The sequence below is a fragment of the Phacochoerus africanus genome, chromosome 13, assembly GCF_016906955.1.
Source record: "Phacochoerus africanus isolate WHEZ1 chromosome 13, ROS_Pafr_v1, whole genome shotgun sequence".
In the NCBI taxonomy this organism is placed as follows: Eukaryota; Metazoa; Chordata; class Mammalia; order Artiodactyla; family Suidae; genus Phacochoerus; species Phacochoerus africanus.
In genome coordinates this window covers 945,372-1,223,664 of record NC_062556.1, presented here as the reverse complement: position 1 = coordinate 1,223,664, position 278,293 = coordinate 945,372, and the positions used below count along the sequence as shown (strand labels likewise).

The following is a 278,293-nucleotide window of genomic DNA, read 5'->3' as shown; positions in this document are numbered from 1 at the left end:
TGACGGGAACTCCTAACCATCCAGTTTTGAGAGGATATTTGGCAGAGTAAGCAGAGCAGGCCACGCTTCTGTGCTGGCCCTCAGCAGCCGGAGCCTCTCTGACTGTGCACACTTAGCGGGTTACAGGGATTCATTCGTTAACCACTGAGCCACAACAGGCACTCCCCTTGGTGTCAAGTTTTATTGGAATTTATAAGTTCTCGCTTTTGTCAGCATGTTGTGACGCCCCCACACGCATGTAGGCGCCCCCCCCCCCCCGCCCCCGAACAGGGTGCGGCCTCAGGAAGGGTCTGGGGGAGTTTGGCTTTCAGATCGCAGCACAGGTCCAGTCGGGCGTGGGGGGTTCTGTGACCCGGCCGCCCTCCGCCAAGGCACTGACACGAGTGCCGATGTTCGAGGGGTCAAGCAGGCTGTCGGCTAAACCCTGAGCAGGAGCTGGTGTCTTGCCCGAGGCAGGTGTGGCGCCGCACCCTTGGTTTAGGAAGGTTGACGGGGAGTTCCCTGGTGGCTCAGCAGTTCAGGACTCGCTGTGGTCACTGCTGTGGCACAGGTTCGATCCCTGGTCTGGGAATTTTCATATGCCGCGGGCGCAGCCAGAAGTCAAGCAAACGTCGATGCTATTAAGAGACCAGAAAGTACGATAGTTTGTTTTCCTCTGAGTTGGTCTGAGAAGTGCAGCCAGGCGGTCACGGCTGGGCAGTCCTGGCCGGCTGTCCATCAGGCCTCGGCCCTATGCGGGAGGCTCCTTCCTACCCTGCTCCACCTTGGGTGGCACGCAGGCAGCATCATCAGCAGTCGGGTGCGAGAACACTAGCTACCCCCTTGGAGCTCTGGGATGTTGTCCCCGGGAACGTCGGGGGGCTCGGATTGGCCAGGGAGGATGGTGGGGGGCCCCTCGGGCCTGAGGGAGAGTGGGTGTGGGCGGGCAGGCTGGTGGTTCTGATTGCTGGCCCTTCAGCTCCAAGTCTGGAACAGGAGGCAAAAGGAACCCAGGGCACTTGGTGCCTCTGCGTCCCTCGGGCAGCAGCCCTGCTTCTCTGCCTCCCCCTCCTCCCGCCATCCTGTGCTGGTTTGGTCCAGGCCGAGAGTTTAGTTGTGCTCAGTGGGAGGAATAGGGAAAGTCTGTCTGCTTCTTCTCACTGGAAGTGGAAGTGGGTTTCAATTTCTTTTTTTTTTTTTTCCTTCTATTTTTTATCTATTTAGGGCTGCACCCACGGCACATGGAAGTTCTCAGGCTAGAGGTCGAATCAAAGCTGCAGCTGCCAGCCTATGCTACAGCCACAGCAACGCAGGATCCTTAACCCACTAAGCAGGGCCAGGGATTGAACTTACATCCTTGTGGATACTAGTTGGATTTATTTCCACTGCCCCATGAATGGAACTCCAGGTTTTAATTTCAATTGCAAAGTTTTTTTTGTTTGTTTTTTTTTTTTTTTTTTTTTTTTTTTTTGCTTTTTAGGGCCACACTCACAGCATGTGGAGGTTTTCAGGCTAGAGGTCAAATCAGAGCTACAGCCACAGCAATGCAGGATCTGAGCTGCATCTGTGACCAACACCACAGCTCACGGCAACACCGGATCCTTAACCCACTGAGCGAGGCCAGGGATGGAACCCTCAACCTCACGGTTTCTTGTTGAATTCATTTCCACTGCGCCACAACGGGAGCTCCTCAATTGCAATATTAACTCATTAACATCCAGAGTCGAATTCCCACGGGCAGTGTCTCACTGGCTCACGGCCCTGGCAGCACAGACCTGCCAGGGGAGTGAGCCCCTGGCCCTGCACTGGCCTGGTGCTGACAGCGTCTGGCAGAGCCGGGGTGGGTGGGGCAGCTGGCCTTGTCCTAGGGTGTCTCACACTTCCCGGAGCGAGTCAGCACATCCAGCCTCCCAGCTCTCTTCCTCTGCTGCTCTGAACACATGGGCCCTCCCCAGATCCCAGTTTCCCACCTCTGTACGCTGGTGACTGGTGTCCCCAAAGGGATCACAGTGGCTTATAGATATGGGACCAGAGCACATGCCACCCGCAGCCCTTCCTTGCCTCTCTACGTATCACGCACCAACCACGATGTACCTTCTGGCTGAGCCCAGACTGGCCTCAGCATCCAACTCAGTGGTTGGAGCAGGTCCTGGCAACCCATCAAATTGGGCCCTTGCTATGGGCCCACCTGCCCCCCTGGGGATAATGACACCAGCCAGGACCCCCAGTGCCTCTCCTCCAGAGGACGCCTCAGCTCTCCGTAACCCCTCGCCCGTTTCCTCTGACTCCTGCACCAGCAGGAGCAAAGGCAGCCACATTTTTCCTGCCCCTAAAGATGATCGGCTTCCTCTGGCGCCCCCGTCCCTTCTGTTTCCAAGTCCTGCAGAAGGACAACAGGAAGCACGGAGCCTGGGCAGGGAATCCAGGCCGTGAGTCAAGCCCATCAAGCGACTGTGTGTGTGGCGGGGGGGAGGGGGGCTGCACCGACTGTGTGTGTGTGTGTGTGTGCGTGTGTAGGGCTGCACCGACGGCATATTAGGTTCCCAGGCTAGGGGTCAAAGCTGAGCTGTAAGCTGCTGGCCTCCACCACAGCCCCAGCAACGCCGGATCTGAGCCACGTCTTCGACCTGCACCACAGCTCACGGCAACCCGGTTCCTTTAACCCGCTGAGCGAGGCATGAGATCAAACCTGCATCCTCGTGGATACCAGCTGGGTTCTTCACCTGCTGCTCCACAACGGGAACCCCCAGTAAGTGTCTTTGTATCACCTTGGGTGCATTTGAACTTCCTCATGTGGGTCTGAATGTAGCTTCTCAAAGTGCCTGGGAGGCTGCAAGGGCAAGGGGGCCCCACCTCTGCTTCTCTCACTCCAGCTGTGCTTTTCTTTTGTGTAGATTTTGAAAAAACATTCTGCTGACAAAATGGTTTTGTTTTTTTCTTTTGTCTTTATTTATTCATTTTTTTTTGCTATTTCTTTGGGCCGCTCCCGTGGCCTATGGAGGTTCCCAGGCTAGGGGTCGAATCGGAGCTGTAGCCACCGGCCTACACCAGACCTACAGCAACACTGGATCTGAGCCACGTCTGCGACCTACGCCACAGCTCACGGCAATGCTGGATCCTTAATCCACTGAGCAAGGCCAGGGATCAAACCCACAACCTCATGGTTCCTAGTCGGATTTGTTAACCATTGAGCTACGACGGGAACTCCTGTATTTTTTTCTTTTAATGGCTGCACTTGCAGCATATGGAGGTTCCCAGGCTAGGGGTCAAATCAGAGCTGTAGCTGCCGGCCTACACCACAGCCACAGCAGCAGCAACGCCAGATCAAAGCTGCATCTGTGACCTATGCTGCAGCTTGTGGGAATGCCTGAGCAAGGCCAGGGATCAAACCCACATCCTCATGGATACAATGTTGGGTTCTTAACCCACTGAGCCACAGTGAGAACTCTGAGAAGTTTTATAATTTTTTTAAAAAAAAGAGTCTTAGGGAATTTCCTGGGGGTCTGGTGCTTAGGACTCTTCACTCTCAATGCCGCAGCCCAGATTCTTTGTGTGGTCTGGGAACTGAGATCCCACATCAAGCTGCTGCATGCTGTGGCAAAAAAAAAAAAAAAAAAAAAAAAAGCCTCTATCCACCTGTTGCCATTTCCTGCTCCCTAAACGAAACCTCTCTCATGTCTGGTTTTTCCATTATACTATTTTTTTTTTCTTGCTTTTTAGGGCTGCACCTGTGGCACATGGAGTTTCCCAGGATAGGGGTCAAATCGGAGCTGCAGCTGCCAGCCTACACCACAGCCACAGCAACGTGGGATCCGAGTTGCGTCTGCGACCTACACCACAGTGCACGGTAATGCCGGATCCTTAACCCACTGAGCGATTCATTTCTGCTGTGACATGATGAGAACTCCCCATTGTACTATTAATAGGCCTTTAATATTTCTTGATTTACTTATTTTAAACTTAATGATTTTATCAATCTTTTCAGTAAACCAGGTTTTAGGTTTTGTGACTTTTCTGGATTCCCATGTTCAATTTCATTGATTTCTGTTCTACCAAATCCTTACCGCTTACTTTGTATTTTTGGTTTTTTCTTTTTTGGCCACCCCATTGCAGGTAGAGTTCCCAGCCAGTGATCAAATCTGAGCTGGAGTTGTGACCTATGCTGCAGCTGCGGCAACGCTGGGTCCTGAGTCCACTGCACTGCACAAACCTATATCCCTGCCGCTGCAGACACACCATTGATCCTGCTGTGCCACAGGGGGAACTCCTCACTCCTCCTGCTGTTTTTTCTGGTTTCCTAAGGTGAAAGGTGAGATTGTTGATTTTATTTTTTATTTTTTTGACTTTATGTATTTCTTCTTTTCTAATATATCCAGGACTATAAATGTCTTTCATGGTGCTGCTTTTGCTGCATTCCACAAATTTTTGATAAGTTGTATTTTCATTTTCTTTGGAATTTTTTCTTGAGATTTCTTCTTTGACGTGTGATATTTGGAAGTGTGAGGGTTAATCTCCAAGTATTTTGGCATTTTGCAGCTCTCTTTTCGTTATTGATTTCTGGTCTAATTCCGTTGTGGTCTGAGAGCTATGATTTCTGTTCTTTTGCATGTATAAAAATATATTTAAAAATGTAGTTTGTGGCTCAGAATGCAGTCTGTCACCTGTTCTTGCTAAAAGAGTGTTGGGAGCCCCCTGTGGTCCATCATGTTAAGGGTCCATCGCTGGCACTGCCTGTGGCTCAGGTTCAGTCCCTGGTCTGGATTCGATCCCTGGCCTGGGAACTTCTGCATGCCTTGGGCACAGCCTAAATACATAAATAGAGAGAGGTGTTTGAAATTGAAAAATTAACGATGATAGCAAAAATTAAAAACTCATGGAACGTTTTCCTTTTTTTTTTTTTCTTTTTAGGGCTGCACCCATGGCATATGGAAGTTCCCAGGCTAGGGGTTGAATTGGAGCCGCAGTTGCAGGCCTACACCTCGGCCATGGCAACGCCAGATCGAGCCTCCTCTGTGATCTGTGCTGCAGCTCTTGGCAACCCTGGATCCTTAACCCATTCAGCAAGGCTGGGGATTGAACCCATATCCATGTCTATATCTGCATCGAAGGATTTTCAGAAAAAGAAAAAATATGTTAAGGGCATTGAGGAAACCCTCCATTCAGTAATTCCGGAAAACGTACTAAAGCGAAAGGGCGTATTTTCGATGAAAAGGAGTTGAAATGCTGAGCAAATGGATAAAAATAGACTCATACTAGAGTTCCCTTCGTGGCTCAGGGGTTAACAAACCCGACTAGGAACCATGAGGCTGCGGGTTCGATCCTTGGCCTTGATCAATGGGTTAAGGATCTGGTGTTACCGTGAGCTGTGGTGTAGGTTACAGACTCGGCTCAGATCCCTCGTTGCTGTGGCTGTGGTGTAGGCTAGTAGCTGTAGCTCCGATTCCGCCCGGGCCTGGGAACTTCCACATGCCGAGGGTGCGGCCCTTAAAAAAAAATAGACACATACAAATGTTTGTCATCACAAAATTTCAGAATGTTTGAAACAAAATCTTCCAAGCTTCCAGAGAGACAAACCAGTTCATATATAAAGGATCAAGAATTAGAATGGCTGGGGGAATTCTTATGTGGCTCGACAGGTTAAGGATCCAGAGTTGTCACGGCAGCTCAGGTCACTGCTGTGGCCTGGGTTCGATTCCTGGCCCGGGAACTTCCACATGCTGTGGGTGTGGCCAAAAAAAGAAAAGAAAATCGAAAAAAAATTGAAATTTACCTTCTGAAAAACTAATCCTGAGCGTTTCACCTCATAACTTCTTGGTTAAAATGGTCACCTGAGGAGTTCCCATTGTGGCACAGTGGAAACGAACCCCACTAGGAACCATGAGGTTGCAGGTTTGATCCCTGGCCTCGCTCAGTGGGTTAGGGATCCGGCGTTCCTGTGGCTGTGCTGGAGGCCGGCAGCTACAGCTCCGATTGGACCCCTAGCCTGGGAACCTCCCAATGCCGCGGGTGCGGCCCTAAAAAGCAAAAAAAAAAAAAAAAAGTCACTTGAGAAAACTAAAAAGAGTTGCCCCTCCCTGCCTCATAAAGGGAAACCCGAAGCGTGTCCGGCAGTGACTGCGCCGCAGTTGTCCCTTTGCGCGGCGGGGTCTCCGGTCCTTCTCAGTGTCTGAGGAAGCTGTCGATGCCCAGGTCCCGCTGGTGTCTACGCCTCGTCTCTGCCGCCTGTCCCTGGCTTCCCCGCGTGGGCTCTTGTTCCCTGTCTCGGTTGAACCGGGCCCGCGGGGGCTGTCGTGGAAGAGTTTCCCTTCATGACACCGCGTGGTAGGCCAGGCGAATGTCACCACACGGCAGGTGCGCGCAGCTGCCCGCGTGCGGTCAGGCTCACCCACTGCCACGCGGTTGCGGGCGAGGAAGGGCGGCGTCAAGTTCAGACTCCAAGTAAGGAGCCCAGGCAGCTGGAGCTCGAGAGACCCGAGCTGCCCGGCGGCTTTTAGAGATGGGGAGGGGGCGGGGGCTGTCTGGAGCGCCATCAGCTCGTGGACTTTCTTCTGGTCGGTGGGTGGTGAGGCCATTGCGGCTCAGTATCAACCTTCTGGTGCCAGCCGGTCTGGGGTCCACGGTCTGGTGGGCAGCGTGCAGTTAACATCTACCTCCTGGCGGGGGGTTCACTGTCTGCCACACAGTCCAGAGCCCACGAGGGGGAACGGAGGTCCCTTGACTTTGGTTAATGGCGAAACAGTTCTTCTTTTGTTTTGCTTGACTGTTTTCTCTCTGCATGTTCTCATTTCTCTGATAAACTGCACTCAGAGCTCAGGGAAGGCCTAGGAGGCTATAGGTTCTCTACGGACAAGAGGCAGGTGGAGGACGTGGGGTGGGGGTGCCTGTCCTGGGACGATCCCGCAGGGTCCTGCTTGAGACCTGAACGGTCACACGTCAGCTGTGATCCCGGCTTTCAGGAAAAGATCGCTCCTGGAGCTCATGTTGCGGTGCAGCCGAAAAGAGGCCCTAAAAAAATTTATGTATGTATAGTTCCCTTAGAACATGCTTTTATTTGGATCACTTCTCTTTTCTTTACCCAAAGAGTGGTTGTTTTATAAATATGTGAAGTTTCCATTGTGGCACAGCAGAAACAAATCTGAGCGGTAACCATGAGGTTGTGGGTTCCATCCCTGGCTTCACTCAGTGGGTTAAGGATCCGGCGTTGCCAGGAGCTGTGCTATAGGTTGAAGACGTGGCTCGGATCCCATGTGGCTGTGGCTGTGGCTGTGGCTGTGGCTGTGGTGTAGGCTGGCAGCTGTAACTCCAACTGACCCCTAGCCTGGGAACTTCTGTGTGCTGCAGGTATGGCCGTAAAAAGCAAAAAAAAAAAAAAAAAAATCCTTTTTCTAAATAAACCTGTCTTTTTCAATTAATCTGGGGGTCTTTGTAAAATAATATAGGTGAGATGCACTAGACATATAAATATTACTAAAGGAACAATATGGAAACTAAGATATTGCTCTTTGTAGGTGGTTCTATGAGTATTTTAAAAATTATTACTTACTTTAATTAAGGAGAATAACTAGAATCCACCTTGGGTGTTTCAAGGTGGCCTTAGCACTTAGTATGAGAAGTACTTTGAGGCCAAGGGAAGAAAATGAAATTGAAATTGTTGTTCTAAATACAACTGCAGATTTTCCTCCTAATTAAATTAGTGGCTTCCCCCCCAGAATTTTGATCATAAAGAACTGAAGAACTGGAGACGAAGGCTCTGCCGTGAAAGGCGGAGGCAGCCCCGAGTATCCTCTCAGGCAGCCTGGAATCTTCCATCCAGATGGTCAGTTGCTTTGATGACAGCAGTTCACTCCCAGATGCTTCAGAGCACCCTGGGGGGGGGGGGGGCTGGCTGCCCTGAGTCCACGCATGACTCTTCCAGAGACCCTCTGAATTTTGTTGAGCGGGTTCTTTCGCACGTTTGTCTTCTGGGCCGTGGAAGTTTATCTCAATAAAGGGCAGATAGGTAAGATGTTGCAAGTCTTATTTCTTAGCAACAGAGGTTGCATGATCACAGCTGGAGGAAACAGCAGATACTGTGGGGTAAGAATGGAAGTGGAAATACTCTGGTCAAATGTGTTTGGTGTTGGCTTCCCTTTACCTTGGAACATACATGCAGGAGATTGGCGCCCTGCCTATGCCGCTCACCATGTATCCTGCGTTCTACGCAGTATTTTTTTTAGTCCAGAAAGTACCCTAGGTTCTCTGAGTGCCAAGTCCTAGCAGCAGACAGCAGGGGGAGCTCGACAGCTTTTATAAGTGAGATCCGTGCGTGTTTTCTGGGTTCAGGAAATGTCTGCCGGGTCATTTCCGTGGAGAAGGAAGCAGCGATTCTTCATTGAACCACACACTGCAGTTGTTTTCTTGTCGCTGCTGCTCTCTGCACCTGTACATTCTGGGAAGGGGCTGTTGAGCTGACAGTCACGTGGAAGGGATCGATGCGCAAACTTCTCATTTATTTATTTTTTTGTCTTTTTGCTATGTCCTTGGGCCGCTCCCGCAGCACATGGAGGTTCCCAGGCTAGGGGTCCAAGCGGAGCTACAGCTGCCGGCCTACACCACAGCCACAGCCGTGCAGGATCCAAGTCACATTTGCGACCTACACCACAGTTCACATTCAATGCCAGATCCTTCACCCACTGAGCAAGGCCAGGAATGGAACTCGCAACTTCATGGTTCCTAGTCGGATTCGTTAACTGCTGAGCCACGACAGGAACTCCGAAACTTCTCTTGTATTAAAGGCAAATCTCCACTACATATCCTAGCCCCCCCCCCCCCCCCCCCCGCCACCGAGGAAAAGACTAGACTACTGTCAAGAGACCCTGGAATGGCCATGTGTGCTCTCTTCTGGAATCATCATGGGCACCCACTGTTCCGTCACCGCACACTGAGTCAACAAAAGCGTATCGACCAGCATTGTCGTTGTGTGCAATATATGTATTTTTTGTTTTTTGTTTTGTCTTTTTAGGGTCACAACCCACGGCATCTGGAGCTGCAGCCACTAGCCTACACCACAGCCGCAGCAAGGCGGGGATCCTTAACCCATGGAGCGAGGCCAGGGATCAAACTGCGTCCTCATGGGTACGAGTTCCCGCTGAGCCTCGAGGGGACTCCGTGTTCAGTATATGTCTTATCATGGCTCAGTGGTTAATGAACCCGACTAGTATCCACTTCGATCCCTGGCCTTGCTCGGTGGATTAAGGATCCGGCATTGCCGTGAGCTCTGGTACAGCTCGGCTACAGCTCGGCTACACCATGTCGGCTATTGCAGACACGGCTCGGATCCCGCATTGCTGTGGCTGTGGGGTAGGCTGGTGGCTACAGCTCCGATTGGACCCCTAGCCTGGGAACCTCCATATACCTTGGGTGCGGCTCTAAAAAGACAAAAGTCTTGAGTGCTCCTTTGCACAACTGAATCCTTAAAACTGAAGCTTGACTCTTTTTTTTCTTTTTTGACTGCATCCTTGGCATGTGAAGTTCTCAGGCCAGGGATCGAACACAAGACCAGAGCTGCTGCAGGGACAACACCGGATCCTTAGCCCAATTCACCACAAGAGAACTCCCAAAGCTTGAATGTTTTAAAACCCATGGGAGTCTCCACATAAACATGTCACCAGTTTTTTGCAGGACAGCCGTATAGAGCAGATGGGATCAGCTCATTCAGTTAATGAATTCTGTAGTCGTGACCTTCCTCGACCTTGGAGAGAGAATTCAGTCTCCAGAAAGAAGAGCTCTTGACCCCAACATGACCCTTCCTTCCTGTTAAGACTGTGTTGGGACAGAGCCAGCAGAGCCATGGGGGCATCTCTGAGAAGGGGCAGCGGGAAGATCCGGGCGGGAGGCAGGCATGGTGCCCCGGGGAGGGAGCAGCAGTCACGGGATAGAGGCCATGACTGGGTTTTGTGGCTGGGCTCTGGGACAGCGGGACCAGCCTGGCCGAGGTGGTTAAAACACACGCACACCAGCTCTTGGCAAGTACCATGTTGCGCCCCCTCTCAGAGGATGCCCTGCCAGATGGATGCATCCGCTGAGGCAGTGCTTCTCCAGGCTTCCTTCCGGATCCTTCACGCTCTAACAAGAATTGACAGGGGATCCGCTGAACCGGTGGCTCACTGAGGCTGGCAGGATGCAGCAAGCTTCCCACTCTCTTCTGGGTGCCTTGTGAGGAAGGCCCTGCCCCTGTGGCTGCCAGTTAAGCAGTTTGGCTAAACGGGGTTCCGGGAGGTAGAAAGACAGGTCAGGAAGACCCGGCAGAGCAGAGCCCACCCTCCCGGAAGGAGCTACAAAGAATAAAGGACGAGGGAAGAGTTCCCGCTGTGGCGCAGTAGGTTAAGGAGTCGGCATTTCCGCTGCAGCTGTGGCTTGGATACAATCCCTGACCCGGGAACTTTCTTATGCCTCGCGTGCATGCAAAAAAGAAAAGAAAAAAAAAGAATGAGGGAAAAATTGAAAAAAAATGACAGAAACCAGAAGCCGTGGCTAACAGCTGAAGGTGCTGCTCAAAGCGTGGCTCCTGTTGCCTGGAGCCCGGGGTCTAAGTGACCAGCCTGGGGGCTGCTGTGCGAGTCGCCGTTGTGTGGAAAGGCCTTCCAAGGGGAGGGGGCTTCCTGGCCTGGAGAATGATATTGAGGGAAACTCAGGGGCAAGACTGAGAAGGTGCTGTTGAGAGAGGCGGCAGCAGTGGGCACTGCCAGGCGTCGGAGTCTAGGGCCTGTGGGCCTGGCAGAATATTAAAAAAAAAAAAAATCAAGCTTTAAACGCATAGGAGTTCCCTACTGACTCAGTGGGTTAAGGACCCAGCATTGTCACTGCTGTGGCTTGGGTTTGATCCCTGGCTGGCATGTCATAGGCCTGGCCCTCCGCCTCCAAAAAAAAAACCCCTTATTAATGACTTCAGCTCTTGTATATGTGGGTTATTTTTATTGGCATTTACTGTATAAAAAGATTAAAATTGAGAAATTAAAAAATACTAATTAATTTAAAAGAACCATAGTAGGAGTTCCTGTTGTGGCTCAGCAGTAACGAACCCGACTAGTATCCATGAGGATGTGGGTTCACTCCCTGGCCTCACTCAGTGGGTTAAGGATCTGGCGTTGCTGTGAGCTGTGGTGTAGGCCGGCAGCTGCAGCTCCGATTTGACGCCTACCCTAGGAACTTTCATTTGCTGCAGGTGCAGCCATTAAAAAAAAAAAAAAAAAAGAATGGTAACATATGTATATGAAAACTAACTGTTTGGGGGGACCACACCCTCAGCATGCAGAAGTTTCTTGGCCGGGGATCAGACCTGAACCACAGCAGTGACAATGCAAATCCCTAACTGCTAGGCAAGCAGGAAACCCCAGAAAAATAACTGTTTTTTTCATTTTTGGCAGCCCAGAGGCATATGGAGCTCTTGGACCAGAGATCAGGCCAAGCTGTAGTCACCACCTATGCAGGAGCTGCGGCACTGCTGGATCCTTAACCCTCTGTGCCAGGCCCAGGATCAAACCCGAGTCCCAGCGCTTCCAAGATGCTGCTGATGCTGAACCACAGCAGGAGCTCCAAAGATAACTGTTTTTTTGTTTTTTAGGGCTGCACTCGTGTCACATCGAAGTTCTCAGGCTATGGATTGAAATGGAGCTACAGCTGCCGACCCACACCACATCTCACGGCAACGCCAGATCCTTAACCCACTGAGTGAGGCCAGGGACTGAACTTGCAACCTTATGGTTGGTTCCTAGTTGGATTTGTTTCCACTGTAGCACAGTGTAAGTCCCCCAAAATAACTATTTTATTTTATTTTATTTTATTTTTTGTCTTTTTGCCATTTCTTGGGCCGCTCCCGCAGCATATGGAGGTTCCCAGGCTAGGGGTCTAATCAGAGCTGTAGCCACCGGCCTACACCAGAGCCACAGCAGCGTGGGATCCGAGCCATGTCTGTGACCTACACCACAGCTCACGGCAATGCTGGATCCTTAACCCACTGAGCGAGGCCAGGGATGGAACCCGCAACCTCATGGTTCCTAGTCGGATTCGTTAACCACTGCGCCACCACAGGAACTCCTAAAATAACTATTTTTAATACAAAAAATTTAGTGAGAGGAATGGCATTGTTTTTACACCTTCAAGTTTCTTCTTTAATATCTATCTCAGTGGAAGACAAATGCAGTTTTTTTTTGGTTATATCCTCACCGTGTAGAAGTTCTGAGCTGCTGCAGTGACAAACTGGGTTAAGACCCAATGGACCGCAAGGGAACTCCCCAGCGTCATCTTTTGCACGTGGATCTCCAGTTTACCCAGCTCCATTGTTGAAATCACTATCCATGGAGTTCCCTCGTGACACAGTGAGCTAAAGATCCTGTGTTGTCATTGCCATGGCTGTGTTTACAGGTATGGTGCAAGTTCGATCCCCAGCCCGGCAACTTCTGCATGCTGTGGGTGTGGCTAAAAACAATTCTGAGGAAGTTCCTGTTGTGGCACAGTGGACTGGTAGCCATGAGTTGGAGGGTTTGGTCTCTGGCCTTGCTCAGTGAGTTAAGGATCAGGCGTGGCCGCAAGCTGTGGTATAGGTCGCAGATGTGGCTCAGATCCTGCATTGCTGTGGCTGTGGCATAGGATGGCAGTGTGGCTCTGATGACACCTCTAGCCTGGGAACCTGTATGCTGTGGGTATGGCCCTAAAAAGAAAAAAAAAAAAAACTGTGAGAAAAGAAATCGCTGCATATTCCTTTCCCCACTGAATAGTCTGCGCACTCTTGCCCAAGATCATCGGAGTGTATGTGAGGGTTCATTTCTGGGCTGTTTCACTGTATTGGTCTGTATGTCTGTCTTTATGCCAATAGTACCCTGTCTTGATTGCTATAGTTTTATAATGTTTCGAAAGCAGTAAGTGTGAGACCTCCAGCTTTGTTCTTTTTCAAAATTGTTTTGGCTATTTGGGATTCCATATGAATTTTAGGGTAGATTTACCTTTTCTTTCTTTTTTTTTTTTTTGTCTTTTTGCTATTTCTTTGGGCCGCTCCCATGGCATATGGAGGTTCCCACGCTAAGGGTCGAATCGGAGCTGTAGCCACCGGCCTACGCCAGAGCCACAGCAATACGGGATCCGAGCCGCGTCTGCAACCTACACCCCAGCTCACGGCAACGCCAGATCGTTAACCCACTGAGCAAGGGCAGGGACCAAACCCGCAACCTCATGGTTCCTAGTCGGATTCGTTAACCACTGCGCCACGACGGGAACTCCTGTTTTCTTTTTTTAAAGTATATTTGATTTACAGTGTTGTATTGGTTTCAGGTGTACAGCAAAGTGATTCAGTTATAAATTATATGTGGAGTTCCCGTCCTGGTGAAGCGGAAACGAATCTGACTAGGAACCATGAGGTTTCGGGTTCAATCCCTGGCCTCGCTCCGTGGGTTAAGGATCTGGCGTTGCCGTGAGCTGTGGTGTAGTTCGCAGACGTGGCTCGGATCTGGGGTTGCTGTGGCTCTGGCGTAGGCCGGTGGCTACAGCTCCGATTCAACCCCTAGCCTGGGAACCTCCACATGCCACGTGTGTGGCCCTAAAAGGACAAAAAACAAACAAACAAAAAGTTATATGTGCATGTATTCTTTTTCAGATTCTTTTCCATTAGAGGTTTTACTACAAGACACTGAAAACAGTTCTTGGTGCTATGCAGTAGGTCTTTGTTGGTTACCTAGTTTATATATATAGTAGCGTGTATCTGTTAGTCTTAAATTTCTAATTTACTCCTTCCCCTCCTTTCCTCTTTGGTAAACATGAGTTTGTTTTCTGTGTCTGAGTCTATTTCTGTTTTATAGATAGGTCATTTGTACCAGGTTTTTTTTTTTTTTTTGTCTTTTTGCCATTTCTTGGGCTGTTCCCGAGGCAAATGGAGGTTCCCAGGCTAGGGGTCGAATCGGAGCTATAGCCAGTGGCCTGCACCACAGCCACAGCAACGCCAGATCCAAGCCGTGTCTGTAACCTACACCACAGCTCACGGCAACACCAGATCCTTAACCCACTGAGCGAGGCCAGGGATCGGACCTGGGTCCTCAGGGGTACTAGTCAGATTTGTTTCCACCGAGCCTTAATGGGAACTCCTCCTGCAGTCAGGTTCTTAACCCACCGTGCAACAGTGGGAACTCCCCAAATTAGGTTTTTTTTTTTTCTTTTTGTCTTTTTAGGGCAGCATAAGTGTGCAGCCAATGGAGGTTCCCAGACTAGGGGTAAAACAGGAGTCGCAGATGTCACCTACACCACAGCCACAGAAACTCCAGATCTGAGCTGCATCTGCAATGTAAAGCTGCAGCTTTCAGCAAAGCCAGATCTTTAACCCGCTGGTCGAGGCCAGGGATCGAACTCCAATTCTCAAAGATACTAGTCAGGTTCTTAACCTGCTGAGCCACAACAGGAACTCCGGTAGAGACATACTGAATTTTTATCTTTTCTGGATATATGCCTTGGAGTGGGATTGCTGGATCATATGGTATTTTTGTTTTTTTGAGGAACCTCTATATTGTTCTCTGCAGTAGCTTCATCGATTTACATTCCCACCAACAGTGTAGGAGAGTTCCCTTTTCTCCACACCTTCTCCAGGACTTACTATTCATATATTTATTTTGTTTCTTAGGGCCACAGCTGCGGCATATGAAAGTTCCCAGGCTAGAGGTTGAATCAGAGCTGCAGCTGCAGGCCTACACCATAGGCACAGCAATGCCAGATCTGAGCCACATCTTTGACCTATGCCACAGTTTACAGCAACCCAAAATCCTTAACCCACTGAGCAAGGCCAGGGATCAAACCCGCATCCTCATGGATTCTAGTCAGGTTCTTAACCTGCTGGGCCACAATGGGAACTCTGGTAGAGACATTCTGACATCTTTTTGCAGACTGCTTTACAGATGTTCGTTGATTTACGATAGGGTTCTGTCCCAATAAGCACAGTGTTAAATTGAAAATGTATTTAATACACCTAACCTACCAAACATCATAGTTTAGCATAGTTTACCTTAAACATTCTTAGAACACTTAACATTAGCTTCCAGTAGGGTAAAATCACTACCAGAGAGCCTATTTTATTTTTTACCATATTATCATTTTTTTTTTTGTCTTTTTAGGGCCGCTCCTGCAGCATATGGAGGTTCATAGGCTAGGGGTCAAATCAGAGCTACAGCTGCCAGCCTACACCACAGCCACAGCAATGCAGGATCCGAGCCACGTCTTCGACCCACACCACAGCTCATGGCAACGTGGGATCCTTAACCCACTGAGCAAGGCCGGGGATCGAACTGCGTCCCCACGGATGCTAGTTAGGTTCGTTACCAATAAGCCTCGACGGGAACTCCATTATTTTTTATCTTTAATTGCAGTATAGCTGAGTTACAGTGTTGTGTTCACCTCTGCTGTACAGCAAAGTGACTCAGGTTTTTAAAATATTCTTTTACATGTTTTTCCATTTTGGTTTACCACAGGCCATTGAATATAGTTCCCTTTGCTATATAGTAGGACCTTCTGGTTTATCCATTCAGTACATTAGTTTGCATCTGCTAACCCCAAATTCCCAATCCGTCCCCCACCCCACACCCCCAGCCCCCTTGGAACCAAAGTCTGTTGTGTCATAGAAAGGTTCATTTGCGTCATATTTCAGCGTCCACATCCAAGTAATATATTTGTCTTTCTGACCTACTTCCCTTAGTATGATGGATCTCTAGATTCATCTATGTTGTTGCAAAATGCCATTTCAGTTTTTTTTTGTGCCCGGTGGCATATGGAGTCTGCGTGGCCAGGTATCACATCTTAGCCGCAGTCTTGATCTAAGCCACAGCTGCAGCAAGGCAGAATCCTTAATCCACTTTGGGATTTAACCTGCCTCCCAGCCTTCCAAGACGCCTCTGCCAACCCTGTTTGTGCCACAGCGGTAACTCCCTCATATCAGTCTTTGTCACAGAGCTTATTTACTTCAAACACAGCTTCTAACGAACAGGTACTGCTTTCACACCAGAGAAAAGTCGAAAAATCATTAAATCCCAACCACCAGTCCTTAGTGAAACATTAGTGAATGTGTTCTATTTGTGAGTCACTAGGTTAACCGCACAACACTTAGAGTAAAAAAGGCCCTTAACTGCACTCACTGTGACCTTGGTAATGAAATAAAAGGTACTTTCTCAAACAATAAAAACCTTGTTAATTCACTTCCTCAAGCTCAAGCTGCAGAGATGCCAAGTTAAAAAACCCATTTTCAGTGGAGCTAATAATACAGTTCTGTTGCAGTGACAAAAAACCAAAAAACCAAAACAAAAAAACCCCTCCAAAACATGGCTTACTTTTAACTGGAAAAAGAAATTTCAACAGGACGCTTACAAACACTGAAATAAAGTTTGACTTTCTGTGTGGCCCCAAGAAGCAGAACGGCCCCCAAAAGTTTACGGTACAGTAGAAGCTTAGAGCAAGTAGATGTCAACTCGGAACAAAACACGCTCCTCGTCCAAACAATGTTTCTAACAGTTGAAGCTGGTTTGAACACGGCAGCAGCAGCTCTCAGGTCCAGGTGGAGGGAAGGGGGCTCTGCGATCCGCGGACGGACCTTTCCGCCGGGGTCCACACCTGACATCACTCTGTCGAGGTCCTCGCACAACAAACCCGAGTAGCGCGTTCTCCGAACGCAGGCCTCCAGGCCGGGTTCCTGCCGGTTCGCTGCCGGCGGGGCGGCCCGGAAAGGGAACCGCGGGCACGGGATGCGCTTCCCGCTGGGGGCTCGGAGACGATCCCGGCCGCGGGTCCTGCAGGCCGCTTTCCCCGTCGGGAACGCGGCCGCGGCGCAGAGGACACGGAGGGGTCGGAAGCGCCCTCGGGAGAGGCGGCGGGCAAGCGCGCCGGGTCGGGCTGGTGCCAAGGAAGAAAGCGCCCGCCGGCCACCCTGACCCCGCGACCTCGGGACCCCGCGTCGACGTCGGCGGCGGCGACGGCTGCGGCGGGAGCGCGCGAGCCCGGGGCGCCGTGCGATTGGCCGGCCCGGCGCCCGCTCCCAGAATGCAGCGCATGGCGCGTCATTGAAGAGAGACCATGATGGCGGCGGCGCTGGGGCCCCCAGAAGTGATCGCTCAGCTGGAGAACGCGGCCAAAGTTCTGATGGTGAGTGGCCGCACCCCCGCGCCCCGCGCCCGCGGCCTCTGGCCACCCTGCCGCTCTCGGCCTTCTCACCCGCCGGGCTGGCGACTGGCCGGGGCCTCCCGGGAGCCTGGAGCTGGAGGAGGCGGCGGTGGCGTGGCGCAGGACTCTTCCCTCCGGCTCTGCGTCCGCCTCTGAGCCCCTTGCCGGACTGTCCCTTCTCCGGGTGTCCGGCGCCCCAGCCGCGCCGCGGAACGGGGGCACCGAAGGGAAGCGGGTTCCTGTGCCACTGCCCTCACCGTGCGGGGTCGAGGGGAGGCGGGAGCCGGGTCGGGGGCTTGTGCGCGCCGCTGGGGAGTCGGTGCAGGCGGCGAAGGGCTGTCCAGGCTCGGGTGCTATTAGCAGCTCCTGTTCCCCTTGTGCCTTCGGGTCCCTGAGGGCGTTCTCCGACCTGCAGCCGCGGCTGGGCAACCGCAGCCGGCCGCACGAGGAAGGACCGACAGGGAGGAGAGAGGAGAGTGTTAGGGACCAAGGTCATTGGGGCAAAACTGGGTTTACTATAGAGCTGCCTGTGGCTCGCGCATTGAGGAGAGTTGGATCTACGGGCCTCTTTGACTTTTTTCTTAAACTACAACACAAGGAACGACTTGGAGTGTAGGTTATTTCTTCAAAGTGCAGCTAAGGCTAAGTCAAAGGATAAAGCCTTCCACGCGGGGAGTAGAAGGAAGGATAAACTGTATTCACCTACTCAGTGAGCTCTGTCTGCATTTGCAGAGTCAGTTTTGTTTTTGTAAACCACGACTTTGGTGTTTGTAGATTTTTATTGGAAGTTAGAGGCTTATTTGATTACTTGAATTGAAGCAGCCTTTCTAAGAATTGAATGCAGCCAGATTCCTTACTTTTTTGCATCTTCTTTCCCCCTTTGGGTTCCGGTGTTTGGATTATGTGTTCAAGCATCACATTTAAAAAGATTTGAACTAAATCTAGCATAGTTTGTAGTTCTGTTTATCAAGTTTGGTTTTCACGCACAACACCAGGTAGCTCATAAAACTGAGACGTCTTATCAAAAGCAGGATTTACTTGCTGCCTTATGGGCAGAGTAAATTGTTTTAGCACAAACTTGACTAGATAACATTTTCAGATTCTTGCAACTTAAGTCTAGAAAAACTTAGCTACTCTTCTCAGTAATATGAGTTTTAAAAATCTCTGCCTTATACCATTTCCTGAAGTAACTGAAAAATTTCCAGGAGCTAAAGGCCCCATATTTTTCAGACTTTGGAAGGAGGCTTTGACCCAAAAAACGGTTGCTTTAGTTCTTCTATTGATAAGATAAAATCAGCGACCTTCATCATTGGCCTGAGTGTTGGTTAGTATTTGTGCTTGCTGGTACTTTCTGTTTTCTCTGGCAAAGCTAGTTTTTCACTTGTAAGGGAGGGGCCGAGAAAAATTCTACTACGTGCCACACACTGTGTTTGATGCTCTACGTACTCTGTCAATCCTTGCACTGGTTAACGCAGATGAGAGAGAGTTTAAGTGGCCAATTTAGGTCTAGGACTCAGATCTGTCTAGCTCTAAAGCCAGGTCCCTTTCCACTCCATCTCACCACCTCTCATATGTGTTATATAGATATCCATTTCCATACTTTTTAATTTTATTTTTCTCTTTTTCTTTTCTTTTTAGGGCGGGATCTGTGGCCTATGGAAGTTCTCAGGCTAGCGGTTGAATCCAAGCTGCAGCTGCCCGCCTACACTACAGCCATAGCAGGGCCTGATCCGAACCACATCTGTGACTTACACCTCAGCTCAGCTCCTAGTAACGCCAGATCCTTTAACCTGCTGATCAAGGCCAGGGATTGAACTCGCATCTTCATGGATACTAGTTGGATTCCTAACCTACTGAGCTACAATGGGAACGCCCATCCATTTACATACTTTTAAATCTTTGCAGAGGAGAAGACTGTTAAGAAAAAGTTATTAAAAATAGGAAGTTCCTTTTTGACAATGTCCCCTTACTGTTCAAAAATGTGTACCAAAATGTGGAAGAGTAGCAATTGCTGCATTATTTCTCAGTATGAAAGCTGTGTTCTATTTTATTGTAATTAATAATAGTAGCTCACTTTTGAGTGCTTATCATGTGTGAGGCCATGCACTTTACATATATTACTGTATTTAATCCTCAGTAACTATGAGGTAGTTAGTACTTTCATTTTCATTTTATAGTCTAAGGGACGGAAACATGTAGAGCCTAAATAATTTACCCACATTTTCGATTCAGGTCTCTGTTACCAGTCTGTGGTTCTTAACCTACAGGGTATTGGGACTAGAAAGCAGGTAGATTAATTCATTTGGGGATAGGTAAGATTGTTAAATCTCCTGCAGTTACTTAGTGTTAGAAGATTAAGAAAAAGAGAATGGGTCGCCTTAGCATTTATCTGTCTGCGTGTGATGGATATCCATTTGAAGAAATCATGTTTGTATAAAACTGCTGAGTATTTTAGCTGTTAATATATTTTGGGACTCAAAGTAATTAGTGATGTCTTTCACAGTTGTTTTTACTTCATTTTTCTACTTGGTGGCTCATATATTTCTTTCAAGAAAATCATCATAGGGCTTTAGTGTGTTTAACAGTCTCAAAAGATTGATTATTTATGTGTTTATTTTTGGCCACATCTGTGGCATGTGGAAGTTCCCTGGCCAGGGATTGAATCTGAGCTGAGTTATCACCTACACCACAGGTGTGGCAATTCAAGGTTCTTAATCCACTGTGCCACAGCAGGAACTCCCTCAAGAAATCTTTCAGTACAGAGGTCTTAGGGAGTTCACGATTAATATCAGAAGGAAATCGTAAGTCAATTTTTGGGTGCAAACATACATACATGTATTATATGTGTGTGTGTGTGCGTGTGCGTGCGTTTTTGTTTTTGTTTTTGTTTTTTTTTTTGGCGGTGCCTGTGGCATGTGGAAGTTTCCAGGCCATGGATCAAACCTGTGCCGTGGTAGAGACCTGAGCTGCCCCGGTGACAACCTGCTGCACTGCAGGAGAGCTCCTAGACATACATTTTTGGTAATAGGGTCTGTAGCTTTTGTCAGCTTCTCTTAGGAGACGGAGACCCTGAAATATAAGAGTCTAGTCTAAGTGATCTCCCATCCTTTCTGCAGACAGGGAAACTGAGGCTCAAAGAGGTACAAGTGACTAGCCAGGGGGAGGCCACCGAACAGGTCAGTGATAAGAATCATCCGGAACCCAGACCCCCAGACTTGCATTTCAGAGCTCTTGAAATGTCTCCTCAACCGCGTTTCTTCTGTAAGTCAGCATATCATAATATTGCACATGTTACATCTTACTGCGTGATGACGAATTTCGTTTTTAAAATTTTTTATTGGCATTCTCATCGTGGCTCAGTGGTTAATGAACCTGACTAGTATCCATGAGGCTGCAGGTTCAATCCCTGGCCTCACTCAATGGGTTAAGGATCTGGCGTTGCCATGAGCTGTGGTGTAGGTTGCAGACGTGGTTCAGATCTGGGGTTGCTGTGGCTGTGGTGTAGGCCAGTGGCTACAGCTTCAATTCGACCCCTAGCCTGGGAACCTCCATATGCCGCGGGTGAGACTGTGAAAAAAGACAAAAAGAGTTTTTTTTTATTATAGTTCATTTACATTGTGCATATATACACGTGTACACACACATGTACGCACACACACACACACACATTCTTTTTCTTATATCATTGTCCATCATGGTCTGTGCTAGGAGATTGGATATAGTTCCCTGTGCTCTGCAGTAGGGCCTCGTTGCTTATCCACTCTAAATGTAATAGTTTGTATCTACTAACCCCCAAGTCCAGAGTTTCCACTGTGGTTCAGTGCGATCCGTGGTGTCTCTGGAGTGCTAGGATGCAGGTTCGATTCCCCTAGCCAGAACAGTTGATTCAGGATCTGGTGTTGCTGCAGCCGTGGCATAGGTTGCAAGAGTGGCTTAGATCTGATCCTCGGCCTGCGAACTCTGTATGCCCTGGGGTGGCCAAAACCGAAACAGAACAGCATCTAACCCCAAACTCCCCGCGCATCCCACTCTTCCCCCCTCCCCCTTGGCAACCACAAGTGTATTCTCTCTGTCCCTGAGTCTGTTTCTCTTTTGCTTGATGGGAAGTTTCAAATGTATTCTTGGATGTTGCAGTTGCCTCGATGTGAACATTTGCATTCAATCTGGTTTAGGTTTTGGGTTAGCTGCTGATAAAGTAGCATATTAGACCTTTACAGCAAAAAAGACGTTTATGGGTTTTACAGATCGATGTCTCCGCGTAACGACTTGATCCCCCACCCCTGCATATGGTAGTAGGGGGTATTTTCTGTGGATGCTTGTAAGTACGGCTTAGTCTTCTGGTGTGAGATGGTGAGGTTACTTGCTAGAAAATAAATTTGAGGGTGAACAAACTAGAATGAGGAAGGGCTGATAAATTCGTAGCAGTATGCAAGTGACGTTACCTATTCTGAAAACATCTTGAAATTTTCTGTTCCGAAAAGATTGCAGGTATTGGCTTTTGCTTTATATACCTAACCATACAGCTTGTGTGTGTGTGTGTCTTTCTGCCTTTTCTAGGGCCGCTCCTGCGGATATGGAGGTTCCCAGGCTAGGGGTCGAATCGGAGCTGTAGCCACCGGCCTACACCACAGCCACAGCAACGCCGGATCCTAGCCACGGCTGCAACCTCCACCGCAGCTCACGGCAACACCGGATCCTTAACTCACTGAGCAAGGCCAGGGATCGAACCCGCAACCTCATGGTTCCTGGTCGGATTCGTTAACCATTGCGCCACGACGGGAACTCCTAACCGTCCAGTTTTGAGAGGATGTTAAATAATTAGCAGAGTAAGCCGAGTGGGCCACGCTTCTGTGCTGGCACTCAGCAGCCAGAGCCTCTCTGACTGTGCACACTTAGCGGGTTACAGGGACACACCTGAAGATGTGGTGTTGCTGACAGGTCTTCGGACAGGAACGCTGGGACATGTCACTGAAAGGTATACCTACGCCCTCAGGGTACAGAACTTCCTGTTGGCCCCCCCCACACACACCCAGGCCCCCTCGCTGAGCTGTCCACGTTCAGCTTGAATATGTGATGATCTCGTTTCCTTTGCTTTTACACTATAGATGATAGAATGTTTTTTTGTAGAGTGATACACTATAAATATTATCCGTGATTAAGAAGAATCTTCGTGATGCTTTTCCGAATAGTAAGATGCTCACGCCGTGCAGGAGGCTGTATGGGGAGGGCAAAGGTTCCTAGGTGTTCGTCCCCTCTCCTCGGAGGCCACTGTTCCGTTGGCACCCGTGTGGAAGATGTCTGAGCTTAGTAGGAGCACACTTTTCTTAAAGCACTTTTTTACGCAAATGGGATGTGGGATCCACAGCCTCCTGCCCTTCGCTTTGCTGACCTCACTGTGGAGGGATTTTAAAGGACGTTGGTGTCCATTTTCTTTTTTATGTGAATAGATAAAAAATAGGGGATGTGTTACAATTTTAGAAATGCCATCATGGAAAAGTCTAGTATTCTTAAAATATTAATATTGCATTTGTTTGAACCATCAATCCAAAGAGTGACTTGTTTATTTATTGTCTTAAACTTCCTTCATTTTGCTCCCCCGCCTCCCTTGGGTAAGAGATTGTCCTTATTAATAAGTGTGTGGAGTGGTAATAAAAAATAGTGCAGAGCACATGTGATAATAGCTACTTTGTAGAAAAGTAGTCTCATATATTTGTTTTAAAGCCAGAATGGATTTTTAATTTTTTTTTTTTTGTCTTTTTAGAGCTGCACCCATGGCATATGGAGGTTCCTAGACTAAGGGTCAAATTGAAGCTGTAGCCACCGGCCTACACCACAGCCGCAGCCAGGCCAGATCCGAGCCACGTCTGCAATCTACACCACAGCTCTTGGCAACGCCGGATCCTTAACCCACTGAGGGAGGCCAGGGATCGAACCTGAGTCCTCAGGGATGCTAGTCGGGTTCGTTAACCGCTGAGCCATGACAGGAACTCTGTTTTTTATGGTTTTTATTGTGGAATTTGTTTAACATTTTAAAACCTTCTGCAAAACAATGTAGGGCTGTAGAAAAACTCTTACCATCTTATTTGATTCTCCCATCAGTCCTGTGAGCTAGATAGGAAAAGAGATATTCTTAAATTTTGTAAGTGAGGAAAGCTGAGATTCAGAGGTGGTAACTGATTGGCCTGTGGGCACAGAGCTGGTTCGGGTCTAGAATTCCGTCTCTGGCCACTCCCTCCTTCTGCAGCATCTCTTCAGCGCGTGTGTGAGGGGAGGGTATGGAGGACGCGGGGGCGGGGGGGGGGAGGCCTTGTTTGCAAGGAGAGCAGCCGTCTGAGCGGGGAGCAAGGCGGACCCACAAGCAGGTGCTAGTGGTGAGAGGGTGGGCGATATGCTAGCGCCTTGTGAGGGAGCCGAGGAGGGACCTGGAGCAGGTGTCTGGACCTGGCCGGTCCTTCGGCTGAAACCTGCAGGACAGATGGGAGGGTTCCGGCCGGATGGGGGTGTCTCAGGTAGAGGATGTGTTCCTATGAAGACCTGAGAGAACCAGAGGCGGTGTGTTTGGGGAACAGTCGAGCATTTATTTAGCAGGTGTTTCCTGAGCTCCTTCTAGGTGGAAAGGCACAATGCCTTTACAAATTTTTTTGTAATCAGTAGTGAAAATGTTGATTATAGCTTTTACTTTTCTTGTTGGGCATATGCATTATGTTGTGTAGACATTTTCATTTATTTCAGCCTTGTCTTTTTGTCTCTCCTGTGGCACTAGATATTAGAAAACTGGCACTAACAGAGTTCTTCTTCTCAAAATACTAGGTAGTGGGAAATTTTTATTTAAAATTCAGTTCAGGGAGTTCCCGTCGTGGCGCAGTGGTTAGTGAATCCGACTAGGAACCATGAGGTTGCGGGTTCGGTCCCTGCCCTTGCTCAGTGGGTTAACGATCCGGCGTTGCCGTGAGCTGTGGTGTGGGTTGCAGATGCGGCTCGGATCCCGCGTCGCTGTGGCTCTGGCGTAGGCCGGTGGCTATGGCTCCAATTGGACCCCTAGCCTGGGAACCTCCATATGCGTGGGAGCGGCCCAAATAAATAGCAAAAAGACAAAAAAAAAAATTCAGTTCAATGAAATTTGTGTTTTGCCCTTGGGCTTGTGTCACACTCCGCCAAGTGGAGCCCAGCCAGTGACCCAAAGAAGGAATGTCAGAGCCCTTCGAAATCACCCGCGGAGACCTGACAGGCGTGTTAGGATTCAGAACGCAGTGAAGTAGAAGGTGATGAAAAGTAGTTCTTTGAAACCACCAGTAGGTGGTGATAGTCTTCAGAGTGAAATAGGGGGTTCGAGTAAAACTATTATTCAGCATCTACTGGAGGGAAGATAAGAAGGAGTAAGTGCAGATATTGGGAAGAAAAGTGGAAAAGATCCTAGTTTGCAGGTGATATTCGGAAAAATAAATTCAAGGAAATTAACCAAAAAACCGTTCCTAGAACCAGTAGCTGTTTGGAAAGGAGGGCGGATAAAGGCAGGGAAACCAATTGTAAGGTTTCCCCAGCAGTAGTCAGCCTAAGAATGGAGAAAGGGGCAGTTCCCGTCGTGGCTCAGCAGAAACGAACCCCACTAGGCGCCAAGAGGTTGCCGTTTCCATCCCTGGCCTCGCTCAGTGGGATAGGATCCGGTGTTGCTGTGAGCTGTGGTGTAGGTCGCAGACGAGGCTCGGATCCCGCGGTGCTGTGGCTGTGGCTGTGGCTGTGGCTCTGATTCGACCCCGAGCCTGGGGACCTGCATATGCCTCGAGGAAAAAAGGAAAAAGGCTCTCATCCCATTAGGAATAAAAACCGTAGAAGTAAATTACAGGACACTATTTAATAAGAAAAACGCAGCATTTTTATGAAGAGAACTCTACAGCTTATTTGAAGAACAAGAGAGATCTCGATGAAGTGAAGGCCGTGCTCCTCAGTCTAAAGGCCGGCGAAGGCTGCCGTCCTGTCCTCGTTAATCTGCACATTGAATCTATTATCAGTCCACTCCCTCTTCTCTCCTCAGCTGTTTTTGAGGTGGAAGAGAAGCTTGGCTAGGAGTTCCTGCTGTGGCTCAGCAGGTTAATAAGGATCTGACTTTGTGCTAAGGTGGGTTGGATTCCCTGGCCTGAGTGGGTGAAGGATCCAGCGTGGCTGTGGCTTAGGCCTTTAGGCCTGCAGCTGCACCTCTAGTTCGACCCCTGGCCCGGGAACTTCCACAGCCACCCACGGGTGTGGTTGTTAAAAGAGAAAAAAAAGAAGAAAAGCTTAATTAATTAGAAAATATATCTGGGAGAATATTGTGTGATAGTAACAAAGAATATCAAAAAAAGAAAGAAAGAAAGAGTGGAGGGTTTGGGGGACTTCGTACCAGTTTTATTGAAATGTATGGGCAGCTGTTGATTGCAGAGCTGTCCTGCTGGCAGGGGAAGGAACAGAAAGCGCAGAGACATAGCTGTGCTCGACGTGCTCCCTCAAGTCGTAAACGTCTGGGGAGGTGGACAGGGCTTCGTAAAGTCACCTCATCGGGGGACTCTTATGTGTGGACCTGAGATGTTTTCTTAAAAATTATTGTTGACTTCAGTGTTGTGCCGTGGTAGTATTTTCAATGGAAACATGTGAATGGACATGGGAAGATGCTCAAAATTAGTGAGAAAGTGCAGAACAGAATATATGACTCGGTTTTCTCAATAAAAAAATTCTGCATGCATTTGTATGTGCATAGAAGCAGAATTAGAAGGTACATAGTAGCCTTTTAAGAGTAGCCGTCTCGGAAATGGGATTGAAAGTGGCAAGAGTCCTCAGTTTCTGTGTTTTAATATAGTAGTTTGACGTTTTTTACAATACAAAACACGTTGACTTACAAGTAATGCGTTGCTTTGCTGAATTTGAACGTTGCATGTGTCTTTAAAAAAAATCTGTGACTAGTTTTCGAATGTTCTGTAACTTCCATCTCAAAATTAAAAGCTGCACCATGGTTCAGACGAGTAAAGATGAGATTCACAGTTTTGCACGTACAAAACCAGGTCATGCCATTTCTGCAGATTTGTGTAATCACTGCTAGTTAAGCATAACCTTACTAACAAGAGGGAAAGTCTTCTGAGAAAGAACTATTAGAAAACCAAGGAACTGTGTTCTGAAGAAGAGGTAGGAGTTTACTCTCTGTTCAGTGGTAATTGTGAGAAAAATCAGGCTCACTGTACAGGGACAGAAAAGCAAAGTTTAGAAGGTGCCTCATCAGTCTTAGGGTGACTGTTAAGACTGCAGACTCTCTGTCTTAACTCTGCAGGTTCTGGAGTTCCTGTCGTGGTGCAGTGGTTGACGAATTCGACCAGGAACCATGAGGTTGCGGGTTTGATCCCTGCCCTTGCTCAGTGGGTTAAGGATCCGGCGTTGCCATGAGCTGTGGTGTAGGTCGCAGACGCGGCTCGGATCCCGCTTGGCTGTGGCTGTGGTGTAGGCTGTGGCTGTGGTGTAGGCTGGCGGCAACAGCTCCGATTGGAGCTTAGCCTGGGAACCTCCGTATGCCTTGGGAGCAGCCCTAGGAAAGTCAAAAAGACAAAAAAAAAAACAAAAAACCCCCCAAAACTCTGCAGGTTCTGATTCCTAGGCTGTGTCTCATTCTGTCTCTCTCCCTTTAGTGGCTTTGAAAGTGGGTTCAGAAGACTCCGTCAGTTGTTGGTCCTGCCTTGTGCTCCAGGCGTAAACTGTTTCGTCTCCTGTCTTTCGTTTCCCAGCCAGGGCCTCTTGTTCAGTCAGAAAGAAGAGCCATTAGAGGTCCTAAAAAATAAAGCTTTTTCCTTTAAAAAAGTTTTAGGAGTTCCTGTCATGGCTCAGTGGAAACGAAATCTGACCATCGACCAGCATCCATGAGGACGCAGGTTCCATCCCTGGCCTCACTCAGTGGGTTAAGCATCCAGTGTTGCCGTGAGCTGTGGTGTAGGTCACAGGTGAGGCTCGAATCTGGCATGGCTGTGGCTGTGGTGTAGGCTGGCGGCTCCAGTTCTGATTCGACCCCTAGCTGGGAACCTCCATATGCCGAGGGTGCAGCCCCAAAAAGCAGAAAAGCAAAAAAGTTTTATTATAAAGTGTACTAGGAGTAATAGTGCTTTCTGAGTAACCACAGACTTATAAATTGCAAAAGAATATCTTGGTATCGTAATTTAATACAGTACTTTATGTGGTATCTTGATTGGTCATAATTTAATTTTGGCTTTTCTACAAATTTATTAGGTCATCAGATGGAATTTTTACTTTCAGCAAGTTCATTTTCAGTCAGTATAATTGAGTGACGTCATTTATTCTTGACAAATGCCAGATTGCAGATAATTTTTTTGAGTAGGATCTTTTTGTTAATGCAGCCAGTACTAGAACTGTTTTTGTTTTTTTAGGGCCACACCTCCTACAGCATATGGAGGTTCCCAGGCTAAGGGTTGAATCGGAGCTGTAGCTGCTGGCCTACACCACAGCCACAGTAACGCCAGATCTGAGCCAAGTCTGCAACCTACACCACAGCTCACGGCAACGCCGGATCTGTAACCCACTGAATGAGGCCAGGGATCAAACTCGCAACTTCATGGTTCCTAGTCAGATTTGTTTCCGCTCCGCCACAACTGGAACTCCGTGTCTAACCTTTAATCTTAAAAGGTTAATAGAAATTTTATTCTAGTTTGTAAGTCCACATGTTTTAATTGGGTATTCAAATAGTTGGAACTCTTTGACCCCAGTCTTGCTGGTCTTATGTATATTTTGTGGCTTTGTGGTGGGTTTAGAGAACTGATTGGGGAACAGCAGTAGTGTGGTGGTGACCTGGTCCGTGGAGGGATGGAGGAATCAGGTGGCACGCAGGGCATGCTGTGGAAATTGCGGAACTGAGAGCAGTGTGGCATTGAGGGTCTGGAGCCAGGCTGATTCTTCTCGGCTCCACCCGTGACTGATTCTTCTCTGGGACACCTGGCAAATCACTGAGCCTCTCTGTGTCTTTTCCTCATCTCTAAAATAGGGAAATAATAATTTCCAGGGAATTAATGCGAGGATTAAATAATTTCATTACATTAACAGTGTGTAGTGTAGTGCCTGGTACAGATGACGTGCTCTGTAACTGATCTGTATTTCGCAGTTCAATGCATCAAATAATATTGCATCAAATCTTGTGAATCAAGGTAGCCTTACTCAAGCTAACCTTATTCAAATATCTGTAGAGTTAATTTCATTCTGCTAGAGTACTGTCCTCTGTATTCGCACTCCCCGTTAAGGTTGCCAGTGGCCACGTGTGGGTGCTGAGCCCTTGAAATATGGCTAGTGTGAAGGAGGAACTCAGTTTCTCCTGTAATTAGTTTAATTAGTCATGCGGGAGTAGGGCCTGCCCGGTTGGGCAGCGCAGGCTTGGAGCGTGATTGCGTCTCTTTGCTTCATTCATCTTCTGCTCTGTACATACTGATTCCAGATGGCAAGTACTTCTCACGGGTCCTGTCATTCCTTCTGGGTGTTACATTCCCACCATCAAAATGCAGTACCAATTCTAGATATCAAATGTATCTTTAATATGTTTTAGCTTATATTATTCTGATTCTTGCTCTCGAATCATCAAAACAATATTTTTGAAAACGTTGACAGGTGTTCCCGTTGTGGCTCATTGGTAATGAACACAACTAGTATCCAGGAGGGTGTAGGCTTGATCCCTGGCCCCGCTCAGTGGGTTAAGAACCCAGTGTTGCCGTGAGCTGCAGTGTAGGTTGTAGACGCATCTTGGATCCCACATTGCAGTGGCCGTGGTCTCCGACAGCTGAAGCTCCGATTTGACCTCTAGCCTGGGAACTTCCATATCCTGCAGATTCGACCCTTAAAAGATTTAACAACAACAACAACAAAAGCAAAAAAACACACACAGAAAAGGAAGACAACATTAATAGCACGTAACATTGGCGAAGAGAAGATGGCCGTATTTTCTGATTCATAATTGTGAGTCCTTTCTTTAGGTTTGTGGACACCAGTCGGAGGGATCAGGGCTACTTCGTCGTCCTTGTTTACATGCTTAACTTGCAGCATCTGTCCTTTTATGAACTGTATCAAGCATGGTTTTTTGACACAAACATAAAGGAGTAAGGAATACTGTCATATCTTTTTTTTTTGCTTTTTATGGAGGCACCTGTGGCATATGAAAGTTCCCACGCTAGCGGTTGGGTTGGAGCCGTACCGCAGCCACAGCAGTGCTGGATCCAGGCTACATCTGTGACCTACGTGCCGCAGCTCACGGCAATGCCGGATCCTTACCCCACGGAGAAAGGCCAGGGGTTGAACTTGCATCAGATTCTTAACCTGCCGAGCCACAATGGGGACATTTTTTTTAGCCAAACAAGGTGGTGCAGATTCTTGTCACAGAATATTGCGTAATGCAGTAGTTCAGAAATAACTGACTGGGTGAGAGTCGTGTATTTCCTTTTTGGCCTTATTTAAGGTGCTTGAGTTTGAGAAACTTCATCTCAGGCAGGTGATGGCGCTTTGGGCTGGACCATGCGTGGTGGGTGTTCAGCAGCATCGTTGCCCTTTCTGCATTAGTTGCTAGTAAAACGCCCCAGTTGTGGGGACCAACAAATGTCTCCAGACATTGCTAGATGTTCCCTGGGGGACACACTGGCCTCCGTTGATCTAGAACTGAGTGTTTCTGGAACCACTGATCCTGAATAGCATCATCTCAAGGTCAGGCTTTCCCGCCCTGGGGCCATGAATTAAGACTCCAACCGCAGGAGTTCCCATTGTGGCGCAGCAGAAATGAACCTGACTAGGAACCATGAGGTTGCTGGTTCCATCCCTGGCCTTGCTCAGTGGGTTAAGAATCTGGCGATGCTGTGAGCTGTGGTGTAGGTCACAGACATGGCTCAGATCCTGCATTGTTGTGGCTCTGGTGTAGGCTGACAGCTACAGCTTCGATTCGACCCCTACCCTGGGACCCTCCATAGGCTGTGGGTGTGGCCCTAAAAAGCAAAAAAAAAAAAATAATAATAATAATTTAAAAAATCAGACTGCAGTGGCTCGGGTCCCTTTGGAGGCGTGGGTTTGATCCCTGGCCCGGGAACTTCATATGCCATGAGTGTGGCCATAAAAAGACTCAGGGGTGCCCTTATATGAGCAATTTTATCATTACTAATAGGGCCTGTCCATTAGAACTTTCTGTGATGATAGGAATGTTCTGTTGGAATTTTGTTATCCAGTGTGATGTCTATTGTGATAGCCAATAGACATGTGGCTATTAAGCACTTGAAATGTGGCTAGTGCAGCTGAGGAACTAAATTTTTAACTTCCTTTAATTATAACAAATTCAAATAACTAAAACATGGCTGGTGGCTGCTGCTTTGGACAGTACAGGTTTAGTTTGCTGCTGTTTGTCGTTTTTTTTTCCTGTTATCTTTGGCTGCCCTGTGCACGTGTGCCGGGGATCAGATCCGACCTGCATTTGTGGCTTGTGCTGAATCCTTAACCCACTATGCCCGGCTGGGTATTGAACTTTTGTCCCAGTTCTCCAGCGATGCCGTCATTCCCATTATGTCACAGTGGGAACTCCTGTTGCTGCATGTCTTTTTGCATTCATCCTTTTTTGGCCTCTCCTGTGGCATGCGGAAGCTCCCAGGCCAGGGATCGAACCTGCTCCATAGCAGTAACTTGAGCCACAGCAGTGATAACGCCAGATCCTTAACCTGCTGAGCCACCAGGGAACTTCTTTTTTGTATTCCTCTTCAGATTTACTTCTTCTTCTTCTTCTTTTTTTTTTGGTAAGAGAAGCTAAGTGGTCCTCAGGTTTTTTGTTTTTTGTCCTTTTAGGGCCATATCCGAGGCATATGGAGGTTCCCAGGCTAGGGGTCTAATCGGAGCTGTAGCCCCCGGCCCACACCAGAGCTACAGCAACGCCAGATCCGAGCTGTGTCTGTGACCTACACCACAGCTCACAGCAACGCCGGATCCTTGACGCACTGAGCGAGGCCAGGGGTCGAAGCTGCATCCTCTTGGATCCTGGTTGGCTTCATTACTGCTGAGCCACAACGGGAGATCCTAATCTTCCTCCTTTAATATGCTAATATGGTGAAAGATGTTAGTTGATTTTTAAGAAAATTTTTATTATAGTTGATTTACATGGTTCTGCCAATTTCTGCTGTATAGCAAAGTGACCCAGCAAAGTGACCCAGTCATACATCTATACATACTCTCTTTCTCATATTATCTTCCATCGTGTTCCATCACAAATGATTGGACATAGTTCCCTGTGCTGTGCAGTAGGACCCCATTGCTTATCTATTCTAAATGGAACAGTTTGCGTCACATTACATTCCCAGGCTAGGGGTCGAATCGGAGCTGTAGCCTCTGGCCTCTGCCACAGTCACAGCAACGCCAGATCCCTGAGCGGAGCCTGCAGCATACACCACAGCTCACGGCAACGCAGGATCCTTAACTCACTGAGTGATGCCAGGGATGGAACCTGCATCCTCATGGGTGCTCGTCAGACTGTTTTGCTGAGCCAGGACGGGATCTCCTGTGGCACATCCTCTTAATCCATTCATCTGTTGGTGGATATTTAGGTTGTTTCTATTGTGGCTCTTGTGAATAGCGCTGCAGTGAACATGGGTGCATGCATCTTTTTTGAATTTTTTTTGGTCTTTTTGCTATTTCTTTGGGCCGCTCCCGCGGCATAGGGAGGTTCCCAGGCTAGGGGTCGAATCGGAGCTGTAGCCACTGGCCTACGCCAGAGCCACAGCAACGCGGGATCCAAGCCGTGTCTGCGACCTACACCACAGCTCACTGCAACGCCGGATCCTTAACCCACTGAGTGAGACCAGGGATCGAACCCGCAACCTTCTGGTTCCTAGTCGGATTCGTTAACCACTGTGCCACCACGGGAACTCCTGCATGCATCTTTTGAATGAAAGTTTCGTCTAGATATATACGCAGGAGTGGGATTTCTGGATCATACGGTAGTTCTTTATTTAGTTTTCTGAGGAACCTCCACACTGTTTTCAGTAGTGGTTGTACCAATTTATATTCCCACCAGCAGTGCAGGAGGGTTCCCTTTTCTCCACACCCTCCCCAGCCTTTGTCATTTGTGGACTTGTTAATGACAGCCATTCTGACCGGTGTGAGGTTGTGCCTCTTTGTAGTTTTGATTTGCATTTCTCTGATAATTAGTGATGTTGAGCATTTTCTCATGTGTCTGTTGGCCATCCGTGTGTCGTCTTTGGAGAAATGTCTGTTTAGGTGTTCTGCCCATTTTTCAGTTGGGTTGTTTGTTTTTTGGTCCTTGAGTTGAATGAGCCCTTGTTGGTGACGTTGTTTGCAACTGTTTTCTCCTGTTCCATTGTCTGTTCATTTTCCCCATGGCTTCCTTTGCTGTGCATGAGCCTGCAAATTTGACTAGGCCCCATTCATTTTTGTTTTTATTCCTATTGCCATTGGAGACTGACATGGGAAGACATTGGCACGGCTGATGTGGAGGAACGTCTTACCTGTGTTCTCTTCTAGGAGTTTTATGATGCTTAAGCCTTGAAGCCATCGCGAGTTTATCTTGTGCATGTGTGATCTAGTTTTGTTGACTGACGTGCGCCTGTCCAGTTTTCCCAGCACCACTTGCTGAAGAGACTGTCTTTTCCCCATTGTATGTTCTTGCCTCCTTTGTCGAAGGCTAACAGACTGAGGTGTCTGGCGTTGTTTCTGGGCTCTCTGTTTTGTTCCATTGGCCTGTGTGTCTGTTTTTGTACCAGTACCACACTGTCTTGATCACTGTAGCTTTGGAGTATTGTCTAAAGTCTGGGAGAGTTATGCCTCCTGCTTTTTTTTTTTTCTTTTTTTTTCCCCCTTCGGGATTGCTTTGGCAGTTCTGGATCTTTTGTGGTTCCATATAAATTTTGGATTGTTTGTTCTAGTTCTGTGAAAAATATCGTGGGTAATTTGATAGGGATTGCATCATTAAATTTGTAGATTGCTTTGGGTCATATGGCCATTTAAACTATATTAATTCTTCCAACCAAGGAGCATAGGGTATCTTTCCATTTCTTTGAATCCTCTTTAATTTCCTTGATTAATGTTTTATAATTCTCAGCATATAAGTCTTTCACTTCCTTGATCAGGTTTATTTCTAGGTATTTTTTGGGGGTGCAATTTTAAAAGACATTGTGTTTTATATCCCTTTTCTAATAGTTCTTTGTCAGTGTACAGAAGTGCATCTGATTTCTGAGTGTTGCTCTTGTATCCTGCTACTTGCCTGAATTCAATGGTCACTTTGTGGAGTTTTTATGTGGAGTCTTTGGGGTTTTCTGTATCTGGTATAATGCCTTTTACCTCTTCTCTTCCAGTTGGGACACCTTGTATTTCTTTTGTTCGTCTGATTGCTGTGGCTAGGACTTCCAATACTATGTTGTTTTTTTGTGTGTGTGTGGTGAAGGAAAAAAGTGCATTTATTGCAGGTGCCAAACAAGGAGTCCAGTTGGCTAATGTTTAAAAGACTCAAACTCCCTGATGACTTTCAGGCAAGGATTTTTTTGTTGTTGTTGCTGCTTTTTAGGGTCGCGCCTGCGGCATATGGAGGTTCCCAGGCTAGAGGTCTAATCGGAGCTACCGGCCTACACCACAGCCACAGCAATGCCAGATCCTAGCCACATCTGCAACCTCCACCACAGCTCACGGCAACACTGGATCCTTAACCCACTGAGCGAGGCCAGGGATCGAACGTGCAACCTCATGGTTCCCAGTCGGATTCGTTAACCACTGCGCCACGACGGGAACTCCAACACTGGATCTTTAACCCCCTGAGTGAGGCCAAGAATCAGACCTTCGTCCTCATGGATACTAGTTGGGTTCGTTTCCGCTGCACCACAACGGGAACTCCACCTCCTGTAGTTTCGATTTGCCTTTCTCTAAGAATTTGCGATGTTGAACATCTTTTCCTGTGTTTTCTTGGCCATCTGTATGTTGTCTTTAGACTGTTGTCTGTTTAGATCTTCTGCCCATTTTTAGATGGGGTTGTTTGTTTTTCCGTATTGAGCCGCAGGAGGTATTTGTATTTTTGAGACTAATCCAATGTCAGTCGCTTCATTCGCAAATACTTTCTCCCATTCTGTGGGTTGCATTTTGGTTTTCTTGAGAGTTTCATTTGCTGTGTAAAAGCTTTCAAGTTTAATTAGGTCTCATTTGTTTATTTTTTGCTTTTATTGTCATTAATAGAGGAGGTGGATCTGAAAAGATGCTGCTGTGGTTTATGTCGGAGAGTGTTTGGCTGTGTTTTCCTCTTAAGAGTTTTCTAGCATCTGGTCTTATATTTAGGTCTTTCATCCATTTTGAGTTTATTTTTGTGTATGCTGTTAGGGAGTGTTCTAATTTCATTCTTTTACATGTAGCTGTCCAGGTTTCCCAGCTCTAGTACTATGTTGAATGAAAGTGTTGGGGGGGGGGCTTCCTTGTCTTGTCCCAGATTTTGGCGGAAAGGCTTTCGCCTTTGTTCCCTTGAATATTGCATTGGCTGTGGGTTTGTCATAAATGACCTTTAACACGTGGAGATAGGTTTCCTCTATACCCACTTTGGTCAGAGTTTTTTACTGCATTCTCAGTAACTTTTCTTTTTTTGGCTGCTCTGTGACATGGAGTTCCTGGGGCCAGGGATCAGATTCAAGCTCGGGTTGTGACACCGCACCTGTGGCAACGCCCGCTCCTGAACCCAGTGCGTCCCGGCGCTGCGGAGATGCGCCGATGCCGCTGCGCCACACAGCGGGAGGACGCCAGTGATTTTTCCTGTCTTCTGTTTTCTTCTCGGCACATCTGGTCTGATTGTTCACCTGTCCCATTGCATTTTCAGCAGATTTTTATTGGGGCGTGTTTACATACAGTAGAGTTTCCAGGCCTTTGGTGTTCGTGTTGATGAGTGTGGACGCGCGCACACACACCCCTTTGTAACTACCGTCTGAACAAGATACGTGTTTGTGGATGGTTAAGTTTCTCTTAATAATACTGCTCCGAAAAGTTCTGTTGTATCTTTTCTTTCTTTCTTTTTTTTTTTTTTGGTATTTTTAGGGCTGAACTTGCAGCACATGGAGGTTCCCAGGCTAGGGGTCGAATTGGAGCTGCAGCCGCCAGCCTACACCACAGCCACAGCCACAGCAACGAGGGATCTGAGCCTCATCTCTGACCTACACCATAGCTCATGGCAGTGCCAGGTCCTTAACCCACTGAGTGAGGCCAGGGATTGAACCTGCATCCTCCTAGATATTAGATTCGTTTCTGCTGAGCTACGACAGGAACTCCTACAAGTTCTGTTATGTTAGGGAGTCCCCTTTGTGGTGCAATCCGACTGGGAACCATGAGGTTGCCGGTTCGATCCATGGCCTTGCTCAGTGGGTTAAGGATCCGGCATTGCTGTGAGCTGTGACGTAGGCCGGTGACTTCAGCTCCGATTTGATCCCTAGACTGGGAACCTCCATATGCCGCGGGTGCAGCCCTAATAAAGCAAAAAAAAAGGTTCTGTTGTGTTATCTTCCTTATCTTTTAAAACGGTTGTGGTAAAATATAACCCAGACTTTGCCATTTTGAGTACTTTCACGTTGTTATTCAACCATCAGCCCATCTCCAGAATCTTTCTCTTTCCCCTTTTTCTTCCATCCCGGGGGGTCAAGAGCCTGACAGAGAAGCACTCGAGGGGCAAGTTGAGAGAGTTGATGTGGAGCTGTTGGGGGAGCAGGTGTAGGAGCCCCAGAGAGAGCCCGTATTACAGCATTTCGCATATTCTGCATGGCAGCTGCGTGGCATCGTTGCTGTTTACAGTGACCGATGTTTGTCATTGTAGCCCACCAAGGAAAGGAAGTCTGAGGGCCTCGTAGGATTTGACAGGAGGACTTCCTCCCCCCAAACCTTTTTTTTTTTTTTTTTTTGCTTTCTAGGGCCGCACCTGAGGCATATGGAGGTTCCCAGGCTAGGGGTGGAATTGGAGCTACAGCTGCTGGCCTACACCACAGCCACAGCAGCGCAGATCTGAGCCACATCTGTGACCTACACCACAGCTCACGGCAATACCGGATCCTTAACCCACCGAGCAAGGCTGGGTATTGAACCTGTGTCCTCATGGATACTAGTCAGATTCATTTCTGCTGAGCCACAACGGGAACTCCTTGATTGATGTTTTTATTATTATTTTGTCTTTTTAAGACCGTGCCTGCGGCATATGGAGGTTCCCAGGCTAAGGGTCTAATTGGAGCTACGGCTGCCGGCCTACACCAGAGCCACAGCAACTCGGGATCTGAGCCGTGTCTGTGACCTACACCACAGCTCATGGCAACATGGGATTCTTAACCCATCAAGCAAGGCCAGGGTTCAAACCTCCATCATTAGGTATCCTAGTCAGATTCGTTTCCGCTGAGCCACGACAGGAACGCCGATGATTTTATTGTTTGTGTGATAATGATCAGTCAGGTGATTAATATAAACTAGGTGTTAGATCATACTATATTATTTATGAAGCCTGGAATTTTATAAGTGGAATATCAGTTTTTATATTAAAATTAGATGAGACCTGTACCTTATCAAGTGTGTGACTATCAGAGTATCCAAAAATCATTAGCTTTGGGAACTTTTTGAATTTGAATTTGAATTTTTTTATTATAGTTGGTTTACAGTGCTGTGCCAATTTCTGTTGTACAGCAGAATGACTCCGTTATGCATCTACATACGGCCTTTTCATTTTGCTTTTTTATGTTATCGCCATCAGGGTCTATCACAGGAGACTCGATATAGTTCCCTGTGTTGGACAGTAGGACCTCATTGCTTATCCATTCGAAATGCAAGGATTTGATAAATTAACTAACCCCAGACTCCCGGTCCATCCCACTCCCTCCCCCTCTCCCTCGGTAACCACAGGTCTGTGCTGTCTGTTTTGTAGATAGGTTCATCTGTGCCATATTTTAGATTCCACATATAAATGATATCATATGGTGTTTGTCTTTTTCTGACTTAGCTCACTCGGTATGATAATCTCTAGTTGCTTGGGAACTGTTTCTGTTTGTAGAATAACTAGCATGTTAATTATGCAGAATGATGTGTGATAGTGCTTTTTCTTTCTTTTTTTTTTTAATAATTTTTTTTATTTTCCCACTGTACAGCAAGGGGGTCCGGTTATCCTTACATGTATACATTACAATTACATTTTTCCCCCACCCTTTCTTCTGTTGCAACATGAGTATCTAGACAAAGTTCTCAATGCTATTCAGCAGGATCTCCTTGTAAATCTATTCTAAGTTGTGTCTGATCAGCCCAAGCTCCCGATCCCTCCCACTCCCTCCCCCTCCCCCTCCCATCAGGCAGCCACAAGTCTCTTCTCCAAGTCCATGATTTTCTTTTCTGAGGAGATGTTCGTTTGTGCTGGATATTAGATTCCAGTTATAAGTGATCTCATATGGTATTTGTCTTTGTCTTTCTGGCTCATTTCACTCAGGATGAGATTCTCTAGTTCCATCCATGTTGCTGCAAATGGCATTATGTCATTCTTTTTTATGGCTGAGTAGTATTCCATTGTGTATATAGACCACCTCTTCCGAATCCAATCCTCTGTCGATGGACATTTGGGTTGTTTCCATGTCCTGGCTATTGTGAATAGTGCTGCAATGAACTTGCGGGTGCACGTGTCTCTTTTAAGTAGAGTTTTGTCCGGATAGATGCCCAAGAGTGGGATTGCGGGGTCATATGGAAGTTCTATGTATAGATTTCTAAGGTATCTCCAAACTGTTCTCCATAGTGGCTGTACCAGTTTACATTCCCACCAACAGTGTAGGAGGGTTCCCTTTTCTCCACAGCCCCTCCAGCGATAGTGCTTTTTCAAAGGTGATGAAAAGAGAGAATGCATAATTCAGAAATTCCCATAGTTGATGTGTATTCGTAACAGTACAACAAATGGTATAGTGTGTCGTGTGCTGTGTGTCCAGGACAGACACTAATGATGAAAAGGTTCGTAAACACAAAACTCATTTGAATTAGAGAAAATAGTCAGAATGAAGAATTTGCAAATTCAAGGATAAAAATATTCAGCTAAAAATATTTAGCTATTCAATAAAATCTTTTTTTAAAAAAGTACTAAACGGAGTTCCCTGTGTGACTCAATGGGTTAATAAGGATCTGGTGTTGTCACTGCTGTGGCCCAGGTTCAGTTCCTGGCCAGGGAACTTCACATGCCATGGGTGCAGTCAAAAAAAATAAATTAAAGAATTTAACAGGTTTGTTTTTTTGGTTTTTTTTTTTGGTCTTTTTGCCTTTTCTAGGGCTGGTCCTGTGGTATTTGGAGGTTCCCAGGCTAGGGGTTGAATCAGAGCTGCAGCTGTTGGCCTACACCACAGCCACAGCAACGCCAGATCCAAGCCGAGTCTGCAGTCTACACCACAGCTCATGGCAACGCCGGATCCTTAACCCACTGAGCAAGGCCAGGGATTGAACCCGCAAGCTCATGGTTCCTAGTGGGATTCGTTAACCACTGAGCCACGACAGGAACTCCAACAGTTCTTTTTTAAAAATCATACTGTGGTTGATTCACAATGTTAGCTTCAGATGTTCAGCACTGTGAGTCAGTACTTTTGCAGATTATACTCCATGATCGTCTGTCCTAAGACAGTGGCTCTAATTCTGTGTGCTTCTCCTTGTTGCTTCGCCACTTAACACAGTTCTTTAATGGGGGTGTCTTCATTTTTATCTGGAGAGCTGTAGAGGGTGCTGTGTCCTTGGGAATAGTAGTCTGAACTGGCTTTAGCCGGTTACAAGAGTTCCTTCAGGCCGGGGAATTGGCGTTGGCCGACTTCTCTTGGATGTGGCCCTCCCCGCCCCACTGTTTTAACCGGAAAGAGAGTATGTAGTGTTGCATAATTGACGTAGTTAAATGGTGGATGCTGATTTAATGCGTACTTGGTTGCAAAATGTTTTTCATCCTCAGCTTCTTGGAATACGGGTGAAGCGATGGGTCCCACACTTTATATTGGCTATAATAACAAAGGCTCATTTTCTCTCATTCTGTCCCCCTCCTCTCTCCCCACAGTGAGCAAGTGCTGTTTTGCTGTGTATGCTGTGTAAGCAGTGTCTCCTCTTTAGATGGGGCTCAAAGGACAAAGATAACCAAACCATGAATGCGAGTGCATATTACTAGGTAGATTTGGTTCAGAAGAATATCATCTTTTGTTAGAACAAAGTGGAATTTAAAAACCTAGGCACAGTTTTAGAAGCTGTTTTTGTTGGAGAAGTCTGGCTTTTCTGGTTGGTTTGTTTATTTTCAGAAAGGAATTTTGTATACTCCAAATTTTACTTTTTCATTTTCTGGGTTTAATAATTTGATTTTAGAAAACTTGAGGTAGAATTATTTGATAATAGTTCTATCTTAAAGGATAGAAATCAATTTTTAATAACTTTGGATTCAGTTCTACTAATATGAATAATTGAGAAATTCATTGAACTTGGTCAATTTAGATGGAGTGGTATGTTCTGGAATAAAAGGCAACAACTTAGCGATGTTTTTAAGAAATGGCAGAAGTTGGAGCTCCTGTCAGTGGTTAATGAACCCGACTAGTATCCATAAGGACGAGGGTTCGATCCCTGGCCGCCCTTGTGGGTTTAGGATCTGTGGGTTAAGGATCCAGTGTTGCCGTGAGCTGTGGTGGAGGTCACAGATGTGGCTTGGATCATGCGTTGCTGTGGCTGTGGTGTAGGCTGGCAGCTACAGTTCTGATTTGACCCCTAGCCTGGGAACCTCCATATGCCCTGGGTGTGGCCCTAAAAAGACAAAAGACAAAAAAAAAACAAAAGCAGAAGTTAAATAAGTATTTTTCTAAAATGTAGGCAACTTGAAAGGATTCTGATTCAAACCTTGCCTGGGATTTCTTCCTTTTCCCTGAAACCAGATTTTAAATATTTACCATGAAGGTTTATGTTATCGTTCCTAAAAAAAAAAAAAAGGGAAGCAAGAATTTGTCTTCGCATTGCTCGCTAAAAGTGTGGTGGGTGAGGGGATATTGCCGTTGTTCCAGCTCGCTCATTAAACAAATGTGCTCTGTCTGTTTGTGTTTAACTCTCAAGGCACCACCTTCCATGGTTAGCACTGAGCAGCGCCAGCATGCTGAGCACATATTCTTATCGTTTAGGAAATCAAAGTCACCATTCGCAGTTTGCAAGCATATTTTGGGTAAGTATTTACTTTAAAAGCATCTGGTTTTTCTATTTCGAACGTTAGATATTTTAGATTCATTTTGAAATAAGCAGGTTTGTACATTTGACCTTTGCCTTAATAATCATTCCACTGAAGTGGCTTTAAAAGTGTTCCATAAAGCCAGAAAGAAAACTGTTTTTTTTTGCTTTGGATTTTCCTTCCCTAGATACTACATCTGATAATTTGTTCTATTATTGACCGTAATGTGAAGGCTGTTAATGGTGGGAGGAAAATTTAATGCTTTTTCTCTTGTTTTCAGGTGTGATATCACTTAGAGGACATAAACTGTACTATCTCCCAGTGCTTTAAAATTAAGATTTTTGAGGGGGATTTCTCCAGGTTCTTTCCGTTGTTTTTCGGGTTTTTTTTTTTTTTTTAAACCATACAGTTTGTACTCGGCTCATTTAGCAAATATTAGTTCTGTGTAGGTTATTCATTGTATTCCTAAATGAAACATTGATTTTTTCTCTTGTAAAAAATGTTTTTGGAGTGCCTTCTATCTGGCATATGTATAGAAGTGACCTCTTTAAAAATAATTACTGAAGTTATAACTTATTTAAAGATGGAATTTTCTCTGCCTCTTAAATATTTTTCGGTAATAGAGAGGAGTTCCCTGGTGGCCTAGTGGTTAAGGACTCAGCATTATCACTGATGTGGCTTGGTTTTGAACCCTGGCCTAGGAACTTCCCCGTGCCACAGGTGCAGCAAAAAGGGAGGGGGGTGAGATTTCATTGGTTATTGTTATTTTATAACCTGATTATTGTTGGCTGTTTTTTAATTGGAGCCACTTATTATAACCCACATGAAGGTTCTGAAAGGAAGGCTGTTTGAGTTATCCATGTGCACAAAATTGGTTTGTTGAGTGTCAGGAACTAAAACATCTGACCTTTCATTCTTGTGCTTTTAGGAAGACTAATCCGTTAGCCCCCAGTACTGGTTTCCGGGTTGGAATAGCCTGCAATTCCAGTTCTGTGTCCTGAGCGCTTCCCGCCAAGGGCTGTGGGAGGGCGCCGGGGGTGCCTGCTGCCCTGTGGCAGCTTGAGGTCCCCTTGCCTCTCATCCGAGATGGGCGCAATGATACCATTTTCCTCAAACAGACTGGATTACCCCGGACGGTGGTGGGGTGCAGAGGTAGTGCCATGTGAAAGCACTCTGGGACAGGAAGGTCAGTGTCGCCACCCCTTGCCTCATTTCAGATGGCCCCGTGTTCTTTCTGCACAGAGCTGGCAGCGGTGGCCCAGGCGGCTCTGTCTCGTTTCGGGTTAGATCTCACTCTCAGAGAGAGTTCGGTCCACGGCCTACCGCCCCGAGCGCGTCCGGTCTTGTCTGATCTCGGAAGCTAAGGGGGTCGATGGGAGAAATAGTTTTAATAACCTTTAATTCTGAATGAGGCCGTTTTGAAGATTTCTGTTGTTGTTTTTCCTTTTTTTTGAATAGTGTATACTTGGTTGGATCTGGCTCTGGCACTAAGAAAAGTTATCTTATGCCTGTAGGGAATATTTAACTCAATGTTAGGTAAAAAGCAGCAAAACAGCACATCCGCATTAAGAATTTAAGGGAGCCTTCGTCCTCACTGCCTTGAACTTGTTCGGCGTTAGCAGATTTAGGAAACCTCGGGTGGTCTGAGTCTGGCTCTGCGGGCTCGAGCCGGACTGCGTCACGAGGTCCCCGCAGTGTCTCTTCTGACTTCCCACGCGACTGAGTTGTCCTGTTCTTGCTGGGAATTGCTTGATGCAAGTGATAAGTATGTTATTAGAGTGTATGTGTCTATACCTCTCTTTTCCTTTTTAGAGTATGTATATTTTATGAAGCACTATTGCCTTGTTATGGTTTGAGCTTGTTTTGGAATACTTTTGTGTTTCTGATAAAAATTTCTAAAGAACAGGATGGCTCGTTCTAGCTGTGCTGTTGAAAGCAGTTTGGATTTGGGGACATGAACTATTTCAAAGGTTGGGTGCATGTGTTAAAAGCGTAATCATTAATGTGCTGCCAAGCCCTGTGTTCCATTAATGCCGACACCTCCACTTCGCAGGAGAGCTTAACTCCTTACTCAGTTGCCACCAGCACAGAAAGGTTCATTCCTCTAAGAAGACTTCCCATGCACGTGGCAGTTGATCGCAGTTCAGGATTTTCACACTCTTATTGAGGGGGAGGGTAGGTCGTGTTTCTAGAATGTCGGGGAGCGGGAGACTTTCTCTTGGATGCTTCCCTTTTCTGGCCTCTTAAAATTCTTCCTTCCCACTCGTAACTTCTGTTTTAGTATGTTTCTCGTTTCCCCCCGTTTCTTTCTCTTCTTAGCCTTGTGTTTTCCTTGCAGTTTTTGTTTCTTTGCCGTGGGTTCGCGTGTGTGCCTGTCGCATGCTCGCTCATTTCGTCGGGAGAGCACCCTCAGACTTCGTCCCTCGACGTCCTTGGCGCTTGGGAGTTGACTCGTTTTGTGGGGCCGGGTGTTCCTTCCAAAACCTGCTGACGGCCGCTCTTGGGGGAGGGTCGCCCCCGACCTCGAGGCGGCGTCCAGCGCCTCTGGCGCGACCTTGGAGCTTGCTGTTGCCCTCTCTCAGGGAGAAGAGGCCGGACGGCCAGCCTGCGACTCCCTGCGGGCGGGTGCCTGGGAGCCGCCTTGCAGCTCGGCTGCCTCTGCTTTGGAAGGAAGCCCGAGGCCCGAGAGGCGAGTGCGAGTGCCCGCGGCACCTGCCTCCCGGCCCTTCGCTTGGCTTTGCCGCTGGTCTTCAGGGCTCTGTCTGGTTGAGGGTGCCGCCCGAGGCGCCAGTGGGTGTTCGTTCCGCGGTGTTGTTGGAGTTGGGGCGGCTGGAAGTGAGCACTTGCTGCTGAGGCGGCTTAAGCCACTTTGTGGCCTCGACGGAGCCCTGGGCGGTGGGAGACCGCCTCAGTGTTGGAAATCCGGGGGGGCTGCGGGCTCTCCCCAGGACCTCTCGGGACACGGAGAATGGGGACGAGGCCCCTGAGCTGCCGGCGGCCTCTAGAGCCCCTGCCGGCGGCGTCGGCACTTCTCGGCCCCGTGTAAGCGCGGCCTGGGAAGGCCAGGGCGGTTTTATACGGAGGTAAATGGATTGGTTCGGAAAACTCCCTCTTTTAAATGGGGAATTTGGCTCTCTTTTTCTCGGATTCCTTCCTTCTGAGAGGCAGCCCCTCATGGGTCCGCAGTGTGGATCCGCATTGGATGCCAGGCAGGGGTCTCCGAGGAGGAGACTCTCCTGAAAACTTCCGGATGCCATGTGCCGTCCAGGACGGCCTGCTCCTCACCCCCGTAAACAGGGGCTGGGGACAGAAGAAGAGCCTGGGATGTTTGCACAGGGAGTCAGACAAGGCCTGTTTCATTGCTTACGAGAAGCAGGAGCGTCTGCTGGGCCCTGGCCCCTGGCCCCTGCGTTTAGGGCGGGTTCGCATCGTCCAGCGGCCCCTGCCCCACCAGGCCGCCTCAGCCTCCTCTCCCGGTCTGGCAGTGCCGGTCTGGCAGTGCCGGGCTCGGCCACTAAAGTGCAGGAATCGGATTCGATGGGCTTCAGCGTTCTACTTTTAAAATTCTGGGAGTCCCTAAGATGCTGCTTCTTTGCTAAAATTCATAGTTAAGGATTTCACATCCTTAAAATTTTTTATGATTCGCAGTAGGAAGCACCGATAGGCAGACAACCATCGTTTTCTTTCAAGAAGAGCTTTATCGTAAGAGGTGATTTCAGTTACCTTGATGAAGCCCTGCCGTATTTCTCCCTAAGTGAGCTAAGTGGATAGAACCGGGTTCTGTTTCAAGTTCTCTTTGAATAAAAACACCCCCCCCCGTCCTAGAACTTTAAACACCTATTTTATAATAGGTTTACATTTTTAGAAGCTATTGCTTTATTTGTTCATTGTATTTTTAGGTTTCTAAGTTTTTCCATGTCAGTTAGAATTCATGCTAAGATAGCATGGAGTAATCAAACCTAAAAAACAAAAGGTCCAGAAGGGCCCCTCTTACTAGTTTTGGTAGGTTCCGAACTCCTGTGCACGAGTCTCTTGTGGTGGGGATTTATGTAGGTGTACCTTTCCCCCCATGTTTTTTGTAGCTACTTGTGTCCCGATCACTTGTAAGATTTTTAAGGGCTCTGAGCTCCAAGAGGAGAGGAAGTGATGTGCCTGACGGTATCTTCATGCTCTTCCGGTAGCTTCTGGAAGGTGCCACGCTGTGGCTGGCCGTAGTTCTCAGTCCGGGGCCCCTCTCTAGTCGTCTTGGAGTCACATCCAACTCTGCCTGGATTTCACATGATGGCTGCTTTGTAGAGCTTCAGAAAATTTCTGCTTTTTCTTGACTTCATTTTGACTGTTTCTCCCTTTCGATAATGCTGTGTGGAAACGCGTGGTATTGGTGACTGAGAGAAAAAAATAGAAAATTAATGTAATATTTCTTTGGTGTGTTAATTTTCTGTTTTTTTCCCCTTCTGATCCAGTTCTTAGTTCAGAGGCTTTCACTTGCTAGTTAAAGCTGGATCTCTCTAAGGGTAGCTTTGGGATTTTACTCAGTTTGATCAGTATCGCAATCAGAAAATTCACAAGAACTTCTCACCTTGTGCAAACGTGACTTTTCCAAGAAGCAGCTGAGAACAAGAACCTGCATGTGGCCGTGCCTACCTCTGAGCCTGCTGTCAGAGGCGGGCCGGCCTGCCGAGAGCTCAGGCGCCCGACCCGCTGAGCCGTTGCGACAGCTCGGCTCCTGGCCGGCAGTCCTGTTCCCAGACGGCTGGTCAGCGCTTCGGAGGCACCAGGTTCTGCTTTGCACAGGGGGAGAATCTCTCAGGACATTTTCGGATTGCTTTCTATTTTTATTTTACTTTTGTTAAAGCTGTGTTATTTTTTAGTTCCTCATGCTTTGGAAGTAACAGTTGAAGAGAGGTGAGGAAAGTTTGTGACAATTGTGATCGGTGATTAGCTGCCACCTGCCTGAGGTGTCTTCTGAGAGGAACTAACCTCTTTGTGGTGCTAGCGCGAGGTCACTGGATAAAAAAGGCACAGGTAACCGTCTCATTCCTTGTCTGAGCCTCTGTTCCCCGTTGAGCCGTGCAGCGTGGTCAGGGGGAGCGGGGCCGCGTCTGAAGCCGCTGTCTGTTCTCTCGTCAGAAACCAGCAAGGTGGACTACGTGCTCTTCCAGGCCGCCACGGCCGTCATGGAGGCCGTCGTCCGCGAGTGGATCCTGCTGGAGAAGGGCAGCATCGAGTCCCTGCGCACATTCCTCCTAACCTACGTCTTACAGAGGCCCAAGTGAGTACGCGGCCGCGCCGCCAGGGCCTCCTGCTCGGCTCCTCCCCGCTCGCTGGCTTGGCTTTGAGTGGCTGTCGCCGTGGGTAAGCTCTGTGTGGAGCGCGTGGTGGTGGACGGTCCCGCGGGGGCAGGCGGCCTGGCCGCCTCGGGACGGCAGCCTCCCTGCTGGCGCAGGCGACGCGGGGTCTCGCGTCTGGGAAGGCGGTGTGGACGCCAGGTGTTGGCGTTGCGCAGTTCTGGGGCCTGGCTGGTACCCCGGGGTCGCTCTGGAGGCAGTGGCAGCCCCCTCTCTGCTCGCGGTGCGCTCGGGGACGCAGGCGGGGGCCCGGGAGGGTCGGGAAGCCACGCGCCCGAGCGGACCACGGGCGACCCCCGCGTGGACGCAGGCCGCGCATCCCGAGGCTGCGGGAGAACAGCACCAGACGCTCGCCGGTTCCCTTTGGCGGGGGGCCCGGCGTTGAGCAGCGGGCCTGGGCGTGAAGCTGCCGCGATGCACGCTCTGTTGTTGGAACGTTTTACCAGACCGTGCGGGTTCCCTGCTTGTATGATTCAAAACCCGTTGAGGGAAGCGCTTAGCCACACGCCTCTGGGGGAGAGAGTCGTCTGCGCCCCTCCTCTGAGTCCCCTAAGGGCCAGGCCTGCTCCCGGCGGCGGCGGCTTCCTGCGCGGGCGCTTGCTCGCCCGCCCCCTCGGGGCAGGAGCTGCTCTGTGCTCAGGCTGCTGGTGCCGGGCGGCCCCCGTGCGTGGAGCTTGGCCGAGTAAGTTAGGCGAGCGTGCGTGGTGCAGTGGGTTAAGGATCCAGCCTTGTCGCTGCCGGGCTCTGGCCCCTGTGGTGTGGGTTCCAGCCCTGGCCCAGGGCACTGCCGCCCGCCGCGGGCGCGGCCGACTCAGAGCGCCCCGTCTGAGCTTTGCTCTCGCGGCCTTGACGAGCAGCCCCTGAGTCCCTGACGCTGGATTGGACTTACTGGCGTGGCTGCGGCCCTCAGTAAAGTGAGAGTCAGTGCTGCGCACATCACAGAACACACGAGAGCAGGAAGCCCAGCGTTGCCGAGCCTGTTGGCCTTGCGGGTTGGAAGGCTGAGTGGATGTACGTGAACGTGAGGGGAGGGGCGGCTTCTTTTTTCTACTTTTATTTAATACAGTGAGGAAAACGTGCTCCCGTCTCATACCTTTCCTCCTTCCTGCTGATGTTCTTTCTTTCTTTAAATTTTAACTCGTTGTTTAATGTGCCCCTTTGGGTGTGTTTTTACCTTGCTCTGTCACAGCCGCCACGCCCTTACCCCCCACACAGAACCGCTGAGCTGGGGGGGGGGAGCTTGGGACATAGGCGTGCAACAGATTTTGATGGTGTGTGTGGGTGTGATCCTGTGTCATCCAAAGTAATCTCACCCTAATAGTTCTGATTAGTTCAGATGCTAATTTAGAGTTGACTATAGGCTTTTGCATTGAAATAGTTCACTTTGTTGGAGTTCCCATCACGGTGCACCAGAAACGAATCTGATTAGGAACCATGAGGTTGTGGGTTCGATCCCTGGCCTCGCTCAGTGGGTTAGGGATCTGGCGTTGCCATGAGCTGTGGCGTAGGTCGCAGACACGGCTTGGATGTGGCGTGGCTGTGGCTGTGGCTGTGGCTGTGGCGTAGGCGGGCCACTACGGCTCGGGTTTGATCCCTAGCCTAGGAATCTCCATATGCCGTGAGTGCAGCCCTAAAAAGACAAACGACCAAAAAAAAAAAAAAAAAAGTTCACTTACGTATTTTCTTCCAAACACTTACTTTCAGAAAGAAAAAGTTTTAGGCAAGGCTGAAAGAGTAGGTCTGTGAACATGCACCTCTCCTGCTCTCGTAGAGGCTCAGTTACCATTTTGTCACACTTGGTTTCTCTCTCATTTGTTCTGTGCACTTTCTCCCCGAACCACTGACCGTACGCTGCAGAAATAGTGACACTTTATCCTTAAAAACTTAAGCACGTCTCTCCTGAGGTGTGATCTCAACACTCTTGATATAATTACTATATTTTTAAAATCAATATAATTCTGACCTCATATTCTGATATCCACAGTTTTCTGAATAATATTATTTGTATCCTTTTCCTCCCTTAGAGGTTTTTGGTTTTGCTTTTTGCTGTGCCCTTGGCATACAAAAGTTCCCGGGCCAGCGATCAGACCCGCACCACAGCCGTGACCTGAGCCTATAGTCAGTGACAGTGCTGGATCTTTATTCTGCTGAGCCACAAGAGAAGTGTGTTTGTTTGTTTGTTTTGGCTGCACGTGTGGCATATGGAAATTCCTGTGCCAGGGATTGAATCTGAGCCACAGCTGCGATCTTTGCCACAGCTGTGGCAAAGCCAGATCCTTAACCCCCTGTGCTGGTTGGGGATTGAACCATGCTGCTGCAGAGACAATGGCCAGATCCTTAACCTGCTCTGTTAAAACAGGAATTCCCAAGAAGTTTTTTTTTTAAAGGTCAGGACGTTATTTTTTTGATCCGGGATTTAACCACAGATTTATATGTTGTGTTTATTTGTCATGTCTTCCTTAATCTGGAATAGTTCTGCCTTCCTTGGTCTTTCATGACATTTTCATCTTGTAGAATGTCCCACAGAATGGACTAGAGTCAGGTCAAAACGTGGTGAGCTGCTGAGGTGGAACGCCCCCGGCTCTGCCCTGTAGAAGTCCACGCGTGTCCCGTCGTGCATTTCCCGTGGCCGCATGGACGTTTTTCTTGTCTGCACAGAGTGAAATGCAGGGTGCACATTTTAAAAGGCAGCATAGCCGAGTGGTTGAGAAGGGGACCGTGAGCCCCATTTCTGCCACTAACTCCATGTGACCTTGGGCAGATTATTTAATCTGTGCATTGATTTTTCTGATTATTAGAGTAAATAATAATGCTTGCTCAAAAGGTTGTGATGATTGAAAGTATTAATTTTTTGATGTTAGTACATATGGAGACTTGCAGGTCATAAGCATTTAGTAAATGTTAGGTATAATTATTTATTTTCCTAGTTTTTCTTTCTTTCTTTTTTTTTTTTTTAGGGCCACACTTATGGCATATGGAAGTTCCCGGGCTAGGGGTTGAATCAGAGCTGTAGCTGCTGGCCTGCACCACAGCCACAGCCACACCAGATCTGAGCCTTGTCTGTGACCTGTGCCGCAGCTCGTGGCAACACCAGATCCTTAATCCACTGAGCAAGATCAGGGATCGAACCCACGTTCTCATGGATACTAGTTGGCTTCTTGACCTGCTGAGCCGCAATGGGAACTCACTTCTTAGTAACTTACAGTTTTTGCCAGGAGCAATATTTAAAACTAGTTTGACATGTGCCTTCCTGGTAGTTAGTGTGTTTGAATATTTAAAACTAGTTTGACATGTGCCTTCCTGGTAGTTAGTGTGTTTGAAATGATTGTTTCCTCCCATAAGTACAAAAACTCCCTTTTGTTAGTTCACATTCTTGTGCACAGTAAGATCTCTGCTTCTACTTGCTTAATGAACTTTTTTTTTCTTTTTAGGGCCGCATCTGAGGCATATGGAGGTTCCCAGGCTGGGGGTTGAATCTGAGCTGTCGCCGCCAGCCTACACCACAGCTCACGGCAACGCCGGATCCTTAACCCACTGAGCGAGGTCAGGGATTGAACCTGTATCCTCATGGATACGAGTCGGGTTCTTTAACCATTGAGCCACACGGGAACTCCTGCTTAGTGAACTCTTCAAGTCTGTTTTGAAGGAATGTTTTCCCCCTTCATTCTTGACGGAGCGAGCCGGTGTTGGTTCATTTGCATGAATGTCTGGTAGGCGCCTGTGCCTGGCAGGTGGTGTGCTTTCTGGGGACCTCACTGCAGGCTCCGTGGCAGCCGGCCGGGGTACAGTGAAACCTGTAGTAACAGATGCTTCATGTTGTGGGAGCTGTGGGGGCACCTCCTTTGCAGTCAGTAGGCTCGGGCAGAGGGTGGCATTTAGAGGCCTGGAAGGGCATCAGCTTTGTGCCAGGAACTGGAGGAAGTTCAGGGCAGCCGTGGTTTGAAGTGGGTGGGGAAGAGCCGAGGTGAGAGGGGAGGAGGTCGTTGGCCCTGAGGGGCCTTGGACGTGGTGATTGGGTCATTTATGTCCAGGTGGGGACACTTTTTGGAGTGAGAGGACAGCGGCGGTGGGGGGGGGTCCCAGGAGGGCCGGGCTGGGCCTGCTGCTCCCTGGCCAGGGAGGGCGTATGGCGCTGCCGTGGTGGCAGCCTGGAGGCTGGATTGTAAAGCTTAGGGCTGTGTTTTCTGAGCCTGTCCCCCCCCCCCCCCCCCGCCCCGCCCGCCGCATGTTTGGCCACCCTGTGGCCTATGGGATTCCCGGGCCAAGGATCAGATCTGAGCCACAATCTTGATCCAGGTTGCAGCTCGGCGATGCCAAATCCCCACCTGACTGCGCCTGGCTGGGGATCAAACCAGTGTCCCAGGGCTCCCAAGACGCCGCCGATCTCATCGGCTCTTGAGATCCTGGGGCCGATCTCATCGTGCCCCAGCGGGAACTCCCACGCGTGTCCTTTAAGAACCGGCGGGCAGCTGGCCTGGTGGGCTCTGTAGAAGGCCTCCTCCGGCAAGGCCGACTCCTCTGCCCCGCGCCAAGGAATAGGATGTAGATAGGAGCGTGGCACGGGTGTTAGGAACTTGGGTGTCTCCACGCGTTGCACGATGCTGCCTTTCACCTTAAAGGGAACTGAGCTGAGACTGTGCAGTTGCTCGGAGAAGCATATTAGGTCAGAACCTATCTCGGTCTGGCTCATGGGCCCCGACTTGTGCCTCGACCCCGAGCACTGCCCGAAGCAGCTGCGCTGAGGTGGCGCCTGGGATGCCCTGGGTGCCCTGTAAGGGTGTCGAATCCTCCCCGCCCCCCCCCCCTGATCCGTGCCCTGATCCCCACTTCACTTGGGCGAGAACTGAGGCTCTGAGTGTGAACTGGCTGCCCAGGGTCCTGTGGCCGGTATATACCTGAGTGTGGATTCGAACCCGGGTCTCTGGCTGGGGAGTCAGTGTGGAGCTCAGAGGCGCTGCCTTAGGTGTAGCCGTGTGTGAGTAGCTTCAGGCCCAGGGAGAAATTTGGGAGGACTTTTATATTGGATTTATGTAAAAGTTTTCACAATGATTTTTATGTTTTACAGCCTCCAAAAGTATGTTCGGGAACAGATTCTATTAGCAGTAGCAGTAATTGTAAAACGAGGATCGTTAGATAAATCAATTGACTGCCAAAGCATTTTTCATGAAGTCAGCCAGTTGATAAGTAGTGGCAACCCCACTGTGGTAAGTGTGCTATTTGTAAATATCTCACCGTTTGCTTTTGTTTTACGCAAATGCCGTTACTGCAGCAGCACCGCTGTCTCCCGAAAGGAAAAGACAGCCTGAGAAATCAAGCACTTTCCATCCGTTCATGCTTTCTTCCAGTCTTTTTATATGTGTACATGCTGTGGGTGCGACATGCCTTGTCTGTTCATTCGATTCTGTTTCTCTGTGTTGCCGGTGTTCTCAACCACCACGAGTCACAAAGCTCGTAGTTTGCATACGGTGTAAATACTGGACGCCCACACACCTCGTGGGCGTGGTTGGATAAAACAGACAGTGGTGTCTTCTGACACAAAGCTACCTGTGTTGCACACGCCCAGGTCGGGAGTGCGGTGACGTCCCCGCGTTCCCGTCGAGCAGCCAGACCTGAGAGCTCCTGTTCTTGCTCACCTCTCTGGGGAGCCGGTGGGGTCCCCCTTCTGGTCCCCTCTCTCCCTTTGGAGAACTGCTCGGCCTGGAGAGGGGCCGCCCGAGGCCGCAGGGGGTGCACCTCGTGACCCGCTGTGACTTTTATCAGTGGCATGATGCTTAACTCTTGCAGCATTGGGACTGGCAGTACCTGGCTGTTCGGATGCTCAGGTGTGAAATCTTGAAGTCATTGGGCCAGACTTTTCATTGCCCACTTCTTTGCTTTTACCATTTGGACGGCATCTGTGGGAAGCAGTGCACCTGACAGCTCTTGACGAAGTGCACCTTCAGCAGATCCCGCGTGGCTGTGGCTGTGGCGGAGGCCGGCAGCTGTAGCTCCGATTCGACCCCTCGCCCGGGAACTTCCATGTGCTGCGGGTGCGGCCCTAGAAAGCAAGAAAATAAATAAAATAAACATGCCAGTGGCACTTATATGCGCCAATGAACAGCCACACAGTTAAGATACGGAACATTTCTGTCTGTCTGTCTGTCTGTCTATCTATCTATCTATATTTTTTTGCTTTTTAGGGGCACACCTGTGGCATATGGAAGTTCCGAGGCTAGGTGTCCAGCCTGAGCTGTAGCCGCCGGCCTGTACCACAGCCACAGCAACACGGGATCCAAGCCTCGTCTGCAGCCTACTCCCCAGCTCATAGCCACGCCAGATCCTTCACCCACTGAATGAGGCCAGAGATTGAACTCGGATCCTCATGGATGCTGGTTGGGTTCATTTACTGCTGAGCCATGACGGGAACTCCTCTATCTATATTTTGATCATTGCTGTGTAGATACTGTGCTCTTGTCCTTCTTGTGGCAGATCTCCTCCGAGTTGTGCTGTCCAGTAGAACTCTCTGTGTTGATGCAAATGTTATCTTTATTCTCTCACATGTAGCCGCTGCAGTAGCCACACAGTGCATTCGAGCATCAGGAGTGGGACTTGTGTGACTGAGGAACTGAATTCTTTTTTTTTCTTTTCTTTTTTTGTCTTTTTAGGGCCATAGCCATGGCAGATGGAGGTTCCCAGGCCAGGGCTAGGGGTAGAACCCACACCCTCATGGATATTAGTCGGGTTCGTTATTGCTGGGCCACAACGGAAACTCCAAGTTTATTTAATTTTAATTAAATTTTATTTGAATTCAAATAGCCACATGTAGCTAAATGGGACCATAGTTATGGAGACTTTATAACATCTAAAGGTCTGATTTTATGTTCCTTTCACTTAGTCTTGGCATTCTAAAATCTAATTGTTAAACTAACAACTTCAGAAATGTATTGAATTGTTATATTTTGTGAGTGTTTTGGCTATTTTTTTCCTTTTGCTTTTCGGCTGTCCTGTGGCCCATGGAGCTCTTGAGCCAGGGATCAGATCCGAGCTGCAGTCGTGACCTGAGCCGCAGCTGCGGCAACGCTGGATCTTCAGTGCACTGTGCTGGGCTGGGGATGGCACCCGTGACCCCGCAGTCCCAAGATGCTGCTGGTCCTGTTGTGCCCGAGTGGGAGCTCCTTGGCTTTGTTTTACGCAGCGAGGAGCTCTGACGAAGGCAGTCCCCAGACCAGGTTCCGGGGAGAACTTCCGAGGCGAAGGCGATTGGGAAGCTCCTTTCCGCTCCTCTCAGTCTCCAGGCTCTCGGCTTCCCGGTGGGGCCACGGTCTGCCCTTGGTGATCCTGGCGCTTCCTGGAATAAGTGTGACCTCATGTTGTGGGGAGTTCTCTTAGCCTCTGCTGCCTAACGAGTGGTCTGTGCGCAGACCCGAGGGGGCGTCGCTGGTGGCCAAGGGGGCAGTAGGAGGTGACCTCGCCAGCCAGAGCTGGCTAGGCAGAGGTGTGGTCCTGGGGCAGCTCCGGGAACTATTATCCCCGCCTCTGCTGCTCCAAGTGGTTTAGCTTCTGCCTTGGGGACCATCTCTTTCTACTCCCCCTGCCCCCCCTTTTTGGGCTGCACCCATGGCATGTGGAAATTCCCAGGCCAGGGAGGTAACCCAGGCCACATCAGGGACAGTGCTGGATCCTTAACCCGCTGAGCAGCAGGGGAGCTCCCACGCTGTCTCATTTGACAGTCTGCAGTATAGGGTCCAGCTCATTGCCAGTGACCAGGATTTAGACCGAGGAACTTAGCCGCTAACTCTGGGAATCTGTCTGGGATTGTTAGTTTGCTAGGGTTTCAATATTAAGGTAGAATTTCTGCTGTTGGTCCTTATCTCTCGGACGTGGCTTCTTGGCAGCCGGATGTTGAAGGCAGCCGATCCGAGGCCCTGGCCTCAGCAGTGACAGCAGGGAGGACACGCTCAGGCCCCTGCTGTCTGTGTCCTCTCCCAGTTCACACGGGGGCCCAGTGCAGCCTGCCAAGTGGTGTTTTCAAGCCACCGAGATAACTGAGGTTCTGAGAATGCTTGGAACAGATGTGGCTGTTCAGAGAAGGCTGTGCTCTCTTTATGGACATTCACTAGGCGAGCAGTGGGTGTGTTTAAAATGCTCACGAAATAGTCCAACAGGAGGAATTGTTTAAGGTTGAATTTCTACTGACAGAATCAAGCACTTCTGTCGTCGTAAAAAGTCGGTAGTGGGAGGTAGAATGGACTCTCAGGACAGCAGGATGCATGGACCTTGGTGGTCACACTGAAAAGCGGGACCGTAGGAAGCATTCCCGCATTCACACGGCCCCTCCGGAAGGCCTGCCCCGGCCACTCGCGCTCACTGAGCGGGTTAAACATGCAGGCCACAGGCCTGGCACGCACGTTAGTATCTGTCTTCCTCTCGGACTGTTAAGAATTTGTGGGAGTGTTTTAAGAATTGACTTAAGGTTTTTTTTTTTACTCCCAGAGACATGAATAGCAGTCTCTTTGATAAGAATGTAAAATATCAATATATCAGAACATTGATATAATACTGATGGAAACTTTATATAGTGATCTTAGGAGACACCTGAAGAGATAATCGGCCGCGCTTCTCTCTGGATGACCTCATGGATTGTTACCGGCAATTGTTACCATCCAGAGTGATGCTGCCATCAGCCCCGATTGACCAGAGATGCTGTGTAGTCTGCCTTTTCCCGCTTGCTTTCTTGGTATAGTTTTTTGTTGGTTCACGCATCCCCTGTGCTTAAAAAATAACTGCGTAGCTTCTTTACATGCTGATTTACTAATATGTAAAATAAACATCCATGTCCAGACGGGGAAAACAGCACTGGTGCGTGTAGCAGGCGCTCAGCAAGTGTTAGGCTGATCTCCCGGCTGTTCTCCCAGCCCTGTCTTTATAGAACCTGAGGACATGAGCTGTGTGTTAAATCACACATACGGCAAATTATATTTGAAGCATTGAAAATCAGGAGAAAGTATTTACGCTGTTATCCATGAATGAAAACTGTGTATTTCAAAAATATTTAACTGGAATTGCTGTCATGGCTCAGTGGTTAACGAATCCAACGAGCATCCATGAGGACGCAGGTTCGACCCCTGGCCTCACTCAGTGGGTTAAGGATCTGGCGTTGCCATGAGCTGTGGTGTAGGTGGCAGAAGCGGCTCGGATCCCCCGTTGCTGTGGCTGTGGTGTAGGCCGGCGGCTGCAGCTGCAGTTGGACCCCTAGCCTGGGAACCTCCATGTGCCACCAGTGCAGCCCTAAAAGGCAAAAAAAAAAAAATTTCGCCAGCACATTAGTTTTCCTTTAAACACTTGAAGAAGTATTTTATGGCCTTTGTTCTCCACTGATGTTTGATTTCCCAGGAGGCTGTGTTTCTTGGACTCAGTGCAGTTTTCTGTGGGTTGTGTGCTTGCTTAGGGGGACGGGGCCGTGCTGCGACTCCGTGCTGTGCTGTGCTGTCCCCAGCTGTCTGCTTCCCCTCAGTGTGAGGTGGCCTCAGCCCTGGGAGGCATGGCTCTGGGGACCTCACTGGCTCAGGAAAGGGGCGAGATTTCGAACCGATTTCATGGCGGTTTATTTCCTGTGGAAGCAGGAGGCAAATGTTGAATCGCTTTAAAGCGGTTCGGTTTGGTGTTGAAGCCGCCTCTCTTCCTGTCCGCCTGCTCCTGAGAAGTGGGTGAGAAATTCCCTCGTGGGCCTGGATGTGATAGCAGCTTCATCTCTCTTATCCCACGCTCGCTGACGTCTGCCCAGAGGAGCAGCTGGAGGCCCGCTCTCTGTACGGCAGCCTGTCGTAAAGTTTATTCTTGGTGGGAGCGCTTCTGGGGTGAGAGCCAGGCTATTATAGGAGCCAGTCCTCTCTCTGAAGAGCAGCGCTTCTTTCTGTCAGCTGGGGCTCGTGTTTGAATGTCTTGTTCCCGTGACAGAGCGTGGAGAATGAGGCAGGCCCTCTCTGAAGGCTGTGTTTCCCACTGTCATGAAATGAATGTCTTTTCTTGGACGTGACAGTGCGACGGCACATTTTTCATGTGAAGGCAGCTCTTGCTTGAGCTGTTAGCCAGCGAGTTTTCCTGTGCATTTTTAGTACTTCAGTGGAAGAAAACAGTAGATTCTTCCACAACTTTGAGACCTCATTGAATTTCTTCTCCTTGTGTTACATAATTGACATCTTTGAAATTCATCAACAACTAAAACAATAGGGAACACGCCATATGTTCATGTCTCAGCTTCCTTTGTGCTGATGAAGTGTCAGACGTGTTCATCCAAGTGACCGGCCTTGAGTACCTGCTCTGTCTCTCCAGTGCGGCTTTAGTTTGGCCCGCCTGCCTCCTTCCGTCCCCCACTTCCGTTTTTTTTTTTTTTTTTTTTTAGGGGCACACCCATGGCAAATGGAAGTTCCCAGGCTAGGGATCGAAGCCAAGCTACAGCTGCCGGCCTGCACCACAGCCACAGCAATGCGGGATCTGAGCTGAGTCTGCGACCTACACCACAGCTCATGGCAACGCTGGTTCCTTAACCCACTGAGCGAGGCCAGAACCTCATGGTTCCTCGTCGGATTCGTTTCCACTGCGCCACGGCAGGAACTCCTCCCCCCACCCCCCTTTTTTTTCTCTCTCTCCCTTTCTTTCTTTCTCGCACTTTATCTCTTTCTTATTTCTATCTCCCTCCCTCCTGCCCTTCCTTCCTTCACTTGCAGCGGTGGCAAATGGAATTGAACTCAAGCCGTGACTGTGCCCTGTGCCACTGCTGCAGCAGTGCCGGATCCTTTATCCCACAGCAGGAACTCCCTTGGCTTTCTCTTTTTTTTCCTTTTTAGGGCCGCACCTGTGGCATTTGGAGGTTCCCAGGCTAGGGGTCAAATTGGAGCTGCAGCTGCCGGCTTCCACCACACCACAGCAACACCAGAACCGAGCTGCATCTGTGACCTACAGCACAGCTCACGGCAGCACTGAATCCTTAACCCACTGAGGGAGGCCCGGGATGGAACCCGTGTCCTCGTGGATACTAGTTGGGTTTGATACTGCCGAGCCCCAGTGGGAACGCCTGGCTTTCTTTTTTTAGTTGATAACTTATCTTGTCATTTCAGCTTGTTAGAATGTATATAATAATCACGAGGTGGGACTAAAGAAGCCAAAATAGGTTAATATTCATGGTAATGACGTGAATACCGTTCTCATCAGAACCCGTCACGTTCTCACAGTCCTTTCACTCGCATTCTCTTGGGGCCTCGGGACAGTCACACGAACTCTGCAGCGTGGAGGGTAACAGCCCTTCTCACAGGCGAGAAATCTGAGGCCAAGATAGACGGGCTGGTGCACCCTCAGTTACTTGAAGGGGCTCTCTGGGACTGCCAGAGCCCGGATTTTCTGACGTCTTTATCTGAACAGTTAGTTTTAGATTCTTGTATTGGAACCGAAAGGGTCCCACACAGAGTGTTTTTATTGAGAAGTTTGGGGGTATAGTTTGAATAAAGGTGATTTTTTGGTTTCTAACTCATTGAAAATGAAAGTTGTCAATGTCTGACCCCTCGTTAGTGCTGGTCCAGTTGCCAGCAGCAGCAGCAGCAGCAGCAGCAGCGGCGACAGAGCCTGACAGGATGCTGAGAAGGGCCCTGGAGCCCAGAGCCCTGGCTCCAGCTGTGGCAGGCAGTGAAAAAACCCTCTCTGTCTGAATAGATTCTCTTTATTATTATGTCATATAATAATTGCCTTAGAAATAATTCTTTCAGAAAATTTTACATGAGGTGAGTTTCATTCAGAGTCTTTGCTGCATTTAGAAAGTTAACAGATATTAACTTAATGCTTTATGATCTTGGATAAGTGAAGCGTTACTGTGTTAACCTCTTTTTTATTTTGGCCGTGCCCACAGCACATGGGAGTTCCTGGGCCAGGGACTGAATTTAAGCTGCAGCTTCAAACTGCTCCCCACGTGCAGCAACCCTGGATCCTTAACCCGCTGTGCCCAGCTGGGGATGGAACCCGAGCCGTTGCAGAGACAAAGCTAGATTCTTCACACGCTGCGCCGCAGCGGGAACTCCTGAGGAGCCTCTGAGACGCCTCGGATTCCTGCTGCGGATGCTTGTAGTGGTCCCATCCCTGTTAACTTCAGTGTTAGACCCTCGTAACGCTCTGCTCATCAGAGAGGCACTTTGATATTCACCACTCTGAAGGCTTGGAGTCAGTGTCTCCAGTACAGAGGTCAGAGGCGCCAGCAGCGTGGAAGGTGCTGGTCTGTAGAGGGGAGAGGTGTGGAGTTCCCTGGTGGCACAGCAGGTTAAGGATCTGGCTTTGCCACTGCAGCGGCTCAGGTCACTGCTGTGCAGCAGGTTTGATCCTCGGCCCAGGAACTTGCACCTGCCATGGGTGTAGCCAAAATAAAAAGTCACGTATTGAGCTGAGCACTGAAGCCTGTCTGAAGCAGCCAGACAGGAACCTTCTGTGAGGGTAAGAGCAGCAGACACCTGGGCACCACCCCTTCCTCCCTCTGTCTGTCTCGAGAAGGAGCCTTCCCTTCCGTCCCTTGGGACTTGCTTTGGCTGCTTCCCTAGGTGTCTTCATGACCGTGCACTGCACCTGCTCTGAAAGCCACTGTATTCTAAGGAGATTTGATGGATCATTGGTACTGGAGATGAAGGACCGTATTGGGTAATTAAAGCATCTTAGACACACTGTGGTATGTTTGACTTCTCTGTGGGAGGGAAGTGCTTTGTTGATCTGTGTAGTGTGCTTTGCTCTTTTCATGTATTATCAGTGCTTAATAGTCATCATTCTCCAGGTATTTCTAATTTGGTACCTCTGAGCAAAGTAGTATAGAATAATTAATGTTTATGAAGCGAATCTCAAATTCTTACAGGGCTTCCAAATTAAAGAGTGGTTAAGCTGTTACCTTTTAATGATAAAGATATCTTACTAAATTTTAGTTCTTTAAAAGCTGGTTGAGACTTCTCAGCAGGTTACAAACCCGACTAGTATCCGTGAGGCTGTGGGTTTGATCCTGACCTCGCTCAGTGGGTTAAGGATCGGGTCTTGCGATAGGCTGCAGCACGGGTCACAGATGCAGCTCGGATCTGGCGTTGCTCTGGCTGTGGTGAAGCCCTCTGCTGCAACTCTGATTTGACCCCTAGCCTGGGATATTTGATTTCTGGGGAAATGCTGCATAATTTATTTTATGTATTTCTTAAGCCTTTGCGTGGTAAATTTGTTAAGAACAAACTTGTTCTTGAAAATTTTGTCTTTTTATCTCATAAATATAAGGTCGAAAAAGTAGAATACAAAACAATTTATTGGTTGAAATTATAAATAATGTATAGCTTCATTTAGAAGTTGGAAAGCTGTAAACAAATGTTCCAGGAGTAACCTCTCGATGTTTTTTTTTTCTTTTTTTTGTCTTTTTGCCATTTCTTGGGCCGCTCAGGTGGCACATGGAGGTTCCCAGGCTAGGGGTCCAATCGGAGCTGTAGCCCCCGGCCTACGCCACAGCCACAGCAACGCGGGATCCGAGCCGCGTCTGCAACCTACACCACAGCTCACGGCAACGCTAGATCGTTAACCCACTGAGCAAGGGCAGGGACCGAACCCGCAACCTCATGGTTCCTAGTCGGATTTGTTAACCACTGCGCCACGACAGGAACTCCCCATTTTGTTTTTTTTAGGGCTGCACCCGCGGCACATGGAAGTTCCCAGGCTAGGGGCTGAGTTGGAGCTGTCGCTGCCAGCCTGTGCCACAGCAGTGCAGGATCTGAGGCATGTCGGCAGCCTATGCCGCAGCTCACGGCGATGCCGGCTCAGGGATTGAACCTGCGTCGTTAAGGATCCTCGTCGGGCTTGTTACCACTGGGCCATGATGGGAACTCGTGGATGGTTATTTTTGTAGGAAGAAAAGGCTATTTAAAAATGAGATATTCTTATGTCCAGCAAGCTAAGTCTACAACAAGAATGCGTTTCGTTCTTCTCATGTAATAAGAATGCGCATACCTGCTTTTAGGTGTCCGGGGGTGGATTTGCGCTTCATTCCTGGAGAAGTTAGCCTTATTGCTACATTTCCTGCTTGGTCTGAGGAAATTTGTAGTTAAAGAGACTAAGAAGCTCTTCCTTTTTCTTTTCTTTCTATTTTTTGGCCACATGCATGTCATGTGGGGGTTTCCGGGCCAGAAATTGAATCTGAGCCGCAGCTGTGACCTGTGCCACAGCTGCAGCAATGCTGGATCCTTAACCTGCTGTGCCACAGCGGGAACTCCTTTTTTTAAGCTGTAGGAACCTTGGGAGGGTCCTCCCCTTTTATGGTTCCTGCCCTGCTCCTTTGCTCACTGACCACAGACACATGCACATGCCCTCTAAGTGTTTATTTTGCATAAGAATAAAGCTTTATTATGGGTGCATTTTATTTCATTCATTAGAGGTGTGGTACTGAAATTTTAAATGTATCATAGTTTAAAAATATGCTGTTTTGTGGTGACTACAGCTCGGCACTAAACAGTTTGTGGCAAGTTCTAAGTTACTTGTGTAAAGCTATTATAGATAATTTGTTTGTAGAATGATAAGTTTGTGTTTATGTTTTCTTGTTTGTTTTTAGGGCTGGACCTGCAGTATATGGAGGCTCCTGGGCTAGGGGTTGAATCGAAGCGGCAGTTGCCAGTCTACACCACAGCCACAGCAGTGCGGGATCCGAGCCGAGTTTGTGTTTAATGAGTAATTCTGGGTTCTTTTTAGCTTGCACATTTCCCTGTAAGTTGTGCATGAATCCTGTTTCCAATAGATTATTTCATCTGAGCTCCTAGAATTAATTTCCTTTATAATCAGACATATTTTCTTAAACACTTAGGTATCTGTTCATAATGTTCTATTCCCTGGAGTCTTATTTATTTTTTTTATTTATTTATTTTTTTTGTCTTTTTGTTGTTGTTGTTGTTGTTGCTATTTCTTGGGCCGCTCCCGCGGCATATGGAAGTTCCCAGGCTAGGGGTCTAATCGGAGCTGCAGCCACCGGCCTACGCCAGAGCCACAGCAACGCGGGATCCGAGCCGCGTCTGCAACCTACACCCCAGCTCACGGCAACGCCAGATCGTTAACCCACTGAGCAAGGGCAGGGACCGAACCCGCAACCTCATGGTTCCTAGTCGGGTTCGTTAACCACTGCACCACGACGGGAATTCCTATTCCCTGTAGTCTTATTTAGAAAGGGGAGGAGAAAAGCAAAAAAGGGAAAAAGTTGTTTTCAGAGTCCTTACATCTTGTAATCCATTGTGTTAGATCTTTGGAAGTTACCTTTTCTTACTGAATTTCATTAATTAGAAATCAGTATTACCCACTTTCCCCACTACAGCCTCAGTATATTTAAAAAGTGTGTTCATGGTTGACCCCAGTGTTATTTAAATATATCTGTGAACTTCTGATTGCTGGCACTGCAGTCATTAATCACCATCTTCAAAGAAAGCCAATTTTTATTTATTTTCTTAGGTTTTTAGTTTTTCTGTTGTAGTTGATTTATAGTGTTCTGTCAATTTCTACTGTACAGCAAAGTGACCTAGTCATACATATATACATATGCACACACACACATTCTTTTTCTCACATTATCCTCCATCATACTCCGTCACAAGTAACTAGATATAGTTCCCTGTGCTATACAGCAGGGTAAAGAAAGCCTTTTTGGGGGGGGGGGGGTCTTTTTAGGGCTGCACCGGCAGCATATGTAGTTTCCTGGGCTCAGGGTCGAATCAGAACTGTAACCGCTGGCCATAGCAACACCAGATCCAAGCCCCCTCTGTGACCTACACCACAGCTCATGGCTACGCCAGATCCTTAACCCGCTGAGCAAGACCAGGGATCGAACCTGCATCCTCATGGATGCCAGTCAGGTTCGTTTCCGCTGAGCCACAGTGGGAACTCCAGAAAACCATGTTGTTTTAAACTACAGTTTCAACTGAAAAATGAAGGGGATTGTACTTGATGAGTTTCTGATGTCTCTTTCCACATGAGAGGAAGCGTGTGAGCAGTAAACGCTTTCTCTGTAAGCGGCCCTTTAGTGCTTGGTTTCTTTCTCCTATGCCTGGGTCCACGCAGAGGCAGGTAAACTTAGAGTTTTTTTGAAGAGTGAGTGGAAGGGGACATTTATGTTAAAACAGAAGTAGACTTGGAAGTGCAAGCATAAAATGCGTGTGTGTGTGTGTGTGTGTGTGTGTGTGTGTTTAAGCTACTCTCGCTGCAGTCAGGACTTCTGTCGTGGCTGAAGGCAGCCAGGTCCCTCTACTCCCAGGTTCCCCAGGCACATGCATGTCTTCTCTATATTTCGGGCTTCTTGGTGGAGAAAATCTGAGAAGCTGCTTCCATCTGTGGGCTAGAGTGCCATCCTAAAAGTTAATTATACATCATACGGAGCTTAGTTACGAGTAAGAGGCAAATAGCAATTGAATTCTTTTTCAAGTTTTTTTTGGAGGGACAGTTTAGATATATGTAGAAATAGACAAACAGTGTATGAGTCGCCTGAGTAACCATCGTTCATCTTCACCTATCAATTCATGCTAATCTTGAGGAATTTAATTTTATGTGTATTTGCTAAGATTTGCCGAGATAAGCCTCTGTAAGGTCAAGGTACTGGCATCAGAAGCATTTCTGAGCCAAGATGTTGCAGTTGGCGGGCGGGTCGGACTGCGTTCAGCTGTCGGATAGGCTTGCAGACACAGTCCCGTCCTGACTTTAATCTTTCGGTTGTTCAGAGGTAGGGTGCATGTTTCTGTCCAGCGCCTGGAAACGGGCCAGGGAGATCGGTGTCCGCTCTGTCGTGGCACCTTGACTCCGGAGTCCGGGAACGAAGGCTGTGAGCTGATGGCAGGAGCCTGCTGGATAGAGCCCTTGGCAAGGAAAAGCATCCTTTTCACTTTTAAAAACTTCCGAGACCTGCCTGGTTGATAGGTTGGAGACTGTACAGTCTGATTCACTTTTCCTGTGTTTGGAGGTGCGTCTTCCAGCCTCCAGAGAGAGCATGGAGTCCGAGGCCTGGGCGTGGTCCCAGCTGGCCTTGGCTCTCACTTCTTTCAAGTGCAAAACGGGGTATGGGGCTGTTGTGTGAATTAAATGCAACAGTCCATTAAATATTGATCATCCTCAAATATCACCTGTACTCGGTGATTGAGTGTGGGCGTGTCCTGAGGTCCCGTCTCACAAAGGCTTGTGTGACTGGAGCTGAGGCACTGTGACCGATTTTGAGGCCACTTGGAGAGGAGAGCCCATCTTTATTTGTCACATCTGGTTTTCTGACTGTTAGGTGTAAGATCTGAAGCTGTGATAGAAGATGTAAAAATAGAAATGTTTCATTATGTTTGAATAAATATTGTATTGAAACAAAGCATTGGAGAAATAATGCCTCACAGTTATTTGTTATCAAATAATTACAGCAAACTTTGGCCTGTTCTATTCTAACTGCACTCTTGAGTGAATTCTCAAGTTCAAGCAAAACTAGCAACATTGGACTGAGTATGGAATTCCATGGCAACTGCAAAAGAGTTTTTCAGGTATTGGTACTTTTGTTCTTACATTTCAATCATTAGCTCGTTCCCTTTTTCCTCGGTTTGTTCCTAATGCACTGAGAACGTTTATTTTATCGGGTTGAATGGTAGCCTGTCCTTGAAGCTTTCTTTGTGTTGCGGTTTCATGGGGTGAAGGAAAGAAAGCTGTAGATTTGGTGAACATAGCTGATGATGTACGATTGTTTAATTCGAGTCTTTAAACAAAACCAAAAGGAAGTGCTCCTATTATTAAGGTTCTTAGCTTCTGTTCTTCTTGTGTTTAGATAGACTAATTCAATTGGTGGGACTTTGCTGGCCTTAAAAATAGGCCTGGCAAGGTGCCCGAGAAGGCTGTGTATTTAACTGTTACTGCAGATGGTGTGGGCTCTTTGTTTCGTGTGTATTGTCTGGCTCTGAAGTCAAGTTATGTGAAGGCACTGGCTTGAATCCGAGGGCTGCCCACTGAAGCCACTGACCCCTTGGGCTCTGTGGTTCTTGCCGAGCCTGGCTTCTCTGCGAGTCGCATCCGTGCTGGATCAATGTGTCCCCGCCGGCCTCGCTTGAGAGCATCCTGCGCGAGAAGCCATGCGCAGGCCTGAACAAGGACGACGGCCCTAATGAAATGATGTTTTCCCCCGGAGAGGTTCAGGTCATTTGTGTTGTGTCCCGGTTCTGCGAGGGAACGCGCTGGCGTGAGCTTTCGACCCAGACATGTCTGTGGTTTGTTGCTGTAGGAAGAAGACCTGCGCCAGATTTTCCTGTTGACCGTGGGAGTCCTTCAGGAGTTCAGCAGGCGCGACAGCCTCAGCGCCCAGATGTCGTCCGTGTTCCAGCGCTACCTTGCCCTCGCCAACCACGTCCTGAGCTGGAACTTTCTTCCTCCAAACCATATCCTTTTGGCAACTGAGCACTTGACGTGTGGCGCTGTTCGCAGAGGGCCTAACCACGCCTGGGAGTCCTTGACCTCCGCAGGTTTAGGAAGCACTTTGGAGAGAAGAGTCTTTTTAGAAAGAGAGTTTTAATTCTTCGGGTGTAGAAGTCCACAGTGCAGTGGACCCCTTAGAAAACTGAAAATTGTACCTGCAACTTCGTAGAGGGGGGTCGAGTGGGTGCAGACGTTGGTGGGTGAGGGCTGCTGCTGACTGAGGGGTGGCAGGTCTCGGGGTGGGGGGGGGCGCAGGTTTATCAAGAAGCGGAATCCTTTTCTCCTTGTAACCTGTCGCTGCGTTCAGATTCTGACCGCCTTTCCTTAAGGCTGTTCTGGAGTGCTCCGCTTCGATCTTGTGGATCACATATTTAAATGCAGATGATAAGGTAGTAATAACTTTTTCATTAGGGAGGACTTTCCCAACATAAAAGTATGGAAATTATATTTCTAGCAGATTATTAATAATATAAATTAAGTTCAAGGGGGTTATATTATAGATACAAAGTATTTGTTTGTTTCTTTTCCCTCATTTTTTAAAGTGGCAAAATTTGTTAGAAAGCAGTTTAAAGTTTAGGATTTGTCAGGGCAGAAGCTTCACTCCCTTGGTGGATTGAAAGCAGTCGTGTGTGCTGGGCCACGCAGATATGTCACAGTGGAGTCAGACGGCGCGGGTTCCAGCTTCAGCTGCCTGTGGGCGGTTTCTCGCGTGCGGAGGCGGGTAGGGACGGCTGAGCGCGTCGAGTGAAGCAGCGCCTTTAAAATACACCCCAGGGACGTCCCCGCTGCTGCAGTGCGTTGAGAGTCCGGCGTGACGCAGCGGGGGCTCAGGTCAGAACTGCGGCGTGGGTTTGATCTTGGCCCCGGGTACTTGCCAGTGCTGCAGATGTGCCCCCCCCCAAAAAAAAACCCACCCCAAGCAGACAAAGACCACGCTCAGAGCTGGTGAGCCCCTATGTCGCCATCTGCTTGACTGAAGCTGCCCGTCGGCTGTGCGCCGGTCTCTGCCCCGGCTGGTACGGAGGCAGGGACTGCCATTTAGCCCGTTCTAGGTGTCTTGAGTCTGTCCTTTCTTGGGAGGCTGGGGTAGCTATTTAGGGGAAAAGGCAGAGGAGAAGCAAATAGGAAAGAGACAGCCAGCCATTTCAGTGATTTCGGATGAGGCTTCTCCAGATCCCAGCAGAGCCAAGAGCTGCTGTGTCCGCACACAGTGGTGGCTGGTAAAGTTGTGGGACTTGGAGGGGTGGGATGCTTTTAAGTGGATTCATTCCCCTAGTAGGAACTGGGCCTGAAGTGGGGTGCTGTGGGGGCCGCCAGGGCTTGGACGGGCCCCAGGGGCTCTCGGGTGGTCAGAGGAGGCTGCTGCCTCCTGGCCGAGCCCCAGGGAGGCCAGGCACGTCCTCCTGGCCCAGGCTCCGGTCACCTTTCTCTAATTGCCAGCTGTATGGCTCCAGTCTATTTGCCTTGGTTGTTAAGAGACATGTATTTTCTTAAGTTTGCTTTTGAAAACAATTTCCCTTTGTGCTTTGTGGTCTAATTTTTGCTCCAGTTTTTGTTAGAAAAAAATGTTGAAAAACTTTGTGACAGATTTAAAAAGTAACAGACCATATGGAGCTATCACAACACTAATTACATATGTAGGGAAAAATCAATGAAGGTTACACTGCATGTATTGTAGCCAGTTTTAACGTCTCTGTTTTAGGGGAAAATTCAGTTGGCTGAAGAGTGACTATTTTGTAAAGGGAAACAGTGCTGGGAGTTTGGAAACACAGTGTGTGTAAAGATACACACAGACAGTATTTCTATAAAGTAGTGGAGATAAAGCGTTGGAGAACCTGCCACCTAAAAATGATAAGCGCGGCTCCAGTGCTGCTGAGGGAGAGAATTCCTTTGGCAAAGGACAGTAGGTCCTGACTTGACTTGGCAGCATTCAGCGTCCTGGTTGTGCCATGGCCCACGAGCGAGTCTTGTGGGGACTGCCGGCGCTCCTATAGTAGCTGAGGTTGGCCCGTGGAACTGCCGTGAAGGGCTCCGCCAAGTGGACCGGCTTCACTTGTCGGAGGAAGAACAAGGCAGTGGGATGAAAGCGGGTGCCGCTGCCAGTGCTGAGGAAGGTCGTCAGTTGCAAGGAGCCCAGGCCTGGCATGGCTTCTCATTTTGGCCGTTACTTGGAGATCTGCTCGCTTGTCTTTAAAAAGGTCTAGCGATCCCGTTTAACTTCGTTAATATATTGAGTTGAGGGCCTTTTAAACGACGACTTGTGCTGTAGGATTGACAGAATAGCAGCCATCGCTTGTGAAAGAAGGCTGTGTATTTCTGTCACACAGACGAGCATTCGGGGTGGTACCATGTTAAATGAGTCTGTGAAATGATCGGTGTCAATTCCGAGTCATGATTTTTGTGATTTGCTTTCGCCTTTGTATCTTTTCATTTTGATCTAATGTTAAATCTACAGAAATACAAGGGTAGTTGAAGGAATGGCGGTAGCCTCATTGTGCCTTTTATCAGGATTCACCAGTCGTTCACCTTTCATCCCATTTACCGTTCTGTCTCTCTCTCTCTGTCCCCCTCCGCGCCACACGCAGGTCGTGTACGCATACGCACGCCACAGACACTGCACACGTGTGTGTGTGTGTTGGGGGGGGGGGGGTCGGCACACATCGCCCCTGCCCTTGGAGAGCACCTGCAGACGTGACGCCCGTGTACCTCTGAGCCCCTCGCTCTGCGTTTTCTTGTGACCGAAAATGTCGCCATCGCACTGCGGCTCTTACAGGCGAGGGTCTTACAAAACTCTAGTGTACCTTTCAAAAGCAAGACCGTTAACCTGATCCACTGTTGCCACCGGTCAGCAGCCCGCATTCCATCCTGTCCGCGGTCTCAGGAACACGCCTTGTAGCTGTTGGCAGGACAGGGCACGTAGGTGTCCTGCGTCCTCTGATCTGGGACGGCCCCTTCCACTTTCTTTGTCTTCCCTGAGTGCGACGTCCTGGAAGTGAGTCCGTCTGTCACTTTGGCCGCAGCCCTGAGTGTGGTCTGTGGGGCTCTGTCCTGATCCCCCGAGGCGCCCTCACTGTGCCGAGAACACCGGCCCTGCGGCTCCGCTTTGCCAGGAGGCGCGGGACACCGGTGTGTCCCCTCTGGGAGGGTTCAGTGCTGTCCGCCCAGCTTTTCCGGGGTAGAGTAACGGATCGTGATTCGTGGTGCTGTATTGAAGACGCTCCGTGTCCTGCTCCTGCTGAGAGTTTCAGGCCTGGGCGTCAGCAGCTCTGGGTGCTCCTTGCCTGGACCAGCTACTTCTGTCCTTGCCGCTTGGTGATTTTTCTGATACCAGCTTCTCCTTTTGTGTTTATTTGCCCTCTTTCTGCCATAAAGAGGTTTCCCTTCTCACTTATTCTTTAGAAGGCATCGTAATCTGCTGCTGTCAGTATTTATTTTGCCACCCGAATTGCTCCAGCTTTTGCCCCTCCAGCTGACTTTTGTGTCCTTTTGGTTTGTCCCGCTATTGTAAGTTTTTTTGTTTTTTTTGTTTTTTCCTTTTTATACCTGCACCCACAGCCTATGGAAGTTTCCAGGCTAGGGGTTGAATTGGAGCTACAGCTGCCGACCTACACCATGGCCAGAGCCACAGCAACCCGGGATCTGAGCCACATCTGCAACCTACACTGCAGCTCACGGCAACACCGGATCCAAAGACCCACTGAGCGAGGCCAACGATCGAACCTGCATCCTCATGGATACTAGTCGGATTTGTTTCCACCACGCCACTACGGGAACCCCCCCACCCCCACCCCTTTTCTTTCCCGACTAGTCTAAGTTTTTTTTTTTTTTTTTGGTCTTTTTGCCTTTTCTAGGGCCACTCTAGCGGCATATGGAGGTTCCCAGGCTAGGGGCCTACTTGGAGCTGTAGCCGCCGGCCTACACCACAGCCACAGCAACTCAGGATCCGAGCTGCGTCTGCAACCTACACCACAGCTCATGGCAACACCAGATCCTAAACCCACTGAGCGAGGCCAGGGATCGAACCCGCCACCTCCTGGTTCCTAGTCGGATTCGTTAACCACTGAGCCACAATGGGAACTCCCACTAGTCTAAATTTTAACTGAAGCAACTTAGGGTTTAAATTTTTAGGAATGAATGACTTATTTTAGATGTTCTTTGAAGAGTTCACTCTAATTGTTTAAAAGTTTTCTTTTAAATGTTTAGGGATTTAAAAATTGAGCTCCCTTAAAGAAAATCTGTGCACAGACCTGCTGTACCGGTGCCAGTGCTCACCTGGTTTCCTCTGCACCGATAGTTGGCTGTTTCCATAGCAGCTTTATTGAGATGTGTTCCTCATGCTGAACTGTCCAGCCATTCGAAGGGTACAGTTTTGTGTGGCATCGCTGTCCTTAGTTTTAGAGCATTTTCATCACCCAAAAGAAGCTCTGGTCCTTCTCCGGTACCACACCCTCACCAGCCTCTGCCTCGCTGCTGGACAGGTCATGGAAATAGAGTCCTGGATCACGTGGTCTTTGGGTACCGAGGTTTTCAGGATTCATCCATGCTGCAGCGCCCGCCAGCACTTCGTCCCCTTTTATTGCCACCTGGTGTTGTGTTGTTAGGGGTACCGCGTTTTTAACTCATCGATCAGTTAATTGACATTTGGGTTGTTTCACCTTTCCGGCTCTTAGGAACAACCTGCCGTGGCCATTCATGGAGTCCAAGTTTTGGTGTGATCTCATATTGTCATTTCTCCTGAGGGTACCTAGGAGTGGAGCTGCTGGATCCTAAGGCAGCCCTTTGTTTCCCCTTTAGAAGAGCCGCCAAGCCGTTTCCAAGGTGGCTGCACCATTTCCCGTGCCCACCCGCATTCCCCTCCTGGCCCACTCTTACTCTCTGTCTTTGATTTATGACTGTCCTAGTTCGTATGGAGTGGTATCTCATTGTGACTTTGATTTGCATGGTTTATGTATCAAACATCTTTTTTTTTGTGGTTAGGATCATGGGCATGTGTGTATCTTCTTTGAAGAAATGCGTATTTATATCCTTCTGTCCATTTTTAAATTGGGTTGTCTATTTAAAATTGAGTTTTAGGAGTTCCCGTTGTGGCTCAGTGGTAACGAGCCTGACTAGTAACCATGAGGATGCGGGTTTGATCCCTGGCCTTGCTCAGTGGGTTAAGGATCTGGCGTTGCCATGAGCTGTGGTGTAGGTCACAGACGTGCCTCAGATCCTGTGTTGCTGTGGCTTGTGGTGTAGGCCTGCAGCTGGAGCTCCGATTTGATCCCTGGCCTGGGAACCTCCGTATGCCGCTGGTGTGACCGTAAAAAGAAAAAAAAATTGAGTTGTAAGAGTTCTTTATATCTTCGAATACAAGCCCCTTAGCAGGTTAAATGATTTTCAAATACTTCCTCCCTTTTGGTGAGTTGTATCTTCACCAAAAGGGAGGTGAACTTTGAAGCACATACAATTTTGATTTTTATGATATCCAGTTTATCTTTTTTCTTCTGTTGTCATATTAGAAACTGTTGGCTGATTCAAAGTCATGAAGATTCATGCTTGTGTCTCCTTCTAAGACTGACTTCCTACATCGAGGCTCTGTATCGAAGTCTCTGATCTCGTCTGAGTTGATTTCTGCATAGGATGCAACTTCATTCTTTTAAGCCTGTGGCTGTCTGGTTATCCCGGCGCATGACTGTTGACCGGAAGGATGGAGGAGGCTGCTGGGGTAGGAAGTTCTTGAGGTGGTGGCCTGGGGGGAGTGGTGGCTGTCTCTGCGCATTTGTGACCCTGGTTGCCTTGCTGGTAGTTTTCCTCCCTCGCGCCCTCTCTTCCTCCTCGCCGTGGCGCATGGAAGGTCCTGGGCCAGGGACCAGATCCTGCCGAAGTGTCTGGGCATTGCTTACAGAGAAGGATAACAGTTAGTACTCTAAACTGTCTTTGAAAAACCAACTGACCTGACTCGGCAGTGGAGCTTGATCTGCTCAGAGGGGTCTTGACCGGGGAATACAGGGGTCGGGTGTCTAGATACTTGTTGATACGCAAGAGCATTCCCCCCGCCTTTTAGAGACAGTGTCCGAGGTCAGGATTAGGTGGCTGACCTTGCAGCACTGGTTCTGTCACCAGTGACTGTGCGCACTGGGACGCTGGCCGTGCCTGGAGACGGTGTTGGTTGTCCTAACTGTGAGCAGCTCGCGGTGGAGGCCAAGGTGCTGCGGCGGATCCCCCCACAAGCCGTGCCTCATGCCTAAGGGCAGGGGTTTGCCACGCAAAGACCTGTGCATGAGTGCTCCTAGCGGTAGTATTCGTCTTAGGCACACAGTGGGACTAACTTGCGTCCATCGGCTGACGGGTGGATGCCGCTCACCCGTGTAACCGAGTCTTTTCCTCAGTAAAGGGCGGCTGGCGCTGCTGAAGCCGGAAGGTGGATAAACTGGGGGACGTCAGGTCCCAGGGAAAGAAGCCCGCCCCGAAAGACTGCGGTGCGTGGCACATCTCACGGCTTCCGTGTGCAGGGTCACGACGTGTTCTGAGGGTCTCTCAGTGCAGGTTCTGTAACCGCAGGTACTGAAGAGCCAGAGTTGCCCGCGCAGTGAGCGGACCGGGTCAAGGCGGCATCGCTCAGTGGAGCCTCTGAAGAACCGTCCTGCAGGGACGAGACCCTCTGGAGGCCAGCCGCCCGCCGTCAGAGGGGGGTGAGGTCAAGGCCGTGGGAGCGCACCCCGAGATGCAGAGGGCAGCGCCAGGATGGCGAGGCACTGCCGTCGGGCGGGCAGTCAGAGGGGGTGTGCAGGCCATTCGGGCAGGGCAGGGCGCCGGCCCCCAGACGGAGGGGGCCCTCAGCAGTGAGGACGATGGGCATGGGCCTGTGGGGACGCGGTTCCAGGCGTGCCGTGCAGTGGCTCGTGTGGTGGTGCTGGTTGATGCGGCGGGACGTGTGGTGTGGGTGGCTCTGGAGCACGAGCTGGGGCAGCCTGAGGGCTGGGAGTGTGGGCCAGGGGAGCGCTCCCTTGGGTTTTGTCCTTAGAGGAGAGATGAGCCTGTTGATTGCCCAAGGGCAGAAAATGTGATGCTGTAGTGTCCACGGGGCGGTGGTGTGGCTGTTGAGACACAGCTGCAGCTGGGTACTGAGGCGGGCAGGACGCTGCAGGCGGGTGGGGCGTCGCCTTCCTGACCCAGGATTCTCAGCTGTTAAGTGCAGCTTTGAGCAGCTTTGTCCAGGTTTGTCTGAAGTGTAGGAGCAAAGTGCTGGAAATCAGCATTCGATGGATTTTTTTTTTTTTTTTTGCTTTTTAGGGCTGCACCCATGGCACATGGAAGTTCCCAGGCCAGGGGTCAAGTCAGAGCTGCAGCTGCCAGCCTACATCACAGCCACAGCAACGCCAGCAGGTAACCGCTGAGCCAGGACGGGAACTCCTGGAAAATGATTTTAAATTATTAAACTACTTAGAAGGCGGGAAATATATCCATTGAGTGCCGAGGCCTGGGTACTGCAGTTCGCCAGTGCTGGGAGACTGCCGCTCCTGGCCAGGCGGGCCTGACGGCGCCCCAGTGTGGGGTCTGAGGTCTCCTTCCGCAGGAGGTGACGCTGAGGAGGAGACGGGGGAGAGCTGCCCACTGAGTGTCACGTCCCCGTGTCAGGCTTGAGTGGGAACTGAATACTCAAGAACGACAACTGCATAGAGAATTTGGTTTATTACTGTCTAAATGGACTTTTTCAAGGCGTCTAAGCGTTTTAATATGGCAGGGTTTGTTGCCCTTGGAAAGCTGGGGTTGCGAGAGAGCGGTTAAGCCCTTGCATGGATGTCGGCCGGCGCTGCTCTCGCCGTGAGCAGAGCCGAGCAGAGCGTCCCACCCTGGCTGCCCGTCCCGGTCGCTGCTGCTGGGCCGTCTGCAGGGGGAAGGGCGTTGCTCTAGGCCGGGGAGGCGGCAGCAGCGGCGGCGTCCCCCCTTCCCCCGCCCCCGCTGGTGGGGGCGCGGGTGGGGGGTGGCGGCGAGAGCTTGGGGCAGAACTGCCCGCCCCCGCCTACACGGGAGGGCCCCGGGCGGGGGGGGGGGGGGGGCCGACGGCGGCCCCTCGGCGCAGCCTGACCCGGGCGTTCAGATTCCCCGAAAGCGGGAAGCGGGAACCGTGTGCCCGTCTCCTCCCGGCGGCCTGGTGATTCGGCCTGGGCCAGGCCGGGAAGAGGCCGGGACATCGGGCGGAATGTAGACGGAGCGCCAGAGCCTGCAAGCTCCACGACCTCCCCACCCAAACAGCCAGCCGTGTAGCTTCACCTGAATAAGAGTAATGGAGGGGAGCTCCCGTCCTGGCGCAGTGGTGACCAGCCCCACTAGCATCCACAAGGACGCGGGTTCGATTCCCTGGCCTCACTCAGTGGGTTGAGGATCCAGCATGGCCGTGAGCTCTGGTGTCGGTCGCAGACATGTCTCGGATGCTGTGTGGCTGTGGCTGTGGTGTAGGCCAGCAGCTGCAGCTCCGATTTGACCCCTAGCCGGGGAACTTCCATTTGTGTAGCCCTAAAAAACAAAAAAAAAGTAACGGAAATGTTTACTAATTGGGATGAACATTACCTAGTGTAGCCTTTAGACGGTGTTTTCTTTTTTCTTTCTAGCCTCTAGAGTATTTAATGTTATATTCTCTGTGATGTAGATTCCCTTAGGGTGTATTTTTCCTAATGTGTCAGATGAACTGTACAAAGCAGAAGGAGGTGGGGAGTTGTCACATACAGAAGACATTAAGGTTTTAAATTCACGTTTATAATCGGTCGTCGAAAAGGTCTACCTAGAACATGACATCGTAGGTCTTTTCACTAAAACGTTGATTATTCTTACCTGATAATTTTCAGAAACTGAGGTTTGGCGTTGGTAAAAGACATGGACATAGCATAAATGTTGAAGCTCCAGAAATGATATTTTCCCCCTTACTATTGAAAAAATCGAGGTATGATTCGTGTGTCATGCAGGTCTTTCATTTAAAATACAATATATTTTTTTGCCTTTTGTTTATTTACAGGCGTGTGTGGCCATCACCACCATTAATTTGAGGCTGTGCCCATCACTCAGAAAGAAACCCCATACCCTTCAGCAGCTTATTCCCCCCCGCCCCCACCCGCTGTCCCCCGTGCCCCCACCTCTTACCCCCCCACCCCCATGGCCACTGCTAATCCACTGTCTAGCTCTGTGGATTTGTCCTTTCTGCCATTTATTTAAGTGAGATCATATACCATCTGGGGGGTTTGCCCCTTGCATCTTTCATGTGGCTTGTTTCTAAGGTTTATGTTGTAGCATGTATCGGTAATTTTTTAATCATGAAATCATGCTCCATTGTATGGATAAACCATATTTTGTTTTTCGGTTCATCTGCTGATCAGTTGATGGTCATTTGAGGTTTTTCCTACTTTGGAAAATACTCTTCAATATAGAACAACACTGTTAATGAGCATTTGTGTACAACCGTTATTGTTTTTCGGGGTTTTGGGGAGTGAGCACCCACCTCGGCATGTGCACGTTCCTGGGCCGGGCTTTGAACTGCTTGGCAGCCGTGGTCTGCACCGCAGCTGCAGCGCTGCCGGGTCCCTCACCTGCTGCGCCGCACGGGAACCTGCACTCATGTGCAGGTTTTATGCGGATGTACGTTTCCATTTCTCTTGGGTGTTTACGCGGGAGTGGAGGTGCTGGGCCCTAGGCTGGTTCTGTACTTAGCATTGTGAGCGTCTCCCAGAATGTCTTCCTCAGCAGCTGCACTGCCGTGGGCGAGGGTCCCTCTTTGTCTGCACCCTCACCAGCGCTTGTTACGTTTCTGTTTCTAGCCATCCTGCTTGGCACCGGGAGATCGCACCATGGCTTGGACGTCCATTGCGCTCATAGTGGATGCTACGGGCACCTTTTCCTGTGGTAATTGGCCATTTTTGTATCATTAGAGAAATGTCTTTTCAGATCCTTTGCACATTTTTATGTTGTGTTATTTGTCTTTTTAAAATGTATAAGTTCCGAGAGTTCTTTTTGACCTATAAATATTAAAAAATTCTTTAACAGATAAATGATTTTCAGATATTTTCTCCCATTTGGGGTTTTTGTTCTTTTTTTTTTTTTTTTTTTTGGTCTTTCGAGGGCTGCACCCTCATAAGGCGTGTGGACGTTCCCTGGGTAAGGGTTACATTGGAGCTGTAGCTGCCAGTCTACACCACAGCCACAGCAACACTGGATCTGAGCCGCATCTGCGACCTGCACCACAGCTCATAGCATCGCCAGATCCATGACCCACTGAGCAAGGTCAGGGATCAAACCCACGTCCTCATGGATACTAGTCTGGGTCATTACTGCTGAGCCACAATGGGAACTCCTCTAATAGTATTTTTAGTGGGTTTTTTGGATTTTTCTATGTACATGATGTCAGCTGCAAGCTGTTATTTTTCCTGAGAATTATTACGTGTAGGTTTTCTGTGTGCAGAAGGTGAGTTCTGAAAGCATACTCGGCTCCAGGCCTGGAGGTTGCGAAGCCTGTAGCTCCTGTGATTTGGCCGATGCTGCAATCATCTCCTGGCCCAGTGCGCTGGTTACTCTGGCTCTTCTGTCCTGGTCTCATGCTCCTGAAAGAACTGAGAGGAGACCCACCTGCTTTTCACTGTGTTTGAGATCACTGCTGTCTGAGGAAAGCACCCTAGTCCTGCAGTGCTCCGTGTGCCTCCGTCCCCATTTAAAAACGGGTGGTCAGATGCGGGTGGTCTGCCCTGTGCCTTCCTCTCTGCTCTGTGCCCTCCGTCGGCGCGTTGCCCCTGCCTCCTCGTTGTACGCAGGGCCCAGACCAGGTCCGCGTTCCTTCGCGGTGGCCTCTGACATGCATTTTGTAGCCACTGTTCCCCCACGTGGCCCATGTCTCCCTGTGATGTTCTCTCGTTTGCGTGGTCCCTGTTCACCGCCTGTCTGGCTGGCCGCTCAGGCGAGCATGGGCTGCGCTTTGGGCCATATGTGGTCCCCCTGCACTGACGACGTGCGGTAACAGGAGCCCAGCAAACAGATGGGTTTCCATGACTGAGGGAAGGTGATTCACGAGTGCCCTCTCCGGTCCTGGATGTTTGTTTATGCTGCTGATATTGTTGAGCCGTTAGCTCACCTAGCATCCGCAGATGCTTAAGGGTTTTGGCAAAGCTAATCATAAATGACAATATCGTTTTGTAATAAGAATGTTTGGCAGGTATGTTTGGTATGTTGGCTTCAGTAATAATTCTTTTTTTAGTTTGGTTACGCTGCCTTTTATTGGTATGCTATTTTTGTGGATCTGATTTGGTTTTGGTAAAAATTTTTTCAAACTCACCCTCTTAGGGAACACTAACTGGATCATAAAATAGTAACGGGGATACAGAAGCTTTCACCTAAAGTAGGATTTCCAGTAAAGCCACCGTTACTATTTGGAGGCAAGGCTTTGGAAACCATTCAGGTGAGGTCAGTTCTCCTTTATTTCAAAGGACTTTTGTGACTTGGACTAAGTGCTGAGTGTAAGACTGGGCTCCTGGGTTCCGTGCTGGGCCAGAAATAGCGGTTTTTGTTGTTAGAAAAACTAGTAGTGACAGTGGCTAAACATGTAAGAAGAAGAACTGGGCTTCCCTTGCTTCTGGAATTTTGTTTTACTAATGAGGTGGGACAAAAAGAATTTGGGGAGATGGGGAAATTATATTTATTACTTTTGTAAAATGTCCATTGTTGCTACAGGATCTTCCTCTGTTGTAAAGTACTTACAAGACCAGGCAGTGGAAGTTTTCAGACTTCCCATTTTTACTTGAGGATAACTTGTAGCTGTTGTATGAGTTACTTAATTTTTTTTTTTTTTAACTCTCAGTGCCCCCCCCCCCCCCATGACCCCCTTCCCGCAGGTGGTAGGGGGTGAACAGGAACTCAAAGGCGTGGAAGGGCGGGTGCGCCTGCAGAGCCGACCTCCCCTTGTGTTACGAGCTCATACTCACGGATCATGCTGTGTGGTTGCGACGGGAGACCTAGTGGGGTTGATCCAGGGACCGGGGCCGGCGCTGTTAGGTCTGGCCTTCTGGCTCTTGGCCGAGGGTGCGTGTGCCTCGGGGCGGCAGTTACGGAACCGGGCAGGTGGTGCCTTTCTGTGCCTTGGTTTCCCAGAAGTTGGTGAGCTTCCTGAGCAGCGCTGGGCAGGGCTGCCTTGGGAGCAGTCTGGGTGACAGAGAGTTAACTCTTGCCGTTGTGCCTGCAGTTGAACTTCAGCTGCGACTGGTCTGCAGGGGATTGAGAAAGCGCTGAGCTGGTTTTTGTTCTTTGGAATTGAAGCCTCGTGGAGAGAGGGGCTTGTGTTATGACAGTGACAGGAGAAGGGCTGTCCTGTTACTCCCGATTCTTGAATTTGTTGGAAGGTGAAATGAGATGGACGTGATGACAGGTTTTTTTCATAAAGACATAGGCTTCTTAAAAGGCTGAAAGCAGCTCTTTGTGACTGTCCTGTTGGTGGGATTTTACCTGATTGCAAATGGACTGTTCTAGTACAAAACAAAATATCAATGACCTGAGTTTACTCTTAATTTTAGAAAAACGTAGAAAGCCATCGCCCCAGACAGCTCTCGGTTTCGAGTCTGCTTTGACTTCGAGGGAATGGTTGTGGTTTAAGAGGATCCGTCTGCTGTGGTCTGGGGACTCCTGAGACCTGACAGGCGTGTAATCACCGACCAGTTGGTAAATGGTCCCCTCACTGTCGTCCCTTTTCTACTTGGGTAAAAGAGAAAAGCAGCGCAGTGTGGCTGTTAGGACAGCCCGGCTGTTTAAGCGGTGTTGTAACCTGAAGCCTCGGGAACTTAAAAAGGGACCTATTGTGAGCCTATTGCTGTTAAGACTATTTTGGGGGGAAAGTTAATTTTGGCTGTCCGGAAAGGAGGAACGTGACGAACCTTTGTACACGGTAGTCTAGGCTTTGAGAGAATTATAGGTTATGAAACAAGGCTTGAGAAAAGGGGAGCTTTTGGAATCCTGGCAAGCAGGGCTGTGGTGGTCGCAGTCAGAAGGGCAAGAAGAGAGGCCGCAAAGTGCAAGAGCAGGTTCTGCTTTATTTCAGCCGAAAATCTCTGAGGCCTGGTGTCCTCGGAGGCAGGGGCTCGACACCTGCGTTCTAGTAACAGCCTCGGCTGTTTCCAGGTGTCCTGCACTAAGGGTCATCTGAGGAGAAGGGAGGTTTGGGTGTCCCTTACACGTAGGTAGACAAGGCATTAGGTTCTTGGTAATACCAAAGGAAAAGGGGAATCGCTCTCATTCTTCACGCTGTTTTGAAGGCACTGATGCGGTTTAGGTCTGTGCGACTGGTCCGTTCGCAGCGCAATGTGCTTCTCTCTCTGGTTTTCTCAGTGGAAAGTGACACACGCACACTCTTAGTAATATTTCCGGCAACGAGAAGGGCCCTCATGGTCTCTCTGTAGAGGCAGTAACTGCAAGGGTTTCACAGGATATTGCGCGAACTAAACTCGTATTTCTTGTAGGAATAGCATGATTTTTTTTTGTCTTTTTGCCTTTTCTAGGGCCACTCCTGTGGCATATGGAGGTTCCCAGGCTAGCGGTTGAATTGGAGCTATAGCCACCGGCCTACACCACAGCCACAGCAACGCCACATCCTTAACCCACTGAGCAAGGCCAGGGATTGAACCCGCAACCTCATGGTTCCTAGTTGGATTCGTTAACCACTGTGCCACGACAGGAGCGCCTGGAATAGCATGATTCTTAAAAAGTTGCTCCATTCACTGTTATGCTATTCTTTCTGCTATTTTTAAGTTTTTATTAATGATTTTGAGCATAATTACACATCCTTTTAGTAGCGAGAGTATGAGTTGTACGGTTGTGGCTGGTACAAACGGGAGCTTGTGTGCATTGTTCTTATGAAAACCTGGCGTTGGGTGCCGGTGCTGGCCGACTGGTAGCAGAGGAGGTGGGACGGCCCGCTCTGCTGCGGAGTGATTCTTCCAGGAGCACCCAGCACGACCTCTTCGCGAGGTGTGGTACCAGTGAGCTGTCTTAATAGGAGGCAGACGTCATGCCAGCAATAGAAATCCTGTCCAGGTTTGGAGTCAGGGAGCGTAAAAGTAATCCTGGGGAAAAGTATTTTCTGATAGGTGACGGATAGCAACCTCACAAATCCCCTTGTGCTGTTAGCAACACATAAAGAGTGAAGATTTTAAAACTTTGCTGGTCATCAGCTTTCTAAGGAAATTTGGCCATGAGGACGGGGCACTAGGAACAGTATGTTTAAAACCAACCCAGATCAAGAGAGGCTAAAAATTAAAAAAAAAAAAAATTTTTTTTGAGGATTATTCTGAACCTGATGTTTAGGTGAGCAATTGCATTTCTTTCCTTTTCATATCTGGAACAAAGCCTTCTCTCAAACTTGTATCTTTCTCTTTTCTCAGTGTAAGTACTGATATCTACAAGCATTTATTACTTTTTGTAATTAAATGAAAGAAGAAAGAATTAAACAGGGATCTTGGCTTAGGTCCAGTTGCCTTTTGTAACACTTGCCAATCTTTGCTGTTAACCGCCTCACTCCCTGATGAGCCCCTTGCTGTGTTGGTGCTGGCGGGCTTGGTCAGAAGGCAGCTTCTCACTCCCTGAAATGAGACCATGCACTTTGCAGGACTGGATAAACCCACACATACTGCCTCAGTGCTGCCCTCTGGGCCTGGGTGGAGTGGGATGCTGGGGCTCCGTGCCTGCCTCACCTGGGGGCAGGTGCACGGCCCTGCGACCGACTGGTGGTCTGCCGGGAGGCGCTGTTTTACGACGGTCCGGTGAACCTGTCTCACTTCCACCTAATTTGAAAGTAAAATCATGACACCTTGAGCATGTGACGTATTAAGAAGTTCTGTGGAGTTCCCGTCGTGGCGCAGTGGTTAACGAATCCGACTAGGAACCATGAGGTTGCAGGTTTGGTCCCCGCCCTTGCTCAGTGGGTTAACGATCCGGCGTTGCTGTGAGCTGTGGTGTAGGTCGAAGACGCGGCTCGGATCTGGCGTTGCTGTGGCTCTGGTGTAGGCCGGTGGCTACAGCTCCGGGAGCGGCCCAAGAAATAGCTAAAAAGACAAAAAAAAAAAAAAAGTTCTGTTATTTTTCTAACTGAAAATGTTTAGCAGTTGTACACATATTTTGTTAGACTCGAATGGCCAGTAGACAATTTATTACCCTTTTAATGTCAAATCGCGGCTCCTTAAAAATGTAGATAGTCATAGTTTTTTCGTGTTTCTTTACTCAGCGTAGTACTTGGTGTAAGAATTTAATAAATACTCTCATTACCGAACAATTTATATGCCCTGCAGTTGCCTTTAATTCATAAAGCCGGACGTTGAGCGTGAAGGGAGTGACGCTGGAGAAAAGTGGGATGTGCTTGTCACGTACAAAACTTTGATAGGTGCTTCATCGCATGTGCTGGCACCTCATCCCCGTTTTCTGTGCCCTGGGCTTTTATTGTGGAAAATTCCGAAGATGCTCAAAAACAGAATTGACAGGAGCTGTGGGTTTATTGTTTCGCCTCCGTTCCTCCACCCCTGACGGCTGGGAGACACATCCCGGGCGTCAGAAAATTTCCCCACAGACGTTTCAGTCCCGCCCCTGGTTCGAGACCCCGGCAGAAAGACCCAGTGTTGGATCCGTACACCACGTGTCCGGTGGGGAGCTCAGTGCCAACAGCCGTGCACCAAATCGGTGCCTCGTGAGAGGGTGGCTCTTCTAGAGACGCGGTTCCCAAGGCGTGGGTGTCCCGAGTCAGGAAGGAAGCAGGTGGCCCTTGTGGACTGAGCCCCGCAGGGCCTGCTCCCCCCGCCTCTCGGGGCGGAGCGGGGGAGAACGTGAGACGAGAGGAACCCGATGGGGGTTCGCCCGTGTTCACCAGTCTGATGGTGTCTCAGAACATGGAGGGCTTTTTTCAGAAACAAGCAGTGGCTTCTTTCCTGGGGGACTCTCGGTGCCCCTCCTTTCTCTGCAGACACAAAGCAGCGTTAGGAACTTAAAAGGCGCTTGTGGCATATAGACGTTTCTGGGCCAGGGATCGAACTGGCACCATAGCAGGGACCTGAGCAGCTGCAGCGAGAGCACCCCCGCAGCGGCAGGGAATTCCAAGCAGTAGTCTTATGAGAAGGTTCCCTCGGCACGGTCCCAGCCTTTAATGTTCTCGGTTAATGATTTGGGCTTTCACGGAGGTGTGGCGTTTGACCTCGTGTCTGAGTTTTGCAAGCAGTGGTTCCGGGTAACTGTTGCTGAGACTTCTTGTTGTGTGTTGGGAACATGGCCTGGTCAGTGTCCTTCAGCTGGGGGTTGGGGCAGCGGTGTGGCCGGCGGCCTCACTTCCTCGCACCTTGCTTGCTGCGTGGGGGTCCCGGACGCGTTGTCACAAGCACCTGCAGCCGCGCGGTGGTCACAGCCCCTCAGCAAGGCGCGCCTTGTCTTGGAAGCAGCTTAAGGGTGACCCCTGCGCGTCCTAACCTTGGCGTCCAGTCTGGGGGTTGTCAACGAGCGTGGCAGAGCCTCATGCAAACCGCTTATTTCTCTGCGGGGGGACTGGACGCTCTGCTGCGGAATGGGGCGAGTCCTCTGCTCCGGGTGATGTGTATTTGCTCTTCCTGTTGTCTTCTTTGTTTCCCAGGAAATGTATTTCTTTGGGAAAATGATGTATTTTTTTCCAAGGTGACTATATGCAGCTCACACTTTGTGTAAGTGGTTTTAGCTATTATAAGGTGGGGCTGGGGAAACGACGGGATGGACGCGTAGACATTGAGTCTTTTTGCACACGTTTCGGCATGTTTTGCTTTCGTGTGTTGTCTTCCGTTGCCACCGTTCAGATCTCTACCAGAGTGTGTCTGTCCCTGCAGCGTGACATATAATGACAAAGAAACTGTTCATTGTTTTTCCAGCCCCCGATGCCTTTTCTTCCTTCGCTTCCGGCGTGAATTATGTACCGTATGTGGAGACGCTTGCACTGTTTCCATTACATTCTCTCTGGATGGCTCCTGTTGTATAGGATATGCTTAAACTTTAGACAAAGTAAGAATGTTATTGTGGTTGACCTTGACACCAGATAACTGGGCAGACATTATATAGCCATGTTTGAATCCTCACAAAATGTGCTTCTGAAGCCAACGGAGTCCTGGCGGGAGGCCCTCCTGGACAGCAGGGTCATGGAGCTTTTCTTTACCGTAAGTCCTGCCTTCCCTCCCCTGGGGAAGGGCCCCCACACGTGCCCCGGGAGAAACCGAGTGCTTTGGTATTTTTCTTAAGTAAAAGGAGACAGGGTGCCTTTTCCCGCTTAAGCCTTCTCTTCTGTTTGGTGTATCTGCTTAAACACAGACTGTATGGGAGTGCTTTTGCTGATTTATAAAAATGTTACATGTTTATGAAGAGTTTGATATTGCAGGGCTCAAGCTTTTTTGACTCAGGACCCTTTTATACCCTTAAAAATCATTGAGGACCTCGAAGAGCTTTTGTTGATGTGGGGTTATAGCTAATTAATATTTACCATATTAAAAATTCAAATTGAGAGCTTTAAAGAATTGTTTATTCACTGAAAAATAGCAATACCAAAGCATTACAGGTGGACATAAATAACATTCCGGTGAACAAATAGCTGTATTTTTGAAAACAAAATGTTTAGTGAGAAGAGTGGCAGTGTTTTTACGTTTTTGCAAATCTCTCTAAGGTCTGGCGTGACAGAAGACAGCCTCTCACATCCGCTCCCGCGCACGCCGGCTGCTGTGCGACAGGCACGTAGTGCGCGTGTGACAGAGAGGCCAGAAAGGCACGTGCTGCCTCCTTAGGACCGAGAGCAGAGCTCCAGCCTTGCCGACAAGCTGGCAGGGTTTCAGAGTCTCCGAGCTGCCGGGGCCGCCTTCGCGGAGCCGCTGTTCTAGGGCAGCTTGCTTTTTTGTGTCCTGGTTACCAGTCATGGGCTAAGTTAGTGTCACGGGGGAGTACTTATTTCAGCTATAACTTTGACTCGTCCTGTTTTATTATCTGCTCAATGTTAAGAAGTAAGGAATGTGCTCCCGTGTCAGCCTAGAGGCCCCAGTGTGGGAGTCAGATGCTGGGAAAAATACATGGGTGTGTGTGTGTGTGTGTGTGTGTGTTTTGGATGCTGGTTTGCAGGTATGGGACTGGCACACAGGTCAGTGAGATGTAACGACTGGGACAGAACTCCCAATAAAGACCGACTCAAGAGGAAAAAAGAAAGCTGTTTTGCTCAATCCCAACCGTTAAGTATAGTTTACCTTTTTATTTGTTTTAAAGATATTATTCCCCAGCCTTACCGCAGCCTTCCTTTTTACAACATTTTACAACTTTCTACAGCATTTAAAATACCGTGCACGTGTGAGATGGCTAGAACAAAACGCCACGAGCTGTACCTGAAGATGTTTCCTGTGCAAATGTTCAAACTGACTATGGCCTTGCATCTGCCGCTTGAGGTCCAGGAAACGATGGCTAGAGAGGTTAGCCGTATCAAAGACAATTGTAACTCCATCTTAACCTTCTCTCGCCTGCCTCCCTGACAGAAATTGTTTTGCTCTGTGTCCGAGTTCAGTTCTTTGTGTGACTCATCGGGCTGTTCCAGCAGTTTCTGAAAAGGTGAAAACCGCGCTGGCAGGACTGGAAACGGCTCCCCCAGTCTGAACAGCTGTCTAGACGCGGGACAGCTGCTCCTGTCAGCTGAGAACCCCACATGCAGATAACGCCTCAGTGGGAGAGTTAACCCTTTTCACGTTGTGGTTTAATAGCTTCGTGTGTGTGGCTTGTTGCCTTCATCTCTGCGTTTATAAACAATTTTCATTTTGTTATTTGTTAGAAAAACAGCGGTGGCTAATCCTTCCATGTCCTTCTGTTTTTATCAAGTTGACTGTCAGTCGTGTGGACGCAGTGCCTCTTGGAAGCGGTTTTCCTCTGGGTTTGAGTGGCTGACAGGCGTGGGCTGTGTCTTGGCTTCGGGACCTGGACGCGACCCGTCTGAGCGGGGGCGCCTTGCGACGGCCTCCTGCCCCTTGCACGCTGGCGACTTCTCGAGTTTTCTTTTCTCCATTAGGTGTCGGAAGACCCACAGGCCGGCCGGCTGCTTGATCCCGATCTTACTTATGTCTTTTCCTGCGCTGCTCGCTCGTACCCGTTAGCGCTGCCGTCTCGGCTCGAGGGCCGTGTCCGCTCCCCGGGCTCCTCCTCGCAGTCCGCCCGGCGCCCTCCTGCACCGATGACTCCTCGGCTATATTCGGCCCAGGCTGCTCCAGCGTCCAGGGCGCGTAATCCCAGCGCTCGCCGGGCGCCCACAAACATCTTGGATCCAGCACGTCCCGGCGGGGCTCGTGCTCCTCTTGACTCTTTGTCCGAGTTGCATGTCCTGCTTCTCCGCTCACCTCCCGGGTGCTCTGTCAGGCCTGGTTTTCTTCGTCCCTTGCTTCATGGCCTACGCGGGGGGTGAACTCTGTTGTTAATTTGAGAGGCGTGGTCAGGCGTGTTGGAACTCCTTTGTAGTGGCAGGAGGTCAGAGGGCCACTCTGTCATGGAAGAATTAATCGTCGATTTGTGTGTGAAGTCAGGCTCTGCGCACAGTGTCGTATCTGACCCTGTCTCACGGCATAATCCGTGTGGACTCTTTGCTCCTCACGCCTGGACCCGGATCAGGATCCGCAGCCGTTTGGTTGAGGGTTAGAAGCAGCCCCGTGCGTCCCGGGTTGCTTTGTCTCTGGCACTTTTAAATGTTGCTGAGGTTAAAGCACAGGCCAGGGGCAGTGTGGTTTCGGTGTTAGATGAGGAACTGAGGAATAAATTGGCTCGCTTCTTGAATCCATGTGGGTATGTGGATTTGTGTAAACCTAACGGAGGATGTGTGTCGAAAGACATTTGTGTTTTTCCAGACCAGGGAGTGGGCAGCTGAAGCTCCTGGCTCTGCAGGCCACGCTCCCCGAGGCAGCCTCAGCTCTGCCTCCTAGTGCAGCTCATTGACGGCCCTGAGAACGTGCAGTTGGTATAACTGTCACGTGTCTAGAAATATTATTCCTCGTTTTGTTTTTCCCAACCACATAGAAAGGTATGTTTTAAATTCCTTAGAACCTTAAGGTGTTTGAGATTAAAGATGAATGGAATCAGCGAGTGACTGAGTTCTGGCCCCCGTGTCCCAGCACAGAGCCCACGAATCCTTGAGAAACAGCCTGACTTCAAGTCGTGTGTAAAAGATTTGCAGATCAGAGTGGGTGTAACCCCAAGCAGAGGACCCAGTGTTGCGATTGTGTGACGTTCAGCAAGCAGAGAGATTTGTGTAGGAAAAGGGTGCCTGGGGAAGTCAGATGCTTGTGGAAAGTAGGCAGTGGCCGCAGTAGATCTCGGTAGATTAAGCTAAGTCCTCACCTCTGCGTTCTTGTGTGTCCGTGTTTGTCCGAACGGTGGCTCTGAGAGTATTAAGGCCCCTGGGGTCAGGGAGCAGCCTTTCGCGAGCATTTCCGTCATCAGATCACTGTGCACCAGGCGTTTCAGATCCCTGTTACCTCACTGAAACATTCTAGATGAGCGTTAAAGAGAGTCCAAGCGTAAGTTAAAATTTTTAGCATTTATTCACAGCAGTGATGCAGGATAAAATGAGAGTCACACAAATCACGGGCCGTCTGTAAGACGCGGTTGGTATGTTGTTCGCGTGAACGAATTTCTAGGGATTGAGGGGGCCTGTCGGTTTCTGCATGGAGCTGTGTGCTTCCCCGAAGCAGCGTCTATACGCTCCTGCCTGCGCTCTGCTAACTTTAGCAGGAAGCTGCAGCGAGGCATAGCTCGCATAATACGGATAACTGTCGGCACTGCTGTTTTTAGAAGAGGCAGTGTGTCTGGCTGTCCGGCATCTGTTTCTCTCTTTGTCATCACATGCTGGACACGGTTCAATTTTCAAAATGTAGGTAGCCCTCGGCTAAAAATTAATTGATACATGTTTCAAGGCCAGGCCTAGAACATAAAGTGGACGGAAGGACCCTTCTCACATTTGGTTTAACTTGGAAATTCATTTTCTAGGAGTAATCAGCCACAGTGACTTCTGCTCCTCCCTCGTTTGGCACAGTAGGTGTGTGACCCTTACAGAAGAGTCATTCTTTCGAACAGGTACATCGGAAGATCAGAGAAGATTCTGACATGGCCCAGGACTCCCTGCAGTGCCTCGCCCAGCTGGCGTCTCTTCACGGGCCCATCTTCCCTGACGAAGGGTCCCAGGTTGACTACCTGGCACACTTCATCGAGGGGCTGCTGAACACCATCAACGGGTAGGTGTGCCGGCCTCGCCGCCGAGGGAGCCGCCCTTCTCCTGGGGGATCAACAGGGAGGAAGGAAGACACTGGGGACTCCCTGCTTTATCTCTTGAAGGGCCGCGAGGGCCGTGCGTGCTCTGTGCTGAGGGCACAGCCGCGCCCTTGGAAGTTGGGAGCGGGTGGCGCTGTTGGAGTGGTTGGAAACGGGGTGCTTCCGCTGCGCTAAACCTGCGCCTGGCCTGGCTTGCAGGATCGAGATAGAAGATTCGGAAGCCGTGGGGATCTCCAGCGTCATCAGCAACCTGGTAACCGTGTTCCCGCGCAGCGTTTTGACTGCCATTCCCAGTGAGCTGTTCTCGTCCTTTGTGAACTGCCTCACGCACCTCACCTGCTCCTTCGGGCGCAGCGCGGCGCTGGAGGAAGTGGTGAGTGGCCGCGCGCCTCGCGGGCTCGGGTCTGCCTCCGGAGCCTCTCGCAGTCCGTGTGCCAGTGGCACGGCATCTGTGCTTGGCCGTTGAACATCTGTGGATGACAGTCACTTGAGGAGACTAAATTGTGCTGGTCTCAGGGTTTTAAGCTGAGGTGGTTTAGGACCTGCGTGTAGGCAATGGAGTGTAGTCTTCATGTTAAACATGATGATGAAAGCTTGTTGAAGTTCAAGGGTTGGTATGCTGGTGATTACGTGTAATTTTTTGGAGCATTTGAAAATCTTGAGCTTACCTGGAACGTATATAGATATAATTTGGCTTCAACGATTCTAACTGCTTATTTTGATCAGACTGTGCTCTTCAACTTTTTGCCTGGTGCTGTGGTTTAATAATATGTCTGGACAAATTTTAATTTACATTAAGACCAGTTACAGTCAGTACTAAAGGCATTTTTTGGCACAGTTTTGTAAATGCTTACCTTCCAGGTTTTATATTTAATTTAGAAAACATGCACTAAACTCCTTGACAACACAGCTGTATTTGTAACAGTTGCTGTGAATAACTACATTAATTATGGGAAATAATTTTTTCCCTCAAAGTAGTTATTAAGTTGTTGAAACTCATTTTTCTTTTTCTTTTCTTTTTCTTTTGGTCTTTTTGCCATTTCTTGGGCCGCTCCCGCGGCATATGGAGGTTCCCAGGCTAGGGGTCCAATCAGAGCTGCAGCTGTTGGCCTACACCACAGCCACAGCAACGCAGGATCCGAGCCGCGTCTGCAGCCTACACCACAGCTCACGGCAACGCCGGATCGTTAACCCACTGAGCAAGGGCAGGGACCGAACCCGAAACCTCATGGTTCCTAGTAGGATTCGTTAACCACTGCTCCACGATGGGAACTCCTCATTTTTCTTTGTATGAACTGTCGATCTTTTTCAGAGATTGTAAGGGTGTAAAAGAAAGTTCGTAGACAGCCGATACCATTCCAAGGCACATCCTCAGTTGTTTTGTTGGGGGGGGGGGTTCTGGCGACATGGGTGGGAGGTTTGTATGTCCTTTCAGAGGTGCTAGAGGACTCAGCAGTGACCGTGTTTATGTCGTGGGCACCTCAGTGGTTTGATGAGGAAAGGAAGGTATTCGTGTGCTGGAAAAATGTAGGCAGCGGAGGAACAGGAGCTTAAGGAGAGAAAAATTGTGTAGTAAGCATGGAAATATAGGGAAATTTTAAATATTTAAGCTTTCCTCAAACCCTTTCAAATGATCACAAATTCTGAATCTCTCCGTTTATGCAGAACATGTGCCCGTGTGTCTCTGTGCCCATTTCCCGGCCCGCGCCCTCCCCCCCGCCCCCCCGTCGGTGTGTTTGCGCCTCTGAACCACGTGGGCTAAACAGCACTCTGATCACGTGTTTAGACACACCTTTTAGGTTCTGTTTGCGGGTTAAGAATGCGTCCCACTATTTTATAGAAGAATTGCTGGAGGACAGGGAACATTCTTGGTCTGCAGATCTGTGGTTGAGAATTTATGTATTTATTTTGCCCAAGAGACTTAGAGCTTTTGGACAACAATTCTTCTGCCAAGGTTTGGCGTAGAAATCGTGGCGCCCAGAAAGCCTGTGTACGCTGTGTGGCGCTTCCTTCACACAAAGGTGGGTTCTGGCTGCCCTGGGCCCAGTGGGCTTCGTTTAGGGAGAGGGTTGTTTGCTTCCCCTTTGTTTTAATTCATTGATTTCTTTTAATGGATCTATTTGTGACATTGGAACATAGTTTTGGAAAGAATCGGTTACCCACTGAAAATCAGGCAGAGGGAAAGGATTTGCCTAGCGCCTTGCGGTGCTCACCGCAGCCAGGTTGGCGAGGTTTGGTGAGTCGCCGGACGACTAGAGGAATCTGACTGCGTCTCAGCCACGTGGGCTCTCACTTTGTCCCGAGTGAGCCGGAGGCGGGCCCGGGGGTGGCAGCCAGCAGCGGGTACAGGGACAGTCTAGCCCGGCCCCCACGTGACTTCGGGGCCCAGGCCAGGGCACCTTGTGCAGGTCAGAGCTGTTGACCTGAGGTGGACAAACAGATAAAAAAACGAGCTTTTCCAGAAAAAGCGCGACGCCGAGGCGTATTTTTTAAAAAACTGCTTTGGAGAGTCATCGTGGTGCCGAAAGATGCTGAACTGTGGAAGGAGACCCTGCCTCGTGACCCAAAGTAATCCCGGCCTGGGGGCCCAGGCGGGACGCTTCGCCTCTCAGGAGCAGCTTCCCTTGTTGGGGTGCTCAGGATACTGGTGGCTGCCGATGCCCCACGGGGTGGGTGCAGGCCGGGAGAGCGCCTGAATGGGGGGCGCGGTGCAGTGGGGACGTCTCAGGATGATGTTATCGACAGTCTGTCAGGGGACCGTCGCTACGACCAGTTTTTGAGTTTCTTTCTTTCTTTTTTGCCTTTTCTAGGGCTGCTCCCATGGCATATGGAGGTTCCCAGGCTAGGAGTCGAATCGGAGCTGTAGCCACTGGCCTACGCCAGAGCCCCAGCAACTGGGGAACCAAGCCGAGTCTGCAACCTACACCACAGCTCACGGCAGCGCGCCGGATCGTTAACCCACTGAGCAAGGGCAGGGACCGAACCCGCAACCTCATGGTTCCTAGTCGGATTCGTTAACCACTGCGCCACGACGGGAACTCCTGTTTGTTTCTTTTTTTTGTCTTTTTAGGGCCGCACCTGCAGCATATGGAGGTTCCCAGGCTAGGGATCGAATCGGAGCTGTAGCCACCAGCCTACGCCACAGCTACAGCAACACCAGACCCAAACCACGTCTGCGACCTACACCACAGCTCATGGCAATGCCGGATCCTTAACCCACTGAGCAAGGCCAGGGATCGAACCTGCAACCTCATGGTTTGTAGTCAGATTCGTTTTCGCTGCACCATGATGGGAACTCCAAGGTTCTTTCTTCCTTTTGCGTATGGGGTTCCTGGGCCAGGCTTCAGATCTGAGCTGCAGTTGTGACCTGTGCTGCAGCTGCAGCATTGCTGGGTCCTTAACTCACTCTGCCGGGCCGGGAATGGAACCCGGCTCGAGGGACACTGCCGATCCCGTTGTGCCACTGTGGGAACTCTTGTTATTTTACATAAATCAATAATTTTCACCTTAGGTATTTAAAAATAATGTTAATCTTGTGAAATACTTTATTTTTCTTTAATATTGAAAGTTTCTTTTCCCATTAGGAAAGCAGATTTAGCACATAAACTTCGTATTTTATTGCAATGGTATTTTTTCAGAACCATGTTTATTTGGAAATACATGTAGCTTGTCTCTTTTTTTAGAAACTTTGTCTCTGATGTGATTACCTTGCTGTGGTAGGAGAAAAACAGCATTTTCACGGGAAAAATTCCTGATATGCATGTGTGTCCACGGAGCGTGTCCTTGTTTGGTGGCTGTCTTGTGTGAAGAGGCTGTGGTTTCTGCCATCACTTTGCACCGAACTGCAAGTCTCCGCTCAAAAGGAGCAGCTCCAGGCTACTTTGTTCTGTTGGCTGAGGGTTTCTTGGTGTTTCTTAAAGCTTCCTGAAGCTAAGAATTTTTCATTGCACCCCAGAAATCAAATCATTGTCTTTTGCTAGACTGAAGAGGTGAGAGTGATTCTAGGAGGAAACTTTGCCTTAAAGAGTGAAGTCCTTATAGTAAAAACAATGTTTGTATTATTGCTGTTTTATAAGATGTTCATAATGCTCGTACATGCATTTGAATCGACTTAGTGACAGTTGAAGGGAATATGGCTTGAACGCTGTCCTCTAGTTTATTTCTTGGTTTCTTTTGCTTTTCTTTCTTTCTTTTTTTTTTTTTTTGGCTTTTCTAGGGCCGCACCCATGGCATATAGAGGTTCCCAGGCTAGGGGTCTAATCGGAGCTTGGTTTCTTTTGTCAGTAGAAAAATTTTGAGTTTTTTTAACCTACCAGACCCCCGTAGGTTAATGAGCCGCAGCCGCATAACGTGTTACCTGAAGGGAGCAGCTGCCATGATCCTCACACATTGCCGTGAGGGTGGGGGTGTGTGCCAGGGCATGGGGTGGGGTGGGGTGTGGGGGCAGGAGATGCTGGTGACCTTTGTGAAGGGAGCCCGTCACGTGTAATTTTAGTATATTTGTCCCCCCAGCCTCAAGGCCAGAGGGTAGGTAGTAAAGAAAAAGGATGTTGATTAAGTTGTGACGTTCATTGTAGAATTAATTGTAGAATTAATTCTTGGTGCGTGAGTGCATTTAAAGCCCAGCATTCCTTTTTTTTTTTCTTTGTCCTTTTAGGGCCGCACCCATGGCATATGGAAGTTCCCAGGCTAGGAGTCTCATCGGAGCTGCAGCCGCCTGCCTCCACCACAGCCACAGCAACGCCGGATCCGAGCTGCACCTGTGCCCTACACCACAGCTCAGGGCAACAGTGGATCCTTCACCCACTGAGCGAGGCCAGGGATGGAACCCGTGTCCTCATGCTGGTCTGGTTCGTTTCAGCTGAGCCAGGGTGGGAACTCCTGAAGCTCAGCATTGTTACTTCAGAGTCTGCTCTCTCCAGCCCCGTGGTAGTTACTTTGTGGAGAGGAGATGCGGCGAGAAGGAGCACTTTGAAGCCACGTTGCAAATAGGACGCGACGAGCAGAAACGTGGGAGGATTTTGGTGCAAAGAGCGGGCAGCCTAACTGTGGAACCAGGCGTGGTCGGCCTGCAGCTCAGCGCCGGACGGGGTCGGGGCTTGAGAAGCCCCCCCCCCCCCCCCCCCGCATGCTCTGGAGGCCACGCAGCTGTCCAGCCGTGACGGTGCCTCCATTTCCTCTGCCTGCTGATCAAAGGAAAGAGCTGATTGAGATGCGCTGTGTCCCCCAACGTTGAAAGTAGGCTATTTTAGTACTGACAGCGGGCAGCTTTAGTTCTGCTTAGGATGTGTGGGAGAAAATTGGTTACTCTTACAACTTAAATATAGGTTCTCATTAAAAGAAGTTCTTTAAAAAATGTCGGTGTTTTCTTTAGATCTGCTTGGGTTGTAATTGTGCCGTGCAGTGTTGGCTGACTTGTCTCTGAGTTTTCGGTCTGCTGTCAGGCCCCGCACGGAGCCAGTGTTTGTTTTATAGGTGGCTTGCACTTGAGACAGCACACAGTGGATTTAGGTTACAGCTCGCTTCCTGTCAAGACTGTTGTCCCTTTTGTGTTGCTTACAGTCCTGGCATTAAAACGGAACCTGAGCCCCTGGGCCAGGGTTTCAGAAGTGAAACCTGGAGTGAGGAGGCAGAGGAGGTGGTCAGGGAAGCCAGCGATGCCAGCCGCTCCGGAAGGGGATGCCGCCTCCACTCCGCGCCGCAAATGCTGATGGGTCACGGCCGTGCGCCGGGTGCTGTGACCTTCCGGATCTTTAGCATTAAGAAGGTGGAAACCGTGTGTATGTTTCCGAAGGGAAGGCATCGTATCAGTCGAGGAGAGTCGCACGTACAAACTCTGAGAAGGACAAGTGGGGCGCTTGGAGTTTTTGTCGGGGTTGAGTTTTTAAGTGATCCAGCGAGGGCTCCTTCGAACAGCTGCACTGCCTGTGCCGTGTGTCAGTTTGTCTCGGAGGATTTCAGAAACCAGGGTGCTGTCAGCTGCGTAGATGCTCCGGAGCTAAATTAACTCTGTGCTGTGAGGGCTGGCCGGGGCAGCTCACGAGAGCGTGCATTTTTTTCCAGTTGACATGCGGAGACTTCTAAATGCTCCCTTTTTAAAATGGAGAGGTCGTGGCATTTCTCTGATGTTCTCCGTGTTGCCGTTTTTGCGTGTCCTGATGCCGCACCGGGAGGAGTGCTTTGAGCAGGCGTAAACCGCTGGACGGCTGTCTGTCCGTCTCTGATCTTTCTTATGTCCTTTCTGATTAATGTCTGACACTGCTCAGTTCTTTATCTGATCTGTCATTGGCCCTGAGGGTTGTGATAGTGCCTCTAAATATTGAACTTCTTGTGTAATACGTTGTTTGGATAAAGTAAAAGATTTGTATGTGTATAAACCCTGTAAAGAAGCATAAAACCAGCGGCTGTGCCAGCCGTCCATATAGAAACAGGATCTAGATGGAACCCTTCCCTGTATGTACCCGGGGCTTTTCTCCCTTCTGTTTTATAAGCACATTTTATGTTGCATAGGTTATTTCTGCCAAATGATTTTTTTTTATCATGTTTGCAAATGAACGTTGCTGGTGAGCCCCCTAGCCAGTGTTCTTGGCACTTTTCCCAGCCTCTGCAATCTCGGTTCAGTGTGTTTTTATTTCCAAGTCCTTGTAAGGGTAGTTGAGTAGCCACAGCTTCAGGCTGTAAATAGGAAACACGAAGTTAAACAGGGTTATCTCTTAGAAATAAAACCTTCTGGGGAGTTCCCATCATGGCGCAGTGGTTAATGAATCCGACTAGGAACCATGAGGTTGCGGGTTCTATCCCTGCCCTTGCTCAGCGGGTTAAGGATCCGGCCATGAGCTGTGGTGTAGGTTGCAGACGCAGCTCGGATCCTGCGTTGCTGTGGCTCTGGCGTAGGCCGGTGGCTACAGCTCTGATTGGACCCCTAGCCTGGGAACCTCCATATGCCGAGGGAGCGGCCCAAGAAATAGCAAAAAGACAAAATAAATAAATAAATAAATAAAACCTTCTGGAGTTCCCCTTGTGGTGCAGCGGAGGCAAATCCGACCAGGAACCGTGAGGTTGCGGGTTCCATCCCTGGCCTCGCTCAGTGGGTTGAGGATCTGGCATGCTGTGGCTGTGGCGTAGATCTCGCCACGGCTCCGATTTGATTCCTGGCCGGGAACCCCCATATGCTGTGGGCATGGCCGAAAAAGAAGAAAGTGAAAGAGGAAGAAAGCATTCCTTGGGAGCGTTCACTGCCCACACCCGTCTTACTGCTTTTTTACATCTCTGAATCGCACACCTTTTCCAGCGGAACCATGTGACTTACGTTTACATACAGAGAGGATATCAGTGGTCGGAGAAGGAGCTTTCCCGTTTTGTAGGCATGATTTCTAGTTGTCAGGTTGGTCACGTGCACTTTGTAGGAAAAAAGTCTGTTGTAGTGGAATGGGTCATATCTTCTAGTCACCACAGCGCTGTCATAGTTAGGAATAAATTTGGAGTTTTTGCGTCACCAGAGGCAGATGAGTAGAGCTCCTCCAGCAGGAGAGTTCCCTGGTGTGCTTCCTGGCTCAGTATTGGTGTTAGGAACATGCACGCATACTGGTTTTCTGCGGGCGGTTTTAGATTCATGGCAAAATCGAGTGAAAATATGGAGTTCCCATACCCCCACCCCTCCCCAGACCCACATGCCCCCCCACCCCACTCTGCGAGCCCCAACCGGAGGTCACATGTGTTCCTAGCGGTGAAACTACACAGACTCATGGTCACCACCCAGAGCCGTGGGTTGTGTCAGGATGCTGGGCGTCCTGTGGCTGTGAAGACGTAGCCACCGCTAGAGGCTCAGGCAGGAGTTTCTCTGCCCTCCAAATCCCCTGAGCTCTGCCCCTGTCTCTGTGGTTTGTCTTTTCCAGAATGTCATGAGGTTGGAATCATACAGGACTGCTAGATTTTAATCTGAAATTCAGTTCCCTGTTAGAAAGGGGGAGTGTTCCCAAGCTTCATTTGGCAGCATTTTCATAAATGGAATTAACCCCTGTTTTTATACCCAAATAGTTTCCAGACACAAAGGCAGGTTTTTTCCCCTGCGGCCGAGGAGCTGCAGGCTCGCCCCTCTGTACCCTGGCAGGTTCGTGGTGGGTGTTGACGTGCTTCCAACCCCTCTTCCCACAGGGAGTAATGTGAGGTCAAGTGGCCTCCTAAGCTCACTCCCCTCTCCAAAGCCCTCCTGGCAGCAGGCCTGACAGGCCCTGGGCATGAGCGGAGTGGCGGGCTCGGGCCGTCGTCCCCCTGGCACGTGCCCCGGCTTGGGGCTGGGCGTTGGCCAGTGTGGCCGTGGAGCAGGGCCAAGGTATCAGGCAGCGCGCTCAGCTGGGTTTCACGTCTCTGTGACAGCCTGCGAGATGTAGTTGCCAATTGTCGTCAGCCAGATTTCTCGCACTTCGCTTGATGCGTCGCTTGCGTTGGTTTCCAGGAGGAGCGGGAGGCTGTGTCCTCGGACTCGGTTCCCATCCTAAGTCCGCGTCCGGGGACCGGGGCTCCGACAGGCCGCCTGTGGTCGTGGGGTCTGGCGTCGGGGCTTGTGGGTGGAATGGCCAGAGGCGTGGACGGCTTTTCTGTTGTGTCTGTGCCTTTCTGTCTGGGAGGGAGGAAACCACGCCGAGCGGGCCGGCCCCAGGGCCCCGGGCAGCCGAGCTCCTAGAAGATGCCCTCTTCTTCCTTCCGAGCCCCTTCCAAGTGCCACCTAAGGTGCCTTACCAGTCTCTTGGGGCAGGACAGCCCGGTAAGACCTGGCGCGTGAGGCCTTGCGCGGAGTAGGGACGGGCCGCAGGTGTCCTCGGTCGGGGTCATCTCGTCACTCTCGGCGGTGGCGGCGGCTTCTGCTGAAGGCGTAAAGTCAGCCTCTCCTCCTGCTGCGCCCACAGCGAGCGTGGCTTGACCACTTCCCGTGTCCCTTCCTCGGTCCCCAGGGCCACCGCAGAGGACTCGACTGTGTCACACGTGATACCTACGGAAAGGAAACCACGCATCGCTCCGCGGCACCAGCAGATGCCTGTTCCCGGGGCCAGTGTGACTGGCGCACTGGTCCCCTCTGCCGCCTCACAGGAGAGGCGCCCGTGGCTCCGGGCCTCTGGCCCCTTGTGTGCGCAGGCCGGGCCGAGGGCGGGTGTTTGCCCCTTTGTGCACAAGTGCGGTGTTTCAGGAAGCCTCCTTGCCCGCGCCCCCGGCACACAGTTGTGCGCGTTTGCCCGGGGTCCAAGCCTCGGAGGCGCGGTGTTGGAGCGAAGGCGGCGCGCGTGTGGGCTCGGGCCACCCCTCGCCTGTGCGGGCGCGTTCCGTGCACCCGGACTGTCACATGTCACATCGCAGCGTCCGCCAGACCCCGAGCGTAGAACGCGGTCTGCGTTGCTGTCCCCAGTGCTCCTGAGCTGGAGCGTTGCGTCGGCCGTTAAACGCAGCCTCCCCGCGATTGCGCTTGGCAACTGCTGTTTAGTCCGTTGCCCGATTTCCTGCCGGGTGGTTTGACCTCTCCTCACCGGCTGTGGAGACTCTTCGCGGGGTTCGTGTGCTCCTTTCCTGCTCGTTGGTTTGTGTTGCTGACGCGTCTTCTCCTCGTTTTGTGGCTCCTCTTTTCGCTTTGTGGTATCTTTTTTTTTTTTTTTTTTAATTTGGAAGCATTTCAGATTTAAAGAAGAGTTGCAAAGCTAGTACAGGGTTCCCACAAACTGTATCCTCCTTCCCCAGGTGACCGTGTGGCAGAGCCACGGTGCACTTGCTGAGACTAAGAGATGACGGTTGGCGCAGTCTGGTCCCCTCATCTGTAGGCTGTGTTTGGAGCTCACCGTTTCTCTCTATTCCAGGGTCAGTCATGGATATTGTGCTGCATTTTGACTTGATGAACAGATACTCTTTAGTGTAGTGGAACTTACTGTCATTTCTTGTATAATTTGCTTTATTAGGCACCTGTTTCAGACACCTTCCCTTCCTGTGTTTTCTTCTAAATGCTTTAAAAGTTTGCCTTTTGGAGTTCCCTTCTTGGCTCAGCGGGTTAAGAATCTGACTAGTATCCATGAGGATGGGGTGGGGGGCGGGGGGCGGGGAGAGGTTCGATCCCTGGTGTCTCTCGTGGGTTAAGGATCCGGCGTTGCCATGAGCTGTTGTGTAGGTCACAGACATGGCTCCCGTCTGGCGTCGCTGGGGTGCAGGCTGGCAGCTGCAGCTCCGATGCGTGCGGGTGCGACCCTAAAAGAAAAAAAAAGGTGTGCATTCCATCTTAGAATTTAATTTTGAATATGGCATCAAGTAGGGATCCAGTTGCATTGTTTTTCCATAAGGATAACCGGTTTTTTTCAGCAACATACATACATTCATCTCTTCATTCATTTATATTTGTATTTCCTTTTCTCTCCCCCCCCACCCCCAATTTGACCGAGATACCACATATGCCAGAATATGAGTTGAAGGTACACGCTGTAATTTTGATTTACAGGTGTTGTGAGGTGACGATCACAGTAGGTTAACATCTGTCACCTCTCAGACACGGTAGGAAGAAAAGAAAAAGGCCTTCTCCTTTGGGTGAGAGCTCTTAGCATCTGTGGCCCAAGCACCGTGCAGCAGTCCTGGCCGTGGTCGCCTTGCTGTCCGCCACATCCCGACCTAGCTTCTTTCACACCTTCCTACAGTGTCCCTCCCCCATGTCCCAGCCCTGGTACCCCCAAACCTGACCTCTTAAGATTCCACATGTGAGGGAAAGTATATGGTATTTGGCTCTCGTTGACCACGTCATTTGGCATAAGGCCCTCGAGGTCCATTCATGTTGCCGCAAGTGGGCAGTTCCTCAGTTTTTATGGCTGAATAATATTCCATTATGTAAGTATACCACAGTTTCTTTGTTCATGCATCTTAAACACTTCGGTGCCTTCCCTGCCTTGGCTGTTGGAGATGAAGATGCTGTGAACACCGGGGTGCAGGTATCTTTAGAATTAGTGTCTTTGTCTCCTCTGGAAAATACCGAGAAATCAAATTGCTGGATCATATGGCAGATTTATTTATTTATTTATTTATTTATTTATAAACCTTTTTAGGGCCGCACCCTCGGCATATGGAGGTTCCCAGGCTTGGGGTCCAGTCGGAGCTGTAGCCGCCGGCCTACGCCAGAGACGTAGCAACACAGGATCCAAGCCACATCTGCGACCTACACCATAGCTCACGGTAACGCTGGATCCTTAACCTGCTGAGCGAGGCCAGGGGTTGAACTTGCAACCTCATGGTTCCCAGTCGGATTCGTTTCTGCTGTGCCACGACGGGAACTCCTTATTTTTAACTTTTTGAGGAACTTCGGTGTTTTTCCGACAGTACCTGAACCAGTTTCAGTCCCACCAGCAGTCACAAGTGTTCTTTTCTCCAGGTTTTCATCAGTACTTGTTGTCTCCTGTCCTTTTTTTTTTTTTTTTTTTTTTGGTCTTTTTGCCTTTTGAGGGCCGCTCCCGCGGCACATGGAGGTTCCCAGGCTAGGGGTCGAGTCGGAGCTGTAGCCACCGGCCTACGCCAGAGCCACAGCAACGCGGGATCCAAGGCACATCTGCGACCTACACCACAGCTCACGGCAACACCGGATCCTTAACCCACTGAGCAAGGCCAGGGATCGAACCCGCAACCTCATGGTTCCCAGTCGGATTAGTTTCTGCTGCGCCACAATGGGAACTCCTGCCCATTTTTTTTTTTTGATTGGGTTATTTTTGTTTTGAGTTGTATGAGCTGCTTGTATATTCTAGGGGTGAAGCCCTTGCTGGTCACACTGTTCGCAAGTATTTTCACCCAGGTTGCAGGTTATCCTTTTGTTTTGTTGATGGTTTCCTTTGCTGTGCAAAAGCTTAGACATTGGAATTGCTCATTTTGTTTTTATTTCTGTTGCCATGGGAACTGACCTAAGAAAACCTTGGTACCATTTATGTCAGAGAATATTTTGCCTATTTTTGGGAGTTTTAAGATGTTTTATATTTGGGTCTTGAAGCCATTTTGAGTTTATTTTTGGGCATGGTGTGAGGCCGTGTTTTAACATCATTGACTGACGTGCGCCTGTCCAGTTTTCCCAGCACCACTTGCTGAAGAGACTGTCTTTTCCCCATTGTATGTTCTTGCCTCCTTTGTCACAGACTGATTGATCATGGGGTGTGAGTTTATTTCTGGGGTCTCTCTTTGTGCCGTTGATCCATGTGTTTGTTTTTGTGCCAGCGAAACATTGTTTTGGTATCTGTGGCTTTGTGGTGTAGACTAAAACGTGGGTCAGTTGTGCCTCCAACTTTGTGCATTTTCCTGAGAAGTCCTTTGGTAGCTCTGATCTTTCGTAGTTGCCTGTAAATTTTTGGATGATTTGTTCTAGTTCTGTGAAGAGTGTCACATTAAATCTGTAGGTTGCTGCGGGTGGTGTGGCCGTTTCAGCTGCGTTCACTCTAACCCAGGAGCACGGGGTGCATTTACATGTGCGTTTCTTCGCCTCATCTTGTGTTTCTCCTACCAACGTTTTAGAGTTCTCAGCATGTCTTTCATCCCCTTGGTCAGGTTTATTGTTAAGTGTTTTATTTCTTTTTGTTGCGATCTTGAAAGGGTTTGTTTTCTTTCCCTTTCTGGTGGGTCACTCCAAGTATAAAGAAGTGCAGCCAGTTCCTGTAGGTAGTCTTGTATCTGTTAAAACGGGGCTCCGTCCTGCACACCCTCTGGTTGGGACCCGAACAGCAGCCTGCCCCTCGGCCAGCCGCTGCCCTCCCTGCGTCTGTCCTCTGAGACCCACGGGCACCCTGCTTGGGTCTCCCAGACTGTTCTTTCTGCCTCGGTGCCCTCCTCAGGCTTCCGGGAGGCCATGCCTTGCCTTTCTGGTTTTTTTATAAGCTGTTGAGCAGCGACTGTTTTCTAAAATCATTTACTCTCAGGGTAATCGCACTGTTCTCTTCTTGGCTATGGAGAAACGTTCGTATTAGATTTGTTTGAAAATACATTGGTCTGCAAAGCAGAGCAGCCAGTCTTGTACCAAAATAAACATCAGTTCTGGTTGCCTACGAATTTAGAAAGTTTGATGAGCAGCCTGCACGGCGGTCCTGCAGTGTCTGAGTCGATGGTTACTTGTCAGGCCAGCTCCGTCAGCCTGGTCCTCGAGTGGCCTTCGGGGTCCTCTGTTAACGGGAGAGCTGCCCGGCTCCCGTCCGTGGGGCTCTGGGCTCTTGCACTCTGGCCACTCGTTCCGTGGCTCTGCTCTTCCCTCAGCTGGATAAGGATGACATGGTTTACATGGAAGCCTATGACAGGCTGCTGGAGTCCTGGCTGACGCTGGTGCAAGACGACGAACACTTCCACAAGGGCTTCTTCACGCAGCACGCGGTTCAAGTTTTCAACTCCTATATCCAGTGCCACCTCGCCGCTCCAGACGGCACGCGGAATTTGGTGAGTCCCGCAGGCCTCAGTGCTCGCAGGCTCCGCGCCGGGGAGTGGCCCAGAGCCCCGAGCGCAGAGCAGAAGCCTCAGCAGGCCCGGTTCTAGGGGCTCGTGTTAACCTCCCGCCGCCGCTGCAGCTTCCGGCCCCCGCCGCGGCTGCCCGGTTGTCGGGTACTGTCCCGAGGAACCTGGATCTTCGGGTCCAGACGTTAGGTTCTCTGCTGGGGGAGGCGGGGTGCAGGCGTGTGCTTGGCTGTGCTTACCCGTGAGGGGCGAGTGGGGTGATGGCTCCGCCCTCTTTCTTTGCGGGTTGTCCTCCTTGGGTCGCTGCCTGGGCGTCGGCGTGGCTGGGTAGCCGTGCCCAGACAGCTGCGCTTGAAGGCTGGGCGGCGCCGAGGGTGGGAACTAGCTCAGCCTCTGCTCCTTGTGTCAATGACAGACCGCCAACGGCGTGGCCTCTCGCGAGGAAGAAGAGATCAGCGAGCTGCAAGAGGACGATCGCGACCAGTTCTCGGACCAGCTCGCCAGCGTGGGGATGCTCGGCCGGATCGCGGCAGAGCACTGCGTACCTCTGCTGACAAGGTACCTGCAGTCCGCAGCTGCCCCGCGGAGCAAGTCCCCTCTGGTCACAGCTCCCCGGAGAGCACCCCCAGCCGTGCCCAGCACATGGGGCAAGTGGGCAGGACCTCACGCTGGTCGCCCTCCTCGGCTCGTACATTGGGAGCCCAGGCACCACAGCATAGACGGCAGAGATGATGGAAACGGGGGGTGAGAAACCACTCGACCCCTGTCAGTAAAAACGCGGAGCGACCACTTTTCCAGCGCCTGTTGGAAACCTGACTGTCTGCAAAGCAGTGTTTCAGTTCTGTGCCATCAGCAATAAGTCGCACTTCCTTTTTTTTTTTTTTTTTTTTTGTCTTTTCGCCATTTCTTTGGGCCGCTCCCGCGGCATACGGAGGTTCCCAGGCTAGGGGTCAGATCGGAGCTGTAGCCTCTGGCCTACGCCAGAGCCACAGCAACGCGGGGTCTGAGCCGCGCCTGCAACCTACACCACAGCTCGCGGCAACGCCGGATCGTTAACCCACTGAGCAAGGGCAGGGATCGAACCCGAAACCTCATGGTTCCTAGTCGGATTCCTTAACCACTGCGCCACAACGGGAACTCCAATAAGTCGCACTTCTTATAGTGCTGCGAGAACGTTGCGCATATAATAAATACTCTTGTACATGTGTCCTGGGCTAACCCCTTAATTTACCGTGTGTCAAAGTGGGAGCTGTAAGTTGTTCTAGGGCTTTGCGGACTGAGCGTCGTGAAGCCGCTGACCTCTCCCTCTTGCAGTTTGTTAGAGGAAAGAGTAACGAGGCTGCACGGGCAGTTGCAGCGGCAGCAGCAGCAGCTCCTGGCCGCCCCCGCTTCGCGCTCCGTCGACAGCAAGACGCTGGATGATCTGTATGAAGATATCCACTGGCTGATTTTAGTTACAGGTGGGTCGGCTCTTTCTTTCTAACGGCATTGCCAGCCAGGCAGCCTGAGCCTTAAGACACGCTGCGTGTGTTAAGGTGGCAGCTCATCAGTGGTCTTGGGTGAAGTTTGGGTGTGACCACCGGAGGTCACGGAGCTGTGGCTGCATTTCTTTGACATGCTGGCCAGCAGGCGTCCGGAGCCTGTTCCACTGGAGTCACGGTCGCCCCTGAACGTGAAGCATTAGCGGGTTACTGTTACTCTTGCTCATGCTGTCCTCCGCCGCCACGAGGAAGCTGAGACGTAGGGACCAGTGAGGTTTGGAGCTGAGGGTAGTCTGGGCAGTCTGGGCAGTCGTGCGTTTAGTTAGGGGCTTCCTCAAGAATCATATTGTCAGGGTTTCTGCATTTTTTTTTTTTTTTGTCTTTTTGCCATTTCTTTGGGCCGCTCCCGCGGCTTATGGAGGTTCCTAAGCTAGGGGTCCAATCGGAGCTGTAGCCGCCGGCCTACGCCAGAGCCACAGCAACGCGGGATCCGAGCCACGTCTGCAACCTACACCACAGCTCACGGCAACGCCGGATCGTTAACTCACTGAGCAAGGCCAGGGATTGAACCCGCAACCTCATGGTTCCTAGTCGGATTCGTTAACCACTGCGCCACAACGGGAACTTCCCTTTTCTGTATTTTTGAGGGTTAATTATCTTAGAATATTTCTTCTCAAAAAATCTTGAAATTACTATATTAACATTTATCCTTTACTTTTACCTCAGTTTATATGGGGGGGGGGTGTGCGTGCGCGCGCGCGAGCGCATGTGCGCACGCGTGTGTATCAGATAAAACTGAAAACATTTGTAGTGCAATTTGGTAAATGAAGGCTGTTAATTGTTTGTTTTTAATTTTTTTTTTTTAATCCGAAGGCTACCTCTTAGCTGATGATACTCAGGGAGAGACTCCGCTAATACCTCCAGAAATAATGGAATATTCCATTAAGCATTCATCTGAAGTTGACATTAATACAACCCTTCAAATTTTGGGATCTCCGGGAGAAAAGGCTTCTTCCATCCCAGGGTACAACAGGACAGATTCTGTGATTAGGTAATGTGACCTTCATAGTTGTGCTTCTGTGATTTCTTCTGTTTTATAAGTTCCGGGTGGGTGGGGAGATGGCTGCACTGGCAGCGAGAGGGAAGCCGGGCAGAGCCTGGACGCAAACAAGGCCCCGTGCGCTCAGCATATGTAAGTAAGCAGGGCCGCTCCCGGGAGCCCTGACGGCTGTGTCCAGGACCGATAGAAACCAGCGTAGAGTTACTGTCAGTGCGGTCAGGCTTGGAAGGGACGTTCCGTCTGATCCCTACAAGGTCATCCCTTGACCTTCAGAAAGCAGTGCTCATGCAGGTCCGGCCCCAAGCCCAGGTGAACGTTAACACGTGTTTATTGTCCCTGAAGCGGAAGCGACTTTCCAGTGGCTCCCTCGTCTCCCAGGGAGCAGAGGTATCTGTCCTGAGAGTGTGAACCTTTAGACCTGCTGGCTGACCTGCTGGCGCAATGGCCTTCCCCCCCCCCCCCCCCCCGGGAGCTTCCACTTTGCCCTTCCCGAGAGGAGTGACAGCACTTCCATGAATTCCTAAGGGTGAGGTTCAAGGGTGTGCCCCTGACCCAGAAGACTCTCCTAAAGTGGGTCGGGACACAGCATCTCAAGTTCTAGCACTTTGCTGTAGTTTAAATTGGGGTTGCAGGCAGAGGTCCTAGCGGAATAGCACTGGTTTTGTCAGTTACAAAGGAAGTAGTCAGACGAGGTGCTGTCCTCTCATTCCTTTTATTCTAATGCGAAATACATGGACGTCACTTAACCCTGGACAATGGAAAATACGATTCTTTCAAAAATCGAATTGTTGGCGTTCCTGTTGTGGCTCAGAGGTTAACGAGCCCGACTGGTATCATTGAGGATGCAGGTTTGATCCCTGGCCTTGCTCAGAAGGTTAGGGATTGGGGTGAGCTGTGGTTTAGGTTGCAGACGCAGCTCAGCAGGTTAAGGATTGGGGTGGCTGTGGTGAAGGCAGACGGCTACAGCTCTGATTTGATTCCTGGCCTGGGAACCTCCATGTGGTGCTGGTGCGGCTCAAGGAAAAAAAAAAGACAAAATAGTTAAAAAATCGAACTGTCAAGCTAATATTAAGGAAATGTTTGAGACTGTACTTCCTTTAGTCTTGCAGTTTCTTACTTGAAGTCAGGAAGCTGCAGTCCCGTTACTGTAAGTGTGAGATGCAGGGGCTGCTTTGGTTTGGTTTGGGTGAAAGTGAGTTTCCAAGGCCGTTCCTTTCCTGGTGCTGCCCTGTTATCCTCTGCCTTGTGCCCTTCTGGGCAGCACCCCCAGGAGTGCTTTTTCAGTTTTTGCCATTCTTGGGCATCATTGTGGGGGCCCAAGCATTTTGGTGGCTGAGAGCGCAGGCTGTGCAGGGTTGAGGCAGCGGGGTTGCAACAACAAAAAGTCGCCCTTGTTTTCCAGTCCAAAGAATTCGTGTGAAATTGACTGGCGGGAGAGGACCAGCCCTTGTTTACTAAAGAAGCAGTTGACGTGTCTTGAAGAAAGTGTCATTTGATGATAACTGTGGAATGCCTACTGGGGAGCAGGTGCTGTTCCCGGCCTTGGGGATACATCAGCGAGCAGAACAGCACGAGCGCTCCTTGTAGGGCAGAAGGCGGCGCAAGCAGAGGCTGCGGTGTGTGCTGCGGGGGGAAACGGGGATTGAGGGTCAGGGGTGCAGACCGCGGGTGAGACGCTGCCACCAGCGTGATCTTCCTTACAAGGAGACCTGTGAACCAAAGCTTGGGGTCGGTGAGGGAGCCCGTGGGCGCTTCAGGAGGAGCAGCCAGGGGCCTGGCTTGAGCAGGGAGCGGCGGGAGCTGCCCTGTGGGCCGAGCAGAGGCCCGTGGCGTTGGTAGGAGGCGGTGTGAGAGGAGAAACCAGAGGGAAGCCAGGTGAGGTCCTGTCTTTGGCGTTTGCTCTGAGTGACGTGGGTGCCCTTGTAGGGTCCCCTTGTAGGGTCTGGAGGAGAGGAGCAACCTAGGTGCTGGACAGTGGGCTTTCCTGCAGCGGGAGTGCACTGCCAGGGGCCGGGGTGCAGCGGGGAGACCAGTTAGGGGCTGAGTGCAGTGAGCAGGAGCCGGGTGGCGGCTGTCCAGACCAGAGCTGGTCCTAGAGGCCGTGGGCAGCGAAAGGAAGCTCTGACTCAGGGTGCCAGCTTTCAGTTTGTGAAACGCAAAGGTGGCCCAAGATGAATCAGGCAAGTGTGGGCCTGTCCTTGGCATGCTTAAGAACGGAGTCGGACTGGGGTGCTCGTCTTGGGATGGCAGCAGGTTGAAAGCACACGTGGGCTGTCCGTCACTCTCTCTTCGCCTCCCCTGGGCCCAGCTCTGAGGGTACCGCAGACTGTGCCAGGGTGTTGTCATGCCTGCCGGGTTGCTTGAGGGCAGCCGTTGGGGGAGGGTCGGCTGAAGATGGAGAAGCGGGGTGGGCGCAATGCTTTGCGCTGAAGCGGGCACAGAGGTGGTATAAGGGCTGGTGGTGGGAGCCTGCGCTGACCACCCTTGCGGCAGGCAGATTGCAGGGCATCACGGCTTGGTGGGCAGGAGCGGAGCTTGAGAGCGGGGCCACCAGGGCTTCTGACTGAGGAGCACTGTGGGGGAGGGCCAGGGGAGGCTCGGGAAGCCCCCAGTTTGTGCCCTGGGGACCCTCTGTGCCCTCTCTCCCTGAACCTCCCCCCCACTTTACGAAGCAGGCAGAAGCTGTCCCTTGTTCTGAGACTTGGGCGGCGGGTGGGCGGTGTGCGCAGCCTGCAGAGCTCAGCGCCGGCGGAGCGCCGGGCGGCCCGGAAAGCCCTCGCGAAGCCAGCGCTGCGGGGGAGCCAGTCAAGCTGTCCCTCCTCGTGTTATTAAAGATAATTTGGGGGGAGTTCCCGTGGCACAGCGGAAGCGGATCCAACCACCTGTCCATGAGGATGCCCTGGCCTTGTTCAGTGGGTTAAGGATCCGGCGTTGCCGTGAGCTGTGGTGCAGGCTGGCAGCTGTAGGTCTGATTTGACCCCTGGTCTGGGAACCTCCATGTGCTGTGGGTGTGGCCATAAAAAGATTCCCCCCCTGCCCCAGTTTTGTTCTGTTTTTTTTTTTTTTGGATGATAGATCTCTGATTTTTGAACTGGCAAGAAGTTCAGATAATCAAGGGACTCTGTTGTTTTAACAATGCCTTCCACTTACTGATGTGAATGTGTTTTCTCAGTGCTTATACCTATAAAAATGAAAATCAGAAAGCAGATGAGACAGATACATGGACTAATTTGGAAAAATAAAACCGTCGTATTAATCTTATAAATAAAATTTTATTTACTTGAATTTTAAAAATTGAAGTGTAGTTGGTTTACTCCATTATAGGTTCCAAGTGTACAGTATATTTATTCACAGTATATATATTCACAATTTTTCAGTTTTATTTCATTTTTAGTTATAAAATGTCTATATTCCATGTATTGTACATAAAGTCTTTTAATAAATGATGTGTTTAATAATTTATTCAGATTCGTGTTATATTCTGCTGAATTGTGTTCTAATAAGTCTTGTAATGATAACTCAATCCAGAAGACATTTTTAATACAGCCTTATTATCATGGGAAATGTTTTAAAATTATATTTTAATATCTACACATACATACTTGTTTTAGAGAAGTGTATGTGTGATCGATAAAATGAGTATAAAAATTTATTATTTTAAGATCATATTCTGTGGGGAAATAAAAATAAAAATTTAAGGAAAGAAGAAACAGTGTGACGTTTCCAACTGTTAAAGAAAAAGTTGTCTGTTTTTCATATGGGTGCTGTTGGTACCAGGACGCCGTGATAGGTAAGTCCCAGTGCATCAGGACTTTAAAATCAGTTTTAGACATTTGAGCTCCGGTGGCACAGGGTGCCACAGGGGCGCGTGTGTAGCACAGGGCGGAGAGCAGAGTTTCTGGAACCTGGAGGCCCCCAGGTGAGGGGCGCTCCGAGGAAAGGGCTGCCTCGGGCCGGGCAGACCCGGCGCGGGCGGTGCGGTCCGGCCAGGCGGCCGGTCGGAGGGCCAGGGCTGCGTGCGGGACGAGGACGTGGCCCCCGTCCTGGCGCAGAAGCGCGGGAGCGCCCCTGCCGTGTCCCTGATGTCCCTTCGTGTCTTTGCCTTTCAGCTGAAGCCGAGTGAACTTGCAGCCGCTTGGGCTGCCCTCCTAAGCCCCGAACAAAGGCCTCTCTTCCTTAACTGCGTCTCGCGCTGTGGGGCGTTGTCTAGCGTAGAAAGGACACTGTGTGCTCCTGTGTGGGTAATTTTTCTAGCAACGTTTTCATTTGAAAAGACCATCGGAAATCAGGTTTGTGAGGAGCTGAAAAGGACTATCAGACTTAAGAGACGAGACTCCGTATTCCAAACATTCTCAAGAAGCCCCTTCCCAGCCCCCGCCCTAGCGTGACCAGTGTGCAGACACAGCACAGGGCCGCCCATGCCCGTCTGGAGCAGCGTTTGCTCTCAACTTCGTGTGTGCGCGTCTCTCCCCTTCGAACCCGGAAAATCCCTGTGGGCGGCAGCGCTAGGATCCCGCCCGTGCTTACAGCCGCCCGGAAGGGCATCTCTGGCCAGGAGAGTTCCTTCCCGTTGCCTTTCCTGCTTCCCGAAAGGTCAGCCGTCAAACAGGCCGTCGGTCCAGGACCCTCGGGATGAAAATTGTCAGGAGCCGGAAAACGACCTGGAAGAAAAGCCTGTGGTCAGACACCCACGAACCAGATGGAAGAGTAAATGATCTCCTTTCTCCCCTCAGGCTGTTATCTGCGGTTCTGCGAGTTTCGGAAGTTGAATCTCGAGCCGTGAGAGCGGCTCTCACTCACCTCCTGAGCCCTCAGATGGGCAAGGATATCGTTTGGTTTCTAAAGCGCTGGGCAAAGACTTACCTCCTGGTGGATGAGAAACTGTACGATCAGGTCAGGATGCAAAAGTGCCTTGGCTGGGATTCGGGAGGACGGGCAGGGCGGAAGGGAGGCCTTTTCCTTGGGGATTTTCTCACCAGAGTAACCCAGAGCTGAGCGCCTTCCGTGCGGAGAGCGCCGCGTGGCTGGCCCGCCGCCCGGTCCCCGTGCTTCGAGTAGCATTCAATTCTGCCGGTGCGAGTAACCGCTGCTGAGTTCCCCGCACTGTGGGGACGGATTGGTTTCTGTGCTTTGTACTTGGTGGCAGCACGTCCCTGCGTTGATGACACGACAGTATTGAGGCTGATGGGAAAATCACATGGGAAACCTCCGGGGTCGAAGCCGTCCTTTTGGGACTTTTGGAAATGAATCCATTTAGGAAGTGGCTGTGCAACCGGCAGTACTCGAGATTTCGTTGGGATTTCCGTTTGATTTCTCTGCGGGTTTGTAGCCGCACAGCACGTCTGTCTTTCTGACCTTCACCTCCCTCTCTGCAGATAAGCGTGCCCTTCAGTGCGGCCTTTGGGGCGGACACGGAGGGCTCTCAGTGGGTGGTCGGCTACCTCCTGCAGAAAGTCATCAGCAACCTGTCGGTGTGCAGCAGCGAGCAGGACCTTGCAAACGACACCGTGCAGCTGCTGGTCACCCTCGTGGAGAGAAGGGAGAGGTGAGCTGACGGGGGTCCCGTCTGTGGCCAGCGGCCACAGGGTCCCGAGGTCCAGGTTGGACCCTGCACTTCGGGGTCAGTGTGTTTTAAAACATGGGTCGTAACCGGTGTTACAGAAGCAAATCGGGCTCCTCCAGGTTATGGTTGAGGCTGCGGGGAGTGTTCAGGAGGTGTGGCATCCAGGAGTCATGTGAGCTCATATATTTTAGTAATTTACGGGGGGGGGGGCATGTGTATGGGTGTGTGGGTTTTTTGGGGGGGGAGGGGCCCATGGCCTGAGGAAGTTCCTGGTCCAGGGATTGAACCCACGCCACAGCAGTGACATCAGTGAGTCCTTGTTCACCAGGGAGCTCCAGTTATTTACAGTTTTAAAAGCACTTTAAAATAGGGAATAGTCTTACTTGAGTTTTCAGGTATTCCATTAGTATTATCCCATTTTAAAGATGAGAAATACTGAGTAGTAATTGGTAGAATTTAGTTTTGCCAAGCAAAATTTTCATTGCTTTCTAGGACACATTCTGGAAGTGTTCATAGTTTTCTTACTGTTATTACTGCTGTCATTGGCTGCTGTTTACTAAACGCTTAGAATTTACTAGGTACTGTTCCAGGCATTTCATATGCATCATCTCATTTAATCATCACAGCGGTCCTGCCAGGAGGTTTAGGGCTGTTATTACTGCCGTTAGCTTTCTTCTACAGAACAGGAAACGGATAATAATCCACCAACAGCTAATTAGGTTTGAATGCGGCCTTGTGTGACTCCAAAGTCTGTACCAAGGTTGCTGCGCTGGGCTTGGAGAATGAGTTCCGTGCAGCGACCTTGCACTTCCGTTTGCTGAGTGTACACGCAAACGCTTCTCCCTGTGTTTTGTTTTGTTGTTGTTGCTTCTCCCTGTAGGGCAAACTTAGTGATTCAGTGTGAAAACTGGTGGAGCCTAGCTAAGCAGTTTGCAAGCCGCAGCCCGCCTCTGAATTTCTTGTCCAGTCCTGTGCAGAGGGCGCTGATGAAGGCGCTCGTCCTGGGCGGCTTTGCCCACATGGACACAGAAGCCAAACAGCAGTACTGGACGGAGGTAACGGTTCCCTTTACTTCGACCGCGTCTCTCGTGTCACCCTGTGGGGCTTCGTCTGTGTGTACTGGTCGGTGGAGACGCGGCTTTTCTGATGTTTTCCCCTCCTGCTGCGAGGGCTGGAGCGTAGGCTCTGTCCCCTGTGCTGGTGTGAGGACACGGGTCGCGGTCGGTGTCCTGCCGTTTAGCACGTTTGCCCAGCCCCAGGGGGGCTGAACTGGGGTATCGCCTCTCCATTTAGCACGAGGGACCTGTTCCCTCGTCGTGAACAAGGGGATGCGCTCGAACCCCTGTGTTCGTGTGTCGGCGCTGCTGTAACGAAACACCGCAGACTTAGTGGCTCAAACAGCAGAAACGGTCTCTCAGGATCCTGGAGGCCTGAAGCCTGAGGTCCAGCGTGGGTAGGCGTTTCCTTCTGAATCTGGGAGGGAGCTTCCGGGTCCCGGCAGCCTTGGCTGTGCCTCGGCCCGTGGGTGCACCACCCTGGCCTCCACTTCATCTCCATGCCTGCGTCTCTGTGTCCAGATCTCCCCTCGTGTGGGGAGCACCAGCCGCCCTGCGTCCGGGGCCCCCCCAAAGGACCCGAGCTGGCTTTAATTACGGCTGAAACAGTCTGTTTCCAGATAAGATCATGTTCTGAGGCCCCAGGGGTTCGGACTGAAACGTACGAACGTCAGGGGACATGATGCAACCCATCGCAGGCTCCGTCGACACACTGTCCACATCGTAAGCTTCCAGATGGGAACCAAGAGGTTGCCCCCCTGTGGTCCCTGTGTCTCGAGTGTTCCGTCTCTTTTTTTTTGGTGGCTGCACTGGCAGCATGCGGAAGTCCTCAGGCCAGGGGTTGAATCTGAGCTGCAGCTGCAACCTGTGCTGCACCTGTGCCAACGCCAGATCCTTAACCCGCTGTGTGGGAGTCCGGGTAGAGCCTGCACCTCTGCAGTGATCCGAGCCACTGCAGAGACCACACTGGGTCCTTAACCTGCTTCTCCACAGCGAGAACTCCTGGCGTGTGCGTAGTGTTTGAGAAGGGGCATGGCGACAGAATCAGAACCAGGAGGAAAACCTAGCTGACCACATTTCTAGTTTATGTAATTTGGTGGTATATATGCAACTTTCAGTAGAATTAAGATATTGTCTTCATGAATATGCATGTTTACTGTTACCCCAAGGCAGGACTCATTATCCGAAGTTGTGGTCTATGCCGAGAGGTGTTGGAAAGGAAAAAAATAGGCTAGAGCTTTGCTTTGTGTGGTCTTGACTGTAGCCCGCGGACCAGATCCTGCCTGTCATCTGTTTTATAAATAAAGGTTTATGAAACACAGCCATGCTCAGTCCGTTACGTCTTTGCCATGGCTACGTCTCCACTCCGGTGAAATCAGAATTGGTAATTGGGCCAAAAATAATATGTCCGTAAAGTCTGAAATATCTACCTTCCGGCTCTTTATAAAATACCTCCCCTTTTTGGCTGATCATTTGGAAAGAGATGTGCAGAGCGGCAGAATTGTGTGAATGGAATAGAGGAAGTCCTGCTCTTTCCTTGTTTCTTTGAGCTTAAGGGAAGTAAGGTGACAGCATGCGTTTAGATGCTTTCCCCTAAGTAGTGCTTTCTTCTTTCCAGTACCGATTGCGATGTCATTGATGACACCTCCCCGTACAAGGTTGAGGTGTGTGTCCAGAGTCCTGGTCTGACCCGCACGTACTGTGAAGTCATCCCTTGGGAAGTTGCGTTCGAGTCCATCATCTCCTGGGTACCAAAAAAACCCAGGAAAGCTGGCAGAACAGGTCTTCCTTGTGTCGAGGTCTCCTCAGAGCTCCGCGCGGGCAGTGTTCCTGGGTCTCGTGCTGCAGTGGTCACTCTGGTCGTGTGTGGGCAGACGCCCTGGGCACTTGTTCATCCTGTCGCTCTAAGTTTACACCTTGTGGCTCCTCCCCACCTCTGGTAACTGCGCGTCTTTTTCTGTGTGTTTTGGCTTTGGTTTCTTTTTTTGGATCCCATAGATAAGTGGGATCAGGCAGTACTTGTCTTTCTGTCTGGTGTATTTCACTTGGCATAATGCCCTCCCGGTCCATCCCTGTTGTTAGGAATGTAAAGATTTTCTTACTTGTCAGTGGCTGAATAATATTCCATTGTATACGTAGCCCACCTCTCTGCAGTCATCCTTCGACGGGCGCTGAGGTGGTTTCCAGGTCTCGGCTGTTACTGTCAGTGGTGCTGCTCGGAACACTGGGGTGCAGGTATCTCTTTGAGTCAGTGTTTTCATTTTTGTCAGATAAATACCCAGAGGTGGAACTGCTGCCTCCTATGGTGTTTCTGTTTTTGATTGTTTGAGGAGCCTCCCTACTGCTTCCACAGCGGCCCCGCCAGTTTGAGCTCCCCCAGCAGCGCACAGGCCTCTTGCTCTTGGCTGACATCCTCCCAGCCCTGGTTGGTTCTTGTCTTTCTGATGCGGCCCTTCCAGCCAGTGTGAGCTGATACCGTGTCCTGCTGGCTGCTGGTTGATGCGAGCGCCTTTTAGGATGTCGGGTGCGGCACCTTTTAGGATATCGGGTGCGGTTGCTTTATGTGCCAGAAGTTAGCATCACCTTCAGAGTGGGGCGTGCCAGGTATGGCTCAGATTTTCCTTTTTGTCTTTATTTTTTATTTTTGTTTTAGAGCCGTACCCACGGCATGTGGAAGTTCCCAGGCTAGGGATTGAATTGGAGCTGCAGCTGCCAGCCTACACCACTGCCACAGCAACGTGGGATCCTGCACCAGAGCTCACAGCAATGCCGGATCCTTAACCCGCTGAGTGAGGCCAGGGATCGAACCCGCGTCCTCATGGGTCCTAGTCAGGTTTGTTACCTCTGGGCCACGACGGGAATTCTCTGGTTCAGATATGCTTTGGTTTTTGTGCTTTTTCTGCCTCCAACAATTAGAAACGTTTTGGAAAATGAATATTTATCCACGTTGGAGAAATAAAGCATGTGAATTAAACGTCTAGAAAATTCATGCTCTATTTTCGTAGGTTCTTCAGCCACTTCAGCAGCGATTCTTAAGAGTGATAAATCAAGAAAACTTTCAGCAGGTGTGTCAGCAGGAGGAGGTCAAGCAGGAGATCACTGCCACGCTGGAGGCCCTGTGTGGCATTGCCGAGGCCACGCAGGTTGACAATGTAGCCATCCTGTTTAATTTTTTAATGGACTTCCTTACCAATTGCATTGGGTTGATGGAAGTTTACAAAAATACCCCAGAGACTGTCAATCTCATCATAGAAGTTTTTGTTGAAGTTGCACATAAGCAGATATGCTATCTTGGAGAGGTGCGTGACTTTCATCCCTTCCAGATTAAAAACTCCTACAGCTGTCACAACGCAAGAGATGCTTTACTTCAGATGTAATGAATATTCTTTGAAAGACATTTTTATGCTTCTACTAGAGTTTTCAAAAAGACTGTTTTTTGTTTGTTTGTTTTTTGTCTTTTTTAGGGCCACACCCCGCGGCATGTGGAGGTTCCCAGGCTAGGGGTCTAATCGGAGCTGTTGCTGACAGCCTACACCACAGCTCACAGCAATGCTGGATCCTTAACCCACTGAGCAAGCCCAGGGATCCAACCCTCAACCTCGTGGTTCCAAGTTGGTTTGTTTCTGCTGCGCCACAACGGGAACTCCCAAAAAGACTGTTTTTAAAAGAACTCAAGAGTTCAGAGGAAGCCATGATGAATGAATGTAAATTCTTGCCCTAAAAATGTTAATAATTAGTAATTTCATTGGGCTGCTATGTTACTCAGTTAAACTCATTCAAATGAGGAATACTTAATAAAACAAATGGATTATGTTAGAAACTTCTAACCAGTTTCTCTGTAGGAGAGCCCTAGGACCTAGAATTTTAAGACTTTTAAGTGGCAATTTGTATCTTTGTTTTGTCAGTCAGATGAATGTCTGGACACACTAAGTTCTTTTATATTCAGGGGGCAAAGATGTATTCACATCCACCCCCACCCCTGTTAAATTTTTTGGAAAGCTGTTTTAAAATAGCCTTCTTAAAGGAACGTATTTGCATTTGTTAGCAGACCAGCCTAAATCTTGTCCCAAACCATTGAGGAGGTTCCTGATTTGTATGTTGTTGTTGGATGGAAGGAACCTACTCGCAAGTGAGACTGTGTTTTGTAAATAAGATACGTGTGGCCCCCGGGCCTTGTTCGGAGGTTAGACCACTGCCGTTTATTCTAATGTTTGGTGCGTTGTGCTTTTGCAAGTTACACCGTTTTCAGTCTGAAAAGAATGGAAATATAACTGTCATCTTTAATATACGGCTTTTTTTTTTTTCCCAGTTTTGTTCATGTTTTAATATAGTTTAAGTGGAGTCAGCTGCTGCTGGAATTAGGAGTAAACGTTAGGCTCTGTTTGTACCTCTCCCGCAGTCCAAAGCCATGACCTTGTACGAAGCCTGCCTGACGCTGCTGCAGGTGTACTCCAGGAACAACCTGGGGCGGCAGAGGATCGACGTCACGGCGGAGGAGGAGCAGTACCAGGACCTGCTTCTCATCATGGAGCTTCTCACGAACCTTCTGTCCAAAGAGTTCATAGATTTCAGCGACGCAGGTGGGCCCGGGCCGCCGGGCCGCGGCTGTTGTGGGTTCTACTCAAGCAGAGGCGGTCCCTTCACAGACCAGCTGGGGGTCTCTGGTCGTGGGGAGGGTGGGACCTCAGCCCCTCTCGGCTCGGCTGTCGGCTTTCGGCTGGTAGGACTAAGAGTGCGGACATCCTTGCCGGCCCTCCCCTGTTTGTTTCGCAGCAGCATGAGCCTGTGCTCGTTTTCTAGATGAGGAAGCGGGCACAGAGAGGTCCTGCCACTAACCCGCAGACACACAGTGAGCCGGTTGCAGGGCCGGGGTTCGCATCCCAGCCTCTGACCTCAGCGTTAGGCTTTATCGCCGAGCCCCTCCTCCCTGGCCTCTGACGTGGCCGCCCCTGGAAGTCCTAGCCTTGGCGCAGGGCACTCGGGAGCCTCTGATCTTGGGAGCCCGTCCTAGGGCCCAGCAGCAGCACGACCTGGGGCAGTCGGCCAGGCTTCGGGCCCTTCCTCGCTGTTAGGGTGGGCACAGGAACGAGTCCCTGTCAGTCGTGCTGAGGATTAGCGAGGAGGGACCTCGGGTGCCTGGCATTGTGGCTTTTGTCACAGCTGTCACGTGGCGGGAGTCTCTGGGTGGTGAGAACCTTCGTATCCCAACAGCTCTCCCCTGGCCCCGCTTGCCCCCTCCTGCCACCCTTGCCTCTGGATCCAGGTGGTGGGTGGTGTTCGGGGTGGGAGGTGGGGTGCGTCCCGCCCAGGCCTCCTGGGACCCAGCAGGCCCCCCCCCGCCCCTCGGCTCTGCATGCAGACACCACCCCCCCACCCGGCGCTGCGTCCCTCTCCTGCTGCACGACAAGGGCCTGCCTCCCCTCCCGGTGGCCCGCCACCCGCTGTCCCCAGGCCCACCTCTCACTCGGGGTCAGTCCCAGGCTTTCGGATGCCTCTGGTTGGGCGCCGCTTCTTCTGCTCCGGGTCAGATGCCCTCTGGGGTGGTCCCAGCCTTTCCCTCCAGGGGCGTGTGTCACACCCTCCCGCCAGCTCTGCTGGTTCACGTGTAGACTCGGGGAAACGCTTCCGTGGACTTTGCGGTGCTGTGAGGCCGGGGTCAGAGCCCTGTTTCCTTCGGAATCTGACTGGCCTAAGCCCTGACGTGGAGAGGATGGGAGAGCTGGTTCTTAAAGGCATTTGCTGGAGGGGCAGGAGCCCACCGCCTGTGCCCTGCTTGCTGTTCTAGGAGCGAGCGGAAGAACCAACAAGCAGGAAATGTGGCCGCACAAGGGTTCAAAGTAAAAAGGCAAAAAGATTTAAATCCTAAGCAATTAGAAAAGAAGTTGAGGCCCAAATGTTCAGGATTGAAATTTCAAAACAAGGGTACAAAGACTAAAACATGGGTGGAGAGAATTGAAATCGAGAAGAAAGAAAATGAAAATAATTAAAATAGAAAATGGCAAAGCAGCATCAGCCCATAAAATGGACGGTGGAAAGGAAGATAGTATTTTTTTTTTTGCCTTTTCTAGGGCCATTCCCGTGGCATATGGAGGTTCCCAGGCTAGGGGTCCAATTGGAGCGGTAGCCCCCGGCCTACGCCAGAGCCACAGCAACACGGGATCCGAGCCACGTCTGTGACCTACACCACAGCTCACAGCAACGCCCGATCCTTAACCCAATGAGCGAGGCCAGGGATCGAACCTACAACCTCATGGTTCCTAGTCGGATTCATTAACCACTGCGCCATGACGGGAACTCCAGGAAGATAGTATTTTGAAGTAATTATTTTAGAAATAAAATATAGTGAGATAAGATGGAAAATATTTTAAATGTTATGAAGTAAAATCAGTGTAGGAGATGCGATTTAAAGGCATAACCGGAAATAGCCTCTGCTCAGCACCGTGGTGCTCCTGGCAGGGTGAGGGCTGCGGAGCTGAGCCCCACAGCGCCAGGCCCGCCTTCTTGGCTCCCACCCCACCTCGCTCAGAGACCTGGCGGCTGTGCTGGGCCTCCTGCGGCCCAGGCATCTTGCTGGGTGGATTCCGGGCTCACGAGTTCCTGCCTTTGGAAAACGGTATTCTTCCAGCTAGAACTGAGACTTTGGGAGAGACGTACAGAATGAGGCTGGAAAAGTTAAGTAGAAGTGCTTTTTTACTGCATTTTACCCCTTTCCCCCATCGTTGTAAAAGTAATGCCCTTTTTTTTTTTTTTAAACTGCGCACTCACAGCGTATGGAAGTTACTGAGCCAGTGATTGAATCCAAGTCATAGCTGTGACCTGTGCCACTGCCACAGCAACCGTGGATCCTTTAACCCACTGCACGGGGCCAGGGATCAAACCTGCACCTCCACAGTGACCTGAGCCACTGCAGTCGTAGTCTTAACCCACTGCACCACAGCGGGAACTCCAGTGATATACTCTTAATAGAAAACATTTTGAGGTATAGAGATAGAAAAATCATCCATATTTTGACAAAATCCAGTGTCAACTATAAATTGTGTTTTGTTAGTTTCCCTTTTGGCTATTTTGTACAATTTTTTTGTGTTTATACTCTAAATATAATTTTATATTCTGCCTTTTTTTTTTGGAGTTTTCTAGGGCTGAACCCAAAGCATGTGGAGGTTCCCAGGCTAGGGGTCGAATCGGAGCTATAGACTCTGGCCTATGCTGCAGCCACAGCAGCGCCAGATCCGAGCTGCATCTGCAGTCCACAGCACAGCTCACGGCAACGCTGGATCCCCAACCCACTGAGCAAGGCCAGGGATCAAACCCGCAACCCCATGGTTCCTAGTCGGAGTCGTTAACCACTGAGCCACGACAGGAACTCCAGTATTCTGCCTTTTTTATTAATGTATTATTGGCCTCTTCCTCCTAATTAAAATTTGTCATGACTTTTTGATGGCTGCATGGTGATCCATTTTGAAATTTAACCGGTCTTCTTAGTATTGCACATCTAGCTTATTCACACTTTTGCTGTTATATTGATGCAGTCACTGCTGTGGATGAGTCTCTGGATTTCTGATTCTGTCCTTAGTACACGCAATGTTCAAAAGCCTCCTAATGCATTTCTTTCGAGGGTAGCTAGCACCCTGCACCCCCAGTAGCATTTAAACGTTGTCATTCAGAGGTCGTTTTAACCTGGTGAAACCAGACGCACTATCTTGGCACATTTTGTATCGCTTTTGCACAGTGACTGGAACAGACTGGTTTTCATTGTAGTTTTGTTGCACGTCTACCCATTTTGGTCCTCGGGGTCTTAGGGTTCTTAGTAAGTTATATGCATTCCTCATGGACTAAGGATAGTAACCCTTTGTCATATTCGTAGCTTTTTTTTTTTTGTCTTTTTGCCATTTCTTGGGCCGCTCCCGTGGCACATGGAGGTTCCCAGGCTAGGGGTCCAATCGGAGCTGTAGCCACTGGCCTACGCCAGAGCCACAGCAACGCGGGACCCGAGCCGCGTCTGCAACCTACACCACAGCTCACGGCAACGCCGGATCCTTAACCCACTGAGCAAGGCCAGGGATCGAACCCACAACCTCATGGTTCCTAGTCGGATTCGTTGGCCACTGCGCCACGACGTGAACTCCCGTATTGGTAGCTTTTTAAAACTTTCTTCTTTATGTAACATTTACTTTCTTCTTCTTTTTGTTTTTGTTTTGTTTGGTCTTTTTGCCATTTCTAGAGTCGATCCTGAGGCATATGGAGGTTCCCAGGCTAGAAGTTGAATCGGAGCTGTAGCCTGCCCGTGCCAGAGCCACAGCAACGTGGGATCTGAGCCATGTCTGTGACCTACACCACAGCTCATGGCAGTGCCGGATCCGTAACCCACTGAGCAAGGCCAGGGATCGAACCCACAACCCCATGGTTCCTAGTCGGAGTCGTTAACCACTGCGCCACGATGGGAACTCCTCTTCTTTTTGTTTCTGGTGTGTTTGTTTTTTTGCTTCTTAGGGCCGCACTCGCGGCATGTGAAAGTTCCCAGACTAGGGGTTGAATTGAAGCTGCTGGCCTACATCACAGCCACAGCAGCACAGGATCCGAGCTGTGTCTGCAACCTACACCACAGCTCACGGCAACAGCAGATCCATAACCCCCTAAGTGAGGCCAGGGATGGAACGTGCGTCCTCATGGATCCTGGTTGGGTTCACTGCTATTGAGCCACCCACAATGGCAACTCCACAGCATCTCCTTTCTGTATTTCCCGCAGTTCCTTTTCAGCTTAGAAAAATACCACACAGCTAAAAGAAATATTACTGTGGAAATTCTTTAACTCATTGCATGACCAGTGTGTCCGTGGAATCAGTTTTACTTTTCAGGAATCACTGATTAAGCACTAGCTTTACTCTCGTCGTTACAGACTGATAATGTAAGTGCATCCGGTTCTCAGAGACCCAGTCTGACAGGAAAGGGCGCCTGGGGTCTCAGCATCCTCTTGTAGATTGGCCTTGGCTTGCGGCTGGACGCTGCTGTCCTTCATGCAGGAGAATACACGGGGCTGTGTAGACTCACTGATGTTACAGCTGTGAGACGGCGCTGTTTTCATCTTCTAGATGAAGTGTTTAGAGGCCAGGAGCCCGGGCAAGCCGCCGGCAGATCTGTGTCGGCCGCCGATGTTGTGCTGTACGGCGTGAACCTGATTCTGCCCTTGATGTCCCAGGACCTCCTGAAGGTAACCGCAGCAGATGCATGTGAACAGTAAACCTGCGTGTGCTCCGGCGAAGCTGTTTCAGACACGGACGCAGCGCTCCGTGAATGAAGGGCTGCCTGCCCTCCGCTCTCAGGGTCCTGCCCACGTGCGCCTGCCTGGCACCTGGGCTCACTGGCCCCAGAGCCTCAGGGAAAGCCTGGTTCTCCTAGAACCTGAGCGCGAGTGTCTGGTTTGGATTCCCTCGCCGTTTGCCGTGGCGCCGTGACTGCAGGTGACGCGTGCAGGTGACGCCTGCAGGTGCACTGCTACGTTTCCTTCCCAGCAGAAGGCGTTTTCCAGCCCCTCCGTGGAGGCACGCGGTGGCGTGCGCCAAGGCAGTTTTTCAGGCTGTGTTCTGTCTGACCTCGTTGGCCTGGGCTTCCTTCTCCCGTCCATGCTGGGGGTTTGCCGCCCAAGAGGCATCGCTGAGTACCTGGGGTCGGGGCGTCTCTCCTGCGTTGTCAGTGTGAGGATGGAGAGTGCGCACGGGAGCGGCTGGGAGACAGGAGGAGCCTGGCCTAGGGGCCCTTGCCCTTGAGGCTGCATGAGAGCCGGCAGGTTGGCAGCAGAGCGGGCACACTGCGTGCCTCCCTCCCCGGGACGCGTCTCCGCAGAAAGGTTTCTGACGCCCAGGAGCCGGCAGGGCGGGATGCTCGGGAAACCCCGTGACTTGGACGTGCCCAGGCTAGGGGTGGAATCGGAGCTGTAGGGGTCGAATCGCTGGCCTATGCCACAGGCACAGCATCACCGGATCTGAGCCGCATCTGCCACCTACACCACAGCTTATAGCAACACCGGATCCTTAACCTACTGAGCAAGGCCAGGGATCAACCCTGCGTCCTCATGGAGGCTCGTCAGCTGAGCCATGGCGGGAACTCAGACCGTTAGCCATTTGGATGTGTCTTTCCTCAAACGAGGTTACACTGCTTCTCACCTGTTCACAGGGCAGGGCAGCCTGAGGCAGAGTTGGGACGAGTGCAGGACTGGGCCCTCGATTCTCATCACCGTCTAACAGCTTGAGTTACCTTCTTGTGTTTTTCCGGCACGCCTGAAAGCAAACACACTTGCAAAAGGGTTTTTTTATTCACAGGTCATTTAATAATTTGAGATCTGCTTGCTTTACTTTTTCAAGGTAAAGACAGAATATCTCAAATTGGCAATGACTCTTTTAGCTCTCCAGAAGATAATTGTTCTGTGTATTTTTTCCATGTGAGACTGAACTTCCCTTTATTATAACTTATTTTTACATTTAAAACGTTGTCGAAAGCTTGTGTCTGTTTTAAACAAACCATTACACTTAGAAGCTGGATGGTTTTACTTGATTTAGATATCATTAAATATCTAAACATTTAATATTTCTTTTTCAGTTTCCAACCCTTTGTAATCAGTACTACAAATTGATTACATTTATCTGTGAGATTTTTCCTGAAAAAATACCACAGCTTCCGGAAGATCTTTTTAAAAGTTTGATGTACTCGCTGGAACTAGGGATGACGTCATATCCTTTGACCCAACGTGGGGGTCCCTTTCCCTGGGGAAGAAGCTACTTGAAGAGAAATGAGCAGAATTTGTATTTTGTGTGCGTGGCTCAGTCTTACTTCTTTAGAAAAAGCTGTCGTGTCGATACCTGCCCCGGTTCCGTGTTTCTCTCATGAATTTGCCCCGTGTTGTCCTTTCACAGCTCAGAAGCATCTGGCTCTGGTGACGAGCCCCTGTGCCCCGGCACCCCCATTCACGGCGTCACACGTGTTGCTGGGTCTGTGGTGTCAGCTCCTTGGGAGCCACAGCCGGTGTGGGGGTGTCACAGCACACAGAGACCTTGTCCTGGGCCCCAGACACGTGTGTCACCTCCGGAAACCCTGGGACCTCCTTCCTCGAACTCAGCAAAGGCAGGTCAGACACAGGAGCTTTGTGAATCTTTGCTAAGTCAGGTGTGTCTGCTCTAGTTTGTTCTTTGACCTTCGTGATCAGAATGAGTTCGGAGGTTTGCCAGCTGTGCCTGGAAGCTCTGACGCCACTGGCTGAACAGTGCGCAAAAGCACAGGAGACAGACTCGCCGCTTTTTCTGGCAACGCGGCACTTCCTCAAGGTAGGCTGTCCGGGTGTGTGTTGTGACACGGGCTGCCCGGGGTCCGTCGGTGCCGCATGCTCTTCCTCCAGTGGGCAGTGCTGACACCTGCACCCGCCTGTCTGGAGGCAGATTCTCCACTGGTACTTTGTGTTCCTGAAAACTTGTGAGTATCACGGGGAATTAGAGCCTGTCACATACCACAGCCAGCCGTGACACCCTCACGTTATCCTTGGGTTTTTCGGGTTTGTTTTTAAGTTTTTTTTTACTTTTCAGATTTATTTACTAAATAAGAATACCCTGGGGGGGTTCCTTGTGGCTCAGTGGTAACAAACCCAACTAGTATCCCTGAGGACGTAGGTTCGATCCCTGGCCTCTCTCCGTGGGTTAAGGATACGGCGTTGCCATGAGCTATGGTGTAGGTCACAGAAGAAGCCTGGATCTCAAGTGGCTGTGACTGTGGTGTAGGCCGGAACCTCCATATATGGCAGGTGTGGCCCTAAACAGAAAAAGAAAAGGAAAAAAGAGTACCCCGTCTCTGCTTTTTGGGTTGGGGAGGGGCTGGAGGACTGGGCGGCCATCGTGTGTCTTTATTCAGGGGTCTCACTGTGTACTTTCAGCTGGTTTTCGACATGCTGGTTTTGCAAAAGCACAACACAGAGATGACCACGGCGGCCGGCGAAGCTTTCTACACGTTGGTGTGCCTGCATCAGGTACTGGACCTGCCTCCCGCCGCCCCCTCTGGCAGCGGGGCGGCCTCGCACGGACGGGGGGGGCCGGCCAGCCCTCGGCGCGTCTGCCTGGCGCTTTGGCTCCTTTCAGCGAGGCCGCGTCTTCACTCGCTCAGAGCCCGCGTGGCGCTAAGTGTCTTCTGTGTTGGTGTGTCTCTGACAAGCTGTTCAGCAGCAGTTGTCTCCCTCTTCACTGCTGTGAACCAGCACGCGGACCGCTGCCCTGAAAAGCTGGTCCTGCAACAGCTGTGCTGCCCCAGGCGCCAGAGGCGGCCGGATGATGGGGACAAGGCCTCTGGCCTGGAGGAACTCACGGTTTTGCTGGGGACTCCGGGGGAGTCCTCCTGCCAGACTGAGGGAGCAGCCGTGCGCTTTGGGCAACACCGGGTGGAGGGCCGGCCGGCTGGCGGCCCGGAGCCTCTGCACACCAAGCGCCACTCCCTGGCCGCGCTTCTCCTGGTGCTCTGTCGCTCCCCGCTCTGGCGGCGCCTCAGGCCCCGGCCAGCCACGCGGGCGCATCCCTGTGTGCCCGAGGCATTGGCTGGGAGGTTTGCTTTTTAGGTAAAGAGGCCGTAGCGTTTGCTGTGACCGGTTACAGAGGTTTGGGTTTATTTCCCTTTTCACAAGGGGGGATCGGGGGTCTCGGTGCTGCTTGAAGCGTCCTTCCTGCAGACCGGCCGCCCCGCCCCGGGCCGTGCTCTGGGCCTCTGCACGGGCGCCGGCCTTCCTCCACTGTCCCGCGTCCTTGCCCCGACCAGCCAGTCCGTTCTGATGACCTTCTAAAACTTGGTTACGGTGGAGAAAGGGGGCAGGCACTGGCTTGGCGGGTGCGTGCTGGTCTGGCCCCCACGGGCAGGCCGGGCCCTGGGGGGCAGTTAGGGCTGCTTCGCTGGCTCCTCACTGGGCGCTGGCGGGGGTGCTGGCGCCTCTGCTGCTTTTCCAGGAGTAATTAACCTCTGGTTCCACCATTTCGGTCTGTCACGATGCCCCATGTCCCAGGGAGCTAAGGAAAAAGAGCGACAGACCAGCTTCTGAGAGCTTGTCTTGGAAAGCAGCCCTGTTTCCCTTAACCCCACCCTGTCCTGGAGAGGGCCTGGTATCGGGGCCGTTAAACATGGAACTGCACCCCCATCTCCCTGAGCCGGCAGAGCCCCTTTCTCTCCGAGCCCCCTCCCCTAGTCACCGGGGTCTGGGTGCTGGCGGTGGGGGTGGGGGGGCCTGCATGCCCCGCCCCTCCCCCTCCCATCTGCGTTTGTGTGCATCCGCTGCCTCGTTGCCGCTCCCGCGTTGGCAGCACATCTGCACAACCCTCTGGGAAGCTCGAAGGTCAGTTTGCAGACTTAGGGCCCAAGCATATACCATCGACCTATCCTATCAAGAACCGATTATAAAATGCAAAAGGCCAAAAAACCAAGCAGAAACGCTTTGAAATCCCAGAAGGAAGAGGCACCAGGGCAAGGCTGGTAGTTCCGTGGGTTCTGGAGCCAGGTGGCCCGTTCTTGCTCAGAGGCAGGGGGATGTGGGATCTTCGAATCTCATCGTACGTGAGAACTTGTGTCTGTGGGACAGGACTGTAAACAGTCGCTCCCTCGCAGGGTTGTTGGAAAGGAGTGGGTCACGAATGTGAAAGCTCGCAGTGACAGCTAGAGCACAGTCAGCTGCAGTGACAGTCACGTGCTGGAAGGAGCTGCGAGACCCGCCCTTCAGACCCTGCCGTCTAAGTGGTACTTGGTGTGTGTCTGAGGAGGGGTGCGTCTCCTTATGTCTACTCATCTCTTCCACAGGCAGAATATTCTGAGTTGGTTGAAACATTACTGTCAAGTCAGCAGGACCCAGTTATTTACCAGAGACTAGCAGACGCCTTCAACAAGCTCACGGCCAGCAGCACGCCGCCGGCGCTGGACCGGAAGCAGAAGATGACCTTCCTGAAGAGTTTAGAAGAGTTTATGGCGAATGTTGGTGGCCTCCTTTGTGTAAAATAAACCACAAAGCTGTATCTTAATCAGATCCTTCCTGCCAAGTGCACTGAATTGCTAAGCGTTGACTTGAGTCTTGTCCTGGTCCTCTGTTCTTTGGCCGTGGGGTCCCGGAGAGCCTGCCAGTGGTGCGCCATGCAGGGGAGCAGGAGAGGCCCCTCGGCACCAGCCCCTGCTCGCGGGGACCGGCCACAGTGGGTCGTAGGTGCCTTGGAGACCTCGAGGGCGATGCTCCCGGGCTCCTGAAATGCCGTGTGTGCGCAGACAGATGCGGGCGCCAGGAAGCACGCAGCCAGTGCCTCTTCCCTCTGTGTCAAAACGTCAGGTGGCTCCCCAGCATTTAGCCTTTGTGTCATCAGATCGTAGATGGAGACCTGCTCGGCCCCTGCCCACTGGTCACCTGCGTCACCCAGCAGCCGGGTGCAAGGGTGGGCTCAGCGATAGACCCTCAGAGTCAGAATGTGTGTGCTGGACCTTGGATTCTTCGTTTTAACAAGCGCAGCTCCTCCTCTGCCTCCCGCAGTTCCAGTGGATGCGGAAGTGGCTGAAAGCTCGTAGAGGCCTCTGCTTTTCAGACTCTGCTCTGGGGAGGGGCCCTAACAGCAGAGGGCTTTTGTTAACAAGGCTCCCCCGTCTACTTTGTGAGCTGCCTGGTGCTCGCAGGCGGTGGCAATACAGGTCTCTAACCAGACTCCAGTGCCTGAACCCGAGGAGGAAAAGACGTGTGTAGGTTTGTTCCATAAAAAGAACTTTAGGAACTGGAGCCATTTCATTGCCTTAATTTTAAGAAGAAATGACAAAAAAAAAAGCAGATTTGTTTTAGTGAGAAATGGGGTTTTGTTTTTTGGGGGGTGGGGCTGTCCACAGCATGTGGAAGTTCCCAGGCCACAGATCAAAACTGAGCTGCAGCTGCGACCTCTGCCACTGCACTGGGCTGGGGATGGAACCCGCAACTCTGCAGCACCCCAGCCGCTGCAGGTGGGTTCTTAACTCACTGCACCACATCGGGAACGCCTCCAGGGCCCTTTTGCTTGTGTATTTACGTGGCTTTATGGGTGAAATGAACGTAGTCTATCTTTTCTGAGTCTGTTTCTGTCCAGCCACACAGCCCACGGCTAGTGATCTGCTGACTGGCTTGCTTAAGCAATAACTCCTTTAGAGGTGTGAGTTACAGGCCCACACAGACTTAGGCGTTGGGCCACCAGGGCAGTAAGGCTGCTGGCGTGGGTATTACACCCTCTTCCCGCAGGAGCCGCCTGCGTCTAATTTAGATGAAAACATGCACTTCCGATTCTCTAGTTTGGTTTCATCTTAATCAGGGTTTTCGTACCGCTGCTGGGCTCGCGCTAATTCTGTGTGCCGGCTCAATCACGGGAGTGACAGCTGGTTTAGAAACGGTAGGCACGGGACGCCCTGCCCGGCGTCGCCGTCGCACAGCACGGGGCCGGACTGCGGTGCCAGCGCGTTCTGAAGCTGCCCCCAGGGGCAGGCTTTCCCTCCCTCCGCCGCCCTCGGCACCGCGGGCGCCACGCTCCAAGGGGCTGTCACCTCCTCACGTGGCCTGCTCCTGACACCCCGTCCATCCAGCCTGTGCGGGGGGACGCCGCTCCCAGGGGACAGCGGAGCCCAGAGTGCAGCCCAGGACCGTTCCCTGAACTGGGTCACCCCCGAGGAACAACTGAGGGGCAGCGAAAGTCTTTTCCCTAGATGTCTAGGGAAGAGGCGATGCCGCTTTTCATGAAACACACGTGGTGTCTTCTTAAACGTACTCTGGACCTTGCATTCGTTTATAGATTTCTCCTTTCCCTCCAAGAACTTGAGGTCAGAAGCCGCTGGGGGTCACTTTGTCTCCTGTTCCTTGTTTTGTGTTTCCCAGCCTCCCCCCCACCCACCCACCCCCTGCGCCCCCGCCCCCATCCCCAGCAGGTGGGAGCTGGGCGTGTCTTGCTGTGCAAAGAGTCCCTTTGTCTCGGGGCACTGAGAACTGGACAGGTTCACTGCTGGCGACAATACTGTACTCAAGGTATTGAAAATGACTGGAAAAGAGATGCCTTGCTGAAGAAAAGGGCATCAGTGTTCAATAACGTTATTTAGACGGAAGTGTATCTGCGAACCTGCCCAGATTCTATTACACCAATGCTGCTCCGTTAAGACTCCTTCAGACTGGAGCAGATGACACTAAGATGTCATTAGGATGCTGAACAGTGGCAGGAAATGCCACCACCGCTTCTCGGCAATAGGGAGACCACTTAATTCTAGCAGCAGACTCCTTTCAGGTTTGTCCGTATGTATTTGTCTGATGGGGTATTTGTTTAGTTTGTGCCTTTTTATTGTGTCCAGTTTTGTCTCCATCTGTGTGTATTGCCTTTTCAGTTCTGAGGGGTTCGTTTTAATGCTCTTGGCCCAGTGGGTGTCAAGAACCCTGGCTTAATTGTAGTAAATTGATTTTTCCTATTAAAACTGGCTGTTGTCGCACGTTTTAAACACAAACATTATTTATGCCCCTTTGTATATATGGTAAAGGGACACTGTCGAGTGATTTTTTTGTAATGCTGTGTTGTGTGAAATTCTCCTGTTCACACGCAGGATCCTTTAACCTCAGTTTTCAGCTCATTTGCTGTGTGATTTTATTCTCCCTGGCCCTTTTGTTTCTGGAGGCACCGCGTCTGTAACCTTGGCAGGTTCAGTTTCTCTTCTCCAGCGCTCTGCTGGAAGGACTGGTGTGTGGCCAGGGCAGTGCCAGCCTGGGGGGCAGACTACCTGAGACAGCTGCTTGGCAGCATCCTTTGCACACAGCTTTTTGGGTCTTTCAAGCCCTGCTGTCTCCTCCTCTGTTGGGAAACAACAGCACATGAACCGTCACTGCAGTGAGTTTTCTTCTGCTGTAACGTGTGACATTTTATGTGGAAAAAAAAAAGTTTTTCTCAAGCCACTTTTAAGATTTTAGTCTTCACTTCATCATAAGCCATGTTTCTGATTATTACTTTACACTACTTTGTGCAGAGGAAATGGTTCCTTGTTTATTTTCACACTGTGCATCTCACAACCAAACATCTCTAACCTCCCCCCGCAGCGTTGTTTAATTTCCCTTGCTGCTGGACCTTTTTGTTAAAAATGTCAGGTCTTCGTAGTTCTCATATCACCGGAATTCCCCTTTCTGTTAATACCCGTACGAACCCCTCAGGTGTTGAAGCGTGGTCAGTGTCAAGGATTTCAAGTTTGAGTATCCTGACTCAGTTGGACCCTACAAATCCTGTGGGGTTTTTTTTTTTTTTTTTTCTTTCTTGGGCAGCATCTGTGGCATACGGAAGTTCCCAGGCCTCCACCACAGCCGCAGCAACACCAGATCCGAGTTGCATCTGCGATCTATGCCACAGTTCAGGGCAACCCACTGAGAGAGACCAGGGAGCAAACCCGCAAATCTCATGGATACTCGTTGGGTTCTTAACCCGCTGAGCCACAAGGGGAACTCCTAAAATCCTGTTTTCGTCTGCTACAATTTTACTGGTTTCTCTCTGTCACATCTGGGATTAGAGGTGGTTGTGACGGGACCTTCGCACGTCAGCTGACTCCGATGGCTGACTGTCATCGTTAGTTCCTGCATAAAACCCTAACTCTTCAGACAGAGGAGACCTCCGCGCTTCTTAGGGATTCTGCAAAACCAGAAAATAAGGCACTGATTTGAATATGCATGATTGACAGTTTTTTGTAAATTCCCTACTAAACAACATAGCCGATTCGAGGACATGATAAAATCTTTAAAATTATTTTTAAATGTAAGTGGTAATATTTTCTGAAAACATGTCATCTGAGAATCCCTTTAAAGTTGATTTTCGGAGTTCCCGTCGTGGCGCAGTGGTTAACAAATCCGACTAGGAACCATGAGGTTGCGGGTTCGGTCCCTGCCCTTGCTCAGTGGGTTAACGATCCGGCATTGCCGTGAGCTGTGGTGTAGGTTGCAGACGCGGCTCGGATCCCGCGTTGCTGTGGCTCTGGCGTAGGCCGGTGGCTACAGCTCCGACTCGACCCCTAGCCTGGGAACCTCCATATGCCGCGGGAGCGGCCCAAGAAATAGCAAAAAGACAAATAAATAAATAAAAATAAATAAATAAAGTTGATTTTCTAAACTATTTAAATGTCCAACTCAGGTATATTGCTAAGCCCCCATCAATTTGAAGTGCCACTGTCCCAGGTGAACTTGAACCAATTTAGAGGTAAGACATATGAAGTATCCCTGATGGGTTCTAAGGGGAGCCCATGACATATTTAGCCAAAGAACGTATTTGGCTCAGGGAAAGATAAAAGCTTAGTAATGAACCTCCGACCTATTCTGCAGAGGGTGGGTGAGGCGATCCGTTGCTGGCCTCTAGCTCTCCGGCGTCCTAAAGGCTGAGCCGTCCCGGTGGCGACCGGGCAGGCGAGGCGCGGGCCGAGCCCCCAGGTTCCTGCCCAGACCGCGGCCGCCCCCTCGCGCGCTGTGCTTTGCTCTCTGCCTGGTCCTGGTGTCCCACCGGTGGAGCTCCCTGGTTCGGGGTCTTTCTCGAGTCTGTGTTCTTGGGCCTCTCAGCTGGCAGGTATTCGGGAGTGGCGAATCTTCCTAGCCCGGGATTAGAGCTGGCATCTGCCCTGGGTACCTCGCGGGGGGTCTGACCTCAGGGGTGTGCGGAGCCCAGGCTTCCCGCCGTGGTGTCTCTTCCCACAGACACTTTGCAGATAGCGTGGTTCTGTCCTCCGTTCCAAGCAATAAAGCTGCATGCAGTGAGTGTGCGGTTTTTTGGTCACAACCTGTTAGCACTGCTACCGCTTGGTGTGTGTAAAATTTTTTAAATTTATAAATATTAACCTTTTACACTTAAGACTTTCCCGTTTTTTAAAGAGACCCAGGGACGTGCATACTGTTTGAATATTTATCTCTATTACCATTAATAAAGGTGGAAAGTTGCATTTAAGTTTTCAAAAGACGCTACAGTACACTTCTAGGAAACAAATCAAGGCCATGTATCGAGCCATTTACAAGCTGAATATCAAATTGATAACATTTTATTTGTATTTTTTTAATCCACAAATGGGAGTTAAAATATGTCTTTTCACTAAATGTTTTTTGATCACATTTTTGTTTTGACCACGTGTGATTTGTTCACGGGTATTGAGCGAGACTGTTTCCTGAAGCTTCCTGATTGGTGCTAGTTCACTTACCAGCCCAGGCTGATGCACGCTGGGAACATTACACAGCCACAAAATGACTTTAGGTCAAAACCGTGAGGACACATCTGGCTTTGCATGACCCTCTGGGAGAACACCCCGCCGTGGCAGAATACACAGGCTTCCGGAAGAAAATCCAAGTCTCGTTTATATTCTGTAATATTGAGCATGTTTCTTTCTTTGGCGGCTCACAGTCTTAGAAACCGTTTCAGAGTGATGAGTCAAATCACTGGATTTGGGACCTATTTCTAGTAAATGCTTTTAGTCGTTTAGGTCATCAGCCTTGGCCTTTCGGGGAGGCTGGAGAAGTGCCATTCTGCTGTCTGTCTGCCAGACTTCCCTTCTTCCTAATCCGAAATCTTATGAACTTATGCAGGGAAAATTTCATTTTTTAAAAAAGAAAATGCATTTTGAAAATTTTTTTTTTTTTGGTCTTTTTGCCATTTCTTGGGCTGTTCCCGAGGTATATGGGATGTTCCCAGGCTAGGGGTCCAATCAGAGCTGTAGCCGCCAGAGCCACAGCAACGCGGGATCCGAGCTGCGTCTGCAACCTACACCACAGCTCACGACAACGCCAGATCGTCAACCCACTGAGCAAGGGCAGGGATCGAACCCGCAACCTCATGGTTCCTAGTCGGATTCGTTAACCACTGCGCCACGACGGGAACTCCCTGAAAATATTTTTTAAACTTGATTTTGCTTTGAATGGCCATTGACTTGTAATGGTGATTCTTAGGTTATGTTGAGATTTGATCCCACCCCTAGGGTGGATAAAGGAACCTGAGCTGTTTAGGAAGCAAGCAGAGCTCATTACTTACTAAGGAGGCACTCGAGGCCCAGGCCAGTCGCCTGTCATTGGAGAGACCCGTGGATGATTTTAAAGGTGCCAGATATGAAAATGTGGTACTGCTTCTTAAAAGACATCTTTAACATAATGGTGTGCTCTACAAACGTAGTCTGTGTTATGGACGATGACTCTTGTGCAATTCATTAGATTATGAGCTATTTCTTTTTGCTTATTAAACGCAGGATCCTAGATTGAGTCATGTGCTTTCTTTGGAATCTCAAACGGCGGTTCTTGTGAAATTAAATGGAAGTTCCAAGAATCCACTGCAGCGGCTCTGGTCGCTGCCGAGGCACAGGTTTGTTCCCTAGCCCGGCATGGTTCATTAAAGGATCCGGCGTAGGCTGGAGCTGTGGCTGGGATTCAGTCCCTGGCCAGGAACTTTGGTTTGCCCATGGGTGCAGCTGTTAAAAAACTAAATGGAAGCAGAGGGCATATTTGGTGAAAATGGTGAGAAGATCTTTTGCTTGGCGATTCCATACCACACTGCTGGCAGCACTCTACCAGGTCCAGGTCTGGCACGGAAACCAAGGCCCTGCTCAACTCTCGGGTCAGCTGTTAACATCCAGCAGGAGGATGAGCTACGGCTACGTTACGCTTCAGTTGGAAGTGATACATGAAAAGCAAAACTGAAGCAAGTTTTGCTGGTGTGCACTCCTGACTACTTTGCCAGGCAGGTCAGCCTTCCGATCCTTTTAGTAAACCCGGAGTCTTGGCTGCACTTTTGTCTGTATTCTGCTCATAATGGCACTGCTCTGGATGCCCCTTTCTGAAGACCAACCTGGTACAGCTGTTTCAACTGGCAGGGCGTGCGGCAGAGGCAGAGGAGTACCAGATTCAGTTTGTGGCTAAGCTCCTGAGGTTTTACGTTGATTTCCACGGGTCTCCGGATCATAAGACCATAAGTGTTCACAAAGGAAAGGTTTAAAGCGTGGTGATTGGTAACAATAGAAGAGTCGCTCTATTTTTTTATTTTATTATTTTTATTTGTTTGCTTTTTAGGGCCACGCCCGTGGCACATGGGAGTTCCCAGGCTAGGAGTCAAATCCAGGCTACAGCTGCTGGCCTACACCACAGCCACAGCAACGCCAGATCCGAGCCTCGCTTGTAACCTGCACCACAGCTCATGGCAGTGCTGGATCCTTAACCCACTGAGCGAGGCCAGGGATCAAACCCGCAACCTCATGGTTCCTATGAGGATTTATTTCCGCTGTGCCACAGCGGGGGCTCCGATGCTCCATGAATTAATTCTACCCAAAGATTTGTAGGAGCTCATTTTCTTCCACTAAGTAAATGCGTCCTGACACGGTCGGCTCCCTGTCAGCCATTCGCTGTTTGAAAATCCTGTGGTGTCACTCCAGCGCGACCTCCCAGCCCGAGCTGTATCACTGCGGTGTGTGACGGAGGCCACTGTATTACACGAGAGAACTGATCTCTTTAAGTCAGTGCTTTCAGTGTCTGCTGCATGTGCTCACTCTCCCGACGCCAAAACTCCTAACAGCAGTTCCCCAAATGAGTGTCATGCATCACTAATTCTTTATAATTTAGCTGTTATTAAAAAATTGGAGAGACAAAACTAGTTTCTTTGTACAGTTAAATGTTTTCCCACGCTGGTGCATGGGGTGAGGATCTAGAGAAAGACCTTAATCTGAATTTCCTCCTCGGGTTTAAAGTTCTTTTCCCAAAGTGTCTTACGTAACTGGACTTCCTGGGAACGTCCTTTGCAGCCTGCTTAGGTTAATTTGAGGAGTTTGGTACCAAAGCTCTCAAAGGAAAACCTGAATCTTGTTCTCGGTTACACTGCTTATTTAATTGAAAAGGAGGCGTTCCCACTCGTGGCTCAGCGGCAACAAACCTGACTAGTATCCATGACGACACAGGTTGGATCCCCGGCCTCCTCACTCAGTGGATTAGGGATCTGGCGTTGCTGTGAGCTGTGTTGTAGGTTGCAGATGCGGCTTGGATCCTGTAGTGGCTGTGGCTGTGGTGTAGGCAGGCAGCTGCAGATCTGCTTCAACCCCTAGCCTGGGGAACTTCCAAATGCCATGGCTGTGGCCCCAAAACGACAAAAAAGAAAAACCTGAGTCTAGTTCCGTCTTTAAGAGATCTTTCCAGTGTAATCTTCATTTCTTTTCTGTTTTTCTTCGTTTACTTTCTTTTATTTTTTTTATGGTTGCAGCCACAACATAGGTTCCCTGGGCCAGAGATTGAGTCCAAGCCACAGCTGCTACCTATGCTACAGCTGCAGGCAATGCTGGATCCCTAACATGCTGTGCCACAGTGGGAACTCAGATTGCTTTAAATGTACCTTTCGAGTCCAGTTTAACTTGACAAGTAATTTTCCCTTCATGATAATAAAATTGTCTCAATATTTAAAATTTTTTTATGATTTGAAGAGCCATTAAATTACAATGCAGATGTTTTCATGAGGAACATTTTAATCTTCCTGTATCACTGTGACAACCTGTCTGAGCAGGCAGCATTATTGGTGGAGGTGTAACTATTTGAACTCTCTGACAACTAGGTTCATTTTCATTGTAAAATAACACAGTAACACATTATGTGCAGATAACTGTCTCACAGGCTATGAAAGCAGTTTAAACTTAGCTTAAAAACATGTTTTAAACCAAAAATAACTTTAACTTAATCTCAAACTTAAAATAACTTTGCTTTAACTTAATCCTTTCTATTAAGTAAACCAAGGCAGTTTGCTGGGTTGGAACATTACCTCTAAAGCCACACTGCCGTGAGCTTGGTTAGTTGTTTCTTGGGTGGTGTTATTGATTTCTCTTGTGTGTTTTCTTTCCTGCTCCTTTGTTAAGTTACACCTGTTCTTGAAATGCCTGGCTTAGTGAATGTGTCATGAGTTCAAAGCAATTAAAGCGAGGATTGCTATAAGCCTGAAAACAGTATTTAAAATAGAAACTATAGTATTCCCAAAGTTGAAAACACGGTTTTTTGTGTTGTTTTGTTTTTTTTTTCTATCCTCACCTTATACCAGAAAGGATTTGAAGCTATTCAGCAGACCCTAGCTTAGTAAGATTATGGAATTGGTAAAGAAAATAAAGGAAAGGAAGGTAGGAAAGGAATACAGATTGATAGCCTCGGGGAATGGTAAGTAAATGGAGCCTCAGGATTTGTAACCGCCAAGGTGGAAGGGGACTTGACTTTCTCTAGGTGCCGGTGTGCCTGGGTCTGCTGGGTGCTCTAGGGATGAACGCAATCCTCACTGAAGGCTCTGAAAGACTATATACCCGGGGGCTGACCAAACTCTCCTACGTTTTCAGTTGTTTACATAGAGAATGTTATTGCTTCATAATTAGATTTGCCGAATTAGTAGCTGTCTTATTTCAGCATGGAGACAGCTGTGCGAATCCTCTGCTTGGGCGGCTCTTGCATTCTCCACAGCAAATTCCAACATGACAGGTGCAGGTGGCTGGTCTTAGTCACACCGAGGAGGAAATTGCAGGGTTTAAAAGGCTTTCCCTAATTTATCGCTATTATAAATATTCAGTTTAATATCTGAATTTCTCGGTGGACTGAGAGAACAAATTAGCAGATTTCCTTTGTATGTGTTTAACTTACAGGGACTCTAATTAAAACCTTAACTATCTTTTATTGCCACCATCAGAAGCACCTGCGGAGTCACCAGGCGGCCCGGTCTGCGGCGCGGCTCCCCGCTGCCTCCCCAACCCCGCCGGAGGGCGTGCGCATGCGCGGTCGCGGCCCCGCCCGCGGTTCCGGCTCGGCGAGACGGAGTGCGCAGGCGCGGGCGCAGGCGGCGCTCGGGCCCGGCCCCGCGGGACTGCGGCGCACGCGCGGACGCGGGCTGTGAGGCGCCGAGGCGCCGCCTCTGCCTCCCCGGGTCCCGGCGCGGCGCGCGGGGCGTCTCGTCGCGGGCTCGTGCGCGGGGCTTCGCTTCACAGGGCGTGGTTTCCCCTCACGTCAGAGCTTCTGAAGGAACCAGGTCAGTGGTTTTAGAGGCGGGAGCAGCGCGCCGTCCGGGACCGGGCGCCGGCGCGGGTACCCGCTGGGCCGCCCGGGGGGCTCCCCGCCGCCTCGCCGCGCCGGGGCCTGGATGGCTTCGGGGGCAGCGCCGGGTTTTGTGCACGGGGAGGGAGGGTCGTGCCTGAAACTTGACCTGTGGAAATAGAACTTTGTGTGTTCGAGACGCGAGTGGACCTGCACGTTGCCTTTTGTGTCGCGGGTCACACCAGCTAAGTAGTTTTAAGCCGTGCGAAGCAGCACAGCCTCGCAGGGGCCCGTGAATCCCTCCGGATGCTTCCCCTTAAGGCGTCGCCCCCGCTCGTGCAGTTCGCTGCGCAGGCCCCAGTCTGCATCCTTCGCCCGCCCTCGGGGCAGAGGTGAAGCGCCGGCAGCTGTGCTGCTCTCACCTGCCCCCACGTGCTCCTCAGGTGCTCTCAAGGCACTAAACGGTGTCCTCGAGCCTGTCCACGGTTATTCGCCTGCCCTTCTCTCTAAAGCAGGGTCTCACCCCTGGCATCCTAGCATCAGTGACATTTGGGGCCGGGTAGCTCTCCGTTGTGCAGGGTGGTACTCCAAACTGTACGATTTACCAGCATCCCTGGCCTCTACCCGTTCGATGCCAGCACCACCCTCCCCCGAGAACCGCTGATCTAGAGTGGGAGCCACATGAGGCGCAGCATCGTTTAAAATATGAATACAGCACTTCCCAGCTCTTTGGACTTAAAACGTCACAGCACTTTCAACAAGCCGCTTAGAAAATATTTACATCATGCTAAGGATATGATAAAGGCTTGGCCTAAGTAGAAAAGGGGTAGTAGGTTAAAACTAAGGTTCATTTAGCTTTTAGCAGTGCCCAGTTCTCAATGCTGATGCACCAGGCCAAAGTGAAGCCTTAGAACTCGGCCCATCAGCTTGCTGTGCGGTGACTGTCTTGGCTCAGCCAGCATGCACTCGCACTGATACTGCGTCCTGTTCTCTCTTCTCGGGGGACTCCCACCATGAGCGTGCTGGCCCCCCGAAGGTGTATCCCCTCTTTATTCCATTTTGTTCGCTCGTCATTGTCTTAACTCTCCCTACATCCTTTGGTTCTTTTAGCATCGTTAGGAAGTTATTTTAAAGTCTTTGTCTAGTGAGTCTGCCATTTGTTCTGTTTCAGGGATGTGTCTGTGGCCTTGCACATTTGTGGTGGTGGTGGTGGTTGTAAACTAATTCTACCCCTTCTCCAGGAATTGGTGTTTTGTTGTTCTATTATTACTATCACTGCAGGCTGTTTTTGTGCTAAAGATTAGCCTGAAGAAGCCTAAGTTCTTCCTAGACATGCACAGCGACTTTCTTAATTTCCTCCGTGTATTCCATTGCTATTTAGGATGGTCTGGTCCTCATGTTTCTGGCCCCAAAAGGGAGAAAAGAGAAAAAGGAAAGTGGGGAGGAGGGGGCTAACGCCTTAAATCCTGTCTGAGGTGTCTCTGTTGGAGGGAAGTGCTTGCGACAATGGGAGCCTTATAGTGACGTCCCCCTGCCTGACGGTGTCTCCGTGCGCAGAAGTAGCTGTCAGCCACCAGGTCACAGGCCCCGTTACCTGAAGGACAGGGTCCCTGTTGCCCACCCTGCTCCCAGCGGTTGCAGACAAGCTGCTCCTGGAGCTGCTAAAACTGTGTTCTTGGATTTTTGCCCACTTGGCATCCACAAACTACAGGGCCAACTAATGGCCAGAGCTGCTCACGTGTTCGCTGCCAGTCAGTCCTCGCGGGCACATGAAAGTCCTGTCACACACCCCAACCACACATCACAGAACGTGTGTTTTCTCTTGCTGCCCCGTCTCAGCAGTGAAGGCCTTGGCTCCGTTGTCTCTTCGTTGCTTTGTCCCCGCATGGACCAAGCTTCATGCGGCCTTTCAAGGCGCACGGCGCCTCTCCTTCCCATGAGAACTGTGACTAGCGTTCTGCTCTTGTTTCAGGAACACTGGCCTCTCCTCAGTCAGCTGTAAAGTTAATCCCTGAGCTCCACGCAGGAGCTCGTGCACAGCTTCCTGTCACAGGAATGAGGAGCCACTGCCCCGTTAAATGCCCAAATTGACTGAAATTAACCACATCTAATCTCTTTCCCTTGGCTCTGGATAGACTCTAGTGATCCAGGAGAGTCCCGTTAGACAGGCGGTGCCGGTAAAATGACCTAGGTCCAGAGGCAGTCTTCCCGGAACCATCTAGTAACCTGTACACGTCCGTGCTCACGGTTCCCACGTTGCAGCCTTTAGAACTGTCTCACCTTTCTGACCACTTTCTTTGGAAGCTGTAATTGGTGGATCTGCTGCATCTGTATTGCAGTCTAGGGTTGATACAGTGATAACTGTATTTCATCAAATCTGAAAACATGCTGACTAGTAAACTTATACTCATTTTTTTTTCCATGGCACATGGAGGTTCTCAGGTTAGGGGTTGAGTCGGAGCTGTAGCCGCCGGCCTACATCACAGCCACAGCAACACAGGATCCAAGCCACATCTGTGACCTACACCACAGCTCACGGCCATGCTGGATCCGTTACCCACGGAGCAAGGCCAGGGATTGAACCTTCGTCCTCCTGGGTGCCAGTCAGATTGGTTTCCCCTGAGCCACGACGGGAACTCCTTACACTCATCTTTAAAGTGAGTTGTTAAAGTGAGAAAGGAAAGTGTACCTTGAGTCCGTGAGTGTGATCTATGCGGGAGTCAGTCAGCCCATCCTGCTCCCCATGCTCATTGAGTCTCCTGGTTACACTCGATATTATTCCCTTTAATTACTGATTTCCTGTGGTCCAGTTTCACTCATTCCCCCTTCTGGCAGTTCCCCTTTTGTAAAGCAGTCACACGAAGGTACTCAACTGTCTTTAGTGGCTGCCATGAATATCATTAATGACATACTGCAGCTTCAAACAGCACTGATAGGTAATATGTGTGTTCCTGCTGTGTGACAAGGACTCTTAGGCATTTTATAGATAGTAACTCATCTAACTCACAATATCCCTATTAAATAGGTGTTGCTATCATCTTCACTTTATAGATGAGGAAATTGAGGCATAGAAAAGTTAAATACTTGCTCAAAACTATGCAGTTAGGAGTTCCCGTCGTGGGGCAGCAGAAATGAATCCAACTATGTCCATGAGGATGCACGTTCGATCCCTGGCCTTGCTCAGTGGGTCAGGGGTCTGGTATTGTGGTGAGCTGTGGTGTAGGTCACAAATGCAGCTCAGATTCCACGTTGCTGGGGCTGTGGTGCAGGCTAGCAGCTGTAGCTCCAATAATAATAATAATAATGATGATGATGCAGTTAGTTAGTGGCCAGGCTATGATTTAAACCTAGGGATTGTGTCTCTGGAAGCCATACTCAATCCTCTGTCATACTGTTTTTCTGAATGCCTAAATAATAGCAGAAATACTTTTCAACAGTGTTAAAAAAAATCATCAAACATGTGCCTCATGTACGAGTCATTTGGGGAACTCCCTGGTGGCCTAGCAGGTTAAGGATCTGGTGTTGTCACTGCTGTGGTGTGGGTTCGATCCCTGGTCTGAGGAAATGCTGCACAGAGTCTGGGGAAGTCACTGGGGCCAGAGGGCTAGAGGGCAAGGCAGAGAAGCAGAGAAAGAACTCGAGAGACGTGCAGGGGGTCTCCTTGAGAAACTGCCCGAGGCTAGAGAAACAAGTCCCTGAAAGGACTGGAGGGAAACAGAACTTCCTCGAGACTGGGAATGGTTCCCCCCAGCTGTACTGAAAAGCATCCTGCTTCACGGGGCAGTGGCTAGAGTACTTGGAACTAACTTGCCACACGGCGAGTAGTAATTAGTGCCAGACGAATGCTGTTCAGCTCTCCGCGAACAATCCCGAGAGCGAGACCGGGAGGGATGATTGTCTCCAAGTAACTTTACTGTGTCCAGCACTAATTTAAAGAATAGGTATATTTCTCAGTACTTGGCATAAATCGCAGAAAGCTTTTTTGATCCACCTCCTAGAGCAATGAAAATAAAAGCAAAAATAAATGGGACCTAATTAAACTTAAAAGCTTTTGAACAGCAAAGGAAACCATTAACAAAACAACCAACAAAATGGGAAAAATCTGTGCCAATGAAGCGACTGACAAGGGATTACTCTCTGAAATATACAAACATCTTATACAGCTTTATGTATATATATATTTATTTATTTTTGCTGTTTCTTGGGCCGCTCCTGTGGCATATGGAGGTTCCCAGGCTATGGGTCAAATTGGAGCTGTAGCCGCCGGCCTACGCCACAGCCACAGCAACGCGGGATCTGAGCCGCGTCTGCGACCTACACCACAGCTCAGGGCAACGCCGGATCGTAAACCCACTGAGCAAGGGCAGGGACCGAACCCGCAACCTCATGGTTCCTAGTCAGATTCATTAACCACTGAGCCACGACGGGAACTCCAACAGCTTTATATATTTAAAAAAAGCAGCCCAATTAAAAAGTGGTCAGAGACTCTAAACTCACATTTCTCCAAAGAGGACAGACAGATGGCCAAAAGATGCTCAACACCCGTAATTATTAGAGAAATGCAAATCAAAACTACAGGGTATCACCTCACACCTGTCCAAATGGCCGTCATGAACAAGTCTACTAGTGATAAATGCTGGAGAGGGTGTGGAGAAAAGGGGACGCTCCTGCACTGTTGGTGGGAATGTGAGCTGGTGCAGCCACTATGGAGAACTGTATGGAGGTTCCTTTAAAAGCTAAACACGGAACTATATGACCCAGCAATCCCACTCCTGGACACATATCCAGAGAAAACCACAATTTTGAAAAGATACATACCTCCCAGTGTTTATTGCAGCACTATGCACAATAGCCAAGACATGGGCACAGCCTGAAGTCCATCAACCGAGGAATGGCTAAAGATTTATGTAATTAAAAAGGAGTCTTAGCCATAAAAAATGGAAATTAAAGAAGAAGAGGCGTTCCTCCTGCGGGTCAGCAGTAACGAATCCGACTAGCATCTATGAGGACTCGGGCTCCATCCCAGGCCTTCTCCCTGGGTTAAGGATCCAGCATTGCCTCGAGCTATGGGGCAGGTTGCAGATGTGGCTCAGATCCCGAGTTGCTGTGGCGTAGGCTGGCAGCTACAGCTCCCATTCAACCCCTAGCCTGTGAATGTCCTATGCTGTGGGTGTGGCCCTAAAAAAGAGAAAGAAAAAAAAAATTTCCATTTACAGCAACATGAATGGTCCTAGAAAGTATTATACTAAGTGAAGTCAGACAGAAAGACAGATATCGTATGAGAGTACTGATATGTGGAATCTAATAGAAATGACACAATAGAACTTACAAAACAATTCAAAGATTTCAAAACCAAACTTAGGTTTACCAAAGGGGAAATGCAAGGTGAGGGAGGGGTAAATTAGGGGGTTAGGCTTGATATAGACACACGACTATTTATGGAATGAACGGGTCGCAGGGACCTACTGTATAACGTAGGGAAATTCATTCAATACTGGGTAATAAACTACATGGGAAAAGAACCAGAAAAGGAATGGATATGAATATGTGTGTGTATATAAATAACTGGTTTTCTTTGCCGTATTCCTGAAATTAGCACAACTTTGTATGTCAACTATATCCAATATTTTTTTTTTTAGGGCCACACCCACAACATATGGAAGCTCCCAGGCTAGGGGTCACATTGGAGCTGCAACCGCCAGCCTACCTACCCCACAGCAGATGCAAGGCCCATCTGCGACCTACACCACAGCTCACAGCAATGCTGGATTCTTAACCCACTGAGTGGGGCCAGGGGTCACACCTGCATCCTTGTGGATACTAGTCAGGTTTGTTACCACTGAGCCATAATAAGAACTCCTCCAATAATTTTTTTAAAGAATTTTTATAAATACTAATTTACATTTATAATTACACTTACAGGAGTACAAAATATCCACTATCCAACAAGTTAAAATTCACAATACCTGGCATTCAATTAAAAAAATTACCAAGGATAGGATTTCCCATTGTGGCACAGTGGAAATGAATCCAACTAGTATCCATGAGGATGTGGGTTCAATCCCTGGCCTCACTAGCCTGAAACTTGCATATGCTGCAGGTGCAGCCCTAAAAGGCCAAACCCCCCCCCCCCCAAAAAACAAAACAAAACCCCATAAAATAAAAGATAACCCATAATGAGATAATCAGTTAGTTGAAACTGACTCAGAATAGTTATAACGGGTAAACAAGGACAGTGGATGCTGTAACTGCATCCTTTAGGTTTAGAAAGCTACAGGAGTGGCTGAACATATTAAGTAGAAATATGAAAGACAGAAAGGACACCCAAATCACACTTCTCAAGATAAAACTGTAACAGCTGAAATGAAAATTGCACTGGATAAGATTAACATGAGATTAGACACTGAAGAATAAAATACTAGCAAACTGAGGGGTTCCCGCTGTGACTCAGTGTGTTAAGAATTCGACTGTAGGGAGTTCCTATCGTGGCACGGCGGAAACAAATATGACTAGGGACTAAGGCCTTGCTCAGTGGGTTAAGGATCCGGCGTTGCCTTGAGCTGTGGTGTGGGTCACAGACATGGTTCAGATCTGGCATTGCTGTGGCTCAGGCGTAGGCCGGTGGCTACAGCTCTGATTCGACCCCTAGCCTGGGAACCTCCATATGCCACAGATGAGGCCCTAGAAAAAAAGACAAAAAAAAAAAAGGAATTTGACTGCAGCAGCTTGGATTGCTGCTGAGGGCCAGTTTTGATTGCTGGCCCAGCATGGTGGGTTAAAGGATATGGCACTGTCACAGCTGTGGCATAGGTCTCAGCTGCTGCTTGTATTCAATTCCTGGCCCAGAAACGTCCATATGCCTCAGATGCAGCCATTGGGGGGGGGGAAAAAAACCACCCAACTTAAACACCAGAAATACAAACTATCACAAATGAAATACAAATTTTAAAAAGCTTTTGTTTTTTTCAAATGAACTTGAAAGAGCTTGGGGAAGATTGCAGGTTACACTATACTGCAGGTTCTTGCTACCCATCTACTCCATATATAGTAACGTGTACATGTCAATCCTAGCCCTGGAAATCTAACATATGTGTAGTTGGGATACCAGAAAAAGAACAGCAAAAAACTATTTGAGAAATTATGGCCAAAAACTTGCCAAAGTTGAAGAAAACTATAAACCCACAGAACCAAGAAACTCAATAAAGGCATAAGAAACATGAAAACTAAAACAAGGCACATCATAACCAAATGCTCAAAATCAAATTTCTCAAAAATAATGAGAAAAAATTTAAAAATTGCCAGGGAAGAAAGATAAAAAGGAACCAAAAAAAATAAATTACAAAACCAAGTGTGACGGCAGATTTTATGTTGGAAGTCATGCAGCTAATAGACGTTGGAGGACTCCGGGGATATGAAGAAAAGAAACTGTCCCCCTAGAAGTCAGGGGTCCCCCCCAAATCTTTCCAAATGTAAGGCGATGTAAGACATAAAAAAACTGAAAGGATGCATAACCATTCTAATCTCACTACAAGAAACGTTGTCATTCAAGCAGCAGCACAATGACAACGAATGGAAATACTAATCTGTACAACAAAACGAAGTGCACCTAAGCGGCTCCTGGGTAGGTAAATAGACGGCTTTTAATTTGACAGTGTGTGGACTTAGTAGAAGTTAAGATGTTGGATGATGTCAGTAACAAAGGCTTGCAGGAGACAAAGGGAAGTTGTAGAAAAGTTTTAAGATCTGTATATGATGCAGAACGTGATGAATGTGTGTGTATTAGACCTTAAGGCACACACGTAAATGGCAAAGAGTCACAGGTAGCTGTCCACCAAAGAGGAAAGATAAAAATAAGATGCTCGAATTGCTGTGTAGTATCCCACTGTAGGAAATACAGCTGTATACTGTTGAATGTCCAGTGGGTGGACATGTCCCTAGAGTCCAGTTGTTGCTCGACCCCTCCTTCAGCTTAGCCATTCTGCATTGACATATGCATACCGATAATGTAACCATTTTGAAAATCCTATAATTCATATAAACAGACATGTGAACAATGCCCGGCACAGAAATGTGTACTAGCATATATATATTTACCTACACAGGTTATGTTGTTGTTGCTTTTAAAGAGGTGAGAGTGGGCATCCTTGTGTTGTACCTGATGTTAGAGGCGCTTTGAGCTTTTCACTGTCAATTATGTTAGCTCTGGGTTCATCATCTGTGGTCCTTACATTGTTAAGGTGTATTTCCTTTATACTCACAAGGATGCCTGCTCTCACCACTTCAGTTCCACAGAGTTTTAGAAGTTCTCGTAGCAGCAATCAGAGAAGAAAAAGAAATAAAAGGGACCAGATTAGAAACGAAGAAGTCAGACTTTGACTGTGTGCAGATGACATGTAACCACACATAGAAAATCATGGAGTTCCTGCTGTGGCACAGCAGTTGAAGGACCTGGCCTTGTCTCTGCAGTAGCTTGGGTCATTGCTGAGGCGTGGATTTGATCCCCAGCTCAGCACAGTGGATTAAGGATCTGGCATTGCTGCCTTTGTGGCATAGGTCACAGTGGCAGCTTGGATTCGATCCCTGTCCCAGGAGCTTCCACATGCCATGGGGGCAGACACACACACACACAAAAAGAAAATCCGAAAGCCACCACCAGAAAACTACTAGAACTCATCAGTGAATTCAGTAAAGTTGCAGCATACAAAATTAATACACAGAAATGTCTTGCATTTGTGTATATTAACAGTGAAGTATCAGAGAAATTAAGAACACAGTCCCCTTACCACTGCATCAAAAAGAATACAATACCTAGGAATAAATCTACCTTAGGAGACAAAAGACTGTGCTCTGAAAGTTGTTAAGATGCTGATGAAAGAAACTGAAGACCACACAAACAGGTGGAAAGATATACTGTGTTCTTGGATTGGAAGAATCCATGTTATCAAAATGACCATGCTATTCAAAGCAGTCTACAGATTTAAAGCAACCCCTGTCAAATTACCAATGGCATTTTTTACAGAACTAGAAAAAAATTTTTAAATTTGTATGGAAGTGCAAAAGACCCCAAGTAGCTAAAACAGCCTTGAGAAAGAGTAAGGGAACTGGAGGAATCATGCTTCCAGACCTCAGACTATACTACAAAGCTGCATTCATCAAAACAGTATGGTGCTGGCACGTATCAACTATATGTCAATAGGACTTTAAAAACTGCGGGAACAAACCCAGGATGGTGCTGGCATAAAAGCAGACACATAGATCAATGGAACAGGATAGAAAGCCCAGAAATAAACCCACACATTTATAGTCAGTTAATCTATGAAAAAGGAGGCAAGAATAAACAATGGAGAAAAAATAGTCTCTTCAGTAAGTGGTGCTGGGAAAAGTAGACAACTATGTATGTAAAAGAATGAAATTAGAACATTCTCTAACACCAGATTCAAAAATAAGCTCAAAATGGATTGAAGATCTAAGTATAAGACTGGAAACCATAAAACTCCTAGAGGAAAACAAAGGCAGAACATGCTTTGTTACAAAATGCAGCAGTGTTTTTTTGCATCCAACAAAAGCAAAAATAAACCAATGAGACCTGATTAAACTTACCCTTACCATTTGGCTAACTCCAGGTGGCCCCCCAGAAGTCTTGCCTGGCTGTCACTTACTACAAAACACCTACCTTCTCTCCTCCATTTTGCTCTTCTTCTTCCCTCTTCTCCTAGTCATCCCTTGTGTTGTTTGTGTCTTTTCCTATATCCCTCATTTGTCAGTCCTCCGCTTCCCGTCAGTAATACCCAGAGGCCTTAGGTCGCCCAAACAGTGACATTGACGCCTACAAAGACCCGCGAATCTGCTGTGACTGATGTGCATGTGGCCATTGGGGCACCCAAGAAAGTGAAATGTCTTTGGAGACTTGTGGCAAAGACGCCGTTGTGCAGGGAATCCTAAGAAGGTGAAAATCTCCTTGTAAAGTCCGGGTGCATTTAGAGAGAAAGCCTGCATTTGCTGAAGAGTAGTTCAGTCGGAGATCTCTGTAGATGTTTGATGTCAAAAGTTTTAAATGTGTGTTTCCCTCATGCAAGCCACTTCCCGTTTGGATCCTTCACGTGAGATAGAATTCTTTAAATTACTTGATAGGAAGGAAAAAACAAACTTAGCACTTGCACTGGTTTACCTGTAGGTGACAGACCATGAGCGATTCCGAAGACGAGGGCACCCCCCAGCTTTCTTCCCACGCCCTAGCAGCCCTGCAGGAATTTTATGCTGAGCAGAAGCAGCGCGCTGACTCCGGTGGCCACGACAAGTACGGCCTTGGCGCCATAGAGGAGAACTGGGTAAGTCGGCCCCCCACTCCCGTGGGGAAGGACTGCCGGGAGCCGCCGCACCGCCCCAGCTCCCTCACCTGTCACTTAGGCTCCCATAAGCTTGGAGCCAAGGCAGAAGGCAGTCCACGAACATTCGAAGACCAGGTAGACGCAGGTTTTCCTAATGCTGACGCTCAGGCTGCTGGGTGATGAGAGGAGGGACTGTGCGGACACAGAAACAGCATGTCATCGTGTCCCACACGTGCTGTGCTTCCTGCGGGTTCCGTGGGCCCAGCAGTCCTCGTGGGTAGGAAGGACCTAGCCCTGCGGTCGTGGCCTGAGTGGGCCAAAACACGAGTAAAACATTGATGAAAAGGACTTTGTAAAAACGTGCGAGGTTTCTGGTGCACAGTAGGCATTTTAGCGGTCCCAAGAAAAGTAGGTGTTAAAAGAGAAAAAAGTGAGTTGAGGAAAACTAGAGTTGGAATGTACAAATGTCAGTCTTTCGAAGGCTGCAATTTGAGAAATAGGTGAGCCTTGACCTTTCTGTCTCTGACGTCCCCGATAATAGGTAGGACCCTTCATCACTTTGACGGGAAGGAGGCGTGTGTGTGCTACATGCGTGTGTGCACACGCGCTTGTGCGTTGAAGCAGTCTTACGTTTTGTGTCAGGTTGGGATCTCTTAAATTATGTGCAGTTTTCCTGTTTACCATCTGTTTGAAACTGGGATAAGAATATTTCCTTGTATTTCAATACTACACCTACTCAGACTCCTTCTCTTTCCCTCTGTGTGTTTTGTGTTTAGCTCGAGGCTCTGGAGAGTAACCACCAGAAACCTGAAGTACATTATTATTCTGCTTCTTTCTTTCTTTCTTTTTAGGGCCACACCCGAGGCACATGGAGGTTCCTCGGCTCAAATCAGAGCTGTAGCCACTGGCCGACACCACAGCCACGGCAACGCCAGATCCAAGCCGCGTCTGCAACCTACACCACAGCTCAAGGCAAGGGCGGATCCTTAACCCACTGAGCGAGGCCAGGGATGGAACCTGCATCCTCATGGATACTAGTCAGATTTGTTTCCACTGAGCCACAAGGGGAACTCCCCATTATTCTTCTTGAGGTTGTCTTTTTCTCTTTCCCTTCTGCTTAATGTCTTAAATACTATGTACTTTTTTCTGATTCCAAAATATAATCTACAGTTGTTGGAGGAGATATAAAAACATGAAAAAAACCTCAAGTCAAAATTAATAACATTTTTATTATTAATAAGAATTAATTCCACTGCCTTAGTTAACTATCTGTATATTTTTGATACTTTGTTTTGGTTTGGTTTATAAAATTAAGGAAATCTCCCAGGAAGTTAAAAAAAAATGATACAAGTTATAGGAAAGAGAAAAAAAAAAATCCCCAAATCATAGGAGATAAAAATATTACAAAACTAGAGGATAAATTCAGGAGGCTCCATATTCAACTAATTGAAGTTCCGGAAAAATAGAAAAGAGGAGAGGAACTCTTCAAAGAAAAAAATTAGAAAATTTCCCAGAACCGAAGATCTGCCCTAAGGAACATGCTTTATTATGACTGAAAACTCTGGATAGAGGTGACAGATCTTAGACCTTCCCACAGAGCTGCCGAGTCCAGATCCCACTGTTCTTTGCAGTAGCTTCATTAGAAATTAGAGACAAGCGAAGCAACGCCTTCAGAACGTGAGAGTGAAATTTTTGTGTAGCCTAGAATTCCGTAACCAGGTGAGTTTGCAAATCACATGTTGAGGATAAAATAAGAACATGGTAGACGCGGTAAGTTTCATTTACCTCCCAGGCACCACTTCCCAGAAGCCGCAAGATGTTGGGAGGATGAGAGAGAGGTTCGAAGAAAGCAGGCAGCTGAAACAGTCACTTGTTTATGGACTCGAGGAAAAACAGGAGGCACCAGGCCAGAAGGAGGTTGCTCAGAGTCTGCTACGGGGCCAGCAGTGCACACGGACGACGGACTGTGACCCGCCAAACCTAGGATCTAAATGTGGGGGCTGACGGATGGAGGGGTACGGCTGAGCGGAAAGATCCTCGTCTGCCGCCATACATACAGCACAGAGTGAACTGCTCGCGAGAGCACGAGAAGCATAATACCGAGAGGGCAAAGCAAAAGCCAAGAGCGGAAACCTGCTCCTGGGGTCGGGGTTCGGCTGGGGAGACGAGGGGCCCGCACTCCTGCTTTTCCTCCAAGGCGCAGGGGCGCTTGGGAGTCTCAGAGCTGTGCGCACGCAACACCCTGTCAAGAGCCAGGTTTTCGTTTTTAGGGGGATCTGGGGAGCCAGACCCACCGCTGTGGCCTGAGAGTGCTGGAGGGAGGGGGCAGGGCAGCTCAGTAGCCTCCCAGGTCAAGGGAGGCAGAGCCCCTGCTGCCCCTGGGGCTGCCTCCGGCTTTCCCAGGGCTTTCCCAGGCAGGGGGTGGCAGCGCTGCCCCCGCCCGACGCCAGCGACAGACAAGACACACGCTCACGTCCACACGTGTCCAAGTGAGCAGGTTGCATCTGCAGACATTTTTAAACTTGTCTCTGTGTGGCCGCACCTGCAGCCTGTGGAGGGTCCCAGACCAGGACGGGGGTGGAATTGGAGCTGCAGCCGCCGGCCTACACCACAGCCGCACCTGACCCTTAACCCACTGAGCGAGGCCAGGAATCGAACCCTCATCCTCAGAGACAACATCGAGGCCTTAACCTGCTGAGCCATGACGGGAACGCCTAGGGCCATTTTTAAACCTGGATGTGTGAGCTGTTGGCATGCACTGTCCACGTGCACCTGCGGGCCCAGCCCTTCCCTCCCCAGGAGAGCCCTGCCTGAGCAAGGGTCTGCTTGCTCCGTGATGCGCATCTTTCGCTTGCAAGTGTGAGCAGGTAATTAAAGAGCCCCGGGAATCTAAAGACGTCGTCCCTCAGTGTGGGTGGAGCCAGACGAAGAGCAGAGAGCCTACCCCCGAGGGAGTGCAGGCCCTTCAGGAAACGCTCCTGAGCGAGGACAGGAGGCTGCGCGAAGGGCGCGGAGCCCGGACGGCGCCGAAAACGTCCCTGTGGTGCCCGGGGACACGCTCCTCGCTCCGCTGGTGGTAATGCTGCTCAGAGGGAGCTGCCCCTTGACGTGTCCTCGGACTCGGGTCCTGCGTTTCCAGCGGCACAGTCTACACGAAGGTGGGCGTGTGTTCTTCCTTCAGAGGAAGCCGTGTCTCCCTTTGTGCTGTCAGCAGCCACTGGGGCGCAGGGCCCGGTCTGTTCATTAATCGGGGGCCTGCTCTTAATTAGAAAGAATTTCTCTTTTACGGCCACACCTGTGGCATATGGAGGTTCCCAGGCTGGGAGGCAAGTCAGAGCCAAAGTTGCCGGCCTACACCACAGCCACAGCCACGCTGCCTCTGAGCCACGTCTGTGACGACACCACAGCTCACTGTAACGCCAGATCCTTAACCCACTAAGCAAGGCCAGGGATCAAACATCTTCGTGGATACTAGTTAGGTTTGTTACCCCTGAGCCACCAGGGGAGCTCCTAAGATAATTTTAAAGAAAAATTAGTTTTAAAAAGAAAAAAAATTGAATATATGCATATTGGTATAGTTTTTTTTTGGGGGGGTGGCATATGGAGTTCCTGGGCCAGGGTCAAATCGGAGCCAGACTTGCAACCTAGGCCATAGTTCCAGCAGCACCTTAGCCCACTGCACTGGGCTGGGACTCAAACCCGTGTCTCTGCTGCCACAGAGACCCTAAAAAACCCACTGTACCACAGCGGGAAACTCCAGTAGATACAGACGCAAAGAACAGGTTCTAAAGTCATTTTGCTCATTTCTCTGTCACAGCAGCTGAGCCAGTTCTGGTATAATCAGGAGACAGCCCTGCGCCTGGCAGAGGAAGCCGTGGCAGCGGCAGGGGACGGTGGCAGGTGAGCTCAGTTTCAACTGTACGTTTTACTCTGAAGTCGTGTTTTGAACGTCCTTCTTCGGTAAGAGGGGCTGGTGAGAATTCTGAACTTTTACCTGCAGACTGTGAGCAAGATGTCTGATCTGTTTCTTAGACACTTTCTAACCTGTTAGTTTTATACCCTTGAGTTTGCTTTCAAAGAAAAGAATCTCAAATGTCCTTTCTGAAGTTTTAATAGAGGTTTTCTTTTTTGCTCATTTGGTTTTCATCAAAGCTTTGCACACACATAAGTCAGACTGTTGCAGGAAATGGGGGTGCTGGGGGCTGGTCCTGTCCAGGCTGCCGAGTGAGGGTCCGTGGCTTCGCATTGGAGAGAATTCACGTGTGGGCCACAGCACAGCAAAAGGTTTACCGGCAGCTACACGTTCCACAGGCAGAATGTGGAGGGTCTCGGAAGAGAGCAGTCCTGAAATAGGGGAGGGTGAGTGTTGATGGGCTCGGTAATTTCAGAGGCTAATGAGTGGGAGGAATATTCCAGCTATTTCAGGAATTGGGCCACTGCCCACTTCTGGCCATTCGTGATCCACCCGGAAGCTGTCCTGGCCCCCGTGGTTGTGTCCCTTAGCTAATGTATACAGCACGTGGATAATGAGGCTCAGAGTCGGCTAGTCCTCTGCCATCTTGGGCTTGGTTGGGTCTGACCAGTTTTTGTCACTGTTATTCTTGTAACCCTTTGCCCTGCCCCTTCCCTCCTGTTTCAAAATGGTCCTAAGACTTAAAAAAATATACCCACTATTAATTTTCCCCTTGTCCTTCCCCTTTTCAGCTCCCTTTCAATTTATTCTTTTGGTACTTTCTAAATTGCATGTTTATTTTGGCACTTGTTCTTTAGCATCGTGATTTTTTAATATTTTTTAAACTTATTATAGTTGATTTACATTGTTCCGTCAATTTTTGTCTTGCTGTTATCTTTCATCATGTTCTACCCGGGTCATTGGGTTCAGTTCCCTGTGCTCTACAGTAGGACCCTATTGCCTGTCCTTCTAAATTAACCCGGAACGTCCTGTCCTCCCACTCCCCACCCCCGCAACCACAGGTCTTTTCTCTGTGTGTCTGTTTCTGTTTTGTAGATAGGTTCATTTGTGCCATATTTCAGATTCCACATATAAGTAAGTGATATCATATGGTGTTTGTCCTTCTCTTTCTGACTGATTTCACTCAGTAGGAGAGTCTCTAGTTCTGTCCATGTTGCTGCAAATGGCATTATGTCATTCTTTTTTATGGCTGAGTCGTATTCCATTGTGTATATGTACCACATCTTCCCAATCCAGTCGTCCGTTCGTGGACTTTTGGGTTGTTCCCATGTCTTGGCTGTTGTGAATAGAGCTGCAGTGAACATGCGGGTGCACGTGTCTTTTTCAAGGAAAGTTCTGTCCGGGTATGTGCCCAGGAGTGGGAGTGCGGGGTCGTGTGGTGGTTCTCTGCATAGATTTCTAAGGTACCTCCGTGCTCTCCTCCATAGTGGTGGGGTACTAAGTGACATTCCCACCAACAGTAGTTCCCTTTTCTCCACACCCCCTCCGGCATCTGCGGTGTGTTGCAGACACGTATTTCTCGACTTCTCACCGTAAGAGAACGAGGACTTAGCTCCCTCTCATACTCCGTGCCACTGCCACATGCTTGCCTGCTGTCTCCCCTCCCAGTAGTCACAGCCTCATTTTGGTTAGAACTGGGTTCTTTAAGGTGGAGTCTTTTCCTTTTCAGTACAATTCTTTGTCTTCTCTAAAGGAAATTATTTTTTTGTGTGTCTTTTCTAGGGCCACACCCGAGGCATATGGAGGTTCCCAGGCTAGGGGTTTAATCGGAGCTGTAGCCACTGGCCTACGCCAGAGCCACAGCAACATGGGATCCGAGCCGCGTCTGTGACCTACACCACAGCTCATGGCAACGCCGGATCTTTGACCCACTGAGCAAGGCCAGGGATCGAACCTGCAACCTCATGGTTCCTAGTCAGATTCCTTAACCACTGAGCCATGATGGGAACTCCTAAAGGAAATAATTCTTATTTTTTATTTATTTCTATGTCCAAATCAGTAAGGAACCGTCACATTCTCCCCAGTGGCATCAGTCTCCCGTCAGCAACCTCCTTGGACCCAGTCCCTCCCAGGCTTTGCAGCTCGGCCCGTCTGGACTGGCCAGCCTCTCATGTTGCCGCAGTCCTGGTCCCGGGGTACCTCAGGGTCCCGCTGTGGCGTCCTTTCTCTCCCTTTGACCCCAGGCCTCCTGTGTCCAGTTCTTAGGCCACAGCTTCACCCTGCTTGGACCTCCTTCCTCCGATTCAAGGGTGGGGGTGCAGTTCCCAGGCCGGGGACTGAATCCAAGCCCCAGCTGCGACAACACTGGATCCTTTCACCCCCCACCCCACCCCCCGCTGGGCTGGGGATCACACAGGTGCCCCCACAGACAAGCCAGATCCCTAATCCCCTGCACCAGAGTGGGAACTCCCCGGTGGGACATTTTTAAAACCTTTTGGTGTCTGAAAATATTTTCTTCTGCCTTTCTCTTGATGTATCATCTTGCTGGGTATCGAACGCCAGGTTGTGAGGGCCGCTGCTTCGTGCTGCCTCGTTTCCAAAGTGCTGATGAGAAAGCCCATGCCAGCCCGATTCTTGTGGGGGCCTGTTTCTCGCCATCCCTGCCTGCAGGTGAGGGGTCGCTCCTCCTCCCCGGTGCCCGTGTGCCCGGTGCGGCGCGTTCCCTGCTGGCCGGCCTTCGTAGCTCAGGGCCCGGTGGGGGAAACGCTTGTTCGTTCGCGCTTCGATTTCCTCCCCACTGTTTCTTCTCTTCCTCCTTGTGACCACCTTGCATTTGCTGTTGGACTTGAGCGACGTTTTCTCTTTTTTCCATCTGCCGTCTTTGTTGTTTACCTTCTGGGGAAATTCCTCAGCTTTTTTCTTTTAATGGCCACACCCCCAGCCTGTGGCAGTTCCCGGGCTGGGGCTCAAACCCGTGCCTCCCCAGGGACCCCTGCCCGCTGCCGTCAGATTCTCAACCCACTGCCCCCAGCGGGAACTCTGGAAATTCCTCAACTGCGTCTTCTTCCTCCTTCTGAGGCTCTTGGCGGCTTTTTAAAAAGTTGTCTTCTCCCTCCACAGCCTCTCACGCCTGCCTGCCTCTGGCGTGTGCTCCGGCCTCTGGGATTCGATCCTGCCCGTCCGTGGCTGGTGACCCTTTGCTCTCGAGCACATTTCAGGCTGCGGTGCCCGCGCAGAACCCCCGGGCAGGCCTTCTCTGCTTGGGCGTCCGCGGCCTGCTGGTCCGGATCGGCCGTTTTCCTGGGAACGCGGCAGTCGGCGTGTCCAGCCCTTGCCCCGTGGGCGGGTCGGAGCCGCAGCAGAGTCCTCTCCTGGCATCGAGGAGCCCCCTCCCCTCGACCTCATCCCAGGCGGCCTGGGGGTCGAGGGTCCCGACCTCCCGTGGGTTGCACTGACTCCTTGCCCCTTCCATGCGTCCCGTCCCCACTAGCTGTGCTCGGCCCCCAGCTCCGAGCACCCCCCACTCCCAGTCTGGAGGCCATCCCCGAGTTCTGCCACAGTGGAGGAGGCTTGGGGTAGGGGACAGAATCCTGGGGTCGAATTTCCTCTTAAACAGACTCGTAAAAGCAGTTCTCCTGCTTTTCACCCGCCTTCCTCCGCTGGATTGAGTGCCCTGGTTCGGCGGCTTGCTGAGCCCTGGGGCCGTGGTGTCAGCCAGGCGCCTTTTCAGCTCTCCGGCTGCCAGGGGAGGGCTGGCTTTCCTGGGTCTGCCTGTCAGGTGTCACTTCTTTTGTCTCCCCTCACACCTTGCTGCTGCAGGTTTACTTTCTGATTTTACCGAGCAGGCTTCCCTGGAGGAGCAAAGCTGAGTGGGTGCCGTCTGCCACCTTCAACTGCACGTCCTAAGGTTTTCTTTTTTCTGTTTAAATTCTATATAGTTTGTTAGGGTTTCCTTAATGACAGGGTTTTTACACGTATTTTCTTTTTTCCATCCGTATGAGGGCTTTGGAAGTGACTTCTTTTTCATCCAAGGCTGCCTCCGTGTTTCTAGGCGCTCCGTACTGTGTAAAGCTGAGTATAAGCGTGGCATCACTCCGTGTGCCCTGTCCCGGGCGAAGTGTTTTACGAGGGTCGTGTCGCCAATCCTCACGCCTCTTGCGGTGGCTACTGTTACACCCTCCGTTCCAGCGACGGGTGCTGCAGCCCAACAGCTCACGTCCCTCGCCTAAGGTGCGCCAGCTGGCCTCCGCCACCGCACCACTTCCCCGTGTCACAGCCTCCACGGTCCCCGCTTCCTGCCCAGAGACCACTTTCCTCCTGCCGGGAGCTCGTGCTTGCGGTGATGTGCAGCGAAGGGAACGCCGCCTGTTGTCCTTCCGCACAGGGGCGCTCGGCCTGCCCAGAGCTCCGGCAGCCAGCCACTGGGCCGGGGCTCGGCCTGCCCAGAAGCGGATGTGAGGCCTCCAGGCCTCCTTCCAGGCCGGACGTGCTTTCGGGCGGAGGATCCGTTGTCGCCGGGCGAGTGCTCCTCACCAGACACAACACGTCTCTCTGACGAAATGCAGCCCGGTTTTAAAGTTCAGTGCAGTTTTCAATGTAAGTCCTTTTTTGAATGGTAGAATATACACATGCTAAAAGTCTCAGTGACAGAGGGGAGTCAGAAAAAAGGATAGTCTGTCTGAGGCCCCGGCTCTGCCTCCCCGTGCAGCCAGCTGTGGCCTCTGGCTCTTGCATCTCAGAGGGCAGAGGTGCAGCCGAAAGCAGAAACCTCCCACCCTTGGAAGCACAGTCCTCACTCCTGGAACCCTGACCGACTGTGAGACCAGTGAGCACACAAGATTCCACTGTCATCCAGGTACTGCTGTCAACTCAGTAACCCAACATTTAAGTGACTTGTAGTGTTCTCAACAGCTGGCTTTAAAAGTTAACTTACCCATTCATAAACTGGGTACTGCTTGGAATGAAACAGATGTTTTCATTTCCTTATACAACTTTAAAATACAGTAAGAAGAGACAAAGAAGGACACCACAGTGATCAAGGGATCTACCAAGAAGACGTAACAAATATAAATATGTGTGCACCCAACCTAGGAGCACCTCCGTAGATAAGCCAGGTGCTAACGACCATGCAAGGGGAGAGACTGACAGCGATACGGTAACAGTTCCCACCTATTAAAGAGCTCACCTCCATCAGCGGCCACATCGTCCAGACAGGCACTCAGTACGGAGACACAGGCTCGAAATAACACACGAGACCAGATGGCCTCGGCTGATACTGAGGAACATGCCACCTGGAAGCAGCAGCAAACACCTTCTTCTCAAGTTGGACATTCTCCAGGATCCATCACCCCTGGGGTCACAGGTCAGGTGTCAGTAAATTTAGGACAACTGAAATCCTATCAGGCATCTTTTCTGACTAATGCGATAAAGCTAGACATCAACTTGAAAAATAAGAAATGAGCAAGAAAAAAATCACAAAAAACCACCATGAACGTGTAGAGACTGCATGACATGCTACTAAACAACCAGTGGATCCCTGGAAAAATCAGAGAGGAAATTTAAAATAAATACCTAGATAGAAATGACAATGAAAACATGATGATCCAAAACCTATGGGATGTAGCAAAAACAGTTCTAAGAGGGAGGTTTATTCCAATACAGTCTCCTTGGAAATAAGAAAAATCTCAAACAACCTAACCTTATATGTAAAGCTACTAAAGAAAGAAAAGAAAAGAAAACACCAAAGCCCAAAACCTACAGCAGGAAAGAAATCATAAAGATCATAGCAGGATTAAATGAAACAGAGACAAAGAAAATAGAAAAGATCAATGAAAGTGAAAACTGCTTCTTTAAAAAGACAAAATTGATAAACCTTTAGCCAGACTCATCAAGAAAAAAAGAGCTTAAATAAGTAAAATTAGAAATGAAAAAGGAGATGCTACAGCTGACACCTTGGAAATACAAAGCATCTTATGAAAGAGACAAGTACAAGCAACTGTCTGTCTGCCAAGGAAAAGGATAACTTACTTAGAAGAGATGGATAAATTCCTGCAAAGGTACAACCTTCCAAGACTGAACTAGGAATAGAAAATATAAACAGACTAGTCGCAAGTACTGAAATTCAAACTGTGATTTAAAAACTTCCAAAAGTCTAGGACCAGTTGGCTTCACAGGCAAATTCTATCAAACATTTAGAGAAGAGTTCACACCTATCCTTCTTAAAAAACTGTTCCAAAAAACTGCAGAGGAAGGAACACTCCCAAGCTCACTCTGTGAGGCCTCATCACCCTGATTCCAAAAGCAAAGATACCACACAAAATAGAAAATTATAGGCCAAGATCTTTGATGAATATGTACAAAAATCCTCAACGAAATTCTAGCAAACTGAATCCAACAGTATATTAAAAGGATCATACACCATGATCAAGTGGGATTTATCCCGGGGATGCGAGGATTCTTCAGTATCTGCAATCCAGTGTGATACACCATATCAACAAACTAAAAAACAAAAACCATATGATCCTCTCAATAGATGCAGAAAAAGCTTTTGACAAAATTCAACACCCATTTCTGATAAAAACTCTCCAGGAAGTGGGCACAGGGGGAACATACCTCAACGTAGTTGAAGCCATATATGACAAGCCCACAGCTAGCATCATTCTCAATGGTGAACTGAAATCATGTCCACTAAGATCAGGAACAAGCAAGGACTTGTGTTGCCACTGCTACTCAACTTTTTTATTTATTTATTTTTTTAAAGGACCGCACCCATGGCATATGGAGGTTCCCAGGCTAGGGGCTGAATCAGAGCTACAGGTGCTGGCCTACACCACAGCCACAGCAACATGGGATCCTTAACCCACTAAGCGAGGCCAGGAATCGAACCCATAACCTCATGGTTCCTGGTCAGGTTTGTTAACCACTGAGCCATGAAGGGAACTCCTACTCAACATAGTTTTGAAGTCCTAACCACAGCAGTCAGAGAAGAAAAATAAATAAAAGGAATCCAAATAGGAAAGTAAAACTTGTACTGTTTGCAGATGATGTCATACTGTACATAGAAAATCCTAAAGATGCTATCAGAAAACTGCTAGAGTTCATCGAAGTATTTGGTCACGTGGCAGATACAAAATTAATACACAGAAATCTCTTGCATTCCTATACACTAACAATGAAAGATCAGAATGAGAAATTAAGGCAACAATCCCATTTACCATTGCATCAAAAAAGAAAATACCTAAGAATAAATCTACCTAGGGAGGCAAAAGACCTGTGCTCTGAAAACTGTAAGATGCTGATGAAAGAAATCAAAGATGGCATAAATAGATGGAAAAATATACCATGGTCTCGGACTGGAACAATCAGTATTCTCAAAAATGACTGCTACCCAAGGTGCTCTACAGATTCAAAGCAATCCCTATCAAATTGCCAATAGCATTTTTCACAGACCTAGAACAAAATCTCTTAAAAATTTGTATGGAAATACAAAAGACTCCAAACAGCCAAACCAGTCTTGAGAAAGAAAAGTGGAGCTGGTAGAATCAGGCTCCCTGACTTCAAACTATACCACCAAGCTACGGTCATTAAAACAGTATGGTACTGGCATGAAAACAGACACATGGATCAATGGAACAGGATAGAAAGCCCAGAAATAAACCCATGCGCCTACGGTCAATCGATCTGTGACAAAGGAGGCAAGAATATATAATGGAGAAAAGACAGTCTCTTCAGTAAGTGGTGCTGGGAAAACTGGACAACCATCTGTCAAAGAATGAAACCAGCACACTCTCTAACACCACACACAAAAATCAACTCAAGATGGACTAAAGACCTAAATGTAAGGCTGGATACTGTAAAACTCTTGAGAGGAAACAGAACTCTGAAACAAAGAGCAGCAGGATCTTTTTTGATTGACCTCCTAGAGTAATGAAAAGAAAAGCTGTCATAACCAATTAAACCTAAAAGCTTTTGCACAGCAAAGGAAACCATAACAACAAACAAGCAAAAAACAAAAACAACCCATAGAAAATATTTGCAAATAAAGCGACCAACAAGGAATTAATCTCCAAAATACACAAACATCTCATGCAACTCTTTATCAAAAAAATTTAAAAATGGGATCTAAAATAGACATTTCTCCAAAAACAGAGGGCCAAACAGCACATGGAAAGATGCTCAACATCACTAATTATTAGAGAAATGCACATCAAAACTACAATGAGGTACCACCTCACACCAGTGAAAATGGCCATCTTCAAGAAGTTTGCAGGGAGTTCCCGCTGTGGTGCATCAGTTAAGGATCCAGCATTGTCAGTGCAGTGGCTTGAGTCACTGCTGATGCCTGAGTTTGGCCCCTGGCCCTGATAGTGGGTTAAGGATCTGGCATTGCTGCAGCTGTGGCATATGCTGCAGCTCAGATTGGTTCCCTGGGCCAGGAACTTCCATATGCCATGGGTGCAGCCAAAAAAAAAAAAAAGAGAAACGATAAAAAGTCCACAAACAATAAATGCTGGAGAGGGTGTGGAGATAGGGAACCTTTCCTACACAGTTGGTGGGAATGTAAATTGGTACAATCGTTGAGGAAAACAAGATGGAAGTTCCTTAAAAACCTAAATATTCAACTACCGTATGACCAGCAGTCCCACTCCTGGGCATCTATCTGGAGAAAACTCTAACTTGAAAAGATACATGCACCCCTGGGTTCATAGCAGCACTATTCAAAATAGCCAAGACACAGAAGCCACCGAAGTGTCCAGCAGCAGAGAACGGGATGAAGACGATGCAGGTGCACACAGTGGAGTACTGCTCAGCCACAACCAAGAATGAAATAATGCCATTTGCAGCCACACGGATGGGCCTCCACCACAGCAACGCCAGATTCAAGCCATATCTGCTACCTACATACACCACAGCTCCCGGCAATGCCGGATCCTTAACCCACTGAGCGGGGCCAGGGATGGAACCTGCGTCCTCATGGGTACTAGTCAGGTTTGTTACTGCTGAGGCACAACAGGAACGCCAGTAAAAACTTTTTTTTAAGTTTCCTTATATAAAAAAGAAGCAGAAATTTCGAAGTAGTTTTCACTGAGATCCAATTTTAAATATCTTTTTAAAAAACATTTAGGCAGTTAGTTGGGGGTTTTCTTTCCTTCAAGATTATGAATATTTCAAAATAAGTTCAAAATTTTTAGTTAGAGGCTACAAGTATCTGAAATAAGTATTAAAAAACCAATGTGAAAATAACTGGTAAATTCAGGCCATGAGCTGCATAACTCTTGCCCTAATGTTTTACACTTTTGCTATAAAAAGCACACTTATCCTTTCATATCTTAAAAGTATGAATTGCAGGTTTTTCAACACCCGATTCCTTAAACGTGAGGCAGAGGAGTTCCCGTCGTGGCTCGGCAGTAACAAACCTGCTTCGTATCCACAAGGACTTCGGTCGGATCCCTGGCCCCGCTCAGTGGGTTAAGGATTCGGCGTTGCCGGGAGCTGTGGTGTAGGTGGCAGATGTGGCTTGAATCTGGCGTTGCTCCGGTGTAGGCTGGCGGCTGTAGCTCCGATTGGACCCCTAGCCTGGGACCCTCCAGATGCCGCGGGTGCGGCCCTAGAAAAGCAAAAGGAAGTGAGGCTCTACCAGTTACTCGAAGGTACCCGCAGCACAACGGCTGTTCTCTTTGGTGACGCCGTTGCGTGGCAGCTCACGAGGGTCATGGGCCGCGACTCACGAGGGTCTTGGCTGAATTGCTTCCCCGCCTTCTCTTCCAGAATCGCCTGCGTGAGCGCCCCCAGCGTTTACCTGACGCTGCGGCGGCTGCACAGAGCCCGCTGCTCGGCCTGCCTCTTCGAGCACGACCGCAGGTTCGCCGGCCTCGGGGAGGAGTTCGTCTTCTACGATTACCGCAGGCCGCTGGACTTCCCGCCGGGGGTCGCGGCCCACAGCTTCGACCTCGTCATCGCGGACCCCCCCTACCTGTCCCAGGAGTGTCTCCGCAAAACGGCCCAAACCATCCAGTACCTGACCCGGGGCAAGATCCTGCTGTGCACAGGTAGGGCTAACCCTAACCCCAACCCAACGCCGCCCGCCCGCCCCGTGCCCGCCCCCGGCCCGGGTGCCTGCCTGTCAGGGCTGCTGAGAATGAAGTGCCCGACACCCAGGAAGCGGGTCCGATGCGGGCCGAGGGCCCCCGGGTGTCGGTACGCCTCGGAGGCGCGCAGCGCCGACTCTCTAGGTCACGAGAGATCTCGAAGCTGTGGGCTCAGAGGTCGGGCTGAAGGTCGCAGGGCAGGACTTCAGACATGGGGAGGTGGATGGCTCTTCTCAGGCTGGATAAACGGGCCTTAGAGAAGGCAACCTGCGCATCCCCCTACTTCCGGGCAGCCTGGTGTCCAGGCCCAGCCCCTCAGAGCCACCGCCTTTCCCAGAACAGCAGGTGTCAGGGGAGAGGTGCCGGGCTGTGTCCCAGCCGTAGTCGGGGCTGAGGGCGAGACGGCATCCTCAGCCAGAGGCGGGTCTGAACATATTCGCTGCTGCTGAGAGCGGAGTTTCTGACTCCAAGTCGGAGAACGGTGGCTTTCAGTAATTATTTTTGCTTTCCCTTTCTTACTTTGCGAAATAGCTATTTTTAAATGTCCACGTAGGTAGGAAAGTGACTTATCCGATAAGAGAGACAAGGAGAAAAAAAGGACACGTGCAGACACGCTGGAGGAAGTAGAAAGGAAGGTGCAGCCCTGACCTCCCGCCGCCAGGTGGCCCACGGCCCCCGCTCCACGCACCTGGCTGGGCAGCCGCCCCGGCGGCCGGTACTGCGGCTCCAGGCGCCTCTGCTTGTTCTCTCAGGTGCCGTCATGGAGGAAGAGGCAGCGAAGCTCCTTGGGGTGAAGATGTGCAAATTCATTCCAGAACACACGCGAACCTTGGGAAACGAGTTTCGCTGTTACGTGAATTATGCTTCTGGGCTGGACCGCGAACTGTGAGTGCGTGGTCCCCCCGGGTGCAGTCAGGGACCCGGGTGCCACTCCCCTCTCTCTGTTCTCTTAGTAGATTGAGAAGCTGGGGCCACCACAACAAACGGGGGCTCTCCCAGCCCGATTTTCGGGGTAATGAAGATAACATCTCAGTGTGATTTCCTTCTTGACGTTCCTGGCTTTTGATCACTTAGATCTGTGCAATAGGAGTTCCCTGGGGGCTCAGCAGGTTAAGGATCCAGTGTTGTCACTGCTGTGGTACAGGTTCGATTCCTGGCCTGGGAACCTCTGTATGCTGTGGATGTGAGGGAAAAAAAAAAAAAAAAATCTGTGGAATTCCATCTGGAAGAAGTCACATTCAACCCACTCTCCTAACATAAGAGCAGAAGCACAGGCAGCTGAGGGACCGCCCAGGACCTTGGCCTCTGTCTCAGGAGTAGGTCCCGCGTCGGGGGGGCCCCCATCCACCGAGTGTGCTTTCAGGGCCGCGCCGGAGCTCAGGGTGGGGGATCGCGTTTATTTCACAACCGCCTCCTAGGAGCTCAGAGCCCGGACAAGGCACCTTAATGCCTGTTCAATGGATGAATGTTCCATCCAGGGAGAAAACGCAAATAAAACGCAGGTTGCCTTTCCCCATCTCGGGTGGAAATCTGAGTCTTCCACTGGGGATGTGCCGCCTCTAAGCGGCTGAGGTTAAATTATTAATAGAAGGCGTGGAGCAGCGGTGTTCGCCTCCTGCAGCCATTTACACCTACTCTCCTCTGGCCTTGGCACTATTTATACCTGCGGAGTGGCTGGAAAATGTTAGGCAACAGCAGTGACGGCTGCTGCAGTCATCCCCAAGGTTGGAAGGGCAGTTTTTCTTTTCGAATATGTGGGTTTCTTTGTTGTTGTTGCTCTGAGCCTTGTGTTTTCTGGAGAAGAATGTATTCTAGATGTACCCCCACAAGTCACCCCCCCTTTTTTCCAGAGGCTCAAAAATTCCCCAAACTGTATGCAACTATGCACAGCTACCACTCTCAGCTTTCAATGTTTTATTTGGAAAACCTGAATTTTGCTCGGGGATGTGTTTCCGTGCACAACCTCTGTCAATATTGTGTACAAGGTGAAAGCTCTCGTAAGCCTTCCGTCCAGATTAAACCAAGGCCGAGGGGATGCAGAGGCAGGAGCCTGTCAACAGATGCAGAGAGGCTGACGGCCCCAAGGCCCAACCAGATCTGAAGTGTGACCTTAATAGGAAGGCGTTTCCTCTAAAAACGGAGTCCATCAGAGCAGAGTCAGAGATGCGCTCAGCCTGCACGCCTTCACTCCACTCACTCAGTGACTGGGAAGTGTGCTCAGGACTCAGCCTAGCAAAGGACTCTGCGTCCAGGGTCAGCCTTCCTCCTTTAGGCTTAAGGACTTAGCTCCTGCTCAGGACACAGAGAGGCCGCCACGCACCACTTCTGCAAAAGTTAGGTATGCCCACCTCTCCTCACACTTGGCTAGTAAGCCAAGATGTGGGTTCTGCCTGGGAGCTGGCCCAGATCTCACCACCTCTTGCCCACAAATCGGCCCCTAAAAAGTGGAAAGAAAAGTCTGTGCAGACCTGCGGCCGTTTCCATCCTCACGGATAAACCGGGTGCCGGGCCCTGGGGTAGCCGAGCCTGAGCGCCGTCTGGGACGGGGTCCATTCAGGGACCCCAGGCCACAGGCCAGCCAGAGGGGCTGAGGCCTCCGCTGCGCCTCCAAAAATTCTGACAGAGGAAGTGCAACTCAGGGTTGATAAAAGGGTCATGTGTCAAGGAAAAAATGGCTGATAGACCTGCTCAAGTGGCGAATATAAAAATATTTTCTGCCCCTAGTGAAAATGGCTTTTAAAAAAAAAGTATATATTCTACTTTAAACAAGATTTTTAAAGCCCCTGTCATCTGCCTTGCGGGGCCCTGGTACTGTCTGTCACCCACCGCCCCGCCGCAGGGAGTGGGGCGCCCCAAGGGGCCGCAAAAACCCAGCACTTGGCTCTTGTCGGTTGCACCGTCCCGTGCATCCCGCCTCTGAGGCTCCGTGGGCCTGGGTGGCCTCAGGGCCTGGCCTGCTTGTCCAGGCCGGAGGGGACGCCGCCCGCCTCTTGCTGCTGCTGGGGGACGCAGGTGCAGCCCACGGGGACTGTGACGTACTCCTCAGTGTAGACGGCGCGGCCGCCCGCGCAGGCCGGGGTCCGGCGCAGCACGACAGCAGGCACGAGCACCGGGGCGCTGCGCAGCCGCAAGTCCTCGGCCCCCGCCGGCCCGGTCAGGCAGCCCCGGCACAGGCAGTAGGCCTCGGGCAGGTACTTGGGGAAGCGGCCCGGGTCATAGGAGATCCTGCGGGGAGAGAGCACGGTTAGTCCCCACGGGGCAGCCCGGGCACAAGGGTGACGCGCAGAACACGCGGGCTGGACAGGTCACCCCGCTGCTGGCTCCACGCAGACGCCCAGCTAGACCACCGTGGCCTGAGCACCGCTGCCTTTTAAGCGGGGACCAGTTTACCAGGGCGTCTGGGTCCCTCCCTAAAAACGCGTTCCGCCTCGGCACCGACGCTTGGAGGAAAGGTCCACACTGCTTGGAGCTGACTGCACACCGCGCAATGCCAGGAATCGACTCCGCCGGGAGCCATCCCACCCCTCCAGCTCTGAGGGGGCTGCTGGGGCCACTTCTGCACCGAGCCCTACCAACAGCCAGGAGCAAAGGCAGGTGCGAGATGCGCTGGAGGCCAGCAGGTGGGCCACATGCCCTTCTGCATGTGTGACGCGGCTGAGTCACGTGGGGGGAGGAGCCAGGAAGGCCAGCCGCCCCCCCACCCCCACCCCCGCCCGGCAGAAAGCCCATGATGGCCTGAGCCTGACCACTTTCACGTCCTCCAAGTCTCCCTGCACCCAAGTGTTGCCTCCTCCCTGAGCCTACGGCTGCCTCCCGCCCCCCAAAGCTAAGAGGTCCCTAATGGGGACCCTAACATGCCCTTGCAGGGGGACAGTGGCCCCATCTCATGGGACTGCCACGACTCCAAATTCCTTTCCCTTCATCTGTCCTCTGACGACTGTTTCTCTTCTGAAGCTGAGTCCTAGCAACTCCCAAGTCTCGGTGTCACAACTGTGACCTCTGACCTTTCAAGGGACACACACATCCATCCACACGCCACGCCTGGGAAGGCGCAAAGTGCTAGCCCGACGGGAGCCTAGGACCGAGGGAGTGAATGAGAGGCGCCCAAGGGCTCTTGCACCCAGGACAGGCTTCCAGAAGCTTCCAGTCCCCCGGTGTGCCGTCACTGCTAAGGACTGCAGTGCGTGCACGAACCGAGGGGTTTCCAGCTGAGGGGGACAGCCACATGGCCAGCTCCAGGCGGGCAGGCAGGGCCACCTGGACAGGGAGGCAGAACAGCAAGGCCATCCAGCATGGGGGAAGGGCTGGCCCAGAGGCCTCCCCTGAGCAGCTTGACCAGCCTGAGGGCAGCCCGTGGCCCCAGACATGAAAGAAAGTCCGTGCGTTTCTACGTCTAGTGTCTTCAGACATTGATGCCAGAAGAGCCTAGAAATGGTATCTTTCCTGCAACCACAGAGGGGAGGCGGGGCCCAGAGAGCAGACGGGCGACGCCTGTGGCGGGAGGAGGGCAGGAAGGGGGAGGTGGTGCTTAAACTCAGGGACCCGGCCCATCCCGCAGCCCACCATGTGGACCTGGGGAGGGCTCAGGAAGCAGGGTGGAGTAGGCGTGGGGCCCTCCAACTTCTCATTGCTGCACCAGGAGGGAGGGCTCTGTACCGACACCAGGGGTGGGTACTGCCCGGGATGGCAGCCGCCTGCCACCAGGGTGCTTAGAGCCGCGACGCCAGCCAGGAGCCCCTCCAACGTGCACACACACAGCTGAAAACACTGTAACGTCTCGCCGCTCTCCCTCTGCTGCCTCTGCAAGAACTTACTCTTCCGGCCCCCCGCCCCCGCCTCCCACCCCCGTCAGCCCAGGTACAGGCGCAGGAAGACCAGGCACTGCAGCTTTGCCTCCAAAGGCCTCCGGGACCTGGTCCTCACCCCGCCTTCCCAGCGGCCTTTCTGCCTCATCCCAGGGCGGGACCCTGGGCAGGGGCCACTGCCAAGTAGCTGCTCCGATCCGCCTCAGTTCCACGCAGACTTGCCACGTGTTAAGGTTCAGGGCAAGTCGTCCGTACCCTGGCCTAAGGAAGTCTGAACCCTCCTGAGTCTTTGAGCCAGAACTGCACACCGTCTTCCCCTGAAGGGTAAGGACTCAGCCTGAGGCTCCGCCACGCCCCCCCCCCCAGTGCCCCCCCCCCGGTGGAGGAGGAGTTCAGGACTCCTCAGCTGCCTGAGGTCAGTCTAAGACCCTCACTGAAAATTACCAGGGAAAGGCATTTATATCCAATCCCGTTCAATATTTATTCAACAAACACCTGAGTGCCCACGCTTCAGGCAGTGGCAATGTAGGTGAAATACCATAAGAACCTGCCATCCGAGGACTCCCACTGTGGGGGGGGGGGGGGGCAAACAGTTACGCCGCTATGGCACCACAGGGGGCTTCCGGGCAAAGTGGTACCTGCGCGGATTCGGCGGGATGAGGAAGGGAGGAAGGGCATCAGGGCAGAGGTCAGAGCCTGGATTGGAAAGCCCATGTCTGAGTCACACCCGCAGCACAGGAGAACTGAAGGGTGGGGCTGGAGCATCTGAGGAGGTGGCCCGGACCCTGAAGGCCAGGGGATGGCGGAGCAAGCGGCCCAGCCAGCAGACCCCGCAGACCAGCGTGAAAGACGCTCTGAAGCCCAAGAGCGCGCCTGGCTGAAGGCGGACGGTAACCACGAGCATGTCGGCAGGAGTTAAGGAAGCTCACTCAGGGGAGTGTGGAGAGACGCCGAAAACAGAAATGCAAAGAGCCTTGAGAAACCATCGACAGAAGCAAAGGGCAACCCACTAAGGGGGAGAAGCGATTTGTAAATCATCCGCCTGATGGGGTTAATCCAGAGTAAACACAAAGAAGTCATAGAAATCAATACCAGTTACTGAGACCTGAAGAGACATTTTTCCAAAGACGACATATATAGATGGTCACTAGGCACATGGCAGGGTTCTCACCGTGGCCCATCGGGGAAACGCAAAGCAAAACCACACGCAGGTTCCCTCACATCATCGGAAGGCGAGAAGTAACAGGTGTTGTGGACACAGGGACCCCCGTGCACTGCTGGCGGGAAGGGCAGCTGGTGCAGACACTGCGCAGAACAGCGTGAAGAGTCCTCCAAGAGTTAAACAGAGCTGCTCTGTGATACAGCGATTCCCTCTGGGTGTTTATCCAAAGAAACAAAACACTCCCTTGAAAAGAGGTATGATCACTGCAGCATCTACAGTAGGTGAGTGTCCGCCACGGAGGAGCAGATGAGAACCCGTGGTACGTACCCACGTACCCTGGAGTATCACTCAGCCGTAATAAAGGATGGAGTCTTGCCATCTGCAACCACACGGATACACCCCGAAGGCATTATGCTAAGTGAAATGAGTCAGAAATACGAACACTAGATGGTCTCACTCAGACGTGAAATCTAAACAAAAAACCACCCAGTCGAAGACACAGAGGACAGACAGGTGTCTGCCAGAGGCGGGGGAGGTGGTGGGCAAACGGTGCAGGGGTCAGAATAAGTCCTGGCTCCACGTGTGACATGGCAGCTAGTTCACGGCACCGTACTGCAAATCTGACAGCTACTGACAGGGTTGTTTTGTTTCGTTTGGTGGCATACGAGGCACATGGAAGCTCCCCGGCCAGGGACTGAATCCGAGCCACCTCTGGCAACACTGGATCCTTAACCCACTGAACCACAGCAGGACCCCCGGGAGGTGTTAACTCTTAAGTGTGTCAGTGGTGTTGTGGTTTTGTTTAACACAGAGTCCTTATCTTTCCAAGAAACTGCCAAACTCACAGGCGTGTGTACACAGACACGAACAGACACCGTGGCCGCTGGATCTGCCACGGCGGGTCAGCAGGGCCCTCCGTTCAGCCCAGCCGGACAGACCAGGGGGAGCACGGGGCAGGCGTGCAGGGGCCGCCTTGAAGGCCGGAGCCAAGGTCTGGATCTGCAGGTCACGGGAACACGAGGGGGGAGCTGACAGGCTGGGCTGACTACGGTGTAGACGCGGTGCAGGGCGGGAGCCCGCACACCCTTCAGGCGGCTTCCTCGCCCTGGACCCGAGGCTGAGCGAGGGCACCAAGATCCCTGCCCAACAAGCGGGGTTTCTCTGAACACAGGTGACAGTCCCCGGGTCACTTGCTGGTCCCAGATGTTTGGGCGGGTCAGAGGCTCATGCGGCGATAACATCCACCCCACCCCGCCAGTCGGCCGGAGGGACTGAAGTTCCCACTGTCACCGGCCGCCTCCGGCCACAGCTCTGGGACGGTGAGACTCCTGCCCCCCCTCCCCCCCTCCGGGGATGCAGACGTGGACGGGCCGAGGGGGGATGCCGGGCACACAGCCACCTGACCCCCAGCACCAAGGGTGGGCCCACGGCTCCCCTGGAGAACAGACGCTGGGGTCAGGAGCAACATCTAGAAGCCTCGCCCCCCCCCCCCCCCCCCCCGCCAACCTCCCGGGCACATCCTCAGCCAGGCTGCCTCTGGGTAAAGCAGGCTGCCACGGACACAGAGCGTCCAGAACCATCAGGGGTCCCTTCTGTCACCGAACAAGAGCCTGTGGGCTGCTCCCTCCACTCGGCCTCAGCCTCCAGTCCGGCCGCCGTGCGCCTGGCGGGGACGTGGGCAGGATGGGCCCCGAGGGTACCGCTTGGCCAGAGGGAGCGACAGCTGGGCCGGCTTAATCCAGGAACAAAGGGCGATGAGGAGAGGTGACAGAAACCCGGCCCGGGGGAACGCGGGACAGCAGGGCCAGGGGGAGAGCTGCCCGGGCCCTGAGCCGCGTAGGAAACAATTCGAAGCGCTCTGGGAGGTTGGCGAGCGGTGCAGGGCAGCGCCGGGCTCAGACCCACACAACTGGCATCTTTACACACAAACCCACCTCCCCACTCGGCAAAAGACATGAGGAGCGGCAGCTCCAGCAGCAGAGGCTCAGGATGAGGGCTTCGTCCCCAGCGCCCTGAGCCCCCCGGCGGCAGTGCAGAGACGGGGCAAGGTCAACAGACCTCCTCCGGGGTGGCCTGGAGGGAGCAAGAGGCCAGCCTACAGCTTTGATCCGATTTAGGTGCCAGCGGTGACACTGCCTTGTTGGCTCTTTGCACAGTGGAGGGGTGGCTTCTTGGTGACAGGACTAAAAACGCGCTGCTTTAGCCGTGGCTTCTGCTTAGAAAAGACACCCGTGGTCCACAGAGTTTCTAGGGTCTCAGGGGTCTCCAGGTCAGGCCACACCCACGCAGACTCCCACTTCTCTCAGAACCCGGCCAGCTGGCCCTGAGATTCGGGCCGAGAGACGCGTAGACAGTTTGGAGGAAGAACAGGGGCGGTGGTGGTGGGGGGGGGTCTCTCCAGCAGATGCTGTAACGCTGGCAGTTCTGAGGGTAACCGGCTCCCGCCCCAGGAGCCCAGGTTTCTCTGGCACGTGGGCGCCTGCAGGAAGGCAGAACCGAGGTTTCCAAACTGGTTCAGAGCCGCGTGGGGCCCGTGAAAAGCAGATTCTCACACTTCACCCCCAATCTGGAACCCCGCTTGCTGGAGGCCCCAGCCCAGACTCCACGGCCAATGGGAAACTGGGTGTGTGTCCCCAGCCCCCTGCAGTCTCGTGACCTCCCCACAAGGACTCCCAGGCCAAGGAGTCTACTGCACAGGACTGAGGAGTCTAATGCACAAGGTCATAGCTCTTTGCTGGAGGCACAAACAGGCTGCTAGGACTCACAATTTGACCACTGTCCCCTCCCCAGAGATACAGGGCTCAAGTGGTGGGGGGGTCAGAAAAACTCCAGGGACCCCTCACCTGCTGAGCCCCAGGCCTAACAGGTCACTGACACCCCATCTGTTCCTCCTGGACAGGCCCTGCCATGGGGGTGGGGACAGGCAGCCAGTGGGGAGGGAGGGCTGCAGGTGGGGGGCTGGGGACAGGAGACCACGGACCTGCCCGCCCTCCTGTCACTCCGGGCACCACTGCCAGGGTGCCCGGAAAACTGCCCTCCACCTGACAAAATCCAAGTGTGAGCCTCCCAGGGGAGGGGACACAGATAGACTCTGCTGGCCAAGGACACACAGGGGTCGGGCCATCTGGGGCCGAGGCCATCCTGCAGCACGAAGCTTGGCATCACGGCAGCCCTGACATGGAGCCAGGAATGCCACCAGAGCCAGAGCCATACAGACACCCCCCCTCGGCACCCCCAGGGCGGGCCTGCACCAGCACTCAGCCAGGCCCCTGGAAAAGGGTAAAAGCTCGGATTCCACAAAGGGTCTCTGCTCATCTGGCAGCTCAGGGCAGACAGACGAACCGCCTGGAAGAGAATCCAGGGCAAAAGCTCTGCCGAGGGACCAAGAGATGGAGTGAATAAGCCAGAATATCTCAAAGTTCTCAGTGTGGCTCAGATGCCACACATGCAGGGCAGCTGGGGGAATCTCTTCAAAGCAGAACAGCTCTCACCCACGGGACGCGCGACACCGCCAGGGAAGCCGCAGAATCTGGGCTCGGCGCCACCTTGGTGCCCGTCCTGGGCGCTGGCGGACAGAGGTCACAGGGCCTCGAAGGGCCCGCCAGGGCATTTTCCCCTCGACCACACCGGTCGGGGCGGCCCCCACGATCTCCACAGCCTCCCGGCCGTTCCCAGCAACGGACACCCGGAGGGATCCACCGGCGTCCTGGCGCCTCCGAGTCAGGAGCGCAGACACTGGGCTCGAGCGGGACCGGGGGGCGACGGCGGGATGGCCGGTCACGCATCAGGGCGTGAGCAGGTGGCTGACCCAGGACGCTCAGGGCAACCCGGGCAGACCTCTCACCTGTCACATCCCCGCCGCAGGACAACTGGGGCTTTGCGTGCCAGGGCTCCTTTTCTACCCGGCGTCGGGGCCACTCCCCAGGCACCCGAGGTCTCCGCTGGGGACGCCCGCTCCTTCCCCCTCCCTGCCCCTCCTCACGGAGAGCACAGCGGCGCTGCGCGGGGCTGCACCGCACACACGGCCCTGGAAGCCAGACGGCTGTCTGGGCTTTACAACCTCAGGACCAACGAGCGCGGAGGCCGGGACCTTGCCGGGCGCGCGGAGTTCCCGGCGGGCTGGAGGGAGGGCGGCCGGTGCTGCCCCCTGCCGGCCACCTGCCTGGCCGCCAGGCTCCCGCCGGGCCCGAGGAGACCTGGGGCCCGAACACAGGTCTGAGCTGCCCACAGGGAGCGGGGAAGCGGAGAGAAAGACCGGAGGGGACACGGGGCTCGGACAGTTGTAAGAACTTGATCCAGGGCACCGCCTCACAGTGGATGCGACGAACAGGTGACACTGCTGGGTGGGGGGGTAAACACCCTTCCTACCTCAACCCTCCCGGGACCCTGCTGCTCAGCATCCAGGGACGGACCTGTGGGCATCTCGTTTCCCAGCCCGGGGCGGGGTGACCTCGTGCCCCCACGAGCTGGAAGCTGAGGCCGCTGCGCCCGTTCCTGAGTCACCAGCTGTAAGTTCTGGGAACAGAGAGTAGTGCCAGCCAGGCCCTTGGAGGGAAAATTCCAGGCTTCCAGACGCTTCCTAACTCCCCCCACCCCTGGCCCATCCACCCTGTCTGCTCCTCTTCCATCACCTTGCTGGCTGTTCGCGGAGCTGCTTGCTGCAAAACAAATGTAGCTGTAGTCTCTTCAATTCCCAGGAGGAATTTATAGAGAAAAGTAATAAAGCCTAAAAATAAACGGTTGTGAAAAGTCTTTACACAACTACACAAAACTGAAAAGCATCCACAAGTCAACATTACTTAGAGAGTTGGTAGGCGTCTCTCTTTGGGGTTTCAACAGAACTGAGGGCTGTGTATCTTTAAGCCTTAATAAACCTCAGTGTTTTTACAGTATGTTTCTCATTATGTCAGTATGGCTTAAAAAACCTATTGAGCCATCACATTCATTTTATTTTTGGCCTATTTGTTGCTAACTCTCAAAAGAAACAAACATGATGCCACAAAGTAAATGAGACCATATGTTGATACTCTGGAGGCTGAGTGTTGCTTTTCTAACAGCCCAGCAGTGGGGGCACAGCCAGCAGAACAGGAGCGGTCAGGCCTGGGTGTGGCTCCCCCTGCCTGGCCCCCACCGAGGGCATCTGAGGGACTTTGCCAGGAGCCCCTGGTCCCCAGCTCTGGGTCAATCATAGGCTGTCGTGACCTGCTGACACTTTGCTGCTTCAGCACCTGCTCTCTGCTCATGACTGGTGAATTTCCCGCTCTGCGCTCAATTTGACACGTGAGATGCTGGCCCTTATGCAGAGCTTGGCCGGGATGGTGGAGCAGAAAGAGCCCGGCTTCCCACCCCTCAGAGGCACACGAAAATGACCCCGTTTCTCTAGGGATGAAGGGCCTTCCCCAACTACCGACGGAACGAAGGAGCCGGTCCGAAGGGAAGTGGCAGTGCAGTCACGTCCCACGCCCCCCAGACAGGTGACCTGCAAGCAGGAGGTTCCCTGCAGGGGGCGAGGGGTCTGAGCGCCACCAGGGGCCTGGCCGGGGCTCCTGCACCGGGGGGTTGGCTCCCAGCTGGCTCTGAAGGCCAGGGTACCATCGTGCGGAAGAGCCAGGGGCTGGGGACAGGCCCCCCACCCTGACAGTGCGCACAACCTCACACGCTCTGGGACCAGCAGACATGGGCAACTTGAGCGGAGCCTGGGCCAGGCCTGCTGCTGATCTTGGAGCAGCTCCAGAGGCTCGGCAATGCAGCCCCACCCTACCCGGGCCAGGACACTGGCAAGGCTGTTTTCAGAGCTCCTACCTACCCCAAGGATGCTGAGGCTGGCGGGTGCCATGGTGGAGTCCCCCACCCACCCCCACCCGCTCATCAGCCCACCAGCCTGAAGGTACCAGTGTTCCTCACCAAGCAACTAACTGGGCAGAGACACAGCCCTGCCCGCCAGCAGACAGGCTGCTTTAGGAGGCCCTGAGCCCAGAGCCATCTCTGGATGCAGCCCTGCCCACCACAGGGCCCAGGACCCCAGCCCCACCCAGACCCTGGGACCCTCAGGGCCCTGCGGTCAGAGATCTGGGGTCACACCTCTACCCACCACAGGGCAGGCAACCAGCCTCAGGACCCCTTGGGCCCCAGCCCTGCCCTCCAGCCTCACAACCAGCCTGGGACCCCCAGGCCCCAACCCTGATCACCAGCCCCAAAGCTGCCGAGGCAGGATGCAGCCCACCCAGAGCAGGACAGCCACAAGCTCCCACACACCTGGACCCCTCAGCCAGCCTCCCAGGATCCAGCCCCACTCAGCAGCAGGCCAGCAGCAGCTTCAGGCCACCCCCAAACCTGCAGCCAGCCAGGTTAGAAGGAGGCTCCAACATGAGCAGGCCAAAACTAGATCTAGGGCCCCACAACAAGCCACCTGAATCTAGAATCTGGCTTCACGAGTGAGAGGGCCAGCACTTTCCCCAAGACCCCCAGCCCCACAGCCTCTTGACCAAGGGCCACCAAAAATGGCAAAGAGCCTCCACACAGATGGAGCGTGGCTGCCAACAGTCCCAGGGGCCAGCAAGGCCTACAGACAACCCACAGTAGTCACCCTGACACAGCAGAAGCACGCATACAGCCCACACAGGGGGCCCCCCAGAACATATGCTCAGGTGACCAGAGGGGACTGTGCTCCTGAGACACACAGGATGTGTCCCAAAAGGTCACTTCTCCAAGGTCAGAAACAGCCACCTCACCAGATACATGGAAATAAAAACAGCAAAGTAGGCAAAATGAAGCAACAGAGGAATAAGTTCCAAATGAAGGCAAAAGATAAAAACCCAAGAGAAGAACTACATGAAGGGGAGGCAGGTCATCAGCCCAACCGAGTTCAAGGTCATTACCAGAAAGATGGAAGAACTCAGGAAAAGAATGGATGTGTGCAGTGAGACGCTAGATGTTTTATACAAAGAGTCAGAAAATAAAATCACCAGAGATTAGTAACACAATAACTGGAGTTCCTGCTGTGGCTGAGCAGCTTAATGACCTGACGTTGTCTCTGCGAGGATGCGGATTCAATCCTCAGTGGGTTAAGGCTCCAGTGTTGCCCCAAGCTGTGGTCAGGGTCACAGCATCTTAGATCCGCTTGTGGCTGTGGCACAGGCCAGCAGCTTCACCTCCAGTTTGATCCCTAGTCTGGGAACGTCCATATTCCACAGGTGCAGCCGTAAAAAGAAAAAAAAAGAATACAGTAACTGAAATGAGGTGATGAACATTGGACTAATGAATTAATATGAAGGAACAGATCAGCAAAGTGGAACACAGAGTAGTAAAAAAAAAAAAAAAATCACTGACACTGAACAGAAAAAAGAATAAAAAGAAATAAGGACAGTCCAGGAGATCTCTGGAATAACCTCAAGCATGGTAAGAGCTGCACTGTAGGGGTCCCAGAAGGGGAAGAGAGAGCAAGGGGAGACAGCACGTTAGAAGACATGACAGAACTTCCCCAACCTGGGAAAGCAGACAGACACTCGGACCCAGGAAGCACTGAGAGCCCTAAACAGGGTCAACCCCATGAGAACACCACCAGGACACACTGTACTCAAAATGGCAAAAGGCAAAGATAAACAAAGAATATCAAAAGCAGCAAAGGAAAAGCAACAAGAAACGCACAAGGGAACTCCCATAAGGTTATCAACTCATTTTCACAGAAGCTCTGCAGGCCAGAAGGGAGTGGCATGACACATTTAAACTGATGAAAGGGAAAAACCAAGAATATACTGCCTGGCAAGGTTTTCATTCTGATTTTACGACAGATAAAAAGTCTTACAGAAAAGCAAAAGCTGCAAGAGTTCAGCACCACCAAACCAGCTTTACAAGAAATGTAAAGGAACTTCTCTAAGTGAAAAAGAAAAGGCCAAAATTAGACACATGAAAATTACAAAAAGCAAAAGCTTACTGGTAAAGGCAAATATACAGTAAAATAGGGAGTTCCCATCGTGGCTCAGTGGTGAATGAATCTGACTAGGAACCATGAGGTTGCGGGTTCAATCCCTGGCCTTCCTTGGTGGGTTAAGGATCCGGCGTTGCCATGAGCTGCGGTGTAGGGAGCAGACATGGCTCGGATCTGGTGTGGCTGTGGCTGTGGTGCAGGCTGGTGGCTACAGCTCCGACGAGACCCCTAGCCTAGGAATCTCCATATGCCACGGGAGCGGCCCTAGAAATGGCAAAAAGACAACAACAACAACAAAAATATATATATGTACAGTAAAGTAGTAAATCAATCACACAGAAAGCCAGTAGGAAGGTTAATAATAAAATAGGGCTCTGTAAGAAGTCCCTGGTGGCACAGTGGCCTAAGGATCCAGCGTTGCTGCAGCCGAGGCACAAACTGCAACTGCATCGAAGATTCAATCCCTGGCTCCGGAACTTCCGTGTGCTGCAGGTGCGGTCAAAAAAAACCCCACAAATGTGTAAAATATGTCAAAAATGGCAATCTTGAGAGGAGGGAAATAAAAATGCAGGGTTGCTCAAATGTGTTTGAAACAGAGATGAGCAACTTAATCACACATATATATTTGGATTGTTATGTATAAACTTTATGGTAACCACAGACCGAAAATCTATACTAGATACACACACACGAGAAAGGAATCCAAACATAACAGAAAAGATAATCATCAAATTACAAAGAACAAATGATGAAGGGTCAAAAAAGAACTATTAAAATAATCGGAAAATCAATTCACAAAATGGCAATTAAGTAAATACCTATCAATATTTTTTCTCTTTTCTAGGGCCACACCCACGGCATATGGAGGTTCCCAGGCTAGGGGTCTAATTGGAACTGTAGCCACTGGCCTACACCAGAGCCACAGCAACGCGGGATCCAAGCCGCGTCTGCAACCTACACCACAGCTCACAGCAACGCCGGATCCTCAACCCATTGAGCAAGGCCAGGGACTGAACCTGCAACCTCATGGTTCCTAGTCGGATTCATTAACCACTATGCCATGAAGGGAACTCAATAATTACTTTATTTATTTATTTATTGTCTTTTTTTTTTTTTTGCTATTTTTTGGGCCGCTCCCACGGCATATGGAGGTTCCCAGGCTAGGGGTCGAATCGGAGCTGTAGCCACTGGCCTACGCCAGAGCCACAGCAACGCGGGGTCTGAGCCGCGCCTGCAACCTACACCCCAGCTCACGGCAACGCCGGATCGTTAACCCACTGAGCGAGGCCAGGGACCGAACCCGCAACCTCATGGTTCCTAGTCGGATTCGTTAACCACTGCGCCATGATGGGAACTCCTCAATAATTACTTTAAATGTGAATGGACCAAATGCTCCAATCAAAGACATAGAGTGAATGGCCAAGACATGGAGGCAACCTAAATGTTCATCAACAGATGAAGGGATAAGAAATATATGGCCTATTTATATATACGGAATATTACATAGTTGTAAAAAAGAATGAAATAATGCCATTTGCAGCATCATGGGTGGACCTAGAGATTGTAATACTAAGTCAAGAAAGCCAGAGAAAAACAAATATCACATGGTATTACTTGTATGTGGAATCTAAAAAAAATGATACAAATAAACTTATATACACAGCAGAAATGACCCAAAGATATAAAAAAACAAATTTATAGTTACCAAAGGTGAAAGTGGTTAGAAATTGTAAGTTTGAGATTAATAGGTACACAATACCATAAATAAAACAGATAATCAACAAGGACCTACTGGAGAGCACAGGGAATTATATTCAGTATTTTGTAATATCCTTTGGGGGAAAAGAACCTGAAGAAAACAGACACATATGTATGTGTAACTGAATCACACTACTGCCCATCTGAAACTAACACAACATTGTAATGAAGTATACGTCAATTAAAAAAAAAAGTAGTTGTCTGGACAAAAAAAACAAGACTCATATATATGCTGCCTATAAGAGACCACTTCAGATCTAAAGACATATAGACTGACAGGCAGGGGATGGGAAAAGCATTCCATACAAATGAAAATCACAAGAAAGCTGGGGTAGCAATACACACCTGACAAAATCATCTTTAAAGCAAAGACTGATAAGAGACACAAAGAAGGGCATTACATAATGGTCAGGGGATCAGTCCAAGAAAGTCTAGCAACTGTAAATAAAGGATCACCTAATACAGAAAGCAACACAGGATCACCCAACATAGGACCACCTAAATATGTAAAGTAAATATTAACATAAAGAAAGAGAGAAATTAAAAGTCACACAATAATAGAGGATGTTAACAGCCCACTTACATTTGTCGACAGATCATCCAAGACAAAAAAAAAAAAATCAACAAAACAAACACACTGGCTTTAAATGATCCAAATGGACTTAACAGATATATACCAAACATTCTATCTAAAAGGAGAATACACACTCTTTTAAAGTGCACATGGAACATTTTCCAGGGTAGATCATATCTAGGCCACAAAACAAGTCTCAGTAAACTTAAGAAAACTGAAATCATACCAAGCATCTTTTCTGACCATATCACTATGAAATTAGAAATCAACTGCAAGGAAGAAATTGCAAAAACACAGAAACATGCAGGCTAAACAATATGCTACTAAACAACCAATGCATCACAGAAGAAATCAAAGAAATTTTAAAATACCCGAAGCCAAATGAAAACAAAAACCCAATGATCCAAAATTTATAGGGCACAGCAAAAGCAGTTCTAGTAATAAATATGGACATGAAACCATAAAACTCCTAGAAGAGAATACAGGCAAAACTTTTTTTTTTTTTGCCTTTTTTAAAGATAGGGCTGAAGGTGCAGCATATGGAAGCTCCCAAGTTAGGGGTCGAATTGGAGCTACGCTACCCATCTACACCACAGCCACAGCAATGTGGGATCCAAGCCATGTCTGTGACCTACACCACAGCTCATGGCAATGCTGGATCCTTAACCCCCTGAGTGAGGCCAGGGATCAAACCCACATCCTCATGGATTCTAGCTGAGTTTGTTACCACTGATCCGAGATGGGAACTCTCAAAATATTTTCTGACGTAAAAAGGTACCAATGTTTTCTTATCTCATTCTCTAAAGATAATAAAGATAAAAGCATGAGTTCCTGTTGTGGCTCTGATTCAACCCCTAGCCTGGGAAATTCCATCTGCCACAGGTGGCGCCCTAAAAAGGAAAAAAAATTTAAAAAATTAAAAAAAAATAAAAGGAAAAATAAACAAGTGGGACCTAATCAAACTTACAAGTATTTGCATAGCCAAGGAAACCATAAACAAAAAGAACCTACAGACCAGGAGAAACTATTTGCAAACAATAAGACCAATAAGTGCTTCATTTCCAAAATACACAAACAACTCATCTAATTCAAAACAAAAATGCAAACAAGCCAATCAGAAAGTGAGAAGACTTAAGGAGACAAGCCAAGAGGCCCATGAAAAGTTGCTCAACATCACTAATTATTAGAGAAATGCAAATCAAAACTGTAATGAGGGGAGTTCCCGTCGTGGCGCAGTGGTTAACGAATCCGACTAGGAACCATGAGGTTGCAGGTTCGGTCCCTGCCCTTGCTCAGTGGGTTAACGATCCGACGTTGCCGTGAGCTGTGGTGTAGGTTGCAGACCAGGCTCGGATCCCGTGTTGCTGTGGCTCTGGCGTAGGCCAGTGGCTGCAGCTCTGATTCAACCCCTAGCCTGGGAACCTCCATATGCCGCGGGAGCGGCCCAAGAAATAGAAACAACAACAACAACAAAAAAGAAAAAAAAAATAATAATAATAATTAAAAAAATACAAAAATACAATGAGGGATCAACTCACACTGGTCAGAATGGCCATTTTTTTTCTTTCCTTTTTTTTTTTTTTTTTTTTTTTGCTTTTTAGGGCCACACCTGTGGCATATGGAGGTTCCTAGGCTAGCGGTCGATTCGGAGCTTCGGCTGCTGGCCTACACCACAGCCACAGCAATGTGGGATCTGAGCCTTGTCTGTGACCTACACAATAGCTCATGGCAACGCCGGATCCTTAACCCACTGAGGGAGGTCAGGGATCGAACCCGAAATCTCTTGGTCACTAGGGAGATTTGTTTCCACTGCGCCACAACAGGAACTCCTTTTTTTTTTTTTTTTTTTAGAATGGCCATTTTCAAAACATCTACAAAATTTTAAAAAGCGCTGAAGAGTAAAGAAAAAGGAACCTTCTTATACTGTTGGTGGAAATATAGACTGGCTCAGCCATTATGGAAAATAGTGTGGTAGTTCCTTAAAAACTAGAAATAGGAGTTCCCATTGTGGCTCAGTGGTTTAAAGAAAAAGCAAACAAACAAACAAAAAAAAACACACTTGGAGTTCCCATTGTAGCTCAGCAGAAACAAAGCTGACTGGCATCCACAAGGACTCAGGTTCGACCCCTGGCCTCAAACACTGGGTTAAGGATCTGGCATTGCCATGAGCTGTGGTGTAGGTTGCAGACATGGCTCAGACCTGGAGTGGCTGTGGCTGTGGTGTAGACCAGCAGGTACAGCTCCGATTTGACCCTTAGCCTGGGAAGCTCCATATGCCACAGGTACGGCCCTAAAAAGACAGGAAAAAAAAAAAAACTGATAGAGTTACCATACAATCAAACAATCCCACTCCTGGGCATATATCTGGAGAAAACCTTACTATGAAAAGATACATGCACTCCCAGTGTTCCTTAAAGCACTATTTACAATAGCCAAGTCATGGAACCAAACTAAATGTCCATCTACAGGGGAATGTATGAATAAGATATGGTACATATATACAGTGGACTATTACTCAGCCATGAAAAGAATTAAGTGATGCCTTCTGCAGCAACACGGATGCACCTAGAGATTATCATACAAAGTGAAGTCACTCTGACAGAAAAAGACAAACATTATATGATATCACTTCTATGTGGAATCTGACTTAAAAAAAAAAGAACTTATAAAGCAAACTCAGATTTCAAAATCAAATTTATGGTTACCATACGGTTTCCATGGTGGGAAGGCATCAATGAGGCAAATGGGAATTTCACACACACTAGAGTACATAAAAAAGGTGGCTAACAAGGACATACCGGACAGCACAGGGACACCTGTTTAATAGGCTGCAATAACCCACATGTGAAAAAGAGCATGTATGTACAACTGATTGACTTTGCTGTGCACCTGAAACTAACACATTCAAAGCCAACCAAATGCCAAAAATTATTTTTAAAAGATGTGCTATATATACACACACATGCTAGAATATGACTGGCCTCTGTGTAGAATCTAAGGCAACGGAACAAATAAACTATTTACACAGCAGAAATAGACTTCCAGACACAGAAAACAAACTTACAGCTGCCAGGGGCAAGAGGAGGGCAGAGGGGTCACCAGATACAGACTACTGCATGTAAACTGGATGAACAACGAGGTCCAACTGGAGTTCCTGTCTTGGCGCGGCAGCAACTCGTGCGACTAGGAACCAGGAGGTTTCAGGTCTGATCCCTGGCCTCACTCAGTGGGTTAAGGATCCGGCACTGCTGGAAGCTGTGGTGTAGGTCGCAAATGCGGCTCGGATCTGGTGTGGCTGTGGCATAGGCCAGCAGCTGTTGCTCCGAATGGACCCCTAGCCTGGGAACCTCCACAGGCCGCGGGTGTGGCTCTAAAAAAGAAAAACAAGCAAACGAGGGCCTACTGAATGGCAGAGGGAACTATACTCAATATCCTGTAATAAATCATAATGGAAAAGAAGATGAAAAAGTGTTTCTATATTATGTACATCATACAACTGAGTCATTTTGCTGTGCACAAGAAACTAACTGTAAATCAAGTATGCCTCGACAAAGAAAAAATTTTAAAGCAGTTCTAAGAGGGAAATTTGTATCAATACAAACTGACTTCAGGAAACAAGAAAAATCTCAAACAACCTAAACACACACCTAAAGGTACCAGAAAAAGAACAAACAAAACCCAAAGCTAGGGAGTTCACACTGTGGCTCAGCAGTTTAAGAACCTGACTCGCACCCTTGAGGATGTGGGTTCCATCCCTGGCCTTGCTCAGTGGGTTAAGGATCCAGTGTGGCTGCAAGCTGTACCGTAGGTGAAAGAGACCGAAAAAAGAAAAAACAACAACAACAAAAAACCCAAAACCTTCTTTGAAAACCAAAATAGGTAAATCTTCAGCCTCATCAAGAAAAAGAGAGTCCAAATCAATAAAACCAAAAATGAAAAAAGACAAGTTATAGTTGATAACACAGAACCACAATGGATCATAAGAGGCTATCATGAGCAATTGTGCAGCAGAAAAACAGACAAACCGTAAGAAAAGGACAAATTCCTAGGAGTGTACAATCTCCCAACACTGAACCAGGAAGAGACAGAAAATACAAACAGACCAAATACCAGTAATGAAAGTGAATCATTAAAAAAAAATTCAAATAACCAAAACCAGACGGCTTCATGGGTGAATTCTGCCAAACATTTGGAGAGGAGTTAACACCCTTGGTTTGCTTCTCAAACTATTCCAAAAAATTACAAAGGAAAGAACACACCTAACTCTTTCTGTAAGGTCAGCCTCACCCATGCCATAACCAAGGATACCACACACACACACACACACACACACACACACACACACAAATTACAGGCCAATACCACTGATGAAAACAGATGTAAAAATCCTGAACAAAGTTATCAGCAAACTGACTCCAGCAATACATTAAATGATCATAAACCATGTAGGACTTATCCCAGGGATGCAAGGACTTTTCAATACCTGGAAATGAATCAACGTAATATACCAAATTAACAAATTGAAGAATAAAGACTATATGATAATTGCAAGAGACGAAGGAAAAGCTTTTGACAAAGTTCAAGCAACGTGGGATCCAAGCCACATCTGCAACCCACACCACAGCTCATGGCAATGCTGGATCCTTAACCCACTGAGCAAGGCCAGGGATCAAACCCACATCCTCAAGGATGCTAGTTGGGTTCATCTCCGCTGAGCCACAACAGCAACTCCAGATTCCTTTAAAAGGGAACTAGAAACTACACGAAGGGGCCAAGAAGAATCAGAAAATCCATTTGCCAAGACCAAAGTTGAGTTGAAGGTACTGAACAGCAGAATGAATACTACGAGGACCTGGGAGCCGGAATGGTAGAAACCACCCAATCAGGACAGAATACGGAAAACCAAATGGAAAAAAAAATGCAAGCTGTCTGAGGGATCTATGGGACCACACGGAGTGTGCCCATCTGCCCGCGACAGGGACTCCAGAAAGAAGAGCGAGCTAAGCTACGGAAAACATACGCGGAGAGATTATGGCTGAAGTTTCCCCAACTCTAAAGAAGGAAACAGATACCCAGGTACAGAAATCACAGAGGGTTCCCGACAAGATGAACCCAAAGAGGCCGAGAGCAAGACTCCGTGTCACAGAAATGGCCAAAGTTGAAGATGAGGAGAGGAGCCTGAGGCAGCAAGAGAAGAACAAAGAGGCAAGTATAAGGGAACCCCCGTAAGGCTCTCAGCTCGTCTCTCTAGAGAAACACCACAGGCCGGAAGGGAGAGGAAGGAGATAGCCAAACGTCTAAAAGAGAGAAAACTGCAACCTAGCATCCTCTACCCAACAAGACTAGCATTTAAAATAGGCGAAATGAAGAACTTCTCTGACAAGCAAAAACGGAAAGAACACGGCCATCCTGAATTAAGCCAATCCTAAAGGAAAACAGTCAAAGGGCTCCTCCAAACAGGAAAGAAGATCCAGGACGAAGGCAGGCACGACTGGCGAGCAATCGCTTGAACATGGCAGTACACAGACCGCAGCCAAAATCCCACCTGCGCAGGCAAACCCCCGCCCCCCACGGAACAGCAAGGGGACAAACATAAAGATGCGAAAAAGGTCAAACGCCTAAGAAGCGGGGAAGAAGAGTGAGAAGACAGAGAGTCTTGGCGCTCTCCTTGTGGCTCAGCAGCAACAAACCTGACTAGCAAGCATGAGGATGTGGGTTCGATCCCTGGGCTTGCTCAGTGGGTCAAGGACTTGCTGTGAGCTGTGGTGTAGGTTGCAGAAGCAGCTTGGATCTGGCATTGGTGTGGCTGTGGGGTAGGCCAGCAGCTATGGCTCCAATTCAACCCCTAGCCTGGGAACCTCCAAATGCTGTCGGTGCGGCTCTAAAGAAAAAAGAGGAAGGAAAAAAAAGGAAAGGAAATATAGATTCTTTAGAGTGTGTTTGAGCCTGTGTGATCATTAGTCTAAAGTCAGCAGACACAGGAAAGGGTTAACATACTTGAAAAACAAAGCGACCACAAATAAAAAACAAGAAATAGGCGTTCCCATCGTGGTGCAGCAGAAACGAATCCAACTAGGAATCATGAGGTTGCAGGTTCAATCCCTGGCCTCTCTCAGTGGGTTAAGGATCTGTTGTTGCCGTGAGCTGTGGTGCAGGTCGCAGACGCAGCTCAGGGCTGTAGGTCGGCAGCTGTAGCTCCAATTCAGCCCCTAGCCTGGGAACCTCCACATGCTGTGGGTGCAGCCCTAAAAAGAAAACCACCACCACCACCACCCAACCAACCAAATAATAAATTCACAAAAACCAACAAGAAGAGGACCCAGGCATAAAGGCAATCATCCAACCACAAAAAGAAAAAGGAACAAAGCAGAAACATAGAAGCAACTGTAAAACAAGGTTTAAAATAGCAAGAAATAAAATAAAATGGGAAAAAGAAAGTCTATTCAGCAAGCATTGCTGGGAAACCTGGACAGCTGCATGCAAAGCAATAAAACTAGAACACACCCTCACACCATGCACAAAAATAAACTCAGAATGCCTGAAAGACTTAAATATACGACAGGACACCATCAAACTCCTAGAAGAAAACATAGGCAAAACACTCTCTGACATCAACATCATGAATATTTTCTCAGGTCAGTCTCCCAAAGCAATAGAAATTAGAGCAAAAACAAACCCATGGGACCTCATCAAACTGAAAAGCTTTTGCACAGCAAAGGAAACCAAAAAGAAAACAAAAAGACAACTTACAGAATGGGAGAAAATAATTTCAAATGATGCCACCGACAAGGGCTTAATCTCTAGAATATATAAACAACTTATACAACCCAACAGCAAAAAAGCTAATCAATCAATGGAAAAATGGGCAAAAGACCTGAATAGACATTTCTCCAAAGAAGATATACAGATGGCCAACAAACACATAAAAAAATGCTCAACATCGCTGGTTATAAGAGAAATGGAAATCAAAACTACCATACCACCTCACACTAGTCAGAATGGCCCTCATTAATAAATCCACAAATAACAAGTGCTGGAGGGGCTGTGGAGAAAAGGGAACCCTCCCGCACTGTTGGTGGGAATGGAAACTGGTACAGCCACTATGGAGAACAGTTTGGAGATACCTTAGAAATCTATACATAGAACTTCCATATGACCCCGCAATCCCACTCCTGGGTATCTATCCGGACAAATCTCTACTTAAAAGAGACACATGCACCTGCATGTTCATTGCAGCACTATTCACAATAGCCAGGACATGGAAACAACCCAAATGTCCATCGACAAATGATTGGATTCGGAAGAGGTGGTATATATACACAATGGACTACTACTCAGTCATAAAAAAGAATGACATAATGCCATTTGCAGCAACATGGATGGAACTAGATAATCTCATCCTGAGTGAAATGAGCCAGAAAGACAAAGACAAATACCATATGATATCACTTATAACTGGAATCTAATATCCAGCACAAATGAACATCTCCTCAGAAAAGAAAATCATGGACTTGGAGAAGAGACTTGTGGCTGCCTGATGGGAGGGGGAGGGAGTGGGAGGGATCGGGAGCTTGGGCTGATCAGACACAACTTAGAATAGATTTACAAGGAGATCCTGCTGAATAGCATTGAGAACTTTGTCTAGATACTCATGTTGCAACAGAAGAAAGGGTGGGGGAAAAAATATAATTGTAATGTATACATGTAAGGATAACCTGACCCCCTTGCTGTACAGTGGGAAAATAAAATTATAAAAAAAATAGCAAGAAATACGTATTTATCAATAATTACTTTAAATGTCAATGGACTGAATGCGCCAATCAAAAGACACAGAGTGGCGGACCAGAGGAAAACAAGAGCCTACCACATGCTGCCTACAAGAGACCCACCTTAGGGCAAAGACTGAAGGCGCAGGGATGGAAAAAGACATTACATGTGAGTGGAAATGACGGGAAAAGGGGAGTCGCAATAGTTATACCAAACAAAACAGACTTTAAAACAAAGGCCATAAAGAAAGAAAAAGAAGGAGTTCCCGTCCTGGCGCAGTGGTTAATGAATCCGACTGGGAACCATGAGGTTGCGGGTTCGATCCCTGGCCTTGCTCAGTGGGTTGAGGATCCAGCGTGGTCGTGAGCTGTGGTGTAGGTCGCAGACGCGGCTCGGATCCCGAGTTGCTGTGGCTCTGGTGGAGGCCGGTGGCCACAGCTCCGATTAGACCCCTCGCCTGGGAACCTCCATGTGACATGGGTGCGGCCCTGGAAAAGACAAAAACAAAAAAAGGAAAAGCAAAGAAGGAAGCTATTTAATGACAAAACAATCCATTCAAGAAGAGGATATTACGATCATTAACACACACGCCCCTGACGTAGGAGCACCCGATACATACAACAAATACTAATAGACATAAAAGGAGCAATCGACGGGAACGCAAGAGCAGGAGGCTTCAACACCCTCACATCAATGGACAGATGCTCTCGACAGAAAACCAGTGAGGCAGCAGAGATCCTAAATGACGCAATAGAGAAAAGTTAGACTTAATGACATTTTCAGGACATTACAGCCAAAAAACCAGAGTATACACTCTTTTCAAGTGCACATGGAACATTCTTTAGGACACTACGTACTGGGCCACGAAAATAACCTCGAGCAATTTTAAGAGTTTAGAAATTATTTTGAGTATCTTCTTCCACCACACTAACATGAAATGAGAAATAAACCACAGGAAAATAAATGAGAATGAGCTGACCACACAGAGACTCAACAATATGCTACTAAAATACCAATGCATCAACAAGGAAATAAAAAAGGAATTAAAAAATATCCTGAGACAAACGACAATGAAAACATAACCACACAAAATCTAGGGGATGTGGCAAAAGCGGTTCTCAGAGGGAAGTTCATAGTGATAACAGGCCTTCCTTTAAAACAAGAAAAACCTCACAGCAAAATCTAACATTCCACCTCAAAGAATGAGAGAAAGAAGAACAAACAAAACCTACTGTCAGCAGAAGGAAGGGAATAATTTAAGATCGGAAAGGAAATTGATACATAGAGATTTAAAAAAACAAACAAAAACAATCAGTAAAACCAAGAGCTGGTTCTTTGAAAGAGTAAACATAATTGACAAACCTCTGGCCAGATTCTCCAAGAAGAAAAGAGAACCCAAATAAACAAAATGAGAAATGTAAAGGGAGAAATGTCAACGGACACTATGGAAGCACGAAAGCACGGTAAGTGAATAACATGCCCAAGCTATACGCCAACATTGGGCAACCTGGAAGACATGCACAACCTTCTAGAAAGATACAGCCCACTGAAACTGAACCAAAAAGAAACAGATAATCCGAATGAAAGGGTCACTACAAGTGAAACAATATGCAATGACAAAAACGTACTACAAACAAAAGTCCAGGATCAGATGGTTTCACAGACTAACTCTACCAAACATACAAAGAACTTATACCCATCATTCTTTTTTTTGTCTTTTTGTCTTTTTAGGGCCACACCTGCGGCATATGGAGGTTTCCACACTAGGAGTCTAATCGGAGCTTCAACTGCCAGCCTACACCACAGTCACAGCAACGCCAGATCCAAGCCGCATCTGCAACCTACACCACAGCTCATGGCAATAGCCAATCCTCAACCCACTGAGCGAGGCCAGGGATCAAACCTGCAACCTCAAGGTTCCTAGTCGGATTTGTTTCCACGGCGCCACAATGGGAACTCCATCCATCCTTCTGAAATTCTTCCAAAAGACTGAAGGAACACACCCAAAGACATTCTATGAAGCCACCATGACCCCTACCAAAACCAAAGCTACTACTACAAAAAACAAAAACAATATCTTATGAATATAAGATGCAAAAATTCTCAACAAAATTTTAGCCAACCAACTATAACAAACACATAAAAAAGATCATACACCACGACCAAGCGGGACTCATCTTAAGTTCGTAAGGATGGTTCAACATACGCACATCACCCAACGCGCACGCACTGACAAAGGAGAGCTCAAAATCCACGTCATCTCAGTAGACACAGAAAAATTACTGGACAAAACCTCAAACCCATTCATGGTAAAAACTCTTACTAACATGGGCACGGAGGAAACGTCTCAACATGATAAAAGCCATGTATGACAAACCCACAGCAAATATAATACTCAGAGAAAAGCTGAAAGCCTTCTTGCTAAAATCTGGAACAAGACAAGGATGCCCAGTTTTTACTCAACACAGTATTGGAAGTCCAAGGCACAGCAATCAAACCAAAGAAATAAAAGGTATCCAAATTCGGCAGAGAAGAGGTGCAAGTGTCACTGTATGCAGATAACATGATACTATATATTAGAGAACCCTAAGGACTCCACACAAAAACTACTTGATCTGATCAACGAATTCAGCAAAGTAGCAGGATAAAGACTAACATTCAGAAACGGGTTGCATTACTGTATACTAAGAATGAAATATTAGAAAACAAATACAAAAAATACCCTTTAAAATCGCACCAAAATAAAAAAATACCTAGGAATAAACCTGACCAAGGAGGTGAAAGACTTACATGCTGAGAACTATAAAACATTAATCAAGGAAATTAAAGATGATTCAAAGAAATGGAATGATATGCCATGCTCCTGGACTGGAATAATTTATATTGTTAAAATGGCCATACCGGAGTTCCCTTTGTGGCATGGTGGAATCGAATCTGACTAGTATCCATGAGGAGGCAGGTTCGATCCCTGGACTTGATCAGTGGGTTAAGGATCCAGTGTTGCCATGAGCTGTGGTGGAGGTCACAGATGTGGCCCAGATCTGGTGTTGCTGTGGCTGTGGTGTAGGCTGGCAGCTGCAGCTCTGATTCGACCCCAAGCCTGTGAACCTCCATATGCCTACAGGTGTGGCCCTAAAAAGCAAAAAAAAAAAAAAAAAAAAAAAAAAAAGCCATACTACTCAAAGCAATCTACAGATTTAATGTGATCTGTATCAAATTACCCATGACATTTTCACAGAACAATCCCAAAATTTAAATGGAGCCACAAAAGACCCAGAGTTTCCAAAGCAATCCTCAGGAGAAAAAACCATGCAGGAGGCATAACTCTCCCAGATTTCAGATAATACTACAGAGCCGCAGTCATCAAGACTGTGTGGAACTGGTACCAACACAGACATACAGACCAATGGATCAGAATAAAGAGCCCAGAAAAAAACCCAGACATTTATGGTCAAATAATCTTCGACAGGAGTTCCCCTTGTGGCGCAGTGGTTAACGAATCCGACTAGGAACCATGAGGTTGCGGGTTCGGTCCCTGCCCTTGCTCAGTGGGTCAAGGTTCCGGCGTTGCCGTGAGCTGTGGTGTAGGTCACAGACGCGGCTCGGATCCCACATTGCTGTGGCTCTGGCGTAGGCCGGTGGCTACAGCTCCGATTCAACCCCTAGCCCGGGAACCTCCATATGCTGCAGGAGCGGTTCAAGAAATGTCAAAAACACACACACACACACACACACACAAAAAAAAAAAAAAAAAAAAAAACAAAATAATCTTCGACAAAGGAGGCAAGAGTATAAAGTGGGAAAAAGACAATCTCTTCAGCAAGTGGTGCTGGGAAAACTGGAAGCTGCACGTAAACCAGTGAAACTGGAACACGCCCTCACACCAGGCACAGAAATAAACTCGAAATGGCTGAAAGACTTAAACATAAGATAGGACACCATCAAACTCCTAGAAGAGAACACAGGCAGAACATCCTCTGACATCAACCATGCAAATGTCTTCTCAGGTCAGTCTCCCACGGCAGTAGAAAAAAAAAAAAAAAAAACCAACAGGCCCAGGCCCAAGCCAACTTACAAGCGTTTGCACAGCAAATGAAACCATAAAAAACAAACAAACAAAAAACCAACAACAAACCCTCGGAATGGGAGAAAACAGTTGCAAATGATGCAACCTGTATGGCTTAATCTCCAAAATATACCAACAACTCATACAACTCAACACCAGAAAAACAACCCCAATCTAAAAACGAGCAGGAGACCTAAACAGTCATGTCTCCAAAGAAGACACACAGATGGCAGAAAACACGTGAAAAGATGCTTAGCATCACTAGTTATGAGCGCAATGCAACCAAAACCCCTCTGAGCTACCACCTCTCACCAGTCAGGGTGGCCGTCATTAACAAGTGTACAGGAGTTCCCGCCGTGGCGCAGTGGTTAACGAATCCGACTGGGAACCATGAGGTTGCGGGTTCGGTCCCTGCCCTTGCTCAGTGGGTTAACGATCCGGCGTTGCCGTGAGCTGTGGTGTAGGTCGCAGACGCGGCTCGGATCTGGCGTTGCTGTGGCTCTGGCTGTGCTATAGGCCAGCAGCTGCAGCTCTGATTAGACTCCTAGCCTGGGAACCTCCATATGACGAGGGAGCGGCCCCAGGGGGAAAAAAAAAAAAAGTCTACAAGTAACAAATACTGAAGAAGAATTCCCACTGGGTCAGCAGAAACAAACCCAACTAGCATCCAAGAGGATGCAGGCTCAACCCCTGGCCCCACTCAGTGGGTTAAGGATCTGCTGCTGCTGTGAGCTATGGTGTAGGTCACAGACATGGGCTGGATTTGGCACTGCTGTAGCTGTGGTGTAGGCCAGCAGCTGCAGCTCCAAAATGACCCTAGCCTGGGAACTTCCATGTGCCACAGGTATGGCCCAAAAAAGATAAAAAAGAAAAAATGCTCAAGAGGGCGTGGAGAAAAGGGGACCCTCCTACACTGTTGCTGGGACTGTAAACTGGTACAATCACTATGGAGAACAGTACGGAGGCACCTAAGAAAACTGAATATAGAATTACCCCATGACCCAGCAGTCCCACTCCTGGGCATATATCCAGACAGAACTACAATTCAAAAAGAACATGCAGCCTGTGTTCACAACAGCCAAGACTCGGAAACAAGCTAAACGTCCACTGACAGATGAATGGATGAAGAAAATGTGGTATGCACACACAATGGAATACGACTCAGCCATAAAAAAGAACAAAATAATGCCAACTGCAGCACCCTGGATGGAACTAGAGACTCTCTTACTGAGAGAATGGAGTCAGAGAGAGAAAGACAAACACTATGTGCTGCCACTTACATGTGGGATCTAACACGTGGCACAGACGGCTCTACCAACAGAAACAGACGCACAGACACGGAGAACAGGCCTGTGGTTGTCAAGGAGGAGGGGGGAGGGCGCGGGATGGACGGGGAGTTTGGGGCGAGTTGTGTAAACCATTACATTTACAACAGATAAACAGTAAGGTCCTACTGCACAGCAGGGGGAACTACATCCAATCTCCTGGGACAGGCCAGGATGGCGTATTTAAAATAAGAATGTAAAAAGAGGAGTCCCCGTCGTGGCACAGTGGTTAACGAATCCGACCAAGAACCACAAGGTTGCAGGTTCGGTCCCTGCCCTTGCTCAGTGGGTTAAGGGTTCAGCGTTGCCATGAGCTGTGGTGTAGGTTGCAGACACGGCTCGGATCCTGCATTGCTGTGGCTCTGGCGTAGGTCAGCGGCTACAGCTCCGATTCGACCCCTAGCCTGGGAGCCTCCATATGCCGCGGGAGCGGCCCAAGAAATAACTAAAAACAAACAAACAAAAAGAATGTAAAAAGATCATACATGGGAGTTCCCGTCATGGCTCCGCAGAAACGAATCCGACTAGTATCCATGAGGTTGCAGGTTTGATCCCTGCACTCACTCCGTGGGTTAAGGATCTGGCGTCGCCATGAGCCGTGGTGTAGGTCACTTATGCCGCTCGGGTCTGGCATGGCTGTGGCCTAGGCCAGCGGCTACAGCTCTGATTCGACCCCTGGTCTGGGAACCTCTAAAGACAAAGAAGGTGATACCGCAGAACTTACCTACAAAACGGAAACAGACTCCCAGACCTCGGAAACAAACCTGTGTTTACCGAAGGGGACAGGTCTCAGGGAGGGACGAGCGGAGCGCTTGGGACTGGCACACACACCACCGTGTGTGCACCGTGTGGTCCGGGGCGGTCTGCCGTCTGGCACAGGAACTCTACCCAGTGCTCTCTGATAACCTGCTCGGAGGAGGAACCTGTGAAAGCACGGATGTGTGCTCAGCTGTGCAGCTTGTAAACCAGCTCTCCTTCAACAAACCTTAAAAAAATGGAACAGGGAACTCCTGCTGTGGTGCACAGGGTGAGGCGTCTGGCATTGCTCAGGTTCAGTCCCTGGCCCAGGAACTTCCACATGACATGGTGTGGCCAAAAAAGCAGAAAAAAGGGAAAAAAACAAAAACAAAAGCAGGAGTTCCCGCAGTGGCACCACGTGATGGGCGTCTCTGGAGCCCCGGGCGCAGGTTCAGCAGCCAGCCTGGCGTAGCGGGTTAAGGACCCAGCACCGCCACAGCCCCGGCTCAGCTCACGACGATGGCTCCGATGTGAACACGGGCCCAGGAGCTTCCACAGGCTGTGGGGTGGCCAGAGAGGGAGGGGAGAACCCTTCTCCTAATCTTCCCAGGGGCTCCACTTGTAACCGTCGGAACTGAAAACACCACAAGTACCCACCAACAGGTAAACTGATGCAAACGTTTTTTTTTGTCTTTTTAGGGCCACACCTGCGGCGTGTGGAGGCTCCCAGGCTGGGGGTCGAATCGGAGCTGCAGCTGCCGGCCTCCACCACAGCCACAGCCACGCCAGATCCGAGCTGCGTCCGCCACCTCCACCACAGCTCACGGCAACACTGGCTCCTTAACCCACCGAGCAAGGCCAGGGGTCGAACCCGCAACCTTAAGGTTCCTAGTTGGATTCGATAACCACCGCGCCATGAGGGGAACTCCAATACAAACGTTCTTCTAAATCTGCACAATGGAACATGACTCTGCTATAAAACAATGACGTATCTGTACATGCAACGTGGATAATCTAAAAACCATCATGATACATTTCTAAAAGCCAGGAAAAAAGACTCCATTTAATCAATGTAAATTTCACTTTCAGGTAAAATTGTAAGAAACGCAACCCAGTTTATAATGAGAAAACCGAGTTTGAGGATGGCGGGCAAAGCGGGGGACCGGAGAGAGGGATCAGGCGGGAGCACGGAGACACCTTGAGGGACGGAGATGTCGCTCCTGGGTGCTGATGAAGCCGCGTGGCCGCAGACAGCGAGACTCAGCAGGTGTCCACGTCACACAGCAGCGTCCTCAGCGTGGCCGTTAAAATGCAACACAGCTGTTAGGAAAAAATAACTGCACGGCGACGTTACTCGTCTTTCTAGCGTAGTAGGAATTTCCTCAATATGCATCTGTTCACTTGCAATAAAATAAAATAGCCCCAACCAAAAAACTCAGCATGGTACTGGCCAAAGAACAGGCACGCAGACCAATGCAGAAGAGAGAGCCCCGAAATAACCCCACGCATCTGTGACAAAGGAGGCGAGAACACAGGATGGAGAGAAGACAATCTCCTCAGGAAGTGGTGCTGGGAACACTGGACAGCCACCTGTCAAAGAACGAAACCGGAACACTAACGCCACGCACAAAACACACCCCAAAGGGATTAAAGACCGAAGCAGAAGACGGAAACCATAAAACCCCCAGAGGAAACTCCCAGGCAGAACACCCTGTGACATACATCACAGCATTATTTTTTTTGGATGTGTTTCCTTAGACAAAGGAAACAAAAGCAACACTAAATAAATGGGACCTAATTAAACTTAAAACCTTTTACACAGCAAAGGACACCATCAACTGAATGAAAGGACGATCTACTGAACAGAAGAAGGTATCTGCAAATGTTACGACCCATAAGGGTTGCTATCCAAAGTACATCCACAGCTTATACAACTCAGGATAAAAAAAAAATAAAAAATGGGGAGTTCCCCTCGTGGCGCAGCGGAAACGAACCCGACTAGGAACCATGAGTTGTGGGTTTGATCTCTGGCCTCGCTCAGTGGGTCAAGGAGCCCGCATTGCTGTGAGCTGTGGTGTAGGTCACAGACATGGCTCGGATCTGGTGCTGCTGGGGCTGTGGTGTAGGCCAGCAGCTGTAGCTGTGATCAGACCCCTCGCCTGGGAACTTCCACATGCCATGGGTGCAGCCCCAAAAGGACAAAAAGACAAATAAGATAAATAAAAGATAGTGCGTCCAAGCCCCCTCCTCAGCCAGGGATTGTGAGCTCCAGGCTGAGGGGTGGGTGAGTTCAGGTCCCAATTTGAGTTCTGGTTGGATTCAAGCCCCACCTGAGAAGGAGTGGGGTTTTACAACTACTAGCGGAATATTCTCCACGACAGACCACCTGTTGAGCCACAAAATAAATCTTAACAAATTTAAGAAGACTGAGATCATTAAAATATACACACATGTTGGCATCGAACCTGAGCGGACATGTTTCCAAAGAGGAAATGCAGGCGACCAACAGGCCCGGGAAAGGATGTGCGATATCCATAATCAGAGAAACGCCAATCAAAACCACAATGAACCATCACCTCGTACCTGTCACAACAGCTCATCAAAAAGCAAATACCAAATGCTGGTGAGGGTGTGGACAAAGGGGACCCCCGGGCACTGCTGGCGGGAAGGAAACTGGTGCAGCCGCTATGGAAACGGTATGGACGGTCCTCAAAAAACCAACAATGCAACTACCGCAAGATCCAGCAATTCCGTTCCTATGTATTTAGCTGGAAAAAATGAGAACTCGAATTCGAAAGGACACATGCATCTCAGTGTTCTCAGCAGCACTCTTCACAAATGACCAAGGTATGGAAGAACCCAAGAGTCCATCAAGAGACAAATGGGCAAAGAGCCAGCGTGTGTGTACACACACACGTGTACGTACGTACAACGGAACATGAGCCACAAAAAAGAAATACTGCCCCTTGCGGCACTGTGGGCAGACCTGGAGCGCACTACGCTCAGTGAAATAACTCCGGAGAGTTACAAAGAGTCTATGCCATCGCTTCTACGCGGCGTCTCAAGAAGTAAAACAAAGAAATAAATACAGCAAGAGAGAAACAGACTCACTGAGAACAAACCAGTGGTCACCACTGGGGAGGGGGAGGGGCACGATATGGGGGGGATTAAGAGACACAAACTATCAGGTATAAAATAAACAAGCTACAAGGACACACTGTACAGCGCAGGGGACACAGCCAATATTCTACAGTAACTTTTTTTTGCTTTTATCTTTTTTTTTTGGCATAAGGAGTTTCCCCGATCAAATCCAAGCCACGGTCACAGCCTGCGGCAACACTAGATCCTGTCACCCACTGTGCTGGGCCAGGGATCCAGCCTGTGTCCTGGTGCTGCAGAGACATCACCTATCCCATTGCGCCACAGTGGAAACTCCCGTAATAACTTTAAGTGGAGCATAATCTGCAAAAATAGTGCATCGCGGTTGTACATCTGAAACCAACATTGTAAATCAACTGTTACGATAAAAAATTTAAAAAGCTTTCGAAACAGTAGAGGCGCATCACAGAAAACTCAAAAGACACAGAGAGTGCAACGTCCACCTCCTCCCCTTCGCTCTCCCCGGCCGCCCAACTCCGAGGCCCCGTAACGACCGAGTCCCAAGGATGCCCAAGGTGTGTCTGCCCGTACGCGTGGGCAGCATCCCCTAGTCTACCTGTGAGCCAGGGAACAGGTCCCTTCCATCACGGAGCAGCAAGCTCCACGCTCCCCTGCCCTCGCCTGCCCAGGCACCTCGGTCCGCGCGGGGGCCTCTCTACACCTGCCACAGCACTCGTCGGGACCAGCTGCCTCCTGGTGGGCATCTAGGTGCCCCTGCCCCTTGCTGTGAGCACAGCCAGAGCCCTGCACACACAGCGGCGCACCGGGCTTGGGCGGCTGCAGGAGGAGACCTGTAACCCAAACAGCTTCTCTGTCTGTGCACGTGGATTTGTCATAGTTAATACCTGACTCTGCTCCATCAAAGCGGCACCAGCTCACACCCCCCGGACAGTCAAGCCTTGGCCTCACCACCCTTGTCAGCAAGGCCTGAGGGGTGTCCTCACCCAAAAAGCTTTCTCAGGACAGTTCTGTTGTATTACTACGCCTGGGGGCCAGGTCTGTCTCCCTTTCAAAGTTGGGATCACGTGACTTCCCTCCTTGGGGACTGTCCCTGCCTCTGTCATCTTTTCACTGGGTCTTGTCCTTGGTTTGTGGGCTGCTTTCTAGGAAATGAGCCCTTTGTCACACGGGCCACACGTTTCTTCTTCCAGTTTGCCGCCCTTGTATGTTTTTTGATTTTGCCAAGAAAAAACGGCGTAAAATTATCCAAAGAAGTTTATCATTTGCCTCTTTTATGATTTTGGGCGTCTGTGAGCCTCTCAACAGGCCTTCTCCACTCAGGAATATGGACAAAATTGGCCTGTTTTTACAGGTTTTTACATTTCAGCCTGAGACAGCTGGAACTTACTTGCTCTAGGTGTGAGATAACAACTGCATTTTTTCCAGCTGGTTACTGAGGTCAACACTCCTGAACGAGCCCTCTCTCCCTAAATACATGGAAAACTGCCTTTCATTCCAAAGTTCTATTTTACTTTATTTATTTTTTTGCCTTTTCTAGGGCTGCACCCACAGCATGTGGAGGTTCCCAGGCTAGGGGTCTAATCAGAGCTGTAGCCGCTGACCTACACCAGAGCCACAGCCACACGGGATCCGAGCTGTGTCTGCCACCTACACCACAGCTCACGGCAACGCCGGATCCTTCACCCACTGAGCAAGGCCAGGGATCAAACCCACAACCGCCTGGTTCCCAGTCGGATTCATTAACCACTGAGCCACGATGGGAACTCCCCAAAGTTCTATTTTAAAACTTACCTTATCCACCTAAAGAGGTCCGTTCTGTGCCATTCAGGTTGGACCCGCAGTGCGTGTCCCCTCCATCCTTCTCAAGCCTGGGTCTGCGGCCTGCGGGATACCCAGCCACTCCCAGGGACACAACACACAGCTTGTCCAGAACGGAACTCATTTCCTTCTGGACAACCTGCTCCTGGCGTTGTTCCTTCAATACATCAACCACCCAAGCCAGACCCCACGCGGACAGGCTGCCAGGCGGTCCTGAGTAGCTGCGTGGTCCACCCGCCTCAGCCTGGTCTGGGGGCAGCTACGCAATCTGTTACTGCAGCATGTGCGAGAGACTCACGGCCTCCTTAAAGCTGTTCCGCACCTCGAGGCTGCAGTAGGAGGCTGGAGAAAGAGGCACAGACAACCAGCGACCCTCTAGAGCCCTGAGATGGGTCGGGGGAGAGAGGGGAAGAGGCCAGAGCTAAGCATCAAAGGGAGTGGCTGGGGTGGGGGTGGGGCGCTTCAGCTGGGAGGCTGGGGGAGCGCAGGCTGCCGCTTCTTCTCTGCACACCCCACAGGGTGGACTTTCACGGTGTGTCCCCCTCGCCCCAACACGCAACCATCCTCTACTAAATCCTGCAGCTTGTACTTTAAGCAATTTTGTCCCAGTTGCTCCTGGGCTCACATTCTCCAGGGACCCTGGGTGCCCGTGTCCGGTACGTGCCCTGTGGTTACCCCTCATCAGGGGCACCACGGCTGTGTGGCTTCCCTGATGGAAAACGCCCTCGAGGGCAGACGCCAACCCTGCAGCGCTGCCAAGCCCAGCCCTGCGCCCTCTCCAGCGGTTGCCCGCACGTGCGCACACACGCACCCCGCACCCCACGCCTGGGGCCTTCACTCTCTTCCCCGCCCCTGGGCCACCCCGTCCCAGCTCTTTCTCTTCTCCAGGCTGTGGCATGAGGGCTCCCAGCACCACCAGCCAGACCGTGACCCCCTGGGGCGACGACCTCAGCAGGGATGGAGGAGAAGGGAACAGTGATACGTATGCTGAGGACACTCCAGCCACTCTGTCCCCAGTTTGCGTGCCGTTCCTTTCTTCTGAAAGGACCTCTTTACCAGCGACCTCAAGGTAGGCCTGTGCTCCAAAGCGCACGAGCCTCCGCCCGCCTTCAAACGACGGCACACGTAGCTTCTCCAGCCCCCCTCGCTTACTGCCCCATCACCGCCATCCCCCCCCACCTCGGCCCTCAGGCTAGACGGGCTCGGAGCGTGGGCCCTGAGGCACCCGGCCCGCCGCAGGCGCCCGAGAAACGCCTGCGGGATCCCACGTGAGACCTCGCCCAGGCCTCCCGCGCACTATCCTGTAACAACGAGGAAAGGCTCGCGGACCGGGTCCCTCGCGCGAGCCCCAAACCCAGCCCTGCGCCCTGAGCCACCTACCTGGCCGAGAACAGGTGCTCGGGAGACTCTGCTGCAGCTGCAAGAGCCGAAGAGGGAACGGAGGAGGCGGGTCTCCTTGAAGGAGGCGACGGGCCCCGGTGGGAACGAGCCGCCCCCCGTCCCGTCGCCCCGGCCGCCCCCCCGCCGGCCCCGCTCACCTGTAGGCCCAGGGCGACACGCTGCGCAGGTTGGTGGGCGGCCGGAAGCGGCGGTCGGCGGGCCTGCCCCCGGCCGGGCAGCTGGCGTTGCGCGCCTGCTCGCGCGGGCCCAGCTGCAGCGTGTGGTGGAAGGCGCCGAGCACGCCGGCCGCCAGCCGCCCGTACAGCTGCTCCAGGAGCTCCTCGGGCCGGTCCGCGCAGCCCCGCGCCCGCGCCGGCCGCCGGCCTGCCCGCGGGGCGCCCCCCGCCCGGCCCGGCGACAGCGCCAGCAGCACGCCGGCCACCAGCGCCCAGACCTGCGGGACAGGCCGCGCTCAGCGCCGCGCGCAGAAGGGGCCCGCGGCCCGCCCCGCGCCCCCTGCGCCCCCGCCCCGCGCCCCCGCGCCTCCCGCGCGCCCCTGGCCCTGCGCCCCCCGCGCCCCCGCCCCCCGCCCCCGCCCCGAGGATGGGTGCGGACCACGCGGGCCCCCGCGCGCCCTCCCCGCCCGCGCGCCGCCCGCGGGCCCCCCGGGGCCCTGCGCCGCGCCGGCCCGCGCGCCCCCCGCCGCCGCCGCCCCGAGCCGGGGTCCGCGTGGGGCGCGGGTGCGCGGTGCGCGTGTGCGTGTGCCGGCCGGGCTGCTGCGCCGCGGGCTGCGAGTGCCTGTGACGGCGCCGCGGGCCCGGCGGCGGCCCCTGCGAGTCCCGGGCGCGCGGGCCGCACGAGGCCGCCCCGGGCCGGGAGCGAGACGCCGGCCGCCCGCGCCGCGCACTCACCGGCGGCCCCAGCATCTCCCCAAAGCGCCGGCGGTGGTCGCGGAGGCGCGTACACGTCCGAGCGGAGCCGCGCGGCGCTGAGCGGAAGGAGGCGGCCTCGGTTGGAAGGGAAGTCGGACAGGTTCTGGCCGGTGGGAAGAGCCTCCGGGAGGAACGCTCTCCGCGAACGGGAGCGGCCACCTGGAGACGGAGCGCGCGGAGCCTGAAGGAGCCTCTTCGCCACGACGACGACTTCCTCTCGAGTCCGGGGCTCAGGGAAGCGCGCTGGGACTGACAGTGTTGCTCAGGTCGTGGGAGGGGGGGGGGGGCGTTGCTCCTTCCCCGGGACACCCAGGAAGCGGCCGTTCGGCGCCCCTCGGGCAGCTCCAGCGTCCGAGCAGCACCCAGCCCGCCCAGCTCGCCCTCTCACGGCTGGCCTGGGCTTCCCTTGGGCGCTGGGCTCGGCGCTCCGGCCCCGCGAGGACGGGATTGTGAGTGCGAGCCGTCACGTACGATAGGCCCGAGATGCTGTAAATAAAGGAAATAAACAGAGGGACTCCGAGGAGCAGCAGCTAAAGCGCTCATTTGTTCGCTGTCAATTACTGCGTCATGCCTTTCAGGTGGCAGGCTAAGGAAAAGGGTCGTTTTACAGCAGCCACGCAGCAAATAAAAACAGAAGACTGATAGCAGCTGAAAGGCTTTCGAACGTATAGCACCTACCTACCTGATGCCTCCTTAAACGGTTTGCAGCTTTGGTACCTGCCAGCCTTGTAAACCATTGGTTACACTACATTTCAGTCATGCTGTGTAGAAAAACCACACTTTTGCACGCCTTGAATGTTCTATAACTGGAGAGTTTAGGCATGACTTCACTGCTGAAAATCCCACAGAAATCTCCAATTTAAGCCATTAAAGCAGTTTACAGCTTGGTGAGTAAACGTTTGAGGTGGCAAAACTTTTTCTCTGATTAGTAGGTACATTGTCTGTGTTCTTTGTTTCTGTGAAATGGGAATAAACCTATCAATACACAAACCCACAGTTTTGTTTTGTTTTAATTTGGTGAAGGTGTGGGAGTTCTTTAGGAGAAAGACCAGCCCTAGCAGGGTCTTTGTGAGAATTCCTGGGAATTCTCAGCGTCTCAGATAAGTGGATACAGGGCTGGACGGCTGATGAGTCAACAGAGGACATTCCACTGATAACACAGCACCTCCGCTCTCCTCCTGTTACTTGGAAACTAAAATGCTTACTTTCCCCTGGTTTTCATTTTGTGAAAGATTAAGTACAGAAAATGCCTGCCCGGCTGGGAGAACAGTAACATTCTGTCTTGTGATCCTGAACCATCGAGAAACGGCCTCATAAACAGGTGCAAACTGTCTGTAATCAGTTATCCTCAAAGCTGCACATGGGAACTCAACGCCACAGTTCAATCCAACATTAGGACAAGGGGGGGGAAGGCAACACAACACTCAAAAGCAGCCTCATCGGGTTCCCTTGGAAATGAATGCCTCTGCAGTGTTCTGCACAGATCTCACCACCCCTGTGCGCAGGAGAGCTTGACTTAAAGCCGTCTTCCTTCTTCCCCACGCCCCCATCACGCAGCCGCCCCAGTACCAGGCCCAGCTGGAGCGCCTTGGCACAGCCCAAGCTGCTGGGAAAGGCTCTCAGGCCCGCGTGTGAGCGGCTGCTTCCACCTCCCTTCCTGGGTTACCTACCGCCTGGTGTGCGAATCCGACCCTCCCTCCCTCCTGTAAAGGTCAGGTCCACACCTGGGTGTCCCGTGACCCCTGCGGGGGAGTCGCCCGATACCCCGGCCTGTGCGGGGTACCTTGGCGTCCACGGCCTCTGCTCCCCTCTCAGTCCTCAGCGTGCGCCCACACCCCGATGCGGCCCTCAGCAGGGGCGGTGGCCTTCCGGACACCTGCTGCTCTCGGCGCCACACCTGTGGTGCTCTGATCTCGCATCGTCTGAGCCTGCGCTCGGCCGGCCTTGTCTCCTTTCGTGTCTTGAGTTCATGATTCAACACAGCGCATCCTGGGAAATACCCCAAATCCCTTGCTCCCTTGGACCTCTGTTCTCTTCGCCTGGAACAACCCCAACTTTGGCAAAACTCATACACCTGGGCTGCCCGGACTCCGTTCTGACTGAGGTCCACCCGTCTCAGAGGACGACCCATGGCATCGCCTTCCGAGCTATATTCCTTTCCTGAGGTGACGCATTTCCCTTTCCAGCCTCAAATCTCTGCTGCCTGTTTCCCCCCTCGCCCCGTGCTCTGCACGCACTTCTTTTTTGCTTTTATTTTTTGTTCTACCGCCGCCGCTGCCAACCTGCGTGCGTCGACTCCCTAAGTCCTGCTGATGCTGTTTCCTGATAGGCTCGATAAACCTTTCTTGGCCCCAGGCCCCACTCTGTCCACCGCCACATCTCTCTGCTCTGTTTTGCAGCAACCTATCCTGACGTGTCTTTATTCCAGGCTCCAAGTCCTCACGTCCCAGGCTCTGCTCAACCCAAAGGGGCGTGTGTCCCCGGCACTTCGTGGCAAGGGCTTCGAACAACGCTGAAATCATATAGTCACTCTGACCCCGTCCATTCTGTGTCAGATTTTCCTGCGTCAGTTGACACACTCCCTTTTACCTAGTGACTGATGTTTGCAGGGTGTCTTTCTGCACCTTTTCATTTGCATCCTGTCTGCCCTCGTATTTAAAGGGTCTCTTGGAGTTCCCGCTGTGACGCAGCGGGTTGAGGATCCGGCACTGCTGCAGCTGTGGAGTAGGTCACAGTTGCGGCTCGGATTCCATCTCTGGCCCAGGAACTTCCATATGCTGTGCTTGCAGCCAAAGAATAAAAGATGAAAAAGATAAAAGATAAAATGTCTGTTGTCACATAGTCGGGTCTTCTTTGATCCCGTGGGGGCTCCTCATGCAGCGTCATTACTAACGGCACTGGGTTTAGGTCCTCTCATCCTGTCATTCGTTTTCTATTTGTTCAGCTGCTCTTCCTTTCCTTTTTCTTCCTTCAGCTGCCTTTCTTTTGGTTCATCAAGTATTTTCATTATTACATGTTACCTTTCATTTGCCTTTGTTTTGTTGTTGTTCTTTTTAGGGCCGGCCCCCACCCCCACCCCCCCCGCCCCAAGCATGTGGAGGTTCCCAGGCCAGCAGGGGTCAAATCGGAGCTACAGCTGCCGGCCTACCGCAGAGCCACAGCAACGTGGGATCCGAGCCACGTCTGTGAGCTACACCACAGCTCACGGCAATGCCGGATCCTTAACCCACCGAGTGAGGTCCGGGATCGAACCCCGGTCCTCATGGATACTAGTTGGGTTGGTTAACCACTGAGCCACGACGGGAACTCAATCTGGTATTTTCAAATGACCTGTTCACTAACCTTGACTTCTGCTGTGTCCAGTACATTGTTCAATGTGCCCAAATAACTTCAAATATTACCTCATTCCATCGGAGGTTCTCTGCTTGGCTCTTGTTCACAGGCGCCAATGCTCTGTTGGAATTCTCTAACTTTTCAACCAATGTTTTATTTAATATACTCATCATGGTTATTTCGAAGTCCTTGTCTGAGATGCTGCCTGTATTACCTAAGTGTTGGCTTCTATTTATGTTTTCCTTTGCTTTCTGGACCTCTCTTGTCTGTGTACTTTTGTCTTTGGCCACACCCACAGCATGCAGAAGTTCCCAGGCCAGGGACTGAACCCACGCCACAGCGGTGACAACGCTGGATCCCGAAGCACGGGGCCACCAGGGAGCTCCAGCTGTTGACTTTTATTATGTGCCACATGCTGCATACGGAAGAACTGTGGAGGCTACACACGATTTGTCGCCAGAGGAAGCTCCCCTTTCGTCTGCTACTCAGAGAGGGCTTGGGACCAACTCCCCCAATGCAAGCATGGACTGAGCTGGATGAATTTCTCTAAGAGTCAGTCCACTCCTGGTTCACGTGTCCTTCCAGGCTTTTGACTGAGAGCCTAGGCGATGTGTCTCCTTCAGCTGCGAAGGAGGGCAAGCCAGTCAGCTCAGTCCCTGGAGCCTTCACACTTCCAGCGTGAGCTCCTGCCCACAGCCTCACACACCGTCCGTGTCTCTGCTGCATTTGTGCCCTAAGGACCCGCAGACAGTGGGGAATCTAACTCTGAGTCTCGAGGCTCCGTCCCCCAGCACCAGCGCAGAGCTCAGCACAGGCCAGTGAGGATTGCAGGCTTCTCTAAGGTTCTAGGATGTGGGGCTGCCAGCACACAAAGGCTCCGCAAGCCTCTTTTCCCTGGGAGGGCCCCTTTCCGCACCTCAGCCGATGTTCTGAGCTGGCAGACGCCCTAGAGATGAGTCAGCGGGATGTCGGCTCCTCCAGGAACAGTGCTCTCCTCTGACTTTCCTCCAGGGACGTGAGCACGTGTTTCTCCCTGGCCGTCAGAGCAGGAGCACTGGCCTCGCAGGGTCCAGGGCACCCTCCCTGGAACTGGAGGTCCCACGTTCTCAGCTCTGAACCCCCACCCCCATCACCTGTGGCCCCGCTCGGCGTTTGCTGCGTCATCTCTCTTCCCTGACCTGCAGCCGTGTCTCCTATCCACCCCCCAGGTGACCTCACTGGATTCCACTGCAGCGAGCTGTAGCTGTGCAAGCAGTAGCTGTAGCAGCAGTAGCTGTAGGAGCTGTAGCTGTAGGAGCAGTAGCTGTGCAAGCTGTAGCTACAGGAGCTGTAGCTGTAGGAGCTGTAGCTGTAGGAGCAGTAGCTGTGCAAGCTGTAGCTGTAAGAGCAGTAGCTGTAGGAGCTGTAGCTGTAGGAGCAGTTGTACTCAGATGCAGCCCTGGATCTGTAAACTCACGAACTTCTCGTGTCTCCAGTCGGATGCTTCAGAGACACCTGGGTGGCTTGGTGCGTTAAGGATCCGGGGTTGTCGCTGCTGTGGCTCAGGCTCCATCCCTGACCTGAGAACTTCTGTACATGCTGCGGGCGTGGCCAACAACGACAACAAAAGAGACACCCTGAATTTAACATGACTAAACCGTGACCGCAGACGCCCCGAGATCCGCACCCACCTCCGAAGGCAACGCCAGCCGCTCGGTCCCCAGCCACCAACTTGGCCACCATCCCCTCTCTGCCTCGCGACCCACATCCAACCCACTGGCAAGCCTTCGGCGCGCGGCCTCCGGAATGTGCGCGGGCTCGACCACGTCTCGGGACATCTGCTAAAGACCTGCCCCGTCACTTCCGCCCCGTCGCCTCCCCACCGCCTGCCTCAGCCCAGCTGGCTCGGCGACACCCGGTGTGACCGCTGGTTCCCAAGGTTGAATCAAATCACCACACTTGCCTTCCTTGCGTAAAGCCTTCTAAGGGCACCTGTCAGTCCCAGAACGGGACCCCAACTCTGTTCTCCTCCGCACCCCGGCCCTGCCTCCCTCGAGGACCCACCCCCTCCAGCACCCCCTGACCCCTCCCACGTGCTGTCCCCGCCGCCCCAGGCCCTGCGGCGGTGCCCCATCTTCCTGGTGGTGACACACGCCCGCTGCAGGGCTTCCCAGCTCCCGGTCAGGTGGTAACGGTACAAAATGAAACACAAAGCTGCAAGACAAAAACGCTGCAGAAACTGGTCACTGTAACAACGCAACCTGTATCTCCCCTTTCCTTCCCCGCCAGCAGCCTGTGCTCAAAACAGAAACTAGGCCTTTCCCTACCCGACCAGCCCTTCCCTGCACGACCAGCTGCTCCCGGCCCCTCTGCTGCGGGTGAACCTGCTCGCGCTCTCGCTGCCCCCCGTCGCCTCCCCTCGCAGCTCCTCCGCACCTGCCATCCCTCCACTGTATTCTCATAGCTGCCCTCGGCAGCACCTCAGGTCCATCAGAGCCACATTTTCTGTCTGTCTCCTCGGGCTCTGTGTCAGGCACGGCCACGGCCTCAGAGGCTCCCCCCCCCCCGCCCCCCGGGATGCCTGCGTCCACGGGAGGCCTCCCGGGAGATCGGAGCCTCCTTCGGGAGAGGGGACCCTGCTCTGCCGTGGGCTTTCCTCCTCCTGCGCCCAACAGGGGCGAGCGCGGCAGCAGCAACGCCAAGACAGAGGGGTCCCTAGGCGGTGCCGACGGAGACGCGGGCCCCGACCCCACACCCAGGGGCAAGTAGCGAGGCAGCCACGAGGCTGGCGGTGCTCAGAGCCGCTGGCGCCTCGGGGCTGAGGGCAGAGAGGCTCTACGGGCTCGGAGTCTCCCCACTGCATTCTGGGCCGCCTCCCAAACCTAACCTCAGCAGGGTTACAATCCCCACGAGGCCAGAGGTCCAAAGACTCAGTTTCCAAGCTCGGAGGAGTTTCACTTGAATAAAACTCATCGGGAACAGGCTCCAGCCCAGTCCTTTACAAGCTGCAAACCAAGACGTCAGTATGGCGTTTCCAGCCTGAACTCGTTGTCGTAACGAAGTCATGGAAAAGAGCAGCACGCAGTGTAGTGAGAAGGGTGCGCTGTGGGCACACACGTTCTGATGGGCGCGCGGGCACGAGGGAGCGAGGGCTACAAGGCTTCCTTCTTGCTGCGGGTCGCTGGGCTACAGCATTAGTTTCACATGTGTTTAATTCCATTCCAACCAAAGCAAAACACAAACCCGTACTCACGGAACAGAACACACTTGTTTAAAGCTTGGGCAGGGTGCAAAATGACAGTCTGGACGTGCACGCCAAAGCTGAGCGTGAGGGCTGTCCCGCAGGGCGCCGTCTCTCCTTCCGTGAGTTACAGGGTAAAATGTCCGTCACTCTGGAAGCAAATCGTCCCCTAACTCCTCATCCGCAAAGTCATCCTCGTCGAGCCTCTTCTTGGCTGCCGTTTTTGGTCTCTCCGCCTGCGGGCCCAGAGGATCCGCATAGGAGGCATCTAGGTTTCAAAGCAGATGGTCGCATGAGAGGGACGAATACGGAAAAGCCAGCCAACCGACGCCGCACCCACCCGTCCGTCTCACCGTCAAACCTGAACGGCCCAGAACGAACAGAAACGCCCCCAGGTCACTGGAAACCCCGTGCCAAGACCCCCGGCGCACTCGCCTGGCTCCCTGCTGCAGCTGCTCTCGTAAGGCGCGTCCGTCCCGGGCAGAGCGCGGAGCTGGGCGCGGAGCCGCTCGCTCTTGCTACAGTTCTGGCCGCTGTCTGGAAACCGAAACAGACACGCTGGGGGAGCCGAGGGGCCGCATCGCAAAGCGGCTTACCTCATCTGACGGACAGCCCGTTTCTGGGACGTCACTCTTGGCCCCTGAAATCTGGGAGCAGTGGTGGCGCCCACTCGGCAGGTGTGCTGAGGCCCTGCGGCCACCACGACCTCGCGAGGAGCAGCCCAGCTGCGGGGACAGGAGGCGGGCTGCGCGGGGCCGGCAGGTGAGGAGCTGAGCTCGTGGCACAGGAAGGAAGAGGGTCGGGTGTGCCCTACACAGGAGTGTGGATTTTGGCCCAATTCAAAACTTCAGAAGGGACACAGTGTCCAAATACGAAATGAAAACAGTGCCCAAGAGAAGTCCACACAAAACGTCATAAATGGCAGCAAACCATTTAGGTCTCACACAGAGTAAACGAGAAACAATTTAAGGACTTCTGTGGCTCAGTGGGTCAAGGATTGGCGTGGCCGCAGCTGTGGTGTAGGTCGCAGAGCAGCTGGGATTGAACCCCTGGCCTGGGAACTTCCATATGCAGCGGGTGCTGCCAAAGAAGAAATAAAAAAATAAAAGAGTAATGCATTTTTCCTGCAAGTAGTTGAAACAAGTTCATTTCTTTCTAAGTTAACTCCGTAAAAAAGCAAACTCAAGTACTGAAAATCCTGGAATGGATGGTTTCTACACGAAACACTTTTGCTTCTCCAGCGATGACAACGACGCACCGTGTGCCCAGCGCCCATGCACGGGGGTCACCAGAGCCCCCAGGCCTTCCTCACACCACCTCCTAGGGGAACACACTGGGGGTGACGGGTCCGCAGAGCCTCCGGGCAGCTGGCGGGGCTGCCTGAGGACCAGAGGCCCCTCTTGACAGGCCACCTCCCGGCCAGAGGCCCCGGAGGCTGGGTGACCCCAGACTGTCACACGTGTGAACCTGGGTTTGGCAGCAGTGGTACAGAGGTCACATCTCCTTTAAAATACAGCAGTGGCCCCAAGAGAGGACCCAGACCAGCAGTGGCAGGTCCTGGCCCCGCGCAGAGTGGCGCCGAGTTGGAGTCAGTCTGTCCTAACAAGCTGCCGCGGTGGTTCTGACACCCTAAGGTCTGAGGACCCAGGAGGAAGGGCGCTGGGTTTGTAACACAGAGTCACAGGGGAGACACGGCTGCAGGGAGGCCAGTCTGACCCCCAAAAGAATGATATTCACGGGCCCTCAAGCATTTCAGAAACAGCTCTTTTACGTGAACCGTAATACGTTTATAGAAAAGAGCGTACGTTCGGCGATAATGATTCTGGTCATATGTCCCCTTCGGTCCTCTCTCGCAGGCCACACTTCACGAATCCAGCTGTAGGCCCTTCGCTTACCTTAACTGATTGTGGCGAAGCCAGCTCGGGGCTGGCCTCACAGGACACACAGAGAAAATGGTGCCGCTCCCGTTTGAGCCGCGGGGCTGATGCAGACAGCGGGCACGTGCAGGGAGACGCGAGGGGGCACAGCTGGGTGTCGGGGGGGAGGTGGTGCCGAGGGTCCCTCCATGGGCACCATGGCTGCCTGGTGACCTCCCGCGGGTGGCTGCGGTGGGCAGCGTGCAGGGAGGGGACGCTGCTGAGGGTGGGACTGTGTCCACGGTGGCCCAGGTGCTGGGGGGCCCAGGAGGCACAGGAGGGAGAGCCAGGCGGCACCCACACATGCACAGGCTTAGACCCGGGCGGCCTGGGGGCTGGAGTGGGGGGCCGGCAGCAGGCACCACGGGGCCAGCGAGGGGCAGCGGGAGGACAGGGGCGTGCGGGATGTGACAGCCAGGGGTCTGGGAACAAAGGCAGCGTCAGCAGAGAGAGGCGCAGTGGGCTGGGGACCGGCCGGCAGGGTCTGCAGCAGAGAAACAGCCTCTACCGTCGGCTCGACAGGCCTCCACCACTCTCCCTGGGCGGGACCTGGGGCCCCCTTCTGGGGGTGGGCCGTGGACACTGTCCACTGGCTGTGCACCAGGCAGCTGGGAGGTGGCCCGTGAGGAGGGGCCTCTGGTCCTCAGCAGCTGCGCGGAGGCTCTGCGGACCCACGGGGCCTGGGAGGAGCCGGCCCGTCACTCCTCGGAATTGAAGGTCTGCAGAGGGAGCGCAGGGCCCTGAGGGCGGGGAGTCGGTCGTGGCGTCTCAGCGAAGGGGCCCCTACGGGGACAGCAGCCGCCCCGGCGAGTGCGCGGCCCACCCTTGGCCACCTGCCGCCGAGGACACCGCCGGCCCCGTGTGACCAGGCGGCCTCCAGAGAGCCCTGCGCCCAGTTCCAGGCAGCCCGACGAAAGCCCCTCGTCCAGGAGAAGCTGACCTGACCTCCAGCTGGTCTGGGCCAATGCCTACACTCAGTGTGACTCCTACGCTCCGCTGAAGTCACGAGACTCTATGTGACTCTGAGGTGCGCCCGGGGGTGTCAGTCACGTGGTTTGTGGCTACCGCACCTGTCACACACCTTCCTAAGCGATCGACATGCTGAAAATCCACCTCACACGTGGCCCCAGGGCATTGGGTCAAGGGCTGGGGGCCTGGTCCGCCGTCTCTGGAGAACGGCTGGCACAGAGCGGACTCAGGCCCTGGAGTCACCACGAGCTCGCGGCGGGGATGGGGCTGGGGCTGCGGCTCCCAACTCCCCTGGGTGACGGCCCTGGGGACCCAGGGACAGGCCAGGACTGTGGTTCCGCTGGAGCAGAACCTCGGTGTCCGACTGGGCTGGGTGCCCCGTGGCCGCTGCTCTCTGGCGCACCTGGCGCAGTAGAGCGCCGCCCTCCAAGACTCTCTCTGTCCTTGCCCCACCCTCTCGGCAGCGGTCAGCAGAGCAGGGCCCCTGTCCTTGAGGGCGGGGACAGCCTCGTCCGTCCCCACGTCCCTGGCGCCCAGGGTGCATCCAGTAAATGACCCAACGAGAGAAGGGCCTCCGGGACTCGAGGGTCACACTTAGCTGAGTCGTGACTCCTGGACCACAAACAGGCACCACAGAATGAAGCTGGGCCCGTGCGCAGGGCAGGCTGAGTGTGCACGTGACACAGATGCCACCCCAGCATCTGCTTCCCTAACTACCACCTCTACAGGCCCCGACAGAGAGCGAGGAGGTCGGCCGTGCTGATGGGAGGGAGGAAACTCAACGTGCGCCTCAGGTGACGATGTCACGAGCAGTCACAGAGTCGAGGGCTCAGGGGTCACTCAGAGCGACATCACGTGCACGGCTGGGACAGGACAGACACCGCCTCCGGCCTGAAGGCGTAAAGCCCAGGACTGCCGGCTTTGGGTACGACCCCGCCCCCGGCACCTCCTGACGAGGTGAGTCTCCCACATCCGGACACCTGTGCGACTTGTCCACTAATCCATCAGCAGAGACAGGTGTGGTTGGTGGATATTCTTACACACCAGCATCCACCCACATCTGCAAACACGCATTTACACAGCAGGCTGACGCTCACAAAATTAATTCGCACGGGCGAGGATTCCCTGGGTATAAAACCAGCACGCAGGATGCTTTGGGACCACTTCATGGTGTTTGTAGGAGCCGGGCGAGCCCGGGCCCCCGGGGGTGGGACACTCACCACTGCCAGCGCTCCCGTCCCTTCGGCTGCCATCCCTGCCAGACCTGACGCGCTAGAGTGAGAAGACAGGTGAGAAAGCTCAGGCTGTACACAGGTACACCTGAAGACAGGATGAGACTCCTCCCAGGTCAAACACAACGAAGCCTTGACTTTTCCAACGCACGTGACTGTGCGTCCCTGAGAACTTAAAATTCAGCATCTACAATAAAGGCGCTATTAAATCTCACAAAATACCTAGGATCTGTCAATGGTCTACTTTTTTTTTTTGCCTTTTTTTAGGGCCACACAGAAGCCATATACCACAGGTGTGGCCCTTAAAAAAAAAGACAAAAGAAAAAAACAAGCAAACAAACAAAAAGCAATAAAAGCTTATTTGGAGGGGCCAGTGCAAAGAGCACAGTGGAGGCAGACCGCAGGCCCCGGGGGACAGAGGCCCATCTGGGGACAATGCCGGGGTCGGCAGCACAGTTGGTCACGAGGGAAAGTGTCACATTACGTTCTCGGCCAGGGCCCAGGAGAAGCTCGGCCACTTTCTGAGTCCCGACACCTCATGCCGTTCACAGGCGCCCGACCCATTAGGCCTGGTGAGGGGGACAGCAGGGGGACGGGCCAGCCGGGGACTCGGCACAGACATGGACACCAGAGGGAAACAGGACCAAAGCGACAGTGCTGTGCTGCCGACATGGGAGCTGCCCGCGTTCTTTTGCTGGAGGGGGAAACGCAGGTTGTAAGGCACTTTTTTTTTTTTTTTTGGTCTTCTGAGGGCCGCACTATGGCATATGGAGGTTCCCAGGCTAGGGGTCTAATCAGAGCTGAAGTCACCGGCCTACGCCACAGCCACAGCCACACGGGATCCGAGCCGCGTCTGCGACCTCCACCACAGCTCACGGCACTGCCGGATCCTTAACCCACTGAGCGAGGCCAGGGATCAAACCTGCAACCTCATGGTTCCTAGTCGGATTCGTTAACCAGTGAGCCACAACGGGAACTCCAAGGCACAATTTTTGTAAAAATTCCACTTTTGCTTAAAAAAAAAAAAAAAAAAAAGTTAAAAAAATGTATTGGTATCCATTTGTATATATTTGTAACAATATAACAATTTATCTCATGGGAAGATAAATTTCAAACTTCTAATAGTGATCTCAACATCATGGCTGATTAATCTTGAATTTTTCTTCATACATTTTATTTGAATTAAAATATTACAAAAAATAAAACTTTAGGAGAGTAGTCTATGTGAATTTTTAGACTAATATTTCTTTTTTCAATAATATGAAAAAAAAAGATGCCACTCCTGTTTGGGGCAGGAAAAACGAGAGAAGCTACACGAGCAGCAAAGCAGATGGCAGCAACGACCAAGGTCCAGAGCTAGGGCGGGGGTCTCCCTGAGCGGGCGGAGGGCGCACGGCCCTGCGGCCACCGCACGGTCGGGGCCGCCCGGAGCTGCTGCGTCCTCACGCCTGGAGTCGGGGCCCGTGCTGCCCCACCCTGTCACCCTGTCGCCTGCCCCGGGAGCGTGACCACAGGACGCGGGCGAGGGCTACAAGCTCTCCCAGCAGGGTGGCGTCTCTGACATCCGTGGACACGATCGCTTTCCAGCAACATTGGCGACAGGCTGGGACAACCCCGGCCCCACCACAGACGGGCAGCAAAGGCCAACCTGGACCGAGGCCCTCGTCTCGCAGCTGAGGAGAAAGCGGTCCAGGGCTGACCGGTGGTCCCGGAGGCAGAAAGCCCGGGTCTGTGTCCCGTACTGGGCTTTCACTCGTTCACAAGTAGATCTGTCTGAGAACAAGGAGCAGTGGGTACCTAGGTAAGGATCCTTAGGAAGCTTGGCTCTGACTTCACATTCAAGAGGTAACAGAATTTAAGACACTTCTCTGAGCCCAGGCACCCACGGCCGCGCCTTCCTGCCCGCAGACCTCTGCTCACCTTTCCGTCTCCACGCCGGACCCCAGCGCCCAGCCCTGCCTGTCCAGGAACCCCTGGCCCCTCCAGTCTCACTGCCCTTCTTGCCTCCAGCACACAGTGTGTGCCTCTGCGCCATGCAGCCAGGACCTGCGTTCATTTTATTTCCCGCCAGATTCCGAGCTCCTGGCGCAGCTCATCCCATCAGGTGCTTCCTGAGCCCAGGAACGAACAGAGGCGCTGCAGGCAGGTCTAACTCCAGCCTTTAACACAGGGCATCCTGGGAATCCCATCCTGGAGGAGGCTGTCAAGGCCCAGATCACCAGCAGCTGCACACCAAGGATTCGTCTTACCTCTGCTACCCTCCATACTGCTGCTGAACTTCGTAAGTGCAATAATGTATAAAATGCGCAAGACGTTCCTGCAGCTTCTTGCAGCTTGCATATGTACACTTAAAAATTTTGTGTTTTTCCTTCACAGTCAAAATTTTACAGCTATGCCTTGGAATTCCCAAGGTAGCACAGTGGGCTACGAATCCAAATACAAAAAAAAAAAAAAAAGACTCCAACTTCAGCGGCTTGGGTCTCTGAGGAGGCGCAGGTTTGATCCCTGGCCAGGCAGAGTGGGTTAAAGGATCAGCATTGTCATGTGGCTGGCACATTCAACCACAATGCTGATTTCACTGTTACAAGTTTGGAATTTATCTTCCCAGGCATTGTTTCAAATATATACAAATGTGTATCAATGCATTTTTTTTTTACTTTTTTTTTTTTTAAACAAAAGTGGAATTTGTACAAAAATAGTGCCTTATAACCTGCGTAGGTCACAGGTGCAGCTCGGATTTAATACCTGGCCGGGGAACTTCCATATGTTGCAACTACAGCCATAAAGTGACAAAAATAAAAAATGCTGGAGTTTCCATTGTGGCATAGCGGAAATGAACCCGACTGGTAACCATGAGGTTGTGTGTTCAGGCCCTGTGCTTGCTCAGTGGGTTAAGGATCCAGCGTTGCCGTGAGCTGTGGTGTAGGTCGGAGATGCGTCTTGGATCCCGTGATGCTGTGGCTGTGGTGTAGGCTGGCAGCTGTAGCTCCAATTCAACCCCTAGCCTGGGAACCTCCACATGCTGCGAGTGCAGCCCTAAAAACAAACAAACAAAAAAAGAAGTTTTAAAAGCTATGCCTTCATGAGATTGTCATAAAGAATCAGAAAGAGAGGGGACTAGATTCAACAAGGGAAAGGCACGTGGGCTCAGCAAGTGGAGCAAAAGGTACTGTGAGGAGCTCCCACTGTGGCACAGCGGCTTAAGGACCTGGTGTTGTCACTGCAGCAGCTCGGGTGGCTGCTGTGGCTCGGGTTCAGTCCCTGGGCCAGGAACTTCCACAAGCTACAGCCCCGGTCAAAGAAGAAAACAAAAGGCCTGAGTTAGGCTCGCTGGTGAGGTGGGGAACTGGACGGCTGCTCCGCCCGCTGTCGGGGTGGGGGGGGCCTGCTGAGCAGGCCCAGGAGCTGTGGGCGCTGTGGGCACTGATTCGGGACAGGCGGCACACTGCAGAGCCTACCCTGAGGGCCTCAGCACATCCATTCACGCCACGGGCCACGCGAGCACCTTCACGCAACTACCTGTGGGCGCCAAAGCGAGCTGCGGTTTGAATATGCTCTTTGATTCTTCTTAACGAAATGAATGTCATAGTAAATATGACGATAATAAGGATAATTTGAACTGCCATTTGTACCAGTTTAATTGTATAAAACTTTCCCAGCATTACCTCCCTTAATTAGCAACTGGCACATGGAATTAAACTGGTCTCACAGCAGGTTCTAAAATATACTCTAGCAGGAGTTCTTGTTGTGACTCAGCAGGTTAAGGCTAAGAACCTGGCTAGTCTCCATGAGGATGTGGGTTCCATCCCTGGCCTCACTCAGTGGGTCAAGGATCTGGCTTTGCAGCAAGCTGCAGCACAGGTCACAGATGCAGCTCAGATCTGGCGTTGCTGTGGCTGTGGCTCAGGCCACAGCTACGGCTCCAATTCGACCCCCTAGCCTGAGAACTTCCATATGTCTTGGGATGGCCCTAAAAAGACAAAACAATTATATGTATCTGAACACCAACTTGATGTTCTATGTGATTCTCAAGGAAGAAATCCACGCTGTGTTCACATTCCTCTTGCAACTGATAATTAAAAAAGAGAATAAAACAATCGGATCACACCCTCAAAGCAAAACCAAGATAACCGCATTCTGAAAGCAAACATGGAATCTGGATTTAACTACCCAAGGTAATAAAATTCTTTTTTTTGTCTGTTTTTTGTTATAGCCTCACCCATCGCATTTGGAAGTTCCTGGGCCAGGAGCTGAACCCAAGCTGCAGCTGTGACTTCCACCACAGCCGTGGGAACGCAGAATCCTTTAACCCACCAGGCCGGGGAATTGAACCTAAGGCTCACGTAGCACCGGAGCCACTGCAGTCAGATTCTTAACCCACTGTGACACGGCAGGAACTCCAAGTAATGAAATTGTTGAAAAAATTTAAGCTTACAGAACATATTTTCTTGGAGTTCCTGCTGGGGCACAACAGGATGGGTGGTGTCTCTGGAGCACTGGGACACGGGCCCTACACAGTGGGTTAAGGATCCGGCCCTGGCCGCGGCTGAGACTCAGATCTGATCCCCGGCGGGGAACTCTATCTGCTGGGGGGCGGCCAGAAAGGGGGAAAAGCAAAAGGGAGAATATATTTCTTTCTATGAAAGGCAGATACTCAAAAGTCGTGGTAAACTTTAAAATATTCTAGGCTCAAACACAGGAGAGGTTACTCTCTCGCAGAAGTAAAAGCCCTGCAGCGAACACGAACACACCGAGAAGCCTCTGCCGTCGATGCTGTTCTCAGGGCCGTGCCTCCCGCGGGCCGAGCAGCCCTACAGGCCAGCGACGGCCTCCAGCTTCCACGGACAAGGGCTCCCCGACTGCGGCTGTGTCTGCCACCTGACCTGCGGGGCCTGCGCGCTGGGAATCACAGCTGGAGCCTGTGAGCAGCTATCCGCTAACGACCACACCGAGTCCACTGCACTCTCTCCTGGGAGGAACTAGTTTTTGACCGAACGTGATCCTGAAACTAGAGGTGAGTCCCTCTTCCCTTTACGCCGGAGCAGAAGCGTAACTGCCAGGGCATGTGGCTGAGAGAAGCCCCAGCGCCCCTCAGCTGAGCCACGGGAGGTGGACACGCCGAAAACTACCAGACAGCAGTTTGCGGCGCCCAGGAGATACCTGTTCCCGTATTTCTTTCATTTTTTCCAGTCTCTTGAGTTTTGCTGCATATTCTTGAACTTCTTTCAGGCCAATATCGGTGCAGAGACGGACCAAGAAGCGTAGACCTGAAAAACCACAAAAGAACATCTCGAGGAAAGCGCCTCCACGCGGCGTCCAGAGGGCGAGCTGATGGGCGCGAACAGCGTTCGCCCCTTCGGAAGAGCAGCTGCCCCCGCGTTCCCGGCCTCCCCGGAGGAGGGTGCAAGGCACTGCCCCGCCCGCCCCAGGTGAGGCCCCCGCCCGGCTGGCCCCGCCCTCACAGCGCTCGGGACTCCGATTCCTTTACGGCCTTTATCTTCCCACAAACATCCAAGCTCCACAGGCCAGAACTGTCGTCTGTTTGGTTTTTTGCCACATCCACAGGCCTGGAACAGTGCTGTGGCCCAGCACTGCGGCCGCCCAGAAGAATGTGGAAACAAGTGACTAATTCATGCCCAGTAATGTCTTACAGAAGTGACGGTGCTAAAATAATTGAAAATGTCGCACGTTTCTACTATGTAAATTACCCGTGGGTAATGGATCTGAATAATTCGCATTAAGAAGGTAATTTATATTGTCTATAAATAGTTTAACTATTTATTTCTCTTACCTCCCTAGCCTTCGAAAGAGTAGCTTAGGGATATTTAATGGAAAATTAAAGCCGCTGGTTTGGGTAGATGTTCTGTGAAACTTAGCATGTCATCTGCGACTCCACACGCAGAGCAGGCCCATTTTTGATATAACTGCAGAATATATTTTAAGACTAAATCACCCTGTTGTGTTCTCAAAAAAACACTCTGCTCAAAACGAGACCGTACGGGGAGGCAAGGGCGTCTGCACTGGCCACTGTTACGGGACACCGCGGATCACACACGCTTTGAAAATCAGGCAGGCCAAAGCGCCTGGGACTTCTTCAACGGCAGCGGCAATCACGCAGCTTGCAGAGTGACCGTAAGCTCTCCTTGGAGACGTGCGCCCTGGCTGAAGATACTCCCTCTGCTGTCCAGTGTGGGGGTGCTGGGGCCACCTCGGTCCTTCTCAACCGGCAACGGTCCCCAGGGACATGTGGCAAGGTCATAAGATCATAGCAGGAGGCGGAAGTGCCCCTGGAACCATGCGTGGAGGCCAGGGAAGTTGCTGAAACATCCCGGAATCCACTGGATGCGCCATAACACAGACTTCTCCAGCCCTCGATATCTGCGGTGGAGAAGCTGAGAAGCGGCATCAGGCTGCTGGGCTTCCATCCCCAGCAGGTACCACTGTTCGCCCCGTTCAATCTCTGACGCGCCAGTTCCCTAGTGTGACCGACGTTAAGAATCACACAAAAAGCTGGTAAAAAAAGAAATAGGGGGGCTCCTGCCCTGTCTCAGTGGTAACAAACCCAGCTAGTATCTGTGAGGCTGCAGGTTCGATCCCTGGCCTTGCTCAGTGGGTTAAGGATCCAGTGTTGCAGTTCCCGTCGTGGCGCAGAGGAAACGAATCCAACTAGGAACCATGAGGGTGTGGGTTCGATTCCTGGCCTCATTCAGTGGGTTAAGGATACGTCGTTGCCATGAGCTGTGGTGGAGGTCGAAGATGCACCTCGGATCTGGCCTTGCTGTGGCTGTGGTGTGGGCTGGCAGCTGCAGCTCCGGTTAGACCCCTAGCCTGGGAACCTCCATATGCCACGGGCGCAGCAGCCCTAAAAAGACAAAAGACAAAAGACAAAAAAAACAAAACAAGATCCAGCGTTGCCGTGAGCTGCGATGTAGGTCACACACGCAGCTCAGATCCTGCTCTGCTGGGGTGCAGGCCGGCAGCTACAGCTCCAATTGACCCCTAGCCTGGGAGCTTCCACATGCTGCAGGTGCAGCCCTAAAGAGAGAAAAAAGAAAGGGAGAGAGAGAGAGAAAGAAAGAAAGAAAAACAGGAAAATCAGGCATCTAGGTCCAGTGCAAACCTGAACCAGAACCTCCCTAGGCTGGGCTAGAGATGCGCGCTTTTAACAAGTTTCACGAGCAACTCCCACGTGCTTTCGGCCTGGCACTTGGGGGCTGCTCCGAGCTGCTGAACCCACGTCTGGCCAGTAGCACACAACTCTGTGCTTCTGGGCTGGCAGCCAAGGCCGTGATTCTGAGCTCCCTGCTCGAGAGCGTTCACAACAGCCAAACGGAGAGAAATATTACGAAGGAACACGTAGCAAGGAACGTGCCATGAGACGGGCTCAGAAGAGATCTGCTTTCCCTGCCACGAAAGGCCGTCTTTTGTGTGACGGCGAAGGGAACATTTAAACGGTCTTTTGAGTCTCATTTTACGCGCTGCAGGGATGCGGATGCGATGGAAGCAGGGAGCTACCTTCTCCAGGGACCTTATCTACCCCCCTCTGTGTCTCAACACGACTGTCTAAGAGTTGAAGGGACTTTCTTACTTACTTTTATTTCCTCATAAACAGCAGAGACCATACAACCAACTGTATCTTTCCTTCAGCCACAGGCTACTCAGGGCCAAATACCGTCCAGCGGGACTAGGAGGCCTACGAACACGGTTACTCAGTTTTTCTGGGTCCTGATCCTGCTGCTAGAATACTTTGCATCATTACTTGAAGTTGCACCAAACCCACTGTGCAATAAGATTGAGAAGGAAGGAATATTTTCTCTTTTTTTATGTCTTTTTTTTTGGCCTCATCCATGGTATGCGAAAGTTCCGGAGCTAGGGATCAAACCCACACCACAGCAGGGACAAGGCCAAATCCTTAACCTGCTGAGCCACCAGGGAGCTCCAGAAATGAATATTTTCTACAAAGCCTTCACGAAAGGGAAAGAGGTAACATTTAATGTTTTAAAATTAATGTAGGGGTTGTCTTGTAGCACAGCGGGTTTAGGATCCAGTGTTGTCACTGCAGTGCCTTGGGTTGTGGCTACGGTGAGAGTTCAATCCCTAGCCTGGGAACTTTCACATGCTATGGGCGTGGCAATACAATAAAATAAAATTAACGTAACAAAAATTAATTTGCTATCAGTACCCGCAAGATTATTAGGGTTCTATCATCATAAATTCTAAAGGTATTTTTTCAACCTCAAAAGGTTGTACACTAAATGAATACCTAAAAATGCCTTTTCTATTAAACACCATAGACCATGAACTTTAAAATAATCCATAAACAAAATTTATTCTTAAAATTTCATAAATATCTACATTCTTTGAAATGCAGATCTGTTTACCATCAACAATTAAATTTTATAAAAATACGTACTTGCGTGATTGAATTTTCTAAACCTATAACCACATATTTAAACATGTGTGTGCCATAAATTATAGGTTGGTATCTGTGTGTGCTATGCAATTACTAAAGCAAAGATAATTACTACACAATAGGACATAAACCCTGAGAACTTACACCTTAAAAGTTACAAAATGCAGCTTCACTTACATTCGGCATTTTCCGGAAACTTTCTGTGAATATCTTTGTAAGTATCTAATGCTTTTTGGTAGTTACCTATAAGCACAGAAGAGACAACAAACATATCAGCAGATTATAGAAATCACTAGGATTAAGTAAAATATTAAATTCAACATGCTGGCACCATTTCATTGGTTTAGTAGGAAGATTTTCATATTTGCCATAAGGATTAATGTAACTTCTGGAAAAAAAATACTGGTAAAATAAATTTGAAAAAGAGGTAGAGCAGAAGTGATGGTTGAAACGCAGTTCTACTTCTTCAAATAATTTCAGTGACAGACAAATTTCCATTCCAAGGTCATTCACTTGGCAAAGATGAAAAATAACTTGTTTCTGCAGTTTTTATTCTGAAGCATTAAAAAGTTGACAGAAGGCGTTCCCGTGGTGGCGAAGAGGAAACAAATCCAACTAGTATCCATGATGATGCAGGGTCCATGGCTGGCCTGGCTCAGTGGGTTACAGGATCTGGCTTTGCTGTGAGCTGAGGTATAGATGCAGCTTGGATCCCACGTTGCTGTGGCTGTGCTGTAGGCTGGCAGCTATAGCACACTGATGAGCCTGGGAACCTCCATGTGCCTTGGGTGCGGCCCTAAAAAGCCAAAAAAAAAAAAAAGAGTTTATAGGAAGGCTTTTGTTTAGTAATAAAGTAATTTGGTTTCACAAGGCAGCAAACAGGAACCATGAATGGGTGAGAATCTTTGCCACAATCCCCGGAGTGAGCACTGTGTCTGGGCCTCACTGTACAGAGGTCTGCTGACCTCAGAGTCGTGGTGGGAACTACGTGGTGGAGCCGGGGTGCCCAGCACGCCCCGGGGGGGCCCGTGTCCCCCCAGCCTGCACTCAGCACCCCGGGGAGAAGACCCCAGGGCGCTGCTGCGGGGCTGACGCTCAATGAACGAGGCCCCTGAGAGCCCAGGTGGGCGGGGACGAGGCGGGCGGGGCAGCGAGACCGGGGCGCCAGCAGGAAGCTCGGGACCACCAGAGACGGGCATCGGGCGGGTGGTCTGGGGCCACAGGGCACGTGTTCTGCCGCCACCCTGCCCGGCTCCCAGGGACAGGGACAGGGTTACGGGTGGAAACCAGCGCCGGCACGTGCGTCTGGGCTTCCCCGCTCGAGGACTTCTCCTGGCGAGTCCGCTCCGTCCGAAGACGACATCCAACGCCGCGGCCAGCGCTCTACAGACGCTCAGCACTCCCCCCAGCACTCCCCCCAACACCATCGTTCACTCCCCCGCGAGTCCAAAGCCCGTCAGGTGTGGATCCTGCCGCGCAGGATGGACTCAGGGCAGTAGCCGATGACGACTGACAAGTGGTGGGGACCATCGGCCGGTTCTGGGCCCGCCTGGGGCGGCTCGGGTGGGAGCGAGGCTCCGAGGCGCTTTTTACAATCAGGCGGCCAGAAGCGAGCGTGTGAATTGACGCGGACAGAAGGCCGACGCTCCGGGGGCCAATTTGCGAAAAGGATTCCGTGTTAACTCCAGGAAGCAATGAAGGCTTTTTTTTTTTTTTTTTTTGGTCTTTTTTGCCTTTTCTAGGGCCGCTCCCTCGGCCTGTGGAGGTTCCCAGGCTAGGGGTTGAATCGGAGCTGGAGCCACCAGCCTGCGCCAGAGCCACAGCAACGCGGGATCTGAGCCACATCTGCAACCTACACCACAGCTCACGGCAACACCGGATCCTTAACCCACTGAGCAAGGCCAGGGATCAAACCCGCAGCCTCATGGTTCCTAGTCAGATTCGTTAACCACTGCGCCACGACGGGAAGTCCAAGGAATCGACGAAGACCGTAACAGGGACGATGGGGTGTGTATGAAGACCTGCATGCAGGAACCACTGTATCTTTCACGTAAGGCTTCAGATATACCTGCTCAGCAAAGATCAATCTTAATAAACACATATACAACTGGAACACATGTATTGCATAGTTGCCTAAAAGACAGAAAGAAGCAATCTCTATCAAAATGAATAAAATGAAAGCACTTACCACTTCTTCTAAAACAACTAGCTACCATCAGCTGCCATTTCACTTGTGTAGGTCTAAAAAGAAAAAAGTTACATGAAATTAGAGGTGAAACAAAAATAATCCATGATGGTCAGTTTTATAAAGTTATATATCTCATATCTATTATGTCTCAACTGCTTTTTAACTTTGTTTTTTGCTTTTTAGGGCTGCACTTGAGGCATATGGAGGTCCCCAGGCTAGGCGCTGAATCAGAGCTACAGCTGCTGACCTCCACCACAGCTCACGGGCAACGCCGGATCCTTAACCCTCTGAGCGAGGCCAGGGAATGAACCCCTGTCCTCACAGATACTAGTCGGTTTCATTACTGCTGAGCCACCACGAGAATGCCTTGGATTTCTATTTCACTAATCGTTACATCTTCTCTCTCTCACTGTTTTTAAAAAAATCAGTTTAGCTAAAGACTGATTTTTTCCCAAAAAAATCCACTTTTGCTTTCCTCGATGTCCTCTATTTCGCTATTCTCTAACTCTCTGCTCCAGCCGAACTTCCTTCCTTCTGCTGGCTGTGGCTTCAATGTGCTGCACCATTTCTAATTCCCTGCAGGGTTCAGACGACCCATGTGAGATGCGCAAACGGTCCCCGTGGCGTCGCGTCTGCCGGGTCTCCTCCAGGTCTTCGTACGTTGTTCATTTTCATTCAGCGAACGATACTTTTTAACTCCCCTCGTGATTCGTCTTTGACCCACTGGTGAAGGGGGGCTGTTTAATTTCCACCGATCTGTGACTTTTCTGGTGTTCCTTCTGTGGCTGACTTCTAGCTGCAGTCCACTGTGATGGAGAAAGACGTGCCATACTTTCAGCCTTTTGAGATGGAGCGTGTGGCCTAACACGCAGAGTCTAGCTTGAGGAGATGGCACGCTCGGCCCGGGGGAGGCTGAGTGTCCCGGGGGAATGTCGGGCCTCCCCGGGCCGCGTGCGGGTCAGGCCCTGTGTCTCCTTGTGACCTCGTCTCGTCTTCCCACCGTCCCTGACAGCGGAGCGCTGCAGTCGCAGACTCTGTCACTGCAGTAGGACTGCTCTCTTGCCCTCGGCCGGCTCCCGCTCCCTGTGCTCTGGGGGTCCTCCAGACGGCCACGTGTTTATTAGCACAGAGTCCCCGCGGCATCCTTCTCTCTTGCGTCTACATCGTCCGACAACGATGCGGCGGGGCTGGCTCGCTTCGGGTGCCTACGTGCATGGAGTATCTTTTCCATTCGTGAACGTTCTACCTCTTTGCGTCCTTCTAACGTGTCTCCTAACAGCACACAGGTGGACCCTGCTCTTCTGATTCAAACTGTCAAGCTGTCTTTGAACGGGAGAGTTGAGTCTTTGCCCACTTAACGCTGTTACCCACACAGAAGGATGCTTCTGCTACCGAGCTCCTTCCCTGCTTCTCTCTCTCTCTCAGGGAGAAAGAGGAGGGAGAGTCAGTAAGAAACGCCTAAGACTGAAGAGCAGCGTTTGCATGATAAAAATGCGTATGACGTCCAGTCCTCTGGTCACATATTTTCTACCGAGCCGGGGCAGAACAGAATGAACGGCTGGATTAATCGAGAAGACGGGGGGTACAGATGAGACAGCAGAGCAGTGAGAAAGGGTAACAGAGAACATTAGCAAGATCAAAAAAAAGAGACGTGACCAATGAAGCAGCCTAAAAAGGACAGGCGCAGAGCCCAAGCCAGGAGAGGCCGAGGCTGCAAGAGAAAGCCGAGTGGAGGCGGCACCTGGGGGACAGGGGGCAGGGGGCAGGCTCAAGACAGACTCGGCCTCGTGCCACAGCCGGGGATGCAACGGAAATGCTGCTCTGTGGGAACGAGCTGGGTGGCGGTCAGAACCAGGTGAGATGCCGGTGGCTGCGCCGCACAGGAGGCAAAGGGCAAGCAAAGGACGCGCCTTGTGAGGCGAGACTGTCCGTGGACGAGGGAGAAGGGCAGAGAGCAGACGAGGGCGGCTGCCAGGTAAACATGACATTCGCAGGCAGGGGTTGAGGGCAGAATAGGGGTGGTGGCGCCTCAGAGGAGGAGCCCTAGCCTGGGAACTTCCACACGTCGTGGGTGCGGCCCTAAAAATAAAAAAAAATTAAAAAGGCTACCGTGTGTTCCCAGTGTAGCTTTAGTCTCAAGCATATAATTAAACTGAAAACTACCCTCTGTGCTTCGTAGTTTTATAATTCTCAAAATACTTACGTGAAGCAAATGTCATAAAAATTAATTGCCTAATTCCACATGGAGCTCTCACTCCAATTCCCTAACATTCCTTTACCATTCAAATGAGTCAACATCACATTTAATTTTTTTTCTTTTTTCTTTTGGTCTTTTTGGGGCCGCACCCTTGGCATATGGAGGTTCCCAGGCTAGGGGTTGAATCAGAGCTGTAGCCGCTGGCCTGCACCACAGCCACAGCAACACAGCATAGTTCATGGCAACGCCAGTTCCTTAACCCACCAAGCGAGGCCAGGGATCGAACCTGCATCCTCATGGATTCTAGTCGCATTCATTTCCACTAAGCCATGATGGGAACTCCCAAAAACTACACTTTAAAAAGTACTTGAGGGGGAGTTATTGGTGTGGCACAACAGGATCAGCAGTCTTGACAGTGCTGGGAGGCAGGTTTGATCCCAGGGCCGGCACAGTGGGCTGAGGATCCAGGCCAGCCACACCAGTGGCTCGGGTAACAACTGTGGCTCGGATCTGATCCCGGGCTCGGGAACGCCATGTGCCCCGGGGTAGCCAAAAAAAGAGAAAAAAGTGCTTTAACGAAGGTATATTTTATTTAATCAATTTTATTTTTATTATTATTGGCTGTGCCTATGGCTGTGGACGTTCCCAGGCCGGGGATCAAAGCCGAGTCACAGTAGCAACTCAAGACATGCAGGATCCTTAACATGCTGCACCGGCAGGGAACTCCACGAAGGTATTTAACACTTTTGCATTAAAAAGGAACTGTATTTATCACAATAAAGACCAGGTCAAAGGAGGAATACCGCCAGAAAATGGAAATGATGCATGAATGTTCACTAATAACAGCCTCAGTCATTCCGTCGGACTGGAGACAAGATCTTTAACTAAACATAAGACCAGGGCAGTTACTTACTGTATAAGAGAAGCTCTTTCAAAGTACTGAATGGCTTTCTCGCAAAACTGGGTGTCGACGTAGTAGGCGCCGAGCCACTCGATGACATCGATGCTGGACGGGAAGTACCTGTAGGACTGGGGAGGGTGAGGCGTGACCACAGGGCCCGTCACACTCGACCGGGATTAACTGACCCAGCGTGACGTCGCTCAGTTAGAAAGGCTGACGGAGTTCCCGTCGTAGCGCAGTGGTTAACGAATCCGACTAGGAACCATGAGGTTGCAGGTTCGGTCCCTGCCCTTGCTCAGTGGGTTAACGATCTGGGCGTTGCCGTGAGCTGTGGTGTAGGTTACAGACTCGGCTCGGATCCCGCGTTGCTGTGGCCCTGGTGTAGGCCGGTGGCTACAGCTCCAATTCAACCCCTAGCCTGGGAACCTCCAAAAAAAAAAAAAAAAAAAGAAGGCTGACACATCACAAGCACTGTACAAGTTCGGACGCGACACAAAATTTGGAAATCTTAAGACGTGGTTGAAACATTTTCAATTGTATAAATATCTTTTTGTTAAACGGACATGAGATCTGAGTCAAGTTAAATACGTAATAGACTCAAAAGGGATGAAATCACGTTCCAAGAGAAACATGGGTTTTTACCTTTTCTTTCATTTTTTTATTAAAATTAATCAGAAACTAACTTTATATTGCACAAATCCTTCATTTTAAATCGCTATTCAGGAGTTCCCACTGTGGCCCAACTGGATGGGCGTCTTGGGAGGGCTGGGTTGCAGGTTTGATCCCCGGCCCGGCACAGCAGGCGAAGGATCTGGGCTCGCGGCAGCTGTGGCTTTGGTCACAGCTGCGGCTCAGATCTGAACCCTGGCCCCAGAACTCCACGTGCTTCAGGGTGGCCAAAACAGGAAAACAAAACAAAACAAAACAAAAAACAGCTATTTATTTAAAAACGAATACTCGGAGGTCCCGTCGTAGCGCAGTGGTTAACGAATCCGACTAGGAACCATGAGGTTTCGGGTTCGACCCCTGGCCTTGCTCAGTGGGTGAAGGATCCGGCGTTGCCGTGAGCTGTGGTGTGTGGGTCGCAGACGCGGCTCGGCTCCCACGTTGCTGTGGCTGTGCTGTAGACCAGCGGCTGCAGCTCCGATTAGACCCCTAGCCTGGGAACCTCCATACACTATGGGTACGGCCCTAGAAAAGGCAAAAAGACAAAAATAAAATAATAAAATAAAAACGAATAAGCACGTCTAATTTTTAAAAATTCCGAGGCCTGCTGTCTTTTTCACAACTCCCAAGAGGCTGGTAGAGAAGGGAAGTAGGAGTGCCACCCGCCTACCTCGTAATAATACTGGAAGGCCTGGGACTTGTCCCCCTCGCTGTCGTATAAGCCTCCCAGCTCAGACAGCACCCTGGAGTCAGTTGGAACAACAGTGATCAGCTGCATCAACCACTCCACCGCTTGACCGGGGTCCTCCATCAACTCGTATCTTGGACACTTTGAGTTAAGGCAACACGGTTTTCCTTCATTCACTGATCAATAAGCAAACCCAAGAGCAACGTGATAACACAAAGATTTCTTGAGCCTGCAGAAGCGTGCTCCTTAATGCTGTTGACTCGGCACGTCCTCGGGACTGAGGGCGACCAGCGCAGTCGTCCTGGAAATAACATGTCTGTGTCCCGTAAGTGCCTTTCGCCCTCCTGCTGTCTTATTCCTACCCACTGAGAACAACTGCCAAAGTTCTAGGGGAATTAACAGTTTGCTGGTGGTGCTCCCACCGTGGCTCAGCGGACACCAGACCAACTAGTGTCCACGAGGATGCAATGCATACAATCCCTGGCCTCGCCCGTGGGCTAAGGATCTGGCGTTGCCGTGGTGTGGGTCGCAGATGCAGCTCAGATCCTGTGCTGCTGTGGCTGTGGTGGAGGCCGGCAGCTGCAGCTTCAATGCGACCCCTAGCCTGGAAACCTCCATATGCCACAGGTACAGCCCTAAAAAGCAAAATGAAACAAAACAGTTTGCTGGGGGTGCACCTGTGGCACGTGGAAGTTCCTGGGACAAGGGCTGAATCTGAGCCACAGCTGCAACCTTCACCACAGCTGTGGCGACGCCAGATCCTTAACCCACTGCACTTGGCCAGGGATCAAACCCCCACTGCCAAAGACGGTTGGATCCTTAACCCACTGTGCCATGGCAGGTACTTGCCAAAACTAGTTTTTTATAAAAAAATTTTATCTACTCCTCCAGAAGCACAGCAAAAAATACTTAAAATTATTAATGGTACACATCACAGACTTTTTTCTAAACATATATGGATAAAATGTACGTCAAGGATAATGACAACCTAAACACCTTCGCAAGATTTTAACCCTTCCTAATGTTGTCTTCAAAGCTTATTGTTTTAAAAATAAGGACAGAAGTTAAAGTGTTTTTCAAATAGTGTCAAAGGCATTACAAATATTAACAGGTTTTTCCACTGTGGTGCAGCAGGTTAAGGATCTGGATTTGCCACGGCCGCAGCTCAGATTCAATCCCTGGCCTGGGAACCTCCATATGACATGGGTGCTGCCATTAAAAAAAAAAAAAAAAAAAAATTCTGCTTTTTCAATCAAGGGAAGGAGTGGGGGGGAAAAGGAACCAAGAGAGCTAAGGCTTTTGGCAGAAACTGACGGGAGAACAATGCTGTGTGTTTCCTCGCTCTCCAGGGCCTGAGCACGCACCACACACTTTCCTAAGGAAATGAGAGTGAGGTCAGAGGCATTCCTGTGCCGTTTTGGCGGGAAAGGCCTTTGGAGCTTCTACTGACTAATCCTGTGTGTCAGATAAAATAAGATTAACGGTCCAAATCCAATCACTAGTATGAATCAGTAATAAACAGTCTTTTCCGTTTAATTAGTAAGTGGCTGCTTCAAAAATACTCTGCAAGAGGAGTTACCGTCCTGGTGCAGTGGTTAACGAATCCGACTAGGAACCATGGGGTTGCGGGTTCGATCTCTGGCCTCACTCAGTGGGTTAAGGATCCAGCGTTGCTGTGAGCTGTGGTGCAGGTCACAGACGTGGCTCGGATCCCGAGCTGCTGTGGCTGTGGTGTAGGCCGGCAGCTACAGCTCCGATTCGACCCCTAGCCTGGGAACCTCCGTATGCCGAGGGTGCGGCCCTAGAAAAGGCAAAAAGACCAAAAAAAAACCAAGAAAAACTCTGCAAGAGTCTGAGTTAGCACATCCAAGGACCTAATTTATGCTCAATGAACAGCTCGTGTGGACCTGCTTCAATTATTGTCTCTAAATATTAGCAATCGTTGCAACCTCTAACTGATTCCTCGTAGAATGCAAATGACCTTTTAAGACAGGATCATTCACACAGTATTTTCAGCACACAGTAGCCTGACGGGTTTTGAAATATTCCCTTCATCAAATACCTCGCTGGTTAAGCTTATGTGAAAGTGGTGCTGAATCAGCAACTGAATTAATCACTTTCCTGTACACTTTCCAATGATACATGTTTGCTATCTGGTAAAGGACGTGGGCGCTGTTTCTCAGGATTGCGTGCAGTTTCAGGAAACAGTCCAGGGCTTCATCAAGCCGGTTTAGCTTCTTATAGGTAAGGCCTTGAAAAGAAGAAAAAGAAAGAAAGATAAGCCATAAACACTAGCACTGGTACTAATTTTCTCTAAGGAAAAGAATGAATATTTCAATTAAGTAAATATTCTTCCAGAAAAGAAAGATGTGCACAATTTTCTTTTAAAAGAAGGAACAAAGCAGGGGCAGAAATTCCCCTCCTGTTGGGCAGACAGGAAAACATGCCCCAAAGCCTTCAGGACTTTAAAGTGAGGGGGGAGCAGGAATAACACACAAATTAACTGAACAGAGTAAACAGTTCAGAAACGGACTCTTTATAGCATTCAGGCAACGGGCGTTTAAGGTCAAGGAGGGCTCAGAGACGCTGGCAGTGCCAGGACAGCAACTGCTGCGAGAAACCGCCGACTCCTTCCTTGACGTAGTCCTTTTTTCAAATAAATTCAAAAGTTATTTTAAAACGAAATAGAAAAAAATGCTGTAAAGGTATGAAAAGAAAGCGGAGGAAAAGGATTTCACAACCTTGGGGCAGGGACGGGCTTCGTAAAACAAGACGCATATGAAGCTGAAAATTTTCAAAAGTCAAACTTGACTATATAAAAAACAGAAAAAAAAACCAGACAAATTCTGTTTGACCAAAGAAATGACAAAGCTGAGTGAAGTAGTGGCCGAGGAGAGGCATGAGAGGCATGAAGAGGCTCGGGGGACCCAGGCCGTCGCATACCCTCTCCTGTCAACTGCTCATTCTCCCAACCCGGGTCCCCTGCCCTCCTGGCGGAGATGAAGGACCCGGAGGAGAGACCCAGCTGCCTCCCAGGCGGCCCCCAGGACGCAGACCAGACAGGCGCCCTGGCCAGGGCCAGGGCCAGGGCTCGGAGGTCCCAGCCAGGCCCAGCTGCAAATGTCCCAGGCTCGTCACAGGAAAGAGGAGAAAACAGAAAAACAAACCGAAAGACCCAGGAGGGGGAAACTTCAAAAGAAACGTCGCTGACGACCCAAGGGGCGGCCGTGTTACACCGAGATGTGCCTGCAGCAGCAGGAGCTCAGGGCAGGCCCTGCTGGGACCAGAGGACCTTTGACCGGGGCAGCGCCACAAGGGCTGAGCCTTCAGTTCTGTGATATTTTGTTTATTAACAACAAAATCTGGGGAGTTCCTGGTGTGGCTCAGTGGTAACGAATCCAACTAGGATCCCTGAGGATGAGGGTTCGACCCCTGGCCTTGCTCAGTGGGTTAAGCATCTGGTGTTGCCCTGAGCTGTGGTGCAGGTCGCAGCCGTGCCTTGGATCCTGAGTGGCTGTGGCTGTGGTGGAGGCCGGCAGCTGTAGCTCCGATTCGACCCCTAGCCTGGGAACCTCCACATGCCCCGCATGTGGCCCTAAAAAGACCAGGAAAAAAAAAAAAAAAAAAAAGAAAGCTAAAATGTGTGAAATATAAGTGGTAGATACAGAGATATTTTTTTTTTGGTCTTTTTTTTGCTATTTCTTGGGCCGCTCCCGCGGCATATGGAGGTTCCCAGGCTAGGGGCCAAATCGGAGCTGTAGCCATCGGCCTACGCCAGAGCCACAGCAACGTGGGATCCGAGCCGTGTCTGCAACCTACACCACAGCTCACGGCAACGCCGGATCGTTAACCCACTGAGCAAGGGCAGGGACCGAACCCGCAACCTCATGGTTCCTAGTCGGATTCGTTAACCACTGCGCCACGACGGGAACTCCAAGATACAGAGATATTTATTTTTTCTGTTAGGTTTATGTGTTTGAAATTGTTCACAATTTAAAAGGAAGAAAATAAGACTTTATCAGTCTGGCACAAGTGGATTAAAATATCCAGTACGCACAGGAATTTAGCCAAACTCACACACTGGCGGAGGCGCCTCGCAGACTTTTTAGAGGGCAATACGGCAACATCCACCCAAATCCCAAATGCGGATGGCTTCGGAATCATTCATTTCACTGAAAACAGTCTACAATCCAAATCTTCCTTTCCATTTTTTTGTTACAAGGAACTCTTTCTCTTAATCAGATGGAGCTCTTTAACAAAAAACCCAAGGCAATTCTGCCTATTCTACTTACCAATATTATAAAGTGCTTCAGTACAAGAAGAATCATTTCTTAGAGCCTCTTTGTAGAATTCAGCTGCCTTCTCATAATCACCATTTGCAAAAACTGTATTCCCTTTATTAGTAAGAGCTGACGGATTGTATCTGTCGGAGTTAACGGCCAAATCTGCATAGCTACTGGCTTGTGCAAATTCATTTTCCTGAATAAAGCACACGATATGTACACATTACTGAAGTTCATCAGAAATCTTTCCCGACTCTGAGATCACAGGCAGGATAACCACACAGTGCCGTCTCGGTCCGGCTAAGTGCATCCTACAAGAGGCCTTTCAACGTCACTAAGTGTCTTCCGTTGTCCTCCCCACGGTCAAGGTCTGAACAGCAAGGCTACCTGGATGTGGGAGGGCCCATTCCTGTCCCCAGGGACTGCAGGCCTGTGCTCCCGCCCCTACGGCAGTGACACAACCAGACACACTGCGGCCTTTCCGCCCTGTCCAGCTGAGCCCGCGTCTCCTCGGCCCGTGGCCTCCTCTCCGTTACCGCCACAGCTTGACTGGGACAGGCCCCAGCCACGTGTGCTCTCCGTGCCTCATCAGCCGGCCGAGGGGGGAGCCCCAGGACGCGTGGATGCCGGCGTGAGGCTGCAGCCCTATCTCTGGAGGGCCTTCCTGGGCAGCAGGTGCAGGGCTGAGATGCGGAAATGCCCACGGCTCCTGCCCGACCTCACTCGCCCCACTCCATCCAGCTCTGACCCGACCCCGGGGCTCCTGCTGATCGTGACCCTGATGGGGGCCCGCGACGGTGCAGCACTGCGCACCCGCCGAGGAGGCTACTGCTTCCCAGGGACCTCTCCTCGAAGCCCATGGGCACCTGGGCTGCGGCACCCGCTCTGGGCATGATGAGCAGCACTGCTATGAACGCTCGCATCCAGGCACTTATGTGGGCACCGAACTGTGAGGTACAAATTGGTAGCCGAAGTGGGGTGCTGCTGCCGTAAAAACTAAGACATGGGGCACTGCCTTTGGGATCAGGCAGCAGGCAAAACTCAGGGAAAGCAGTGAGCGGCTGCTCTGGGGACCGGAGAGGTGACGACTGCACTCACCGTGGGGCTCGCAACGTAACCACCTGGAGAGATGATGCCTGCAGACAAGGCCGTGAGCGCCCGGGGGAGCTCGGGACCCTGCCCGGGAGGCCGTGAGCTGCAGGGCTGAGTGCAGGCCTCAGCCAGTGGTCACAGAGCAGCTCTCCCGAGCACTCACGCCGCTCTGTAAGAAGGCAACAAGCTGGGTTCCTGCTGGGCCCTGGCACTGGGGTCTGCTCCTGAGGACCAGGCCACCTGCCACACCCGGGCTGTCCTGCTGGAGCAGTGCTGTGAAGGGGCCGGAGGCAGCGGCCGTGGGCTGGGCTCCGCACACGGGGACCACGCAGCCTCAGCCAGCGGGACTCCAGGTAAATCCAGCCCCTGCAGGTGGACCATGAGCTCCCTGGTGGTTCTCAGCGCTGTGTTTGGGGGCAGCTTATTACAGAGTAAAAAACAGACACGCCCACGCGTGGACACCAACAACACCCTTCAACTGCGCAACACCCACGGCGCGCAGAACTCGTCACGCTGCCCCGGCACAAACGCTTCCCCAGAGCAGGGACAACACGTCACCAGCCAGAGGCCCCAAGGCTCTGCTCCGCTGAGCGGCTCTGACCGCTGCCTTTGCCTCCACCCACACAGCCACCCAGTGGGCAAGGTCTGGCCGCTCACTGAACCGTCCCCACAAAACTCCCTGCAGACTTTCTAAGCACACGCGGCGCCGGTGGCCGCGGGGACCTGCCGCACATGCCACTGCTGTCCTGGAGCGGCCACAGCGGCCAGGCCTTGGCCGGCGTCAGCCCCGGGGAGGCGGCTGCAGGTGTGAAGGCCCAGCCCACCCAGGCGGATGGTCCTCCAGGGTTGGCCCAGGCCTCGTGCGACTCCCTCCCCTGGTCCGGTCCCCGCAGCGCTGACCCCACAGCTGCCCCAGTCCCCGCCGGGAGAGCCGGCTCTTCCTGCCACCTTCTCCTCTCCAGCTCTTCCTCTCCGTGCCCACCTCCCTTCAAGACACCGCCACCTCCTCGACCGCATCCCCACTCTCGCCTCACGGCTCCCAGGGCGGTGCTCTGCTCGCACCTGTGGAGACGGTGTCTGCTGTCTCCCTTGGCAGGGGATGCACAGCAGAAACCACAGGCTGGGGCGTGCACAGCACAGGCACTGCCCACAGTTCCGGAGGCTGGAGGCCTGGCACCCAAGGCCAGCAGCCCCGGGGTCTGGGGAGGGTGCTTGTCCACACGTGCACACGGCCTCCTTGCTGCGTCCTCTCGGTAGGGGCTCTGGTGTCCCCTTATAAAAACGACACCTATCCCACCGCACGCCCTGCCCACCTCACCAGGTCCCTGTCTCTGAACACAGTCCTGCTGGTGTCAGGGCGTTGGCGTACGAATCTGGGGAGAAGCATCAGCCACGCACAGCACCTGTTATCAAAGCTGCACCTCGGAGTTCCCGCCGTGGCGCAGCGGAAAACAAATCCGACTAGGGTTCAACCCCTGGCCTCGCTCAGTGGGTTAAGGATCTGGCGTTGCCATGAGCTGTGGTGTAGGTCACAGACGCGGCTCGACTCCTGTGTTGTGGTGGCTGTGGTGTAGGCCGGCGTCTACAGCTCCGATGGGACCCCTAGCCTGGGAACCTCCATATGCTGTGGGTGCGGCCCTAAAAAGACAAAAGACAAAAAAAAAAAAAAGCCGCGCCTCCAGAGACAGTCATCAGGTTCCCATCAGAGCGCAGTGCCACAGGGCCTCCGGCCACCCTCCGCCTGTGACGCGCTCATGTCCTCAGACCCAGCCCAGCCTCCCCCCCGCTGTCCCCCCACCCCCAGCCTCCCCGGGCCCCAACCGAGAAAGGGCACGGGACCGACAGGCAGCTGGGAGAGCACCACTCACCAGGTAGTACAGGAACGAGAGGTTGGTCGCCGCCGCGCTCTTCACCCGGCTGTCCTTCTTCTCGAACATTTTTAAGGTCTCCGCCGCCTACGAAGGAAACCCCTACAGGTCACGGCCGCGGAAGAGGGCTGCGCGTAGGCTCAAGTTTGGGGACAAGGGCAGCGCATCTGGATACAAACCAGAGAAGGTGCAGACGGCGGCTAGCGGTCCGGGAAAGGAGGACCCGTGAGCAGTGCCCTTGGCATCAGATGACGACACAGAACGAACGGGGAGCACCGTGGGGGGCCAGGTGAGGGGTGGGGCTGTCCCAAGTCCCCGAAAGACACATGATCAAACACACGCTTCCTGCCGTGGGTCCAGGCTCTCCGCCTGGTTACAGACACCAGCCTGCCGAGGGCTGTGCTTCCCCGGACAACAACTGGGAAAGTGACAAGACACTAAAAACATTCCTGGAAGGCACTGAGGGCTCCTGAGACAACACACCTTGAAGCCAAGATCCCAGAAAACGCCGGGCCTCAATCAGCGCAGCGGAAGAAAAGGCTGGCGACCCTTAGGAGGGAGCCCAAGGGCCACGTGGACCCGAAGAGCCCGCAGAGATGCGGGCACAGAGCCAGGCGAGGGGGCCTGCGGCTGCGAGGCCTCAGAACGGGGGCAGACGGTCCTGCAGTGTCACCGAGGGACCTGTGCGGCAGATCCGAGCAGAACGACAATCTGAAGCCACCAGGAAGTCAGGGCACATTTTTGATGCCAGCCGGGCAGAGACGCCCTGACCGGGCAGGGCCGCAGAGGCGCCCGACGGCTGCGCCCGGGACCGAAGGACAAATTCCGGACCCCAGAACAAGAACCCCCGCAGTGCAGGGTACTGACGGGGCGCGGCCGGGCTGCCTCTGGCTCCGGGGCAGCTGTGTGGGCTCCAGGCTCCACCTGAGCTTCTGCAGAGGCCGCGGCCGCCGCTGCACCCACGGGTGGTCTGAGCCCTGCGCTGGGAGGCAAGTTCACGACTCCTCAAACTCCACCGCGGCCAAGGGCAGCCACAAGGCGGTGAAGCATCACGCTCTTCAAGGGTCTTCATTACTTGAGAGAAAACCGCTGGATGTTTCTAGGCCAGTGGTTTACAATGCCACCAAGTAAATTCTGGAAGAGAACAGCCAAGGGCCATTCGCCCCGTCTCGGGACCCCCTTTCTCACTTTGTTGGAAGCCTCCCCCGCGACACGGGCTCCTGACACTCACCTCAGAAGTGACTCCCTGCAGAGGCCACCCCGCCAACTCTTTACACAACCCCCAGTTCTTACTGCAAAAGCCACTGCTCTGCGGAATCTGACTTCTACAAGCTGCATCTCACACTGAGGAAGACTGGAGTGGGTTTGATCGTTCAGACGGTGTCACGATAAGTGCATGTGCTAATTTCAAATGTAAGGCTCGGGGGTTCTCTTGGAGTTTAGCAGATTAAGGATCCAGCACTGCCACACTGGTGGTTTGCGCTGCTGCTGTGGCACAGGTTTACTTCCTGGCCCAGGAACGTCCACATGCCACAGACATGGCTAAAACTAAAATAATAAAAAAATTTTAGGGTGCTCCCGTTGTGGCTCAGTGGATTCAAACCCAACTAGCATCCATGAGGATGTGGGTTCAGGCCCTGGGCTCACTTAGTGGGTTAAGGATCCGACGTTGTCACGAGCTATGGTGTAGACTGCAGACATGGCTGGTACCCCGAGTTGCTGCGGCGGAGGCCAGCAGCTGTAGTTCCCACTCAACCCCTAGCCTGGAACTTCCATAGGCCGCCAGTGGGGCCCTAAAAAAGCAAAAAGCAAAAAAAAAATTAATTAGTTAATTAAATAAAAGGCACGGGAAGAGGACTAACTGCCACATCAGCACACTCCCTGGTTCAAGTAAAGTGTAGAGGCGGGAAAGGCGTTCTCTGCTATTTGCGACTTCATAAAGCAGGACACCAAAAGAAAACGAGTAACAGTGATGATTTTTAAAACCGGAATGCCATCATACTTCACAACATGCCCTTCAAAAACAGCTATTCTGTTATAGTCAAGGAAATGGATCTTAAGATTTTGATATTTGTGAATTTGGGGCTCATCCATTATGATATTTTAAGACTACATTTAGGAGTTTCCATTCTGGCTCAGCACTAACGAACCTGACTAGGATCCAGGAGGACCCAGGTTCAATCCCTGGCCTCGCTCAGTGGGTTAAGGATCCGGTGCTGCCGTGAGCTGTGGTGTAGGTCACAGACAAGGTTTGGACCCCATGTTGCTGTGGCTGTGGTGTAGGCTGGTGGCTACAGCTCCAATTCAACCTCTAACCTGGGAACCCCCATATGCCACCGGTGCTGCCGTAAAAAGACAAAAAAAAAAGGTTACATTTAACACCAAATCTGTTCTCCCTGCAAAAGGCTGCTATGAACCGAAACAACACATAAAAAGCAATGCAACTCAAATTATAACTTACAAGCATTTAAAAAAGCATTTAGAACTTAAAACATCCATGTAAAGGCACAGACAGGGGAGTTCCCGTCGTGGCTCAGCAGAAACGAACCCGACTAGTACCCGTGAGGACACGGATCTGACCCCCGGCCTCGCTCAGTGGGTTAAGGATCCGGTGCTGCCGTGAGCTGTGGTGTAGGTCGCAGACATGGCTCAGATCTGATGACGTTGTGGCTTTGGTGTAGGCTGGCAGCTATAGCTCTGATTTGACCCCTAACCTGGGAACCTCCATATGCCAAAGGTGAGGCCCTAAACAGACAAAAAATAAATACATAAATAAATCAAAAAATAAAAACATGGATAGAATAAAAATACATTTCATATTTTAAGTTTCTAAATATAAATATTCTAAAAAGATTGAATAATTACTCCAATAAAAGGAACATTCTCAGGCATTTTTGGCTTTGAAATAGGCTGTTTTCATACTGTACCTTAATGCATTCTTCAATATTTCTATTTTTAAAAGTAAAATAACATAAATCAATTTATAAATGAACAAGGGGATTAAGACGGCAGACTAGAAGGACTGGAGCTCAACTTCTCTCCTAAAAACAAAAAAACTTACAACAAAAAGCTGAGCAATCTTCAACCAAATGGACCAGAAACTTTCAAAAAGATATCCTACTCTGGAAGACAAAGAGGAGGCCACATCAAGAGGCAGGAGGGGTGATTACGTGATATAAGCAACCCCAAGCTCTCTGGGTGGGCAGCCCACAGACTGGAAAGTAACTATCACAGAGACTCACCTACAAGAGTGAGAGTTCTGAGCCCCACATCAAACCCCCATGTGTGGGGATCTGGCACTGGGAGAAAGAGCCCCCGGAGCATCTGGCATTGAAGGCCGGTGTGGCTTGTGCGCAGGAGCTCCACGGGACTGGGGGAAACGGAGACCCCATTCCTAAAAGGCGCACATGGACTTTCACGTGCACTGGGTCCCAGGGCAGAGCAGAGGCTCCATAGGAATTTGGGTCAAACCTGACTGCAGTTCTTGGAGGATCTCCTGGGAAAATAGGGGTGAATGTGGCTTGATGTGGGAGAAGGACATTGGAAGCAAAGCTCTCGGGAATCTTCAGCAGCAGTGCCTTTCTCTGGAGGTGGCCGTTTGGGAAAAATCTGGCCCCACCCATCAGCGCTGAGAAGCCCCAGGGCAAACAACAGTCCAGGTGGCATCACAGCCCCGCCCCTCAGTAAACAGGCTGCCTAAAGACCCCCCAGGCACACAGCCACCTCTAATCTCACCCAGAGACAAAGCCCCACCCACCAGAGGGAGTAGAATCAGCTCCACCTACCAGGGGGCAGGCATCAGCCCCTCCCATGAGAAAGCCCACAGCAACCCCCATACCAACTTCAGCCACAAGGGGGGCAGACACCAGAAGTAAGAGAGGCTACGACTCTATTATCTGTAAAAAGGTCACCACACCCAAAACCTATAAAAATGAAAAGACGGAGAACTGTAACTCAGATGAGGGAGAAAGGAAAAACCCCAGAAAAACAGCTAAACCATGAGGAGATTCTCAGCCTCCAGGAAAAAGACTTTAGACTGTTGATGCTGAAGATGATGCAAGACACTGGAAATAAACTGGAGGCAAAGACGGATAACTTACAGGAAACACTGAGCAAAGAGATACAAGACACAAAACTTAAGCAAGAAGAGATGCAGAATGCAATAACTGAAATAAATACTAGAAGCAGCTAACAGCAGAATACATGAGGCAAAAGAATGAATAAGCAAGGTGGAGGACAGATTAGTGGAAATTACGGATGCAGAACAGAAAAGAGAAAAAAGATTGAAAACAAATGAAGAGAGTCTCAGAGAAAACTCTGGGACAACGTGAAACACACCAACATCCGTATTATAGGGGTGCCAGAAGGAGGAGAGAGAGAGAAGGGGACAGAAAAAATATTCCAAGAGATAATAGCCAAAAACTCCCCTCACATGGGGAAGGAATCACTCACTCAAATCCAGGAAGCACAATGAGGGATTAAAATAAACCACCATATAAAATAAACCCAAGGAGGAATACACTGAGACACATATTAATCAAACTGACCAAAATGAAAGACAAAGAGAAAATCTTGAAAGCAGCTAGGGAAAAGGGAACCCTGATAAGGTTATCAGCAGATTTTTCAACAGAAACTCTGCAGGCCTGAAGGGAGTGGCATGATATACTTAACGTGATAAAACTAAAGGAACTTCTCCAGACAGAAAAGAAAAGGCTGCAACCAGAAACAAAAATACCACAAATGACAAGGCTCACCAGTCAAGGAATATATACAGTAAAGATAGGAAATCATCCACGCACAGTTATGCCACCACATCAGAAATCATGAGAAGAGGTGGGTACAAATGCAGGACACTGGAGATGAACTTGCAGTTAAGACAACAACAACTTAAACAATCTCATATACATACAGACTCTTCTATAAAAACTTCAGAATAACTGCAAACCAAAAATACAATTGATACACAAACAAGGAATCTCTGAAGAAGAAATCTATCTCATAGTAAATAAGTGCAGAATCCACCATGAAGGGGGTCATTTGACATCATTCTTGGAATGCTTAAGTCTTCTTAGATCTGATTCTGATTTCCTCTCCATCAAAGAATTTATGATAATTATAATTAAATAATGCAACTATACAATTAAATGATATAGTTTACAATTGTATTATTAATAACCATTTCTCTCTATGGTACAATGTAAGGTCTATAATGTCTTGTTTATCACCTCACCTAGAATGGTGTAATGCCTTTAATGAAGAATCAATAAGATGTAACAAATTGTGAGAAAAAAAAAAAGAGGGAGAGGCAATAGCCGAAAACTTCCCTCACATGGGAAAGGAACCACTCACTCAAATCCAGGAAGCACAACAAGTACCATACAAAATAAACCCAGGGAGGAACACCCCAAGACACATATTAATCAAACTGACCAAAATGAAAGACAAAGAGAAAATCTTGAAAGCAGCTAGGGAAAAGAAACAAGTAACATACAAGAGAACCCTGATAAGGTTACCGGCAGATTTTCAACAGAAACTCTGCAGGCCAGAAGGGAGTGGCATGATATACTCAATGTGATGAAAGAAAAAACCTCCAACCAAGATTACTCTACCCAGCAAGGCTCTCATTCAGATTTGAAGGAGAAATCAAAAGTTTCACAGATAAGCAAAAGCTGAGAGAATTCAGCAACACTAAACCAGCCTTACAACAAATACTAAAGGAACTTCTCCAGACAGAAAAGAAAAGGCTGCAACCAGAAACAAAAATACCACAAATAACAAGGCGCACCAGCAAAGGTGTGTGTGTGTGTGCATGTGTGTGTGCATGTGTATAAAAGATACGAAATCATCCACACACAATCATGCCACCAAAATCAGAAATCATGAGAAGAGGGAACAAATGCAGGACACTGGAGAGGCATTTGCAATTAAGAGAACAACGACTTAAAACAACCTTGTATATATACATATACTCTTATATCAAAACTTTAGAAAACTGAAAACCAAAAATCTACAATGGATACACAAACAAATAAGAAAAATCAACTCAAATACAACTCTAAAGATAGTCATCAAACCACAAGAGGAGATAACAAGAGAAGAAGGGATGAAAAAAGAACAACAAAAACAAATCCAAAGCAATTAATAAAATGGCAATAAGAACATGCATATCAATAATTACCTTAAATGTCAATGGACTAAACACCCCAACCAAAAGACACTGACTGGCTGAATGGATACAAAAACAAGACCCATATATATGCTGTCTCCAAGAGACCCACTTCACTTCTAGGGACACATACAAATTGAAAGTGAGAGGACAGGAGAAAATATTCCATGCAAACGGGAATCAAAGGAAAGCTTTAGTAGCAATGCTCATAATAGACAAAATAGACTTTATTTTTATTTATTTATTTATTTTGTCTTTCTGCCTTTTCTAGGGCCGCTCCTGCGGCATATGGAGGTTCCCAGTTCAGGGGTAGAATCAGAGTTGTAGCTGCCGGTCTACACCACAGCCACAGCAAAGTGAGATCCAAGCCATGTTTGCAACCTACACCACAGCTCACAGCAATGCCAGATCCTTAACTCACTGAGCAAGGCCAGGGATTGAACCTGCAACACTATGGTTCCTAGTCAGAGTCACTAACCACTGCACCACGAGGGGAACTCTGACAAAACAGACGTTAAAATGAAAAATATTTTAAGGGACAAGGAAGGTCAAACTTAATGATCAAAGGCTCAATCCAAGAAGAAGATATAACAATTTTAAATATCTACGCACCCAACACAGGTTCACCACAATATATAAGGCAGCCCCTAACATCCTTAAAAGGACAAATCAACAATAACACAATAATAGTGGGGGACATTAACGCCCCACTTACAGCAATGGACAGACCATCCAGACAGAAAATCAATAAGGAAACACAGGCCCTGAATGAATCATGAGACCAGATGGACCTAACATATTTATAGGACATTCCATCCAAAGCAACAGAATACACATTCTTCTCAAGGGCACATGGAACATTCTCTAAGATTGATCACATCCTGGGATACAAATCAAACCTTGGTAACTTTAAGAAAACTGAAATCATATCAAGCATCTCTTCTGACCACAACACTATACGACTGGAAATCAACAACAAGAAAAAAACTGCAAAAAAACAAACACATGGAGACTAAACAACATGCTACTAAACAACCAGTGGATCACTGGAGAAATCAAAGAGGAAATTTAAAAAATACCTAAAAGCAAATGATAACAAAGATATGACACTCCAAAACCTATGGGATGGAGCAAAAGCTGTTCTAAGAGGAAAGTTTATAGCAATACAAGCCCACCTCAGGAAACAAGAAAAAGCTCAAATAAACAAGCTAACTTTACATCTAAAGCAGCTAGAGAGAGAAGAATAGACAAGACCTAAAGTTAGTAAAAGGAAAGAAATCATAAAGATCAGAGCAAAAATCAATGAAATAGAAACGAAGAAAACCATAGAAAAGATCAATGAAACGAAAAGCTGGTTCTTTGAAAAGATCAACACAATTGATAAACCCCTAGCCAGACTTATCAAGCAACAAAGAGAGAGGACTCAAATCAATAAAATTAGAAATGAAAAAGGAGAAGTAACAACGGACTTCACAGAAATACGAAGGATCATAAGAGACTACTATATGCAACTATACGTCAATAAAATGGAAAACCTAGAAGAAATGGACAAATTCTTAGAAAAGTGCAATCTTCCAAGACTAAACCAAGATGAAATAGAAAAGATGAATGGACCAATCACAAGTACTGAAATTGAAATTATGATTAAAAAAAATCCAACAAAACAAAAGTCCAGGACTAGATGGCTTCACAGGCGAATTCTATCAAACATTTAGAGAAGAGCTAACACCTATCCTTCTGAAACTATTCCAAAGAATTGCAGAGGAAGGGACACTCCCAAACTCATTCTATGAGGCCACCATTGCCCTGATACCAAAACCAGACAAAAATACCACAAAAAAAGAAAACCAGAGGCCAATTTCACTGATGAACATAGATGCAAAAATCTTCAACCAAATCCTAGCAAACCGAATCCAACAATACATTAAAAGGATTGTACATCATGATCAAGTGGGATTTATCCCAGGGATGCAAAGGTTCTTCAATATCCACAAATCCATCAGTGTGATACACCACATTAACAAACTGAAGAATAAAAACCATATGATCCTCTCAAGAGACGCGGAAAAAGCCTTTGACAAAAGCCAACACCCATTTTTGATAAAAACCCTTCAGAAAGTGGGCATAGAGGGAACCTACCTCAACATAATAAAGACCCTTTATGACAAACCTACAGCTAACATCATTCTCAATGGTGAAAAGCTGAAAGAATTCCCACTGAGATCAGGAACAAGCCAAGGATGTCCGCTCTCACCTCTACTCTTCAACATAGTTCTGGAAGTCCTAGCCACAGCAGTCAGAGAAGTAAAAGAAATAAAAGGGGAGTTCCCGTCGTGGCGCAGTGGTTAACGAATCCGAGTAGGAACCATGAGGTTGAGGGTTCGGTCCCTGCCCTTGCTCAGTGGGTTAACGATCCGGCGTTGCCGTGAGCTGTGGTGTAGGTTGCAGACACGGCTCGGATCCAGCATTGCTGTGGCTCTGGCGTAGGCCGGTGGCTACAGCTCCGATTCAACCCCTAGCCTGGGAACCTCCATATGCCGCGGGAGCGGCCCAAGAAATAGCAACAACAACAACAACAAAAAGACAAAAAAAAAAAAAGAAATAAAAGGAACCCAAATTGGAAAGGAAGACGTAAAACTATCCCTATTTGCAGACGACATGATACTATACCTAGAGAATCCTAAAGACTCTACCAGAAAACTGTTAGAGCTCATCCACGAATTTGGCAAAGTTGCAGGATACAAAATCAATACACAGAAATCGACGGCATTTCTATACACTAACAATGAAAGAGCAGAAAGAGTAATTAGGGAAGCAATCCCATTTACCATCTCATCCAAATGAATAAAATACCTAGGAGTAAACCTACCTAAAGAGACAAAAGACCTGAACTCTGAAAACCATAAGACACTGATGAAAGAAATCAAAGACAACACAAATAGATGGAATGACATCCCATGCTCGTGGATTGGAAGAGTCAATATTATCAAAATGACGATACTACCTAAGGCAATCTACAGATTCAATGCAATCCCTATCCAATGACCAAGGACATTTTTCACAGAACTCGAACAAAATATTTTAAAGTTTGTTTGGAAGCACAACAGACCCAGAATCGCCAAAGACATCCCAAAAAAGAAAAATGGAGCTGGAGGAATCAGGCTCCTGGACTTCAGACTATACTACAAAGCAACAATCATCAAAACCATATGGTACTGGCACAAAGACAGAAATATACATCAGTGGAATAGGATAGAAAGCCCAGAATTAAACCCACGCACCTACAGCCAACTCATCTATGACAAAGGAGGCAAGAATATACAATGGAAAAAAGACAGCCTGTTCAATAAGTGGTGCTGGGAAAACTGGACAGCCACATGGGAAAGAATGAAATTAGAACACCCCCTAACACCATACACAAAAATAAACCCCAAATGGATGAAAGACCTAGATATAAGACCAGACACTATAAAACTCTGAGAGGAAAACATACGCCAAACACTCTCTGACATAAACAGCAGCAACATCTTCTCAGATCCACCTCTTAGAGTAATGACAGTAAAAACAAAAATAAACAAATGGGACCTAATCAAACTTAAAAATTTCTGCACAGCAGAAAGACAACCCACAGAATGGGAGAAAATATTTGCAAGTGAATCAACTGACAAGGGACTAATCTCCAAAATTTATAAACACCTCCTACTGCTCAATACAAAAAAAAAAAAAACAAACAATCCCATCAAAAGATGGTCAGAAGATCTAAACAGACAGTTCTCCAAAGAAGACATACAGATGGCCAAAAAACACATGAAAAGATATTCAACATCACTCATTATTAGAGAAACGCAAATCAAAACCACGATGAGGTACCACCTTACACCAGCCGGAATGGCCATCATCCAAAAGTCTACCAACAGTAAGTGCTGGAGAGGGTGTGGAGAAAAAGGAACCCTAGTACACTGTTGGTGGGATTGTAGATTGGTGCAACCACTGTGGAAAACAGTATGGAGATTACTCAGAAAACTAAACATAGAACTACCATTTGATCCAGCAATCCCACTCCTGGGCATCTATCCAGAGAAAACCATGACTCGCAAAGACACATGTACTCCGATGTTCATTGCAGCACTATTTTCAATAGCCAAGACATGGAAACAACTTAAATATCCATCGATAGAGGAGTGGATCAAGAAGATGTGGTACCTATACACGATGGAATATTACTCAGCCATTAAAAAGAAGAAAATAATGGCATTTTTAGCAACATGGATGGACCTAGAAATTATCGTGCTAAGTGAAGTCAATCAGACAATGAGACACCCACATCAAATGCTTTCACTGACATGTGGAATCTGAAAAAAGGACAGAATGAACTTATTTGCAGAACAGATAACATATAAATACAGACTTTTAAAAAACTTATGGTTTCCAAAGGTGACAGTTTGGGGGGTGGGGGGATGCGCTGGGGGTGTGGGATGGAAATCCTATAAAACTGGATTGTGATGATCATTGTACCACTACAAATGTAATCAATTCATTGAGTAATAAAAAGAAATAAATAGATATTGGAAAAAAATAAAAGCTACAAAAAAACTTCAAAATAATTTATAAATGAAACTGATTTATTTTAATACAATTTAGTTGTAAATGGCAAAAAAAAAAAAATCATGAAAATAAACACTGTTAGTTTGGTTTTTGTTTTCCCCCCAAAAGAATTAGGAAAATAGATCCATGTCCATTTCCCTTTTCTTTCCGGGCTGGCACCAGCTGCTCCTGGCTGTGCTCTCCTCTGAGCATGTCCACCTGCTACCACTGGCCTTCACCCCTGCACCTGTGGCTTTCTGGGAGCTCTTTCTCTGCTACCCCAGTGACTACCAAACAACACTATCACCACAAAAAAACATACTGAGATTTCAATTTCAGTATTTTTTCTGAAAAAAGTATTTAGACTTAACTAGAGAACTATTTCCTTACGAAAGACATTTTTTCTCTTTTGCCTTGAGTCATAGTCCATCACTGATCAGTATGAGTTACATGAACCCAATCCTTTTTAAGCTAATAGCGTTCCTTTGAAACTAAGATTGTACTAAACCCACCTCATCAAAGTTACAATATACAACAAAAGAAATGCAGAGGAAAAGCAGCAATGCTGAAAAGAAAGCAGAAAATACAAATAACACATCCATAAACAAACTGATACTAAAATCATATATGCAAATGGAACAAAAATATTTTGAATAGGAAAACTACTATGAAAGCAGCAAACTATGATTTGTGTTAAACGAATTGTAATATGAAAAAATTAGCAGGTTTGTTCCCTAGGGAACACAGTTTTAAAACATGAACTCTGGTAATATACTGTTAAATTTTTCTTAAAAAAGCCATTTAAAAACAAAGTATCAAGAGAAAAGTGGCAAACACGGTTTTCTCTGTTGTCATCTATCAGCACGTCTCCAAACACAAAAAACTGCTTTTCTGTCCACAGATGACTCCAACAAGACACCAAAGACCAATCTCTCTCTCTGCACGGCCACTTTTCAGTGGAACAGCACCAGACTTCTATCCGTGGCATTTTTAATGACGGAACAGATGTAAGGACAGCTGAGAAGTCCCTTCAGGCTCAGCGGTGCTGGCAAGTCACCAGGCGCGCGGAGCTGTGCAGAGCAGGGGAGGAGGCCGCCAGGCACCCGCGCTGCTTTCAGCTGCTCTCTCGATCGTGCCACAGGTGCCTGCCCCCTCCCTCGAAAGGCTCGGTCCCTGCCTTGTCCCCCAGAAAGGGAAGGGGAAGAAAAGGGAAAGCCGACTTGGGACAGGGTGTCGGAAAGCCACCCAGGCTTCCTCCGGCCCTTGCTCCCAGGAGCTGGGTACCCAGAGGGCGCTGGTTTTACAAACTGGGTGTCAAGGGTCACTCTCCTTGCTCCCCTCTGGGGTCCCCGCCCCCTCCCCAAAGCTCTTCTCTTCTGATGGGCCTGCCCCTGGAGACAGCCTGCTGACAGCCAGCACCGCCCCCCCTCCTAGCCGGCCCTGATGCCCCACACAGGTCCCAGGGGTTCGGAAGCTGCAGCAGCGGGCCCAATACAACACCAACGAGTCCACCAAACACAGAAGCCGGTGCCAGGAGAGCTGCGGGGGGGACATGAGGCCGCTGTTCAGGCTCCCGGCCTCCCCGTCACCTGGGTACGAGCTCTGACCCTAAAAGCCTTCAGCTTCAGGGACGCGTCTGAAAGCCTTTGGGGCAGCTGCCTCTGCCCTAGAATATGGTTTAGTAATTTAGCAAAACCATGTTTTACACAGCAAGGATTTGTGTCGTAAGAAAGAGGCCAAAGAGGTCAAAATTAAAACACTATCTTAAAGGAAATTATGTTAGGATACAGATAAAACTATTACTCAGCTTCAGAACAATCACAGATAACATTATTCCAGAAAGGAGTTTCACAAGAGTACTGCTTTGACCAACTGACATACGACCTTCCACCTAAACATTTTTTCACGTACCTGGTGGAAGTCCTTTTGCTTCAAATATGTGACTGCTTTGTTTATTTCCAAGTCGTTCGCCAGCTCTACATACGGAGAGGCTTTCACAACTTCGACACACCTGTCATGTCAAGCAAAAAAGAGGTTCTTTTATTTTGTTCTAGTGCATTAGGTTGTTTGTTTTGTCTTTCCAGGGCGGCACCGTCGGCATATGGAGTTCCCAGGCTAGAGGTCAAATGGAGCTACGGCTGCCGGCCTCCACCACAGCCACAGCAACGCCAGATCCGAGCCGCGGCTGTGACCTACACCACAGCTCACGGCAATGCCAGATCTTAACCCACTGAGCAAGGCCAGGAATGGAACCTGCACGCTCATGGATGCTAGTCAGGTTCGTTTCTGGTGAACCACGACGGGAATGCCTACATTCTCGTTTTTAATTAACTAATAAAACAACTTCAATTTGTAACAGGTACAAGTGTTTATATTTTTCATCTTCAATGCTCTGATGGTGAGAAAAATTCTATAGAACATATTTAATTTAAGATATATCTAATTTATTTAATTTTTTTGCATCCAAGCCTGGACCTGTTCCCCAAGGCACACAAAACATTTACTGTTGACCATCCGTCAGGCACGGCGCCAGGGCCCTCCTGAGCCTGATCACAAGTAGTCCGCACACAGCGGGAAAGACAGGCGTCACTGCTGCCACACGTCTGAGATGACGCTCCTGGAAACTCCGAGTGAGACGTGAGCCCAATTTCTGTTGCTACCGAAAGCCACTGCACCAAGACGGAGGGTCTCTAACTGAGAATCATGACCTTGGCGCCAACAGAGACGCCACCGAAGGGGCCTGTGCGGCTGCCGCCTCGGGCTGTGGTCACCACCGAAGTGTATTTCTCGTCTGCTCTGGAGCACACATCAGAGCCTTGGGCTTGACCAATAACTGGAACATACTGAAGCGGAAGAGCTTTCTTCAAGCAGAGCATTTTCTAACCCAACGGAGCCAAGAGCCCTCCTGCCTGCGGTGGGCAGAGGGGACCCAACCAGCCCGATGCGGCAGCTGCGCCCCAGCAACGCGGCCCGCGGGGCTTCCAGGGGGCGACGGGCGACGCGCTCAGCGAACGTGGACTGGATGTCTCCTGGGGGGCCTGTGTCTGGGCCGGGGCTGCAGGAGACCCGAGTCCGCCGAGAGAAGCCCAGGAGAGGCGCGAGAAGCCAGGGTGCAGACGCTCAACCGGGCTGGGAAAGGCACGCCAGCTCCGAGTCAGGGGCGGGAGGCGGCAGAGGGAGCCCGGAGGAGGGCAGAGCGCGCCCAAGGATGGGGGGGGACCAGAAAGCCGCACGCTCTGGGGACGCTCCCGCGTTCCCCGTGTGCCCCCGACAGCGAGCGGGAGAGGAAGCGGGACGCTCTCCGCCACCCTTTCTCCGATGGGGCTCTGCGAAGGAAGTGAGCCCCTAGAAATGTATTGGGGTGGCTTTTTCTCACTTTTCTAAGGATGGTACGCAGCCCCCACCAGGCTAGAGGCTCGGGATGCCTGAAGCTTCAGGCTAATGATCCCGAAGAATCTACAGGAGAAGGGCTTCCACCCCCCTCACCCCCCCACCCCCCGACCCTGGAGACCAGGCTTCTCTCCGCGTAGACCAGCCTCCCTCCCTCCCCCCACTTTTATTCTAACTAATCCTTCAAGCCTCAGCCCAATGAGGCCAAACTACATTAGCATTTAGCAACTGGGACTAGGAAATCTCACAGCACACAATGAACACAGTTACCTTAGTGTAACACAGCATCTGTAACGTTTGGTTACTCAGTCTAGTAAACAACACACAATAAAGAAGTTCAGAGAGAAAGGGGAGTTCCCACTGCCGCAGTGGGTTCAGAATGCAACTGCAGGCACTCCCGCAGGGGCACAATGGGATCAGTGACCCCTCTGGAGCACTGGGATGCAAGTTCTACCCCCTCCCTGGCAGACTAGGTTAAGGATGCGGTGCTGCAGCAGCTGCAGCATAGGGCCCAGCTGTGGCTCGGAGCTGATCCCTGGCCCAGGAACTCCCTGTGCCACAGAGCGGCCAAAAAAGGAAAAAAAAGAGAGAGGGAGAGAATCTGACCGCGCACCTCAGGTTGCTCCTCAGGTTAGATGCCCGGCCTAGAGCAGTGGATTAAAGGATCCAGCATTGCCACAGCTATGTGTGGCATAGGTCACACAGGCTTGGATTCAATCCCTGGCCCCGGAACTTCCACATGCCATGGGTGTGGCCATTTAAAAATGAAAGAGAGAGCAGTTCCCGCTGTGGCTCAGTGGTTAACAAATCCGACTAGGAACCATGAGGTTGCGGGTTCGATCCCTGGCCTTGCTCAGTGGGTGAAGGATCCGGCGTTGCCATGAGCTATGGTGTAGGTCACAGACGTGGCTTGAATCCCGCGTGGCTGCGGCTCTGGCGTAGGCTGGCAGCTACAGCTCTGATTGGACCCCTAGCCTGGGAACCTCCATATGCCGCGGGAATAGCCCAAGAAATGGCAAAAAGACGAAAAAAGAAAAAAAAAAAGCTTCATCCACAAAGGATATATCCCAATTTTAAATCTTTACGGATCCAATAACCTAGCTTAAAAATAACATAGAACAAAAGTTAATAAATCTAAAAGAAAAAAACGCAGAAATCCAAAACCATAGTAAAAAAATTTAACGCATCTTTCTAAGTAGCTAAAAGAATAAGCAAACAAAAACCAATAAGATGATATAAACAAAACAATATGGAATCTGTCCTAATGTATAAAGGATATTACCACTAGCAATAACAGATGTGTTCCTTTCAAGTGCATTTGGACTATATATCAAGCCTCAACAAATTTCAAGGGGTTGAAATCATTCAGTGTATATCCCCTGACCACAGTGAAATTAAACTAAATATCAACAAAAAAAAAGATGGAGTTTCCACTGCAGCTCAGTGGTAAGGAACCCAACCAACATCCACAAGGATGTGGCTTCAGTCCCTGGCCTCGCTCAGTGGGGTAAGGATCTGGCACTGCCGTGAAGTGCGGTGCAGGCCGGCAGCTGTAGCTCCAATTTGACCTCTAGCCCGGGAACTTCCATTTGCCTCGTGTGACCCTAAAAAAAAGAAAAGGAGTTGTCTTGTACCTCAGCAGGTTAAGGATGCAGTATTATCACTGCATTGGCTTGGGTTGCTGATATGATGTGGGTTTAATCTCTGGCTCAGGAACTTCCACAAGCTGTCAGCACAGCCAAAAAAATTAAATTAAAAAAAAAAAAAAGAAGAAGAAGAGGAGTTCCCATCATGGCTCAGTGGTTAATGAACCAGTGGTTAGCATCCATGAGGACTCGGGTTCAATCCCTGGCCTCGCTCAGTGGGTTAAGGATCCTGTGTTGCTGTGGCTGTGGTGTAGGCCAGTGGCTTAAGCTCCGATTGGACCCCTAGCCTGGGAACCTCCATATGGCACGGATATGATCCTAAAAGGACAAAAAGACCAAAAAAAAAAAAAAAAAAGAAGAAAAAATAATCAATACCATAAATGAAAGACAAGAAGGTCCCGTCATGGCTCAGTGGTTAACGAATCCGGCTAGGAACCATGAGGTTACAGGTTCGATCCGTGGCCTTGCTCAGGGGGTTAAGGACCTGGCATTGCCATGAGCTGTGGTGTAGGCGCAGATGCAGTTCGGATCCCACATTGCTGTGACTGTGGTGTAGGCCGTTGGCTACAGCTCCTATTCCACCCCTAGCCTGGGAACCTCTATATGCCGCGGGATTGGTCCAAGAAATGGCAAAAAGACAAAAAAAAAAAAAGAAATGAAAGACAAGATGTTATTAGATTTGACAGACATTCAGATGACAATAAGAACATGACTACATCATGTCAACAAACATGACAATGTTCCATTTACAACTTTATACGAATAAATTTGACCATTTAGAAAGCTGAGCTGCAAGAGGTATTACTCAGGATAGAAAGTTTAGCAGTACTAACGAATTTAAGGTAGAAAAAGGAGATAATGAGAAAAGATAAAGTCAAAAGGCAGAGGGCACAGGGTGGGATTCACAAGATGAAAGCAGTCATGCACCCACATGCCAAGTGCAGCACATCTGCCTTAGCGCTTAATGTACAAAATGACATAAACAAGAAGAAAAATATATGAGAACTTTTAGAGTCGCTTATCTTACCACCTAATATTGGTAATCTTACCATGTAATGCTATTTGCTTGATAAGCAGAAATCAATATTCATAATTACTTGTTCACTTCTCTAATAACAAAACTTTAAATCAATAAAAGGTATACATCAGAAAACACCAAGTTCATGCAGTTAATACTGAATTTCTCTTACCAATCATAACCCACAGCAAACGACGTCTCAATTACAGGAGCGATGAGTTTTGCAGCAGTCATGATGTATTTTTCCGCCATGGCTTTCCTGGATCAAACAGCCCAAAAGTTTTCTTTAGAAATACAGCATAAAAAGAGTTCGGACTGACTTCTTAAAATATAAGTGAAGGAGTTCCCGTCGTGGCTCAGCGGTTAGTGAACCCGACTGGCATCCATGAGGATGCGGGTCCGACCCCTGGCCTTGATCAGTGGGCCAAGGAGCTGGCGTTGCTGTGGCTGTGGTGCAGGCCGGCGGCTACAGCTGTGATTCGACCCCTAGTCTGGGAACCTCCATATGCTGCGGGTGTGGCCCTAAAAAGACAAAAAGACCAAAAAAAAAACCAAAACCACCGTCTATGGACTGCTCTGCTGGCAGATCCCCGAGAGCCACAGGGTTCTGAAGCTGCGTTACCCGTGCTGTCCATGGAAAGGAAGCAGCTGCGGTGAATAAACCTGAACGACCACGGTCTCTAGAGATCTGCCTCACCTTTACCCTTCACAGAGGCGGAGTCACGGAGCAGGTCCTGTGCTCTCCAGCGACTGGCTTTCACCCACCACCACGTCTTCAGGACTCACGTGTACTTAGGCCATGTATTTCATTCCTTTTATGGCGAAAGAATATGCCATTGTGCGGTGAGATCACGTGTGCAGATTTTTTTGGCTGCGACATATCTGGAAGTCCCCAAGCCAGGGATCAAACTCTTGCCACAGCAGTGACCTGAGCCATGGCACTGACTCCACCAGACCCTTAACCCACTAGGCCACCAGGGAACTCCTTAAACCTTATTTTTGTTTATCCATTCATCAGTTGTGGATATTTGGCTTGTTTCCACTTTAAGGACAGAAATAATGCTGCCATGAACATTCATGTCTAAGTTATCGTGTAGATGATGCTCTAATTTCTCAGGGGATTTATCTAGGAGAGAAACTGCTGGGTCTTATGTTAAGCCTCTGAGAAACGTCCAGACTGCTTTCCAAAGTGGCCGCGCCATTTCACACTCCCAGCAGCCGCATATGAGATTCCCACTTGTCCACACCCAGGCCAACGCTCCTTCTTATGTGCTTTGACTCCGTGACACCAGCAGGTGTGACGTGCCATCTCACTGCAGTTTTGAGTGCACCTCCTGAAGCTAAGCATCTTTTCCTGCATGTCCTGGCTGCTTGAACTTCCACTGCGAACAAAAGTCTATTTATCACTTTATCACTGGGTTGGAAGAGCACTTTACTATAGAAACTGGCCCCCTTTTGGATACTAGGTGTTTTCTCCCGTTCAGGAGGGGGTCTTTCACTTTCCGGAACAGACGTCTTTAAATCTGATGAAGTCCAGCTTTTGCCTAGTCTTTTCCTTTGGTGTCACACCGAAGAAACCCCCGCCGAGCAAAGGGTTGGTAGTATTCACCTCTGGGTTTTTTCTAACAATTCCGTAATTCTAGGACCCACTGTGAAGTAATTTCTGTGGATGGTGTTTGAGAGAGGCCCACCTTCACTCTTTTGCATGAGCACATCGTTGTTCCAGCACCATTTGTTAAAAAGACTATTCTTTGCTCATCAAATGGCCTGACAGCTCTATTAACGGGGAGTGTTGGGAGTTTCCTTCCATCCCCCTTTTACGTCTGTCCTCATGCTGCTGACATAAACGGCCACCACACCTGTCTTGACCACGGCGGCTTTGGGGCTTGAGTCCTCCAACCTTTCTACGCTTTTTCAATATTTTTTGGCTATTCTGCACCCCCTTACATTTCCCCGTGAGTTTTAGGGTCAACTTGCCACTGTTTGCAAAAGCACTACTGGGGTGTTGAAAGGGATGATGCGGAACCTGTAACCTGGAAAACACTGTGATCTTAGCAACACGAAGTGCCCGCCACAGACATGTGATGTCTCTCCACTTATTTAGCATTTCTTCCAATGATGTTTTATAGTTTTCAAAGCATGAGTTTTGCATTTCATTTTAAAAATTTATTCCTAGTAATTTATTAAGCTACTGTAAATGTAACTGCTGACTTCACTTCCAGCAGTTCCCTGGTAGTGTACACTTTATTTCTACAGTGTACTAGTGATGTTCGAATATTGATCTTTTTACTCTGCAACCTTGCTGAATTAGTTGCAGCAGTTTTTCAGTGGATGCCCTAGGATACCTCTTTCAACAGAGAGTCTGACTCTCTCTCATCTGGATGTTTCTTGCTGTTAAGTCCAATGTCAAACTGGGTTTTTCACAGATGTCCCTTACACATGGAGCAACTTCCTTTCTGCTCCTGGATTGTTGAGATTTTCATGTTTGTTATCATGAAAGTGTATTGAATTTTGTCTAAAAACATTTTTGGGAGTTCCCGTCGTGGCGCAGTGGTTAACGAATCCGACTAGGAACCATGAGGTTGCGGGTTCGGTCCCTGCCCTTCCTCAGTGGGTTAAGGATCCGGCGTTGCCGTGAGCTGTGGTGTAGGTTGCAGACGCGGATCGGATCCTGCGTTGCTGTGGCTCTGGCGTAGGCCGGTGGCTACAGCTCCGATTTGGCCCCTAGCCTGAGAACCTCCATATGCCGTGGGAGGGGCCCAAGAAATGGCAAAAAGACAAAAATAAATAAATAAAATACAATAAAAACATTTTTAAACCAATCTTATAGTCTTGAGATAAATCCTTAGTCACGGTGAATAATTCTCTTTACACTTTGTTAGTATTTTTGGTTTGCCAGTATTTTCTAAAGGATTTTTAATCTTTAGTCGTCAGATTAGTCTGTAGCTTCCTTTCTTTTCTGTCTTATTTTGGTATCAAGGTAATATTGGTTCACAAAATGAACTATTTTCTGAAAAAGACTATCAAAATGTTATTCTTCTTTAAACATTTTCTAGAATTCTTTAGTAAAATCACATAGGCCTGGAGACTTGAATTATGAAGTCATTTCCCTTAACATTTATGAGGTTATTCAAATGATCTCTTTCATACTGAGTTGCAGCAGTCTGTATTTTTTAAGAAAGTGATCCATTTAGTCTGTTTCAAATCTATCTGTACAGGATGGTATCTGTTTGTAGTATTCCCTTCCTTTTTTTTTTCCTCTTCCTTTTTTTTTTTTTTTTTTTTTTTTTTTTTTGCTTTCTAGGGCCGCTCCTGCGGCATCTGGAGGTTCCCAGGCTAGGGGTCCAATTGGAGCTACAGCTGCCGGCCTGCGCCACAGCCCCAGCAGCGCAGGATCCTTAACCCCCTGAGTGAGGCCAGGGATGAAACCCGCCACCTCACAGCTCCTCGTCGGATTCGTCCCCGCGCCCGATGGCAACTTCCGCAGGGTCTGCAGCGACAGCCTCTGTTTCGTTTCTGACGTTAGTTAAGCTCTGTCTTCTCCTTTGCGCTTCATCAGGCTTGATGGAAGTTTGTCAGTTTTCCTGATCTAGTCAAAGAACCCGCTGTTGCACGATGTTCTCCACTGTTTTCCTCTTCAAGGCCGATACTCCCTGTTCTTTTTCTTTAATAACTTCCTTCCTTCCATTTCCTTTGGGTTCATTTTGCTCTTCTTTTTCTAGGTTCTGTTTTAACTGAAGTGTAGTTGACATACAATTTTACATAAGTTTCAGGTGTACAACATACTGAGTCACTTTTTTTTTTTTCTTTGTCTTTTTAGGGCTGCGCCCACAGCATATGGAAGTTCCCAGGCTAGGGGTCTAACTGGAGCTCCAGCTGCCAGCCTATGCCACAGCCACAGGGACTCAGGATCCGAGCCCTGTCTGTAACCTACACCACAGCTCACGGCAATGCTGGGTCCTGAACCCACCGAGCAGGGCCAGGGATTGAACTTGCATCCTAATGAATATTAGTTGGGTTTGTAACCCACTGAGCCACAATGGGAAGCCCATGATTCACAATTTTTACTGGTTATATTCCATTTACAGTTATAAAATATAGGCCATATTTCCTGCATTGTTCAATACATCCATGTAGTTTTTTGTTTGTTTTTGTTTTTTTTTAATACTTTTACTAGGTTCTTTGCTGGGAGTTTAGGTTATTGATTTAAGACTTTCCCCTTGTCATTCTAACTGCTTTTCTCTTATGGCTTGTTTTCTCTGCCTCCTTTCAAGACTTTGTATTTAATCTTCAGAAGTGTTTGTTTGTTTCTTTTTAGGGCCGCGTATGCAGCACATGGAAGTTCCCAGGCTAGGGATCGAATCAGACTAGCTGGGGCTCATTTCCACCGAGCCACGATGGGAACTCCTAATTTTCAGAAGTTTAACTATCATGCATCTTCACATGGATTTTCTTGGGTTGATCCTCTTTGCAATTTCTTTGGCTTCTTGTATTACAGGCTTATTTTTCTTGCCAAATGTTGGCACGTCATCAGCTCTAGTTCTTCAGCCTAATCCCTTTCAGCCCGCCTTCCCAGACTCTGCTGACACAAACGTCAGATCTTTTTCTAAGAGCCCCAGAGGTCCCCGAGGCTCTGGTTACTTTTGTTTTCTTAGGTCTCTTTTCTGTGGTTCAGATGGGATCATTGCCATTCTCTCTTCCAGTTCACTGAGTCTTCTCTCCCTTCCCATCATTCTCTTGAGTCATCTCCTGAGCTCTCCATTTAAGCTGCTGTACCTCTCAGCCCCAGAATTTCTATTCGGTTTTTTCCTGGTATCTTTTCTTTGTTGCAGTTCTCTCTTTTCTGAGGTTTTCCGCTTTTCCGTTTAGGGGTGTTCGCCGTTGCTTGCGGACGCATTTTCATCACGGTTGCTTTACCACCTGTCAGGGAATTCTCACACCCCGTTGTCTCAGTGGCGGCACCTGCTGCCTGCCTTCTTTTACTGCCTGAGATCTTCCTGATTCCGGGTACGATGAGTGATTCCTGACTGAAACGTGGACAATTCTGTTGTGAGTCTGAATTTTATTTACATCTTCTGGTGTAGCCGTGTTTCCTGACACCACCTCCCGACTTGCTGGATAAAGAAAGGGAGCAGTCCGAGTTCCGCACAGGGCCTCCTCTGACGCCAAGGTGGGCGGGTGCCTGTTCCTGCGGCATGGGACAGGAGTTCTGCTGCCCCCAGGTCCCCACAGACACCGTGTCACCCAAGTGATGACGGCAGTCCGGACTCTGTCTCCTCCGACAGCACACAGGAGAGTGGTCCGGACGGCCTCCTACTGCCGGGTGGGGTGGGATCCCGTGCCCCCGCGTGCTGGCCGCTCACGCCACAGCGTCGCAGAGCGGTGGGACGCGCTGAGGGCCTTAGGGGTTAGAGTCCTGGCTCCTGCACGGCCTTCGGGGGCACTGAGGGCCTCCTTATAGCCTGGTGGGGTGCACATCTCCTTTTGCTGGCCTGTGTGGGGTTTTCTGGGGTCTTTGTCTGAAAGTCTTCTGTCTTGCTAACCTACTGGTCTGCCTTGTCCTTTGGCGAAGGAAAGCAGGCTTTTTTCCTAGAGCCTCGTTAAAAAGGCCCTGCTGGCTTTCGACGGCCAGCTTCTTCAGCTGCACGTCTGGGCGAGTGAAGTCACTGCCAGGTGCCTCGTGATCTGCCCTTGTGGCTCCCTTTCCTCTCGGGTGGTTTCATATGCAGCTTCCAGGGTTCACCTGTACTTAGCGGGAAGAACAGGGAAAAGGACAACTACTCCATCTTCCAAGGAGGGTAAGTTTAATTTTTACCATCAAACTAATTCCTAAAGATTAAGGGCGCTCCATACATACAATGGAACATTATTCAGCCTTAAAAAGGAGGGAAATTCTGACACAGGCCACAGCATGGACGGACCTTGAGGACGCTGTGCTGAGTGAAACAAGCCAGCCAGGAAAAGACTCCACTTACACAAGCTCCCTAGAGCAGTCGGATTCAGAGGCGGAGAGCAGAGCAGCGCGCGCCAGGGACCGGGGGAGGGAGCTGCAGGTGGGAAGGTAAGAGTTCTGGAGACTGGCTAGAAACCAGTGGGCATACACTCCACACTGCGAGATGAGGAACTGCGAATTATGGTTAAGACAAATTTGATGGTATGTGTATTTTATCACACTTTTAAAAACCTAAGGGCCTTCTAGCACGTGCTGGAACTCCTAAGACACCTGGTGCATGTTCAGTAAACACTACAATTTTCCAGCCAAACTTGACAGAGACTAGGTACCATAGTGGAGGAAAGAAGAAATGAAATAAATTGAAAGAATTGTGTCTCTGGGGGCTGGAATTTAATTGGAAGGCAGGATAAAAAAAAAAGAGAGCCAACTTTGTCTTCTTTTGGTCTTTTGTCTTTTTAGGGCCCCACCTGCAGCATACGGAAGTTCCCAGGCTAGGGGTCGAATCAGAGCAAAAGCTGACGGCCTCCAGCACAGCCACGGCAATGCCACAGGTCTGTTACCCACTGAGCCACGGCGGGAACTCCAAGACATAATGTTTAAACAAAGGTAATATGAACAAAGTTCTAATGTTACACCAGAGGCAGAGAAAAACAAATTACAGAAAAAGAGCAGGAGTAACTGAGTAAAATAACTGGATTAGCCTGAGGACTGAGATTATTCTAAAAGAGAAGAGAGAACCCAGCAGAGGAGACAAAGGGCGAAACAACAGCACCAGTCAAGAGATATACTGACAAGTTTGAAAGAAATAATCAGAATGCACATTTAACTCTCCTATAAAAGTTAAAACTACAGGCGTTCCTGTCATGGCTCAGTCATAATGAATCCAACTAGTATCGCGAGGACGAGGGTTCGATCTCTGGCCTCGCTCAGTGGGCTAAGGACCTGTGACCTGTGGGGTGGGGTCACGGATGCGGCTCGGATCCCGAGCTGCTGTGGCTGTGGCCGTGGCTGGCAGCTGTAGCTGTGTTTCCACCCCTAGGCTGGGAACCTCCGTATCCCATGAGTGTGGCCCTAAAAAGCGAAAAAAAAAAAAAAAAAAAGAGTTAAAACTACATTATTAAGTTTTAATCTTTAAGTGCACAAAACCTTACCTTTCACGTTCCATTTGCCTTAAATGATCATTTTTTATAGCTTCAATCACTAAGTTAGTATGTGGGTCATCCTGGAGGGAAAAAATGAGCGATTTAGAAGTAACCACGAGCAATGGGCTTTGCGGTCAAGCTCACCCCCAGGCCGGCTGTGTAAAACGGAGACCAAACTAACTCTCTGGACTAGTTTCCCTCCTGTGAAGTAGGGCGTCTTTCCTTACTTCTGATGACCTGTCGCCTTCTCCATGGGACGTAGACTGTGGCAGCTGATAAAAGGTCAGGCTAGAAAGCACGGGGCCCAGTACCCGCAGCTGTCGGTGGCTGGCTGTACAATTCCGAGACGGCACCCACTCGGGGGATGCCGCCGGGGCGCAGCAGAAACCAGTCTCACCAGCATCCATGCGGGTGCGGGTCCAACCCTGGCCTCACTCAGTGGGCTACGTATCTGGCGGTGCTGTAGGCTGGCAGCTGAGGCTCTGATTCGACCCCTAGCCTGGGAACCTCCATGTGCCGCTGCCGGTGCCAACCTAAAACAATGGGGGGGAGAAAAGACTGGAAAAAAAAATTAACATTTACGCAGCACTTCCGATGCTCCAGGCACTGTTTTAAACATTTCACGTTCACTCCTCATTTAATCCTCACGGCCTCCCTGGCAGGTTATGATGAGCAGTGCTAGTTTCCATGGAAGGGAACTAAGGCCCCAGGAGAACAGACACAAGCAGTGGGGCCAACGCCTGCGCTGCGATGTGCTGACCATCTATTACGAAAACCCACTGGGCTCCGTTTATGAAATAACAGTATTACAGCATCCTGATCCATCATCACAGGCAGCTGCATGCAGTCTGAGTTCATATAAAAGAACATTAACGAGCAGTTCCTGCTGCGGCACAGTGGCTTAAGGACCTGGTGTTGCTGCAGCTGTGGCAAAGGTCCCAGCTCTGGCTCTCATTCAGTTCCTGGCCTTGGAGCTTCCATAGGCTGTGGGTGTAGCCGAAAAATAAATAAATAATAACAGCAAAGGATGACCATTTTTCATAAGATCCTCTTTTGGTTTTTTGACTAAAATTGTGCAGCGTATTTTTTAATTTAATTTAATTTTTTTGTCTTTTTGCCGCGGCATATGGAGGTTCCCAGACCAGGGGTCCAATCAGAGCTATAGGTGTTGGCCTACGCCAGAGCCACAGCAACGCGGGATCCGAGCCACATCTGCGACCTACACCACAGCTCACGGCAACTCGGGATCCTTAACCCACTCGGCAAGGCCAGGGATTGAACCCACAACCTCATGGTTCCTAGTAGGATCCGTTAACCACTGAGCCACGACGGAAACTCCATGTGCAGTGTGTTTTACCCATAATCTCTAGCTCGATTTCAATAGTCCTGTTCTCAATCTTATTTAAACAACGCATGAAAATGATGAAACCCATTCATTAAAACATGTGACTACAGGGCTGGGAGAGCCGGAAGAGTCCGCCACTCCGACTTCCTCACTTCTGGAGACAGAGAAGCACGGGGAACGAGGAGCTGGCTACGTAGCAGTCTTCTGCATACTCACGCTTGGTGACACATATTTATCATCTTCATCAATTTCTAATGCAACAGCAATCAGTTTTTGGAATGCTTTCTTCATTTTCTCTCGATCTCCAAGGGCAAAGTAACTAAGGATGAGGTTGAAGCCTGCCTTCAGATTTGGTGCCGTACTCATTATATGCTCAAATGAGTTAACAGCGTCTGAATACTGCCCCGTTTTAATAAACGTAACTCCAATGTTCTGCATAATTTTAATCCTATAGAAAAATAAACACGGATCAGCTGTGAAACAAACAAACAAAAATAACCGAACTCTCCACCGTGGCAGGCAAGACATTCCGCCAAGAACGTCCTTCTTGGGAGTTCCCATCCCAGCACAGCGGAAACAAATCCGACCAGGAACCCCGAGGTTGTGGTTTGACCCCCGGCCTCACTAGTGCGTTAAGGATCCGGCGTTGCCGGGAGCTGTGGTGTAGGTGGAAGATGCGGCTCGGACCTGGCGTGGTTGTGGCTGAGGTGTAGGCTGGCAGCTGTAGCGCCCATTCAACCCCTAGCCTGGGAACCTCCATATGCCTCGGGTACGGCCCTAAAAAGGACAAGAAGACAATAATAATAATAATAATAATTTCCTTTTCTTTCTCCCTTTTTTCTTTTTTGTTAACGCTTTATTGAGATTTAATTTACATATCATAAAATTCACCCATTTAAAGTATACGATTCAAGAACGATTGCTCTAGTTTTTGGCATCATCTGTGGAAGTTCCCGGACCAGGGACAGAACCGGTGCCACAGCAGCAACCTGAGCCACGGCAAGGACACCGACCCTTCACCCACTGCATCACAAGGGAGTCCCGCTGCCATGTTAACCTCACTGGGGAACCGTAATGACGTCTCACTTCAAGCCACCTCCGTCACCTGACAAGGAACCCTGTGCCCCGGTGCACTCATATTCCTCCACGGCACCTGTGGTCCCGGCCGCCAGCAAGTCCTTCGGTCTCTCTGGATGGGCCTCTTCTAGGCGCTGCCCGTCAATGGAGCCACACAATCAGCGGGTGGCACTTTGGGTCTGGCTTCATTCAACGAGCACAATCTCTTTTCCGGCCACACCCACAACATGTGGAAGTTCCAGGACCAGGGGTAGCGCCTGAGCCGCAGCGGCGACCCTGCCACACCCTTAACCCCCCGGGGAACTCCGTAAGGTTTTGAAACCAAACAGTCCGACAGTGTTCCAAAGTGTGCGTGGATTTTACACCCTTGGCGTAGGCGGATTCCAGTTTCCCTCCACCAGACGCTGGTGACTGTCTAGCCCTTGCCTGCAGCCCTTCAGCGGCTGAGGTCCCACCTCGCTGCTCGCCGCTCCCCAGCACGACCCCTGCTTCAGCTCCGCCCGCGTCCGGCCCCTCTCGCCGTCTCCGTCCACCTGGGTCGTCCCTCCCGCCTCCACGCAGCAACCCAGCCGAGCACGGCGCCTTCGTGAGCCCCCCTGGCCCTCTACCATCACTCCTGGACTTCAGCACCACACACGCACGACTGCTGACTGCAGAACTTCACACACACTACACAACACAACAGGATGGCCCTTTGTAAAATGCTTAGAGTCCCGGCCTCGCCTGGGTTAAAGGCAGCTGAAGGGATTATGTTCTCCGAGTCAGACCCTGCTGATGATAGTGAGATATCACACGTAATTTAAAGACAAAGAAAGGGTCCCGAAAAGTGGCGCTTAGAAATAAGTCAACCGGAGTTCCCGTCGTGGCTCAGTGGTTAACGAATCCGACTAGGAGCCACGAGGTTGCGGGTTTGATCCCTGGCCTCGCTCAGTGGGTTGAGGATCCGGTGTGGCCGTGAGCTGTGGTGTGGGTCGCAGACGTGGCTTCGATCCCAAGCTGCTGTGGCTGTAGCTCTAACTGGACCCCTAGCCTGGGAAACTCCATATGCTGCGGGTGTGGCCCTCAAAAGACAAAAGACCAAAAAAAAACCACAAAAAAAATACAAATAACTTAACTTTCACAGAGGTGTCAGACTGAACCTAGGAGAAATTCTGACCAGTAGATCCCCTGGAAACCTCCTCCGTTCCCACAGTTATTATCAGACCACAAGGTAACTCGCTGTTTCTGCGCTGGAAATATTTTAAGAATGAAAATATCCCAGCATCCTCTTTTGGGGATATTTAATTTCTAGCCTTGCACTCTGGAATGGTCCAGGGACTGCTGTTGGACTTGGTGTGGGCAGGAAACTGGACTGGGGCGCTAATGGCCTGCGGGGTTACTCCCTGTACAGGCCCAGGAGCTTGGTTTTCTTCCGACTGGGTCTATGCCTTTAGCCTTTAACCTGGCATCATGTAAACGCCCGCGAGCAGTCACCGGGGAGAGACCAGAACACTGCACTAAGACACGCACTGAACACTTCTCGAAGAGACACCTCCAAGCAGTCGACCCACTGGCGGCACGTCAGGACCATGACCTGGTTTCTCAAGAACAGCACGTAAATTCTACAAACTTACCTCATTTCTTTATGGACGCTTGGGATCTGATCTAAGGCCATTCGGTAGAATTTAATGGCTTTGGAATAATTTCTTTGCTTTAAATAAATATTTCCCATATTCACTTTCAACCGTCCTGGTTTAAAAAAATAATAATAAATACATAATATCCTACTTTTTTTCACTTGTCCTAAGAAATTTTAGAGGACCTTAACTCATATTTTTTGAAGTTCTTCTCAAGATATAAAGTTTCAGACACTAACTAAAAATTCTCACTTTAAAATAGTTACACTATTTTCAAATATCTGCACAGGAAACTTCTACAAGGAAATGGAACTTATGACAAATTCCTGGAAATACGGCTAGAAAGCAATAGGGTTACATCATAAAACTGGAAATGTGGAGTCCCCGTCGTGGCTCAGTGCTTAACCCATCTGATCAGGAACCATGAGGTTGCGGGTTCAATGCCATGCCTCGCTCACTGGGTTAGGGATCCAGCGCGGATGCAAGCGGCGTAGGTCACAGATGTGGCTTGGAGCTGCACTGCTGTGGCTGCGGTGCAGGCTGACAGCTGCAGCTCTGATGGGACCCCCAGCCTGGGAACCTCCACGTGCCGCATGTGTGGCTGTAAAAAGAACAAAAACTGGAGTTCTGTCACGGCTCCATGGTTAACGAATCCGACTAGGAACCATGAGGTTGCGGGTTTGATCCCTGGCCTTGCTCAGGGGGTTAAGGATCCGGCGTGGCCGTGAGCTGCGGTGTAGGTCGCAGACGCGGCTTGGATCCTGCGTTGCTATATGGCTCTGGCGTAGGCCAGTGGCTACAGCTCCGATTCGACCTCTGGCCTGGGAACCTCCATATGCTGCGGAAATGGCCCAAGAAATGGCAAAAAGACCAAAAAAAAAAAAAAAAGAACAAAAACCTTACACAATATAAATGCTAAACACAAACAACAGCCTCCTGAGGCTCAACCCTACAAGGGAAGCACGTCCGATGGTGTTGCCGCAGCTCGTCCCGTGCGCTACATGATCTGCTGTCCATTGGCTACGGGGCAGTGCGTCGTAGGCCTGCTGTGTCTCCTCCTCCGCGTCGGTGTGCACTTTCACTACCACAGGGCCGCTAGGCAGGACACCTCTACCACAAATACGGATTTGCTTAGAGCACCGATGATTTCATGATAACAGAGCATAAAATGAGGACGTGAGAAATCACCCCTAGAGAAGAACCACAGTTAGTGGAAAAACTGACTGTATATACACCTACCTGCATTGCTAAACATCTTGTTCTTCACGATAACTTGATACGTGTTTAACGCTTCGGCATACATTTCATTCGCTGAATACTGACTGGCCAAGGTGAAGAGAACCTACGCGAGAAACACCGCAAAGTGACAGCTAACAATCATTTTAGCCCCCAGTGCCTGTGATCCTTCTAGAAATGAAAACACTGCAAAAGTCGGCTGCCTCTGCCAAGACACCCGGCTCGCCCGGAAGGGAAGGACAGAAGACGCGCCCCGCGTGTGAACGCAGCCCGCGACACGATGGAGACAGCGAGGCTGTCCTCTGCCCTCGCCTCGTCTTCCACGGAGTCTTTCTAATGAATGCGTCTGCTTTCCTCTAAACTCAGCAAGACCCGCAAAGCATACATGTGTATCATTAATCCTGCTGGTAATAAAAGGAAAAAGGAAGAGAGTGGACCAAATTCTCTTTGTAGATATTAACTAAACATCGTGTGGAAATATCTTAAATTTTAGTTTGTACAGTATTCCTTCATATCCACATTTATAATTTTTTTTGGTCTTTTTTTTTTTTTTTTTAAGGGCCACACCCAAGGCATATGGAGGTTCCCAGGCTAGGGGTTGAGTTGGAGCTGTAGCCACCAGCCTACGCCACAGCCACAGTAATGCAAGATCCCAAGCTGTGTCTGTGACCTGCACCACAGCTCACGGCAACGGTGGATCCTTAACCCACTGAGTGAGGCCAGGGATCAGACCTGCATCCTCATGGATACTGGTTGGGGTCACTGCCACTGAGCCACAACAGGGACTCCCTACACATTTATAACTTAAATTGTTAGAGTAAATTATGTTCCTAGAGGGAAAAAATGATCACTGTACACTGTCCCCAAATCCAAAGAGCCTATGGAATTTTAAAATATTAGCCATAAACAGTAAATATCTAAAAATTGAGGTGTGGCCCTAAAAAGAAAAAAAAATTTAAAAAGCCCCACAAAACCCAAATCTTTCATTAAAGCAATCACACTGAGCAGTACACATTAGCAGTCCTCAGCCGTCACGGGATGGTGGGTTCACAAGCGCTTCGTATGTTGCTAAGGGACTCGACAGGAGTTCCCGCTGCGGCGAGGTGAGCTAAGACCCTGACTGCAGGAGTTCCCATCGTGGAGTAGCAGTAATGAACCGAACTGGGATCCACGAGGACTCGCGTTCCATCCCTGGCCTCGCTCGGTGGGTTAAAGGATCCGGTGTGGCCATGAGCTGTGATGGAGGTGGCAGACCCGGCTTGGATCTGGTGGTGCCAGTGGCTACAGGTCCGATTCGGCCTCTGGGCTGGGAACCTCCACATGCCACAGGTGCGGCCCTAAAAAGGAAAAAAAAAAAAAAAAAAAAAAGGGGCTCCTGGAATCCACAAATTCCAGCGAAAATAACCCCCCAACCGGTCCTTGATACTCACTGAGTAAGTTAAGTCCAAGTTGATGTTTTCTGGACTTGCAACTTGTTCTCGTTGTCTCACCAGCACTCGCTCTTTTCTTCCCGCGTCTTTTGCCTTTTCCAAGGCCTGAAATCAAGGTTACACTGCGTGACTCCTAGGAGCACTCATCCGGCGGGATGCGCTGGGAGCAGCTGCAGGGAGGAGTGGCCGCCCTGCCACGCTGCTCCACAAACGCTCCGCCGTGTTCACGCTGGAGCTTCCCCCCTACGTCCCCAGCCCCGAAAAGGCCGTGTGTCCTTTCTGGGAAAGAGGAGGCAGCCGAGGGCTGAGATGCAGCGCTCACCTGCCCCCGAGGTTCCCCAGCTCCTGCACTGCCACCACTTCTGGGTCTGACCGTGTCTCCTTTCTTCCTCCCAACTCCTGAGTCTTTGGTGTTTTAACTCAATCTCACGAGACAGGCATGGAGGTGGATTTGTTTGGTTTCTGGGATGCTCAACGTGCAGACACGGCAAAACCACCCGGCATGACTACAGAGGCCTAGTTCACTTATGTGTTTTACTTGCAAAGACAAGGACCTTTTATTGATTCCCACGGACAGACTAACCGCAGACAGAGTAACTCGACATGGGATTGGCTGGGGTTTTTTCTTTTTTTCTGGAACTAGACAAAAAAGCACGGTTCGGAGTTCCCGTCATGGCTCAGTGGTTAATGAATCTGGCTAGGAACCATGAGGTTTCGGGTTCGATCCCTGGCCTTGCTCAGTGGGTTAAGGAATCCGGTGTTGCTGTGAGCTGTGGTGTAGGTCGCAGATGCAACTCGGATCTCGAGTTGTTGTGGCTCTGGCATAAGCCAGTGGCTACAGCTCTGATTGGACCCCTAGCCTGGGAACCTCCATATGCCGCAGGAGCGGCCCTAGAAATGGCAAAAAGACAAAAAAAAAAAAAAAGCACAGGTTCTATGAACAATAAACTAGCTTTTTAGACTGAACATGTCCTTCTAATGGCATTCATTAACCGATAACTACGGCAGAGAAGTCATAGTCAGGTGGTATGATTTTTAAAGTAATGTGAATGAAGAAAATTAAGAGAAAAGATTTCATTTTTTAAAAAGCAGCAGAGCTGCGTTCCCAAAAAGCAAACGGTGATCTTGCAGTTTACTGAGGACAAACATCCTATGGCAGTGAGGTTTAAGTAAGAAAAAAGCCCCTACGACTGTGTGTGGATCACAGAAGCTCTGGGCTGTGAGTCCAAAAGCCCACAGGCTGCTAAACTCAGCCAGCTGATGCACAAGAACTTTTTTCTCCTTCTTAAATGACCAACGTGAAAAGTTACAAAATCAGCCAGTTGTTCCGACATCAGAGCTTATGAAGCAGACTTACAATTCCAGGTTCCCAAAATAAGGATTTCAGTGAAAACTCCGGCCAGTCCCCGGCAAAGTGAAGATACGCATCCACGTACGTGCTCGCACGGGTAAACACATAAAAGCAGACACACACACAGGCGCATCCTTCTTACTCTTGGGCATCAGCAGCTTATGAACGCACCAGTTTTAAGTCTCCACAGCTGCTGGCGACACAGCTTTCCTCCACCAGCTCGTTTACTTTCTTCTCTAATTGTCGAATCTTTTCTTCCGGACTATTAAAGAAAAAAAGGAGGCATACTCTGAATCATTCAACCACAAATCATACATACAGAACTTAATTTTTTTTTCTTTTTATAGAAAAAAGCATCTGCAGCATACAGAAGTTCCTGGGCAAGGGGTCGAATTGGAGCTGCAACTAAGGCCTGCGCCACAGCCACAGCCACAATGGACCCCAGCCACGTCTGTGACCTATGCTGTAGTTTATGGCAGCATCAGGTCCTTAACGCACCGAGCCACAACGGGAATGCTGAATTTGCTTTTTTTTTTTTTGGCTTTTTACGACCACACCCGTGGCGTATGGAGGTTCCCAGGCTAGGGGTCAAATCCAAGCTATAGCTGCCAGCCTACACCACAGCCACAGCAATGCCAAATCCCTGACCCACTGAGCGAGGCCAGGGACCGAACCTGCATCCTCATGGATACTAGCTGGATTCATTTCCACTGAGCCCCGATGGGAACTCTCTATTAAAGCATAGCTGATTTACAATGTTGTGCCATTTCTGCTATACGGCAAGGTGACACAGGCATACATATATATACGTTCTTCTTTAAATATTGTTTTCCACCATGGCCTATCCCAGGAGACTGGATAGAGTTCCCTGCGGCCTAACGTGGGACTTGGCTGTCTACCCACTCTGCATGCGACAGTCTGCATCTGCTGACTCCCAACTCCCCGTTCACCCCACGGGGCAGCCACAAGTCTGTTCTGTCTGTGAGTCTCTTTCTGTTTAGTCAACAGGTTCATCTGTGTTGTATTTTAGATTCCACACATAAGGGATATCACGCACAGCTGAATGTATACTGGAGCTTTCCAGCTACTCTCTCATCACCGGCACAAAAAGCTAAGTTAATTGGGTAAAAAACTGAATTTCTCAGTATTGATGTGACTACCTTACACATTCCCCTTTGAGAAATCCTCTTAAAATGAGAGTCTCTTGCCACATTTACAACCCCGTTTGGCCTTCAAGAGCATCAGCATTGGCACCCCTAAAAACCAGCTGCCTCTTCAGCTCAATAACAGCACAGCAAGACCGCACGGAATACACGGGGCTGCTTCTCTCAGGCAAGATTCTTGGTTCTAAGAGCCAGGATGACGATTTGACCCTAAGTCCACTGAGAGGACCTTTTAAAACCCCGAAGGATTAAGTGCTTGCGAAGCAAAAGCTGGACCCACACAAGCAGCAGCACAGAACCCACATACCTGTCCTCGCTCCTGGCCTCCAGGGGCGGCGCGGGGCCACGGGCCTGACCGAGGGGGTCGAGTGCAGAGCCTGGGACACAGTCAAGAGTCGGTGTTTAATTTGCAGTCCAGGACAACCGAAGGAAAGGGGAGACGCTGCGCCATCATTAACTTCCCCACTCCTTCGGTGGAGAGCACACTGGTTACGTTCACGTAAATATCCTGTCCACTGAGAAACTGGTGAGGTGTTCAACACACATAAACCAGGCAGATGAAACTGGGCCCTGGGAGCTCCCAGTGTGGCTGAGCAATAATGAACCTGACTAGTATCCATCGGGATGCAGGCTCGATCCCTGGCCTCGTTCGGTGGGTTCAGGATCCCGAGTTGCTGTGGCTGTGGTGTAGGCCAGGGGCTACAGCTCCGATGAGACCCCTAGGCTGGGAACCTCCATATGCCGTGGGTGTGGCCCTAAAAGGGCAAAAAACAAAACAAAAACCTGTGTTACCAAGTGAAACCCAAAATAAGGTCCTCTCCCAGCACTTCTTTCTCCCCACTGTGAATTCGAAATTATCAATCCTGTGAGGAATAACCTGGTGTTGGCTCCTTCGTTTTCCATTATTGGTACAATAAACATTCGTTTTTGTCACAATAATTTTATTTTAAAATTATTATTTAACTGACATTTAAGTACTATTTTCACCTTTAAGTCTTTAAATTGAGCTCTAACTCACAAACGTACAAACATTTTAAATGTGCCAGCCGGTATACTGTCACAGATTACATGCCAGTGTAACAACCATCTCCACTGGGATGCAAAACGCTTATATCACCCCTTTCCTTTCTTTTTTCTTTCTTTCTTTCTTTTTTTTTTTTTTGCCACACCTGCAGCATATGGAAGTTCCTGGGCTAGGACTCGAACCCGTGCCACAGCAGTGACCCAAGCCGCTGCAGTGACAACGCTGGATTCATGACCCGCCGTGCACTCCTCTCCTTTCTTAATGGTACCTAAAATACTCAATGGCATGTTGGAGTTTATTGAAAACGGTGATATTTATACATTGAAAAATTAAAAGATCTGAAAAAACACATGGGCAGAAATAATGTAACAAACCTCTCAACGCCGCCTTGGTAAATCCGGCTGCTCGCACGGCCGTCATGGGTCTGGTCACTCCGTCCTTAGGACACGAGAGTCGTGTGAAGAGCCCTCGTAAGACCCCCGCTGACTCAGTGCCCCGCACGCGAGCGCGTCTGAACGGAGCCCCCGCTTCGCGAGGACGTTGCATCGCGACCGGCTCCTCCTCCCGCCTCCGCCGCGGCCCTGCCCGCGCCAGGCCCGCCCTGCACCCTCCACTCCCTTCCCTTAGCTGCACCCACTCCCGGTTTGAAACGAAAAACACCCCGGTGGGTTTCAGAGAGTCCCTTGTTTGCTCCCCCGCCGGCTACTCCCCTACTTCTGGCGGGTCTCCTCCACGCCCATGAGGGAAGCCACCGAAACCGGGGGGAGGGACAGCAGGGACCGGGGCCCCAGAGGACGTCACAGCAGCAAACCAACTGCCAGGCCCAGGTCCACCCCCGGCGGGGCTTCCTGAGAGACCTGAGCAAACACACACACACCCGGCTGCCACGATGTCAAACCTTAGCCCACACTGTAAAGAATGGGGTCCCCTAAGTACCATCTTCTCGACAACACGTTGGCAACAATGTTCTAAGTCACAAGAAAGGCCCGCGACGAACCCCACAGGACGGAGGTACCTGGAGAGCCCCTGTCCCGGGTCTTCCCATTGACGACGCCAGGGAGGTCTTGGACTAGTAAAGAAAAAACTACGTTAAAACGATTCCCCCAAACGCCTCCATTTAATTTTACAAGCCAAGGTAGAAAAGTTCTCTAACTTTCTTTCCTTCATTCTATGGGCGAGCAAACCTAAACCTATTTTTTTTTCTTTCATTTATCAACTGAGTACATAAACTGTGAAACAGCTGTCAGGAAACTACAACCCCCGGCCTTTGTGTATAAACCCAGACTGGGGCACAGCCACAGCCCATTTGTCTGCACGCTGTCCGCGCTGCTGCTCTGCGAATGCAAAGCTGGGGCCCACAGAGCCGAAAGGCCTGGCCCTGCACAGAAAAGCTCACGCCTCCCCTTCTCAAACAGCACCAAAACCAAACTTATGAGTGACACCTGCTTGGCGGATCAACAAAGGTGTGTTTCGCACGATACACCGTTACAGGACATGCGGGACCCCTTTCTCGGCTCATACAAAGTGACAACCGCCTGGGACCTCTAGGTTCTGAAGCCATCTTATGACCCTAAGAAATATTTTCATAAAGACTAGGAGATGCTATTTCATCTCACTCTGCCATCTTCCTCCTATCCTTTTATGATGACATGTAAGCTGAACTATCCACATGGTAGGTAATCCAGGCAAGATTTACAAAACATTCCTTTTGGACTTTTATGTAGCATCTGTCCTCCAACGATCTCAAATAAATGCAAGACCAAAGTATATACCTCTGAAATCTTTCTTAATTGTTTTCAGGTATTAATTAGTAAGTTTTTAAAAATTTATGAACATTACATTTATACAACACCTAACTTCACATAAACACACGGAATACACGTGACACTTGGTTATATTATATAGAAAACGAAGTGAACCAACAAACATGAGGTTTACAGATAGGAAAGGATAATAAAATATTTTCTGTTGTATTTCTAACCAAAATGGCTAATATTCAAAGCTATTAATCAACAATTTTTAACATTGATCACTATCGAAAATGGAAACTCTATCTGGGTCATGGGCTGAAAGGTAGCCAAACTTACTCAGAGGCAAATGCCTAAAGTGAACTTACATATGAGAAAAGGCATCTTCACATCCTCAGCTTAAGAAAACCTACCCCACATCCAGTAGCTACGGGTCTAGCAACTGCTGTGCTCGGTATTTTAGCGGTTATCTTGGGGAGGAAAAAAACATAGTTAATAGAATTCGGATTAAGTTATATAACAGAAAACGGGAAAAGAAATGGAAAATACAGACTCACCCATAGAGAAATACTAATATAGTATTTGAAACAATGTATTTTATGTATTTGTTTTTTAATTTTCGGCCACACCTGTGGTGTGTGGAAATTCCCAGGCCAGGGTCAAACCCGTGTCACAGCAGTACCACCACCATATCCTTAACCTGCTGAGCCACCAGGGAACTCTTAAAATCATTTCTTTTAAATGATCCTAAATATTAAGGAGCTCAGGTTTTTTAAGTACTCTTTATTCATTGAAAGGGGAAAAGGGACTCTGGAATGACCCGAGGTGCCAGGGAGACAGATGTGTCTTCGTATGCCTCTCACTGCCACAGACGACCTAGCAACAGACCCGGCACGTGGAATCAGGGAACCTGGGCTTGAGCCTCAGTTCTCCTTCTACGAGCTGTGTTTTTTAACTCTCTTGGAAGCTAAATTTTTCTCATCTTTGAAATAAAGATACAAAGTATATGGGAATCAAATAGGACCATGTCAGTGAAACATGTTCATTTGGAGGCTTAACTGTCTTAAATATTTAATTAAAACATCAATACGAGGAGAGTTAACACAAACATACAACAATTTACATTAACAAAAAATACAACAATTCCTAGTGTCTCTGGCTTGATGGACTACTTTTTGTTTGTCTGTTTGTTTTTGGCTGCACCTGCAGCATGCATAAGTTCCCAGGCCACGACTGAACCTGTCCCACAGCAGTGACCATGCTGGATCCCTAGCCCCCTGAGCCACCAGGAAGCTCTGTAAACTCCCCACTAAGAACAACCAAGGTCAGCTGAGGATGAAAATATTTTTGTGAAAAGTCAGTCTGGATATATTAGAGAACCGCCAAAGCTGAGAGGAATTACCAGGTCTCAGAATGAGGCAAAAAGGGGAGGCAGGTGCAGTGAGCACACCTGGGCTGCTCAGAGGCACCTGCTAACCCCAAAGGCCCAGCTGTGAGGCTGAATGGAGCTTGTTCCAGGCTCCCGAGCCTGAAGAGATAAAGCCCTGGTGACTCTCCAGGCCACAGACAGTGACCTCAAAAGGCTACACTCAGAATAGAAGGTAAGTCAGAGGGACACCTGCCCCCACAACACCTGAGCCCAGCTGAGAATCACCTCAAACTCCACTGGGTTAGGGTGATTCAGGACTCCGAGCGTCTCTGCAAGGATGAGCCCAAGGAAGTTCTCTCCAGTGAAGGCTAAGCGTCCTGATAAGGTGGCCACTAGCCACACGTGGCTGCTGCGCCTCAGAAATGTGGCTGATTGCAATAGGACCTCAATTTGAAAACTTTACTTCCTTTTAAATGACTTAAACATAAGCAGCCACATGTGGCTAGTGGTTATCACAGTAGACAGTACAGACATGCAACCTTCAATTATCTCTAAAAATCTTCAGCTACAAGGTCTGGCACTCAATCTAAAGCAACCAGACACATACACAGGAGCAAGGCAACCCAAGCAAAACCCAAGAGAAACACAATGGATAGACATGCAGGCGGGGAACCTAATGGAAACACCAGACACAGATGTTTGCACAGCCATGCTCAGTGTGGACAACGGATGAAAAGACAAGACTGACACTTCAGTACAGAACTGGAAACCATACAAATAAATGGAAATCCTACAACTAAAGAATAGCTGAAAATAATGCAAAAGTCTGGCATAACTCAGGATGTAGTAAAAAAAAAAAAAAAAAATTACACTAGGAGTTCCTGCAGTGGCGCAGCAGAAACGAATCCAACTAGGAACCATGAGGCTGCGGGTTCGATCCCTAGCCTCACTCAGTGGGTTAAGGATCCGGCATTGCCGTGAGCTGTGGTGTAGATCACAGAGGCGGCTCAGATCCCCCGTTGCTGTGGCTGTGGTGTAGGCCAGCAACTAGTGCTCCTATTCGACCCCTGGCCTGGGAACCTCCACATGTCACGGGTGCAGCCCTAAAAAGACAAAAAAAATTAGACTAGACTTTTCTAAGTTAAAGATGAGTATTATAATCTTTAAGGCAACACTGAAAGAATGGCTAAAGAATGTAAGTTTCCAAGGTAACAGAGGGAGAAATGGAATAATAAAAACAAAAGAACAGAAGAAAGGAGAGAAAATGAAACATAACAGAGGCAGGAAAGAACAAAAAGCAAATACTAGGACAATAAATTTAAACCAAATCGGTAATTTCATGAAGTGTAAATAGACTAAATACTAAAAGAGTAAGATTACCTGACAGTATTCAAAAAGCAAACAAACCCAGAACTCTGTTCATGCTGCTAATACAGCCACCACATACGGAAGTGCCCAGGCCAGGGAATGAATCCAATTCGAAGCTGTAACCTATGGCTCAGCTGTAACAAGGCCAGGTCCTTCATCCATGGTGTCAGGCCAGGGACTGAACCTGTGCCTCGGCAGCAACCCAGGGCACTGCAGAGACAACTCCAGATCCTTAACCAGCTGCACCACAGCAGGAACTCCACAAAATACACTTGAGGAGTTCCTGTTGTGGTGCAGTGGAAACGAAGCCAACAAGTATCCACGAGGATGTGGGGTCCATCCCCAGCCTTGCTCAGAGGGTCGGGGAGCCTTCGTTGCTGTGGCTGTGGGGTAGGCTGGCAGCTGCAGCTCCCATATGAGCCCTAACCTGGGAACCTCCAGATGCCACAGGTGCGGTCCTTAAAAAACAAACCAACCAACCCCAGCATTACTAGAGATAGAAGGACATGTCATAACAATAAAAGGCTCAATTTAACACAAAAACATAACAATTCTGATGACAGCACAGTAGTCCCCACCCCAAAAAAGTGAAAAGAACAACTGAACAAACCTTTGAGTAAACTTGACCTAAGTGACAGAGAACAGGCCTCGGAAAGCCATGCACAGGAAAGACGTGCGTTTCTGCGATGTTTCCTGTGAGGACAAACTGAAGCAGAGAGACCACCACTCCACCTGCCCAGCAATGCCGAGGCCTGTTCTTCGGGCTTTAGGGAGAGCGGCTCCTCTCTCGCCGTTATTCCCGCTGCAGCCTCGCCCACAATGCGGTTCCTCGACCTCAGGGTCCATCCTAACTCTATACGTTCCTGAATATTCAACTATTAATTTGCCTTCTGAGCAGCCTCTTCTGATTGTCCCACCTAGTGAGAAATAACCGCCCTTTGTGGTTCAATTTATACTCTTTTTACGACTGACTCCCTGCAGTATTCTCTGGAGTTTCTATTTGTGTCTGTTGTATGCTCTCCGCTCAGGGCCTGGGAGCAAGCTGCAACTCGCCCTCTTAAGCGAGCTTAGCTGCCCTCACACAAAAGGTGCGCAGTGTTCTCCCATTTAGGACACTTAGCAAGTGTGATGCAAATTCCGTCTGACAGGAGTGGAGGCCCGTGCTCAGTTACAGGCGGGCTCCCAGCCCTTGCCTCGTCTGTGACCTGAGGGCCTCTGAAGTCATTTCTTTTTTCTTTTTCTTTTTTGTCTTTTTGCCTTTTCTAGGGCTGCTCCTGCGGCATATGGAGGTTCCCAGGCCAAGGGTCTAACCAGAGCTGTAGCTGCCAGCCTACACCACAGCCACAGCAACTCGGGACCCGAACCGCGTCTGCAGCCTACACCACAGCTCACGGCAACACCCGATCCTTAACCCACGGAGCGAGGGCAGGGACCGAACCCGCAACCTCATGGTTCCTAGTCGGATTTGTTAACCCCTGCACCACCACAGGAACTCCTGAAGTCATTTCTAAATACCAACGAAGGGCCAGCCTGGCAAAATGATCACCTGTCTGATACCGGAAATCGCTAAACTGCAGAGCTGTGCTTATTAACTAAGTCGTGGGATAAGGATTTGCAGAGCACCATAAAAGAACAATGAATACGACGCTTTGCCTCCTCGAAAGGCTGAATGTCCTGTCATCCTTAGCCTCGTGGAAGAATTCGACATACGATTTTTCTTTCTCCAATGAAAGTAACCTTAAAATTAAAATAGAGTGGGAGTTCCCACTGCTGCTCAGCGGAAACAAACCCGACGAGCATCCACGAGGGGCTGGAAACTAAAGGGCAGCCAGGCAGACAGGGTGCCAGGGAGAGCAAAGGAACTCTGGATCCCAAAGTTGTGGGGTGCGTCATGCTGGCAGAACCCCGTAAGGACGGTGACCACACAGCGCCTGGAGAGGCCGGCGTCAGGCGGGGATCCAAAGGGGAGGACGACCAGCAGCTCTGCCCTCTCTCTCTTCTCTTGGCAGATTTTAACCTGCACCCACCCCCCACCCCCCTGTACAATAAATCATCAGTACCCTAGATTTCTTTCTGCTTTTTAGGGCCGCACCTGTGACACATGAAACTTCCCAGGCTAGGGGGCGAATCGGAGCTGCAGTTACTGGCCTGCACCACAGCCACAGCAACATGGGGTCCGGGCCGTGTCTGGGACCCACACCACACCTCACAGCAACGTCAAATCCTGCGCGAGGCCAGGGATCGAACCCTCTGCCAGGTTCTTAACCTGCTGAGCCACAGCGGGAACTTCAGTACACCAGATTTTTGTTGCTGTCTTTTTGGGCCCGCACCCTCGGCATACGGAGGTTCCTAGGCTAGGGGTTGAATCGGAGCTGTAGCTGCCGGCTTATGTCACAGCCACAGCCACAGCCACGTGGGATCCTTAACCCACTGAGTGAGGTCAGGGATCGAACCTGCGACCTCATGGATGCTACTCAGCTTCACTTCCACTGAGCCACGACAGGAACTCCCCCAGCATACTAGGTTTCAATGAGTTCTGTGAGTCCTTTCCAATGAGGCCCGACGCCAAGGCGGTTTCCCAGCTGCGAGGGGCGAGGCCGGCCTTGTCCCTGGGGGAGGCCTGTGTCCAACAGCAGAGCCGGCCGCAGGCACTGCAGCGAACACTCCCACCGCAGGGTCACCTTCACACACGACGGGCAGCTACTCCCTAGAGCCCGTCCGCATTAAGTGGTTTCATGCGGATCTTTCACTTTCGTTAGAGAACACGTGCGGCGGGGAGGAGAGGGAGAGAGGGACGCAGTGCGGGGAGCTAAGAGCAAGGCGGCCTCCGTCACATCATGTCCCCTCTTTGGCAGGCACTTCTTTCCCGTGGGGCTGCTGTGTGCATCCTATGATGTTTAGCAGCATCTCTGCCCACTACCCACCAGATGCCAGTGGCATCCGCCCAGTTTGTGTGACAACCAAAAATCTCTCCCGGCCCAGAGTGCCCCAAGGGGGCAGGGGAGAGGGTGGGTACCAAGAACCACTGTCCCATGGCCGTGGGCAGATGGGATGAAGCAGTTTTTAAAAACGAGTATCAGGCACAGAACAGCAGTGCCAGAGTGCTCTAGACGTCACTCTCCCCTCAGGGCCGAGCTCGTGTATTTCCAACTCCAAACGAGGCTTGGCAGGTTTCATGCACTGTGGGAGGCAAGAGTCCCCTCTGCATGACGTGTAAAAAAAGTTATTTGTATTTATTCGTTTGTTTCTTTGGCTGTGCCAGAGGCATACGGAAGTTCCTGGGCTAGGGATCGAACCCTTGCCACAGCAATGACCCAAGGCACAGCAGTGACAATGCCAGATCCCTGACTGCAAAGCCGCCAAAGGAGGCAGCAATACACTATGGAGAAAAGACAGTGCCTTGGATAAGTGGTGCTGGGAAGACTGGACAGCCACTTGTAAAAAATGAAATTAGAACACTTCCTAAGAGCATACACAAAAATAAACTCAGAATGGATTAAAGACCTAAATACAAGAGCAGATACTATAGAACTCTTAGAGGAAAACATGGCCAAACACTCTCTGACATGAACCACAGCAATACCTTCTCAGATCATCTCCTGGACTAATGACAATAAAAACAAAAATTAACAAATGGGACTTGAGAGATCTCCAACAATTTTAATAATGAAAAAAAATCACTCTAGCCATTTACGTACCGGTGGAAGATGAATGGAGGGTCGTTAATCCAAGAGAGAAATAACTTGTAACTTAACCCTCAATGTTTTAAAGTGTCAGTATTCATGTAACTTCATAAATTAGAGTTCCCAGCGCGGCTCGGCAGAAACGAATCTGGCTGGTATCCGTGAGGACACAGGTTTGATCCCTGACCTCGCTCGGGGGGTCTAGGATCCGGCGCTGCCGTGAGCTGTGGTGTAGGTCGCAGACGCGGCTCGGATCCCGCGTCGCCGTGGCTGTGGCGTAGGCCAGGATCTGCAGCTCTGATTGGACCCTTCGCCCGCGAACCTCCATATGCCGTGGGTACGGCCCTAAAAAGAGAAAAGACAAATAAATAAATAAGAAAACTTCATCTGGAATCTCAAGAGACCCTGAATAGACAAAAATTTGTGAAAAAGACAAAGTTGGGGGACTCACACGTCCTGATTTCAAAACGCATCATAAAGCTACTGACTCGGAAACACCGCGGCGCCGGCACTAAGGTGACAAGAGACCAATGTAATGAACCAAGAGCCCGGAAAAGCTTACAAGGTCTAAAGATTTTCAACAAGGTGCCGCGACCACTCAACGGGGAAAGGTCAGTCTCTCCCGAACGGGGCTGAGAAAACTGGACATCCACACAGCCAAGAATGAAACGAGACCCTTAACTTTACGCCATACACCAAAATGAACTCAAAATAGATTAAAGGGCCAAATGGAGGACCCAAAACGATAAAACTCCTAGGAAAAAACATAGGGATAATTTTCACGGCATTGGATTCAGTAATGATGTCGTGGGTATGACACCAAAAAGCAGGGCCAATAAAAGCTAAAACAGACAAATGGCATTCCAACAAATATAAAAACTTTTGTGTATCAAAGGATCCAATCAACAGAATAAAAAAAAGAAAGCTATAGGATGGGAGAAAATATTTGCAATATCTCCAATACAACCAGGAAGGGGTTAATAGTCCAGCCTACATAAAGCACACCTATAACACAACAACGAAAATTAACTCAATTAAAAAAAGAGTACAGGACTTGAACAGATATTTCTTCAAAGATGATACACAAATTGCCAAAAGCATATGAACAGAGAAACGGAAATCAAAACCACAATGAGAATCACCGAATATCCATTAAAACTGCTACTATGAAAAAAAGAGCAAATAACAAGTGCTAGTGAGGATGCAGAGCAACTGACACACTTGGGCGCTGGTGGTGCGACTGTAAAACGGAGCAACCAGCGGAAGATAGCATAGCGGTCCCTCAGAAAATTAGAAACAGAATCACCATAAAACACAGCAATCCTGTCTCTGGGGGTATAGCCAAAGCGCTGAAAACAGGGTCTCAAGATATTTGTCCACCCACGTGAACAGCAGCACTACTCACAACAGCAAAGAGGCGGAAGCAACCCAAATCGGGGAACAAAATGTGGTCCATCCGTACAACGGGCTGTTATTCAGACTCGAAAAGGAAGGAAGCCCTGACGCAGGAGTCACCTCGGACGAACCTGGAGGACCTGACGCTGAGGGACACAAGCCAGCCCCCAAAGACACACCCTGTGGGATTCCGCTACACGAAGGCCATACAGCAGTCAAGTCCACAGAGCCGAAGAGCGGGTGCCAGGGGCCGGGGAGGGAGATGGCAGTGGTTGTTTAATGGAGACGGAGCTTCAGTCTGGGAAGACAGAAAGTTCTAGAGATCTGTTTCGCAACAAGGCGTACACTTAAAAACAGTTACGGGAGTTCCCGTCATGGCTCCGTGGTTAACGAATCCGACTAGGAACCATGAGGTTGCGGGTTCGATCCCTGGCCTTGCTCAGTGGGTCACGGATCGGGCGTTGCCGTGAGCTGTGGTCTAAGTTGCAGATGCGACTCGGATCTGGCGTGGCTGTGGCTGTGGCGTAGGCTGGCGGCTACAGCTCCATTTCAACCCCTAGCCTGGGAACCTCCATATGCCGCAAGTGCACGCAAGGCCCTAAAAAAAGACAAAATAAAATAAAATAAATAAAAACAGCTACGATGGTAAACTTTATGTTGTGCTTTTTACCACAATAAAAAAATTCACTTACTGGAGGTCTCCTGCCATGGCTAGTTCTCACGGCTTGCTGAAAAGCTGTGTCATTCTCCAACTCCTACAATGAGAAGGCAAATTTCACATTCAACACCAAGGGACGGTTTTGAGAAAATGGTTTAAGCTCTGCGCCTTGGCCCTGCCGACCCTCGGTCACTCCCCTCCCTCCCCCTGCTGACGGCAGCGAGGCCCGGGGACTCTCCTCAGACCCCTTCGCGCTCCACAGACACCTTTAGGGAGAAGAGCGCCTGGTCATTGGGCTTAAGAGTTCACCGGCTCCTGTTTCAACGCGCGCTATCCGAACACCTGATTAAAAGATCAAGTACACAAGGATGTGGCCTTTCTGGTTCTTTCTTCCAAGTAGCTGGAGCGGTAAGAACAGAGAATGGGCCCCCACCCCCGGCCGTTCCCCTCTCTCCCTCCACATGCAGGGCTACCAGCCTCGCCCTGGGGCAGAAAGGGCAACATCCTCTCCCAGAAATGGGCGAACACCTTTTCCGGTCCATTTCTGCTTCCTAAGTGGAACTGCCTTTTCAGCTCCAGGGAGGGTGGAGTCAGACTCAGGCCGGAGCTGGCCCAGGCTCCACCAGGTCCTCCCGGGATGCGGTCTGAAACCAAAGCCTCAGCTGAACTAAAACGCGCTGACGCTGTGCAGACTCCTGACCAGGAAATCTGAGGAAAGGAACATTAGCCAAGAGCAAGATACCAGTGTTCCCAGCTGTCCTGCACAAAATGCCATTTTCAGACTCTCTCAAAAGCACCCACCTTGGGAGCTCCCATTGTGGCTCAGTGGTAACCGACCCAACTAGGATCCACGAAGATGTGGGGGTTCGATCCCTACCCTCACCTAGTGGGTTAAGGGTCTGCCCTTGCCGTGAGCTGTGGTGTAGGTCGCAGATTTGGTCTGGATCCGGCGTGGCTGTGGCTGTGGCATAGGCCAGCAACTGTAGCTCCACCTGGACCCGTAACCTGGGAACTTCTACATGCCACAAGTGCGGCCCTAAAAAACAAAACAAAAACAAAAACACAATCTCTGGCTCTGGCCCCTCACACACATCTTATGTCCAAGTCTCATACTTTCCTCTGATTTACTTCAATCCACTTTCTACAAAAATCTACTTGCTGATCATTTTTAAAAATCTTTTTTTTTTTTTTGGCTTTTCTAGGGCTGCACCCATGGCACATGGAGGTTCCCAGGCTAGGGGTCAAATCAGAGCTGTAGCCGCTGGCCTACACCACAGCCACTGCAATGCAGAATCAGAGCGGAATCTGCGACCTACACCACAGCTCACAGCAACGTCTGATCCTTAACCCACTGCGTGGAGCCAGCGATCAAAACCCGAAACCTTATGGTTCCTAGTCGTTAACCACTGCGCCACGACGGGAACTCCTAAAAAGAAATCATTAAAAAATAAACACATCCTGCTGTACGTGCAGCACAGGGAACTATATCCAATCACCTGTGATGGAACACGATGAAAGATAACGTGAGAAAAATAATGTGTGTGTGTGTGTATATACACACATACATGACTGGGTCACTTTGCTGTACAACAGAAATTGACAAAACAATGTAAATCACCTACAGTTTTTAAAAATTTTTTTTAAAATGCCAAAGAAAGACTGAAACACACACACACACACACACACACACACACACACACACGCAATACATAAAAAACAGTCAGTGTTAATTATCTTCTAAAACCCTGGACAGGAGTTCCCGTCGTGGCGCAGTGGTTAACGAATCCGACTAGGAACCATGAGGTTGCGCGTTCGGTCCCTGCCCTTGCTCAGTGGGTTAAGGATCCGGCGTTGCCGGGAGCTGTGGTGTAGGTTGCAGACACAGCTCGGATCCCGCGTTGCTGTGGCTGTGGCGTAGGCCGGCGGGTACAGCTCCGATTCGACCCCTAGCCTGGGAACCTCCATATGCCGCAGGAGCGGCCCAAGAAATGGCAAAAAGACAAATAAATAAATAAATAAACAAACAAACAATTAAAAAGAAAAAAGAAAAGAAAAAAAAAAACCTGGACGGTTCCTGTTGCAGCACAGCAGAAATGAATCCGACTAGCATCCCTAAGGATGAGGCCTTCTCAGTGGGTTAAGGATCCCGCGTGGCTGTGGTGTAGGCCGGTGGCTACTGCTCTGATCCGACCCCTAGCCCGGGAACCTCCATGTGCCGCAGGTACAGCCCTGAAAAGGAAAAAAAACCAAAACCAAACGGCTGACTTAAGGTACTTCAAGTGACCCACGTCTTTTAAAGGACACATCCGGACGACGGGCGCAAGAGCAGGGCGTGTTCAACTGGCCCAGACTCCCCTCGGTGCCCTTCTTCACGCCTCCGCTTCCCTTCTGCTGCAGTCATCACTCGGCTAGAAGTCAGCATGGTCTTCAGTGAGAGCCCTTTCCTAGGTTTTTAATCAAGTTCCTTCATCTACAGCGTAATAAAAGCAGAATACTCAAAGCCAACGTTTTCGTGAGCCAGCCGGTCAGCAAAGGCCGATGTAGAAAACCACGATTTTTTTTACCTCGGTGTCATAGGTTGGGTTGTGGTCATTGTAACCGGAGTAAAGGTCATCCTCGTCTGTGTCGGGCGCCAGGTGTACATTCTGCATCATGCACCTACGACAAATCAGCACTGTCAATCTTGGAATACGAAAGAATTCCTACTGAAGTAAAGTATAACCAACAACCTTTCTGGTCAAAATCCTCTCTCTACATAGTTATGGCTTAAACGTTTCTCATGTCAAATTCGTAAAACTAGGTGTCAAAGCAGACCCACAGACCAGCGGAGCAGAGGAGAGAGCCCCCAGGTGACCCCATGCACTCACGGTCAAGTGGTCAATTACTTTACGACAAAGGAGCCAAGAACACACAATGGAGGAAGGACCATCTCTCCACTAAATGCTGTCAGGAAAACTGGACAATCACAAGCAAAAGGATAAATCTGGGCCCTTATCATACACTATACACAGCAATCAACTCAAAATGGCTGCAAGACTGGAGCGTAGGACCTGGAACTCCTAGAAGCAAACACAGGCGATAAGAGCCTTAACACTGGTCTTGGCAATACTTTTTTCTATTTGACACCAAAAGCAAAAGCAACCGAACTAGAAACAGGTAAGTGGGACTCTGTCAGACTGAAAGGCTTCTGCACAGCAAATGCAACTATCAACAACATGAAAAGGCAACCTATGGACTGGGAAAAAATATTTGCAAATCATCTATCTTGCGGGGAGCCGAGAAGATACAGGGACTCAAAAAAAAAAAGGACCTTGCCTGATGGCAAAAAAACCTGAAGGCAGGTTCCTAACCAAGGAAGGGAGCTCACCTGAACGGTCCAAGCCGAAGGTGGGCCTCTGGTCAGGATGAAAGCCTGCCTGCCTGTGTGGTACCAGCCGAGGGCAGGCCTCAGGTTATGCGGCTCTCGTTTTGATGTTGATGCGGAAGAACTGGGGCTTTCCTGGGACAGCAGTTTCCATGCTTTCGCCGGAAAACATGGATTGTTTCTCAGGTGACCTAGTCTTTCCTGCTATTTTATTTGTTATTCAGTTTTCCTCAGTCTTTCCTGATTATTTGCTTATTATTCTTATTTTCCATTCTTATTTTCCTGTGGTGATTTGTGATTTAACAAAATTACAACAGTAATATAATAAGAATTTCATCCTAAAGGACTTTCCCCTATTTAAATCCAACTTAATTAATATATAGCGTTTATCTACTAACTAGTTACACAGTAAACTTTAGAGTCAGGATTTTAATGAGGTTCATAGAAGTTAGACATATATTACTCTTGACCAAAAGACACCTAGCTGTGAGTTATAGAAGCTTTTAAGTGATAGCTAGTTAATTTGGTTTATATTTTCTTACACTGTCTCCCTGCCGTAACACTTTAAAGATAAGCACCAGTCTAAAAACAAGATTTGTAAATACAAAATTCTTGTGTCCGTGACGCCTTCCACTTGTGGAGCCCGGCTGGCCACGGGATGATTTGCACTGAGTCTCCTCCTTTCCACATGATGTATTGAACCTAACTGCCCTTCAATTGTACTCACTAAATTTAGTTAAGACAAAGACGTTAGGACGTGATGCAGAGCTGCCGTACCATGTAAAAGTCAACCAGTGTACTTTTAACACCGTGATGTGATCTGCAGTGAAAAACTGTCTATATAACCTACCACTTATGCCAATAAAATGTGAGCAGTGCGGCGCCCTGAAAGAAGGGACAAAGAGGCTGTCTCCGTTGCAAAAGCCGACGTCCGTCCCCCTCCTCTGGGAAAGAGTGTACACTCCCTGGCCGCTGGAGCTGGCCTCCGGCAACACTATCTGATGAGGGGTTCATATCCAAAACATATAAAGAACTCATGGAAGTTCCCATTGTGGCTCAGCGGGTTAAGAACCCCCCCCCATAGCATCCATGAGGATTAAGGATCTGGTGTTGCTTCACACTTTGGTGTAGGTCACAGATCAGCTCAGATCTGGTGTTGCTACGGCATAGGCCTACAGCTGCAACTGTGATTCCAACCCCAGCCCAGGAACCGCCATATGCCGCAGGTGCGGCTCTTCAAATCAAAAAAACAAAAAAAAACCCCACTCATACAGCTCAACAACAGCAACAAAAGGAGTTCCCTTCATGGCTCAGTGGTTAATGAGCTGAATTAGGATCCATGAGGATGCGGGTTCAATTCCTGGCCTCATTCAGTGGGTTAAGGATCCAGCATTGCCCTGAGCTATGGTGTAGGTCACAGATGTGGCTCAGATTCTGCATTGCTGTGGCTGTGGTGTAGGCGGGCAGCTGTAGCTCTGATTCGACCCACAGCCTGGGAGCTTCCATATGCGGCCCTAAAAAGGAGAAAAAAACCCAAAAAGAACAGCAATAAAAAAAAACTTGATTAAAAAATGGGCAGTGGAGTTCCCTCTGTAGCGCAGCACGTTAAGGATATGGCGTTGTGTCTGCAGCAGCTTGAGTCACTGCTGAGGCTCAGATCCCTGGCTCAGAAACTTCCATATGCTGCAGGTGCAGGCAAAATGGGGTGGGGGGGAATCTAAACAGACATTTTTCCAAATAAGACATATAGATGGACAACAGGTACATGAAAAGATTACTAATTATATTACTAATTATCAGGGAAACGGTGAGAACAGCTACAATTAAAAAGGCAAGAGATCATAAGCGTCACATAAAGCAGTGCCTTATGTATGGTTTCATTGACATGAAGCGCTACAACAGGCAGAACTACGGCCAGAACACAATTACAACAGTGACTGCATCTCGGAGGGTGGGAGCTGAATGGAAAGGGGCAGGACAGAATTTTCTGAAGTGACAGATGTTCTGCATCTTGACATGCGTTTGTGTTACACAGATGTAGGCACTTGTGAAAACTCAGTAAACGCAAACCTGAAAATTCTTTTATTGTTTATAATTTTTTCTTTTTAAAAATTTATGGCTGCTGGAGTTTCTGTCATGGCGCAGCAGAAACGAATCCGACTAAGAACCATGAGGTTGTGGGTTCGATCCCTGGCCTCGCTCAGCAGGTGAAGAATCCGGCGTTTCTGTGAGCTGCAGTGTAGGTCGCAAACGTGGCTTGGATCTGGCGTGGCTGTGGCTGTGGTGTAGGCCGGCGGCTACAGCTCCAATTCGACCCCTAGTCTGGGAACCTCCATATGCTGCAGGTGTGGTCCTAGAAAAACAAAAACAAAACAAACAAACAAAAATTTATGGCTGCGCCTGCCAGCATGTGAGAGTTCCCAGGTCAGGGATTGAATCCAAGCCGCAGCTGTGACCGAGGCACAGCTTTGACTCACAGCTGTGGCAACTAAAGATCCTTTACCCACTGCGTTGGGTGGAGGACCCCAGCTCAGGAGTGACTACAGCTGCTGCAGTCGGATTCTTAACTCACTGGGCCACCCGCGGGGAGACTCCTCTTTGCTTTTTTCTTGAAAGAAAAAAACTATAAGCAAATATTGAACTATAGTTAATATGCACTCAAATATTCAAGGGCAAGCTTAGTATCTGTAATTTAGTTTGAAGTGTACAAATGGAAAGCTGTGCACCAGAAACCCAAGGGCTGGTCAGAATATAGACTGCCATCCCCCTCACCGCTGCAGTGACCACGCGGGGTCCTTAACCCGCTGCGCCACACGGGAACTCCCGAATGTGCATTTCTAACCAGTTCCCAAGTGTTGCTCGGCCCATGGACCCCACTGTAAGGCCCACTGCGCTGAGTGAGAACTTCCCAGTACAAGCCCCACTGAGGTCGATTCGGCTTACAGGGACTTCGGAGAAGCAAGCAACTTTCACAACTGGAGACCCTCTCTGCTGGCGGTAACCAGGCCAAAACGGGTTCCCCAGCTGACAGGCTGGGAGGGGCGTTCCGGATCCCGGTTCAAAGGACCCTCTCCAGACGCGCCGCGGGGTCCTGACCGAGGGCCGGGACCCTCACACTGCGCGGCGGGCTCGGCCCCTGGAGTCGGCACCGACGTCCGCCCTCCCCGGGGATGCCCCTGTGCGAAGGGGAGGCCGAGCTCGCGCCCGCGTCACTGACCGAGCCTCTCCCGGGGGTTTCGGGGCTTCGCGGCACGAGCTTGGGTCGGAGGCGCGAGGGCCGCGCGCGGCGGCGGGCCGGGACGGGCGGAGAGGGGGCTGGGCCCTCCACGCCCCCCCGACGGCCCCCTCCGAGGGCAGCGGGCACCCGCGCCCCCCCTCCCCGCGGCCCCTCTCTTACCTCGCGGCGAGAGGACCAGGGCGACGGCGAGGGCGGCGGGGCGGCAGCGGCCTTTGGGTAACTCCGCGGAGAGCGGCGGCCGCGGCGTTGCCACGCGCGGATCCAGGGAAGCGGCTCCCACAGTGCTCCGCGAGGGGGCGGGGTCCGGGTCTCCGGGAGGCGGGTAAGGCAGGGGGCGGGGCCTGAGGGAAGGGGCGGGGTCGGCCGCCGGCCCCGAGCGCGAGGGGAGCGCGGGGCTGGCAGAGGCGGTCCTGGGGCGCTGCCAGGTCGCGGACCAGAAAGCAAAGGAAGCCGTCTTCTAAATCCTAAGGAAATCAGCCGGAAGGCCGGCCACCGAGAGGCGGTGCCAGTGAATTGCTGTTAATCGCTCGGCCCAAACCTGTGAGCCCCGGAAGCGCGCCCGGCTGCACAGCCTTCCCGATGCTCCTCCCACCGCGACCACCCCAGGGCCCCGCTGGAGTCCAGGCCCCCTGCCCGCCGTCCGCGCACCTCATGG

At 50.1% G+C, this 278,293-nt stretch overlaps 4 protein-coding genes and 1 long non-coding RNA gene across 21 annotated transcripts; 2 read left to right on the top strand and 3 right to left on the bottom strand.

Annotated features, from left to right (window-relative positions):
• Positions 1-17,012: 17,012 nt before the first annotated feature.
• Positions 17,013-122,020, top strand: XPO4 (exportin 4). 11 transcript variants are annotated; one of them, XM_047756261.1, is made up of 23 exons: positions 17,013-17,121; positions 40,219-40,324; positions 45,458-45,599; positions 50,741-50,879; positions 63,078-63,194; positions 63,923-64,076; positions 81,163-81,275; positions 85,201-85,358; positions 85,594-85,768; positions 98,638-98,814; positions 99,245-99,387; positions 100,144-100,289; positions 101,184-101,361; positions 106,104-106,263; positions 106,746-106,915; positions 107,814-107,988; positions 110,994-111,287; positions 112,388-112,568; positions 117,078-117,196; positions 118,582-118,712; positions 119,186-119,303; positions 119,903-119,995; positions 121,798-122,020. In XM_047756261.1, exons 1-23 carry the CDS (start codon positions 17,053-17,055, stop codon positions 121,993-121,995), a joined length of 3,456 nt encoding a protein of 1,151 aa, XP_047612217.1. In that variant the 5' UTR covers positions 17,013-17,052; the 3' UTR covers positions 121,996-122,020. The 11 variants fall into 11 exon arrangements, with proteins under 11 accessions (XP_047612217.1, XP_047612220.1, XP_047612219.1 ...); XM_047756262.1 differs by lacking the exon at positions 17,013-17,121 and adding an exon at positions 45,199-45,352; XM_047756264.1 differs by lacking the exon at positions 110,994-111,287.
• Positions 122,021-131,870: 9,850 nt separating this feature from the next.
• EEF1AKMT1 (EEF1A lysine methyltransferase 1) lies at positions 131,871-157,374 on the top strand. 2 transcript variants are annotated; one of them, XM_047756536.1, is made up of 5 exons: positions 131,871-132,002; positions 142,182-142,335; positions 146,153-146,235; positions 156,017-156,297; positions 157,089-157,374. In XM_047756536.1, exons 2-5 carry the CDS (start codon positions 142,192-142,194, stop codon positions 157,223-157,225), a joined length of 645 nt encoding a protein of 214 aa, XP_047612492.1. In that variant the 5' UTR covers positions 131,871-132,002; positions 142,182-142,191; the 3' UTR covers positions 157,226-157,374. The 2 variants fall into 2 exon arrangements, 1 of the variants encoding a protein (XP_047612492.1); XR_007131524.1 differs by lacking the exons at positions 142,182-142,335; positions 157,089-157,374 and adding an exon at positions 148,811-150,844 and having other exon boundaries at positions 131,939-132,002; positions 156,017-156,080.
• On the bottom strand, positions 146,429-157,155 carry LOC125113656 (uncharacterized). Of its 2 annotated transcripts, XR_007131526.1 has the most exons (3): positions 157,025-157,155; positions 151,434-151,598; positions 146,429-146,679 (listed from the first exon to the last, which is right to left on the bottom strand). It is a non-coding gene; the product is annotated as an uncharacterized LOC125113656 (long non-coding RNA). The 2 variants fall into 2 exon arrangements; XR_007131525.1 differs by lacking the exon at positions 157,025-157,155 and having other exon boundaries at positions 151,434-151,804.
• An 861-nt stretch (positions 157,375-158,235) lies between the features above and the next one.
• IL17D (interleukin 17D) lies at positions 158,236-196,482 on the bottom strand. The gene is made up of 3 exons (XM_047756537.1): positions 193,688-196,482; positions 192,935-193,230; positions 158,236-159,561 (listed from the first exon to the last, which is right to left on the bottom strand). Exons 1-3 carry the CDS (start codon positions 193,700-193,702, stop codon positions 159,279-159,281), a joined length of 594 nt encoding a protein of 197 aa, XP_047612493.1. The 5' UTR covers positions 193,703-196,482; the 3' UTR covers positions 158,236-159,278.
• Positions 196,483-200,214: 3,732 nt separating this feature from the next.
• IFT88 (intraflagellar transport 88) lies at positions 200,215-277,935 on the bottom strand. Of its 5 annotated transcripts, XM_047755709.1 has the most exons (26): positions 277,798-277,934; positions 273,601-273,694; positions 271,071-271,133; positions 262,977-263,033; positions 261,831-261,884; positions 261,190-261,253; positions 260,099-260,168; positions 258,800-258,890; positions 257,278-257,382; positions 255,851-255,953; positions 254,609-254,723; positions 252,135-252,366; positions 250,583-250,653; positions 243,651-243,737; positions 239,336-239,435; positions 226,675-226,761; positions 223,724-223,910; positions 221,574-221,682; positions 219,414-219,564; positions 218,090-218,205; positions 214,980-215,032; positions 212,969-213,034; positions 209,539-209,645; positions 204,367-204,418; positions 200,697-200,798; positions 200,215-200,529 (listed from the first exon to the last, which is right to left on the bottom strand). In XM_047755709.1, exons 2-26 carry the CDS (start codon positions 273,688-273,690, stop codon positions 200,408-200,410), a joined length of 2,454 nt encoding a protein of 817 aa, XP_047611665.1. In that variant the 5' UTR covers positions 273,691-273,694; positions 277,798-277,934; the 3' UTR covers positions 200,215-200,407. The 5 variants fall into 5 exon arrangements, 3 of the variants coding, with proteins under 3 accessions (XP_047611665.1, XP_047611666.1, XP_047611667.1); XM_047755710.1 differs by lacking the exon at positions 204,367-204,418; XR_007131375.1 differs by lacking the exons at positions 200,215-200,529; positions 204,367-204,418 and adding an exon at positions 206,027-206,151 and having other exon boundaries at positions 200,740-200,798; positions 277,798-277,935.
• Between the last annotated feature and the right edge of the window lie 358 nt (positions 277,936-278,293).

Excerpts from the sequence above, each read along its gene's own strand:
- IFT88 (XM_047755709.1), bottom strand. The coding sequence starts at position 273,690 with ATGATGCAGAATGTACACCTGGCGCCCGACACAGACGAGGATGACCTT. Across the intron at positions 271,134-273,600 it reads ACCCAACCTATGACACCGAG|GAGTTGGAGAATGACACAGC; the intron begins GTAAAAAAAATC and ends TTCTCATTGTAG. Across the intron at positions 215,033-218,089 it reads GAAAGAGCTTCTCTTATACA|ACCTACACAAGTGAAATGGC; the intron begins GTAAGTAACTGC and ends TTTTCTTTTTAG.
- XPO4 (XM_047756261.1), top strand. The coding sequence starts at position 17,053 with ATGATGGCGGCGGCGCTGGGGCCCCCAGAAGTGATCGCTCAGCTGGAG. Across the intron at positions 112,569-117,077 it reads CATAGATTTCAGCGACGCAG|ATGAAGTGTTTAGAGGCCAG; the intron begins GTGGGCCCGGGC and ends TTCATCTTCTAG. Across the intron at positions 117,197-118,581 it reads TGTCCCAGGACCTCCTGAAG|TTTCCAACCCTTTGTAATCA; the intron begins GTAACCGCAGCA and ends TTTCTTTTTCAG.
- EEF1AKMT1 (XM_047756536.1), top strand. The coding sequence starts at position 142,192 with ATGAGCGATTCCGAAGACGAGGGCACCCCCCAGCTTTCTTCCCACGCC. Across the intron at positions 142,336-146,152 it reads GCGCCATAGAGGAGAACTGG|CAGCTGAGCCAGTTCTGGTA; the intron begins GTAAGTCGGCCC and ends TCTCTGTCACAG. Across the intron at positions 146,236-156,016 it reads GCGGCAGGGGACGGTGGCAG|AATCGCCTGCGTGAGCGCCC; the intron begins GTGAGCTCAGTT and ends CTTCTCTTCCAG.
- IL17D (XM_047756537.1), bottom strand. Across the intron at positions 159,562-192,934 it reads GTGTCGCCCTGGGCCTACAG|GATCTCCTATGACCCGGGCC; the intron begins GTGAGCGGGGCC and ends CTCTCCCCGCAG.